This window comes from Salvelinus namaycush, chromosome 17, assembly GCF_016432855.1.
Source record: "Salvelinus namaycush isolate Seneca chromosome 17, SaNama_1.0, whole genome shotgun sequence".
Lineage (NCBI taxonomy): Eukaryota > Metazoa > Chordata > Actinopteri > Salmoniformes > Salmonidae > Salvelinus > Salvelinus namaycush.
Window position 1 is genome coordinate 3,835,121 of NC_052323.1, and position 254,531 is coordinate 4,089,651.

The 254,531-nt window shown below is 42.4% G+C and overlaps 6 protein-coding genes and 1 pseudogene across 7 annotated transcripts; 4 read left to right on the forward strand and 3 right to left on the reverse strand.

Annotated features, from left to right (window-relative positions):
* The first annotated feature begins 1,260 nt into the window (after positions 1 to 1,260).
* Positions 1,261 to 10,172, forward strand: LOC120062237 (transmembrane protein 33-like). Of its 2 annotated transcripts, none has more exons than XM_039012057.1 (8): positions 1,261 to 1,393; positions 2,074 to 2,145; positions 7,196 to 7,290; positions 7,731 to 7,918; positions 8,163 to 8,230; positions 8,472 to 8,605; positions 8,790 to 8,873; positions 9,003 to 10,172. In XM_039012057.1, the coding sequence occupies exons 2-8, from the start codon at positions 2,095 to 2,097 to the stop codon at positions 9,130 to 9,132; spliced, it is 750 nt and encodes a 249-aa protein (XP_038867985.1). In that variant the 5' UTR covers positions 1,261 to 1,393; positions 2,074 to 2,094; the 3' UTR covers positions 9,133 to 10,172. The 2 variants fall into 2 exon arrangements, with proteins under 2 accessions (XP_038867985.1, XP_038867986.1); XM_039012058.1 differs by lacking the exon at positions 1,261 to 1,393 and adding an exon at positions 1,569 to 1,870.
* A 335-nt stretch (positions 10,173 to 10,507) lies between these two features.
* LOC120061866 lies at positions 10,508 to 37,279 on the forward strand (annotated as a pseudogene).
* A 1,682-nt stretch (positions 37,280 to 38,961) lies between these two features.
* On the forward strand, positions 38,962 to 43,724 carry LOC120062238 (cyclin-A2-like). Its single transcript, XM_039012059.1, has 9 exons — positions 38,962 to 39,187; positions 39,332 to 39,581; positions 40,002 to 40,251; positions 40,375 to 40,475; positions 40,578 to 40,801; positions 40,979 to 41,183; positions 41,263 to 41,376; positions 41,844 to 41,977; positions 42,990 to 43,724. The coding sequence occupies exons 2-9, from the start codon at positions 39,372 to 39,374 to the stop codon at positions 43,039 to 43,041; spliced, it is 1,290 nt and encodes a 429-aa protein (XP_038867987.1). The 5' UTR covers positions 38,962 to 39,187; positions 39,332 to 39,371; the 3' UTR covers positions 43,042 to 43,724.
* Positions 43,725 to 55,605: 11,881 nt separating this feature from the next.
* Positions 55,606 to 83,164, forward strand: LOC120061867 (annexin A5-like). Its single transcript, XM_039011647.1, has 12 exons — positions 55,606 to 55,810; positions 71,879 to 71,986; positions 73,165 to 73,259; positions 76,561 to 76,674; positions 78,870 to 78,960; positions 80,237 to 80,316; positions 80,632 to 80,682; positions 81,118 to 81,211; positions 81,436 to 81,531; positions 81,764 to 81,822; positions 81,962 to 82,084; positions 83,105 to 83,164. The coding sequence occupies exons 1-12, from the start codon at positions 55,606 to 55,608 to the stop codon at positions 83,162 to 83,164; spliced, it is 1,176 nt and encodes a 391-aa protein (XP_038867575.1).
* Positions 83,165 to 103,804: 20,640 nt separating this feature from the next.
* LOC120062121 (fibroblast growth factor-binding protein 1-like) lies at positions 103,805 to 104,953 on the reverse strand. The gene is made up of 2 exons (XM_039011932.1): positions 104,906 to 104,953; positions 103,805 to 104,744 (listed from the first exon to the last, which is right to left on the reverse strand). The coding sequence occupies exon 2, from the start codon at positions 104,727 to 104,729 to the stop codon at positions 104,058 to 104,060; it is 672 nt and encodes a 223-aa protein (XP_038867860.1). The 5' UTR covers positions 104,730 to 104,744; positions 104,906 to 104,953; the 3' UTR covers positions 103,805 to 104,057.
* A 1,387-nt stretch (positions 104,954 to 106,340) lies between these two features.
* fgfbp2a (fibroblast growth factor binding protein 2a) lies at positions 106,341 to 107,225 on the reverse strand. Its single transcript, XM_039011931.1, has 3 exons — positions 107,175 to 107,225; positions 107,126 to 107,131; positions 106,341 to 107,090 (listed from the first exon to the last, which is right to left on the reverse strand). Exons 1-3 carry the CDS (start codon positions 107,223 to 107,225, stop codon positions 106,341 to 106,343), a joined length of 807 nt encoding a protein of 268 aa, XP_038867859.1.
* Positions 107,226 to 111,264: 4,039 nt separating this feature from the next.
* LOC120061868 (prominin-1-A-like) lies at positions 111,265 to 224,807 on the reverse strand. The gene is made up of 27 exons (XM_039011648.1): positions 224,570 to 224,807; positions 188,882 to 188,940; positions 188,199 to 188,225; positions 178,812 to 179,017; positions 148,158 to 148,278; positions 147,822 to 147,885; positions 147,436 to 147,525; positions 144,421 to 144,444; positions 142,032 to 142,261; positions 141,779 to 141,853; positions 141,343 to 141,406; positions 140,897 to 141,056; positions 139,282 to 139,434; positions 138,931 to 139,054; positions 138,711 to 138,814; positions 137,300 to 137,384; positions 135,702 to 135,848; positions 131,500 to 131,571; positions 125,359 to 125,451; positions 124,402 to 124,419; positions 123,506 to 123,559; positions 123,262 to 123,342; positions 123,106 to 123,174; positions 122,688 to 122,777; positions 116,248 to 116,363; positions 112,383 to 112,451; positions 111,265 to 111,362 (listed from the first exon to the last, which is right to left on the reverse strand). Exons 1-27 carry the CDS (start codon positions 224,805 to 224,807, stop codon positions 111,293 to 111,295), a joined length of 2,703 nt encoding a protein of 900 aa, XP_038867576.1. The 3' UTR covers positions 111,265 to 111,292.
* Between the last annotated feature and the right edge of the window lie 29,724 nt (positions 224,808 to 254,531).

Sequence of the window (254,531 nt, forward strand, 5' to 3'; positions counted from 1 at the left end):
ATGGGTCCTGAGATCCTCAAAAGGTTCTACAGCTGCAACATCGAGAGCATCCCGATTGGTTGCATCACTGCCTGGTACGGCAATTGCTTGGCCTCTGACCGCAAGGCACTACAGAGGGTCGTGTGTACGGCCCAGTACATCACTGAGGCTAAGCTGCCTGCCCTCCACGACCTCTACACCAGGCGCTGTCAGAGGAAGGCCCTAAAAATTGTCAAAGATTCCAGCCACCCCAGTCATAGACTGTTCTCTCTACTACCGCATGGCAAGCGGTACCGGAGTGCCAAGTCTTGGACAAAAAGGCTTCTCCCCCAAGCCATAAGCCTCCTGAACAGGTAATCAAATGGCTACCCGGACTATTTGCATTGTGTGCCCCCCTCAACCCCTCTTTTTACGCTGCTGCTATTCTGTTTCTCATATATGCATAGTCACTTTAACTATACATTCATGTACATACTACCTCAATGGGTCCGACCAACCAGTGCTCCCGCACATTGGCTAACCGGGCTATCTGCATTGTGTCCCACCCACCACCCCCCTCTTTTACGCTACTGCTACTCTCTGTTCATCATATATGCATAGTCACTTTAACCATATCTACATGTACATACTACCTCAATCAGCCTGACTAACCGGTGTCTGTATGTAGCCTCGCTACTTTTAAAGCCTCGCTACTGTATTTAGCCTTTCTTTTTACTGTTGTTTTATTTCTTTACCTACCTATTGTTCACCTAATACCTTTTTTTGCACTATTGGTTAGAGCCTGTAAGTAAGCATTTCACTACACCTGTTGTATTCGGCACACGTGACAAATAAACTTTGATTTGATGGTGCAGAGCTGGCAGGAGCAGTGGAATAGAGACACTAAGGGCAAGCATCTATTCCAAGTACAGAGAAAAGTCGGGGAGGACGGAAGAGAGGAGGCTAAGATTAAGGGTGGGACACAGCCGGTTGAATAAGACTAAATGTGATAGGAAAGCATCCAATTGGAAAATGCGACTATTTACAGGAAATATAAACAATAGGGCATGTAATGATACTGTGTGGGCAGTATGAGGGAAAGAGAAAGGCTGAGATCCAGTATGAGGGAGAAGTGGATACAGGAAATTAGTTTAAAGAGTACACTGAGTAGAACGTCATTAGATACAATATTCTCAAATATTTTGTTACCTTTTTTATTAATGGAAACGGGGCTGGCAGGTGGGATTTAGTTTCTCCCCGTCTCTGGTCCATACTCCAGTACAGTAGGTGGCGGTAATGCACCATAACGTTGGCTGCCAACTGCTGACAAACCCCACCGAATAAAAATATCGCTGAGTATTTAGCAAAATTAGCCAACAAAATAACAGAGTCATTGATGAAACTGCACATCTGACGTTGATCTCGACAGTTTCAGGTAATTTTCAGAAAATATAGCCTAACCCGAATTGTTCGTGTTAGCTACATTGAAGCCAGACATTCCACACAGAGAATATTTAAGATAGTTTACGGTACATTACATGCTTGGTAGCTAGTCTAGCCAGAATTGAGCTGGCTAACGATACTAGCACTAGCTAACAAGCGTCAGAACATTCTAGTGTGAAGGCAGTCATGCGTTAGCTAGCTTACATTAGGCTAGCTCATTTATTTACCGGGATTAGCCAGTTTGATAACGTTCTCTCAATTAACTCATTATATAAAGCCAACACATTTGCTTGCTAAGTACTATAGTTGGCTTGTTATCACTTCCTGATCTGTCTCACGTTTGTGTGGCTAATAATTGCGGTCTAAGTTAGCTAGCTAAGCTAGTTGAATAGCGACTATGCTATGTTCTGACAATGTTACAGCTGAGCCAAAGATATTGATGCCCGAACTGACAGTCATCTAACGTTGGGTAGCTTGAATCAGTTAACATTTTAGCTAGTTGCTTTTACGTTAACGTCTGCACTTAGCATATCAAAAGCAACTCATGAACGTGTGTTTAAACTAATCAGCGTTTTCATTCTTGCCATTTCTTCAGAGTCAAGTGGGCTTTCTATGTCAAGGTGCTAGAAGTTATTCATTAATCGGCGTCTTTGTGTTTCATTCTCTCTTCAGCGGTAAACGAGAGTCAAAAAGATGGCTGACACAGAGCAAACAAGTGCCCCTCCCCCTCAATTAGGGCCAGTGGTGAGTATTCATGCACTTCTACTTCGAGATCATAGATTGTACTTGTTAGGCAGGATGTATACTCTGTAGTGTAGAAGCACTGTGACTTCACCACACAAATTTGGCTGCATGTTGTAACTTTACGCACTCTCCAGTGATGTTTTGTTACGAACATTTGGTTGAGTATAAACCCAGCGTAAAGCCTATTTTATACACTGTGCAAGTACTCAACGCAAGGACACTCATCTACACTAATTGATAGTGATGCACCGATATTACATTTTTGGCCGATATCCGATATTTTCCTTGCCAAAGAAAACGATACAAATATATTTTTTGCTGCCCTTTAAGCATTCTAGTACAGTTAAATAGTTAAAACGCACACGGATGCAACGGTCTAAGGCACTGCATCTCAGTGCAAGAGGCATCACTACAGTCCCTGGTTCGAATCCAGGCTGTATCACATCCGGCCGTGATTGGGAGTCCCATAGGGCGGTACACAATTGGCCGAGTGTCGTCCTGGTTTGGCTGGAGAGGCCGTCATTGTAAATAAGAATTTGTTCTTAACTGACTTGCCTACTTAGATAAAGGTTACACACTCCACACTGACCAAAAATAATTTTTTGTTGGCATTTACGCATGTCCCCATTACCAGTAAAATATAATGAAAACCTATTTTTCACTTACTTGCTGTGCTGTTTATTTGTTCAGTCGTTTCATTCTCAACCAGAATTTCTATGGAATGCCGTTTGGGTCTTTGCGTGTCAAAAAATGTCAAATAACACTATTTGACGTGTCAAATAAGCTTATTGACCAATAACTGACACCCCATTACATTGCTTCACATCCCAACCTTGTTTGACATTATATAATCTAATATAGGACCTGAATATGACTGCATGTCACGTAATAATGTAACGCATTCATGATTTTTTTACGTAGTTATTACACATTGATTACACTATCACTCGTATTTCATATGTCACAATGATTCATTGATACGTATGCTATAATGCTGGTAAAGTTGTCTTGCGCACCTACAGAGCTGGTCATTAAAATAAAAAAGCTAGCAAGCTCATGGATGCAAACAATGTTCTTCCCCAAAAACATAGCAAAATGACAGCTGTTTCAGTAGCTATATAGTTAGCTAGCTAACTATATAGCTAGGTGTCATTATATAAATTAGGGTTATTTTAGAAGACAGTTCTTATTTGATTAATGGTTGTCGAACCCATATGTGAAGCTAGCCACAATAAGGATTAGCCACAATAGTGGACTTTGATGTTAGCCTTCAAAACAAAAGTATGTAATTGACAATGATGCAAATGAATACAAATAGTAGAATTATGCCATAATTGAACAGATCAGGCTAAACGAGGTTGGAATGTTATATAAAATCAACAGAAGACAATCATTTGTTAATTTGACAAAAGTCTGTTGAAATCACACTGGATGTATTATACTTTAGAACTGCATTGGGGGCATACTTAGTTCACTGTACAGCCTTACCTATGGATTGTGGATCAATGACATGGGGTATCAGTCTACTCATTGACACCCAGAGAACATTAGCAGCGTAGCTCTTATTGTGGGACTCTGAAACAACTGAATTGAGCCCCATTCATTGACAACCTATGTGTATTGAACACTATTCCAGAGGAAAAACAAAACTGCGTGGATGTTTTGGAGTCTGAGGAGGATGTTGGGAAAAAATGTATTGAGTAGACTAATACCTCATTTCATTGGTCCCCAATCCTTAGGTAAAGCTGTACAGTGCAATATGAATGTCAATACACACAATAGGCTGACAGGGGAGGGGATTTCACACAGTCACAGTCCCGCGATAAGAGCTAAAACACTAATATTTGCGTAAACTCTTCACAGTTGTGTTCTGTGGGTGTCACTGAGTAGACTGACACCCCATTACATTGCTTCATATTACAACCTTGTTTGACATTATATAATCTAAATATGGCATGATTCCACCAATTGTGACCTTCTGCATCACTTTCAAATAGGTACTTTTATTTTGAAGGCAAATCGCAAATTCAACTTTTGTGCCAAATCCTTAGTGGCTAGCTTCACAACACCCAACCCGGTCCGGTCGAGCCTCACTAGCCAGAAGAAGTTAGCTGGCTGCTTATAATGTTCGCTTTGGGCAACAGGGTTAAGTAGCTGGCTAGCTATTTATTTTCATGAACTGAAATTCAATTTCAATAGGTGAACAACAAGTGGCTACCTAGTAGAGGTCGACCGATTATGATTTTTCAATACCGATTATTGGAGGACCAAAAAATGTTTTTACATTTATTTGTAATAATGACAATTACAACAATACTGAATGAACACTTATTTTAACTTAATATAATACATCAATAAAATCAATTTAGCCTCAAATAAATAATGAAACATGTTCAATTTGGTTTAAATAATGCAAAAACAAAGTGTTGGAGAAGAAAGTAAAAGTGCAATATGTGCCATGTAAGAAAGCTAATGTTTAAGTTCCTTGCTCAGAACATGAGAACATATGAAAGCTGGTGGTTCCTTTTAACATGAGTCTTCAATATTCCCAGGTAAAAGTTTTAGGTTGTAGTTATTATAGGAATTATTGGACTATTTCTCTCTATACCATTTGTATTTCGTTAACCTTTGACTATTGGATGTTCTTACAGGCACTTTAGTATTGCCAGTAACAGTATAGCTTCCGTCCCTCTCCTCGCTCCTACCTGGGCTCGAACCAGGAACACATCGACAACAGCCACCCTCGAAGCAGCGTTACCCATGCAGAGCAAGGGGAACAACCACTCCAAGTCTCAGAGCGAGTGACGTTTGAAACACTATTAGCGCGCACCCCGCTAACTAGCTAGCCATTTCACATCGGTTACACCAGCCTAATCTCAGGAGTTGAAAGGCTTGAAGTCATAAACAGCGCAATGCTTGAAGCACAATGAAGAGCTGCTGGCAAAACGCACAAAAGTGCTATTTGAATGAATGCTTACGAGCCTGCTGCTGCCTACCACCGCTCAGACTGCTCTATCAAATCATAGACTTAGTTATAACATAATAACACACAGAAATACGAGCCTTAGGTCATTAATATGGTCGAATCCGGAAACTATCATCTCGAAAACAAGACGTTTATTCTTTCAGTGAAATACGGAACCGTTCCGTATTTTATCTAACGGGTGGCATCCATAAGTCTAAATATTCCTGTTACATTGCACAACCTTCAATGTTATGTCATAATTACGTAGAATTCTGGCAAATTAGGCGGCCCAAACTGTTGCATATAGACTGACTCTGCGTGCAATGAACGCAAGAGAAGTGACACAATTTCACCTGGTTAATATTGCCTGCTAACCTGGATTTCTTTTAGCTAAATATGCAGGTTTAAAAATATATACTTCTGTGTATTGATTTTAAGACAGGCATTGATGTTTATGGTTAGGTACACATTGGAGCAACGATACGCACCGCATCGATTATATGCAACGCTAGATAAACTAGTAATATTATCAACCATGTGTAGTTAACTAGTGATTATGATTGATTGATTGTTTTTATAAGATAAGTTTAATGCTAGCTAGCAGCTTACCTTGGCTTACTGCATTCGCGTAACAGGCAGGCTCCTCGTGGAGTGCAATGTAATCAGGTGGTTAGAGCGTTGGACTAGTTAACTGTAAGGTTGCAAAATTGAATCCCCCGAGCTGACAAGGTAAAAATCTATCGTTCTGCCCCTGAACGAGGCAGTTAACCCACCGTTCCTAGGCCGTCATTGAAAATAAGAATGTGTTCTTAACTGACTTGCCTAGTTAAATAAAGGTGTAAAAAAACAAAAAAACAAATCGGTGTCCAAAAATACTGATTTCCGAGTGTTATGAAAACTTGAAATCGGGCCCTAATTAATCGGCCATTCCGATTAATCGGTCGACCTCTACTACCTAGCTAATACTTACTCACAAGGATTCCTAAACCATTGCTAAGAATAATGAAAATGACTGCAGTTTCGACTGGTCATTGTTTTCAGGCTGGTTGTATTGGTGCTAGGTACCAAGCTAAAGCTAGCTAGCTAGCCCAGAAGTTGCGGTCGAACAAATAATGCTTTATTACCAACACGATATTATAAACACATAGTTTGTGGCCGGTGTTTGCTTTTTTGTACAGCTTTGACAGTGCTAATGATAGTAGTGGTGACGCTTGGCTTGCACGTGCAAATTCAGAACACACAACATTCTATAATAGAACTGTGTTATTTGACATGTCAAATGAAAAGCTTATTTAACGCGTCAAATGGTGTTATTGGACGTGTATCTTTTTTGACACGCAAAGACCCAAACGGTGTCGGGAAGCTAATAGCAGGGCCGCTATTACTGTGTAACTCTGGTAGGGTAACATCTGAAAAATAATGCACTTGGTAATGTGTACCGGTGCTCGACTAGTCGCGAAAGCCAACATCACTCACAACAGAGAACGGTTGATTGTCAAGGGCAATGAATTTGAGTTGTCTCGCTGAAATGTTGTTCTTACTTTTTCAAATGACTGCTCGACTTGTTAACTGCTCGATCCACACAGCAGACATTGTGGGCTAGGTTAGGAATGCTGTGTTGCACGTGTAGCGCAAAATTTTACGTGGCGTCATTACGTCATGTACCTACTCTATATAGGTATGCACGTCAGCTTTGACATCGGTTTGCACATCGGCGTTAAACTAGACATCGGACTGATACCGATGTTGGCGTTTTTAGCTAATATCGGTCGATACCGATATGTTCACCAATATATCGCGCATCCCTACTAATTGGCTGTCCAGTGCAGTTGAATTACAAAAACATGCAGATGTGTGCAGCCCCAAATTTGTAGTGCAATGCAAGTGTGCAGGGAAAACATATGTGTAGGTAATTGCGTCCTTGTAGACATTATTTTTATTTTTTGGTGTCACATTTTGGTGTATTGCAGATCATTTGGATAGTGCTCAATGATACAATATAGGCTTGTGGATGGTGATTTTAAAATATATTTAGTTAAGTTTTTCTAACCTCATGAACTTGAATGTACTCTATTTTTTTCACAGCAATTCATGTTGGCTAACAAACTAGAGACGGCAATGTGGCTCTCACGGCTCTTCACCATCTATTGCTCAGTAATGTTTATTCTACCACTCTTAGGGTAAGGGTCAATGCTCCAATGTTTTACTTTGTCTATATCAGGGCTCTCCAACCCTTTTCCTGGAGCACTACCATTCTGCAGGAGGTTTTCAGTCCAACCCCAGTTGTAACTAACCTGACTCAATTTATCAACCAGCTACTCTAGTGTGCAGTTTGGGTTTTGCATTATTGTTAATGTTAACACTAGGGATAATGTTTTTCTGGTTGTGCATATAGCAACAATAGCTGACACAGAAAACCAATGCAGAACTGCAAAATTAACAATGTTTTGGTGATGGCATTATCAAATTACTGTCTTGAATGGTCACGTGATGCCACCACATTCAATTTCATAGCATATTGTCGTCCAAATTGTTTCACCTTTTCGATATACTGAAATGTAGTTAACTAGTCTGAGTTCCCTCAAAGTAATGCATTTATCTGTTTTCTTTTTTCTTCTAGACCCCAGGCGGCTGCCAATTTCTACCAGCGTGCGCTGCTGGCCAACGCCCTCACCAGTGCTCTGCGACTACACCAGAGGCTCCCCCACTTCCAGCTCAGCAGAGCCTTCCTAGCCCAGGCACTCCAAGAGGACAGCTGTCACTACCTGCTGTACTCCCTCATCCTGGTCAACTCTAACCCCATCACAAGTATCCTCTCAACCATACGTAAAGGCTTTATCACAATAGCCTGGTCCCAGACCCGGTCCCAGAATGCTAATTGGTAATGCAGGAAGGTTTTTGTAATGCTTGGGGTCATGGTTTCAGTTATGCAAACCTATTTACCTATTAACAAGAAGGCGTTGCTTGAAAACACTTTGAAGCTGCCCTTCAATGTCTGTTTTGCGTTGTTGTCCATCTTAACTGCTGTTTGCCCTTTAACCGCTGTCTACAGTGAGCATATTCCCAGTCTTCCTCTTCTCGTTGCTTCATGCAACTGCCTACACAAAGAAGGTTCTTGATGTAAGTATCCTCTTGATTGCAAAACATTTAAACATTTGTGAAGCCATAAAAAGCCAGTTGGGTAAAGCATAGCCAGCACTTGAAAAAGGGTATTTTGTGATTTGGATGGTGACAATTACCTTTATGCTCATTAGGCATTTCTAATTTAGGAAATTCATGGAAAATCTAGTGTGTAAGGTGCTCTTTAAGTGCTTGTTTAGTCATCATTTGGTCATCCTGATGTATATAATTCCCCTTGTAGGCAATGGGACCCAATAGCCTGCCCTTTGTGAGGAACTTCCTCAACAAGCTCACAGCCAACCAGCAGAACATCCTGAAGTTCATCGCCTGCAACGAGATCTTCCTCATGCCAGCCACCGTATTCATGCTATTCAGGTATGTCTTATTTCTTGGTACATTTCGCTGCACATTTTAATGGCACCTTAGACTGAATGAGGTTTTTTCCTTTTTGTCTGTTTTGCAATACCAGTATGCACTGAGATAAGAATACATTGATTGTCCCCCCCCCCCCCCCCCACCCAGTCACTTGATTGACTCGTGGCTTGTGTTGTGTTAACAGTGGCCAGGGAAGCTTGCTGCAGCCTTTCATTTACTACAGGTTTCTAACTCTCCGCTACACCTCAAGGAGAAACCCATATTGCCGGTAAGTAGCCTCAATTGACTTCTGTAGGTGTAGTAATTTCAATATGTTGGATAATTGTACAATAGCAAATATGGCAAATTGCGTTTCTCAACCCATTATTTCCTTCATCTCCCTGTCCACTCCTCCCAGCACCCTATTCTCAGAGCTGCGGATTCTGCTGGAGCATTTCATCATGAAGCCCGCCTGCCCCGCCTTCTTCAGAAAGATGTGCCTCAACAGTATCGCCTTTATGAGTCGCCTGGCCCCCACCGGAGTGTGAGCTCACTTTCTGCCCCCCCCACAACCACAGTTTGTACTGTAAGGGGTGTGGCGGCATGTCAACTCGAAAGGGACCGACGAGCAACAAGAGTGAAATACTTTTGAATGTTACATGTCAGGTCTGTGTTCCTGCTGCTCTGTTCATTTGCTACAGCGGAGGCTTAGGCTCAGCCTGCGATGCACTGAAAATCCCCCGATTTGATTTGTTTTTAAATGGCTTTATGGAGTAGCTGGACACTCACTCACTCCCCCTCCACCCCCCTTTCTCTCTCTTTGGGAAGAACACCAGCTGACTATCTGATGTGTTCTACTTCTTCTAAGGATTGACCTTATGATGGTAATTGTCTTTGGTCTGTCCTGTATGATTTATTTATTCATGGAAAATACTTGTTCTTCTCTTGCAAAAAAAATATTAACTTCTGAGATTAGATATTTAATTTAAATTGTACTATACATAGTTGTAATCATTCTTTTTTATTAATCGTATTGTGGTTTTCGAAGGCAACGAGATGTCAGTTGCTCTGCGATTTCTACATCCACCAATTCCATTTTATACATTTTTTTTCTTACGTGGAAAGCATTGGTTGTTATGATTGTCTTAACACATTTTTACTCTTTGAAATTCAAATGTGATCTATGCCATGTAACTCACTACTTGGTGTGTTACATGGCACTGAAAAGAGAATATCTGCTGTACTTCTGAAGACTTGAATAGTACAATGACATGCAGTCAAAAGGATTTATGCTAAAAAATTAGTTTCACTATACCAGCAGGTCCTCAGTCTGTGCAGAAAGCACATGGTATGCAGTAAATGGGAAGGACTTGGCTGGCTTCAAATGGAAGTGTATAGTTGCGTTTTGAATAGGTTTTCTAATTAAAAATGTCTTAAATTCAACGGATTCGTGGCTAATAACCCTAGTTTTATGGTTCACTGCATGCCCACATTGCCATGTTAAATGTATTTATTATTTACTTGTAGAGAAACCGTTTTGTGTAGATCTGAAATAAATTCATCCATCTTAAATCAATAAAATATTAAAGAAATTACCTTGTTGAATGACATTTATAACCTCCATATTGACTAATATAAACATGATTTGTATCAATTAGTATTTTTTTACTCCTTTTTGTAGCGTCAGGGATTTTAAGATCTGCTTGGTTTTTGTCAGTGATTGGTCAGCGCTATCCGGGAGCCAACGGCGCTATGAATGTTTATTTTAGAACGCTTCTGCATGGAATTATTACGTAGTTGTTTATAACGTAGCTACTATCGGGGAAGACGCTGGACCACGCTAAACCAATCAGAATCTAGGTTGAATCTCACCGACACCATCACCCAATGATCTTGAAGCTTCTTCAAACGACATCGTTGTCCATGGTAACGGGTCCAGTGTGCTCAGAGAATAACCAGATCCTAGCTCGACAACGTGAATTTGCTACTATGTCGATAAACTAACTTGAACAACGATGTGCCAGCTATATGGAATATGTTAATGATACTGGTCCGTGTGTGTCACGTGGATTTCGAGTAACGCAAACCAGCTAAATGAGCCAACTAGGGGTGAGTTCGTAAATTCAGAGCGTTGTCAGATTGTCCGTTCGTAAAAACTGGACGTTCTGGCTGAGAAGTAGGGTTGATCCGAGCGTTCTGACTATGGGGCATACTGATCTCACAACGACAGACAAGCACCCAAGCTAACTGGCTAACGTTGGCTAGCTACTTGTCACACATTATAGAACACCTCACTGTTGCTGGCAACAATTTCATTACGTTAAGCTTAGTCTTTAGTAACTGTCGATGAATTGTGATACTGATTTACACTGGCTGTAACATTCATCGTCACAGGTTGGTCTGACTTCTCAGAAAACCACGAGGCTCCCAGAAGGTACTGTAACGTTAATGTGCATTATTAGAGGTGACCCATAAACATACCTTGTGGTTGGTTTGGAATATGCTCTTGAAATCTGTCTCTGAACAATGCCCCAGTATTCAGTTACACATTTAATTTAGCGTGTTACCGGTTGCTGATGGTGGTGTGAGAACTTGTTTTGGGATGAATAAAGGAGAAGCTGTGGTATGTATGGGGTCTTACATATTCAACGTCATTGAAATACTAGCCTGGGCGCCAGTCTGTTTTTAGCCAACTCATTCATCATTGTTGGCTAAAGCAGAACCAGACTGGCACTGAGGCTAGCAGAATACAACCACTTTCATGGGCTTCATATGAATGCCTACTGCCGTTGCCCCCCTGTACAAGGCACTTAGCCTAACCTGCTCCAGGGAAACTGCTCTGCAGCTGACCCTGTGCTGTTCGGTGGGATGGGTACCATGTCCTCAAAAATACAAGTTTCCATTGTGTAATAAATAAATAAGGTTTCAATCTATGAATGTTGATTGTGGTTATCTTTTCCAGCCTGTGTTCAAGACATTGCCAGGGCAGAAGATAACCAGGCTGGAACTTGATGGGGGCTCTTGGAACCCCGCAGGAGAAGATCTTTGTGTGTGCTGGCTCAGAAGTGAAGGAATACACCAATAAAGGCAAACAGTTCCTGTCCTTTGAGGCCAACCTTACAGAAAGCATTAAAGCCATGTCATTTCTTTTACTTTTTGATTTGACATAGGTTACCTTGCCTCGGTTCCAGGCCCTCTACACATGTTCGTTAACAGTGATGAACGAGACATGGGAGTATGGTGAGAGTATAAGGCTACCTTTTATTGTGAAAGAGACTTGGAGCATTTTTTAATTGGTGTATAAATAAGGGGAACTGTGGGTGTTTTTTTAATGCCTACAATGTGTTTTGCAGGCACGTTTCAGGAGCAGACCTTTTTGTACGTGCGAGTTACATCTACAACCACTACTGTGAATGCAAGGACCAAGACTATTACATGTCCGGAGACAAAATCAATGACATTGTGTGTTTGTCTGCTGAGAACTTGGGCCGCATTGTCCATGTGTTGGCATGTCAAGACAGAGTTCTGAGTGTTGCAGGTCAAGCTTTTACCACACTGTCTGTCATTTAATCCCATTTCCATACAATCCAATGAGTGTTTTCTAATGGGTGAAGGGAAATTAGTACTTCAAAGAGTTTGTCATTTCTTGCCCATAGGGATCTGAGCTATTGTATGATATTGAAGTCCCTGGTCCTCCCTCAGTTTTGGAGCTGTACAATAGAGATGGAGGCAAGTACAACATTCTTATACTGAACTCAAATGTCAATTTCACACATCCCTGTACTTACAGTGCCTTCAGAAAGTATTCACACCCCTTGACTTTTTCCACATTTTGTTGGTTACAGCCTGAATTTAAAATTGATTACATTTAGATGTTTTTGTCACTAGCTTACACACAAAACCCCATAATGTCAAAGGCGAATTCTGTTTTTAGAAATTACTAGAAATGAAAAGCTAAAATGTCTTGAGTCAATAAGTATTCAACCCCATTGTTATGGCAAGCCTAAATAAGTTAATGAGTAAAAATGTGCTTAATGAGTCACGTAATAAGTTGAATGGACTCACTTTGTGTGCAATAATAATAGTGTTTAACATGCTTTTTGAATGACTACCTCATCTCTGTACCCCACACATACAGATAATTGTAAGGTCCCTCAGTCGAGTAATGAATTTCAAACACAGATTCAACCACGAAGACCAGGGAGGTTTTCCAATGCCTCGCAAAGTAGGGCACCTATTGGTAGATTGGTAAAACACTTAAAAAGCAGACATTGAATATTTTGGGCATGGTGAAGTTATTAATTACACTTTGGATGGTGTATCAATACACCCAGTTTCTACAGAGATACAGGCGTCCTTCCTAACTCAGATGCCGGAGAGGAAGGAAATGGCTCAGGGATTTCACCATGAGGCCAATAGTGACTTTAAAACAGTTAGAGTTTAATGGCTGTGATAACTGAAAACTGAGGATACATCAACAACATTGTAGTTACTGCACAATACTAACCTAAATGACACAGTGTAAAGAAGGAAGCCTGTACAGAATAAAAATATTCCAAAATGCATCCTGTTTGCAATAAGGCAAATAAAAGTAAAACAGCAAAAAACGTGTCGAAGAAATTCACGTTATGTCTTGAATACAAAGTGTTATCTTTGGGTACCACCCTTCATGTTTTCAAGCATGGTGGCGGTTGCATGATGTTATGGGTATGCTTGTCATCGGCAAGGACCAGGGAGTTTTTTAGGATAAAATTAAACGGAATAGTGCTAAGCACAGGAAAACCCCAAGAGGAAAAGTTAGTTTAGTCCTCTTTCCAACAGACACTGGGAGGCAAATTCACCTTTCAGCAGGACAATAACCTAAAACACAAGGCCAAATATGCACTGAGACGATACAGAATGTTGCTGAGTGGCCGAGTTACAGTTTTGACTTATCGGCTTGAGAATGTATGGTGTGACTACCCTCCCACTCTGTCTGCTGAATCCTTTCTCTTTGCTCTTGTTTTCCTTAATAGGATGTTGGTGGGCGGAGCCGGGAGGGTTGTCAGCAAAATGGGACACACCTGGGCTCGGGTGTGTCCCAGGATAAATGAACCTCTTCCCCATTCATTGGGGAGACTCTCTCCATGCAGACACCTTTATAGATTTTTTTGTGGCCTTTTTGGTTGTTTGCTTTGGCACCTTTCAACACCCTGCATTATCACATTTATGCATGCAAAACACTCACTTACACACACCATTGTTAATTGTACTTAATTTAATAAATATATTTTGTTATTCCTTGTCTCCACGTTGTCTCCCTTTTGTTATGAACTTTGAGCCGGTTCGTGACAATGGCAAGACTTGAAAATATTGTACAATCCAGGTATGCAAAACTCTTAGATATTTACCCAGAAAGACTTAGAGCTGCCAAAGGTGATTTTAACATGTTTTGACTCGGGGTTGAACACTTAATCTAGATAATAGTATTTTAGTTTTCATTACTTTATTACAAAGTTGCACCAACATGGATTAACTCTTAAACTGGGTTAAATCAAGGTTTATCTATTAATCTTGTTGCACTAAATGTTTAACCTAGTTTTAAATGAATATTAAATCCTTCCTCTAATCTAAGTTTAGTTTTCACTTTAAACCTAGGTTAATTTTAATCCCATTATTCAATCATTTAGGTGTACTAGGAGCAATAGACTGTACACACATTTCTATTCCCAACCCTGGTGGTGAGAATGGAGAACTATTCCATAATCGGAAAGGTTACTGCTCCATCAACGTGCAGGCTGTCTGATGACAAAGGTTAGCTCACCAACATCGTAGCTAGATGGCCAGGATCCACCCATGACAGCAAAATCTTTGACAATAGTCATCTGGGTGCAATGCTAGAAAGGGGGGCATATGAAGGCCACCTACTAGGTGACAATGGATATGCCTGTCCTGGGTACCTTATGACTCCCCTTTTAAACCCCCAGACACCTTAAGAGAGAGAATACAACACCTCTCATATCCTGGCAAGTGTGGGGGGAAAAAGATTCCCCTGCATAAAGGAGGGGCTCCGCACGAAGATGGACACTACACTGACAATCATTATTGCAGTTGCGGTTCTGTATAACTTTGGCAAGAGACAAGCTACCTGAGGAGGCTGAGGACCTACCTGAGAAGAATGAAGATGGCCAGGTGCAACATGCTGCCAATGCAAATGGGAATGCTGTGAGAACCTTGATTGAGAACCATTTTGCAGCCTAAGGTATAATAGTATAATGTAACATTGGTAACATGTAAAAAGCAATATTATATTTTGATCAACAGGTACAATTCCTAATCAAGCTATCTGTATTCAAATGTATTATTAAGACTTTGTTATTCTCAATACCATACAGGGTGGAACTGGAAGCACCAGAACACAAGAGTGGAGACAAGACTGGAGGATATCAAATCGCTTGGGAAAGCATTGTTTTAATAAATAATTCCTTAAATAAATAAAAATATTCTTTACACAGGGGCATTTGTTTCCCTGAAGGGGTTTCTGAATTTGCAGTAGCTCTTTTTGTAAATTCAGGACCTCAATCTGCAGTAGAATTTTCTCTCTCCAGCTACAAAACATCAATATGAGCTTGGTTCATGTCAGTTCCGGTGTTTTTGCTGCTGGCACGCAAAATCCAGGCACTGCTGTTTCTCCATGGCACGCTGCTGCAACACAGTCTCACATTCAATTCGCGCATATATGTACAAAATGTATTTCAGCAGATTTCGTGCATTTATGCGGTGGTTCAATTCGTTTGAAAATACACGAATTTCTGTGCTACTTAATTCGTGCGAAAAGACACAAATTTAACCAGTAGGTGACACACAAGCCGTTGCAACAACCATGTAGACGCGATAATTTGTATTTCATTTTTGTTCTTCTTAATGGCTAATTCAACGTCATGAATATACAGAAATGTTGTCTTTGTTTAACCATGTTTTAAAATGTGTCGTTGTATGCCTATATGTACTGTTTTAGACTTGCTGAACAGAATTTTTGAGAAAAGACGCACATTTACCTGCGACTTAATTCGTGGGAAATATTGTTTTATTAATGCCAATGCTGTTTTCTGTGCTTGATTTCGCTTAATACTTTGGATACTGGTGCACTTGTAATCAGAACGCCTTTTTGTCATGTAGGCAACCATACACGATTTTCTTCATAACCCATTTCATATTTCGTGGAGCCTAAATTACACCATTTTCTTCATAATGCATGTATTACATGTTAATGTAAAATAATGAATTATGTTGGCTTACACTTATGGCCTTTCCAAGGCCTTTCCATACCTTAAGGGAACATTTTAGCACTCGCCATATGGTTAGTGAGAAACGCCACATTGCAAATGTAAGGTCCCTTACTAGACGTCCTGCAACGTTTCTAAAATTCGCGGACGGCGTCGGGCCGTGCGCGGGGGAGAGATCTTTCAGGAAGTCATCAAACTAAATCTCTCGGACGTTCGGTTTCCGTTTTATAAAAATAACACATTTTGGTCATTTTTCCGCAGTCTAGGAAATTCCCACCAGAGGGAAAATAAATAATATTGCAAATGCACAAGCACATTGCAAATGCATGTGGCCTTTTCTCCTAAACGGAAAATATTTCGAAGACGTAATGGACAGTTGGCCCCGAACAAGATGGCGTCGAGGCCTCAAAGCTTTTTGAGTTATGGCCATTTTTCTGGGATTAAAGGTCAAAAACGTAAAGTAGGGTGCTAATTTGACCGCTTCACGTCAAAGTACATAAGCATACGGTGTCAGGAAAAAAAGAACCAGCCATTTATCTATCGTAATTTAAGAGAAATCGTACATTGACAAATTGGTCATGTTCACAAAAAGGAGTTAAAAAAAAAAAAAAGTTACAGATCCAGTTGCAGTGTGTTCAGACGAACATTTTTTAAGTGGGTCTCGAAGCTCTGCCACTGCATCGCAGTGCTAGCTGCGCCACCAGAGTCTCTGGGTTCGCGCCCAGGCTCTGCCGCAGCCGGCCGCGACCGGGAGGTCCGTTGGCCTAGCGTCGTCCGGGTTAGGGAGGGTTTGGCCGGTAGGGATATCCTTGTCTCATCGCGCTCCAGCGACTCCTGTGGCGGGCCGGGGGCAGTGCGCGCTAGCCAAGGGGGCCATGTGCACGGTGTTTCCTCCGACACATTGGTGCGGCTGGCTTCCGGGTTGGAGGCGCGCTGTGTTAAGAAGCAGTGCGGCTTGGTTGGGTTGTGCTTCGGAGGACGCGTGGCTTTCGACCTTCGTCTCTCCTGAGCCCATACAGGAGTTGTAGCGATGAGACAAGATAGTAATTACTAGCGATTGGATACCACGAAGAAAAGGGGATAAAAGGATGGAGTGAAAAAGTACGGTGCTTAAAGACACACAAAGCCTGCAATGGCATTGCCATTATCTCCAGGCCGTGCCGAGTTCAACGAGATGCCCCGCTTGACCGTAGCTAGCTCGGTCTGAGTGCAGCGACAGGGACAAGAAGAAGGACCCAAATGACCCTTTGACCTCAATTTCATAGTTTTTTGCTTTTGGGAGACAGAGAGAGAACCGTTAAGGTTAGAAGCACAATTTGACCTCAGGAACGTTCCTAAGGTCCTCCCGATCTGTGCAAGCCTAACATTGACCGTGTGGCATTAACCCTTAATAGTTAAAAGAAGGTGTTTACATCAAACAGTTTACAATGACATGTCTCCCCATAGGAATACATTGCCTGCTCCCCTAAATTCAACCTGAAGCCTATGTGGGTTAATAATGCCTTATGAACCTGTCTTCGATGACAATCCATCAGGCCACTATGAGGTCTACCTGTGTCGATTCTAAGCTTCCTGGAGCAACCGGAAGTGGTTAAATCACCCTAAAAGTGTTTGCCATACCCAACCTGCAGTTTGAGAGAAATAGTGCATTCAACCCTATGTAAATCAGTGAGTTCTTAACGTATAGACTTAAAACTCAGGATTCTGTAAAAGCCCACTCCAACGAGGATATGTGTTTACTTTCAGCTTCCTGTGCCAACCGGAAGTGCCATAATTGGTGTCAAAAGGGCTGTTTCGAAGGGTTAAAAAAGTCAAATCTTTCCAAAACTTAATATATGTGAATAGGCAACCCTCATGAACTGTAAATCAGTCATTCATCCCATCAGATTTCAAGGAAAAATGTACACACCCACACAGAAAGGATGGAGTGACACACTGAGGGGCTTAGAGGCAGACAGTGCCTGCAATAGTTACTTTTGTTTGAACTTTTAAAGAACCGTCAGACCTAGAGTTCTGAAACTTTACAAACCTGTTCTAGAGCTCAGGTCGATTAAGCACGGTGAGTTATGTGGCTCTAGAAGGTTCTCGGACCGATAAAAAGCCTCGGTGCATTTGCATTGACTTCAATTCATTTTGAGCATTACAAAATGGTGACATTTAGAAAAGTCCCAGAGTTGCAAGACTAGGTGCATTGAAACCGGCTCGGCCCATAGAGACGGACCCCGACATTTCTGTCCGATAGCTCATTCAAGGACCCCGTAGCAAGGCATGGAAAAAAGTGGAATTTCAGCACCAATTAAGGTTTTGCTCGGGCACCGAATGACCTATCGAGCCGAAACTTGGGATTCGAGGTCGCCTCACATAGGGCTAAACATAATGTGAAAACTGGACCCGCAGCTAGAACATAACTACGTATTATTTGTTTTATTATGGTTTAAATGGAAGGCGCTGTGAATTTTGGGCCTGCTCTGAAATATGTGATAGTTGGCTTCTAAACGAGTTGGAAAAAGTGAGTTTGGAGTCAGATGGTATCAGTTTGGTGTCTGAAAATATCTAATTAGCTGATGGACACTGACTTGCTAGTTGACTTTTGTGCATTTGCAATATGTTTCAACAGTGAAAAACCACCAAAATAGCATTCTGAAATCACCACTAAAAATGACATCACCATAGCCGTGCCGAGTTCAACGAGATGCCCCGCTTGACCGTAGCTTGCTCGGTCTGAGCGCAGCGACAGTGACAAGAAGATGACCCTTGACCTACATTTCAAGTCTTTTGCTTTTGGGAGACAGAGAGAGAACTGTTAAGGTTTAGAAGCACAATTTGACCTCAGGAACGTTCCTAAGGTCTCTGTGCAAGCCTAACATTGACCGTGTGGCATTAACCCTTAACAGTTAAAAGAAGGTGTTTACATCAAACAGTTTACAATGACATCTCACCCCATAGGAACACATTGCCTGTACCCCTAAATTCAACCTGAAGCCTATGTGGGTTATGAATGTCTTATGAACCTGTCTTCAATGACAATCCATCAAGCCACTATGAGGTCTACCTGTGTTGATTCTAAGCTTCCTGGAGCAACCGGAAGTGATAAAATCACCCTAAAAGTGTTTTGCCATACCCAACCAGCAGTTTGTGATATATAGTGCATTCAACCCTGTGTAAATCAGTCAGTTCTTAACGTATAGACTTAAAACTCAGGATTCTGTAAAAGCATACCCCGATCAGGATATGTATTTACTTATAGCTTCCTGTGCCAACCGGAAGTGCCTTAAAATGGGGTCATAGGTGCTGTTTCGAAGGTTTAAAAAAGTCAGATCTTTCCAAAACTTTAAATGTGTGAATCGGTCAACCCTCATGAACTGTAAATCAGTAATTTCGCTAAACAGATGTCAAAGAAAAGCTCTCTCACACACACACACACACACACACACACACACACACACACACACACACACACACACACACACACACACACACACACACACACACACACACACACACACACACACACACACACACACACACACACACACACACACACACAGCAAGGATGGAGTGAAAAAGTATGGTGCTTAAAGACACACAGAGCCTTAAATGCTTTTAGGGGGGATCCAGACTTCCATACCCGCTCTGGGAGCGCTATACTACCGCCCCAAATCAATGGGTGCTGGCCTGAGTGATTTATGGAGGTTTTCAAAAAATATTCTGTTTTTTCTTCTGGAAAATATGTTATGTTTTTTCTTCTCGAGTCAATGGCCTGAGTGATTTATGGAGGTTTTCAAAAAATATTCTAAGTCCAAACTTTTCATGCACCTGGTATTTTTTTGGGGTTACCAGGTGTCATTTTTCAAAACGGTTGAAATTGCTTTTAGGGGGCATCCAGAGTGTCACATGACCGGATGAGGTAACTATTCTTGTTCTTCTTGTAACTTTCCGGTAGGCTAGAAGCTTTCCGGTGTTTTGCTGCTCGACACAGGTCGACGCAGGTATTGCACTTGATTTATCGTTATCGTAACCGTAGGTGCAGCCAAGTGGAAATACGAAAGCTTTCTAGCTATTTCGCACTGACGGTAATTTGAACACAAGAACGTTTCTAGTGAAAAGGTGCTTACACTCAGAGCCATGTATTTACACTCAGCCACCCTAGCCTTATTACGGGTTAACGTTTTGGTAATTTTGGTTGGCCAACAAAATGTAAGACTACAATGACTGCATACGTTTCCCCAAATGTTATACGAAAAAAAAATGTTTTGTTATTGATGGACAATGGCAAGGCTGCCATTGTATTTTCAGTTACATTCTGTTCAATAAAAATGGTTTACACGTTTATTTTTTAAGAAATACATGGAACTACAACCCGAATAAAACACCATTAACCATCATGCATTGCTTACATTCATTCTATCCTGAAAAGTCTGTTCAGAAAAAAATCGAAAACAGTACATATAGGCATAAAACCACAATGTTTTAATAGGGATTAAATAAAGACAATATATATATAACCTCTTATGGTTAAATGGTTAAAAAAAGACAAAATATCTATATATTCATAACGTAAAATAAATAAATACAGGCGATCGCGTCTATGGTTGTTGCAACGGCTTGTGTGTCGCCTACTGGTTAAATTCGTGTCTTTTCGCACGAATTAAGTAGCACAGAAATTCGTGTATTTTCGCACGAATTAAGTAGCACAGAAATTCGTGTATTTTCAAACGAATTGAACCACCCCAAAAATGCACAAAAACGCACGAAATCTGCTGAAATACATTTTGTACATATATGCGCGAATTGAATGTGAGGCTGGGCTGCACAGTGTGTCAGCTTAACTAAACGAAAGAAAATTAAACTCATTATTAGTAGGCTATTTACGTGCCCATTTTGTACAATTGAATTGGGCCCTATATGCCCAGCCTTGGTACAAATGATGATGTTGTGACATGCTGTAACGGGCCTGATAACAGTAACATTGTGAAGTAGCATTAACGTTCGTTTTAACGTGCATTATAGTCATTGATATTTACCAGTTATTTATACTTACTAAATATTGGTGGTTCGAGTTGTCCGTCGTCATCATAGGGGTGGAGAGGGGAAAACTGCTGGGGAATCATCTCGCATATCTTCTAGGAGAGAGGATCAACTCCCTTGGACGGAGGCCCCCCTCTGGTCTGAAATAGCCCCCGCCTCTCCTCCGCCGCATCCTTTTTGGCTTTCACTTTTAATTTTTTTGAGCACTTTCATCTGATTTGGGCCACACTTTTCTTTAATCCGTGTCGATCCATTAAATCTGTCGCATAAAATGGCCCAGGTGTCTTCCTTTTTGACAGTCGCGTTGTCTGTCTTTTTATCCTCCAGTACGTTACTAAATTCCTCCATCAGCTCCGACAAGAGTTTTTTTTTTCCAGAAGCGGCGAAATTTGAACTTTATAAAGTTACATAAAATGTAACTTCATTTTATAAAGTTACATTTTATGCTAACTAGCTTTGTTTATAAACTAGCTATCTACAGTCGTGTCATTCTCAAAACTTTTGGCCACAAATATTAATTTCCACAAAGTTTGCTGCTTCAGTGTCTTTAGATATTTTTGTCAGATGTTACTATGCAATACTGAAGTATAATTACAAGCATTTCATAAGTGTCAAGGGCTTTTATTGGCAATTACATGAAGTTGATGCAAAGAGTCCATATTTGCAGTGTTGACCCTTCTTTTTCAAGACCTCTGCAATCCACCCTGGCATGCTGTCAATTAACTTCTGGGCCACATCCTGACTGATGGCAGCCCATTCTTGCATAATCAATGCTTGGAGTTTGTCAGAATTTGTGGGTTTTTGTACCTTTTGCAGAATATCAGTCTGTCCCTGATGTTTTTCATGGAGAGAAGTGGCTTCTTTGCTGCCCTTGCCATCCTCCAAAAGTCTTCGCCTCACTGTGCGTGCACATGCACTCACACCTGCCTGCTGCCATTCCTGAGCAAGTTCTGTACTGGTGGTGCCCCGATCCCGCAGCTGAATCAACTTTAGGAGACGGTCCTGGCGCTTGCTGGACTTTCTTGGTCACCCTGAAGCCTTCTTCACAACAATTGAACCGCTCTCCTTGAAGTTCTTGATGATCCGATAAATGGTTGATTTAGGTGCAATCTTACTGGCAGCAATATCCTTGCCTGTGAAGCCCTTTTTGTGCAAAGCAATGATGACGGCACGTGTTTCCTTGCAGTTAACCATGATTGACAGAGGAAGAACAATGATTCCAAGCACCACCCTCCTTTTGAAGCTTCCAGTCTGTTATTCGAACTCAATCAGCATGACAGAGTGATCCCCAGCCGTGTCCTCGTCAACACTCACACCTGTGTTAACGAGAGAATCACTGACATGATGTCAGCTGGTCCTTTTGTGGCAGGGCTGATATGCAGTGGAAATGTTTTTTGGTGATTCAGTTCATTTGCATGGCAAAGAGGGGCTTTGCAATTAATCTGATCACTCTTCATAACATTCTAGAGTATATGCAAATTGCCATCATACAAACTGAGGCAGCAGACTGTGAAAATTAATATTTGTGTCATTCTCAACTTTTGGCCACGACTGTACAGTAGCCAAAGTTTGATAACGAATTAGATATGCCTAGTAATGGTAAATAACATATTTAATTTCAAATCAGCCAACCCACCGTTCACGATGGAGTTGCAGTAGTTCTAACTTTACATTTTTATTATTTTATCAAGGAACAGCAACCTTGTGGCCTCATTTGTGCCTCGACCTAGGTTGGGCAAAACTAAACATGGCGGTGTTCGCCTTAGCAATCTCATTAGGATAAAGACCTCCTCCATTCCTGCCATTATTGAAAGAGATCGTGATACCTCACATCTCAAAATAGGGTTGTTAGATCCCTCACTTCAAAGGCAGTTATAGTCAATGAACTAATCACTGATCATAATCTTGATGTGATTGGCCTGACTGAAACATGGCTTAAGCCTGATGAATTTACTGTGTTAAATGAGGCCTCACCTCCTGGTTACACTAGTGACCATATCCCCCGTGCATCCCGCAAAGGCGGAGGTGTTGCTAACATTTACGATAGCAAATTTCAATTTACAAAAAAAAAAATGACGTTTTCGTCTTTTGAGCTTCTAGTCATGAAATCTATGCAGCCTACTCAATCACTTTTTATAGCTACTGTTTACAGGCCTCCTGGGCCATATACAGCGTTCCTCTCTGAGTTCCCTGAATTCCTATCGGACCTTGTAGTCATAGCAGATCATATTCTAATTTTTGGTGATTTTAATATTCATATGGAGAAGTCCACAGACCCACTCCAAAAGGCTTTCGGAGCCATCATCGACTCAGTGGGTTTTGTCCAACATGTCCCTGGACCTACTCACTGCCACAGTCATACTCTGGACCTAGTTTTGTCCCATGGAATAAATGTTGTTCATCTTAATGTTTTTCCTCATAATCCTGGACTATCGGACCACCATTTTATTACGTTTGCAATCGCAACAAATAATCTGCTCAGACCCCAACCAAGGAGCATCAAAAGTCATGCTATAAATTCTCAGACAACACAAAAATTCCTTGATGCCCTTCCAGAACTCCTTCTGCCTACCCAAGGACGTCAGAGGACAAAAATCAGTTAACCACCTAACTGAGGAACTCAATTTAACCTTGCGCAATACCCTAGATGCAGTTGCACCCCTAAAAACGAAAAACATTTGTCATAAGAAACTAGCTCCCTGGTATACAGAAAATACCCGAGCTCTGAAGCAAGCTTCCAGAAAATTGGAACGGAAATGGCGCCACACCAAACTGGAAGTCTTCCGACTAGCTTGGAAAGACAGTACCGTGCAGTATCGAAGAGCCCTCACTGCTGCTCGATCATCCTACTTTTCCAACTTAATTGAGGAAAATTTCTTTTTGATACTGTTGCAAAGGTAACTAAAAAGCAGCATTCCCCAAGAGAGGATGGCTTTCACTTCAGCAGTAATAAATTCATGAACTTCTTTGAGGAAAAGATCATGATCATTAGAAAGCAAATTACGGACTCCTCTTTAAATCTGCGTATTCCTCCAGGGCTTAGCTGTCCTGGATCTGCACAGCTCTGCCAGGGCCTGGGAGAGACACTTAAGTGTTTTAGTACTATATCTCTTGACACAATGATGAAAATAATCATGGCCTCTAAACCTTCAAGCTGCATACTGGATCCTATTCCAACTAAACTACTGAAAGAGCTGCTTCATGTGCTTGGCCCTCCTATGTTGAACATAATAAACGGCTCTCTATCCACCGGATGTGTGCCAAACTCACTAAAAGTGGCAGTAATAAAGCCTCTCTTGAAAAAGCCAAACCTTGACCCGGAAAATATAAAAAACTATCGGCCTATATCGAATCTTCCATTCCTCTCAAACATTTTAGAAAAAGCTGTTGCGCAGCAACTCACTGCCTTCCTGAAGACAAACAATGTATACGAAATGCTTCAGTCTGGTTTTAGACCCCATCATAGCACTGAGACTGCACTTGTGAAGGTGGTAAATTACCTTTTAATGGCGTCAGACCGAGGCTCTGCATCTGTCCTCGTGCTACTAGACCTTAGTGCTGCCTTTGACACCATCGATCACCACATTCTTTTGGAGAGACTGGAAACCCAAATTGGTCTACACGGACAAGTTCTGGCCTGGTTTAGATCTTACCTGTCGGAAAGATATCAGTTTGTCTCTGTGAATGGTTTGTCCTCTGACAAATCAACTGTACATTTCGGTGTTCCTCAAGGTTCCGTTTTAGGACCACTATTGTTTTCACTATATATTTTACCTCTTGGGGATGTTATTCGAAAACATAATGTTAACTTTCACTGCTATGCGGATGACACACAGCTGTACATTTCAATGAAACATGGTGAAGCCCCAAAATTGCCCTCGCTAGAAGCCTGTGTTTCAGACATAAGGAAGTGGATGGCTGAAAACGTTCTACTTTTAAACTCGGACAAAACAGAGATGCTTGTTCTAGGTCCCAAGAAACAAAGAGATCTTCTGTTAAATCTGACAATTAATCTTGATGGTTGTAAAGTCGTCTCAAATAAAACTGTGAAGGACCTCGGCGTTACTCTTGACCCTGATCTCTCTTTTGACGAACATATCAAGACTGTTTCAAGGACAGCTTTTTTCCATCTACGTAACATTGCAAAAATCAGAAATTTTCTGTCCAAAAATGATGCAGAAAAATTAATCCATGCATTTGTTACTTCTAGGTTAGACTACTGCAATGCTCTACTTTCCGGCTACCCGGATAAAGCACTAAATAAACTTCAGTTAGTGCTAAATACGGCTGCTAGAATCCTGACTAGAACCAAGAAATTTGATCATATTACTCCAGTGCTAGCTTCCCTACACTGGCTTCCTGTTAAGGCAAGGGCTGATTTCAAGGTTTTACTGTTAACCTATAAAGCGTTACATGGGCTTGCTCCTTCCTATCTTTCCGAGTTGGTCCTGCCGTACATACCTACACGTACGCTACGGTCACAAGACGCAGGCCTCCTAATTGTCCCTAGAATTTCTAAGCAAACAGCTGGAGGCAGGGCTTTCTCCTATAGATCTCCATTTTTATGGAACGGTCTGCCTACCCATGTGAGAGACGCAGACTCGGTCTCAACCTTTAAGTCTTTACTGAAGACTTATCTCTTCAGTAGGTCATATGATTGAGTGTAGTCTGGCCCAGGAGTGTGAAGGTGAACGGAAAGGCTCTGGAGCAACGAACCACCCTTGCTGTCTCTGCCTGGCCGGTTCCCCTCTCTCCACTGGGATTCTCTGCCTCTAACCCTATTACAGGGCCTGAGTCACTGGCTTACTGGTGCTCTTTCATGCCGTCCCTAGGAGGGGTGCGTCACTTGAGTGGGTTGAATTACTGACGTGATCTTCCTGTCTGGGTTGGCGCCCCCCCTTGGTTTGTGCTGTGGTGGAGATCTTTGTGGGCTATACTCGGCCTTGTCTCAGGATTGTAAGTTGGTGGTTGAAGATATCCCTCTAGTGGTGCAGGGGCTGTGCTTTGGCAAAGTGGGTGGGGTTATATCCTTCCTGTTTGGCCCTGTCCAGGGGTATCATCGGATGGGGCCACAGTGTCTCCTGACCCCTCCTGTCTCAGCCTCCAGTATTTATGCTGCAGTAGTTTATGTGTCGGGGGGCTAGGGTCAGTTGGTTATATCTGGAGTACTTCTCCTGTCTTATCCAGTGTCCTGTGTGAATTTAAGTATGCTCTCTCTAATTCTCTCCTTCTCTCTCTCTCTCGGAGAACCTGAGCCCTAGGACCATACGTCAGGACTACCGGGCATGATGACTCCTTGCTGTCCCCAGTCCACCTGGCCTTGCTGCTGTTCCAGTTTCAACTGTTCTGCCTGCGGTTATGGAACCCCTACCTGTCCCAGACCTGCTGCTTTCAACTCTTAATGATCGGCTATGAAAAGCCAACTGACATTTATTCCTGATTATTATTTGACCATGCTTGTCACTTATGAACATTTTGAACATCTTGGCCATGTTCTGTTATAATCTCCACCCGGCACAGCCAGAAGAGGACTGGCCACCCCTCATAGCCTGGTTCCTCTCTAGGTTTCTTCCTAGGTTTTGGCCTTTCTAGGGAGTTTTTCCTAGCCACCGTGCTTCTATACCTGCATTGCTTGCTGTTTGGGGTTTTAGGCTGGGTTTCTGTACAGCACTTCGAGATATTAGCTGATGTACGAAGGGCTATATAAAATAAACTTGATTGATTGAAACTTGATTGATTTGTCAAGTAAGATAGCTATTTCGAAATACCTCATATTGGTGTAACATGTCACTAATCATTGTTTAAAACCGTTAATCATAAATTCACTGATCCAGATTTAAAATTAAGTGGTGCAACACATCTGATTCATTATAAACCTAGATTAGCTCTAATCCTAGATTAATTTAAACCATGTTGGTGCAACCCATCCTTAGAGTATTTTGTGTAGATCGTTGACGAAAAAAAAGACAAATCCATTTTAATCAGTGTAAAAAGTACCCGATGTTCATACTTGAGTAAAAGTACAGACACCTTAATAGAAAGTTACTCAAGTAAAAGTGAATGTCAGCCAGTAAAATAATACTATAGTAATAGTCAAAAAGTATTTGCTTTTACATATACTTAAGTATCAAAAGTAGAAGTATAAATAATTTAAAATTCTTCATATTAAGCAAAGCAGATGGCACCATTTTCCTGTTTTTAAAATATACAGATAACCAGGGACACACTCCAACATTATTTACAAAAGATGCTTTTGTGTTTAGTGAGTCCACCAGACCAGAGGCAGTAGGGATGACCACGTGTTCTCTTGATAAGTGTGTGAATTTGACCATTTTACTGTCCTGCTAAGCATTCAAAATGTACTTTTGTTTGTTTTGGAAAATGTGTGGAGTAAAAAGTACAATATTTTCTTTAGGAATGTAGTGAAGTAAGTTGTCAAAAATATAAATAGTAAAGTACAGATACCCCCAAAAACTATTTAAGTAGTAAATGTTTTTACTTAAGTACTTTACACCACTGAGATTAATCCCACCTTGTAACACAACAAAATGTGCAAAAAGTCAAGGGGTGTGAATACTTTCTACATCAAACTGGTCTACATCTACCACACCCTCTGCTTTAGGGACTAATGGCAAAGACATTCTCTATGGATAGCAAACTGGGACCGATTAGGATAACTGATTCCTATTCCTCTTCTAAATGGGAAATTGCTAATGACAAAACGAAAGGAGGTAAGAGAGCGTTAAAGAAGCTATACTAGCTAGTGTATGTTTTATCTGCCAGAGACTGAAGAGTATCTATGCACTTAAATGCAATTAGCACACGTATTGTCATCTTATGTTATAAGAATGTTATTGACATTGATTTACCATGTTGGTCATCATTCATTCATATAGCTAGCATTCTTCCATTCATTGAGCTTATTCCCCTTTTCTGTGGTTGTTGCCAATAGGTGTTTTGTGCATTGACACGTTTGATATCCTGGGTGACGGTGTGAAACACATCCTCACACCTGGTTGACAGGGACGATGGGACAGTGGAGGTCTATGTCATTGACAGCTCCCGACGAGCTGTTTTTGTGCTTTGAGCATGCGAGTCCACCATTTTTCTTCTTCTTCATCCTATATCTTATATCCTTGGGTGTCCAACTGTAACCAACTTCACATAGCCCCCCAGAGGAAAGGCACACGGACACCCACACTTCAGGTTGACTCAGTTTTAATCTGCAGTAAAAGATATCAAACAGTGATGACAGGCATTGACAGGACGTTCACTGGTTAGGTAGGACACAAGATATATTTTAGATAGGAGCAACAGTAGTGACACATGCCCTCAATGTGAAGTGATATTAATCCATAAATACAGAGCACAAGTATAACCCTATTTATATAAACATTTTAAGGTAGTAATAAAATAAACATTCACTTAATATTTCAATAAGTCACCTGCTAGCAAATCACCTGCTGTCAATAGCTTGCGTGACATTGTAGTGCAGTGACCAACGGTGCTAGTTAGCTCGTTATTAACATAGCTAACGTTAGCAAAAACTTGGTTAACTTGCTGCAATAGGTCTTCAATACATTAACGGCAAAATAAATATATACATAGCCCCATTCGCTATTGACTTTAGGATATATGAACCAGTTTTCCAAAAACACTATTGTGTTATACAGTTTTAAGCAGTTTTTATGTACAGATGAAAGAGACACGAACATTCTCTCAGAATATCTCTCTCAGACTGAGGAGCAGGCATACCAACTTCCTAAATAGGGGAGAAGCACTCAAAACCCACTAGTTGTTCTTTTAAAGAAAATAATACAAAAATGGTAAGTCCGAAGACCTCTCGTATTACCAACCTTAATACAATGGCAGCAAATATTTTTATGAATTCAGTAACACATAATGAAAGGAAACTATTTATATCACCCCTTTTCCTGAAGTGAATGGTTTCACCCACTACTCTACCGCGAACTGCGGAGTACTTTGATATCTACATTGCGCGCGAGGATGATGGAAACTCTACATTTTCACGTTGTTACACAACCATCAGTGATGGGGAAGCGACTCTGAAAATATAGTTTACCAAGGTACCAATTACTTCACACTGGAAGAAGTTAAACTACACTAAAGCTACCCTTAAGAAGACTCTTTTACTAATTCACTACAAACTACTTTGTGATACAGTAAATCAAAATCTGAAATGACAGAGTACAAATTACAAGAACATATCACTCTGGAGTCCAATGTTAACAGAATGTGTAATTTAGTCTGTTAAACACAAAAACAGTTTCAAGTAAAAATTTGGCAGTTCTGATGCCAAAAAAGAAAGGAAATGCTTGCCTACTTCACCCGTCCCACTGGGCAAAAACTGGTTGAATCAACTTTGTTTCCACATAATTTCAACCCCAAAATTCTCTGTGATGACATTGAATCAAAGTGAAAACTGATTGGATTTGCAGAAAGTCATCAATGTAAGGGCATTTCATATTTTTTTATCCAACTTTTAACCTAAATTCAATGACATGGTGAAATGTTTAGTTGAATTCACGTTAGTTGACAACTCCAAATGTAGATCAAAACTAGACGTAGTGTGTGTTCCAGTAGTTAGCTACACGGCAAAAAAGTAATTAACCAGTGCACAGAGTGGGTGTAAACATGCTTTGATGATGAAATTTCACTTCGTTATGTTCTAAAATACATTTTACTAAGACAAATAGGATTATTAATGTTCTGAATCATTGATTAGACAATCGTTTTTAGACAAAAACATTATTCTACCTATAGGCCAATAGTGTGCACCTGCAGCCCGCAATTCGGGGCGTTCCTGCATGTGGACACTCCAGGAACGCCCCCCCTCGAGCATCCCATTGGTTCCTTCATGAAATAAGTGTTCAACAAGCTATTGTAATTTAGCTTTTCCCGGGGCTCCAAGTGGAATAGCTGTAGCTGAGAGAGGCAGTGGAGAAGAAGGGTGCGTAATTGCGCAAAGAGAACAGTGAACACAGACTAGAGACAGCCCAAGTTAGAAGCATATGCAACCCGTCATTCATTAGCTAAATATTAGGCCTAATACTGCAGTGAATAGCCTACAGTGCATTCGGGAAGTATTCAGACCCTTTTAATTTTTACACATTTTGTTACATTAGAGCCTTATTACGAAATTGGTTAAATATAACCTCACACTCAACGTCAACAAAACAAAGGAGATGATAGTAGACTTCAGAAAACAGCAGAGGGAGCACCCCCCTATCCACATCGACGGGACAGTAGTGGAGAGGGTAGTACGTTTTAAGTTCCTCGTTGTACACATCACGGACAAACTGAATTGGTCCACCCACACAGACAGTGTGGTGAAGAAGGCGCAGCAGCGCATCTTCAACCACAGGAGGCTGAAGAAATTCGTCTTGTCACCAAAAGCACTCACAAACTTCTACAGATGCACAATCGAGAGCATCCTGTCGGGCTGTATCACCGCCTGGTACGGCAACTGCTCCGCCCACAACCGTAAGGCTCTCCAGAGGGTAGTGAGGTCTGCACAACGCATCACCGGGGGCAAACTACCTGCCCTCCAGGACACCTACACCACCCGATGTCACAGGAAGGCCATAAAGATCATCAAGGACAACAACCACCCGAGCCACTGCCTGTTCACCCCGCTATCATCCAGAAGGCGAGTTCAGTACAGGTGCATCAAAGCAGGGACCGAGAGACTGAAAAACAGCTTCTATCTCAAGGCCATCAGACTGTTAAACAGCCACCACTAACATTGAGTGGCTGCTGCCAACATACTGACTCAACTCCAGCCACTTTAATAATGGAAAAATGCATGGAAAAAATGTATCACTAGCCACTTTAAACAGTGCCACTTAATATAATGTTTACATACCCTACATTACTCATCTCATATGTATATACTGTACTCTATACCATCTACTGCATCTTGCCATATTTATGTAATACATGTATCACAAGCCACTTTAAACAATGGCACTTTTATATGTTTACATACCCTACATTACTCATCTCATATGTATATACTGTACTCGATACCATCTACTGCATCTTGCCTATGCCGTTCTGTACCATCACTCATTCATATATCTTTATGTACATATTCTTCACCCCTTTACACTTGTGTGTATAAGGTAGTTGTTGTGAAATTGTTAGGTTAGATTACTCGTTGGTTATTACTGCATTGCCGGAACTAGAAGCACAAGCATTTCGCTACACTCGCATTAACATCTGCTAACCATGTGTACATGACAAATAAAATGTGATATATTTTTTCTCAATCTACACACAATATCTGATAATGACAAAGCAAAAACAGATTTTTAGAATTTTTTGCGAATTTATATATATATATATTTATAATAATGTCACATTTACATAAGTATTCAGACCCTTTACTCAGTACTTTGTTGAAGCACCTTTGGCAGCGATTACAGCCTCGAGTCTTGGGTATGACACTACAAGCTTGGCACAACTGTATTTGGGGAGTTATTCCCATTCTTCTCTGCAGATCCTCTCAAGCTTTGTCAGGTTGGATGGGGAGTGTCGCTGCACAGCTATTTTCAGGTCTCTCCAGAGTTGTTTGATCGGGTTCAAGTCCGGGCTCTGGCTGGGCCACTCAAGGACATTCAGAGACTTGTCCCGAAGCCACTCCTGCATTGTCTTGGCTGTGTACTTAAGATTGCTGTCCTATTGGAATGTGAACCTTCGCCCCAGTCTGAGGTCCTGAGTGCTCTGGAACAGGTTTTCATCAAGGATCTCTCTGTACTTTCCTCCGTTCATCTTTCCCTCGATCCTGACTAGTCTCCCAGTCCCTGCCATCCCCACAGCATGATGCTGCCACCACCATGCTTCACCGTAGGGATGGTGCCAGGTTTCCTCCAGACGTGACGCTTGGCATTCAGGCCAAAGAGGTCAATCTTGGTTTCATCAGACTTGAGAATCTTGTTTCTCATGGTCAGAGAGTCCATTAGGTGCCTTTTGGCAAACTCCAAGCGGGCTGTCATGTGCCTTTTACTGAGGAGTTGCTTCCGTCTGGCCACTCTATCATAAAAGCCTGCTTGGTGGAGTGCTGCAGCATGGCCGGGTGGCCAGCTCTAGGAAGAGTATTGGTGGTTCCAAACCTATTCCATTTAAGAATGATGGATGACTTTTTTTTTTTTGGTACACTTCCCCAGATCTGTGCCTTGACACAATCCTCTCGGAGCTCTACAGACAATTCCTTCGACCTCATGGCTTTGTTTTTGCTCTGACATGCCCTGTCAACTGTGGGACCTTATATAGACAGGTATGTGCCATTCCAAATCATGTCCAATCGAATCTACCACAGGTGGACTCCAATCGAGTTGTAGAAATATCTCAAGGATGATCAATGGAAACAGGATGCACTCAAGCTCAATTTCGAGTCTCATAGCAAAGGGTCTGAACACTTATGTAAATAAGGTATTTCAGTTTGTTTTTTCCATATAGATTTGCAAACATTTCTAACCTGTTTTCACTTTGTCATTATTGGATATTGTGTGTAGATAGGTGAGGAAAATATTTTATTTAATCCATTTTAGAATAAGGCTGTAACGTAACAAAATGTGGAAAAAGTATTTCCGAATGCACGGTATACCCAAAGAACTTATAGTGAAAGATGTTTTTTTTTTTTTATCAGATTATGAAATGACAAGTAGCCTAGGATAGGCTAGCCTACTGTGTACTCCCCAGGCTGCGCTCCCAGTCTCCACAGGCACGCAGCTCGACAATCTCCCCAATTGTTTAAGCTTTTAAGGGACAAGGAAATTAGCATACCTAGGCTATATCAACACAATGCAATAATGGATTTCATGATTTTAATTTTTTTTGTAAAGAATTCTAGTCTAGGTTGTAAAATGCAGTGAATATGTCATTTCAATAACTGCTAAAAAGCCCTGCTTTTTGAATGCATGTTTCATTCTGAAATAATAATAATCTAGCCTACGCCTGATTAGGCAACCATTTGGATCAGTAATTGGTATTTTTCTCTACCGTTTACAAGCTACAGAAAGGCACATTAGCGGGCCAGTCATAGTGTTTTCTGTCAGGATGTATTGGCATGAACAGATATGGCCTTGTCATACTGATATGCGCTGTTTGTCGTGGATCATCATTTACCCAAGTCGTCCTATAATTAATGTAGCCACCAATATGCTCACACATGCCCAGCACAGGAGGTTGGTGGCACCTTAATTAGGGAGGACGAACTTGTGGTAATGGCTGAGCAGTATATGTGGAACGGTATCAAATACATCACACATGGTTTCCATGTGTTTGATGCTATTCCATTCACTCCGTTGCAGCCATTATTATGAGCCGTCCTCCCCTCAGCAGACCCCACTGATGCCGAGTTATTCAGGCAAGTTTATCATGCGCTCTGCCTTCTCCTCTCCGAGCAGACACCTAGAACCAAGAACACTTCAATAGAACGCGTTTTTGATTGGTTGTCGTAGCTATTTTTCCTTTAACTTGTTCTGTGATTTTTTTGTCGACATTTAAAACATTCGTATAGAAAATATATGCGACAATTGCCAACTGCGGTGCCTTTCCATTTAACTATCTTGTGTCGATAAAAACAGCTGGATGTAATGACGTCACACCAACAACAAGTGTTCCGATTTAGGCCAATTGCGCATTAATAAATTGGCGAGAGCCTGTATGCCTTTCCACCTATCTGTTTCATATCTCAGGTGGCCTATGAAAGCCAGCATGGATAGAATGCAAGAATTGACTAATATTTGCCATATTCTAAAAATTGTCATTAGGGCTGGGCGGTATACCGTATTTTATGATATACTGGAATTGATGCATGGACCGGTTTTGGTTTTTACTTTACCTTCTAGAACAGTATTTGAATGTTTGGTTGTTAAATGTGATACGCCGTGTGTAACGTCCATTTTCATAGTTTACTTCGCTACTTCAATCATCTCTCTCAGCTCTCTCTCCATGCCGTTTTCCACACAGATCTACCCCCGCCCCCTGTCACTCAAGGAGCACATTTGTGTTTCCTCGACCAGGAGACACTTGCATTCAGTCTGCATGGTCAATGCAGTGCATGCAACAATGTTGATGACAATGATGTTGTTTTCACTTTGCTTCTTAATATAAATCTCCTAGCGTTCTATAATTACACTATCTTACATCGGCAAACAGGAAGTTTGTCTTTTCTTAGCTAGTTGAGCCTAAATCTTGTTAGCCAGTAATGTTAATCGCTAGCTAGCTAATAAATTAACTGGGTCAGAGCAAACCTAATGAGCAATACAGCCTGATTACTCCAGTGATATTGTGGACCTAAATCAGCATGTTGTTTGTGCAACATTATCTTTTAAATCAAAGAGGAATAGGTGAAGCAAGAATATGTTAGCTACATGAAGTAGCCAAGAGGAAACATTCAATGTAGCCAATGCATTCCTAAAATTCTATTTCAGGTGACACTGTAGGCTATACTTCAGTAAGCACGGACCGACGCCTGCAACTTTTGGATATCCTTTTTTGGTCCTGTCAGGACTGGACTTTTTTTTTTTTGGTGCATAGACGTCTATGTTTGGTTCAGATTTGGTTCGGTCTGTACCAGCCTTGAGTTGGACCAAACATAGACGTCTACGGTTGATTCAGATTTGGCCCGGATCAGACCAAAACTTGATGTCACTGGATGTTGAAATCAAGTCCGGACCAAATCTGAACCAATCATAGACGTCTTTTTGTCGAGACTAGGGCGACAGAACAGCCAGGACCGGCACAGGAAACCTGCCTAATGTTTTATAATCTGAGGGACAGGGAATAAAATTGCTCTGAAAGTGATCCAAATGATAGCTCTCATTATCGTTCTCCTTGAATTAGAGCATTAGTATTTTTGTATAGTTATCGTCCACAAGGCCCTTAAATCTGGCCATCCTACAAATGTAAAAAAAACAATAACTTTTGAACAGATTATGATAGAGATGTGGTTTGGAACATTGCTTTTCTTAGAAGAGTATCTACACAATTAACATACTATTTCACCCATTGGTCAAAATATGCGTTTCTGATTGGACACGCTATATACCCTATACCCTACTGGCACTGTGCATATCATTTGAAATTCAGGGGAAAAATAAACACTTTATTGCCATTCAAGGTTGATAGGAATTTTTATTTTTGTTGTAAAAGTCTGAGAAATTACAAACTTTCTATCCTAAAGTTGAAAGCATATTGTTGAAATCTATGTCTTTGTGATACTAACTTGTCTACCAGGTGTTGTCGGAGAGGGTCACCTCTATTCATGGTGGCTGTGTTGGGAAGGAGTCTTATGATGAGGTTCTGACAGCCACGTACACAGGTGAGCTATCAACAAAAGAAAAGAGAGGGTTTTGTGCACCAGCTGTACAAAAAGAATAACCACTAGAGAGAAAAACAAGTGATGTCAATGTTGTGAGCGACTTGAAATAACAATATGTATGTGTCAAAGAACCAAGTGTCATCTCTCAGGTACACTTGTGGACAGTTGCAAACCTGCATTTGCAATAGATATCAATGGAACTTTGTAAGCAAAACTCAGTGTTGGCAAGGCTAATTCAACAGCCAAAGTGGTAGTTTAGCACAAAACAAAGATAGGAGTCCTGTATTTTGCAAACATTAGAGGTAGCTAACTTAATTATGAGGACAGATAGTAGCTACGCTATATATACAAAAGTATGTGGACACCCCTTCAAATGACTGGATTTCAGGCACACCCGTTGCTGACAGGTGTATAAAATCGAGAACACAGACATGGAATCTCCATAGACGAACATAGGCAGTAGAATGGCCCATAATGAAGAACTCTGACTTGCAAGGTAAGTATTGTTCTTGGAACCTTGGGGTCTAGGGACTTGGGCTGCAGTGTCAGTGCGCATAGCCAAGTTCCAGCAGATTCTGGTTTCCTATATGGGGCTCTGACAGTTCAGGCTTCTAGGGTAAGTATTTGGGGGGGAAAGGTGGCTTCTGTAACGCCTTTTTGGAGCCGGTGGAACCTGGGTGTGCTTAGGTTGCCATTGGCCTCCTAGTTTGGTACTCTCTCAGCCGGCTTGGAGCGTGATTGTACAGTGCCTTCGGAAAGTATTAAGACCCCCTTATTCTAAAATGGATTAAATATTATTTATTTCTCAGCAATCTACACACAATACCCAATAAAGACAAAGCAAACACAGGTTTAGATTTTATTGCAAATGTATAAAAAATGTAAAACAGACCTTATTTACATAAGTATTCAGAACCTTTGCTATCAGGTGCATCCTTTTTCCATTGATCATCCTTGAGATGTTTCTACAACTTTATTGGAGTCCACCTGTGGTAAATTAAAGTGATTGGACATGATTTGGAAAGGCACACACCTGTCTATATAAGGTTGACAGTGCATGTCAGAGCAAAAACCAAGCTATGAGGTCGAAGGAATTGTCCATAGAGCGCCGAGACAGGAATGTGTCGAGGCACAGATCTGGGGAAGGGTACCAAAACATTTCTGCAGCATTGAAGGTCCCCAAGAACACAGTGGCCTCCATCGTGGAAGAAGTTTGGAACCACCACGGCTCTTCCTAGAGCTGGCCGCCCGGGCAAACTGAGCAATCAGGGGAGAAGGGCTTTGGTCAGGGAGGTGCCCAAGAACTCGGACAGAGCTCCAGAGTTCCTTTGTGGAGATAGGAGAACCTTCCAGAAGGACAACCATCTCTGCAGCACTCCATCAATCAGACATTTATGGTAGAGTGGCGGCAGGGACTGGGAGACTAGTCAGGATAGAGGGAATGATGAACAGAGCAAAGTACAGAGAGATCCTTGATGAAAACCTGCTCCAGAGCGCTCAGGACCTCAGACAGGGGTGAATGTTCGTCTTCCAACAGGACAACAACCCTAAGCACACAGCCAAGACAATGCAGGAGTGGCTTTGGGACAAGTCTCTGAATGTCCTTGAGTGGCCCAGCCAGAGCCTGGACTTGAACCCGATCAAACATCTCTGGAGAAACCTGAAAATAGCTGTGCAGCGACGCTCCCCATCCAACCTGACAGAGCTTGAGAGGATCTGCAAAGACTCATTCTATGACGAGTCTGCCTATCTGCTAGAGGAATACAAGAAGCAACCAACTCACCTTGAAAGACTTTAGTTACAGTTATTGCTGTAACATTATCGTTTCACTCAAATAGTAAATCACCCATCACAGTAGCCTAGCTTGCCAGGGATCCTACATCTCTTGGGTGCATAATGAATGTGACAATATGGTTATGCAAAACTACAATCACAGTAACGTGTGTGCTTGTTTCCGTTTCCCCAGGTATAATAACTGACCTCTTCATCGACAAATTCAAAGGACAGAATGTCAAGACCAAAGGTGTCATTGCTGCTGGAAATTTTGGATAACTACGATTTGGATTCTTTAATGAATTTCTTCAATGAGGATACAAACTTTGACACTTCATTTGTAATAGCTTTTGTTTTGTATAGAGTTTATTTTTCAGCTTTGTTTTTTTTTTGTAAGATACTAGAATCAATTATGTTACATAATATGAATTATTTATATCAATTGTCAACAACATCTAGATGTGTAAAGGCCTATATTCTGTTGGCCTAGCTATATCTTCTGTTGTATGTTCTCTTTTATAGGTTTACACATGTCAAACATTAACAATTATATTTTCAAGTTATATTTCCATTCAAGTATGTGTACCGCAGGGGTCGGTATTGAGACCTGTTGTCTTTACTATTTATATAAATAATATTGGTCTATCTGTTAACTTGTAATATTCATCTGTATGCAGACAACACTGTTATTTATTACAAAGACCCAACTGTTGAACAGGCTGTTAGAGCTGCAATTTGACCTTGTTACCTTACAGAAAGCCCTGTTTGGTTTAAAATGTGTACTTAATGCGGGCAAGACTAAATATATGTTCTCTAATTCTCACCCCAAAATTAAGATGGACTACGTGTTTATTGATGGTTGGTTCTCCCATTGATCGGCTCCTCGGCCTATAAATATTTGGGCATTTGCATTGACAAAAATGTAATGTTTAAAAAAACGTACAGATGAGCTAGTTAAAAAGCTACAATTTAAAGTGGGCTGGCTTATTTTTTAGAAATGGATCTTGCCTCTCACTAAATAGCAGGAAGCAGATTGTACAGTCAACATTCCTGACAGTTCTTGACTATGGTGACAGCATTTACCAGATTGCAGCAGCCACTACTCTTAAACCTTTGGATTCCGTCTATTATAGCACCATTCGTTTTATCAAAGGTGGCATTTTTAATACTCACCACTGCATCCTGGATCAAAAGGTTGGCTGGTCCTCAATAAAGTCCCGTAGATCACTTAATTACTGCCTTTTTGTTTACAAAGCTCTACTACATAAGCTTCAAACTTACCAAACTTTCTTGTTAAAGTATAAAAACATTAGATACAAAACTGTTGAGATTTCTCTGGTCTCCCCAGAACTTGGTAAATCCACTTTTAGTTATAATGTGCATCATTGCTGGAACCAACTACAAAATACATTACAATTGGATATTCTGGTTCCGCTCCGCAATTTAAAATATTGATTTGGGAACTTCTTACTGAGGAATGTAACCGTTTTTCTTTAACATTTGTGTTGTGCTGTATTTTAGTTTGTTTTAAATTTAGTATATAATTTTGATTTGATTTTGTCTTATGAACTGTATAGGCAGGCTTTATTGTGAAAGAGGCCATGGTCTCAATGGTAACTCCCTGTTTAAATAAAGGTTAAAATAAAAAATATATCAAATAGAGTATTTAAATATATCAAATGTTCAATCATTTGTGGTTTATTTGTCATGGGGGTTGTCTACTCTGTATAACATAAGTGAGTGTAACAATACTTTGAGATGCTCTCAGAGAGATCATAATTATTTATACGATATTATATGAATTACAATGATAAAAAAATCGACCTTTGAGTATTCATTTTCCGGTTGTCCCGCCTGACAAAAGTGTACAACGAAATCTCAACGGCTGTGCATTCGCGGCATTCGCGGACACAGGGAATCTGAGTTCTATCAGCCGCCGTAGCTTCGTGACGTACTTTCGCATTCGGCTCTGATTGGCCGTTTCAATGGTCGCGGGCTACTTGAATTGAGAAAAAGCAACATATATCTAGCTGCATGTTCTGAGAAACAAGGAACTTGGTCTAGTTAGCAGTTATAATATTTTGTCGAACAGTATGGCCAGCTAATGTTGTGGTTTCATGTAGAGGATTTTGTTGCGTCAACGTTCCAGATAAGGTTTTAAATTTGCAGCGCCGACTTTTGCTAACGGTACGTTGCCATCTCAACACGAGACTTGTGTGATAACTAGCTAACCTAGCCTCTAGTTCTAAGCTCATTTGTAAGTACAGTTTATATTTAATTTACCATCAAAGTTCTGTTTAATTTTCTGTAACAAATTGCACGTTTCTACAGTGACTTGTTTGACGTCAGTGAGCCAGGAACGGAGGCTAACATGTCAGGATCAACCCAAGGACGCTCAGTTGATGTTCCACTGCCAGAATACCAAAACCAAGAAAATATGCTGTCCGGACTGAGGGGTACAATCAAAAACCGTGTGGACAACCAGGAGAACATTGTCCCAAAAGCGCCACAGAGAACTGTCCTGGGAGCCTTGCAAAACAACAAACGCAGCAAACCTCAAACTCTGCGCGGCACAAAACAGGTTGGAAACTTGCTAACTAGCCACTAGCCAGCCAACACCATATACCTACAGATTTGTAGACTAGCTTGCTAACATAGCAGTAGCATGCAGATTGAGCCGGGTGGCTAGCTTGCTAGCTAATTTGCTACATTTAGGGAAACACTTCTTTTTTTTAAAGGTGATATTTTCACTACCAAGCAGTTCACTTTGAATTTAATTGATATTTTACTGAATATTTGTGTCTAGAAATGTTGGGCAGGTTCACTTCCAAGTAACGTTAGTCCGCCATTTTATACTGTCAATCTCCTCTTCTGCTCATTGGGATGGGCAATTTGCATTCTCAAACAATTCTTTCCATTATAAAATGTATTAATTTCACTTTAGTAACCATGAGCATGGAAATAATTGTCTTCTCTTTGAAATGATCTGCCCTCATTTCAGGTGCTATCCTGTGAAAATGAAGTACCTAAAAGTTATGCAGAGAAGCTGGGCAGCAAGCAGCCAGCTTTCCAGATTCATGTGGATGAGCCTGATGGTGCCTGCTCCAAGAAACAGGTGTCCCTCAAGGCCAAGCCCTCCACAGAGATTCCACCCCTGACACTGAACCCAACAGTTACCCTTCTCAGGCAGCCTCTCTCCTCTCTTGATATACCAGCAACATGTGTATCTAACATGAATGTTAGTTTTGACGGTGAGTAATCCAACCAGACTTTTTATATCCCCTATTTATTTACCCTTTTAAAACTCTAATATGAACATGATGTTGTCTCCATATGGATTAGAAAGTCAAACATTTTCCAATCTTTATATACAGATTCTCCCATGGATATGTCGGTTATTGAAGGCGACGAGAAGCCAGTGAATGTGGCAACGGAGTATGCTTCAGAAATACACACGTATCTTAGAGAAATGGAGGTGAGCAAACTGGCGTGTGTTCATTATTCAATTGTCACACAAATAACTGAACCGTAACTAGAGTATTGTGGAAACTCCTTGTCTTTGGACTCTTGTCCTTAGGTTAAGTCCAGACCAAAAGCAGGCTACATGAAAAAGCAGCCAGACATCACCAACAGCATGCGGGCCATCCTCGTTGACTGGCTGGTGGAGGTTGGAGAGGAGTACAAACTCCAGAACGAGACGCTATACCTTGCCGTGAACTACATCGACCGTTTCCTGTCTTCCATGTCAGTCCTGCGGGGGAAGCTGCAGTTGGTCGGGACCGCTGCAATGCTGTTGGCTTCGTAAGTGTTGTAGACTCCTCCACAGCATTCTTAAAGGGAGTTTGTGTGTCTCAAAAGTGTGCAGAGTGAACTGAGTCTTTGCTGTCTGTGTAGCGCTTACTTTATGTATTAGGCCTCTGTCCCAAATGAATGGGAAAGATTGGCACCAACTTCGGACACTGGTTTTCATTATTGCAGGAAATTTGAAGAGATCTATCCCCCGGAGGTTGCAGAGTTTGTTTACATCACGGATGACACATACACGAAGAAGCAAGTGTTGCGAATGGAGCATCTGGTGTTGAAAGTGCTCTCCTTTGATCTTGCCTCTCCCACCATCAACCAGTTTCTTACACAGTACTTTCTCACCCAGCCAGTCAGCAGCAAGGTGGAGAGCTTGTCAATGGTGAGTAGAGCACACATTGTCGTGGTCACAGCTTGTAATTGAAGTTGAAATTGTGGTTTTATTGTTCTGTTTGTCTTAGTTCCTAGGGGAGCTCAGCCTAGTTGACTCGGACCCATTCCTGAAATACTTCCCTTCTCAGACTTCTGCTGCCGCCTTAGTTTTGGCAAACCACACAGTAACAGGAGGCTCATGGGTAAGTTTTCAATGCCACAGTAAGTGTTCCAGCAGGGTAGGAGTTTCCTTGGCCTTTCCAACTGTCACTAAAGTCAGTGCCATTATTATGTCTGCTTTTTTAAAGTTAATTGTTTGATAAGTAGGCTATACCCTGTTGACAGGTTTGCTTACTGGCAACATGGGAATACACAATCTCTAATCCCCCCCCCTGCTGCCCGTGTGTTTTTGATCCTCAGCCTCCCCGACAGCAGTCTCTTGATTGCATTTGAATTTTTTAACAGTTAAACCTACATTTTCCTTACACTGCTGTAGTGTGAGATTGTCATACCCTGAAGAGACCGCTAGCCTGTGTGGAATGAAAGTTTTCAATTGATCAACAGTTTCTCCCAAACTCAAATGACAACTTGTCTTTGCCCTAAAACAAATACATTTGCAGTGCCTTTTTTTATTCCTTTTCCTGACTCGGTTTTTCTTTTTTTTTATTAGTCAAAGTCTCTGGCAGAGGTGACTGGCTACTCTTTAGAAGACCTGATGCCTTGCATAGAGGATCTGTACCAAATGTATCTCAACACTGCTACGCATGCACAGCAGTCAGTGCGGGAGAAGTACAAGGGTGCAAAGTAAGTGAACCCTACAGAATGATTTCAACTTTCTTATCTGAAAGTTGTTCATGACTCACTAGTGGTCACAGTAATCCACTGTATATACCAAATTTGCCATGTTGGCATATTTTGCTAATTGTAACAACCCATTAGTATCTAATTCATTTGATGCTAATCAATACTGAACAAAAATATAAATGCAACAACTTTACTGAGTTACAGTTCATATAAGGAAATCAGTCAATTGAAATGCATGATTTAGTCCACAATTTATGGCTTTCACATAACTGGGCAGGGGCGCAACGATGCCACCCATTGGGGAGCTAGGCCCAGCCAATCGGAATTAGTTTTCCCCTCAATGGTTTATTACAGATAAATACTCTTCAGCTGCCTTGGTGGCTGGTCTCAGAAAATCCCACAGGTGAAGAAGTTGGATGTAGAGGTTCTCGGCTGGTGTACTTACACGTGGTCTGCGGTTGTGAGGCCTATTGGTTGTACTGACAAAATTATGTTGGAGGTGGCTTACGGTAGAGAAATGAACATTCAGTTCTCTGGCAATGGCTCTGGTCGGCATGGCAATTGCACCCTCCCTAAACTTGAGACGTTTCTGGCATTGCGTTGTGACGACTGCACATTTTAGTCACCTTTTGTTCCAGCACAAGGTGCACCTGTAATGATCATGCTGTTTAATCAGGTTCTTGATATGCCCCACCTGTCAGGTGGATAGATTATTTTGTCAAATGAGAAATGCTTACTAACAGGAATGTAAACAAATTTGAGAGAAATACGTTTTTTGTGCATCGAACATTTCTCAGCTCTTTTATTTCAGCTCATGATACATGGGATCAACACTATACATGTTGCATTTTTATATTTTTGTTCAGTATAAAATGTCCAATAAGCTTACACGCTTGGCCATTGTCTTTTTAGGGTGAACTACTTAATATGTTAATTTTACCGATTTTCTATTAGATTGAACATGACTGATTAGTGTTGGTTTTTCTAACATATTGTGTTTCTCGTTATCCAGGTACCAAGAGGTCTCTCTCATCGAGCCCCCAGAGAAGTTGTCATTGAATTGATTTCTTTTCTTTGCTCGCCAATGCTGAGAACTGGTTTAATCTATATTTCTTTCATGCACATATTTTTTTTAACTACATAAGACATTTTTGCCAAGATGTCTCAACTGAACCAATGCAGCAGTCTTTTGCAGCTTTGGACACAATTTAGTGAGCTTTTATGTAATTTTTACATGTACAATCCTGTAGGATTGTCTTTTATGCTTGATGCAACCCTGAGCTTTAATGTAGTTAATCAAGCAATATCATCTCTTTGTCAGTCTTTTCTCACTAGACAAATGTGTTCAGTGGTTTTTAACTGTTAAAAAGCTGTACAGATGCATCAGTCAGTCTGCATTCTTGTAATTAAACTTCAGCTTATTTTTTTCCCCCTCAAACTAATAGACATGCTTGTGAATATTTCCTGACAAATCTTTCCCAGACTAGGTGTCTTGGTTTACTTGATATTTTATATGGGCTCTGTGGTTTAGTTTTTTTTATAGCACATTTATTCTGCTCAATGGTATTCTAGCCAAAGTTGGACGCTTAAGTCTAGTTTGGTTCAACATTCCGCAGAACGCTGCCTTATTTTTTTTGCCGCTTGCCTCAATCAACGGTGTCTGGTTGGGAGTTCACTTGTTGTCAATCAAGGCATCTGTGCTGTAAAATATCTTGTAAATAAATTCCATTCCTGCCAAGACCCTTTATTACTCCCTCCTATTTCAATTGTTTTATTTCATGCATGTTGGAGCTCAAAGCCTAATATTTTCAATGTACTCTGTAATCACACCTGCAATGCTCTGTTACATTTCAGGTGTCTTCATACAGTTGAGATATAGAATCATTTGGATTATAAAATAATTGTCCATTTGGTCTGATTTGTTTCACATTGCCAAATGCCTAAACCAAGTTAATACACATTTGGGGAAAAATTTCTCAAATTAAATCAGTCTTATCAAGAGGCTGAACTTGTGTCCCATACTTCATTTTACTGTTATTGATCTCACAACATGCGAGAGAAAATGGCGCGATAGCAGCTCTATCTGCAACGTGAATGGGCTATGGAGTACCACATCAGTCTTAATACCCATAAAACCTTGCAGTTAAACAAGGAATTGGTTCCAAATGTTTTTCCAACATTTTCCCATGGGGGATTTTAGAAACACTTCAAGGAAGGGCTCTGTTTCATGTAGGTTTACCCTGGCGTGATGTGATAACTGCATAATATGACTTAACAAAATATTCACTTGCATTCCCCGCTCCCCTCCCCAAAATGCTAATGTGGCTACAATAAGAATACAAATTCCATGATCTGGACGAGAGCCGAATTGAGTCAAATGTAAACCTTTGGATTAACTTAATAAAATTGATTACATTAGGTTCTTTTGAACTGTCTTGTGCAATATTTATTATTCGACACTAGCTTTTAAGGAAGGTGACCGCTAGAGATGACTTGCAGAGATTTGTACTCGTTCATGTATTGCTGTTAATTTGCATTTTTGAATCTGGGGGAATAGACAAGGTGACTTATCAATATATTATTTTGGTTCCAAGTTAATCAATTTGTCACATGCGCTGACTACAATGCTTATTTGCAAGCTCTAAACCAATGCAGGTTAAGTATTTAAAATAAAGTGAGGCTATATCAGTGCTTCTCAATTATTTTCTGTTACGCCCCCTAGGAAGAAGTTAACATTTCGCGCCCCCCCCCCAACTCTCCGCCGCTACTGTAAATAGTATCATTTGTCTATAAAAGTGTTATAGGTACACCTCTGCATAACATTGTATCCTTATTAACATTAAAGAAAACAAAAAAAAGAAATATAGATCAACTTACAAAGAATAACTTTAACATTGTTTTTTAGTCTGTATCAGAAAAGACAAAGTGCATCAGTTTGCCTGAAAAAAATAAATAATTCAAGCCTTAAACTAAACATTTTTTGACCATTAGATACTGAAAAATAAAATATAATCAATAATAATAAATTCAAATTGATCAGCAACATTAACTCAGGAGCACAATATATGAAACACTAACTTATAAAACAAAAATGAATAAAACAATTTGTGCTGATTTAAAAAAAATCAAAATGAGGAAGTCAGGATTAATGGCTACAATGAGAACGTTTTGCAAAGCGGGACGATTGTTGGCCATATTCGGCACGTTTTCGCTGAAAAAACTCAAGCGGCTTATCAGCGTGATTGGGGTGTAATGTCTTTAAGTGACGCCTTCATTTATTTGGCTTCATGCTGTCCGCTGCCAACATTTTTAGACACAGTAAACATACCGGTCTTTTCTCCTCTCCCACCGTAGTCACAGTCAAGCCAAGCGCTACATACGCGTCGTCATATTTCCTCGTCTTAGCTTTCGTGAGACTTACGTTTATCTCATTATCTCCGTCTCTCTCCGCCTTTCTTTTCATACTGTGTTAAATATTTTTCCATGGTGTCTCTTAAGGGTTTGTTATCTGCACTTCATATCTCCTGCTCTGTGCTGTGTGCTCTTGTTCGGTGCAAAAAAAAACTACTCCCTGCAGCAAAAAAAGCATGTTCCCCGGGGTCACAGCACACGCGCCCCCCCTGGCATCGCTCCGAGCCCCCCCAGGGGGGCGCGCCCCACTATTTGAGAAGGACTAGGCTATATACAGGGGGGGGGGGGGGGGGGGGGGGTACAGTCAGTGTGGGGGAACTGGTTGAGGTAATGTAGAGGAAGTGACTGCATGGATAAAGTATAGCAGCAGTGTAAAATGGGAGGGGGGACAATGTTAACAGTCCGGGTAGCCATTTGATTTGCTGTTCAGGAGTCTCATGGCTTGGGGGTAGAAGCTGTTAAAAAGCCTTTTGTACCTAGACTTGGTGCTCCAGTACCTCTTGCTGTCTCCTGAGGGGGAATAGGTGGTGTTGTGCCCTCTTCACAACTGTCTTGGTGTGTTTGAACCATGATAGTTTGTGGACACCAAGGAACTTGACGCTCTCAACCAGCTCCAGCCTCGTCGATGAGAATCAGTAAACCGGGAGTACAGGAGGGGACTGATGACACACCCTTCAGGGTACCCTGTGTAGAGGATCAGCGTGGCAGATGTGTTACCTACCCTTACCACCTGGGGGCAGCCTGTCAGTAAGCCCAAGATCCAGTTGCAGAGGGAAGTGTTTGGTCCCAGGGTCCTAAGCTTAGTCATGAGCTTTAAGGGCGCTATGGTGTTGAATGCTGAGCTGTAGTCAATGAACAGCATTCTCACATAGGTGTTCCTTTTGTCCAGGTGTGGAGTGCAATAAAGATTGCATAATCTGTTGCAGCAGTATGCAAATTGGAGTGAGTCTAGGGTTTCTGGGATAATGGTGTTGATGTGACCCATGACCAGTCTTTCAAAGCAATTCATGACTACAGATGTGAGTGCTACGCGTCAGTAGTCATTTAGGCAGGTTACCGAAGTCCCTGTGCCCAAGAACACGGGTGGTCGGCTTGAAACATGTTGGTATTACAGACTCGATCAGGGAGATGTTGAAAATGTAATTGAAAACACTTGCCAGTTGGTCAGCGCATGCTTGGAGGAAACATCCTGGTAATCCGTCTGGCCCTGCAGCCTTGTGAATGTTGACCTGTTTAAAGGTCTTACTCATATTGGCTACGGAGAGTGTGATCACAGTCGTCTGTAGCAGCTGATCCGCTCATGCATGCTTGTGTTGCTTGCCTTGAAGCGAGCTTTGAAGTAATTTAGCTCGTCTGGTAGGTTCGTGCCACTGGGCAGCTCTCGGCTGTGCTTCCCTTTGTATTCTGTAATAGTTTGCAAGCCCTGCCACATTCGACAAGCGTCGGAGCCGGTGTAGTACGATTCAATCTTAGTCCTGTATTGACGCTTTGCCTGTTTGTAGCTTAATATCGGCGCCATCTGACCACTTCCGTATTGATTTGCCAAATGGAGGGCAAGGGAGAGCTTTGTACACGTCGCTGTGTGTGGCGTAATGGTGGTCTAGCGTTTATTACATTTTTTCCCTCTCTGGTTGCTCATGTAAAATGACTGCAGATCAAGAGGTCCCAGATTCAAATTCTGGTGCCCCGTTAACTTCTTTGATATAGGGGGCAGCATTTTCACTTTTGGATGAATTGCGTGCCCATAGTGAACTGCCTCCTACTCTGTCCCAGATGCTAATATATGCATATTATTATTTCTTTTGGATAGAAAACACTCAGAAGTTTCTAAAACTGTTTGAATGATGTCTGTGAGTATAACAGAACTCATATGGCAGGCAAAAACCTGAGAAAAAATCCAAACAGGATGGGAAGATTCTGAGAGTGGTCGTTGTTAAACGGATGTAAGTTTCACTGCATTAAAGTCCCCGGCCACTAGGAGCGCCGCCTCGATGAGCATTTTCTTGTTTGCTTATGGCCTTATACAGCTCGTTGAGTACGGTCTTAGTGCCTGCATCGGTTTGTGGTGGTAAATAGACAGCTACGAAGAATGTAGATAAACTCTCTTGGTAAATCGTGTGGTCTACAGCTTATCATGAGATACTCAACCTCATGCGAGCAAAACCTCGAGACTTCCTTGATATTAGATTTTTGCACCAGCTGTTATTTACAAATAGACACAGACCTCCACCACTTGTCTTACCGGAGGCAGCTGTTCTCTCTTGCCTTCTTCATGCGAATGATGCGTCCGACTTGTCAAAGAAAAAATCTTCGTCCAGTACGAGGTGAGTAATCACGGTCATTATTGACGGTGGCAGAAACATTATGTACAAAATAAGTTACAAATATCAACAACAACAAAAACACTAGCAGAATTGCTTATGAGCCCGTAAAACTTCAGCCATCTCATCCGGCGCCGCCATCAAAATGTCAAGTCAGGTTAAGTCTACACGAAACACAGCCCTTTAAGTGTTTCTAAAATACCCGATGGGAAAAATGAATGGTGGAAAAATGTTTGCGACCGTTTGACTGTTAGGTTTTATGGTTAAGACACCTCCACTGTGGGGCTCTAACCTTTTTGAGGCGTAGTCTCTCTTTTCCCAAGTAAGTGATGCTGTTGTATCAACTTCTTTTAAATGTTTATTTTTTCATTGATTGCTGCCATCAATGTGTTGCCCACTGCACTTTTACTAGAATAGTTTAGGAGTGCATGTACTATAACCTCACATCATTTCAGGACAGGTTATCCAATCTGTATTTTCAATATGTAGGTTTTCACTCGTTTTTAAACGACAATAGACAAAACATTTTTACAGGCCTAATTAAGGGCAACTTGTGACAAGATACCACCAAATAAGCTCTGACAAACTGTGCGCAGGTTGGCCTATGTTCCACGTTGGAGCTAGGGAGGTGTAGGTGTGTCGGTCTACAAATGCCAAGTGCACGTTCCCCAGGTGTCACTACGGTATTGAACAATTTCCATTTTCCCAAATCCACAGGTGAGCTGAATAAAATAACCACTTATGTTATGTTATATTATATTAATATATGTTATATTATATACCATTATCCTCCATAAATCTCATCTTCATGCTGCTGTGTTGTAGTAGGCTACATTAGCAATTATTTGAATGGGAGGTAATTGTACTGTACTAACAAACATCTGACATTTTTGCAGAAAGTTTAGTGGGACATGACACTCCTTACAAACTTAACAGTCTTGCTGGTTATTGCCTGCATATCTCAGCAGCTTATGGTGGCTGACTGTCAAAAATCCAAAAAAAGGTCTGAAGAAAGAAAGGGGGAGTAAAGGACAGAGCAACCAAAGCCCCCCGGTCTGTCTCCAGACAGCAGCTTCAAAGGAAATGTGTTCAGGGGCAAATTCTCCCCGCCAAACACCAGGCGCAATGCACTTGGGTTGCAACAGGTGACAATGCCTTTGTACTTGGAGGGAACTGCAAAAAAAGGGCAAACAAGTGTCGACTGCGAATATGTGGCCAAACCAGCCACTTGCCAATAATACTGTGCACTTCTTCTGGTTATTTTCCTGTTTGGTCCGGGCTGCGTTCTCACCTGCAGCGAGCCGAATAGGATCGGACCGAGACCACCCCTTTTGTTCCCCAGATCTTCTAATTTGTGAAGTGGTAAAGTTTCTAATCACAATTTGTGGTTGGCATTAGTCGAATGTGTAAGTATGCTATGTCTTGTTTTGGCCTCATGGTGGGAGCAGAGCACTATTGCTCCCAATTGCCTTCAGATTTAGGAAATGTACACTTTTCCTACACACTTCTCATTAGTTGATATTCAGATGTACCTTTATGCAGGTGTGTAATGGGCTTTGCCGGTGTTATTCCCTTGTGCGCACTGATTAAAATTTGATTCAAACTCAGAAATTCCTCCCACTTGCTGGACAACAGAAGTTTTCAATCAATAGGATTTTCAGTACATTTATCTAACGCCATCCCTTTAATTTGGTGTACTTTACTTCTTTTTTTCCTATTCGAATTTTCGGGATCAATGAAGGAAAGCAGTGTACATACACACACTTTCATCATTTCAGCACCAATTGGTAGATTAAAAAAATACTCTGATCTTGTATATTGTTTAGGAAAGTATATATATATGTTAAAAAAAACATCTTAAATATATTGGTGAATCAAAAGTAGTGGTTTGATTCCTTCTGAAAGTTTCCATATTAAATTGTTCTATCCTTGAAATATTGGAAGTTGAGAAGTGTACAGTGTGGTTGACCAGTAGTTCTATAAATCTACCCTAATGATCCTCACTAATCATGGAACTGTGATGACAACGGTCAAGGTGTCGGAAAAGGTGCTCCAGGTTTAAACTGCTACGTATGGTCTGCGTTCCATAATGATTCAAATAGGTTACATGTTCCAAATTATTGCACAACTTGTAATACCTTAGCCTAATATGATCCACTATTTCTAGCAATCCTCAGAACAACCACATGAATGTGACACAGGAAACAAAGGTAAACTAAAGATATAATGGAATGATGCAAAATGTAAGGAAACTAAGACTGAAGTGACTGTAATAAATGTATTTTGGTATAACTAACGGTTACCGATAGTGGCTAATATTTAACATGATACAAATTGTAAAAAAATAGTGAAAGTCTGGGCATATAATTAAAACATTCTAAAAATCATAAATTAACTTGGTAGGTTTGGCGCTATGCTGTCAATTGCACATGGCTACAGAAGCCTATAGCTTGGGTCTCCACATTTCATATCTGCAAGTTATAAGGCCAGCATTAAATAAACTTCACTATTGAAAAGGTGATGTGTTTATGCTTCAGTTTGGTGCCATGTGACCGGTTTCACATTTGTCTCCAGTGATCAACATTTCAAATGAATATAAACAATTGTTAAATTTACAATCCCCTTATCCAAAAGGCTTACTCATTAGCCTAGCTCTTATCAATAGCTCTTACCAATTTGTAAATTACAGTGCATGGAGAATAGTGTTATTTATGTGTGTACAGTCGTGGACAAAAGTTTTGAGAATTACACAAATATTAATTTTCAGTCTGCTGCCTCATTTTGTATGATGGCAATTTGCATATACTGCAGAATGTTATGAAGAGTGATCAGATGAATTGCAATTAATTGCAAAGTCCCTCTTTGCCATGCAAATGAACTGAATCCCCCAAAAACATTTCCACTGCATGTCAGCCCTGCCACAAAAGGACCAGCTGACATCATGTCAGTGATTCTCTCGTTAACACAGGTGTGAGTGTTGACGAGGACAAGGCTGGAGATCACTCTGTCATGCTAATTGAGTTCGAATAACAGACTGAAAGCTTCAAAAGGAGGGTGGTGCTTGGAATCATTGTTCTTCCTCTGTCAACCATGGTTACCTGCAAGGAAACACGTGCCATCATCATTGCTTTGCACAAAAAGGGCTTCACAGGCAAGGATATTGCTGCCAGTAAGATTGCACCTAAATCAACCATTTATCGGATCATCAAGAACTTCAAGGAGAGCGGTTCAATTGTTGTGAAGAAGGCTTCAGGGTGCCCAAGAAAGTCCAGCAAGCGCCAGGACCGTCTCCTAAAGTTGATTCAGCAGCGGGATCGGGGCACCAGCAGTACAGAGCTTGCTCAGCAATGGCAGCAGGCAGGTGTGAGTGCATCTGCACACACAGTGAGGCAAAGGCTTTTGGAGGATGGCCTGGTGTCAAGAAGGGCAGCAAAGAAGCCACTTCTCTCCAGGAAAAACATCAGGGACAGTCTGATATTCTGCAAAAGGTACAGGGATTGGACTGCTGAGGACTGGGGTAAAGTCATTCTCTCTGATGAATCCCCTTTCCGATTGTTTGGGGCACCGGAAAAAAGCTTGTCCGGAGAAGACAAGGTGAGCGCTACCATCAGTCCTGTGTCATGCCAACAGTAAAGCATCCTGAGACCATTCATGTGTGGGGTTGCTTTTCAGCCAAGGGAGTGGGCTCACTCACAATTTTGATTAGGAACACAGCCATGAATAAAGAATGGTACCAACATATCCTCCGAGAGCAACGTCTCCCAACCATCCAGGAACAGTTTGGTGACAAACAATGCCTTTTCCAGCATTATGGAGCACCTTGCCATAAGGCAAAAGTGATAACTAAGTGACTCGGGGAAAAAAACATCGATATTTTGGGTCCATGTCCAGGAAACTCCCCAGACCTTAATACCATTGAGAGCTAGTGGTCAATCCTCAAGAGGCGGGTGGACAAACAAAACCCCACAAATTCTGACAAACTCCAAGCATTGACTATGCAAGAATGGGCTGCCATCAGTCAGGATGTGGCCCAGAAGTTAATTGACAGCATGCCAGGGTGGATTGCAGAGGTCTTGAAAAAGAAGGGGCAACTGCAAATATTGACTATTTGCATCAACTTCATGTAATTGTCAATAAAAGCGTTTGACACTTATGAAATGCTCGTAATTATACTTCAGTATTCCATAGTAACATCTGACAAAATATCTAAAGACACTAAAGCAGCAGACTTTGTGGAAATTAATATGTGTCATTCTCAAAACTTTTGGCCACGACTGTATCTGTTGACACCCCTCTGCCACACCTCAATTCAGGGTTTCCCAAACTTGGTCCCCGGGACCCCAAGGGGTGCAAGTTTTGTTTTTTGTTCTAGCACTTCAAAGCTGATTCAAATAATCAACTAATCATCATGCTCGGATCATTTTAATCAACTGTGTAGTTTTAGGGCAAAAAATAATACGTGTCGTCCGAGTTTTGGAAACGCTGCCTTAATTTTGTTGATCTCCACCCTAAACGAATAGTTGGTGAATAGCATGCTATTTTCATGATTAAGTTCAAGGTCAAAATTCATGTAGAGAGAAAGGTGCACAAAAAGGGAATTGCGTTCCATGTACGCAGGTGTAAATACCACCTATGTATTTCTCAAATCCTCTCTGAGGAATTTGAATGATAACCCAGGCTCTGTACAATGTAACCATTGTGTTTCCAACCAGTTCTTTTGTGTCCCTGACATTTTAAAAGCCTTGTATTCTCAATTTCCTTTCCATCTATAATGCAATGTCTTCTGTATGATAAATTATAGCTTTTGTGAAATTGCTTATCTTTTGAAAGGAAATACTGGATGTAGCCTATTCTTAATGATTGTTAAGTATCGGCCCCTTTTTTTCCATTTTCACCTAAAATTACATACCCAAATCTAACTGCCTGTAGCTCAGGCCCTGAAGCAAGGATATGCATATTCTTGGTACCATTTGAAAGGAAACACTTTGAAGTTTGTGGAAATGTGAAAGGAATGTAGGAGAATATAACACATTTGATCTGGTAAAAGATAATACAAAGAAAAAACCAACAATTAAAAAATACAAATAAATTATACCATCTTTGAAATGCAAGAGAAAGGCCATAATGTATTATTCCAGCCCAGGTGCAATTAGGATTTTGGCCACTAGATGGCAGCAGTGTATGTGCAAAGTTTCAGACTGACCCAATTAACCATGGCATTTCTGTTCAAAGGTTTGTATCAAGACTTTCCAAATGTGCCTAATTTGTTTATGAATAACTTTTCATGTTCAAAACTGTGCACTCTCCTTAAACAATAGCATGGTATTCTTTCACTGTAATAGCTACTGTAAATTGGTCAGTGCAGTTAGATGAACAAGAATTTAATCTTTCTGCCAATATCAGATATGTCTATGTCCTGGGAAATTTTCTTGTAACTTACAACCTCATGCTAATCGCATTAGCCTAAGTTAGCGCAACCGTGCCGCAGGGGACCCACGAATCCTGAAGAAGTTTTAATGACTGGAATCCAATGGACATTTTTCATCACCAAGCTTTTTTGTTTTTTGTCACCCATTTTTGTTTGTTTTGCCACATGGATTCCGTCAACTTGGAGAGGAATGCTTTTGTAGATGAGTTGCATGTCATGGTGACAGAATAGAAGATATTTAGCACTGTTCAATAGTTTGAGACTATTGCACCAGGGTTCAAACGCCTTGGAGCAGAGACGGGCAACTCATCCTCGATCGCCGGAGTGGTGTCACACTTTTCCCCCATCCCTAGCAAGCAATTAATTGCGTTCTAAAGTAAAGACCGTGATTCATTGATTATTGGAGTCAGGTGTGTGAGCTGGGGCAAAAATGTGAGACCAATCAGGCCCCCAAGCCTGGAGTTGCCCATCCCTGCCTTAGAGCAGAGGTGTAACTCCTGGTTTCTTTTGTAACCACATACTTTTTAATTAAAAGAAATATATATATATATATATATTTTTTTTTTACTTTCTTTCCTCACCACCATTGTTTAAGCCTGAAGTCCAAATAGTTTTTACTACAATATATTGTCTGCGAGAGAGGTTTGTTTGATCAGTCGTACACATAGTTTGAGGACATCCTGCAGTGGATTTAAGTTTGATTCGAATTAGTTTTTCAACTTCAAAGTAAAAAAATGATGCTATTACATCTCATATTTTTCTGCTATGAGACTGTTGATTGTAATCATTCCACAATTAAAAGAATAGACTAAAATAATGTAACTTCTCGAATCTCAACTGATAAACAACGCACAAGTTTTACTCACTTTAAACAGTCATCTTTTTCATCTATTAAAAACCATGAGGTACAGATGAATGCAAATTTAAACAATTAGAATGACAAAGGCAGATTGTGGATGCCATTGGGTAAGAAATGGGTAAGAAAAATATGTTTAAATTATACTGCCATCATGCAATGTAAACTGAAGCCTACTATAGTTCTGCTTTGTGCTATTGGTGCCAAAAAATGAAAAAATAATTTAAACATAAATGTAACATTTTATTTTTCTTGTTGTTTATCAGTTGTGATGTCCCACCCAGGTGAATTCAGAAAAAGGGGGACACTTTTTGCATTTCCGTCTTCTGTAACCTCTTTCAACATCTATCCAAAGTATTATCCCAACACCTGATACATTTCTGAATTCCTCAAGATGTTTCCTATATCACACAACATTGAATTGACTTGTCATTGAGGTACAATTAGGACAGTCCCAGTTTATCTAACCTGCTGTCCCAGTTTACCAAACGCAAACTGAAAATAGGATTTTGGTTCAGTCTACACAAATGCGCGTGTCATGCCTCCTGTGAATATGATATCAACATTTGTCATTTTTGTGTGATTGGGAAACATCTTGAGGATTTCAGAAATGTATCATGTGTTGGGCTAATATGTTGGATAGATGTCGAAAGTGTCCCACTTATTCCGAATTCACCCTTTATGAACATGCTTACATTCAAATCACATCCCTAAGTTTGAAAAATGTAATAGATCTAGGCATCTGTGACATAAATGCATCTTTTCTCATCAATGTACTATTATGGACTATTATGGTTGGCATCTGGCTCTTTGTATTTGAAAGCCACGATTCAAAGCTGAGGCTCCCATCTAAATGGATGAAAGCTGCTTACAAATAGATGATATGATTGACACTTCAGAAAATGCTATTCTAATTTTTTCAAGGCCTTTGTGCAACAAATAATGTTTTCTCTTATCCTCAACATGTGAATGTATATACCATCACATACAGCTAGGCTACATAATATATTGTTTCACGAGGTAAAAGAAGCAGACTGATCGTGTAAAAAAAATGTCATCACAATTTAGTTCAACAATGTAAACACGTCTGTATATTTTCTCCAGCAATGTGTATGTGTCATTGTGTATGAGACATTTAGTCAAACTCTCACTCCATAGACATAATACCGATTCAACAACATATTGATGTTTTCTGTTCCCAGCTCGCCTATGATTTGATTCTCTGCCTGTGATTGTAGACAGAGGTAGCCAATGGCAGTGAGAGGGGTTTCTTGCTCTCTTGGTGTGTGTTGAGCGCTGACAGCAGAAGAGAGTACGGAGCCCAGCAACAGAACGCTTACCACACATTTCCCCAGTCTGTCTTGACGAGAGCACAAGTCTACACCATGGACCGCCTCTCCCTTGCTTCTTCTCTAGATAACGACGACACAACTCAAAAGGAGGACACATGGAATATCTGAGGAAAAACAAAACCATGGAGGGAAAGAAAATTCCCAAACCAACCAGCCCTAAGTATCTAACATTCTAAAATGACAACCATGACCACACCTCAGCACCGGTCCAAACGTTAAAGGACCAAGAACGCGTCCAGGGGGGACTCCAGAGCTGACCCATGCCTTCGCCGAGGAGGTTCTTGGTGGCGTCCACCTCGCTGCCCGTAGCCTTGGGCTGGGGCTGGAACCTGAGCGTGTACCTGGGGCTGTTGCTGCTACTGCTCCTGCTCATGGGGCTCCTGCTTTGGATGCTCCTCAAGCAGCTGAGGAACTCCGTGGGATCTAGTCTGCAGCCCGGGCGCTCTCTGAGAGACCCTCGCCATGGTCAGAGAGGAAACTATGTCCTGTAAAAGAAGAATAAGAGTGAGCTGACTTTGTTGGACTGTGTCTCCATCTTGTTGGATGGAAAGACTGTCTTCTCCAGACTTGTATTAGACTGTGCATAAAAAGACCTTGTTATAAGGAAATACAGTTTTTTTTCTGAAAGGATGTTGGGCTTTGCCTCGCAGCTTGCTCAATGGAAAGACTGTATTTTGAAGATCAAGAATTCTATTGGACTGTGCCAAAGACACCGTTGGAAGGAAATACTGTCTTTTCTGAAAGGGTAAAATACCTTTCTTTTCAAGAGGTGTCAGACTATGCTGTATCAATTACATTCAGCCGTGGACCGATTTATCCTTGAGAGGATGGTCGAGGGGGCTGGAACATAGTTATAAATAATTTGTACACTGCAAATTGAATTCAAGAATTCCAATCAGAATCATTTCAAACTTGGATACGATCACACATTGTCTATTTATGCGTGGTAATATTTGGGAACAGATTTCCTCAATTAAAATCACTTTGACATTTCCTGGGGATTTTACTGTCTTATGTCAAAGAATGGAAATGATTAATAATAGTAAAATATGTATTTATTCTTTGCTCAGAAAACTTGGGCCAAATAAAATCACTGGAAGGACGAATTTGGCCCGTGGCCCGCCTATTGGGGAACCCTGCTGTAGACCTTTGTCGTAAAGAAAGCGTGTTGGACTATCCCTCACAGCTTGTGGAAAGGAAAGACTGTTTTCTCTATGAACCTGTTTGAATGAAATGTACCTCATGGTTTGTAGAACACTTACCATAAAGCCTTCTTCAGAAGTTTGTTGGATTGTGCCTCACAGCATGTTGACTCACTGGAGCTATACGCTATGGAGCTTAACATGCCTATAACCTGCTATAAACTGCTTATTCTCCTCTCAACTGAATAATGGATCATAGAGACCACAGCAGTGCTTTGGACTGCTTAGTTGTGATTGACAGAGACCGTGACTCGGCAATACTTGTTTTATTCATGTATTGCATACATCTTATTTCCATGTATGTATTGTGCCTAAAATTGTACATAACAATGTATTCACCATTGTATCAGTAGATCTTTTCTGAGGAGTGCATACAATGTAACATTTGCTGAGAATATACTCTGATATTAAAAAGATATCACCCAAATTACAAAATGGCACATTGATTACAGAGTAAGGAAACCAGTCTTTGGACAAGGTATGACGGCAATCCATGGCTTGGTTTTATTTCCTTGGCACTGTTTACAAATGCTAAAGTTTTAGCACAAATCCCATTCAAGTCATAGAACCGATATTAGCATTTTTTTTCATCTATAATATCTATAAGTGACTGTTGAGATTCAGTACTTTGGGATTATTTGGACATTAAAAATTATAATATCGGTACTAGGACTAGGATGGGATTTGTGCCACACATTTGGAAACAGTGCCCGGGAAACTAAACCAAAGCATGGTTTGTTATCAAACCTGATTACAGAGTAAGGGAACAAATTATATGATTTGGGTGAACTAGACCTTTAAGTTTATTTTCTCTTTTCAAGGCATGTTGAAGTCGTATCAAATCAATCTATGCCAGTATAGAGTGTAACTCATTATACTATTGATTGGCCACAACAGAGCAGGAGTCTCTCAGCATTAAATATTGATGATATTTTCATGCAATTTGTACCGCACATAAACACACAACCCATATTAACCTACTTCTATTAATCTTTCGAATGCATTTCCACAGTCACTTAAAAAAATCTGCCTTTCCAAGAGAAAAACACATGCAAGATCCAATCTGCATTTTGATATGCTGATTAAAGCGATGCTTTCAGGATGGCAATTTGCACGCCTCTCATCTCAGTGGTGATTTGTTTGGCTAGTATTGAGGAAATGTCTCCAATGAGCTTGGTCATTTGTTTAGTTAATAAATCTACCCCACATCCATGTCAAACCAATTTCTGAATGAGTCCCTCTGGGAAAAGTGTAATATCTTTAATGTATTACTGCCTTGGGCGTGTATATATGTAATTTCCCAACCCATCTTGTTCAGAAGCCCTGTGTTTTGCATCGTAAGGAAGCGGTCCATGGGGGTGGGGGTGCCAGGGTAGGTGTGTGTGTGTTCACTGCGTTGTGATGAATGGGAAGATTTGTTGCTTTTCTAGAGCTTAGAGCTTATCAATGATGTCCTCACCTTGAAGATTAATTAACCTTCAATAGCTGAATCCACCATTCAAGTAGCTCACAACATCAAGAAAATGCATCCTTCACTCGGCTCCGTTATGCAGTGGCGTGAAAAAGTATTTGCCCCTTTCTGATTTTCTCTATTTTTGCCTATTTTTCACACTGATGTTATCAGATCTTCAACCAAAACTTAATATTAGATGAAGGGAACTTGAGTGAAAAATATGATACTTATTTCATTTGTTTGAACTTATATTGCAGTGCGCTAAATCTGGGTCACGCGGAGTGTTTCTTGGTAATCTTAAACACATCTACTTTGAAACAAAAGTATACACTTCACACACATGGTCATGGCCTTAAACAAAGAAGACACCATGTCAGATATATATAATTTTGAGTTTGCATCCCAATATTACACTTTATATACATCACACAACACTGAAATATAACAAAACCATTTGACATAGAAACACCAGATTTTCAGTGTGTTTTATGATGTTGATTAATTATGAAAAATATTAATAACATTCCACCCATGAGGCCACTAGAGGGTGATTGGGTCTGACTGCAGGAAACTACTAAATTAAGTTATGCAACATCCAATGCCCCTGTGTGAAAAAGTAATTGCCCCCTTACACTCAATAACTGGTTGTGCCACCTTTTAGCTGCAATACCTGCAACCAAACGCTTCCTGTGGTTGTTGATCAGTCTCACATCGCTGTGGAGGAAGTTTGTCCCACTCTTCCATGCAGAACTGCTTTAACTCAGCAATATTTGTGGGTTTTTGTGTATGACACAGAAAATGTGTCACACGTACACAAGCATACACACAGCTTCCTAAATGAGTTGCTTTTCAGCCATTCTGATGTAGACTTGATTGTGTGTTTTGGATCATTGTCTTGCTGCATGATACAGCTGTGCTTCAGCTTAAACTCACGAATGGATAGCCTGACATTCTCCTGTAGAATTATATGATACAGAGCAGAATTAATGGTTCCTTCAATGATGGCAAGTCATCCCGGTCCTGAGGCAGCAAAGCATCCCCAAACCATCACACTACCACCACCATGCTTGACTGTTGGTATGAGGTTCTTACTGCGGAATGCAGTGTTTGGTTTTCGGTCTACTTTTAACTAATCTGTCCATAGAACATTCTTTCAGGAGTCTTGACGATCATCCAGGTGCTTTTTGGCAAACTTGAGTCTATTTTTTGGATGACATGGGTCAATGACGGTCAGGGCCCTGGGCAAGTGCCCTGCGTGCCAGGTCAGTATTCCGCCATGATTACTACAAGTTTTTAGATAACTGGTTTGAGTAATCTAAAAATTGTTAGCTGACATGGCTAATTGAGGGACTGTCAGTGACTGACAAAACATTATTTTGAAATAAAAGCTTATGTCGCTTATGCCTTGGTTGCAGGTGTTGCAGCTAACGGTGGCACAACCAGTCATTGAGTGTAAAGGGGCTATTACCTTTTCACACAGGGGCAATGAGTGTTGTATGTCTTTTGTTTATTAAATAAATGAAATAAGTATCCCATTTTGTATTGGTACACTCAGGTTCCCTTTATCTAATATTAGGTTTTGGTTGAAGATCTGATAACATTCAGTTGAAAAAATATGCAAAAATAAGATAATCAGAAAGGGGCGAAAACTTCTTCAAGGCACTATAGCCTCATTTGTGACATTGTACGTTTAGATTCAGATTCGCTTTTTGGATTCAGATTTTGTCATCAGTTTACCTCAGCAAAAATAAACTCACATGTGGCATTGACAAACAGAACATTATTCTCTGAATTACCAACTATTATGGCAGTATTTTTTTTGTCCTATTTTTTTTCTTCTAATCAACAAGACAAAAGTGTCACGTTTTCACCAACAAAGCTTTGTTTAATAAGGTCAAGGATGTGCTACTATGTGCTGAACTGCTAATCTTAGCTACAACCTTGAGTGTCATATACTACCTTGCCCATCACATACACAACCCAAGTGGGTTTACTTTAACTATGACGTGCCTAAACTAACCAGAGACTCCCGAACCTTTTGACGTCAAACAATGTAACAGTCAAGGGATTTGAACAGTTCAAATTCCTTGGTGACAGTGGGTCCATCCACTTCACTAACAAGCCACACAAAATTGGAGATAAGAACTCAAACTGGGCATAGGGACAGGACACGTGGCTATGATGAGAATTCATTATGTGACCTGTTGGGTACTACAGTATGTTCTGTAGAATCATGATTCATCAATGTCACCGACTGACGGTGTGTGAGCCCACAGCGGAGGCGACATGCAGCATATTTCTCTTTCTCTTCTGTATTTTGGTGGGCGGAGGCGTTCAGTGGTTGACTAATGTCGTCTGTCACCACTTGGTCATCTGCAGGGCTCAATAAACCAACGTATGACCTTTAGCGAGTCTACATCTCCTATCTTGTCTCCACCTTGTGATCGCCTGTAACGTCCTGACCAGAGTTCTTATGTGTTTTGCTTGTTTAGTGTTGGTCAGGACGTGAGCTGGGTGGGAATTCTATGTTGTGTGTCTAGTTCGTCTGTTTCTATGTTCAGCCTGATATGGTTCTCAATCAGAGACAGCTGTCAATCGTTGTCCCTGATTGAGAATCATATATAGGTGGCTTGTTTTGTGTTGGGGATTGTGGGTGGTTGTTTCCTGTCTCTGTGTTTGTATTCTGCACCAGCTAGGACTGTGACGGTATGTTCTTTTGTTATTTTGTATAGTGTATTGTTTTGTGTTGATTAAATTCATTATGGAAAATTACCACGCTGCGTATTGGTCCTCTGATCCTTTTCGCCTCTCCTCGTCTGAGGAGGAGGACGACTTAGACTGCCGTTACAGAACCACCCACCAAACAAGGATCAAGCAGCGTGGCAACGGGCAGCAGCGACAGCAGCAGCGGTACCAGGAGGAATGGTCATGGGAGCAAATATTTAACGGAGAAGGACCCTGGGCTAAGGTTGGAGAATATCGCCGCTCTCGGGAAGAGATGGAGGCAGCTAAAGCCCAGGAGCGGTGGTCTGAGGAGGCAGCACGGAAGCGGGGCTGGAAGCCCGTGAAGAAACCCCAAAAATTTCTTGGGGGGGGGCTAAAGGGTAGTGTGGCGAGGGCAGGTAGGAAACCTGCGCCCACTTCCCATGCTTACCGTGGAGAGCAGGAGTACGGGCAGACACCGTGTTATGCGGAAGAGCGCACGGTGTCTCCTGTACGGGTGCATAGCCCGGTGCGGGTTATTCCACCTCCCCGCACTGGGCGGGCTAGAGTGAGCATTGAGCCAAGTGCCATGAAGCCGGCTCTACATATCTGGCCTCCAGTACGTCTCCTCGGGCCGGTGTACATGGCACCAGCCTTACGCATGGTGTCCCCGGTTCGCCAACACAGCCCAGTGCAGGTTATTCCACCTCCCCACACTGGACGGGCTACGGAGAGCATGCAACCAGGTAAGGTTGGGCAGGCTCATTGCTCAAGGCAGCCAGTACGCCTGCACGGTCCGGTATATCCGGCGCTACCTTCCCACTCCAGTTCAGTACCACCAGTGCCTACACCACGCACCAGGCTTCCAGTGCGTCTCCAGAGCCCTGTTCCTCCTCCACGCACTCTCCCTGTGGTGCGTGTCTCCAGCCCAGTACCTCCAGTTCCGGCACCACGCACCAAGCCTCCTGTGCGTCTCCAGAGCCCTGTACGCACTGTTCCTTCTCCCCGCACTCGCCCTGAGGTGCGTGCCCTCAGCCCGGTACCACCAGTGCCGGTACCACGCACCAGGCCTATAGTGCGCATCGAGAGTCCAGTGGGCCCTGTTCCTGCTCCCCGCACTAGCCTTGAGGTGCGTGTCTCCAGTCCGGTACCACCAGTTCCGGCACCACGCACCAGGCCTACTGTGCACCTTAGCAGGTCAGAGTCGGCCGTCTGCCCAACGCCGCCTGCACTGCTCGCCTGTCCAGCGCCGTCTGAACTGCCTGCACTGCTCGTCTGCTCAACGCCGCCTGCACTGCTCGTCTGCCCAGCGCCGTCTGAGCTGCCTGCACTGCCTGCCTGCCCAGCACCATCTGAGCCATCCGTCTGCCCAGCGCCATCTGAGCCATCCGTCTGCCACGAGCCATTAGAGCCGCCCGTCTGTCCCGAGCCATTAGAGCCGTCCGTCAGTCAGGAGCCGCTAGAGCCGTCCGTCAGTCAGGAGCTGCCAGAGCCGCCAGCCAGTCAGGAGCTGCCAGAGCCGCCAGCCAGTCAGGAGCTGCCAGAGCCGCCAGCCAGTCAGGAGCTGCCAGAGCCGCCAGCCAGTCAGGAGCTGCCAGAGCCGCCAGCCAGTCAGGAGCTGCCAGAGACGCCAGCCAGTCAGGAGCTGCCAGAGACGCCATCCAGTCATGAGCTGCCCTCCAGTCATGAGCTGCCCTCCAGTCATGAGCTGCCCTCCAGTCATGAGCTGCCCGCCAGTCATGAGCTGCCCGCCAGTCATGAGCTGCCCGCCAGTCATGAGCTGCCCTCCAGTCATGAGCTGCCCGCCAGTCATGAGCTGCCCGCCAGTCATGAGCTGCCACCCGGTCCGGAGCTGCCACCCGGTCCGGAGCTGCCACCCGGTCCGGAGCTGCCACTCGGTCCGGAGCTGCCACTCGGTCCGGAGCTGCCATTCGGTCCGGAGCTGCCATTCGGTCCGGAGCTGCCATTCAGTCCGGAGCTGCCATTCAGTCCGGAGCTGCCTCTCTGTCCGGAGCTGCCTCTCTGTCCGGAGCTGCCTCTCTGTCCTGAGCTACCTCTCTGTCCTGAGCTACCTCTCTGTCCTGAGCTACCTCTCTGTCCTGAGCTACCTCCTAAATCATGTGGGGGCCTTGGGGAGGATTCTTAGGCCAAGGTCGTGGGCGAGGGTCGCCACTCAAAGGACGCTAAGGAGGGGGACAAAGACAGTGGTGGAGTGGTGTCCTCGTCCACCGCCGGAGCCGCCACCGCGGACAGATGCCCACCCAGACCCTCCCCTTGAGTTTTAGGGGTGCGTTCGGAGTCCGCACCTCAGGGGGGGGGGGTACTGTAACGTCCTGACCAGAGTTCTTATGTGTTTTGCTTGTTTAGTGTTGGTCAGGACGTGAGCTGGGTGGGAATTCTATGTTGTGTGTCTAGTTCGTCTGTTTCTATGTTCAGCCTGATATGGTTCTCAATCAGAGACAGCTGTCAATCGTTGTCCCTGATTGAGAATCATATATAGGTGGCTTGTTTTGTGTTGGGGATTGTGGGTGGTTGTTTCCTGTCTCTGTGTTTGTATTCTGCACCAGCTAGGACTGTGACGGTATGTTCTTTTGTTATTTTGTATAGTGTATTGTTTTGTGTTGATTAAATTCATTATGGAAAATTACCACGCTGCGTATTGGTCCTCTGATCCTTTTCGCCTCTCCTCGTCTGAGGAGGAGGACGACTTAGACTGCCGTTACATCGCCATGGCCTCGGGGCCTTCGTTATCGTAACGGATTCTGCCCCTGTCAATTGAAGTGAATGGATAGATGGATGGATTAATGAATGCAATTAATTAATTATGGTAACTTACCACTTCTTTCTATAAGCTTTATACCATCCGTAATGTGATGACTGGACATTTAAAATAATACAAATAATTGTATATTTATTAATAGCAAACATGTTAGCCCCTTTAGATGTTTTATTGATTCTCAGGCCTGCATAGTCTGAGGTTATAGTAGCTTAATAATAAACACTTGGGTTTCTCTGTGAGTTCAGAACCTGAGAAACAGGCATCTTTTTTCTTTTATCACCCACGTCTAGAACCTCACACTGCAATTCATCCCAATGTGACAAAAAGTATTTAAGGAAGTCACTTCAACCCAACCAAATCTCGTGATCTGATTTGAGAAGCGCTCCCAGACAGTCCTCTCAATATCCGTGGAAATGTATCCCTCTCCATTTTATCAGCCACCTCCTCAGAGTATAGGAGTTTGGGACCAAATGAGCGGCGGGCGGAACCCGAAACAGACGCCTCGATTTATGAATTGAATTTATTGTCCATCTATCAGCACTTGGAAAGTGAGCCGTCCTGTGGGATGTATATCATTCTGTCCTAACTGAGGTGGAGATTGTAAATAATCATCCCTCCCATATCGACTCGCTGTTGAAACCGAGAGTGAGGAAGAAAAGCTGCTGCTGCAGAGGGGTGAACTCTGTCCGAACTCAGGGCAAACTTCAAACTCCAACAACTGGTGGCAGTATTCTCGAGAGGAAGGAGGATACATAGCACTGCACTCTTAGGCCTAAATGTGGCACTCTAGGGAGACAAGTCTAAAATGTTTCCACTTGAAACAGGAGAACCATCACAGGAGGAACTAGGTTACACTTCACACCTAATAACTTAAACAAATAAGCAATTATAAATGCATTATAAATTGAAAGCAATGTCATAAACGCTTATGAAATGTACCACTTATAATGCTTATGAATACTTTAGAAGTAATTCAATATATGATAATAGTATGTAGCATACACTATCTGTAAATATTTTATTTCTGCTTATATTATAAAATTATTACAGTTGATGTCATTCAAGTTATTATAAAGTCTTACCACAGTTTTTATCATACAGTCAGACTCGCGGTTGAAGATGGAGTGAAGTCTTTGGTGGTGTAAGATTCTCACTGTATGTTGTTGTTGGTATGTGTTGGTATCTTTGCTTGTTTAGCCATGCCTCAACTCCAAAACCCCTAAGATGAAACCGAGATCTGTGCACTATAACTCGATAAGAGAAGATGGTTACCTGGGCTCCTGTCTCCTCGCAAGTGCTTATTTTCATTAAGGTTTGCTGTGTTCAGGACAGGAATGGGGCTATGGGAGAGATAGCACACAAACACCTTGTTCTTGTGATCTGCTGATCTCACTCCTATCAACGATCTCATTCCGTCTATCACAGACTACTCACTCAGCCTCTCCCACATGTCAACATGCTACTTTCAGAGTTGAGTGTAGATAAGGGAAGCTGGTGAAGAGGAGGCAACTGTTTGTGTTTGTAAGCTTCTTTTTTTTTATCATAGAACATGAAAGTCAGACTCAGTATGAAGATTGGTGAGATCTATTGTAACCTTGACTTGCTCTGTCTTTCCAAATACAATGTGACAGGAGCGAAGATCAAGATGAAACTTCAAAAAACTAAGATCTGTACATTTGCTCTGGGTAGGTTGCATTGATTCCACACTTTGTAGTGTGACTGAAGTTGCCGAGTGAAACTATTGGGAAGACTGCCTAATTTAAAAAAATGTATTTTTAACCTTTATTTAACTAGGCAAGTCAATTAAGAACAACTTCTTGTTTACAATGATGGCCTACCCCGGCCAAACCCTAACCCGGACGACGCTGGGCCAATTGTGCGCCGCACTATGGGACTCCCAATCACGGGCGGTTGTGATACGGCCTGGAATCAAACTAGGGTCTATAGTGACGCCTCTAGCACTGAGGCGCAGTGCCTTAGACCGCTGAGCCACTCGGGAGCCCACATAACATTGACTTGTTCAGCATTCCTCGATCTCTCAAACAAATAATATGTATGAGCCATGTTCGCTTCAGATCTGGGCTAAATACATTGTTTGAGAGATGGAGGAATGTTGAACAAGTCAATGTTATCCTGTCTGGCTCTGGCGTTCCGCCAGCGGAACTCCTCCCACATTCCACTGAAAAGGCAGAGCGCGAAATTCAAAAGATATTTTTTAGAAATATTTAACTTTCACACATTAACAAGTCCAATACAGCAAATGAAAGATACACATCTTGTGAATCCAGTCAACATGTCCGATTTTTAAAATGTTTTACAGCGAAAACACCACATATATTTATGTTAGCTCACCACCAAATACAAAAAAGGACAGACATTTTTCACAGCACAGGTAGCATGCACAAAGCCAACCTAACTAACCAAGAACCAACCAAACTAACCAACAAACAACTTCATCAGATGACAGTCTTATAACATGTTATTCAATAAATCTGTTTTGTTCGAAAAATTTGCATATTTCAGGTATAAATCATAGTTTACATTGCAGCTACAATCAGAAATTGCACCGAAAGCAGCCAGAATAATTACAGACACCAACGTCAAATACCTAAATACTCATCATAAAACATTTCTGAAAAATCGATGGTGTACAGCAAATTAAAGACAAACATCTTGTGAATCCAGCCAATATTTCCGATTTTTTAAGTGTTTTACAGCGAAAACACAATATAGCATTATATTAGCTTACTACAATAGCCTACCACACTACCGCATTCATTCATCAAGGCACGTTAGCGATAGCAATAGGCACGTTAGCGATAGCGAATAAACCAGCAAGATATATAATTTTTGACTAACCTTGATAAGCTTCATCAGATGACAGTCCTATAACATCAGGTTATACATACACTTATGTTTTGTTCGAAAATGTGAAATCAGTGGTTATACATTGTGCTAACATTGTGCTAACGTAGCATCTTTTTCCCACAACGTCCGGATATTTTTCTGACACTTTTTCTGACACACATATTCTGACCAAATAACTATTCATAAACATAACTAAAAAATACATGTTGTATAGGAAATGATAGATACACTAGTTCTTAATGCAATCGCCGTGTTAGAATTCTAAAAATAACTTCATTACGACATCCAGCTTAGGTATAGCGAGAGAGTACCCAAAAGCTGGGCGCCAACGACTAGTACAACATGTTCGACAGATATATGAAATAGCATCATAAAATGGATCTTACTTTTGCTGATCTTCCATCAGAATGTTGTACAAGGGGTCCTTTGTCGGGAACAATCGTTGTTTGGTTTTAGAACGGCCTTTTTCCCTCTCGATTTAGCAAGCACACTTGCCAAGTGGCGCGAATCTCTCCATCGTCGACAAACAAAGAGAACGGAACACGGCAAAACTCCCGAAAAAATTTCAATAATCTGATTAAACTATATTGAAAAAACATACTTTACGATGATATTGTCACATGTATCAAATAAAATCAAAGCGGAGATATTAGTCGTCCATAACGACAGCTTATCAGAAGGCAAATCCAGGTCCCTTCTCGCGCTCTCCAGAAAACAGGAAACTGGTGACACGTCATGCCAAGAGCTATGATTCGACCCCAGATCAAGTTACACACTCAATTTCTTCTCTCACTGCTTGTCGACATCTAGTGGAAGACGTATGAAGTGCATCTAAACTAATAAATATCAAGGACTTTAATAGGCAGCCCCTAGAACAGTGCATCGATTTCAGATTTTCCACTTCCTGTCAGGAAGTTTGCTGCAAAAGGAGTTCTGTTTTACTCACAGATATAATTCAAACGGTTTTAGAAACTAGAGAGTGTTTTCTATCCAATAGTAATAATAATATGCATATTGTACGAGCAAGAATTGAGTACGAGGCCGTTTAAATTGGGCACGATTTTCCCCCAAAGTGAAAACAGCGCCCTCTGTCCTCAACAGGTTATGTGGGTTCTCGAGTGGCGCAGCGGTATGTCACTTTCAAATCCTAGAAAATATTTGAGGTGTCCGCTTTTGATTTAGCTCAGAGTTTACACTTTTCGGTGTACGTATTATATTTGTATTATTGTGTTTTATTACTATTCCATTGTGCCGGGAAAACAACATCAATTGTATCTGTCCCAGGTCTGGTTTGCTTATACGTACTATCTAAACTTAACCTATCAAGGCAGGGAAGTGGTTGATACGTTGTTTTAGGTACACTCCCCTGAATGTATTTAGACAGCGAAGCTAAAATGTTTGATATGGCTCTGGACTCCAGCATTTTGTTTTAAATGAGGCGACATTACAGAATGTCACCTTTTATTTGAGGGTATTTTCATACATACCGGTATCTGTTTTACCATTTAGAAATGAATGCACTTTATGTATTTAGTCCCCCATTTGAAGGTATCATGAGTATTTGGTCAAAATTCACTTGTCATTTTCGAGTCACTTTGATTGTAAAAAATAATTTGTTTCTGAACACTTCTACATTAATGTGGATGCTACCAGGATTACGTATAATCTTGAATGAATTGTGAATAATGATGATTTAGAAAGTTACAGATGCACAAAGATCAGGCCCCCAAAACATGTTAACCTCTCGCCAACACCAATAACAGAGGAGGTTAGCATTTTTGGGGGGATATGATGTTTATGACTCTGTAACTTTCTCGCCTAATGATTATTCATTCATGATTTTCCGTAACCATGGTAGCATCCATATTAATGTAGAAGTGTTTAGAAACACATTCAATTCTTATTTCAAATGAAAGTGATTCCAAAATGACAAAATACATGATTTACCATTCATTACTAATTGGAACAACATAATCCAAAACACAACCAAAACAACCTGCAAATGCATCCAACAAGAGTGTAGAGTCACAAGCTTGATGTAGTCATTTCGTGCTAGGAATATGGGACTAAATACTCAACTTTTGACTAAATTGAACGCACTTTAAGTGAATTTGTCCAAATACTTATGACACTGTCAAATGGGGGGACTAAATACATAAACTGCTTTCATTTCTAAACAGTAAAACAGATACCGGTATGAAAATACTCTAAAATAAAAAGTGACATTCTGCACTGTCGTCTCATAAAACATTTGATCTCAAATCCAAAATGCTGGAGTATAGAGCCTCAATCCACCTGATATGGGATTCCAGTAAATGGAACCTAAGGCTGGAATAGGATAGTTGGGATGTGGGTGAAATAAAGTGTCTGATGTCTGAAATCCCCGATTTATACGCTATTTAGGGAAATTCTAAGCTGAAATGTAATATTTCTTTATTGGATCCCTGTCCATTGTTACAACAGTCTCTCTTGTTCATGTGTAAATGTATCATCCATATACTACACTGTAAAAACATCAGAATGCATTAGGTCATGATCCCCCGTTTGATTGACAGCTGCTGAAATAGGATACTTTATTTGTACAGTGGAGTAGTTCAGTTAGGTCTTCCCCACACTGTTGTTGTCGAGCGCTTAGTGAGCATTAAGAAGCGTGGAGTAGAGGAGTGTCAATACCCATTTACATTTTCATAGGTTACTGAATCTTTACTGCACTTTCCGTTCTCAGAGGTAAAGAACAAGACACCTTTGGTAAGATACCCTTAAGTTCTTGTTATTATTCATATGGTTTATACTGCAGTGTTTTTGTGAGTTTTCAGAAAATCAATAGTGCATTTAATGTCGACAGAAATATTTGTGTATTTGATATCCTACACTTAATTAATTCTACTTATGAATTTCCATGTTTTTCTACAAAATCCGAAAGACCATTTGTCGTTGTAAATTGATGCTTTTAGAAGTGTGACTCTCAGTGCCATTGTAAATGATGATATACCAACTTATGTGATGCTTGCAAAATTGCTTTTTCAGATTTGATCAATTCTACATTGTCTCATCAACAAGTTATATCTCATGGTAAGTGTTTTTTTGTTTGTTTACTGCTGTGTCAGTTCAAAACATTGCAATTACAGCAGTGAAATGGACCGCACCAGTTCTGGTTGACATGGGATCATTATCCAAACTACATAGTGAACTGGAGAATACGCTAAGAACATAACAAGTGTATTATTACCAATTAAGAGCGTTTCATTTCCACGTATTCATTTTAAACTTCAAGTTATTCACTCACTATGGAGAAGTACTCATTAAAAGTGCAATATGAGAGCAAACAGCTCCCCTGCTGTGACATCAAGCACTCATTTATTGAAACAAATTTAATCTGGTTCGTTTCTTAATTTATTTGCAATTCCAGTCTCTTCTTCAGCTCGTTATGAATATTTCTAACAACTTGATTAGATTATTAAAAAGACAGTCAGAGGTTGACTTCCATGCACCACTTCCTCATAATGGTGGTTAATTTGCATAGTGTTGTATTACCGTAAGGATTGTAACAGGGATAGCGTGGGTCTAAGCCCACCCACCTAGAATAGGGTTTCATTGGGGGAGACCTGACTTGAATATCCCTGAGGTAGTCTAGGTAGGCAATCTTCACTGATGGGTCTCTAGCTCAGCGTAGCAATGTCCATCCTCCGTCTGCACTTGTAATCCCCACACATAAATCTAAGAGGACTCTAATCACTCTGCGTTGGAAACTTGAAATAGACAGACAGACAGACAGACAGACAGACAGACAGACAGACAGACAGACAGACAGACAGACAGACAGACAGACAGACAGACAGACAGACAGACAGACAGACAGACAGACAGACAGACATGGTCTCTTTTGGTTGGTGTGACTAGAAATGGGTTTCAACCATTGAGTAAATACAGCCAAATGCCATCAATCTAACAGTGGATTGTCCCGTAGACCTATTTGTATTGGTTGATTACTGTTTGTGCAGATTGCCTGTCTGTCTTTACATTATTACTTCAATGCCTGCAAGGAAACAGAAGACATCTTTAATTGTTAATGAAAAACCTAAGACATTAACCTTTTAATGTTCATTCACTATTAGAGGATATTTTTTAAACTTAGGTGTGGTATTCAGTCAGGTTGCTGCCTCCTGGTAACTCTACTAATTAAAATAATTATTTCTCAAACCCTTTTCAGGTTATTAGGAACCATGTGAACTTGAATGTAAACGCGAGTGGCTCAGGTCATGATCAGATCAAGATCGTCATTCCGTTTGTTTGTTTTTTCCTTCAAAATAATATGAATCCATCATCCTCCTCAAATATTAAGTCACCAACCGCCACTGATGTAGTCTTCACCCCTCACCCACTATATCTATTCACCCCATGTCATGTAATTCCAGTTGCTCTCTAATATCAGTATCTTTAATGATTAAAGAATTGAGTACCTTGTGCTTGATAGCCTTTAATTTGACCTATAATTAGGTAGTTGGTGCCCCCGCACACCCTGTATATAGCCTCGCTATTGTTATTTTACTGTTGCCCTTTAATTATTTGTTACCTTTATTTCTTTTTTTTTAAGGTATTTTTCTTAACTTAATTGTTGGTTAAGGGCTTGTACAGTAAGTAAGCATTTTACTGTAAGGTCTACACCTGTTGTATTCGGTGCATGTGACAAATACGATTTGATTTGTTGTGGAATTGTTAGATTACTTGTTAGATACGACTGCACTGTCGGAACTAGAAGCACAAGCATTTCGCTACACTCGCAATAACATCTGCTAACCGTGTGCATGTGAACAATAAAATTTGATTTGATTTGATAATGCTTCACCAACGGATAATGGCTAACATGTCAACCATTAGCTGAACATAGCCAACCAGCTGCAATCTCAATATGTAGCAGAATCGGACATTCAGTCGATTTTTGTTGATCAGCACATACCAGTATGATCTTGTTAAGTAGACAAAGAGATGCAAAGAGATGCACAACAAAGCAAATTGTGGGAAGTGAGTTTTCTAAACCTTCGCTGGCATCCGACTGAGGCAGAGGCCGAAAGAGATGTGATATTGCTTTCTCCTCCAATTATATTTTCCTCAGAGATGGAAACCAAGTACAATTGAGAGAATTATGACTCTACATGACGTAGGCCTGTCAATGTGAGCTTGTACAGTATGTGTTTAGTTCTGAATTAGCAATGATGGTTAACATATATGTAGATTAACACAGACTAGGTTACAGTAGCCCAACCATCTGGAAGGGACAAAATAAAGTATTGCAAAGTGTCTATTGAGAACAACCTTGTGAACAAGTACAACATACTGGTATGTTCAGGAGGATAGCACGGAGACGCACAGCTGCACAATATTCCACCTTCTGATGTTAAGTGTTTGCTTCTGCAACCAAACTTGCTAGCTAGATTATAGTTTGATTTTCTCCCATGTCTGACCCACAACAACACATATTTAGGAAATGCAGGGAATGTACTCTGTATTCGGTTCCCTATGTTCATCAGTTGTTGTTTCTTTCCCACAGGATTCCTACAGAGGCAGTGTGAAAGACTTTGTCAACTTCAATGCCAAGCAGGATGCTGAGCTCCTGCACAAGGCCATGAAAGGCATAGGTGAGTTAGATGCACTTAATGTTATAAATATAATAATAAATGCAATTTAGCAGACACTTTTTAAAGTGACTTACAGTATTTTTTAAACTTTTATTTAACTAGGCAACTCAGTTAAGAACAAATTCTTATTTTCAATGACGGCCTAGGAACAGTGCCTTGTTCAGGGGCAGAACGACAGATTTTGTACCTTGTCAGCTCGGGGATTTGATCTTGCAACTTTTCGGTTACTAGTCCAATGCTCTAACCACTAGGCTACGCTGCCGCCCCGTATAGTGAGGGCATACATTTTACTATGTGGCCTCAGTGGCAATTGAACTCATAAACCTGCCGTTTCTAGCTCCACACTCTTACCAACTGAGCCACATATGACCAGATATAAACTCTACCAGAGAAACTGCAAAATTTGTAATTACACTGTAATAAACTAGTAACAAGCAGTATTTACAGAGTATTTACTTCTTAATTACTGTTTTTTTTGCTTAGAAAAACTGCATTAGCTTGGTGTGCAGGCTAGTACTATAACTACCTGTACTTAAATATCTCATGCAAGACTTTATTCCCCTACAATTCCCCGGGATAATGCAACTGTAATGTCATGTTTTTATGGAACTTCTTACTCTATCCATCTAAAGCGAGGATTGCTAATCTATATTCTAGAGCTTCAAAGGCAGTGTTCAGCTCCAGCATGATACGGAGATTTTTTAAAATTTCTATTTGGATTAGTTTAGCCTATTTGACCTTTGAACTTCGTTTCCCTCTGTAATGACCTGGAATTCATCACAGCAGTACATAAACCAATTGTTCCAGTGTTATGGTGCATTTGATGGCCTTAAGCCCAAAAGACACATCGCTGCCATAAATGCTTGCTGCCATTTAAACCACAATCTATTTATGGAATGTAGACTCAGCTCGACGCTAGACCACCTTTTGGGGCATGGAAATAACTGACAAACGTACATTTTTTGGGTGAATCATCCCTTTATCGTTGAAAACACAGACTTCATTTCCTTACTTGGTGCGCTACACCAATATAATGGACAATGTGGTTACTTACAAGAGTTATTCCATACTGTTAATGGTGGCCTTGTTTTATTGAGTTCTGCAATTAATTATCAAGGCATGTTCTCATGTCACTGATTTAAGATCAATTACTGTATGTTTTCCATCATGTTTGACAGGCACCGATGAGGACACCATTCTCATGCTCCTGACATCGCGCAGCAACAATCAACGGCAGGAAATCAAGGCGGCGTACAAGAAGGCCCACGGAAAGGTGAGACAGGAAGCCGATGACAGGCGACACGTATCGTCTGATTGATGCCTACAGATCATGTCACCAACACTGTTGTGACGTTGTCACCAACCTCATCATTCATCAGCCAAAAAAAGCTGGTCTACCTAATGGAAAACAATTAGATGAGCTCATGTATACCCTTACAACAAAAACACATGTCAAATTTGTACATGTGAAATGGTTGTTTTCACATGTTGAGCTTAAATTTAACACTTGACACCATATTTTCACATTACATTTACAGTTAACATGTTAACACCACTGCAAAATTTGCAGTTTCACATGTATAAAAAAAAAAAAAAAAAAAAAAATTCACGTTCACTTGTGGATTTGCAGATTCCCATGTGGGGTTGAAATAATGTTATTCTCCTCACATGTAAAGATGGTTTTAGCATGTTGCAGTAGCAATGTTTAGCATTTTGCAGTAGCAAAGTTTCCACCGGTGGAATTCTAAAAAGCCCAATGAGGGACAAGGAAATCATTTTGCAGGACATTCATGGAACAGTGGACAGGATATTTTTTGGGGGGGTTAACGGATCACGCTCAAGTGGCGACATAGTTCTGCTGTATGAAGATCACTGCCTGGTTAAAGGGGGGGTCCTTAGTTGCTACACCAATTTTTGGACTTCTAAATGAATTATATAAACCCATTGATTATTGAAGAATATAACGTATAAATGCCTCATAAGCTTAGTTCAACTGTTGTACCGCATCAGAACCCGAAATATAAGCTTGTTTTACTCCAATGTTTGTAAACAAAGCCTAAAAACATGGCAAAAACTATCATTTTGATGTCATGGATGGCCACTCCTTACACCCATTACGTGGTCTATGGATTTGAGAGTAATTGCATTTCTCCAGCCCCATCCCTCAGCTTTTTACTGAAACTGTGGTGGGGATTAATAGTGTAATATAGTAATAGTGTTATTATATGGTCCAATCCTCTAGTGAGTGAGTTACTTTTTGCCATTAATATCATTTTCGTTGTATTTTAAACAAAAATAACGGTATTGAAAGCAAAACATAAACCCACAAATATTGATAGCAAAACAAAATGTTGCAAGGAAATCATTTTGAAATGCAAGGAGAAAATGAATTGTAAATTGACGCCAAAAAAATTTGAAAGTAAAAAATATACATGATAACGTGATTAAATAAAGCACCTCCCTCTTTCCTGCAATTCTCTCTGTCTTTGATTACCATGGCCTTTGCTTTCGCTGCCTTTTTTCCAGTTGCAAGTTTTGGCACAAGTTTTTCCAGCAACATAGCACCCTGTATCCCACTGCTGGTTTTCCTCTGAAGCTTAGCAGGCCCGGTCCTGGTCGGTCACTGAATGGAAGACCAGATGTAGCTGGAAATGGTGAGACATAAACGTGAAAAAACACACATGTGAAACTTCAAACGTGTCCTGAGAACCACATTCAGTGCCTTCGGAAAGTATTCAGACCCCTTGACTTTTTTTGTCAACATTTTGTTAGATTACAGCCTTATTCTAAAATTGATTAAAAAATGTTTTTCCCTCATCAATCTACACAAAATACACCATAATGATAAAGCAAAAATTGGTTTTGGGATTTTTTTTGTTTTGCAAATGTATCAATAAAAAATGTATTCACATTTACATAACAGTCAAAAGTTTGGACACAAAGTTTGGATACTTTTCTTTATTTTGACTATTTTCTACATTGTAGAATAATAGTGAAGACATCAAAACTATCAAATACAACCAAAAAGCCTCTCTGGACCACCCATCCCGGATCCGGGATAACTGTCATCAGAAACGCTGACTAGCATAGCCTAGCCTAGCGCCACAGGGTTAACAAATCCAAATATATTTTATATTTGAGATTCTTCAAAGTAGCCACCCTTTGCCTTGATGACAGCTTTGCACACTCTGGCATTCTCTCAACCAGCTTTGCAACATTTTTTTTATTTTTTATTGTAGGTGACATTTGTTCACATGTTTTGTGTTCACATGTGTGTTGACACGTGTCTGAAAACCACATTTATTTTTATGTATTTTTTTTCACATTCTTTTTTTCATGTTTTTTTGTAAGGGCAGTTACAGTACACTATATGTTCAAATGTTACTACAAAGGAGAAGAGTATTCCATCCACATACTGCCAAAATGCTTTACTGTTACTCTCAGATTTGGTGTTCATTAGTACGGGCAGATTGGCGTGACTGTATAGCAATTGCGCAGATGTCACGTAGCTAGCAGCCCAGGGGCTCCAAGAGGTTGTTTGACTTATCTGTGATGAATAGCATCTGTCCAATGCCTAGAATATACAGTTGGCCCTCATGAGGGTTCTGAAATATTATACACCCATGCATGCCATAAGTTTCTCTACCTGCCACCCACCCAGCTACCCAGCTACCCACCCACCACTCACAATCTCTCCCTCCCCACACCTCCCTCCTCCCCCTCTTCTTTTTCCTTTTCAATCTCCCTTTCATGTTGTTCTTTATTCATTTCCCTCCCTCTCTCTCTCGCTCTCTTTCTCTCTCTCTTTCTCTCTCTCTCTGTCTCTGTCTCTCTATTTCTCTTTCTCTCCTCTCTCTTTCTCTCCTCTCTCTATCTCTCTGTCCCCTGCCTGTTCAGATCATTACCAAAAAAAGCCCACATCTATGATAAACAGCTAATAAAAATACATTCCCGACATACACTTCTGTGAGTAATGTGCTGGGGTGGCTGATGCCTTATCACAAGAGGAAAGCCAAAAATATATTTAGTTAACAGGGTCCCTGATAACTCTCTCTCTCCAGTACACGTCTTAGGGGTGACTTAACTGATGTATTTTAGAGTCAACACTAATAAATGTAACTCTCTCTCATAAGCCAAATGTTAGCTTACAATTCCGTGTGCACAAGTTCGCAAAACATCCGTTCATCATTCAAATGTATTGATTGAGTTAAGGACTTCTGCTCTTTTATTCAAAGATTTTCCTATTACTTAAAAAAAATCCAAAGCCGGCGCTTCCTTCATTGTCAAAGTTATCAGAATATGAATCATCAAAATAGTTCATCATTTAAATGTATTGATCGAGATAATGAATTTGGCTCTGTAAATCCTAGATATATATATAAAAACTGTAAAGGTCCAAAACAAACACTTTTCCATTGTTCAAAGTACATTTTTTCCTCAGGACCTTGTGAATAATTAAAATGTACCGATTGAGTAAGCAATTGTGGCTCTATTTGTTCAGATATTTCTTATTTAAAAGAGAAAAACCCTTCTATTGTGTAAGTTATCTTAATATTGTCTTTATTTTTCTACAGGATCTTGTGAGTGCTTTAAAGTCGGAGCTGGGAGGCTTGTTCGAGACGCTCGTTGTGGCGTTGATGACGCCTCCCATTTCCTATGACGCCTCTCAACTCCACAAAGCACTCAAGGTAAAGTACAGCAATGCATAGTCTATGTTTGGTAATGGCTCCAAGAATAAGTCATGTATTGTGCAGTCAGACATGCAATATACAGTTGAAGTCGGAAGTTTACATACACTTAGGTTTGAGTCATTAAAACTAGTTTTTCAACCACTCCACAAATTTCTTGTTAACGAACTATAGTTTTGGCAAGTCAGTTAGGACATCTACTTTGTACATGACACAAGTCATTTTTCCAACAATTGTTTACAGACAGATTATTTCACTTATAATTCACTGTATCACAATTCCAGTGGGTCAGAAGTTTACATACACTAAGTTGACTGTGCCTTTAAACAGCTTGGAAAATTCCAGAAAATTATGTCATGGTTTTAGAAGCTTCTGATAGGCTAATTGACATCATTTGAGTCAATTGGAGGTGTACCTGTGGATGTATTTCAAGGCTTACCTTAAACTCAGTGCCTCTTTGCTTGACATCATGGGAAAATCAAAAGAAATAAGCCAAGACCTCAGAAAAAAATTGTAGACCTCCACAAGTCTGGTTCATTCTTGGGAGCAATTCCCAAACACCTGAAGGTACCATATTCATCTGTACAAACAATAGTATGCAAGTATAAACACCATGGGACCACGCAGCCGTCATACCGCTCAGGAAGGAGACGCTCTCTGTCTCCTAGAGATTAACGTAATTTGGTGCGAGAAGTGTCAATCCCAGAACAACAGCAAGGGACCTTGCTGGAGGAATGCTGGAGGAAACAGGTACAAAAGTATCTATATCCACAGTAAAACGAGTCCTCTATCGACATAACCTGAAAGGCCGCTCAGCAAGGAAGAAGCCACTGCTCCAATACCGCCATAAAAAAACCAGACTATGGTTTGCAACTGCACATGGGGACAAAGATCGTACTTTTTGGAGAAATGTCCTCTGGTCTGATGAAACAAAAATAGAACTGTTTGGCCATAATGACCATCGTTATGTTTGGAGGAAAAAGGGGGAGGCTTGCAAGCCAAAGAACACCATCCCAACCGTGAAGCACGGGGGTGGCAGCATCATGCTGTGGGGGTGCTTTGCTGCAGGAGGGACTGGTGCACTTCACAAAATAGATGGCATCATGAGGATGGACATTTTGGTGGATATATTGAAGCAACATCTCAAGACATCAGCCAGGAAGTTAAAGCTTGGTCGCAAATGGGTCTTCCAAATGGACAATGACCCCAAGCGTACTTCCAAAATGGCTTAAGGACAACAAAGTCAAGGTATTGGAGTGGCCATCACAAAGCCCTGACCTCAGAACTGAAAAAGCGTGTGCGAGCAAGGAGGCCTACAAACCTGACTTGGTTACACCAGCTCTGTCAGGAGGAATGGGCCAAAATTCACCCAACTTATTGTGAGAAGCTTGTGGAAGGCTACCCGAAACGTTTGACCCAAGTTAAAAACAATTTAAAGGCAATGCTATCAAATACTAATTGAGTGTACGTAAACTTCTGACGCACTGGGAATGTGATGAAAGAAATGAAAGCTGAAATAGATTATTCTCTCTACTATTATTCTGACATTTCACATTCTTATAATAAAGTGGTGATCCTAACTGAGCTAAGACAGGGAATTTTTACCAGGATTAAATGTCAGGAATTGTGAAAAATTGAGTTTAAATGTATTTGGCTAAGGTGAATGTAAACTTCTGATTATTAATAAATAATGTTAAACACTGTTATTTCACACAGAGTCCATGCAACTTATTATATGACTTGTTAAGCACATTTTTACACCTGAACTTGTTTAGGCTTGCCATAACAAAGGGGTTGAATACTTATTGACACATTTCAGCTCTTCATTTGTAATTAATTTGTTTTAAAAAAATCTAAAAAACATACTTCCACTTTGACATTATGGGGTATTGTGTGTAGGCCAGTGAAACAAAATCTCTATTTAATCCATTTTAAATTCAGGCAGTAACAGCAAAATGTAAAAAAAGTCAAGGGGTTTAAATACTTTCTGAAGGCATTGAAGAGCATGAAAATTAAGCATGTGGAGCAGCTTATATCATGTACCGGCATTTCTTTTTTAATCTTGCACTTTTTTAACCATGTCCACATGTACTGAAATCAATAAAAGCGCTTGCTAGCTGGTTGTTACATAATGGTTAGCCAGTTATTGAGTATTGAGTGGCCTTTTCTGACGGTCTCTGACTGTTCTTCCCCAGGGAGCGGGGACTGATGACGACGTGCTAATTGAGATCCTGGCGTCCAAGACCTGCGCCCAGATTAAAGACATCGTCAAAGTCTACAAGAAAGGTGAGCGGTTGAATGTATCATGAAACATTCATAACCTATTCATTCTTCATCTGCGAGAAAGGTGAGAGAGGCTCCACAAGGAAAACAGGTAGCACTTAAGCTGATGGTATAAATAGGCATTCATAACACCTTTTATGAGTGTCGCAGTATCATCCATAAAAACATCCGTAACCATGTTTAGTCAACAGTGGAGAGAAGTTGGGCTGAACACAATCCGCATGATGTTTTCACGGTCCAACAAATATAGTGACACATTCCACATTTGACAACCATCTGCATAACCTTGATACCATAATGTTTCTGCTTTCAAATGCTGGATCAGTACTTTTCCAGAAATTTGACAAATTGGCTTAAGCTAAAGCAGAGACAGATTGTCTCCCAGAATGCAATATGGCCACCGGTCGTCCACATATTGTGGAACCTTGCTTTGAATCTGAATGTCTGTCTTTTCCACTCATTCTTATTCTAGAATTTGTTTATTAATACCTTTTCATGTTCAAAACTGTGCACTCTCCTCAAACAATAGCATGGTATTATTTCACTGTAATAGCTACTGTAAATTGGACAGTGCAGTTCGATTAACAAGAATTTAAGCTTTCTGCCCATATCAGATATGTCTATGTCCCGGGAAATGTTCTTGTACCTTACAACCTCATGCTAATTGCATTAGCCTAAGTTAGCTCAACCGTCCCGCAGGGGACCCACGAATCCTGAAGAAGTTTTAAACAGTACTAGCTAATTGACCAACATTTCTGAAAATGGATATATAATGTTTTTGAGTGAAACTCTTTCAATTAATTGTAAATGGATGCAAAATAATTGTTTTCAGTAAAACATAATTTATGATAATGCAATTCAATAAAGTTTTGCACGTTCATTCCAGCAACATTGCACCCTGCATCCAATTGCTGGTTTGCATTTTTCTCACGTGTTTTTGTTCATGTTATTTTTTTGTAAGAGTGCTGTAAATCTTTTTGCATCCATTTACAATTTGCCTTGCCAACTCCTATGGTCATTATCACACCATTGTCACAGCACAAACCGTTCTGGAACCAGGCACAATAGGCCAAGGATAAGAGCCACACTGGCCATCTGAGTTGAACACTGGAGAAGCCTGATCCATCTGTTACCCTTCTAATCAAATCCCCCTGGCGGAGACTTTCGGCTAAACAGAGCACGACCAATCTGAGTCGATTTCTGCCATTGGCGACTATTGTCAGAGATAAGTGTAAGCAATCTTCTGCCCTTCCCTTCTCTCTCTTCTCATCTTTCTCAGAGTGCGGTGGCAAGCTGGAGAAAGATATCACTGGTGACACCTCGGGCCACTTCCAAAAGCTTCTAGTGATCCTTCTGCAGGTAAACAAAGGGAGAAGGAGGGATGACACAAAGGGACGAGAGAGGTATTTCCTTCTAATAATGAGAGTGCTTTGGTGATGTCATTACAAAGTCATGAGTGGTTAAGTTGAGGTGGGCATAGAGTGAGGAAGGAGGAGGGAGTGACGCATACTGCATATCATTGTCTGGTAAACTAACCCATCAGGTTGCCAGGTTGGGAGACACTCAGCAAAATTAGGTGACGAAAGGGTAGACATGGCTCTTCTCCCATGACGCACTGACCTTCTGCCTTTGTTCTTTCTTCCTCTTTGCTCCTCTGTTTTTTCATTGTTGTAGGGGAGCAGAGACGAAGGGGTGGATGAAGACACAATTGAGAAAGACGCAAAGGTAACGTAACCCTATGTGTGGGTTGGTGGGTGCTCGCTAAGTGATATGCTATAGCGCAAGACATAATGACATTTTGTCTTCAGCGCTCAAATGTTAACATGCTCAGGATATGTCTTCAAACTATTACCATAGGCCTAAAGGACAAACAAGCTTCAAGACAGTATCACATTGCTCTCTGATAAATTATCGACATTAAACATTTATTTAGGACATTTGCTAACTGGAAAGGAAAACTCTGTCCTTAAAGCTACTATTGTTTTTGTAGGTTTTGAGTTTCCATACTTGGATCAGTATTGTAGGCTACAGTACATTTACTAATGACACATGCATGTATAATATAGGTCCCCTGAAGGTTCATTTTGCCTTTTGTCATCCACTCCATTGACTATGGCCTTATAATATTCTGTTAAATCCAGTGACCGGTATATGTTTCAGGAACTGTTTGCTGCTGGCGAGGGGAAGGTTGGCACAGACGTGGAGAAATTCATCAACATCCTGGGCAACAGGAGCCATGAACACCTTCGCCTAGGTGTGTGTGTGTGTTTTTAAATGCCTCCCAAGTGCAAGCTTTAATTTTTAGTGCTTGCTCTTTAATCGGCTCTGGGATTCTAGATGTTTTATTTCCACGGTGTAAATTAGCGATTACGGCCATTTTGTTCAATCATAAAAACAGAATGGCATTCTGCACTTTTATTGTAACATCAAATAACATCACATTCTCATTTGTATTTTTTTCTCTTTTTTCATTTGAAGTGTTTGAGGCCTACAAGAAGCTGTCTGGCAATGATATTGAGGACAGCATTGAGGGCGAGACTACTGGAAACCTGGAGAACTTAATGCTGGCTGTTGGTAAGACTTTACAATGATGATAAGCAAGACACAGCAAGGTAAAAAAAAAAAAAAGGTAAAAAAAGAAGATAAAGATACAAAACTGAAATATAACACACTTAAAGACTGGGATTTCTCTATTGCACTTTGATAAATCAAACCAAAAAAACAGTACATACTGTACATGTTGCATGCATGCATTATATTGAAACATTAATTAATCATTTGGGAATGCCATCTTTCTTTTCCATAGTGAAGTGTGCTAAGAGTGTCCCAGCCTACTTTGCGGAGTCTCTCAATGGGTCTATGAGGGTATGCTCTTTGTGTTTGTTATCAATCATTGTGTGGACGATTTGCGAGAAAGTTTGAATTGCCATCGCATATCTCCAGAAGTTATTCAGTAGTTTAGGTTTAGGCATTTGTAATTGTGATGTCTATTGTTTATTGTTAGCGCGCTGGCACTGATGACCAGACTCTGATGAGAATCATGGTGTCCAGGAGTGAGACAGACATGCTGGACATCAGAGCCTGCTTTAAGAAGATGTATGGGGCCTCGCTCTACAACACCATTCAGGTACAGGGGGCAAATCTCTCCTCTATCCATTCTGGTACAAAAGGCGAGTCTCCCTTTTATTTATTCAGGTACAATGGGCTAGTCTCTCCTCTATCCATTCTGGTACAAAAGGCTAGTCTCCCTTATAACTATTCAGGTACAATGAGCTAACCATTCAGGTACAGTGGACTAGTCTCTCCTTTAACCAGGTACAATGCACTAGTCTCACCTTCATCCCAGATGACTAACCCTAATAATCTACCTCTATACCCAGCTACCACCTCTCCAGTGCCACTAGATTCATTCGATACATTTTTTGTCACACACCAATACACTGTGAAGTCACCTGAGTAACAGGTCCATTATTCCACCTGCCCCAGCCACACGATCCAAAAATAATGTAGCGAGTTGGCTATTGTGACAAACTGTTTCTCTCTTGAGTATCCTCCTAGGTCTTTAGCTCATCCGTATCTGGATAGGAAGAATACCATATTCGGTTTCAACCCCATTGACATGGGACATGTCAGATATCACAGAGGGCGTACTAGACTGGTGTAATTCCAAATGGATAGGACCAGTACATACGTGCAACCTCCTGTCATGTGTCCTTATTTCCAACCTCGCAATCTACAGCCTACATCATCCATTTATGACACTGTCAACTCTGTCAGTATTGCAGTGCTCTCAACACATGACTCGACATAACATGCTCTCTGCCTTGGTAATGATGAGCAGCCTTCCTGCTCTGACTTGCGTCAGGTTGACAAAGTGCATAATGCCAGTCCCCTCATTTGTACATCTGATGTACAACCCATTTGACACAACATCCAACGGATTTACACAACCGATGTGAAGACACTGCACAATGGTTTTGTAGATCAACTCTCTGTTGTATGACAAAGCTGTCTGTTGAATGTGTTGTACATCAGTTGTACTAACTGAGTATTCGGGCCTATGTAAACCCATAGGCTGCTCGTCTGTCTGAAAGTACTGAATGTATCTTAAATGCCAGTTTGTGTTTATTTGTTTACTCATTCACAGGACGACACCGCTGGGGACTACGGAAAGGCCCTGCTCTACCTTTGTGGAGGAAATGACTGAGGCGTTTTTTGATTATGTGCAATGATGGCGCTGTATGATGATGCGTTATGGAGCGGCAATGGGCTGCACTTGATACTCTCTGCCAATTACAATTAATTAACACTTGACTCTATTGGCTTCTGTTTGACGATTGGCTTGAGATACCACTTAATTGTATTGGCTATGTGTCTTGATTGCCCACATTCAACACATATTGAACTCAAAAGTGTGTGCCCTGTTTTTTCCTATATTATTCAAATAATCAGCCCATTCTTTGACACTAAGGCTGCGTTTACACAGGCAGCCCAAGTCTGATCTTTTTACAATAATTGGTATTTTGCCCGATCAGATGTTTTGTGAGTAATTGGGCAAAAGATCAGAATTGTGATGCCTGTGTAAACACAGCCTAATGGTCATGTGTACCAAACTATGCTTTGTTTTGTCAAACAATTTCAGGGAAATAATGAGAATAATATTGCTATATGAAATTCCTTTGAACTTCTCTTCTTTATTGTTAGTTAAATCAACATGCTATCTTACTCTATACTATGTGTCTATGGGAGTTAGATATACAGATGTAGGATCTTAATTTGATCACTCTTTTGTTGCCGAGAATTTTCCCGCACGGCAGGAAATACAAACTTGTAGTGTATTCGAGGTTTCTAAACTTTGTAATTTCCATTTTAAAATGTCAGACTTGATTTGTCCTATCGAAAAATGTATCAACCCCTACATTAATTATAATCCACATATTAATTAACTTTTCTGTTGCTGCAGGATTATTTTCTTGCTGTAGCAAACTGACTCAAATGAAGATCCTACATCTGTACAACGCTGCTGTTCAATTATTAAAAGGATAATGTCTACTATGATGTTTCACTCATGAATTACATATGAAGTGGTGAATTGCAACAGGAGTGTCAATAAGTAATGATTTGCAATTATCTATGCATGAACACTTGGGCAGTTATACAAGATATCAATCGCCTCTAAAGCCTTGTTCACACTGCAAGCCTTAATGTTTAAATCAGTTTTGTTTCTCAAATCCGTTTTGGAATACTGACTGTCCAAACAGCAAGTTACCAGTGACCAAATCTGATTTATGTGTGTTCAGACAGATGTCATTTGCTGAAATGGCTACCCTAGTTGTCATAATAATGACCGGTGTGTGCATTGTGGTGTAGGCTGATTGGTGGTGGTGCTCACTCAGAAGTTATGTAGCAAGCTAAGGTGACAACAATGCCTGCCATGGACGTTCCCCAGTTGCTTTGAATGTTTAAAATCATAGTGTAAGAACACTTTTAAAGCCTCAAAGGACAAGATGATCCAACTTTCAAAACAACTACTGTGGCGAGCCAAAAATGACTAAACTAGCTAGCTAGGAAGCTGTTAGCTTTCTAGCACATTCGCTCATTTGTTTGTACACAATTAACAAGCTAGTTAGCTACCTCATGTTCTTGTCAAAACTGTCAACATAGCTAGAAAGCAACCAGATCTGCCAATAACAGTCTAAAAAGTACTTGATGGCAAATAAACCAGATTTGACCGCTCAGACGCAGGGCCAGGAATCAGATTTATTGTACCAGTACCAGTTTTTGACTATTTTCTACATTGTAGAATAGAAGTGAAGACATCAAGTTAAACAAATTCTTCAAATAGCCACCCTTTGCCTTGATGACAGCTTTGCACACTCTTGGCATTCCCTCAACTAGCTTCACCTGGAATGCTTTTCCAACAGTCTTGAAGGAATTCCCACAAATGCTGAGCACTTGTTGGCTGCTCTTCCTTTACTCCGCGGTCCGACTCATCCCAAACCATCTACATTTGGTTGAGGTCGGGGGATTGTGGAGGCCAGGTCATCTGATGCAGCACTCCATCACTCTTGGTAAAATAGCCATTACACAGCCTGGAGGTGTGCAAGGGTCATTGTCCTGTTGAAAACCAAATTATAGTCCCACTAAGCCCAAACCAGATGGGATGGCGTATCGCTGCAGAATGCTGTGGTAGCCATGCTGGTTAAGTGTGCCTTGAATTCTAAATAAATCACAGTGTCACCAGTAACGCACCCCCATACGATAACACCTCCTCCTCCAAGCTTTACGGTGGGAAATACACATGCAGAGATCCTCCCACACCGTGTCTCACAATGACACAGCAGTTGACAATGACAATGACACAGCAAAAATCTCCAATTTGGACTCGAGACCAAAGGACAAATTTCCACCGGTCTAATGTCCATTGCTCGTGTTTCTTGGCGCAAGCAAGTCTCTTCTTATTGGTGTCCTTTAGTAGTGGTTTCTTTGCAGCAATTCAACCATGAAGGCCTGATTCACGCAGTCTCCTCTGAACAGTTAATGTTGAGATGTGTCTGTTACTTGAACTCTGTGAAGCATTTATTTGGGCTGCAATTTCCGAGGCTGGTAAATCTAATGAACTTATCCTCTGCAGCAGAGGTAACTCTGCGTCTTCCATTCCTGTGGCGGTTCATCATGAGAGCCAGTTTCATCATAGCGCTTGATGGTTTTTACCGACTGCACTTGAAGAAGTTCTTGGTCTTAGCCATATTTGGTAATCTTCTGTTTACCCCGCCTACCTTGTCACAACACAACTGATTGGCTAAAACACGTTAAGAAGGAAAGAAATTCCACAAATTAACTTTTAAGAACTTTTTTTAAATATTTTTTTTTAAGAACACCTGTTAATTGAAATGCATTCTAGGTGACTACCTCATGAAGCTGGTTGAGAAAATGCCAAGAGTGTGCAAAGCTGTCATCAAGGCAAATATAAAATATTTTTTGATTTGTTTAACACTTTTTTGGTTACTACATGATTCCATATGTTATTTCATAGTTTTGATGTCTCCACTATTAGTCTACAATGTAGAAAATAATACAAATATTTGAATGAGTAACGCTTCAGCGATACAGATTGAATAGAGTCCTAAAAGGAATACTGTATATCTCCATGACATAGTAACACATAATGTCATCTAATTGGCTGTCGAGTCCTTAGTTCACAAGTCGTGAAAATGGTTGTTGAGTCTTTGGTGATATCAATATTCTGCCACTAGATGGCAGAAACGCACAAAGCCTACTCCTTATTTCTACCATGGTAGTTATGTTGTAACATTTAGCCTACTGTAGATAGGTCCTCTATAGGCTAAAAAACTATATTATTCTATGCATGTGCACGTTGTTCTCACATTCTAACCAAACAGATAGACACACCCCAAAACCTAGAATGAGTAGCAAAAAAATACTCATGTTTTGAGGATTTGGTTGTCATTAAACACGGGTGTGAATTCATGGTGGTGAATAAAACAACAACTGACTTTAGTTTTTAGTGCACTTCAAATGGCAAAAGGAATGAGGAGCAGTTGAATGTTTGGACCATAATGAGACAGTAATAGCCTCAGGTCTAGCCTGGAGAATCAACTATTACATAACAAGTGATTGCCAGACACTTTCATATTATGACACTAAATCATTCACTGGTTCAAGCTGTGAAAATCTTTTCATGTTTTGGCAGGCTTTTGCTGCGAGGTGCCCATCTCACTGGTAGATTTTGAGTAATTATTGTTGTAGCTTCTGCAACTGATTCGTAACTGACTTGGCCAATCGAGATTGGGTGATCGTTGTCCCCTTTTCTTACACTGTTATTACGTAGAAGAGTGATTAGGGTCAGTGGTCCTAGCAGTGGCTCTCTTTAGGGGAATTCGATGACAGGGAAGGTGTCAAAATGGGGAAAGGTTGGCCTGATTTGAGAAGTCTACTGTCTGGACTATGACCATGGTGGATTATGACCACTGAGGAATTCATGGGCTATCACAGGGGTGGTCTATCCTGGTCCTGGGCGGCCGCGTTGTGTGCATGCTTTTGTTCCAGACATGCACTAATACATTGGATTATAAAAAAAAACATTATTCCATCTAAACCACCCGTGACCTAGCATTTTGTGGAGTTGCAAAATGAATTGTTTTATGAACATTTTTGATAGGCCTATCGCCATTGTTGAAATGAACTATTTAGGTTTGCGATGACTAGTTTAGACGTTTCATTATTTGTTTACTTTTTCAACTGATTCAAACGTTTATCATTCAAGACGTCACCACATGCCCTGCAACTGATAGCTTCTCTAACCCACATTGCATTGTACTACCCTACCGTCATATAAACACATTGAGGAAATGTGCAGTCTCACTTTACACCTCACACACAAACAATGAATTGTTTGTAGACTGTAATAACTTCCTGGCCCCAGCCCTAAACCTCTTTATTAACCAATCAACCTGCCTGGCTGGCACACACACACACACACACACACACCATGCTCCAGATCTCCTGCTTAGGGTGTGTTTTCTTTATGTTTGAGGATGATCAAGGCTTTGTTTTTTAGCCAATCAGGGGCCAGAGGAAATCAGGCCACCTCGGTCCACACAGGAACAATACAACTGGCTCCACCCACCAACAGGCACAGCAGGAAGTGGACATGTCCTGGCGAGGTGGACATCACGTGAAATCTGGCAGGCGTGTGGGCAATGTTCCCAAATTCCAAGGTGTGGGTATTGGGAAAGGGAGGGAAAGAAAGTGTTTCTTAATCTCACGCTGGTGAAAGGCCATGTGATAGTGGTTCAATGTTTCTGTGGTAGTTCTATATGAAATAAACTATATAGAAATATGAACTGTATATGCAGTGTAATACCCTGTGAAGATATTCCAGACGCTATTTGGATATAATCAATTCATCTTAAAGAGAAAGAGTAGTCCTACACAAACACTTCTCAGTGTTCGCATGGAAGAATGAAGTGGCTGTGAAATGATTTGTTGCGCGATGATGATTTGGCATGCATTGACAGGCGAATAACATCGCCTTTTCGAGTTATCAGTTACGAGAGGAATGTTGGTATCTTATCTTCCCATGAATACAGTAGCAAGCGTTGGCCTTTCCTCCTAACAGAACAACACACTGTGATATAACATACAGCCAGGGATGTGGACCCACCTGTAAAGCTTAACCTGTAGAGATGTATCTCTATGACTGAATCTCTAATCCGTGCTTTAGAACGGCCTGTCAAGACATCGTTTCAATGACTATCATCTACAGTACAATGCACAGAATCAAAGTGCTGCCCGACAGAGGCAGCAGACACTGTAAACATTAAATGTGACAAGAGTTGGGTGGGGCAGCCATATATAGAGATATATTGTATGTATTTGTATATGGCCTATGTCTCTGGTGGTTAGACCAGGCATGTGAGGTTCTTACTGTAGATCAAAGGCATGAGGAATGATTCATGTACAGTACATATCTATAGAGGGATGGTAATGAATGATTAGGTTAAGTCATGAATGAAGTTAATGTCTACTTAACTTGTGTACTGTGAAACAGGTGGCATAGGGACACTGTATGGGAGGTATGATATTGAGGTCCCACCATGTCTCACGCCGTTCTGTTCCTTTCGAAGAAAACGTTGTTATTCACTGGCCGCTATTGACTTTCTAGATGCATTATGGTGCTGTGCAAGAATGACAAAACGTTAACGTTGACTCCTAAAGTAATGTAATTGTTTGGGACTGTCATGAATGCGAGGTAAAATAGAATTTAAATAAATAAGTAAAGTAAATAGAGCCAAAAAAGGTGTTTGAATTAGGAGGTGAACAGCACTGTACTTCCAGAGAGTTTGCGCTTATCCAATGAAGACTTATTAGGAGTCCAATGCTGGTTTGATTGATTGATACACGATAAGTAATGGTGTTTACATTTTAGTAATTTAGCAGACGCTCTTATCCAAAGAGATTTACAGTAGTGAGTGCATACATTTTAACGTGTTTATAACCTCTTATCTGGAGGGTTGTTGGAATATACCCTATGTGCTACCTACTGCCATTGTGCCCTTGAGCAAGGCACTTAACCCCCAAACTGTTCCAGGGGCAACTGCTCTGCAGGTGACCCTGTGTTGCTCCCAAACTGTTATGTGTTTGTGTGTGTGGGGGTGTTGGGTTGGGCGCTTAGACATCAGAGGGAAGGATTTCCGTGCAAATGTCAAACGGATAAAGATCTATTCAATTCTATCTGTATTCATAGTGAGGGCGTATCCTTAAGGATGTGCCTTACATTAGACGTGCCAGCTGTGACTAAACTACTGAGGGAATGTGCTTCCTGTGTTCTGTCATGCATCCTAGTCACTTGTTAGTGAAAGCATCACAGCACAATGCAATCCTGCATATACAGTCAAATTCACTTCAACATCCTCCTCCATCTTTCTATAAAGCATTGAAAGGTCAAACAAACTTTACAAGACCAGACGACGTTCAAAGGCACTTCGGTGCATGGGTGATATTCAACTACATTCCTGGGGCATCTTATTCTTCTTATCTGATATCAGCTGTCATGATAAAAAAAAAAGATATAATCCTGAAAAGGAAACTATGTCTCATCATAAAACAACTTTATTTGTTTTGGTTAAACGCTAACCTAAAGGTGGTTTCAAAGGAAATACTAACATTTATTTAATTTACTATCAAGATGGACGAATCATATTGCAAATTGTACGGTGATAAAGAAATCACACCTGATGAATCTCTTTTAAGTGAAATTGTCACGACTTCCGCTGAAGTCGGCTCCACTCCTTGTTCGGGCGGCGGTCAACGTCACTGGCTTTCTAGCCATCGCCGCTCCATTTTTCATGTATCCATTTGTTTTGTCTTGTTCCCTGCACACCTGGTTTTCATTCCCCAATCAATTCATATGTATTTATTCCTCTGTTCCCCATCATGTCTTTGTGTAGGATTGTTTGTGTTACGTGTATTTTGATATTGTGGATATTGTTACGCACATTACTTTTTGTCTATGTTCCGTGTTTTGGGCACATTTTATGTTATTTTTGTGCTGTCTTTTGACCGGAATAAAAAGTGCGCCTGTTCACTACATTCTGCTCTCCTGCGCCTGACTTCGCCTCCGATACACACTCCTAACAGAAATATAGACTTGGGTATATTTTATTTTTAAATTCCTTTCAATAGGTATTTTCCTTGTGTTTGAAAACATGTGGCACCCACCTTCTGCTATTAAACAAAACTCAAATCAAATCAAATGTTAATTGTCACATGCGCAACAGGTGTAGACCTTACAGTGAAATGCTTACTTACAAGCCCTTAACCAACAATGGAGTTTAAAAAAAATGTATAAGAAATAAAAATAACAAATAATTAAAGAGCAGCAGTAAAATAACAATAGCGAGGCTATATACAGGGGCTACCAGTACAGAGTCAATGTGCGAGGGCACCGGTTATTCGAGGTAATTGAGTTAATATGTACATGTAGGTATAGTTCTTAAAGTGACTATGCATAGATAATAGCAGAGAGTAGCAGCAGTGTGAAAGAGTAGGGCGGGGGGGCAATGCAAATAGTCTGGGTAGCCATTTGATTAGATGTTCAGGAGTCTTATGGCTTGGTGGTAGAAGCTGTTTAGAAGCCTCTTGGACCTAGACTTGGCGCTCTGGTACCGTTTGCCATGCGGTAACAGAGAGAATAGTCTATGACTAGGGTGGCTGGAGTCCTTGACAATTTTTAGGGCCTTCCTCTGACACCGCCTGGTATAGAGGTCCTGGATGGCAGGAAGCTTGGCCCCAGTGATCTACTGGGTCATACGCACTACCCTCTGTTGTGCCTTGCGGTCGGAGGCCGAGCAGTTGCCATACCAGGCAGGGATGCAACCAGTCAGGATGCTCTCGATGGTGCAGCTGTAGAACCTTTTGAGGATCTGAGGACCCATGCCAAATCTCTTCAGTCTCCTGAGGGGGAATAGGTTTTGTCGTGTCCTCTTCACGACTGTCTTAGTGTGCTTGGACCATGTTAGATTGTTGGTGATGTGGACACCAAGGAACTTGAAGCGCTCCTCCTGCTCCACTACAGCCTCGTTGATGAGAATGAGAGCGTGCTCGGGCCTCCTTTTCCTGTAGTCCACAATCATCTCCTTAGTCTTGGTCACGTTGAGGGAGAGGTTGTTCTGGCACCACATGGCCAGGTCTCTGACCTCCCTATAGGCTGTCTCATCGTTGTCGGTGATCAGGCCTACCACTGTTGTGTCATTGGCAAACTTATTGATGTTGTTGGAGTCGTGCCTGTCCGTGCAGTCATGAGTGATCAGGGAGTACAGGAGGGGACTGAGCACGCAACCCTGAGGGGTCCCCGTGTTGAGGATCAGCATGGCGGATGTGTTGTTACCTACCCTTACCACCTGGGGGTGGCCCGTCAGGAAGTCCAGGGTCTAGTTGCAGAGCGAGATGTTTAGGCCCATGGTCCTTAGCTTATTGATGAGCTTTGAGGGCACTATTGTGGCACTATTGTAGTCAATGAATAGCATTCTCACATAGGTGTTCCTTTTGTCCAGGTGGGAAAGGACAGTGTGGAGTGCAATAGAGATTGCATCATCTGTGGATCTGTTAGGGCGGTATGCAAATTGGAGTGGGTCTAGGGTTTCTGGGATAATGGTGTTGATGTGAGCCATGACCAGCCTTTCAAAGCACTTCATGGCTACAGACGTGAGTGCTACGGGTCGGTGGTCATTTAGGCAGGTTACCTTAATGTTCTTGGGCACAGGACTATGGTGGTCTGCTTGAAACATGTTGGTATTACAGACTCAGACAGTGAAAGGTTTAAAATGTCAGTGAAGACACTTAGCAGTTGGTCAACGCGTTCTCGGAGTACACATCCTGGTAATCTGTCAGGCCCTGCGACCTTGTGAATGTTGACCTGTTTAAAGGTCTTACTCACATCGGCTGAGGAGAGCGTGATCACACAGTCGTCCGGAACAGCTGATGCTCTCATGCATGTTTCAGTGTTACTTGTCTCGAAGCGAGCATAGAAGTAATTTAGCTCGCCTGGTAGGCTCGTGTCACTGGGCAGCTCTCGGCTGTGCTTCCCTTTATAGTCTGTAATAGTTTGCAAGCCCTACCACATCTGACGAGCATCGGAGCCAGTGTAGTGCGATTCAATCTTAGTCCTGTATTGACGCTTTGCCTGTTTGATGGTTCGTCGGAGGGCATAGCGGGATTTCTTATAAGCTTCCGGGTTAGAGTCCCGCTCCTTGAAAGCGGCAGCTCTACCCTTTAGCTCAGTGCGGATGTTGCCTGTAATCCATGGCTTTTGGTTGGGGTATGTACATACCGTCACTGTGGGGACGACGTCATCGATGCACTTATTGATGAAGCCTGTGACTGATGTTGTGTACTTCTCAATGCCATCGGAAGAGTCCCAGAACATATTCCAGTCTGTGCTAGCAAAACAGTCCTGTAGCTTAGCATCTGCTTCTTCTGACCACTTTTTTTTTCACCGTGTCACTGGTGCTTCCTGCTTTAGTTTTTGCTTGTAAGCAGGAATCAGGAGGATGGAATTATGGTCAGATTTGCCAAATGGAGGGTGAGGGAGAGCTTTGTATGCATCTCTGTGTGGAGTAAAGGTGTAACCAAGTATTTTTCCCTCTGGTTAAACATTTAACATGCTGGTAGAAATTTGGTTAAAATGGATTTAAGTTTCCCTGCATTAAAGTCTCCGGCCACTAGGAGCGCAGCCTTTGGATGAGCATTTTCCTGTTTGCTTATACATCTCATTGAGTTAGTGCCAGCATCAGTCTGTGGTGGTATGTAGACAGCTACGAAAAATACTGAAAACTCTCTAGGTAGATAGTGTGGTCTACAGTTTATCATGAGATACTATACCTCAGGCGAGCAAAACCTCGAGAATTCCTTAGATATCGTGAACCAGCTGTTGTTTACAAATATACATAGTCCGCCGCCCTTTGTCTTACCAAAGGCTGCTGTTCTATCCTGCCGATACAGTGTATAACCCGCCAGCTGTTTGTTATTCATGTCGTCGTTTAGCCACGACTCAGTGAAACATAAGATATTAGCGTTTTTAATGTCCCGTTGATTGTTTAATCTTGCTCGTAAGTCATCGATTTTATTTTCCAATGATTGCACGTTGGCCAATAGAACAGATGGCAGTAGGGGTTTACTCGCTCGCCTACGAAGTCTCAGAAGGCAGCCCGACCTCCGCCCCCCTATTCTCTGTCTTCTCTTCACGCAAATGACGGGGATCTGGTGATAAATGGTAGGTAATGGTGTTTATTTTAACAAGTAATTAGGTCATGGTGTTTATTTGATTTCTAGGTAAATACCAGATTATAGATAACTGTAAACAACAAATAACAGAGCTGTGTCCTAGACTGGCCTGTATGATTAAGCAATAAGGCCCGAGGGAGTGTGGTACAGTGCATTCGGAAAGTATTCAGACCCCTTCCCTTTTTCCACTTTTTGTTATGTTACAGCCTTATTCTAAAATGGCTTAAATAAAACATTTCCCCCATCAATATACACACAATACCCCATAATGACAAAGTGAAAACAGGTTTTGAAATGTTTTTGCAAAAAACTGAAATACCTTATTTACAAAAGTATTCAGACCCTTTGCTATGAGACTTGAAATTGAGCTCAGGTGCATCCTGTCTCCATTGATCATCCTTGAGATATCTCTACAACTTGATTTGAGTTCACATGTGGTAAATTCAATTGATTGGACATGATTTGGAAAGGCACACACCTGTCTATACACACACCATTTGACAGTGCATGTCGGAGCAAAAACCAAGCCATGATGTCTTAGGAATTGTTCGTAGAGCTCCGAGACAGGATCGTGTCGAGGCACAGATCTGGGGAAGGGTACCAAAAAATGCCTGCAGCAATGAAAGTCCCCAAGAACACAGTGGCCTCCATCATTCTTAAATGGAAGAAGTTTGGAACCACCAAGACTCTTCTTAGAGCTGGCCACCCGGCCAAACTGAGCAATCAGAGGAGAAGGGCCTTGGTCAGGGAGGTGACCAAGAACCCGATGGTCACTCTGATAGAGCTACAGAGTTCCTCTGCGGAGATGGGAGAACCTTCCAGAAGGACAACCCTCTCTGCAGCACTCCACCAATCAGGCCTTTATGGTAGAGTAGCCAGACGGAAGCCACTTCTCAGTAAAAGACACATGACAGCCTGCTTTGAATTTGCCAAAGGCACCTAAAGGACTCTCAGACCATGAAAAACAAGATTCTTTGGTCTGATGAAACCAAGATTGAATTTGGCCTGAATGCCAAGCGTCACTTCTGGAGGAAACCTGGCACCATCCCTATGGTGAAGCATGGTGGTGGCAGCATCATGCTGTGAGGATGTTTTTCAGCGGCATGGACTGGGAGACTTGTCCGGATCGAGGGAAAGATGAATGAAGGATTCTGAATACTTTCCGAATGCACTGTGTATGGCTAATATACTACGGCTAAGGGCTGTTCTTAAGCACGATGCAATGCAGAGTGCCTGGATACAACATATGACGGCCATATACCACAAACCCCCGAGATGCCTTATTGCTATTATATACTGGTTACCAACATAATTAGCAGTGGTGTAAAGTACTTAAGTAAAAATACTTCAAAATACTCCTTAAGTATTTTTTGGGGTATCTATGCTTTACTATTTATATTTTTGATTACTTTTACTTTTACTTCACTACATTCTGCCTTACACCCAAAAGTACTCGTTACATTTTAAATGCTTAGCAGGAGAGGAAAATTGTCTAATTCACACACTTATCAAGAGAACATCCCTGGTCATCCCTACTGCCTCTGATCTGACGGACTCACTAATCACATGCTTCGTTTGTAAATTATGTCTGGGTGTTGGAGCATGCCCCTGGCTATCCGTAAATGTTTTAAAAAACGACAAAAAGGTGCCGTCTGGTTTGCTTAAATTAAGGAATTTGAAATGATTTATGCTTTTACTTTTCTTTGATACTTTGATACTTTGATACTTTTACTCAAGTAGGATTTTACTGGGTGACTTTCACTTTTACTTGAGTCATTTTCTATTAAGGTATCTTTACTTTTACTCAAGTATGACAATTGGATACTTTTTCCACCACTGGTAATTAGAGCAGTAAAAATAAATGCTTTGTCCTACCCGTGGTTTTCAGTCTCATATACCACGGCTTGCAGCCAATCAGCATTCAGGGCTCGAACCACCCAGTTTATAATTAGCTTTATCCTACTCGTACTCCTACACTTACAGTTTCCTTACTTTTTAAATCCTCTTCAGATTGCATCGCAATACATTTTAGGCATGATCACAAGAACAAATACCCCCAACCTATTCCATATTTGACATGTCACATGTTGTCATATGATCCCATCCTATAATTCATTATTTTGCCCCCAATGACTTTATTCCAAGAAACCTGTTTGAACCAAATCTAGACTTGTTATAAAAGTGTGACCAATTTCCACTGAACAAAACACATTTTCCCAGTGGCAGTATGAAACATTCAGTTCTGATAGTTCAGTTGACACGTTGAGTCATGATGCTATAGTTACTCGGAATAAAGACAGCCTAAGGACTTTCCACCGTCTCGTCTGATGCATGTTGAGAATTAGCTATACGTCCTGATTGAGTTCTTTTTGTTGCTCCTTCAGGTGCTGTATAGTAATATCCCCTGGAATGACTGATGTGTTGCTCGATAGATGCAGGCTTGGCGTGTTCCTATCTTCATGTTTCCAGGTGTCCCTCTAACATTTTTGAAAGTTTTGGGTGGGTCAAACATTAATAATCTATGTTAGTACGGGTTGACGGGGCACTACATTATGAAATTACATAATTCACATCCAAAATGTATTATTTGAATGCAGGAATCAGTAATTTCCTAAAGAACATACACTTGTTTTGAAGGTCAGCCTATAAGTTAAATTAATAAAAAAACATCTATATGACTATTACATGAATAGCGAAATAGCTAATAAGTAACTTATTATAAGTATGTATGGCCTACATGGCTTTGAGAAGAGCTGCTTGGTAAAGTACACCAGTAAAGAACACCTTGTATTGTGTGGAACATAGGTGAAAATTCAATCCAACAAGCTATCTACAATCCAACAAGGTTAAGCAATGTACAACAATGTACAAGTTAATGTACAACCGAAACAAACCTTTCGGCGTTATTCAAGCGGAAGTTATCAAACTACTTCAGGGGTGCACTAAAACATTTTTAGTGTGACAGATTCATTTAACTACTGGATATTAAATATATATGGAACTTCCTTCAAAGCAATATAGAGCTATAGAGCTGTATAAAAGTGTTTTATTGCAGTGGCATCAGAACTGTATTACAGTATGCCCATAAACTAACTGGTGGGCATACTGTTTTAGAGGATGGCCACACTGTCAGCAATGACTGAGAGCATGTACTATAAAAGCATTGTAGAGCTTTCAGACCAAGCCACATTAAAGGCCAGTTCATGTTTAAAATCAGGCATATTTCTATACGACATGACTTAGATCTTGGAGCCAAGTATAATTTTCCCAGTTATCAGCCTTGGCAACAGTTACTCATGTGGCAATACCATGCCCTAAAGCACTGCAAGAAATACCAATATCAATAACAATGTGAATAAATCAAGTGATACTAGCCTTTTATTAAGAGCTCATCCCAGAGACGAACTACTATATTTGAATGTTCTACAATGGGCTTCTGGTCCTACTATTGGTAAAGTTGACCACGTTTCTGTCCTCTACTGTCATTATTTATTATCTGGCTGTTGGTTTTTCTGGCTTATCCATGGTTTTTCTTTCCACACATGGACACCATTACACCAACTATTTTGGGGATCAAATCAACACCAATTTGCAGGATCATTTCCATGTTTGCTCAATAGTGTATCATTCCTCTCCCATCTAATGAGCCCAACATGCTGGGAGAGGAAATGTGCTCAAATCTCTGAATCACCTATAGTTTACTCAAGCCTCCGGTCCCAGACATGCCCATTAAAAGTTAATTAAAATTAAAAATTTAATTTCACCTTTATTTTACCAGGTAGGCCAGTTGAGAACAAGTTCTCATTTACAACTGCGACCTGGCCAAGATATAGCAAAGCAGTGCGACACAAACAACAACACAGAGTTACACATGGAATAAACAAACATACAGTAAATAACACAATAGATAATTCTATTTACAGTGTGTGCAAATGAGGTAAGATAAGGCAATAAATAGGCCATAGTGGCGAAATAATTACAGTAATAAGGCACTATCTGTAAGATGACGTGCTGGTCACCGGTCATTTAAACAAGGTATGTTTATTATGTCGATCTCACAGACCTTGCATCCGTAGCATCGTCTAGGAATTTGAGAGTGGCTATATTTCCCGTTTCCATTCCTCAGCTTACCACCATCTGGAGGGCTAATTTGAACCAAATAAAAAATACAAGTATTCTATACACATGTATTATATTTTTCTTAACCTTTACTTAACTAGCAGAGTCAGTTAAGAACAAATTCGTATTTACAATGACGGCCTACCTTGGCCAAACCCGGATGACGCTGGGCCAATTGTGTGCCGACTCCCAATCACGGCCGGATGTGATACAGCCATATACTCATGTATTATATACTCATGTATTATATACTCATGTATTATATGTATTATATACTCATGTATTATATACTCATGTATTATATACACATGTATTATATACTCATGTAATATATACTCATGTATTATATACTCATGTAATATATACTTTTAATAATATATAATATATGCGAGTTAAGTAAAGGTATTATATACTCATGTATTATATACTCATGTATTATATACTCATGTAATATATACTCATGTATTATATACACATGTATTATATACTCATGTATTATATACACATGTATTATATACTCATGTATTATATACACATGTATTATATACTCATGTATTATATACTCATGTAATATATACTCATGTAATATATACTCATGTATTATATACTCATGTAATATATACTCATGTATTATATACTCATGTAATATATACTCATGTATTATATACTCATGCATTCTATACAGTTGAAGTCTGAAGTTTATATACACCTCAGCCAAATACATTTCAACTCAGTTTTTCACAAATCCTGTCTTGTAAATATTCCCTGTCTTAGGTCAGTTTGGATCACCACTTTATTTTAAGAATGTGAAAAGTCAGAATAATAGTAGAGAGAATGATTTACTTCAGCTTCTATTTCTTTCATCACATTCCCAGTGGGTCAGAAGTTTACATACACTCAATTCGTTTTTGGTAGCGTTGCCTTTAAATTGTTTAACTTGGGTCAAAGGTTTCGGGTAGCCTTCCACAAGTTTCCCACAATAAGTTGGGTGAATTTTGGCTCATTCCTCCTGACAGAGCTGGTGTAACTGAGTCAGGTTTGTAGGCCTCCTTGCTCGCACAAACGTTTTCAGTCTTTCATTTTCTATAGGCTTGAGGTCAGGGCTTTGTGATTGCCACTCCAATACCTTGACTTTGTTGTCCTTAAGCCATTTTGCCACAACTTTGGATGTATGCTTGGGGTCATTGTCCATTTGGAAGACCCATTTGTGACCATGCTTTAACTTCCTGACTGATGTCTTGAGATGTTGCTTCAATATATCCACATAATTTTCCATCCTCATGATGCCATCTATTTTGTGAAGTGCACCAGTCCATCCTGCAGCAATGCACCCCCACAGCATGATGCTGCCACCCGCGTGCTTCACGGCTGGGATGGTGTTCTTCGGCTTGCAAGCATCCCCCTTTTTCCTCCAAACATAACGATGGTCATTATGGCCAAACAGATCTGTTTTTGTTTCATCAGACCAGAGGACATTTCTTCAAAAAGTACAATCTTTGTCCCCACGTGCAGTTGCAAACCGCAGTCTGGCTTTTTTATGGCGGTTTTGGAGTAGTGGCTTCTTCCTTGCTGAGCGGCCTTTCAGGTTATGTCGATATAGGACTCGTTTTACTGTAGATATACATACTTTTGTACCTGTTTCCTCCAGCATCTTCACAAGGTCCTTTGCTGTTGTTCTGGGATTGATTTGCACTTTTCTCAGCAAATTACGTTCATTTCTAGGAGACAGAACGCGTCTCCTTCCTGAGCGGTATGACGGTTGTGTGGTCCCATGGTGTTTATACTTGCGTACTATTGTTTGTACAGATGAACGTGGTACCTTCAGGCATTTGGAAATTGCTACCAAGGATGAACCAGACTTATGGAAGTCAACTTTTTCTGAGGTCTTGGCTGATTTCTTTTGATTTTCCCATGATGTCAAGCAAAGAGACACTGTTTTGAAGGTAGGCCTTGAAATACATCCACAGTTACACCTCCAATTGACTCAAATTATGTCAATTAGCCTATCAGAAGCTTCTAAAGCCATGACATCATTTTCTGGAATTTTCCAAGCTGTTTAAGTCAGCTTAGTGTATGTACACTTCTGACCCACTGGAATTGTGATTTACAGAGAATTATAAGTGAAATAATCTGTCTGTAAACAATTGTTGGAAGAATGACTTGTGTCATGCACAAAGTAGATGTCCTAACCGACTTACCAAAACTATAGTTTGTTAACATGAAATGTGTGGAGTGGTTGAAAAATGAGTTTTAATGACTCCAACCTAAGTGTATGTAAACTTCCGACTTCAACTGTACATGAAGCACTCTGTATTCTGTTTATTTTTCCTAGATTCACTTTGACGCCTTTTCTATGTTCCTGGATTCACTTTGGCGCCTTTTCTATGTTCCTGGATTCACTTTGGTGCCTTTTCTATGTTCCTGGATTCACTTTGGCGCCTTTTCTATGTTCCTGGATTCACTTTGGCGCCTTTTCTATGTTCCTGGATTCACTTTGACACTTTTTCTATATTCCTGGATTCACTTTGGCGCCTTTTCTATGCTCTTAGATTAACTTTGGCGCCTTTTCTATGTTCTTAGATTAACTTTGGCGCCTTTTATATGTTCCTGTATTCACTTTGGCGCCTTTTCTATGTTTCTGGATTCACTTTGGCGCCTTTTCTATGTTCCTGGATTCACTTTCGCACCTTTTCTATGTTCCTGGATTCACTTTGGCGCCTTTTCTATGTTCCTGGATTCACTTTGGCGCCTTTTCTATGTTCCTGGATTCACTTTGACACTTTTTCTATGTTCCTGGATTCACTTTGGTGCCTTTTCTATGTTCCTGGATTCACTTTGGCGCCTTTTCTATGTTCCTGGATTCACTTTGGCACCTTTTCTATGTTCCTGGATTCACTTTGACACTTTTTCTATATTCCTGGATTCACTTTGGCGCCTTTTCTATGCTCTTAGATTAACTTTGGCGCCTTTTCTATGTTCCTGTATTCACTTTGGCGCCTTTTCTATGTTTCTGGATTCACTTTGGCGCCTTTTCTATGTTCCTGGATTCACTTTCGCACCTTTTCTATGTATTTCCAGGGAGTATGATGATGTATTGTCAAGTGCTGGTGTAGGTCGTGTAGGTGCTTGTCTGAAGTGGGTGGTGGTGTGTGGGAGCACCTGTAGTGAAAGAAAAGTCTTAGAGAGAGGGGAAAGAGTGCAACACAGGCTTTTTATCGTTACAGAAGTGACATCACCTTTGTGTGAAGTTGAGGAACACATGTTCTACAGTATAATGACTCCTAAAGAGATCTCTGCTTCACTAGTATGGTTTGACAAACATTTCAAAACAATTAAGTAAATCAGTGAAACTATTTTAAATGAACCGCCCACACATTTTTATCATGTCTTTTCTTGTTTGGAAACCTCAATATTTGGGTGAGCATTTGACAAGCAGGGTCAGCTGTCAATGTCTTATTAATACGGGTGACATTTGAAATATTATTTCTCGCTTATATAAAAGTAAGGTTCCAAAGATATCCAAAACCATATCGCAACTGTGGTGCATTTGCCCTCTAGCCCCATAAAACACAAATACAGTAATTTGCATACCCAAAACATTGGTCATACCATTACTTTTTGGGTCACCGTGGGTGGAAACCCGGCTTCAAATAATATTTGAAATCATATTAATAGTTTGAGTGTTTGCTTTAGTCTGCCTAGAGTGCTAGGTTGGTGGGTTTGCACTTGTGGGACTTTTTTACTGATTCCATTGCAACTGGCAAACTCAATCAAGCGTAGCAAAAGTATAAGATATTATTTCAAATAGTATTTTAACCCTGGTCAGGGTGGGTGGTGCCTTGTCAGAAGTTTCTCACGTGGCAGTGACCCTTTGACCTCCAATCCATAGATCAGTCAAAAATAACAGCAGTAACAAGAAGGCAGGAAAAGCCCAGTAGCTGAAGAATTACTAGCCCAAATGCCGGCAGATGGCGACATTGAGTTGTTTCATCTTACCTTCCAAACGAATTGAATGCGGCCGGCTATACACTCGTACCTAAAACATTCTCCATTCAGGCTGCAAAGACTTTAAATTCTTCCCTAACTATTGGAGGTGTAGATTACATCTCACATTCCAGTGGTCAAACTTGTGAACAAGGCTGCATGGGATTTCTCTTAATGCCGCTTTAGGTATAATGCCAGGAACCGCTTGCGAGAAGGCAATTTTTTATTTAAAAAAAAAAAATAATTGAATTATTATTGTTATTTTTTACCCCCCTTTTTCTCCCCAATTTCGTGGTATCCAATTGTTAGTAGTTACAGTCCTGTCTCATCGCTGCAACTCCCGCACGGACTCGGGAGAGGTGAAGGTCGAGAGCCATGCGTCCTCCGAAACACAACCCAACCCACACTGCTTCTTGACACAATGCACATCCAACCCGGAAGCCAGCCGCACCAATGTGTTGGAGGAAACACCGTACACCTGGCGACCTGGTCAGCGTGCACTGCGCCCGGCCCGCCACAGGAGTCGCTAGTGTGCAATGAGACAAGGATTTCCCTGCCGGCCAAACCCTCCCTAACTCGGACGACGCTGGGCCAATTGTGCGCCGCCCCATGGACCTCCCGGTCGCGGCCGGCTGCAACAGAGCCTGGGCGCGAACCCAGAATCTCTGGTGGCACAGCTAGCACTGCCCCTAGATGGCACATTTCTTGGGGGAAAATATGCGTGCTTTCCTTATGAAACACAATTTTACACTATCATGCTAGAGTGGCTAAATGCTAATCTGAGATGTTGCATATTGTGTTCAGCCAATCAGGTTGCAGCAGTCTGTTGTTCACCCCTGGCTAAAAGGGGGCGCAACATCGGGAGGTAGCATTCTTAGGCAATAGCCACTCTAGTGTGGTAGTGGAAAATGGTGTTTCATAAAGAAAGTATGCATATTTCCCACCTTTTTTCCTCCTTCTCACCATAAAATACATTTAAGGAGGTAATGGAAGCCTTTGCAACCTGAATGGAGAATGTTTTATGCACAAACCGGTCCACGGGGGATACGAGTGGATTACTGGCTGCATACAATGCGTTTGGACGGTAAAATGAAACGACTCAATATCGCCATCTGCCGGCCTTTGGGCTAGAAAATGACATGTTTGTAACTGGCTTTGTCAATAGACCTAATTCGTTAATTTAGGGCTCTGTTCGAACAGATCCGCTTCAGCAGACATTCGCATAGCGGTTGTTTTGGCAGTGTTGGAGTGGATCTGCATTAGAGCTGTCAAATCCACAAGCGGTTCCTGGCATTATACCTAAAGCGGAGATTCCAATCGGCATTAAGAGAAATCCCATGCAGCCTTGTTCACAAGTTTGACCACTGGAATGTGAGATGGAATCTACACCTTCAATAGTCTGATAAAAATTATTATTTTGTTTAATGATTTTCAATTTGTGGGTCATTATTTCTATATAGACTACACTTTGTCGTTTCGAACATCTAATGACAATGATCACGGGCAGCTGCTCACCGATTTGACAGCTCCAACGCACTTACACCGCCAACACCCCAAAACATCAGCTATGCAGGTTTCGGCGATCACTGGTTAACGCTTGATCTGATTTAATCTAGGCCTTAATGCACCTACGGGTCTCTGAACATCTCTGGAAATCCTAGGAATGCAAGATCCTCACTGTGTAATGATAATAAAAATACCAAGAATGATGATTCATGAAAAGCTATTGGACCAAGACTAAAGAACCATCCAAGAGTCAATTATCTCATCAATGAAGAGGGTTGGAGTTCATTTAATTCAAATGAGTGAAATCCAATTAATGGAGAGAAAAATGTATCAAAAGTTTCTTCCCTTGATTGCCTGATAGCAATAGTATTATAGTTATAGCAAAAATATCCATTAGCTATCAAGCAGTCATGTCATGTTACAGACATCACGATTGTGTATTGCTGTAGTGATCTACATGAAAGGCGTAGCTAGACGTCACAGACTAGTGTTCAGAACATGTGAATTGCATTTCGACCTTGGAAAAAGCCAATGAAAAGCCAGTAGTCAGTGCCAAGGAACGCAGCATAAATCTTCTAAATGATCCCTCTAACTGACTTGGTATAATTACAGTGTGTAATTACCCAACATGCTCAAACTCCTAATATTTTGGCAAATGCGGTGGAGTATGCACAGGAGGGTTGTGTGTGCGCGCATGCATGTATTCTCATGCGTGCATGAGCGAGTCCATGTAGGGTGGTACGGGATAACACTCTTGTCTACCAAGTAGTAGTAAATCATACACTAATCTTTAGTCATTAGAAAATAATGAGGAATAAGTATAAAGCTATACATCCTTGACAAGTATAATAGCCTAACTTCAATCCACCCTCCCAGGTTACAGAGCTGCAGAAATGCTTCAACTACAAGGGCATATGAAGAGAAGAGTTGAGTACATAGAACAAAACACATTTATTAAGTACTGTGGCTTTACAATGAATACAACACATGGCAAAAAGGGGAAAATTGGTATGGATGGTGTGAGACAATCCATCTCGAAACTCCATCGGTCTTGATATTTTAAATAAAATATCCATCACAATCCATCAAAAATGCATACATCTTCAGGAGGAGTAGCAACAAGTGTCAATTTGTTTATGACTAAATCAATGGGGGAGAGAGGAAATTTAAATGCATTTATACTCTCAACAATCATCGTTCTGGACCATGGAAAAAAAGAAAGTACACAAACTCGACCAGGAAGCCGCGCAATATTCTTCCGCCAGTCTCTTTTGATTAACCGCGCAAGATTTGGCACCGAATGAAGAGGCAGAGAGAGAAGAACGCGGCTGAATTGTAGTCCTTGGAAGTGTAACAATATCTCTGGGTGTGTGGTTAAGCTTGAAATGCGCGTCCTTGGGAGCTTTTCTGCACATACCTGCTTTAATCAAAGCCGTTGAGTCAAAGCATAAATTCTTATTTTTCTTTAGAGCGCGCGCAATCTGTTTCCAATAGGCTTTGGTGTTGGACTCGTACCCAGGGCAAGTGGCTGGTTTGGCCACATATTCGCAGTCGAAACTTGTTTGCCCTTTTTTGCAGTTCACGCTAAGCACAAAGGCATTGTCACCTGTCGCAACCCAAGTGCATTGCATCTTGTCTTTGGCGGAGAATTTGCCCTTGAACACATTTCCTTTGGGGCTGCTGTTTTTCTTATCTGGAGATTGGACGGGGGCTTTTGGTTGCTCTCCGTCCTTTGGTCCTTCGTTTTCTTTCTTCTTCATCCCCCTTTTTTTGGATCGTTGACAGTTAGCCATCATAAACTGCTGAGATATGCAGGCAATAACCAGCATGATGGTTAAGTTGGTAAGAAGTGTCATGTCCCGCTAAAATATCTGCAAAAAATAGCATAGTTGTGTATGTTAGTACAGTACAATTACCTCCCATTCAAATAATTGCCACTGTAGCCTATCACAACACAGCAGATGAGATTTATGGAGGACAATGGCGCATCATATTTAACACAACATAACAGTGGTTATTTTATTCAGCTCACCTGTGGATTTGGGAAAATGGAAATGGTTCAATCCCGTTGTGACACCCCGGGAACGCGCACGTGGCATTTATAGAGCACGGACACACCCACCACTCCCTTATTCCACCAACGTGGAAAATATGCTAAAACGCACTGTTTGTCAGAGTTTATTTGGTGGTGTCTTGTCAGAATTCGTTGTCCTTAATTAGGCCTATACAATCATAACAAGTGAAAGCGTGCATACTGAAAATACGCAATTGATTACCTATAAAAAATATTCAGGACTTTTCTCTACATATGTTAATAGCCTAGTAAAAGTGCAGTGAGCCACGCATTGACCGCAGCAGTCATTGAAAAAATGATATTTGAAAGAAGTTGATACAACAGCGTCCCTTACTGGGGAAAAGAGACACTGCACCTCAAACAGGGTAGTATTGAACACAAATGTAAACATGAATGTTTCCAATATTGTTCATTTTGACTTTTTCCCTGCTGGTATTTAAAAAATGGAGAGAGACAGGCTTTAAACCTAAAGCAAGCCAGTAAGGAACACAGACACACCAACAAAAATTAAGAACACACTTTATTCATTATATACAGTCATTCATACATTGATTGTGACATTTCTGTACAATGAACCAGTGGTAGAGTTTGCAGAATATGCCACACTACTATGTGAATGACACAAAAACCTTGTCATGTTTTCCCCCAACACAGCATATTCAATACGTGGTTTATGGTAATACAAACGTACACATAAACAAACATACAAAAAATGGCAAAACCAATGGTGTATCTGCCTTAGGAGAGTACATCATAGGGTACCATAGGTTTGTCGGAATGTGTTGAGTGCTTTCTGACACAAAAACCATGGTACTCATTTTTGACAAAATGAGTACCATGTGAAAGACGATGGATTTAAGTATCTGTCCATACCCGATCCACACATTCAGGTATGGATGCTTTCAGTTGTTATTGTGACCCTTGGAATTACAATTTCACAAAAAAATTTGGATTGGTATTGGTCTCAATGGAACACTCACAACTCATGGTAAAATGGCTGGCTGGAAAGATGTTTGATTGACAGAAATTACAGCACGATCATTCCCATGAAGAGGGTGTTCAAACTCTCTTCTATAACATTTATTAACAAAGTCCTCATCTGGAAAACCACTCTGAGCACCTCTTTAGTCAGACCTTTGAAATCATCTTCACAGGGAATCTAAATCTGGGAAACAGAAAGCAAAAGTAAACACAGTGAATAGGTTTACATTTTCTACTCAGTAAAACACGAACTAGACTTTGAGCTAAACATGAAATCATATTTTTATAGACCTTAATTAAAATTACCTTAAGAGACATACAAATGCTCATCAAATTATCGTCATGATATATTATACAATGACTACAATTCAGAAAATATCAACAGCCAACCTATTTCAACTGACCTTTATTATTAGTTCTGAAACCAACCAATGACATAGGAACAGATGCCTTGAAGTGACTGCCAACAATACTCTTGTGCAATCTTTTTGGCATTGCTCTTGACAGTGGGCTTGGTTGGTTTTGGAGTGGTTGGTTTGGGTGTCAGAAGCTTTTTCAGTACTGCTGTCTTGTTCACTGCTGGTTTTGCTCCTGTGGGTTTTGCTCCTGCTGGTTTTGCAGCTGCTGGTCTTGCCTGCTCTGGTTTTGCCTGCACAGGTCTGGATTGCACTGGCTTTGTAGGTGCTGGTCTTGCTTCTGGTTTTGCTGGCTCAGGTCTTGGCTGCTCAGGCTTGGTTGCGGCTGGCTTAGCCTGCTTGACGATCGGTGTCTTGGGGGTCTCTGGTTTCGCCTGGGTTGACTCTTGGGTTTTCTCCGGCTTTTGGGGGGTGGCTGCTGATGCTGCCTCTGGCGTGGAGGAAGCGGAGAAGAACATCTGGGCGTCTTCCGGTGCCCTCTTGCACATCTGAGGCTTGATAGCCTTGGGTGCCTGGCAGGCGTTCTGGAGTTTCCTCAGGTCCCACATGATCTGGGTGAAATAATGGCGAGGGTTGTTGTTGTAGGCACGGCACATCTGGGGCTTGCCCGTGTACTCGCACCAGTAGGTTCTCTCTGCACCCTGGCAGGATATCCTCAGCCTGGTGACATCTCCCTGGCCGGTGACGCTCATGGTGCACAAGTCCTTTGCTTTGTTGTTGAACTGGATGGGGTCCTCCCAGACACTCTTCCCGTTCTCTGCAGTAGCAGCAGCACCACCACCATTGCCTGCCCTCGTGTTGCCATTGCCGTTCTCGTTCTGACCCTCCACTGCCCAGAGGCAGCAGGCGAGGAGCAGCAGTGCACTAGCCCGAGTCCACATTGTTATGCCAGATGATTAAGTGTGAGAGAGGGAGTGAGAGTGGGACTGCAGAAGCTGAGGGTCCCTCCTGCTATTTATGGGCTCAGCACACAAAGAGGGCATTCAGGTGAAAAAATCCTGGGTTACAAGAGCCATCCTGAAGAGGGGAGGAGTGTAGTGCAATTTGACTATAATTTATGGCTGTCTGGAAACTGTCAATGAAAGCCAGGACCACATGCGAAACCAATTGGGAGGGAAACGAAGGAAGTAGTCAGAGAACATTGATGCCCTCAAGTTTAACCAGGTGTTATATAATCGCCCATACTAGTATAGTATATAAGTGTTTCATTGACAAATATGTCAAGCACAACTTTGTGGATTTTATCGCTTTAAAAAAATTCCAGACTGCCATTCATTTTGAGAAGCTTGGCACACTGATGCCAACATAAGATTTCTGTAATGGTTCACCACGCCACTTACATTTTCTTTCTCAGTTTTACATACCGTTGGTATGTGTGGTAAGTACATTTCAACTCAATACCACAAAGTGTCTTAAAATGTTATTCTATAAGGACATGTCGAACTGTTCAAGGCTCACTGCTGTTTTAAAGTGAGACGTTTACAACCATACAGCACAGCCTATAATTTCCTTCCAAACATAAACACAATCAAATCTGAAACAGAAGTGTGGAGAAACTTGAGGAAATAAATCAGAGAAGAACAAGAATAACCCATAATAGAGTTGCTGACTCGAGACAACAGCATGTTTAGTATGTAACAGCGAGTGTGTGTCTGTGCGATAGAGAGGGGGGTAGCAGCACATGCCTCTTGCAACTTTATTTTCCTAGCAATCAATCATAACGGGGGAGAAAGGGCTCCTTGTGAGTGACGCGGGATCTGTAATGTAAACTCCCGGAGCAAGTTCGCTTCGCTTTGTAGAATCAGGAATCGCACTCCGTGGACGCAAGCCAAACGAGGGGCTGGGCATTTTTTCCTCTCTCTCTCTCTCTCTCTCTCTCTCTCTCTCTCCCTGTGCATGTCAGTGGCTACACAGGGTTTGCAGGGAGTACAAAGAGCTGCAAAGGTGGTGAACCAAAATATATCACTGCAGACAGCCTGAAGAACGATGAGTTAAGAATCGAAATACAATTACCTAGGATTTGAAATAAAATCAGCTCTCTCTAAAGTTTAAACTCATTACTCAATCTTCTTCTTTAACCAGTTGTACATTTAGGGTGAGGGAGAAGTGGTCATGTGCTATGTGCAGGTCAGAAAATGTCTATCTGGGCAGCACAGATGTGGGTGTGGGTGCCAAATGACTGTGGAAACCTAGCCCATAACAAAATATCATCATCTCATATCCAAAACAGCGGGTACATAATGGGGTACGGCATGTTCTATGTCCGACAACGGTAACATTATGTAAGACTATGTGGTCTTAAGGTAATAGCTAACACATCTGTAAGCCCACTGTCTCATGTCAAATGTTCCTGATCACGTGTAGATAATTATTTACATAAAACAAAGGACATGGTGTCCAAAATAGCGACCCCCTTGCCCTTGAAAACTTGTAACGATTGGTTTCTCCGTTGGTTTCTCCAGCGGTCACTGAGACACACCTCTAACTGGAACATTAATAAAAAAGATTTGTGTACAAGAATGCAACTGAAAGTTTATTCACATTTGTACACTTTCAAAAAAACATCATACAAGGACACACATTTCCAATGGGCACCATCAGTGTCCCCCCACTATTCAGTGCCACCATTACAGTTACACCCTTAAAACAACCAGTAAACATTGCACCCACTATCTAACCAGATGGTGCATATAAAATGTCTGTCATTAGATCTGAGTAAAATAGCGTGTTATGTGATAATCATACACTTCTTAAGGTAAGCAGTCTGCAGGCATGGAGTACTTAAGTAGTAATAGTTATTGGGAAGTGACGTTTCTTTCCGAGACTCAATGGGCAAGATCAGTTATACCAATAAGATGTCCTCGCTCCTCTCATCAACAAGCCTCTATTGGATTGGCTTAATGCTATTTGATTGACAGCACATGGTAGTTAAGTAGGCTAATGTCCCCATCTTTGTGAGGCAAACAGTGGGGAAGAAGGAACATGTAAACAAGTGAGAACAGATGGGTTATATTATTGGGGGTGGCACATTTTTACAATATGTTAACGTTGTCCACACGGGTGTCATAATTCACTTTAAGCAATACATCTCTTATATACAAATGACTATTCAATACATTCACCCTTCCATAGTTCCATAGGTACCAAAAGCTACTGTGGGATTAAAAAAAATTTGAAACAATATATTATGCATAACTGTTATACAACTAAAGACCTGAGACCTACAGTAAAAATAGGAGTTGGCTTCAAATAGCAGTTCTCCAATTGAAAGTTTGACCACTACAATAGCCCCGAAAATATCTTTATTAACGTGCCGTGTTAGTATACGCAACATGATACTTTGCATTTACTGTTAATCAATTAATCAACTAAGGAATGTTATGGTCTCTTGACATTTCTGTCCAGGTTCATGTGACATTCCACCTGTTATACACTGATATGAGATACAGTATTTCCTCATATCCAACAAGATGGTGGACATCAGTCAAAATGCTACGGTAAAACTGGTCTGAAAGGCAACCGTCTGTAGTTTGCCTCAACCCTGTTTGTTTCACGTGATACGTCTCGAACGGGCTCTCCTCGTCAGTTCGTAAAACATCATTGCAAAAGACCCCTCAAATATGAGCAGTAATGGCAATGTTTTAGTAGCAGCTCTACATGACATTTCAAAAGATCTTTTCAGTCACCGTTTAGACAACGCGAAAGACGTACAAACGGTTTGAGACTACACAGCCATGTAACTGTTGCTGTGTCCTCAATTTGAACTCCGCCTCGGCTCTGATATTGTGGCCAGACTAATGTAAACACATTAGACAGCTGAGGTGAAGGATGAAGGTCGACCGACACTGGCTCAGATGTATGGCTTCCGTAGAGTTTCCCCCGGGGAAGATCAAAGAAAGGGTTGATGACAGCACCTTCTGTAGTGTCTGAGGGGGGGTCCTATTGGACAGCAGATATCCAGAACAGGCTGTGACTGGTCATTAAGATCTTGTCAGTAAAATGATCCGTGCAGACAGAGGAAGAGAGGACCAGCTGAACACACACAAAATATATCAGGTAAGGACCTCTTTTTGGAGCTTTGTCTTGTCCAAGGGGTGGGAAATTGATGGTGTCCTAAACATAGACGAAATGCAATTTAACACCGCATTCAACATCTGAGTAATAACGCACTGATGTAAAATAGTCTAAGTGGAAAGCATATAAGTGGTATATTTCTATGCTAAAATGCATCATAGAAAATAGAAACAGTATCTACAAGTATAGTGGAAACTCACAATCTAGTGCTTCAGTTCCAGTTTCCGATGGCACTGTAGAAAAGACGATACTGCATCAGAAAATATTGACATTTAATTGCATCAGATTTGATTAGATATTTCAGAAGCTTATTGCATTTGCCATTGTGAGACTCAGGGGGGAAATGAAAGCAATGAAATGTGAGTTTTGAAATGAGAGAAGGAAGACTTTCATCTTAAACTGTATAAGTCATTAGTAATAGCAAACACACACAGCGGGCCTGGTCTATTGTAAATTTATAGAGCAGTTACACGTGGCTAGACACAAATACCATCGAACCATTTACGGTTTATTAGTGATTCCAAAAACAGCAATCCTCCCCGTGCAGACTTTCTACAAAGTCATTGAAGCAGACATGCAAGTGCTAAAACAAGCTGTTGAAGAAGGGTGAATTGGGGGGTTACATAAGAAAATACGGTGTCAAGCAAAGGATGGGACAAGAGAGAAAAGACTGTCGAAGTTCTGGAGGTTTTTCAGTGTGGCAATGGCATGCAGACAAACAGCAGGAGACGGTGGCATGTAGGCACGGAAATGGCATGAAGAGAGAACAAAGGAAGGGAAGACAACGCTGATGAGGCGGAGGGAGAGATGTCATCCCGAGTATTCAGTGGTTCTCGGTACCTTTCTGGAGTCGGTCAAAAAGCCTGGGCCTCTCTCACCAGTCAATATGCCTGGGGGGAGCTGAGGCCCGTGGGAACCTAGTCATAGTGTCATAGGCAAGGATACTACTGGCACAGGGGTACAGAAAGGGGGACAACATCAATGTCAGGAAAAGGGAACATTCGAGGGTCAACCATTTTGTTAGTCCAGTCTCTTGCTTTCAGATCCTGCACTTGAAGGGAGCAGCAGGCGTTTTCCCAAAACACAGAGAGCAGAACCACTCCATCGACACTCGCTGAGGGCTTGAGGCCAACAAGGGATGGTATGATGCCAGGGTGAATGTATGCAGTACATTTGTCTGTGTGTAACCATACACGTGTTGCATATGCACAGAACTGAGAGAATAATATCCACTCTATCCAAACTGATTTTCTATTGACTTTTAGAGGGAAGTAGAGGGTGACACCATGGTCATGGTGAATTGATGACGATAGATTATAATAAAAGACAAGCCATAGGTGGTAGTCTTAGCATGTTTGTTATTGTCATGTTCCCTTGTCTGTCATTCTGTGGTGATGCGCTCTGTGTTTGGTTCACATTGCTTGGCCGTCCAAATGCACATTTCAACGAAAAACATGCAGTTAGAGGTCGTTAGAAGTTAGTCACATGAGCAGTTGTCGCAGTAGCACCACACCAAAGCAGACATGCTTGCCTCTCTTTTTGCCTCTCTCTGAGCAAAATGATCACGTGTACATTCACAGCAGTTTGCCCAATTCTAAAGAAGAGGAGACATGCAAGGAGTTTCATTTCACTTGGTCAAGTCATTGTGCACAGAGCATGCAGTGGGTTAGTAACGCTCCAAAGATCATGTGAAACCCAAACCCAAAACACACAAGCTCAACCTCCCAATGCTGGAGCAGTAACCAGTGTAGCCTCCAGCGGAAAAATCCATCTGACCTCCAGATGTGTCTGAGGGGCTAGCCAACCCCTTGGGCATGCACAGTGTCCCAGCCACCTTATTTAACCACCCCACTGAGTGACTGACTGCCCCCTAGCCAACATGCCGCCCCTGCCCCAATCCCTCCCTGAAACAGGCCATGCAAATAGATTATTTCCGTCGGGCTGCTTTATATCTTGTTAATTACCTTGTCATTACAGGGTTTTGGATACCTTGTAAATGCTCAATATGATAACCATTATTACCAATTTCCATACTGAAACAAAACATTGCATACCAAAAAAACATGATGGAAAAATATGACGTGAGCGACATGGCATGCTATCAACCCTCGGCAATAAAAGTTTTTCTCTAAATAGGAAAACTTGGGAAAATGCTAGCGTCTATTCTAAACGTAAACAAATGTATGGTTCTATATAGAAAGTCTAGAATGCATAAACCACAGTATTTTATCTTACACCTTAACTTACAAAAACAAAGGTGGGCTGTAAGAATCAAATCAAAGTGTATTAGTCGCATACAGTTTAGCAAATGTTATAGCATCGTCCAGGTTGGGTCGGGGTAGGCCGTCATTGTAAATAAGAATTTGCTCTTTACTGACTTGCCTAGTTAGGTTAAATAAAAAGAATAAAAAAATAGCGGGTGCAGTGAAATGCTTGTGTTACTAGCTCCTAACGGTGCAGTAAAATGTCAAACAAGTACACAAATAATCAAATACTAAAAACAAGAAATCAGAGCCCCCTAATGATCAACAAGGGGCACTTTTTCAAGATTGCACGCAAAGGAAAGCCAAAACGATACACCAATAGATGCATTTCAAAGCTAAAAATGTAAAAACACCAAGAACCAGCACCAAGAAATCAGCAATTCAATCTATGTACAAAATCCACAGAAAAGCGCAGATGTACGGATGAGTTATACTGGAAGGAGAAAGGAGAGGTAAAATGGGTCAAATTGATCTTACGTTTTCATGGGAACTGTCTCAATGCTACAAAGATAGAAAAAAGAAAAAAAATGTATGAAATGCTCGGCAATAGAAATGCACCAGAAGGTTTCGGGCACCGATCAGATTACGTCGATACACGTCTTTGATCAAGACACTTGGTGACTTCGTCTATCGCATTCATTCACTACTCTAAGTGCATGGGAGAGGTGAGGGCTACTGAAGGATGCATAAAACAATAGGAATAGTACTTAATACGCTGTTTTTTCCCTTCTTCATAAAGTGCAAAGTGCTCGACAGAGAGAAATGAAATGAAAAGTAAGGATGGAAGAAGATGGAAATAGTAGGAATGGTTATCACAAAGTAAAATGCCAAGTCCCAGAAACAGAGGAACTGAAAAGAGAGAGAGAAAGAGAATTAAGTAGAAAGAGTTAAGTTACTGTTGCTTACAACGAGTTACTACTGCAAATTAACTGCAATAGACAGAAGAGGGGAAGGCAGAGATAGGGGAAGGACAGTAAAGGCAATATAGAAAAAGGGCAGGAATGAAGCAATGCTATTACCTCATACTGAACTTGTCTGTTGTGGATTGAGTCAAATTGTGTTAATTACCACTTTGTAATCCTGGCACATGAGAACTAATCAGACTCAGACCCAATTTCAGTCTTGTTAATGCATATCATAGGGTCTAATAAGGAAGTGTTCCCCAAGATGACTTTCCAGTCTCAAATCAACATTGACTGTATGGCCTCTTTAACCAAATAGGCACGGGGAAAGCGCTAGGTGGGGTAGACCAATTGTAGGGGTAAATTTGTAAGCAGGATCACCATACATCAAACTAATCACTGGGTTGCACTACAAATTCACAGTAGGGGACGTCCAAACCTCAGCTATAGTTCACTTAAGAGGATGATCAAAGGACCGGCTCGATTCGGTCTTATGTAGCAAAATTTGAAATGGTGTTTTTTACAATGGATAAAAGTAGACTCAGAGCTAGAAAATGGTATATCATACACTACAATTGAGGAACACTGGGAAAGTAATTCTGCTTTGAAAGTTGATAAACTTGTAACCACACTTTTGAGAAAATGGCCCTTGAATGTTTTGGTAAACCTACTGGAGAGCTCTTCTTTGTCTACACCCATTCAGCATCCTTCACACCCTCTTAAGCCTTAGCTCCACCCATCTCTTTAACGATTCAAATGTAAGGCAATGTGCTAAACAGAGTGAGTACGACGGTACTGTACTAAACAACCAAAGACATCAAGACTAAAGGCTGGTTTATACTACGTCTAGCGACATGTCTGTAGACAGTTGTTGCAGTGACATCATGAACATTCTATTGTCGTCCGACATCAAACTTGCTGTCGTTATGAAAAAGTATAAACACTAAAACAACAGGCTGCATGACTTCAGCAACCTGGTGGTCCAAAACAGCATAACTGGTGTATTTTTAACACCAATTAACCAACCCGTTTAAAAAGGAATTTAGTTTATGTCAATCGAGCAAACCAGGCAACTAAAAGCAACTTTCTAAACAATGTTTTGGTTCGTTTCTAGCTTGTTAGCTAGCTAGCTAATGTTAAGTTAGCTGGCTAACGAGTTCAAATAATGACAATATCATATAGCTGACAACGTCTTAATTTGAGCTAATTTGTATTCAATACTACAGGAAAATAAACTCACAACAAGATCATTATTTATAAGTTAATGGCGAGCTAATTACAGAAAATAGCTTACGGTTGTGAGTGTGACAAAATAAAAGCAGGCCATTCTACTGGAGAATTTAAGAACTGAGACACTGTCTCATTGGCCTAACGTTATATCCTAATTTGACTTTGGTGCAGGTCATGTTCTTCACATTACTGTCTCTGGTAAACACAAACTAGATCAAATATAATCAAAGTTTACAGGATACAGAAGGTGTAAACGGTACAGTGAAATGGTTACTTGCATAGTGGAGTCTTATGTTTAGACATTTAGCTAGCTAGCTAAACAGTTAACCATAATCCTAACTTATAACATTATTACCCTGCATGAAGGTACTCTGCAGGTAGCTAAAGCTAACCAACTAAGTTTGACGTTCGCTAACTAGACAGGTGTTTTATACAACAGCCTTCTGTGTGTTCTCTTTGCAATCAAACGCCAGAATTTTCTCCATCTCCTTAGATGCTTCCACTGGACATTCCACTGATTTCAAAACTCGGTCCTCCAGAAAGTGGAGAGCATTACAAACACTTTTGCAGTTCTTCGTGATATCTTTCAAAATAGCCGCGTTAGAAAGGATTATCCACACATACTGAGCAGCTCATGTTATAGACATATGCTTGCTACATGGCAGACCAATCCAAACTCATTTCTCGGCATGTCCAGCCCAACCATTATCTCAGCCAATCACGGCTAGCTGGAAGGTTCCTGGCTTTTTCCATGGCTAAACAAACTAGGCAAGTAATTCAACAATTTTATTCGTATTTACAGATGCACACACGTTTGTTATTAAGGCACATAAAAGTTCACATGCTCCAGAAGGCATTTCTGCCAAAAATACGCATTTTGATAAAAAAAATCTGTTTACGTTCAAATGCCTCTCCTGTGAAGTAGTGACATACGACTAGTTTCCTGAAACGAGTCACATATGACAAACTGTATGTGACGACATAGTATTTAAAGTAACTGTTCAGTGTTCATAGATTTCTATGAAAGATGACCTATAATTAATTCCAATATGAGTTAAATAGTTTTCCTTTCAAAAAATTGTAATTAAGTATGTTAAATAGCATGTGTGGGCACACACCAACAACAGAATGGTGTGGGCGTATACTGTCATTAAAATACTAATGCGAGTAGACTGCTGATTGGCCAGCTCAGCCAATGAGCCAACATGACATCATGCTCTATGAGGAAATAACAAGCATTTTTTAAGATATAAGATATGTTTAAGATATAAGTTTGAGGTGGTTTTTTTAAAGTGTTTTTTTCCCCTACAATTTATGCTTTGGCCACAAATACTAGTATAGGACGAGTCAACAACATCTGGGTATGAGTTAACAGAATATGAACTTTTAAAAGCGAGATTTTCACTGGACAGTTTAAGATTAGAGATACTCACTCATCGTAAACATCCTCTGTGTCCATTCTACGGTAGAACTTTGCCAGTTTTACTGACAGGATGATGCTAGGAAGGAGGAATAGGGTACAGCAGCCTAGGCCAAACCAGAATGTGTTCTGAGAGACAGGGAAAACAGAGAGAATGCAGTAATCAGTCAAAAGCAGTCCTAGGTTTGGAATACTTTCTCTTGATCATACATTTTTTAATACATGATATATATATATAAAAAAAATGTACATGATAAATATATTTATGGTTTTATGACAGATAGCCATGGAAAATAGCCATGGAACATAATATATAATTGAATATCTCATTACTGGGACGTTTTTCAACACTGGAGCCTGAGGTATGAAGTATAGCACCATAAACTGGCTACACTTCTCTGCACTGTCAACCGTGCATATTAATCTTTCGTAGAGGACTTTCCATCAAGTTGGACACAAAGTTCTGCACAGTGTCTGTACCTGTTTGTGACTGTGCATGTTCTTGCAGAGGGGCCAGCACAGTTTACCCAAATCTAAAGGTGGAAAACACTGAGTCATAAAGTCTACATGAAGCAGAGTATGTGAGCGGAGCTGGAGCTTTGACTGGAGCGTGGAGCGAGATTCCCAGAGGCTGGGGCGTCGGCCTTATCGCCTACTCCATTTTCGCTCCAATAGCATTCCAGTAGCACTGACTTCACGAGCTTAATCGCATGCCCGGCCCAGCATGCATTTGTAGTCTACTTGTGTGCTGCTATCTATAGGCCCTTGCTTTAGTTATTGTCATGGAGTTCGCTAACTATTTTCATGAAGAAATTAATAAAACACACAGGTGATAAATCAAGGTGACTTATAAAGATGAGGACCAAAGAGCAAGAGAGGGAGCGTGGTGATCCAGTGTTCACAACTAAAGAACAACTGTGGAATCTGAAAAGACACGTATCCCAAAAGCATGCTACATGCACATGCTAAAAGAAAGGAATGAGGTGGGTAGATAACTAAATGTGTCATTGTAGCAAAGTATTTATAAACCAAAAATCTGATCTCCTAAACGTTTAGTTCATTTTCATTATATTATCTATACAATAGACCAATAAGCCTGGCATATTCACACGTTCAAGGAGCTTTCTGTTTTGACTGGGTTATTTTGCCTAAAAACCTTTAGGCCTACTGTACCCATATAAAAATTAAACATCTCTGCCCAGCCTGGCAAGAGTGGCTAAAAGTGTGTTTAGCATCCCCAGTGGCTCTGCAAGTGTGGAGAGGATATTTTTCGCTGCTGGCCGGCTCTCCAGGCACCATCGCATGAGCCTTAAGCCACAGACTGGCCAAACTCGTGTTTCTAAAAATGGATTTTAAAAATGGATTCAAAGGCACTAAGTCATTTTTTTGTCTAATTTGCATTTAATTATAAGTAAGTCACAGCCTATATGTGCAATTTATAGACTATAACGATTTAATTCAATGACCAACTGTCACGGATCCCTCCGGAACTTTCATTACGCACACCTGTCCCCTATTCCCACTGATTAGTACTTGTATAAGTGTGCCCTTTGGTTTCCATGGTGCTGTCCATTATTGTTACAATGTCTGTTGGTGCGTGTGAGTACCTGTGCTGTGTTTTGGGCTTTCGTGCCCTTGTAGATTGCGCAGATGATTACGGGTCTCGTCCCGTGTGCTAATCATTGTGCGCGTGTGTTATTTATTCGAGGTACTCCTCGCTCTTCTGTTTTGGGTTTCTACCCTGTGTTTTGTATAGTGTTTGTTTGGTCTTCGTCCCCGTGCCTTTACACGGCACGCCGTATTTTGGGTACAATAAAAAACCCTATTAAGCATTCCTGTGTCTGTCTCCCGAATCATTTATACCAGCGTGACACCAGCCTACTGTGCATTTTTTTGTAGGCTATAGCCTTGAAATAATAAAAAACCCTAAATAATTCATTTTCATTCCTTCTTAGGCTCCCTGTTTGGCTCCTGACCTATTAAGAGTGTGTATATGCTGTTTAATATGACATGTTGTAACGGCTGTCATATTCGTTCTCCTCCTCAGACGAGGAGGAGCATGGATCGGACCAACACGCAGCGAGGTATGTAGACATAATGATTTATTAAATGAAGACGAAACACGAAGAACACTTGAATAAACTACAAAACAACAAACGACGTTAAACAGACCTGAACTTGTGAACATAAAAAACAATGAACGCACGAACAGGAAAGAATGAACGAAACGAGACGAGACAGTACCGTGTGGTGCAACAAACACAGACACAGCAACAATCACCCACAAACAAACAGTGAGAACAGCCTACCTTAATATGGTTCTCAATCAGAGGAAACGTCAAACACCTGCCCCTAATTGAGAACCATATCAGGCAACACATTTAACCCAACATAGAAACACATAACATAGACTACCCACCCAGCTCACGCCCTGACCAACTAAACAAAGATAAACAAAGGAAAATAAGGTCAGGAACGTGACAGTACCCCCCCCCCCCAAGATGCGGACTCCGGCCGCAAAACTGAACCTCAAGGGGAAGGGTCTGGGTGGGCATCTGTCCACGGTGGCGGCTCCGGCTCCGGACGTGGTCCCCACCCCATCATAGTCAATCCCCGCTTCCGTAGCCTCCTCCAAATGGCCACCCTCCAAATTAACCCCACTGGATTAAGGGGCAGCACCGGACTAAGGGGCAACACCGGAATGAGGGGCAACACCGGACTGAGGGGCAGCTCCGGAATGAGGGGCAGCTCCGGAATGAGGGGCAGCACCGGACTGAGTGGCGGATCCTGGCTGGCTGGCTCTGGCGGATCCTGGCCGGCTGGCTCTGGCGGATCCTGGCCGGCTGGCTCTGGCGGATCCTGGCCGGCTGGCTCTGGCGGATCCTGGCCGGCTGGCTGACGGCACTGGCTGCTCCTGTCTGGCGGACGGCACTGGCTGCTCCTGTCTGGCGGACGGCTCTGGCTGCTCCTGTCTGGCGGACGGCTCTGGCTGCTCCTGTCTGGCGGACGGCTCTGGCTGCTCCTGTCTGGCGGACGGCTCTGGCTGCTCCTGTCTGGCGGACGGCTCTGGCTGCTCCTGTCTGGCGGACGGCTCTGGCTGCTCCTGTCTGGCGGACGGCTCTGGCTGCTCCTGTCTGGCGGACGGCTCTAGCGGCTCGGGACAGACGGACAGCTCTGACGGCTCGGGACAGACGGGCAGCTCTGACGGCTCGGGACAGACGGGCAGCTCTGACGGCTCGAGACAGACGGGCAGCTCTGACGGCTCGAGACAGACGGGCAGCTCTGACGGCTCGGGACAGACGGGCAGCTATGACGGCTCGGGACAGACGGGCAGCTCTGACGGCTTGGGACAGACGGGCAGCTCTGACGGCTCGGGACAGACGGGCAGCTCTGACGGCTCGGGACAGACGGGCAGCTCAGACAGCGCTGGGCAGGCAGGCAGTTCTGGGCAGACTGGCAGTGCAGGCGGCTCTGGGCAGACGGGCACACCTGTAGGGAGGAGACGGAGAGACAGCCTGGTGCGTGGGGCTGCCACAGGACCCACCAGGCTGGAGAGACCTACAGGAGGCTTGATGTTAAGAAGAGGCACCTGAAGGACCGGGCTGTGGGGGAGCACTGGAGCTCTGGTGCGCAGCCTTGGCACCACTCCCCCAGGCTGGAATACTACTCCAGCCCGTACCCTCCAGAGTGCAGGCACAGGTTGAACCGGGCTGTGGATGAGCACTCGAGATCTAGTGCCTACTACGCGCACCTCTCCCTTAGGCTCCACTCCCACATTTGCCCGGTACGAGCGGGGCGTAGGCATAGGACGCACTGCACCCTCCCAGCGCCCCGGAGACACAGCACGCAGAGCCAGCGCAAGATACCCTGGACCGAAACTGCGTACCGGAGACCAGACGCGCTGAGCAGGCACAATACGCCCCGGCTGGATGCCCACACTCACATGACACTTTCGGGGGGCTGCCCTATAGCGCACCGGGCTATGGGCACGCACTGGCGACACCGTGCGCTTAACCGCATAACACGGTGCCTGACCAGTGACGCGTTGCTTATAATAAGCACGAGGACTGCGCTCAGGTCTGCTACCTGGCTTAGCCACACTCCTCTCTAGCCTCCCCCCCAAAAAATTTCTGGGGTTGCCTCTCGTACCTGTCGCGCTGCCGTGCTGCCTCCTCATATCGCCGCCGCTCAGCTTTCGCTTCCTCCAGCTCAGCTTTGGGGCGGCGATACTCCCCAGCCTGTGCCCAGGGTCCTTCTCCATTCAAAATCTCCTCCCATGTCCAGGAGTCCTGGGATTTCTGCTGCTGCTGTCGCTGCCCTTTTCCCCGCTGCTTGATCCTTTGTTGGTGGGTGATTCTGTAACGGCTGTCATATTCGTTCTCCTCCTCAGACGAGGAGGAGCATGGATCGGACCAACACGCAGCGAGGTATGTAGACATAATGATTTATTAAATGAAGACGAAACACGAAGAACACTTGAATAAACTACAAAACAACAAACGACGTTAAACAGACCTGAACTTGTGAACATAAAAAACAATGAACGCACGAACAGGAAAGAACGAACGAACGAACGAATGAACGAACGAATGAACGAACGAACGAGACGAGATAGTACCGTGTGGTGCAACAAACACAGACACAGCAACAATCACCCACAAACAAACAGTGAGAACAGCCTACATTAATATGGTTCTCAATCAGAGGAAACGTCAAACACCTGCCCCTAATTGAGAACCATATCAGGCAACACATTTAACCCAACATAGAAACACATAACATAGACTACCCACCCAGCTCACGTCCTGACCAACTAAACAAAGTTAAACAAAGGAAAATAAGGTCAGGAACGTGACACATGTAGTCTATTTGAAATGATGTTTGCTTCTTACAATCACCTTTTCATGTTTATTCAAATACTTTTCATTAAAATCCATATGGTTTGGTTTCAATACGTAAAAAACAATTGGTAGGTCCAGGTAGTCAAAAAAATAGATAGGTGTTGGTTAAATTGTTTGATTTGAATGAATGGAGTGAATTTGGAGCGGCAGTTTCTTTTCTTGTGAGCACAGGGCGGTTTTTAGGGGAGCGGTAGGAAAGCACCGGGAGCGGTGAGCGGGATTTCTAACCACTCAACTCTGCTCACATGATCTGACATGAAGTAATCATAGCCGTGACATAACAGCCCGTAACAGCCCCACGGTCCGTTTACGAGAATGAACACTGTCGTGATTAATTCAATCACACTGATAGTCAAAGTGCCACAGCTGTACTCTGTCACCATGTTAGGTAAGTAGTTCCATTCCTCCATCCCTGCCAGACACACTGTGCTGTTGACCCTTCTCTACTGTATCAACTTTTAGTGTGGAAACCCAGTTGTGTGTAGCTACTGTACAGAGGAAAGCCTAGAAGCACTATTGGAGCACTTACAGGCTCTTTCCTGTGTTGGTGCACCTTTGCTCTGTTGCTCCGGGACACTAGTAAAGTTACCCATTGAGCTTTAACAAGCGCTTTGGTCCGTACGGTGTGTCCAGAAACATCCTGTTAGCAGTCCAAGTCAATTAGCTGACGCTGGAACCTATGTGGGCTCTAAGTGGCGGAGGGGGGGGGCTAGTTGTTTCATTTCATAAAGATGGCTTCCTGCCATTGGGACCGTGTTGGTAACAAGGCCCCATGCAGACTGGACAGATGGGCAGATGTCGAGATTATGTAAGGCTGGCTTTCATCTCCTTCTAGTCTCTTCGTCTCTCTCCTTCTCATTCTGGACTCTTCGTCTTTGCAGCACTCTGTAGGGTGCCTCACTGTGCACTGCCTAACTACCTCTCACTGATCATGTGCTGGATTCCAGGGCTTGACTTGTATGTTCCAAGTCAGGCGAGGTTGGGGGTGACGTGTCTATGAGTGTGATTGGAGAGGGTAGATGGGGTGATCGGGGGGGGGGGAAGAGGGCCTCATTTGTCTGATGGAGCTCTGTTCAGGGTCACGGCACCCCACTTACCTCCCAAACCCCCAAACTCCCTACCCCCACCCATCTCCACTACAGACCCTTCACCTTACACACACATAGACCCTGTATCTCTCCCGAGCCTTCATTATATCATGCCATTAGAGTCCGCTAAAACCTGGGGCCCTCAGAAAGAACCCGCCTTGTCTTCTGGGCCTGGCGGGCTAGGGGGTTTTGGAGGAGAACACAGAGGGAGCTGTGTGAACCCATGCCAGTAGAATGTACCGTGTGTGCCCCTACACATCACATATTTTAGCAGAGTGCAGCACATGGCTGTGTGAACATACTGTACTGGTACAATGACACATGAACCCTCTCAAGAGACCAACCTCCAACCCCCTCACCCCTTTCAAGTTAGGCCCTGCATGCCTTCCTGTCTGCAACCCAACGGCCCAACAGACGTTTCAGGCATGTTTTAAAAGGATCCCTTATATTGCGTTTTTAGTTACCAGCGAGTCAACCAAGAAGCTGCAGGCTACGATCTCCACTGTGTCCACGATGTTGCTGAAGGGTTTGCAGGCCGCTACCTCCATGGTCAGCTGGGTAAATCATGCAAACCAAGAGCACATGTTACATACCATTGGCAAACAATTATGAAAGTTGTCGGTTGGAATTTCTGGGAAATGAAGGGACGTTATAGCTTTACACTTGGACAATTCGCGATTGATGACTAAGTTGATTGAAAACGAGTCAGCAGCACGGTCACTTTTGGCACAATTCAATTAAGTTGTGAAAAGCATTCTGTTCAAACAGTAAGACTGTAATTTACGACAAGAGATAGCAGAAATATTGCATATCTAATTTCCTTCTTATGCTACAGGGGGGAAAACCAAGGCATTAACAAACTGTTGAGACACAAATACTTACAGAAGTCCTGACCCACTCTATGTATTGCCTGAAATAACCAACAATGGTTTGCTTGTACTTTTCCGTTTCCTAATGGAGAGAGGAATAATATGTTAGCTACTGAGTTTTATTGTAGCATTGAAATGTAAACAATTACTGGGAAGCCATAGTAATCACCTGGTTGACGACTTGTGTTGCATTCTGGGAGATGAGATACTGCGCTGCTTCGATGGTCGCCAGTACATCGGCGACTTTGTTCTGGACAGAACAGAGCAAAAATAATGCTCAAGAAGCTTTCATAAGAGTCTATGGAGCTGCTACGGAGTCGTTGTTCAGTGTTTATGGGTGTACTACGAATGCTTGACGCTGACTGAGTCAGCGCGAACTGTTGGGGTACGTGGTTCGCAGGAGGCCCACTTACCGGCAGGTCTGAGACCGTCCTCTCCAGTAGTCTGATGCTCTGGTTCAGCATACTCTTTAAAGGGGAAATGCACAACACACAACACACCCCAGAGGTTTAAAGGTCAGGGTTTAGAGACATGAGGTCATTGATAACCGCTAAAACACACACCACTGAAACACAGGGGGGACGAGACAGGCACAAGCATCACCACCTTGATAATACGGTTCTGCTGTTACAACACACATGGGGGGGGGGAAGAAGAGCAGCATGCTTCCCACTGGGAGGATACTCCCAACAACGTCATCTCATGTGGATTTTGGTCGTGAGAAATGTGCTGCAAAACATGTCAAAACCCCAATTAAAGTGCTTTCACATGAATTCGTAATACATTTTTTCAATACTATTTGAACACGTGAAGACCACTCGTGACGACTGATACTGTTCCGTGCAACACGTAAAAAGTGACAAACTCCATGCTGGTCCCCAGTATACAGTACATACATGGTCATTAGTCAGCACATGCACCAGAATATTGAAGAATAATTACAGGATTAACAATTACAGACAGACTAATCTACATATCCTGAAGACTGATTCATTTTTTAGGCATGTAACGGACCCAATCTTGCTCATGCTAAATCAATCATGTCCTACAGGTCTGAATCAGCATGCTGTACTACATATCCTGACCTGAAAAGAGAATGAACGTTCATGGTAATGGTCAGGGCATGCAGGGAAAGCCCCTTGGATTCGAGGTACAAGGAACATGGACAACTCACACTAGTGGTGGGCACCAATATTAATTATTCGATATGATATCAATAATTTGATATGATGTCGATATGAGCAAGGCATGTCATCAACCTCAACATTACAAGACGAACACAGGTCCCATTGTGGAGACACACGCTTACCCTCGCTCTAACATATTTCTTGGTAGCCATTAGTTGAAGTAAAAAGAGTTAAAGGGGAAATATTTAAAAAAAAAAGTTAAGACAGACCTCTAAAACTCAGCCTTTCTTGGTAACAAGATTGCAGTTCGTGGAATTACTTTGAAGTACACTGAGTATTAATGGGTATATTATCATATTCTGGGAAAGGCACATTATATGTGGCCTACAGTGATGTCATGTAAGTATATATTGTTGGGTCCTTTTAACATATGCCTTTTAAAGAGTAAAATACTTGTGTGAGATGTAGCAAAATATATGATTGATTTGCCCATGTGAATGTAACAGTCAACTACTTCAATATTCTAGCTTCGAGTGTCTTTCAGGGTTCTAATGTCCTGACTGCACAACCATTGATACCTGGGTCAAATACATATGTCAGATGTGCTGCACTTGGTTTGGATTGCCCGGTACAATGCAACCAATGGAATAGTCCCAAAAGAGCAAACCATTTTATACGTACTCCCAAAAGCGTACAAATAAATCAAGCGCACCGCATACATTTTCAACTATTTGAAAGTATCTGACCTACGTGTTTGACCCGGGTCTGATTCTTGTAGGTCAATAATACCTATATGTCTCTCTAGCTCTATAGTCTACAGAATTTGAGTGATACAGTCAATACAGACCCATAGAATAACCCTTTTTGGTTCCAGGTAGGTTCCTTTGTGGAAAGGATTCTACATGGAACCCAAAAGGGTTCTACCTGAAACAAAAAAGGGTTCTTCAAAGGGTTCACCTATGAGGACAGCCGAAGAAACGTATTACGTTCTAGTTATAGCACCTTTTTGTCTGAAAGGGTAGATAGAGCACGACTACGGGCCATGGCCATTTCTGCCAGTCTAGTGAAGCCGAGCACTGAAGTGCCCAGACATGGATGTTAATCTAAAAAATAATGATTGAAGATAGATTGTTGATTACCATGGCCTGCTCCATAGGGATGACCTGCTGACTGTGGATCTGCCGGAGACTGTTGGCGTGGCCCTTTAGAGAGGTCTGGAGGGGCCCCTTGGGCTGTGGACACACACACACACAGACAGAGGTTCAGAGTAGACACACATAAACACATACAAAGATGTAATCATAATAGTATCCAAAAGGTCACCATTGTTCAGCACCCCTGGACAATGTGCCTTGCTCAAGGGCACAGCAACAGATTTTTCACCTTGTTGACTCCAGGATTCGAACCAGTAACTTTTCGGATACTGTCCCAATGCTCTAACCTCGAGGCTACCACACACACAGTACCAGTAAAAAGTTTGGACACACCTACTCATTCAAGGGTTTTTCTTTATTTTTATTAGACATCAAAACTGAAATAACACATATGGAATCATGTAGTAACCAAAAAAAGTGTTAAACAAATCAAAATATATTTATGTTTGAGATTCTTCAAAGTAGCCACCCCTTGTCTTGATGACAGCTTTGCACACTCTTGGCATTCTCACATCTCAACATCAACATTTCAGAGGAGACTGCGTGAATCAGGCCTTCATGGTCGAATTGCTGCAAATAAACCACTACTAAAGGACACCAATAATAAGAAGAGACTTGCTTGGGCCAAGAAACACGAGTAATGGACATTAGACCGGTGGAAATCAGTCTTTTGGTCTGATGAGTCCAATTTTATTTTTTTTATAATTTTTTTTATAACATACAACATACTTGCAGTGAAGCTGCTCAACAACTACATCACACTAGTCATCTAACAGACTCCCATCCAGAGCGACACACAGAAGCAACCAGGGTCAACGCCCTGCTCAAGGGCACGTCGACAGATCTCCCACAAGGTCAAAAACAGGGACCCGAACCATCGATCCACCAGCCACCGGCCCAAGCTTCCAACCACCAGGCCACCAGCCCTCCAAGATCCCCCCCACAGTTCTCCAAGAGCTGCCCCTCAACCATCCGAAACCCCCACAGAAAATAAATAATAATAATCCCGCCCCAGACACCCCCTCCATGCACCAAAACCAACAAAATGAACAAAAGAGAAAAAATATAAAGACAAAGGAAAACAGAAAACAACCATGTAAAAAAACAAAAGACATGAAGGACAACAAAAATCATAACAGCAAGGCCAACTGAATATGTTAGAGTGCATGTATGGCACTATTTACGCATTTGTCCATGTATGTGCACATGTGCGCATTTGAATGAGAGTGTGTGTATATGCATGTGTACAAACACTTGTACGGCATCAACCTCAGGCAAACCAGCATTAACTGTAACAACACTGCCCCTCAGTGTCATTCAAAGTTTTATTTTGACTTTTTTTTAAACTTTGATCTGTCATTCTATCCCCCGCCCAGCAACTCCACTCCCACTTGTCTCCAATTCCACATCCCAACCCTCAGCTTCCCTCAGCCCATCCCACCTCCCATCCCATCTCTACTGACAACCCTCTTCAGTTTTCTACGCACCACACATCTTTCAACTGTGCTGTGATGTTTAACATACAATTTGTATCTATCTAATCGAATAGAATCCACAGATTGCAAGTTGAAGATAAATACTTTGACTAAGAGTATTAGTATATTAGTAATTGACTGACCCGGTCTCTCCAGATCTCCCAACAGTACTATTTCAAGGGTGAATTTTAGACCAATGCTATGCATTTTCTGCTAATCCTGAACCCGAACCTGAACCTGAGACCAGAAACAGGCTACCTGAGAGCAATAGCAAAATAAATGGTCTATTGATTCTGTATCATCACAACAACAACATCTGCAGAGATTCGATGATTGTATGCCCCAAATATTCAACATTTTGTTGGTGGCAAGAATTCGATATAATAATTTTCGCTGACAAGCACAAAGCCTTGAATCTTTTTTCTTTTTTACCCCTTTTTCATGGTATCCAATTGGTTACAGTCTTGTCTCATCGCTACAACTCCTGTACGGACTCGGGAGAAGCAAAGGTCGAGAGCCGTGCGTCCTCCAGCCGTGCGTCCTCCAAAACACAACCCAACTGCTTCTTGACACAATGCCCACTTAACCCAAAAGCCAGCCGCACCAATGTGTTGGAGGAAACACTGTACACCTGGCGGGCGTGTCAGCATGCACTGTGCCTGGCCCGCCACAGGAGTCGCTAGTGCACGGTGGGACAAGGACATGCCAGCCAAACCCTCCTCTAACCCGGACGACACTGGGCCAATTGTGCACCGCCCCGTGGGTCTCCCGGTTGCCTCCGGTTGCGACAGAGCCTGGACTCTAACCCAGAATCTCTAGCGGCACAGCTAGCACTGCGATGCAGTGCCTTAGACCACTGCGCCACCCGGGAGGTCCTAAAGTCTTGAATCTTGCATCGTTTTATATATCAACTCATACACCCTGTGTCATGGAATCGGTTCATCAAAATCTCTTCCCAACTATTTTGCAATCTGTATGGCACCGCTGTCAACATCCTGGTTCTCAAATGAAACTGGTATACTTTCCTATTTATGCTATTTTTATTCCCCCACCAGTTTTGATCCTTTATATTGGGCAGACAGACCAGTTCCCTACCTCCTCCCGCTGCGACCCGCCTCCTCCATTTTTGGGGTAATGCTGTATTCAATTGTTTGTAATCTTGGATTGAGCAGACCTTCCCATACAATTCTGATAACTCCATGAAAGACATAACTCTACCATTCTAATTTACAATATAATTTAAAAACAAAATGCCCTTTTCAAACATCTTTCCCATAAATACAGGTGTTTTATCAACCAGCACATCTGAGTTCAGCCATAATATTTGTTGTAATATTTGTTCTATCTTTTCAGGGAGATGAAATTGAAATTATAGCCAGATCTGCAATGCTTGTTTGAAAAAGAGAGATACTTTGAAAATAGTATCATTTTCAATTAATTGAAAATGAGACATGGCAATCTGCACAAAAGCAAAAAGGCCATTTTTAAACAATAGATGAGCTTTTCTTAGTAATCTACTTGAGAACCATTTAGGGTTCAAGTAAAACGTTTGAATAAGTGAAGCTTTTAGAGATATTTTGAGATGATATATGATATATTTACCTCTCCGTGGTTGCAGGATCTTGTCTATTTTTTACAAGTTTTCTATTGAAATTCATTGTGGAGAGCTCATTTATATATTTTGTGATATAAATACCAAGAATGTCTAGTTCACCGTCAGCCCATTTTACAGGTAAACTGCAGGGTAATGTAAAAGTTATATTTTTTAAAGATCCAATACGCAATATTGTACACTTATCATAAATAGGTTTTAGTCCAGAGAGTCCAGAAAAGTTATCTAGATCTTCAATGAGACATTGCAGGGATCTAGCTTGCGGACTTAATATAAAACTTGAGACATCGGCGTACATTGACACCTTTGTTTTTAAGCTTAAACCTTGGATTTTTAATCCACTAATGTTGTTATTTGATCTGATTTTAATAGCTAGCATTTCGATGGCCATAACGAATAGATATGGTGACATCGGACACCCTTGTTTAACTCCTCTTGATAATTCAAAACCCTCTGAGAAGTAGCTGCTATGTACTATTTTACACTGGGGTTGCTATACATTACTTTTACCCATTTTATAAGATAATCACCAAAATTGAATGAATAAAATACAGTCTTCCTTAATCAAAGGCCTTTTAAAAATCTGCTATAAATACCAGGCCTGGCTTCTTAAATGTTTCATGATCCATTATTTCTAGTAGTTGTCGTATATTATCTCCAATGTATCGTCCATGTAAAAAACCTGTCTAATCAGGATGAACAATACCTGGTAAAACCTTTTTAATTATGAGTGCTATGCATTTCGCTCGTATTTTTGCATCACAACATTGAAGAGAAAGAGGCCTCCAGTTTTTAAGATAGACTGGATCTTTATATTTACCATCTGGGTCTTGTTTTAACAATACTGAAATCAGACCATCCTGCTGAGTACCTGACAGACTACCATTTCTATAGGAGTAGTTCAAACAAGCTAACAATGGAGCTTTGAGTATATCAAAAAAGGCTTGATATACCTCTACCGGTAAGCCATCAAGCCCTGGGGGTTTTCCAGACTGAAAGGATTTAATTGCCTCAAAAAGTTATTCCTCTGTAATTTGTCCTTCGCACTGAGCTTTCTGTACATTTGTTAAAAAACATTTTTTTTATTCTTTGGAAAGAATTCCTCACAGTAATTGTCATTCAGTGGGTGAGGATAAGACGGAAAAGAGAACTTCTGCTTAAAATATTTAGCTTCCTCTTTTAAAATGTGTCCTGTGTTGGAGATTCTGGAAGAATTTGATGCATTGTTCTCCATATTCCATCCAGTTTGCTTTATTTTTGTAATAGATTACATTAGATCATTCTTGAATAAGTTCCTCCAGTTGTTTTTGTTTTTCCACAAAGTTATTTTGTATCTCTGTGGTATCATTTTTATTCCTATCTAACTGTATTAGTTCATGTATTTCCCTTGTTAGTCTTGTTTCTTTAGTCAGAAACTGCTTTTTTATTATTGATGAACATTGAATTGAATGACCTCTGATATCCCAAACAATAAGGGGATTTGCTGAACCTATTATGACTCCAAATTTGAGACTTTTGGTTCCAACCGCCGTGTCTTTGTGAGACGCAGAGTAGGTGAACGGATGATCTCAACATGTGTGGTTCCCATCGTGAAGCATGGAGGAGGAGGTGTGATGGTGTGGGGGTACTTTGCTGGTGACACTGTCAGTGATTTATTTAGAATTCAAGGCACACTTAACAAGCATGGCAACCACAGCATTCTGCAGCGATACGCCATCCCATCTGGTTTGCGCTTAGTGGGACTATCATTTGTTTTTCAACAGGACAATGAACCAACACACCTCCAGGCTGTGTAAGGGCTATTTTACCAAGAAGAAGAGTGATGGAGTGCTGCATCAGATTACCTGGCCTCCACAATCATCCGACCTCATCCCAATTGAGATGGTTTGGGATGAGTTTGACTCCAGAGTGAAAAAAAAGGGAAGGGAAAAGCAGCCAACAAGTGCTCAGCATATGTGGGAACTCCTTCAAGACTGTTGGAAAAGCATTCCAAGTGATGCTGGTTGAGAGAATGCCAAGAGTGTGCAAAGCTGTCATCAAGGGAAAGGGTGGCTACTTTGAAGAATCTAAAATCTAAAATATATTTTGATTTAACACTTTTTTGGTTACTACATGATTCCATGTGTGTTATTTCAGTTTTGATGTCTAATAAAAATAAAGAAAAACCCTTGAATGAGTAGGTATGTCCAAACCTTTGACTGGTACTGTAAATAAACACACAGGTTCCGATAAACAAACACATACGCACACACACACGCGCTCACACACAGATGTTGTCATTCAAATACCCTGTTGTAAACTAGTCCTACATACATACATTCATGTACGTATAGATTTATAAATATTTAGAGCAATATGCAATCTGCGCAAAACTCTACAATACACAGACCTACACAGACCCACTTAGCATAAGAGACTGCCTTAATCAATGAATGTAATGCAGCATAAAAACTACATAGTCAACCCACAGAATTACATACAGAATCAAGTAATTTATAGGATCTCTATGGGTGAACCATTCTCAGTGTCCAGCGAGTGTGTGTTTTCTATGCCAACAGGAAAAACGAGTACCAGAATAGATGGGCACCAAATGAATACTAGGGGGCACAGGCATAAGCACATATCACCCCACAGAACACCACTTTAAACTAGCTCCATTGCCCCCGAGCACATGGCAGGCGTAGGAGGACCCAGAGTTGGACTCAGCAACATTTTGGGCCATGAATGGGGAGCTTGTGTGAGCCTCCAACCCCTCAAAGGCAAGGCAGAACATTAAAAAGTGCTTCCACAGACTGCTTCAGTGTGTGTGTGTGTGTGTGTGTGTTTGTCGACAGCAAACCGCCCGCGAGGCTGTGCCGTTGATAAAGACACATGGAGCTTTCACAGTTTTAGATCTGAACTTCCATTCCATTTGATCCCGGTCTTGGATCGTGGCGTAAAATCAAATGAAGTGCCTTGCAACTGGTACACTGAGAAAATATTGTGCGGATGGTTGGAGCCGTGTCGTTTTTTTGGCAGTTTGTTGTATGTTCCTCTCACCATAAGGTCTGTTTGTGCCTCGAGCTCATTGGCATACGACAGTAGGTCCACCTGAGTCACCCCTTTGTTAACCTGCAAATGAACAGACATAGGATTATAATGCATTATGATGCTGTTATTATGCATAATAACACTTGCCATAAACATGTATGACCCCCCCTTATGTATTCTCGTCTTACAATTGCATAACAGGCATATAGAGTCAGTTGTGCAACATAGAGATGCATAACATGTTACAAGCCTGATAATAACGCACTATAAAGGCTCATGCACGCTTATAACAAGTCATAAAGCATTATAGCTGTCGGTTTTAAGTAAAGAGTTACACATGCTGCAGTAAGAGGCCATAAGGCCATAAGACGACTGTGTTCCTTGGTAACTTAATGTTCTCCTGAATTCAACAGATTATTCAACAGATTCGGATAGAGAAGACATATACTGAACAAAAATAGAAACGCAAAGTGTTGGTCCCATGTTTCATAAAAGGCCACTCTAAAATGTACAGTTTTGTCACACAACACAATGCCACAGATGTCTCAAGTTTTGAGGGAGATGCAATTGGCATGCTGACTGCAGGATTGTCCCCCAGGGCTGTTGCCAGGGAATGTAATGTTTATTCCTTTACCATAAGCCACCTCCAACATCATTTTTAAAAATTTGTCAGTACGTCCAACCGGCTTCACAACCACAGAACACATGTATAGTGTCGTGTGGGCGAGCGGTTTGCTGATGTCAACGTTGTGAACAGAGTGCTCCATGGTGGCGGTGGTGTTATGGTAGGGGCAGTCAGAAGCTACAGACAACGAACACAATTGCATTTTATCGATGGCAATTTTAATGCACAGAGAAACCGTGACGAGATCCTGAGGCCCATTGTCGTGTCATTCATCCACCTCCATCACCTCATGTTTCAGCATGACAATGCAAGGCTCCTTGTCACAAGGATCTGTATACAATTCCTAGAAGCTGAAAATGTCTCAATTCTTCCATGGCCTGCATACTCACTAGTCATGTCACCCATCGAGCATGTTTGGGATGCTCTGGATCGACGTGTACGACTGCGTGTTCCAGTTCCCGCCAATATCCAGCAACTTTGCACAGCCATTGAAGAGGAGTGGGACAACATTCCACAATCAACAGCCTGATCAACTCTATGCAAAGGAGATGTGTCGCGCTGCACGAGGTAAATGGTGGTCACACCAGATACCGACTGGTTTTCTGATCCACACCCTTACCTTTTTTTAAGGTATCTGTGACCAACAGATGCACATCTGTATTCCCAGTCATGTAAAATTCATAGATTAGGGCCTAATGAATTTATTTCAATCGACTGATTTCCTTACACGAACTGTAACTCAGTAAAATGTTGCATGTTGCGTTTATATTTATGTTCGGTATAAATAGTCTGATGTATAGGGGTGGAAAACTGCCAAGTCTATAGCTTATGTAACACTGATTTTGGCAAGTGTAGCTATAAACTATTCAATCTCTAGAGATACATCAGTATTTCCACAATATTCCCTTAACAGCCGCTGTGAAATCGTTGCCTTCACCGCTAAATAAATACAAAAATGATTACCTAGCTTGTAATCCTGGAAATGTAGCCAACTCTATTAACAGATGTAAAGCTGTATGTCCAAGCAAGACCCCAGGAAGACCCCAGTTGCCGCATGTACATGTGCAAGATCCCAAATCTGTATGTGCATATGTAGTGTCTTGGCCCTCATTCGGTACTGTACAGCCAAGAAGGGATGTCTGTAGTATGTTACATGAAGTCAATGGAGCAGTAATACAGTATAACCACAGAGGCAGATTGTAAATGAGTACATCAGACTTTTTAAACCATCTTGCTGGTGTTCCTCGCAATTCATCAAACTCTTTGCATTTGTGTTATTTAAACCAAAATCCTAAATCCATTCTGTTATCCCGTCGTAAATGTACGTCCTAAAATGAGATAAGACATGATTTGACAGTTAAGTTAGGATGTTTCTGTAATACCTACCGTGGTTACTATTTCATAAATTCTTCTTGCATTCGGGAACTTAAGTTTTCTTGCCAAGATAAGTCACTACTGTAGGATGCTTTTAAGCAGGTTAGCATCTGAAATGATAACTATCTTTAGGTTGAGTTATGTGTTGTACGAGTACGCTAGTGTGCCTCTTGAAGGTACAAAAGTATTCAGACCCCTTTACTTTTTCCACATTTTGTGACGTTACAGCCTTATTCTAAAATGGATTAAATACAAAAAAATCCTCAGCAATCTACACACAATACCCCATAATGATGAAGCGAAAACAGGTTTTTAGAAATACCTTATTTACATAAGTGTTCAGACCCTTTGCTATGAAACTTGAAATTGAGCTCAGGTGCATCCTGTTTCCATTGACCACTTCTATATGTTGACATACCCTACATTACTCATCTCATATGTATATACTGTACTCAATACCATCTACTGCATCTCGCGTATGCCGTTCTGTACCATCACTCATTCATATATTTTTATGTACATATTCTTCATCCCTTTACACTTGTGTGTATAAGGTAGTTGATGTGAATTGTTTGGTTAGATTACTCGTTGGTTATTACTGCATTGTCGGAACTAGAAGCACAAGCATTTCGCTACACTCGCATTAACATCTGCTAACCATGTGTACGTGACAAATAACATTTGATTTGATTTGATCCTTGAGATGTTTCTACAACTTGATTGGAGTCCACCTGTGGTAAATTCAATTGATTGAACATGATTTAGAGGCACGCACCTGTTTATATCAGGTCCCACAGTTGACAGTGCATGTCAGAGCAGCAGCCTCCATCATTCTTAAATGGAAGAAGTTTGGAACCACCAAGACTCTTCCTAGAGCTGGCCGCCCGGCCAAACTGAGCAAATGGGGGAGAAGGGCCTTGGTCAGGGAGGTGACCAAGAACCTGATGGTCACTCTGACAGAGCTCTAGAGTTCCTCTGTGGAGATGGGAGAACGTTCCAGAAGGACAACCATCTCTGCAGCACTCCACCAATCAGGCCTTTATGGTAGAGTGGCCAAACAGAAGCCACTCCTCAGTAAAAGGCACATGACAGCCCACTTGGAGTTTGCCAAAAGGCACCTAAAGACTCTCAGACCATGAGAAACAAGATTCTCTGGTCTGATGAAACCAAGATTGAACTCATTGGCCTGAATGCCTACGGTGAAGCGTGGAGGTGGTAGCATGATGCTGTGGGGATGTTTTTCAGCAGCAGGGACTGGGAGACTAGTCAGGATCAAGGCAAAGATGAAGGGAGAAAAGTACAGAGAGATCCTTGATGAAAACCTGCTCCAGAGCACTCAGGACCTCAGACTGGGGCAAAGATTCACCTTCCAATAGGACAACGACCCTAAGCACACAGCCAAGACAACACAGGAGTGGCTTCGGGACAGGTCTCTGAATGTCCATGAGTGACCCAGCCAGAGCCCGGACTTGAACCCGATCGAACATCTCTGGGGAGACCTGAAAATAGCTGTGCAGCAACGCTCCCCATCCAACCTGACAGAGCTTGAGAGGATCTGCAGAGTGTGCCAAGCTTGTAGCGTAATTTCCCAAGAAGAGTCAAGGCTGTAATTGCTGCCAAAGGTACTTCAACAAAGTACTGAGTAAAGGGTCTGAATACTTATGTAAATGTGATATTTCAACTTTTTTAGGAGAGGAAGCCAAAGTAGACTATTATTTATTTACCCTTATTTTACCAGGTAAGTTGACTGAGAACATAATATATTTTACAGCAACGACCTAGGGAAGAGTAACAGGGGGAGGAGAGGGGTGAGCCAATTAGAAGCTGGGGGATGATTAGGTGGCCATGATGGTATGAGGGCCAGATTGGGAATTTAGCCAGGACACGATAAGTGCCATGGGATCTTTAGTGACCACAGAGAGTCAGGACACCCATTTAACGTCCCATCCGAAAGACGGCACCTTACGCAGGGCAATGTCCCCTTCATTTCCCTGGGGCATTGGGATGTCCTTAGACCAGAGGGAAGAGTGCCCCTCCCTGGCCCTCCAACACCACTCACTATTAAGACGAAAGAGAGGAGGACACCATACTTTTGACATAAAGGAGAGAAGAAAAGTGGAGGAAGCCACATTAAACGATAGAAATGAATGCTAGGAGACCAGGAAAGAAAGTCATTTTAGATTGAGATGCCCCCTCAATGCCAGTCTAATACCTCCTCTAGATAGGCTGCGTAGTTGATCCTGTCGACGCCCGTCTCAGAGAAGCCAATGAGGTTCTGCTTCCCCTCAGACTCCAGCAGGACGATAACTCTCAGGTCAATCTTCACATCGTTAAACATCTTCCCCACCTCCTTGGTGTACTGGAAACAGAGAGGGAGAACAGTCAGTTTACAAAAAGGATAAGCAATAGCTATGAATGCAGTATGTATTGGCGACACATGTGTTATGAAGCAGGCGCTAGTCTGTTTGTTTACGCCATATAAATAGACCATAGGAAATGGAATAGAAATAGACTTCTATGGTCGAGACCACTATTTCAGAGACAAGCCTCGAAGAAAATGGTGCTAAAAACAAACTTGTTTACACGTTAGACCAGCCAGTGTCACGCAAATCCCTTTGTTTTTGATTTGTGTGTGTTGGGGTAAAGGACTCTGTTACTCTGGCAACATAAACTTTACATTGAGCCCCATTCAAATTCTTAATTCGCAGAGGGTCCTCCTAGGCAACCCCATTCATTGATACAGAGTACAGATTAGGACGGCCTGTTTTCGTTTCATTTTGTTTTTTAAACTGGTATAATTGGACCCAAAAAATACAGTGAGGAGTTGTTTTTTAGCCACAAGCGACACAAATCTTCAGCAGCAAAGAACCTCATTAAAAACCAGAGGGTGTAGCATTCACATAGAAAAATATGTGCTCTATGTAAAAATATGCAAGTGAAATCAGTTTTAAAAAAAGACACGAAAATGAACATAGGGAGAACTGTAAATACAGCCAATTTGTGCAATGTACTGTAACTTAGGCTACACTAGCCAGCTCTGTTAGGCTACACTAGCCAACTCTGTTAGGCTACACTAGCCAACTCTGTTAGGCTACACTAGCCAACTCTGTTAGGCTACACTAGCCAACTCTGTTAGGCTACACTAGCCAACTCTGTTAGGCTACACTAGCCAACTCTGTTAGGCTACACTAGCCAACTCTGTTAGGCTACACTAGCCAACTCTGTTAGGCTACACTAGCCAAATCTGTTAGGCTACACTAGCCAACTCAGCTCTATTGCTAGTCCGTACAATAACAGAAGCAAGATAATCTTGCCAGCTGGCTGACTAATACAGAATGGTCCGCTTGGTTGACACTAGACAGGACTGGCATCACGTCAAGGAAGTCCAATGATACAAGCTGAGGTAATGGTGAAGGAATCCTAACGCTACAGATCACTAGCCTGCTCTTCGTTTTGGCAAGGATAACTCATTTAGCTAATGTTAATGAATCACCATTAGGAAATAGAGAGTGTTAGCCTGTTTGTAATCGCCTGGGTCTGCTGCACACCGCAAGACTGCGTTTGCCTGCTGAGCTAAAGCCTAGGCATTGAATTCACTCAACGAGCTGACATAACTCTTCAGGCCTCAGTGTTTTCATTTTGACTATTGCGTTGGTGTACATTGTACCCGGCAAGCTAAACCAAGCGCAAGTATTAGAAAGTATTTAAACCCAGGTCAGACTATGTGTGAGTTTGACTATAGTGCGTGGCTTTCATGGACAGGTATATAGAATACAGTACAGTGAGTGCACACTGCATGTGAATACTGACCAGGCTAGAGTTTAGGAAGGTTGTGACATTGAAGACTTTGTCCAGGCGCATGGCAGAGTAAATGCCTCTGTTCTCCTTGCAATTACTGAGAGAGGAGAACGAGAGAGGGAGAAAAGAGAGAGAATTCAACATCATCACATGTCCATTCATACATTTTTTTTGGTTAGCTTGCTCTCTCGGCCGCCATCCGATGAATACGTTTGGAACCTCATACACTCTCCTTAACTCTGTATTGCTGCCTTCCAGTCATGTTATAATCAGTGTACTCACAAGTCACTCATAGTGTCACGCCCTGATTTTTGTTATATTTGCTTTCTTTATTATTTGGTTAGGTCAGGGTGTGACAAGTGGTGGTTTGTTTAGTTTTTGTACTGTCTAGGGTTTTTTGTCTTGTCTAGGGTTTTTTGTTATCTATGGGGATTTTGTATTGTCTAGGGGTTGTAGGTTTATGGTGGCCTGACTGGTTTCCCAATCAGAGACAGCTGTTTATCGTTGTCTCTGATTGGGGAGCCTATTTAGGTTGCCATTTTCCATGTTGGTTTGGTGGGTAGTTGTCCATGTTTAGTTGCCTGTGAGCACTACGTTGGCTTCACGTTTCGTTTCGTTTGTTATTTTGTTAAGTGTTCTTCGTTGAATTAAATTATGTATTCCAATCGCGCTGTACCTTGGTCCACTCCTTTAAACGGCCGTGACACATAGAGAGCTTTTCCATAGCAATAAATCAAATCAGCATGGCCAACGTTTCCCATTTGTACACATTCAAGTGTCACACGCAAGGGTAAAGGAATTTCTATGGTCATGTCTGTACACATTATCTCATGGGTCACTTTTTGACTAGGCAGGAGTAGCTGAGGCAACTATACTATATTTAAGCAAATATAGTAAGTGTATAGAACAAGGCAGTTAACCCACTGTTCCTAAGCCATCATTGAAAATAAGAATTTGTTCTTAACTGACTTGCTTCAAGTAAATATTGTCATATATCCCATGGCTTTCAGCCAATCAGCAACTTGGGCTCGAACAACCCTGTTTCTAATAGAGAATACAACGTGATGCTCTTACAACACAGATTCGCTGCCTGTTCTAATCGAGAGATGATGAAAGTTGATGAAATCTAGGCCGGAAAGAAACCTCAAGCATTAAATCCCTCTCCCTAGTTTCAATCTTCTAAATCATTTACCAAGCAATGTCAGAGAGAATGTGAGGAGACAGAATATTGACACGGGCATCCTGTGACATTTATTCCAGTCAAACAATACCACAAAACAGAAATAGCTGGTGTTATCATCTAGTTCTATTCATAAGTAATCAATATAGTTCTCCAGCAGGTCTACGTAAAACATAAACCATCACTAGAACACACAGATGAATCCTCAACAGGAAGTGGTACATACATCCTGTAAAGTATTACCTGTAGAGACTCTCCACTGTGAGATCCAGGTCTGAGTCGTTGTACATGTACCCTGGGATGAAGTTCCTCCACTCAGGGTTCACCAGGTGAGGAGTGTCCAAAACCTGGGACACAGATGACTAGTAAGACCATCATTCAGTTTCTCAACCATTATTATACAGCAAGACCCTTTACAATACCTAGACAGTCTCACATGAAGAGTTATCACATCATAACTTGCCTTGAAGAGCTGCTTGGTGTGGAAGGGCTCGCAGACCAGCTTCTCCACGTTGCCCCCGACCAGAAAGGTGGCGGTCACCACTCCCATCAGTATCCAGGAGAAGAGGAAGCTGAAGCCCACACCGCTGTGGAGAGACACGCATAGATAGATAGACAGACAGATGCACAGGCAACCAGCCAGCCAGCCAGAGACAGCCTGTCAGCTGGCCAGAATTTGAATTTATTTTTATTTTTACCAAGTAAGTTGACTGAGAACACATTCTCATTTACAGCAACGACCTGGGGAATAGTTACAGGGGAGAGGAGGGTGGATGAATGAGCCAATTGTACAGCCTGCCAGCCTACTACTCACGCCATGAGCAGGGTGCCGCCGGTGTTGGAGACACAGCCCCGTGTGGTGGGGGAGGCGTGCTTGTCATATCCTATGGTGCCACACAGTATGGCCAGGAAGTTGAAGGCAAGGATGAGAACCACCATGCAGCACAGGCCAATACAGCAAATCCACCTGTAGAGGAACCCTGGAGTCAGTACACCATAACGAGTAACAACCAACCACTACATTAGGATAACGATGGAGCTACAGACTATGTCTATGTCGCCGGGTAGAGGTCTGCACGGGACTGATTTCTTCATCCCGCTCCAGAAGCTTTTCATACCGCACCTGCCGGCTCCTGCTAACTTCTTGTCCGACTCCCATCCGCTCCCACAAGAGCTGGTCCCAAACCTGACCGTAGTCCCGCAATGTTATTTTAGGTGTACGTGATGCTGCTAGCTTTGCAGCCCCGGTCTCAGCAATTTTGCCACCTTAAGCCAGATCAAAATGCAAAAATTGCCTAATAAATAGGTTAAATTACCAGAGATTCACACTAGGCCAATTATATTACGCTATTGGTATTATTGGGCGATATCAGCCAATAGGCTAGACCTACAGTAGTTTGAAAGAGAGCAGAGTTGGGGTGAAATAAGAATAGGAGCGCACCAGACTTAAGCTACGTTTTGCATAACTTTTAGGAGCGGCACGATTTGCAGACAGAGTAAAAATAAATGTGTTGTCAATGTTTATTTCCAGTCAATGTCGGAGCATAAACTATAGCCTATCCTATTTAGGAAGGTCATTTCCTTGGAACGACAACTGCCCCGTGGCCCGTACTTCTCCGCCCATGCACCCTACAGGCTATTTATTGAGACCACACATTGGGTATACACGCAGTTGATCTCGCACACACAACAAAAGAGAAGAGGGGTAGGCTATTGAACTTGAAGCAACAAAAATTTGACTATTCATTTGTGAATATTGCGACCAATAGGTGCTCTTAATAGGCTAAACTATATACAGATTTGCAGGCATAGACAAATGTGTTATCAATAGGGTATTTATTTCCAGTCAATGTCGGACCTACAGCCTACGATTAGGAAGTACATTTCTCCGCACATGCAGCCTACTTCATTGGTACCACACATAGGCACATTCCATCTCGCACGCCCAACAAAAGAGAGGAGAGGTAGGCTGAACTTGAAGCAGCAACAAAAATATTTTCATCCCAAATTGTCTGTCTGACCGCCTGGCTGCATCACAATGCTCTCTGTCGCGGCCTGAAGGTTCCACGGGCAACCCGCGGCAACGCGGCTCCCTATCTCAGGGCTCAATCAAATGTAAAGTGTGTAATAATCACAGCTGGTCAAAGAGGGCAACACAGGAGGCCATGTATGCGTGGTCAGGTCCAGGGTATACTTAACAGATAACTGACTGAACAAACTCCTGACTCATTATTACATTATGTCACAGTGACCTCTGCTGCTTGAAATTATGAAATAACCCCAGATGATATTCAGTAAAAACAGACTTTTATTTGTTCTAAACTCTTGAGCACATCATGGGCCCTGGCCAAAAGTAGTACACTATATAGGGAATAGGGTGCCGTTTGGGACACCCAGTTTGTGAATCGAGGCCCAGTTCCTGATTGTACCTGTAGAAGTCCATCTGGTCGATCTCGGGGTAGGAGTCTTCTATCTTGGAGTGTGTGTGACTAATGAAGTTGGTGAAGTTGGCCATAGTGCTGTGTACAGGGAACACCTTGGAGAAGCTGCTGATGTTGGTGCCGATGATGTCCAACATGCCCCGGGCTCCTGGGAGAGAGGGAGGGAGAGGCATTGGTGTAATAATGGAGTAATACAACCTTATATTTTGGGGTACTGGGGTAAGACAGTACCCCAAACAGTTAAGGTGTAGGTTATTAATTGGAATATGGCAATTGGTCTTATTGGGCTTTACCTTCAATGAGTATTCATACCATACTGAACATGACTGATTTGGTAATGCAAAGTTGAAGACTCAAAATTATATAACCCTTAATATAGTTTCTTCTGAAACTTTTTTAGGAGCATTACATGAGGTTAAAGAGATGCCACTCACCCTCGACCACGTTCCTCATCTGGTCACTCACCATGCCTGGAGTGTCATTGAATGAGGAGTAGCCCTGTTTGGAGAAGAAAGTACAGGTGTGGGATCTTAATTTGATGACCCTGTTGTTGCAGGAAAAATGCAAACCTGTAGTGTATTTGAGGTTTAAAAAGGCTTCTAAAGTTTGTAATTTCCACTTTAAAATGTTAGACTTGACTTGCCCTAACTAAAAATGTATCAACCCCAACAAAAATGTCAATTCATTATAATCCACACAATACTTCACATTTCCTGTTGCTGCAGGATTATTTTCCTGCTGTGAGAAACTGGTCATTAAGATCCCACCTCCATAGAAAGGCACGTTTGCGTTGATGATACAGTATCACAAATACTATTTAAAAAACTTCAAATTTTAACCGAAAGCTTTTTGCGACATTTCTAGACTCACCTTTTGAATGATATTGCTGAGGTCCGTTTTCATCAATTGATTCACACTTTCCAGCTGATTGTTCACATCAGGTAACTGCAGCACATCACAGACAGCACACGCTTACAACGTGATTTTCCTCAGGCAGCGCAGCACACACAACGCGCAAAAACACATTTTAAATAGACCTGATGGCAAATAGTATCTTGCTATATAAATCAAAATATTACTGTATGACTATTATTATCGTCTTCAATAAAGTGTGCCAGCATACCCGGGTGAAGTTGGCGCTGACGTGGAGCTGTGCCAGGGAGCTGCGGATGGAGCGGCAGAGCTGGGCGGTGGTGGCGTCCGAGTCCTCGTCGCTGCAGCCCGGGTCGTTGAGGGTTCTATTGAGGCTGAAGCGCACCAGGCTCAGGTTGAAGTGGAGCTTCCCTGTCGCCTCCTGGAGAACCTCCAGAGACATACTCACGTTCTCCAGGGCGTCTTTGGTCTCCCGCATGGCTTGGGATGGGGACGGGGTAGGATGGAGAGGTGGTAAGTGTGTGTGAGAGTGCAGTATAGACACACACAAATGTACATGGCCTATTCACAAAAACACTCAATGTACGCACACGCAAGTACACACACACAAACCAAATACACACACACATGCACAGCCATACCCTAGCCGTGATTATACACAACAAAACACACACACATTCACACAGGGGCAGCCATTACAATTGAACAGCTGAACAATAGTTGCAGGTTCAATCCACTGTTGGAGCAAGATTGGAACTTGGAAGGCCATAAACTTAATATATTCATTATGAGTCATAATTAAGATGGCACGCAAGGTAAGTTTGTACAGTTCCAAATACAGTGGCAAGAAAAAGTATGTGAACACTTTGGAAATACTTGGATTTCTGCATAAATTGGTCATAACATTGGATCTGATCTTCATCTAGGTCACAACAATAGATAAACACAGTCTGCTTAAACTAATAACACACAAATAATTATACATTTTCATGTCTTTATTGAACACACTGTGTAGACATTCACAGTGCAGGGTGGAAAAAGTATGTGAACCCTTGGATTTAATAACTGGTTGATCCTCCTTTGGCAGCAATAACCTCAACCAAACGTTTTCTGTAGTTGCGGATCAGACCTGCAACGGTCAGGAGGAATTTTGGACCTTTCCTCTTTACAAAACTGTTTCAGTTCAACAATATTCTGGGGATGTCTGGTGTGAACTGCTCTCTTGAGATCATGCCACAGCATCTCAATCGGGTTGAGGTCAGGACTCTTGACTGGGCCACCACTCCAGAAGGCGTATTTTCTTCTGTTGAAGCCATTCTGTTGTTGATTTACTTCTGTGTTTTGGGTTGTTGTCCTGTTGCATCACCCAACTTCTGTTGAGCTTCAATTGGCGGACAGATAGCCTAACATTCTCCTGCAAAATGTCTTGAAAAACTTGGGAATAAATTTTTCAGCAAAGCTGCCCCAAACCATGATGCTCCCTCCACCATACTTTACAGTTGGGGTGAGGTTTTGATGTTGGTGTACTGTGCCTTTTTTTCTCCACACATAGTGTTGTGTGATCCTTCCAAACAACTCAACTGTAGTTTCATCTGTGCAAAGAATAGTTTGCCAGTAGCCCTGTGGAACATCCAGGTGCACTTTTGCAAACTTCAGACGTGCAGCAATGTTTTTTTTGGACAGCAGTGGCTTCTTCCATGGTGTCCTCCCATGAACACAATTCTTGTTTAGTGTTTTACGTATCGTAAATCCGTCAATAGAGATGTTAGCATGTTCCTGAGATTAAGTAAGTCTTTAGCTGACACTAGGATTTTTCTTAACCTCATTGAGCGTTCTACGCTGTGCTCTTACAGTTATCTTTGCAGGACGGCCACTCCTAGGGAGAGTAGCAACAGTGCTGAACTTTCTCCATTTGTAGACAATTTGTCTTACCGTGGACTGATGAACATCAAGGCTTTTAGAGATACTTTTGTAACCCTTTCCAGTTTTATGCAAGTCAACAATTCTTCTGAGATCTCTTTTGTTCGAGGCATGGTTCACATCAGGCAATGCTTCTTGTGAATAGCAAACTCAAATTTTGTGAGTGTTTTTTTATAGGGCTCTAAACAACATCTCCAATCTCTTCTCATTGATTGGACTCCAGGTTAGCTGACTCCTGACTCCAATTAGCTTTTGGAGAAGTCATTAGCCTATGGGTTCACATACTTTTTCCAACTTACACTGTGAATGTTTAAATGATATATTCAATATAGACAAGAAAAATACAATAATGTGTGTGTTATTAGTTTAAGCACACTATGTTTGTCTATTGTTGTGACTTAGATGAATATCAGTTCAAATTTGATGACCAATTTATGCAGAAATCCAGGTAATTCCAAACGTTTTCTTGTACACAGGCTTGGCACAGGCTAAATCACAAGGATGTCTTGTGATTTAGCCTGGTCCCAGATCTGTTTGTGCTGTCTTGCCATCTCCTATGGCCATTGTCATACCAATGGTACAAACTGATCTTGGACCAGGCTACAATTGGCTCAAGAGCCAGGAATACCACAAGGGGACCAATCACAAGAGTGACACCAGGTCGACGACTCAAGGTTACAAGGTCAGGGATCACAAGGTCAGGGTTTATTTACTGTTACCTTTAATGGCCCTCTCCACTTTGACTTTATGACAAAAAGTAAAAAGGAAAGAAAAGGATGTCTACTTAAGCGATTAAAGTCGTAGTACGCCATGTTACGAGCTAAGTAACAAGATCTTTCTATAAGAACTACAATACTACTCTATATTGTATATATACAGTGCATTCGGAAAGTATTCAGACCCCTTGATTTTTTCTGTTACAGCCTTATTCTAAAATGGATTTTAAAAAATTACCCTCAATCTAAACACAATACCCCATAATGATGAAACGAAAACAGGTTTTTAGAAACTTCTGCAAATATATTAAAAATAAAAAACAGAAATACCTTATTTGCACAAGTACTCAGACTCTTTGCTATGAGACTCGAAATTGAGCTCAGGTGCATCCTGTTTCCATTGATCATCTTTGAGATGTTTCTACAACTTAATTGGAGTCCACTTGTGGTAAATTCAATTGAATGGACATGATTTGGAAAGGCACACACTTGTCTATATAAGTCCCAAAGTTGACAGTGCATGTCAGAGCAAAAACCAAGCCATGAGGTCGAAGGAATTGTCCGTAGAACTTAGAGACAGGATTTTGTCGAGGCACAGATCTGGGGAAGGGTACCAAAACATTTCAGCAGCATTGAAGGTCCCCAAGAACACAGTGTCCTCCATCATTCTTAAATGGAAGAAGTTTGGAACCACCAAGACTCTTCCTAGAGCTGGCCGCCCGGCCAGACTGAGCAATCGTGACCGGTCACTCTGACAGATCTTCAGAGTTCCTCTGTGGAGATGAGAAAACCTTCCAGAAGGACAACCATCTCTGCAGCACTCCATCAATCATGCCTTTATGGTAGAGTGGCCAGACAGTAAAAGGCACATGACAGCCCACTTGGAGTTTGCCAAAAGGCACCTAAAGGACTCTCAGACCATGAGAAACAAGATTCTCTGGTCTGATGAAACCAAGATTGAACTCTTTGGCCTGAATGCCAAGCGTCACATCTGGAGGAAACCTGGCATCATCCCTACGGTGAAGCATGGTCGTGGCAGCATCATGCTGTGGGGATGTTTTTCAGCGGCAGGGTCTGGGAGACTAGTCAGGTTTGAGGGAAAGATGAACAGAGCAAAATACAGAGTGATCCTTGTTGAAAACCTGCTCCAGAACGCTCAGTCTCTGAATGTCCTTGAGTGGCCCAGCCAGAGCCCGGACTTGAATCCGATCGAACATCTCTGAAGAGATCTGAAAACAGCTGTGCAGTGACACTCCCCATCCAACCTGACAGAGCTTGAGAGAACCTGCAGAGAAGAATGGGAGAAACTCCCCAAATAAAGGTGTGCCAAGCTTGTAGCGTCATACCCAATAAGACTCAAGGCTGTAATCGCTGCCAAATGTGATTCAACAAAGTACTGAGTAAAGGGTCTGAATACTTATGTAAATGTGATAATTCCATTTTTTTTTTTGTAATAGATTAAAAAAATTAAACGCTGTTTTTGCTTTGTCATTATGGGGTATTGTGTGTAGATTGATGAGGGGGAAAAAACAAATTAATCAATTTTAGAATAAGGCTGTAACATAACAAAATGTGGAAAAAGTCAAGGGGTCTGCATACTTTCCGAATACACTGTATATATATATACACTGAGTGTACAAAACCTTAGGAACACCTTCCTAATACTGAGTTGCACCCCCTTTTGCCCTCAGAACAGCCTCAGTTCGTCAGGGCATGTCCTCTAAAATGTGTCGAAAGCGTTCCACAGGGATGCTGGATTTCTTTATAATAACAGCTCCAGCTCAATTCTAGTCAGGTTTTAGAGCCAAGCATAGTACAATTACTGTGGTAACTAAAGCTGTAGGTGATATTGTAGATGCTCAGGACTGTGTTTCCCTTTTTATTGATTTGTCGAAGGTCTTCGACACTGTTGACCATGCCCTGCTGTTGTATAGACTAAGAACGGTTGGTTTAAGTGTTGAAGCATTGGATTGGTTCTGACAGAACACAGTGTGTAGCACAGCAGGATATGAAATCTGAGTTTCGAAGGATTACGAAAGGAGTTGCCCAAGGCTCAATTTTTGGTCCGATCCTTTTTACGGTGTATATAAATTATATAGGGAAGACTGTTGACTGCATTGATAACTTGACCAAGAACCGGAAGTTGAAATTAGATTTTTATTTTAGGAACAAATCTTGTTCTTTAATGTCAGGCAGAAATGATCTTGTTCAGAGCATTTTTATATTGGTGCTGGATTATGGTGATATTGTCTATATGCAGGCATCAGCAAGTACCTTAAAAACTCTGGACACAGTGTATCATGGTGCTTTAAAATGTACCACAAATGCTAGATCACTCACCCATCACTGTGAATTGCATGCTATGGTGCAATGGACCTTTCTCTCCACCAGGAGGCTAAAGCCCTGGTGTACCTTTGTATACAAACCATTGATGGGACAACTCCCTTTGTATCTCTGTTTCTTACTGACCAGATCAGTCACTCGATACAGTCTTTGTTCACAGTCGCTGTTGTCCTTGTCTGTTCCTAAGGCTAGAACTGAGATGAGGAAGCCTTATTTTTCCCATAATGCCCCTTCATCCTGGCGCATGCTTCAAAAGATATTCAAGTTAAGGAGTTAGTGTCCTTGCCTGTTTTTAAGACTCTGATCGAAGCGACTTGTTTTTGATAGTTGCAGTTATTTTGAATTTTCTACAGTATCTGCAACTTGTGACACTTTGTCTCCTGTGTGTATTTGTATTTTTTTGTAATATTTTATGTACATGCTGCTATTTCCCTGTTTGGCTTTTTTGCATGTCGCCCTCGCAAAATAGTTTTTTTTAACCTCAATTGGTCTTACCTGGTTAAATAAAGGTTAAATAATATAAAATAAAATTATGTTTTGTACACTCAGGCTATTCTTAAAAGATCCTCATAACTTGTGTCCAATTTGAGGACAGAATTTTCAGTGTGGTAGAGAATAACAACAATTACAGCATCGGTCTGAAAGAGGAAATGATATCATAAGTACAGGACGTACCACCAGCCATACTGAACGCTCCGTCCATTGCAGGACAGACCTCTTTACCCAATTCCTCATGAATCTTCCCTCCAAGCAGAGGACCCACATCTGAGGATGGGGAAATAGAATCATTATGTATTAGGGTTAGGGTCAATTCCATTTGAATTCAGGAAGTAAATAGAAGTTAAAAGTCCAATTTCTCTCACAGAAAAGCAACGGAGAAGAATTGGAATTGCAGTTGACTTCCTCAATCGACAGAATTGGAATGAAATTGACCACAACTCTGTTATGCATCTACTTCACGTTCGATATGTTGTTAACTTGATATGGCCATAGATTCATAGTTTTGTGCTGTAGACTGAACAGAGACAATATGGAGACGTGGCCTCAGGCACTGTACTTACTATCTAAGTCAGAAATGACTTTGTTCTTGGCAGTGGCGTATTGTGCTATTAGGTAATCAATTTGCTGTGAAAAGAAGAGCAGAATAAAGTTACAGAAATTGAGACACATGAGTCTGTTTTTTTGTCTGAGATTGTGTTGTTTTTTTGTGTCGAGATTGTGTTACTCTGTCAGTCTCTCTCTATCTCACACATACACACTCACATATTACTGTATGTACGCACGCACCCCTTGAGAAGCATACAATATACATTTAATATAATCATCTCTTACATTCTCTACTTTGTGTGCACACCTACAGAAATACTGTCATTGCAGCTATGGTAAAAAAGCTGTACCGTTGGCGTCTCGTTGGTAAAACTCTGCAGGTCCCTCAGGTTGCTACTGACCAATCTCCTCATGCCTTTGAGCTGAGAGCTCAGGTTCTGGTTAGCTGCATACGCACACAGTACTCCAGCCCTGCGGACAAACAACAAATACAACCACACAGAATGTTAAAAGAGATATAGGCTAGCACACTAAAATAAGAGCGCTTTAAATATTGTAATCCAGATATTCTAAGCTTTATGGCTGCAATTAAATTTAGAATCGGCTTCCTATTTCGCAACAAAGCCTCCTTCACTCATGCTGCCAAACATACCCTTGTAAAACTGACTATCCTACCGATCCTCGACTTCGGCGATGTCATTTACAAAATAGCCTCCAATTAGCAAATTAGCAAATTGGATGTAGTCTACCACAGTGCCATCTGTTTTGTCACCAAAGCCCCATATACTACCCACCACTGTGATCAGGATGCTCTCGTTGGCTGGCCCTCACTACATATTCGTCGCCAAACCCACTGGCTCCAGGTCATCTATAAGTCTATGCTAGGTAAAGCCCCACCTTATCTCAGCTCGCTGGTCACCATAGCAGCACCCACCTGTAGCACACGCTCCAGCAGGTATATTTCACTGGTCACCCCCAAAGTCAACACTTCCTTTGGCCGCCTTTCCCTCCAGTTCTCTGCTGCCAATGACAGGAACGAATGGCAAAAATCACTGAAGCTGGAGTCTTATATCTCCCTCTTTAACTTTAAGCATCAGCTGTCAGAGCAGCTTACCGATCACTGTACCTGTACACAGCCAATCTGTAAGTAGCACACCCAACTACTATATTGTTACTTATCCTCTTGCTCTTTTGCACCCCAGTATCTCTACTTGCATATCATCATCTGCACTCCAGTGTTAATGCTAAATTGTAATTATTTAGCCTATTTATGGCCTATTCGCGGCCTATACATGTACATAGATTTTTATATTGTGTTATTGACTGTACGTTTGTTTATGTGTAACTCTGTGTTGTTGTTTTTGTCAAACTGCTTTGCTTTATTTACATTTACATTTTAGTCATTTAGCAGACGCTCTTATCCAGAGCGACTTACAGTAGAGTGCATACATTTTTTATTACATTTTTACATTTTCATTACATTTTTTTACATACTGAGACAAGGATATCCCTACCGGCCAAACCCTCCCTAACCCGGACGACGCTATGCCAATTGTGCGTCGCCCCACGGACCTCCCGGTTGCGGCCGGCTGCGACAGAGCCTGGGCGCGAACCCAGCCCAGCCTGGGCGCGAACCCAGAGACTCTGGTGGCGCAGCTAGCACTGCGATGCAGTGCCCTAGACCACTGCGCCACCCAGGAGGTTATCTTGGCCAGGTCGCAGTTGTAAAGGAGAACTTGTTCTCAACTGGCCTACCTGGTTAAATAAAGGTGAACAATTTTTTTTTTATTAAAAATTACACAGGCAGCCAAATTCTGTTATTTTTCCACTAATTGGTCTTTCGACCCATCAGATCAGCTCTTTTTCCAATAATTGGGCAAAAGATCAGAATTGGTTGCCTGTGTAAATGCAGTCTATATTTGCTTATGATTTTATTGAAAGGCAATTCATGTCAAACTTTTGTTCACACCTTCTGTCTATACAGTTATGAATCCTGTACAGACCTCTAATCAGTTTACAAATACCACAAATAATCAATGGAGATGAAACATACTTTGAACTAGGGCATGGAGCCAGCTAATGACTGTACTTGATGTCCTGTCATCTATTGCCTTTATTGTTTTTGATTATTTTGATTATTTGTATGTGTTTTATTCTATGCACCACTCCACACAGAAGTTTGGGGGTGGGGGGATATTAAGTTGTTTGGATATGAATGTCCATATCTCCTTGGCCACATAGCCAACCATTATGACATCACCTGCTTCAGAATGCCGGTTCGCCAAATCAAGCTTCGTTCGCCGTAGAAACCGTCAATAACATTCTAAAATCCACAACATTCTAGAAACAGAATCAACATTCCCCCCATAAACACTTTCACCTTCTGAGAAGACAGGTCGTTTTGAGACAATCTGTGTACCTTTTTATTGCTAAAATGTCGCTGCATCTGTATAATGATGGCTACGAGTCTGACTCCAACTATCAGTCTGACCAGGGCTACGACTCAGGCTTTGAATCTGAATTGGAGTCAGAAGGCGCGTTAGAAGAGTCCAGAGAAGTGGGCCTCTTCATAGAGCCCACACCCTCCTCATCCTCAGATCAAGATCAGGTCCGTGAAGTCCCAGTGGCCAGGACCCATGCCCTGAGGGCTGAGGTGGACCAGGTAGTGGCCCTGGCCACAGCCCCTGTGGACCTGGAGGTCATGGTGGGTGAGCACAATGAGAGTCTCCAGAGCTCCAGCCCTGAGATCACCAGAGCACCTGTCTGTCTCATACTTGCCCCTCAGGTGGTTCCATCATGGGTCACCTGGTTTAGAAGCAGAGAGGCAGAACCAGAAAGCACTCACTCAGCCAGTTCTTTGAGTAATGGTGAGTATCAAATTCCAAGTTTATTAGGAAAACATCATCACATAGAACGTTTTTGAAGACAAATGGTGTCTTTTAGTGTTTTACTGATTGTGTGTATTGTCTTTCATTTCGTAGATTATAATGGTTTAGACGTGAAGCATCAAGAGTCTCCCATAAGTAATCCAGAGGACCAGAGGGTCCCACTCACCAAGAGAATGAGAGGATCAGAGGACTCTGACAGTTTCCTGATCCCTAGGTTGCCACCATGGGTCACATTTAAGAGGACCAGGGAGTCCGGCCCTTCTAGCAGCCCAGGCTGTTTCCAGCTAGAAGGCTCATCATGGAAGAAATGGAAGAGGTAGTCTATCTTTTGATCTCTTTATTTTTTTATCTTGTGTTTTTTTCTTTTATATATACAGTACCAGTCAAATGTTTGGACACACCTACTCATTCAAGGGGTTTTCTTCATTGTTCTATTTTCTACATTGTGGAATAATAGTGAAGACATCAAAACTATGAAATAGCACATATGGAATCATGTAGTAACCAAGAAAGTGTTAAACAAACGAAAATATATTTAATATTTTAGATTCTTCAAAGTAGCCACCCTTTGCCTTGGTGACAGCTTTGCACACTCTTGGCATTCACTCAACCAGCTTCACCTAGAAAGCTTTTCCAACAGTCTTGAAGGAGTTCCCACATATGCTGAGCACTTGTTGGCTGCTTTTCCTTCACTCTGCGGTCCAACTCATCCCAAACCATCTTAATTGGGTTGAGGTCGGGTGATTGTGGAGGCCAGGTCATCTGATGCAGCACTCCATCACTCGCCTTCTTGGTCAAATAGCCCTTACACAGCCTGGAGGTGTGTTTCAGATCATTGTCCTGTTGAAAAACAAATGATAGTCCCACTAAGCGCGAACCAGATGGGATGGCGTATATCGCTGCAGAATGCTGTGGTAGCCATGCTGGTTAAGTATGCCTTGAATTCTAAATAAATCACTGACAGTGTCACCAGCAAAGCACTTCATACTTCACGGTAGGAACTACACATGTTGAGATCATCCGTTCACCTACTCTGCGTCTCACAAAGGCACGTCGGTTGGAACCAAAAATCAAAAATTTGGACTCATCAGACCAAAGGACAGATTTCCACCGGTCTAATGTCCATTGCTCATTCCATTGCTAATTTCTTGGCCCAAGCTGTCATGGTTCCACCGGGGCCCTAGAGAATTTCTTTGTTACTCAGGTGTTGCTTATCATTTCATTTCAGCACCTGGGTCCAACCCCACCTCATCACAGCATGTTTCTGCCACAACATTGACCCAGCAGACATCAACCAGATTAGAGGTCATAACCTATCAAGGAGCACTGTTGGGAAGACGGTAAGAACAAATCTACGAGACCCTCCGGGCACTCACCGATTCCTTCCGTCCACGACACGCCCCCAATTCAGGAGGAGCCAATGCCCAAGTCTCATCGCCCAGTGCTACAGGTGTCGCCGTAGTTCCTCCAGGGAACCTGCACCAGGAAGCCAAGATCCCAACCCCTGAGCGGTATGACGGCCACCCGGGAGGATGCAAGGGGTTCCTCACTCAGTGCTCTCTGGTGTTCGAGCTACAGTCTTCCTCGTTCCACACTGATCGGGCCATGATCGCCTACAACATCTCTCTGCTCTCGAGCACGGCCCTGGCGTGGGCAACAGCTTTGTGGGAACAGCAGCCACCATCCTGCAGCTACACATTAGCCTTTACTGCCGAGCTGCGTCAAGTGTTTGTCCACCCAGTCGATGGACGAGAAGCAGCAAGGCGACTGTTCAGACTCCGCCAAGGGGTCCGATCTCCATTCAAGAAGCCAAGAGGTTGAACGCTCGCCAGGCTAGGTGGGCTCTGTTTTTTAACCAGTTCGATTTCACACTAGCCTATCGCCCGGGATCCAAGAATCATAAAGCAGACGCCCAACACGATGTCTCTAACAAGGAGAGGGACCCCGATAACCTGACCCTGGCGGGGGACCCACTAACAGACTTTACATTCCGCGATCAACCTGGTCCCGACTACTACAATGGGGACACTCCTCTAAATGAACTGGGCATCCAGGGGTTAATCGGACACTGGAGTTCCTGAGGTAGAAATTCTGGTGGCCCAACATGATTGAGGATGTGAGATCCTTTGCAGCCTTTTCCATCTGTGCCCAAAGCAAGTCTTCACATCAGCCACCAGCCGGGTTGCTCCAACCTCTACCCATCCCCAGCCGGTCCTGGTCTCATCTGTTGGTAGAATTTATCATTGGCCTACCTCCATCTCAGGGGCTTATCACTATCCTGATGGTCATCAATCAGTTCTCCAAGGCAGCCCATTTCATCGTCTTACCCAAGTTGCCATCAGCGAAAGAGACCGCTGATCATATGATTACCCATGTCTTTCGACTACACAGACTTCCCCAGGATATTGTCTCAGGTCGGGTGCCCCAGTTCGTCGCACGGTATTGGAAGGCCTTCTGCTCTCTGTTGGGGGCATCAGTGAGTCTCTCCCCGGGGTTCACCCACAGTCAAACTGAGCGGGCCAACCAGGAGCTCGGGAAGTTCCTTCGCTGCTTCGTCTCCACTCAGGCCAGCAACTAGAGCAGGTTCCTTGTCTGGACAGAGTATGCTCATAACCTCCCCCCCGAACAAGAGGCTGAAGAGGGGGTGCCATCAGCCGAGGCGTTCCTTCGATGATGTCGTCGCACCTGGATCAGAGCGTGATCCTCCTTGCCCGACATCATCAGGCAAACTGGCACTGAAGACCTTTTCGGCTCCTCCGTCCAGGTCAACGGGTGTGGCTGTCCACCCGTGATCTTCCCTTAAAGGGGGATTCACAGAAGCTCGCTCCTCGCTACATAGGACCCTTCAATATCCCGAGTCGCATCAACTTGGTTACCTATCGTCTCCAGCTTCCCAGGTCCACGAGGGTCTGTCCGTCCTTCCATGTCTCCCGTCTCAAGCTGGGAATGACTAATCTTCTCCTCTCACACCTGCTCCTCCGCCACCTCGACTTGTAGATGGTCCCCCGGCCTACACTGTCCGGCGTCTGTTGGAGGCTCGCCGGGTCCAACGGACCCTGCAGTACCTGGTGGACTGGGAGGGCTACGGTCCCGAGGAGCAGGCGTGGGTGCCGTCCCGGGACATCCTGGATCCGGGTCTGGTGATTACGTGGAGGTCGTCAGGGCTCCGCAGCTGGAGCCACTCCTAGAGGGGGCAGGGGTACTGTCATGATTCCTCCTGGCTGCAGAGACCGCCCTAGATACTTCGTTACTCAGGTGCTGCTTATCATTTCATTATGATTTCCCTTTTAAAAGAGGTGTGTTTTCTGTCCTTGTTTGCAGAAGCTTGATTTTGGTTGCCCTGTGTGTTTGTCGCCTGAGTTTCGAAGTCCTAGTGTTTGTTGTTATTTCAGTATTACTGTGATCCTTCTGTTACCTTATTTTTTTCAGTAAAGTATTTACGTTATCCTAAACCATTGATTCCTTGTCTGGTCCATTCGCTGCACCTGGGTCCAACCCCACCTCATCACACAAGCAAGTCTCTCTTTATTATTGGTGTCCTTTAGTAGTGGTTTCTTTGCAGCAATTCGACCATGAAGGCCTGATTTACGCAGTCTCCTCTGAACAGTTGATTTTGATGTGTCTGTTACTTGAACTCTGACGCATTAATTTGGGCTGCAATTTCTCAGGCTGGTAACTCTAATGAACTTGGTTTCTTTGCAGCAGAGGTAACTTTGGGTCTTCCTTTCCTGCGGAGGTCCTCATGAGAGCCAGCTTGATGGTTTTTGCGACTTCACTTGAAGAAACTTTAAAAGTTCTTGACATTTTCTGGATTGACTGACCTTCATGTCTTAAAGTAATGATGGCCTGTCATTTCTCTTTATATTTGAGCTGTTCTTGCCATAATATGGACTTGGTCATTTATCAAATAGGGCTATCTTCTGTATGCCACCCTTACCCTGTCACAACACAACTGATTGGCTCAAATGCGAAGGAAATAAATCCCACAAATTAACTTTTAATTGAAATGCATTCCAGGTGACTACCTCATGAAGCTGGTTGAGAGAATGCCAAGCGTGTGCAAAGCTGTCATCAAGGCAAAGGGTGGCTATTTTGAAGAATCTCAAATATAAAATATATTTGGATTTGTTTAACACTTTTTTTGGTTACATGATTCCATTTTTGTTATTTCATAGTTTTGATGTCTTCACTATTCTACAATGTAGAAAATAGTAAAAATAAAGAAACCCCCGAATGAGTAGGTGTGTCCACTTTCGACTGGTACTGTATATATTTTTTTGTGTCCTAGGGAGACTTGAAAGGTACTTAAAATCAAATGTATTATTAGGTCAGTTGAGGAGAGTGACATTGCCATTGTCCCAAATGTGACAAGGCCCAAGTATAGGAGAACATGGGAATCAAACCTTTGCCCAGGACGTTCTGAGTCCAAGGGAACCAATCAGAAGAGACAGAGGGTCTGATGAGGACACTGACTCAACTCAACTGATGTCAACCAATCTCAACTGACCTTTAATTGCATTTTGTATCAGTTATAAAATAAATGTACTGTTTTTTTCCGATATTAATAGAAAATAAAAATGTTTTAGATCTGCGATCTGATTTGTCCTTATCCTTATCTGTCTTACTTAAGATTTCAAAACATATATAAACAACATGTAAAGTGTTGGTCTCATGTTTCAAGACCTGAAAGAAAAAATCCCAGAAATGTTCCATATGCACAAAAAGCGTATTTTTCTTCAATTATGTGCAAAAATGTGTTTACATCCCTGTTATTGAGCATTTCTCCTTTGCCAAGATTATCCATCCACCTGACAGGTGTGGCATATCAAGAAGCTGATTAAACAACATGATCTTAACACAGGTACACCTTGTGCTGGGGACAATAAAAGGCCACTCTAAAATGTGCAGTTTTTTCACAGCCATTGAGTGCGACAACATTACACAGGCCACAATCAACAGCCTGATAAAGTCGATGCGAAGGAGATGTGTCGCGCTGCATGAGGCAAATGGTGGTCACACCAGATACTGACTGGTCTTCTGATCCATGCCCCTACCTTTTCTTTTAAGGTATATGTGACCAACAGATGCATATTTGTTGTCACGTCCTGACCAGAGTTCTTATGTGTTGTGTTTGTTTTAGTGTTGGTCAGGACGTGAGCTGGGTGGGCATTCTATGTTGTGTGTCTAGTTTGTCTGTTTCTGTGTTCAGCCTAATATGGTTCTCAATCAGAGGCAGCTGTCAATCGTTGTCCCTGATTGAGAATCATATATAGGTGGCTTGTTTTGTGTTGGGGATTTGTGGGTGGTTGTTTCCTGTGTCAGTGTTTGTGCCACACGGGACTGTGACGGTTAGTACGTTTGTTGTTTTGTATTTTGTCTAGTTTTCTTGTTATTAAATCATGGAAACTTACCACGCTGTACATTGGTCCTCCGATCCTTCTCGCCTCTCCTCTTCTGAGGAGGAGGAAGAGCTAGACTGCCGTTACATTTGCATTCCCAGTCATATGACATCCATAGATTAGGGCCTAATACATTTATTTCAATTGACTGATTTCCTCATATGAGCTGTAACTCATTAAAATCTTTGAAACTGTTGCATGTTGCGTTTATATTTCTGTACAGTGTAAACAACACCAAATTGTACCTAATAAATGTATCTTTATATTTGAGCTGTTCTTGCCATATTATGGAATGCATTCCAGGTGACGACGATCTGCCCATCTCTGCCAATTCACAAAAATGGTTCGCTCCTACAGACAAATCATATTCAAATCAAATCAAGCTTTATTTATACAGCACATTTCAGACTTGGAATGCAACGCAATGTGCTTTACAGGAAAAAAACAAAAAAACAATGAAAATAAAAGCTGAAATATTGACTACACAAAAAACACAAACTAAAAAACTAAAGAATGACAAACTGAACAACTAAAAAGCACTCTAAAGAAAAGCAAAGCTAGAAATGTGTTTTAAGATAAACATTTTCAATATGTCCACAGTTTCAGCCCCCCTCAGGTTCTCTGGCAGGCTATTCCAGAGGCTGGGGGCATAATAATTAAAGGTTGCCTCTCCATGCCTCTTGGTCCTAGGCTTTGGGACAGTTAAAATGCCAGTTCCAGAGGACCTGAGTGAGTCACGTGGCCGTGGCTTGCTATATAAAGCAAGCAGACAAGCATCAAGGCATTCAGTTACTGTTCGATTAAACGTTAGAATGGGCAAAACCAGTGACCTAAGCAACTTTGAGTGTGGTATGATCGTTCCAGTATCTCAGAAATGGCCGTCCTCGTAGTCTTTTCACGCATGACAGTGTCTAGGGTTTACCGAGAATGGTGCGACAAACAAAAAACAAAGTCAGCGGCAGTCCTGTGGGCGAAAACAGCTCGTTGACAAGAGGTCGAAGGAGAATGGGAAGAATTGTGCAAGCTAACAGGCGGGCCACAAACAGGCAAATAACGGCAACAGTGGTGTGCAGAACGGCATCTCGGAACGCACAACTCGTCGGTTCTTGTCACGGATGGTCTATTTCAACTCCTATCAGCCAAAAAAAAGAAGAAGCGGCTCCAGTGGGCACGCGATCACCAACGCTGGACAATTGAGGAGTGGAAAAACATTTCCTGGTCCAACGAATCTCAGTTCCTGTTGCGTCATGCTGATGGCAGAGTCAGGATTTGGCCAAAGCAAAACAGGCAAAAGCAAAACAGGCAAACTGCCTGGTGGCGGTGGTGTAGTGGTGTAGGGAATGTTTTCCTGGCACACGTTAGGTCCCTTGATATCAATTGAGCAACATTTCCATGACCTGAAGAATTCAGGCTGTTCTGGAGGAACTAGATGGGTGTACCTAATAAATAAACATTTTCAGATAATTGACAAAAATGGAATCCTTGTATAAGCACAGCAATAACATATAAATGCCAGCAGGTGGCAGTACAAGTCCTTACAGCAAAACCACTACCTGTTCCACCATCATTATAGGAATAGTGTACAGGGCCTACAACTGAATACAGTAACTGACCAACATAATCTGCTTATGTTCCCCCACCCTTCCTCTGGGAAAGTTAACTCATTTAATATGAAAAATACACACTGAAATGGTTGAAGGTGATATGCTGTGGCTCACTCAACTGAAATGATTTGAGATCTAGGCTTTACACTCTGTCATGTAACCTTTCAGGCAGTAAACATTCTGTAAAGTACATGCTAAACACATTACTGCATATTGTGAATAACTTACACATCTAAAAGAGTCACTTCCGTACTTAAAACAGTCCATACTGTGGCTCTGTGTGTTGTGCTTCTAGTGTTAATTAGCTCCAGGAACATCAAGGGGAACCTTGTCCATATATTAAGTTTTAATTTCCATGATTCCTTCTATCCCTCCTGAATACTAACCCTAGTTTCTAAAATGGTCAGAGTTTGATGAATAGTAACCCTAGTTTCTAAAATGGTCCGAATTGCTAGGTCAGGGGTTCCCAAACTTTTTTGGCCCACAACCCCATTTTGATATTAGAAAATTATTGCGACGTAAAAAAAAGTATTATTTTTATTTCAAAAAAATATTTTACCCCCTTTTTTGATCATGTCTCATCGTTGCAACTCCCCAATGGGCTCGGGAGGCGAAGGTCTAGTCATGCGTCCTCTGTTAAAAATGACCCGCCTTTACTGCCCTTCTTAACACCCGCCCGCTTAACGCGGAAGCCAGCCGCACCAATGTGTCGGAGTAAACACAGTTCAACTGACGACAGCCTGCAGACGCCCGGCCCGCCACAAGGAGTCGCTATAGCATGATGAGCCAAGTAAAGCCCCCCTGGCCAAACCCTCCCCTAACCCGGACAATGCTGGGCCAATTGTGTGCCGCCCAATGGGACTCCCGATCACAGCCGGATCAAACCTGGGTCTGTAGTGATGCCTCTATCGCTGCGATGCAGTGCCTTAGAAGGCTGTGCCACTCGGGAGGCCCCCTAATGTTTACTTTTAATGTGGGGCTATGGCAGTCAATTGCAAATTATTCTGACATAATGTCTCTTCTGGGTGTGCTTGATGCATGGCGTGTCAGAGCTTCTCAAAGTCAAGGGGCGTGGTCGACAGTGCGCACCTCATCTCTGCTGTCACATCCAACCTGGGTCGATATTTGGTTTTAGTGCCGATGAGAGCACCGAATCCAGCTTCACACAGATATGTGATGGCAAAGGGTAGCCTACCATGAGTTTCATGGTGCTTTCAAGACAACTGGGACCTCTGAAAAATACGAGGTCAAATCATGACGTCAGTGATCTTCAGGTTGGAATGTCAGAGCTCTAGAAAGAGGCCCGAGTTCCCGAGTTGGAATTCCGAGTTTAATGACCATTCAAAACAATTTTTCCCAGTTGGAGCTTGTTTTTCCCCAGTTTCCAGTTGTCTTGAACACACTGAAGTCAGAAGTCAGAGATTTCCGAGTCCCCAGTTGTTTTGAACGCAACATTAATGCTCAGAGGGCGACGGCAGGGTATTCCCTTTGAGTCAGGAACCAAAACCTCTCCGTAGTGACCCGTGAACGTATTGTCTGTAGCATTAGGTCACATGACAGCTCGATCAGCTGTTCGATTTCACTTACCGGCATGTCACCTGAGCCAGGATCACAGTCAAACGGATTGGGAAGTAGGTCCCAAAGTGCTCTTCCAAGCGTTGGAGGTGAGCAGTCATCACTCGTGTGGGACACTTACTGATGCTGTTTTCTGTTATTTTATTTGACATCCATTGTGAATGACAACAGTTCCTCTCTCAATGCAAAAAATCTTTCCAACACTCCCACTCGATACCCACCAAGCCTCGGAGTGAAATAGAACACTCTGATCCCATATCTCCACATAGTTTTGTGAACAGGCGTGAGCGCAGTGGATGTGGTTTGATGTAGTTTAAAATCAAAGCTACCTGCTGCAGTATATCTCCGATATCTGTGCTCAGCTCTTTTTCGTCCGAAACAATGCGTCTATATGGCAGAGGGAGACACATTCATAACTAGAGTGAAGAGGCTTGCCCGCCGTCCCGCCAAAGACGGAGCCCCATCTGTGCAAAAGCCCATCATTCAATCCCATACGGAATCTGTTTTTCATCAATATAGCCACGCTGCACACTGAACATCCCTAAGCCGTTTCATGCTTGGGAATCATGAGACAGAACAATATGTCTTCAGGAATAGCATCCCCTGACATCTATAGTGAACAAAAGTCAACGCGTGGGCATCTCGGCCCTCACAGCTAACGTCCATTTGGAGAGTTGTCTGAGTCGATCAGTCAGATTTTCCTCTTGAGGCTAGCAATAGCATAAATTCTTCGTTTAACAGTGTTATCTGACAAAGATATTGATGTGAGTTTCTGTGCCTCTGCCTCCCCACACATTGTTTTCACCATATCAGTTGCGGCCGGTAATATCAAAGTCTCTGCAATAGCGTGTGGTTTCATAGCGAAGCGAGCCTAGCCATTCAACGTGGGAATGATTCAAGTGCAACTGAGCTAGAAATTATATCATTCTTTTCAGGATTTTGGAAATGATCCGCGACCCCATGTTCATATCAGGCGACCACACAGGGGGTCGCGACCCCTAGTTTGGGAACCGCCCTGCTAGGTACGGTAGTGAGAGAGGGGCTTATAAGTAAAAGATTTGAGAAAAGACGGTGGAAGTGTCTATGGAGGTTGAGGTACGCAACCAGCAGTATGTGCTTTTGGGCAAAATGTTAACATTGGTTATGTCCCAAATGTCACTCTATTCCCTATATACTGTAGTGCAAAGTAGTGCACTTTATAGAGAATAGGGTGCATTTGGGATGCCTGGTCAAAGTGCAGTACACAAACAATATTGTACTGCGTATGTCATCTATAGAAATATGAAATGTTTTTTAATAATTAGCAAGCAGCTAAATAAAGAGATAGGATGACTCACTATAAGAATGAGTCAGAATGTCTGTTTTCCTATGGGGTTTTGAATGTTTTGATCAATTGAGATGGAGTGTGTGCATTCGGAGTGTGTGCTTTATGTCTGTGTTAGGAAAATGAGGTAAATTATTATTAGCATGGATTCCGATCTGTTTTGAATCACTCATGAGTCATTCATCCCAGATGTGTGTGTCTGTGTGTGTGGGGAGGGGGGGGGAGTACTATGTACTGTACAGTGTGTTTGTGTGTGTGCATGTTTCTTCTGTGTGTGTGTGTGTGTGTATGAACAGTGTCAGCCTCGCAGGGGCATCGTGGAGATAAAGTGGAGATACATGACCTGGGTAGGTGAATATAATGAGCGTTGCCATTCATGCTCACTCCATCACTCTCCCGCTTATGCTAACGGAATGTTAGCTCTAACGCTTGAGTGTTTACCACCGATGAAAGATACCCAGCTGTCCCTCTGCTCTGTCTCTCAGGCTGCTGTTCATTCATACTGCACCCTGGGACTGGAGCTGGTCTCACAGTGTGTGAGAGTGCTCTGTGTGCTCAATGTGTGTGTGTGTGTGTGTGTGCGCTCAGTGTGTGCTCATCATGCATTGAAATTATGAATCATCATGTGTATGTCATTGGCAGCTGTATCAGAAAGCATGCAGCCCTAACTGAGATTGCCCGTTTGTGTGTGGTATGTGTGCCTAGTCCTGAGGTTTTGTGCTGATGCTCATATAGATACAAGCTCTTGGGAGAGCAAAATGGAAATCATGGTGGCTATTGGCTAACATATATGTTGCATGGACATGATGCTACTAAAGCTAGGCAGTAGGCATTGAGGCAGGCGGATCAAGGGGGATTCAAAATGGCTACCAGACGACAAAGGCCTTTTGTGCAACTATCTCCCTCTCCCTCATTCTCTCACTTTAATGTCCCTTCTCCCATAATTTTTTCTCTCTCTCTCTTTCTGTGTACCTAACCCATTCATTCTTTCATTCTAATTATCTCTCTCTCCCTCTCTCCCTCTCTCCCTCTGTGTCAGCATTGTCCAGCAAGGTCAGCGGAATCTCTACCGAACAAAGGGGCTTGGAAGATGGCAGGAACTGTGGAAGAGAATGTACCCTGATCTAGTGACTACATTCTGATCTGAAACCGTAGCTCTCACCTGAGCAGGGAAACTGTCAACAGACTACAGCGTGTGCTACCCCCAATCAACGAGTCAACAAAACAAAATGTTTCAGTCGGAACGAGAAAAACAGCGACTCATCTTGCGATAGTTAGCTGTATAGCAACTTGACGAAATACGCTATGTGAAATGAAGGCCTACAAGAGCAACAAAGTCAATGAGACATGATATCATAACTCGATAACAAGTCATGATAACTGTGAACACAGTGTAGCACAAACTGTTGGCCTATAGCAAATAATATAGGCCAGTACTGCAGTGTAGCATTACACGGTCTAGTGGCTCCATGGCTTTGCTTGGGCTAACAATGGCCTGTATTCAGCTGTGTTGTGCTAGGACAGGACAGTGCTTTCCCAGTCCTCCTCTCTTTCACTCTCTCCAGTCTCTAGAGAGCCCCGTTTCTGTTTTCTATGAATGACAGGGGGGGGGGAGTCAACACTCTATTCAGGGTATGTAGGACTATTACAGCCCTGCTCCAACACACCCGATTCAGCCAAACAAGATACGAAAGATACTGACGAGTAGCTGATCAACAGAATCAGGTGTATTAGAGCAGGGCTGGAGCAAAAGACTGCATACCCAGTAGCTTTACAGGAGGAGGGTTGGCCATTGCTACTCTAGATGTACAACTTCCTAACAGGAACTGACCCACAGTCTCACAATCTGGTCTGCAAGATGCAGCACGCAGTAAGATGGAGCCTTATATATTTTGCTCAAAGGTAGAGTACCCACTAATTATAGGCCTTTAAATAACAGCTGTGTAACGCAACACAAGCTAGATTGAAATCAACAGGTCTTGGTTTTGTTGACGGAGTGATGCCTGGTATTATGAAGCCGGATCACATGTATAATAAATGGACAATAAAGTATGCTTCTCCTTTCACGTCACATTCACTGATATGATCTTTAGCACCATGCTTTGTGCGAAGACTGAACAATGCCATGAGTGTACGGTCTAAAATTAGGTGTAAAATGTAAAGTAAATGGATACTAAGATACACATGTAGCCTACATACCACAGAACTGTTTTTAGCACTGAGGCTAAGGAAAGAAAACGACTGCCATCATCTTTCAAACCATTTAACATACAGGATTATTTTCATCTGGCGTTAAGGCGGCGCTTTTGTCAAACTCACACTCATTGGCAATTTCAACTTGCAAAAGCTCTGATATTTTCCAACTCTGGCGCCAGGATTGGTCATTTACCTGTCTTATGTTAGCTCACTTGCGCTGAGGAGAGGGGTGGAAATATTTGAGGTGTGTACTGTGTCCTTAAGACTCACCAAAAAGATGGCCTTAGCGGTAACGCAATAGATTATGGCATCGATTTGGCCAGCGGAGGCACACGGTAGCCTAATCAGTAGCCTATAACCAATGCTATATTAAAATATCAGAAGCAACAAAACAGTCAACAGAAACTCAGCAAAAAAAGAAACGTCCCTTTTTCAGGAACGTCATTCAAAGATAATTCGTAAAAATCCCAAAACTTCACAGATCTTCATGTTAAAGGATTTAAACACTGTTTCTCACGCTTGTTCAATGAACCGTAAACAATTCATGAACGGTCGTTAAGACACTAACAGCTTACAGACGGTAGGCAACTAAGGTCACAGTTGTGAAAACTTAGGACACTAAAGAGGCCTTTCTGCGTCTGTCTCCCGATCCTTCATGCCAACGTGACACCCCGCGAACCTATAATGCTACCGCCAACGCTAAGATTTACCATCACGTTACGTTTGTTAAAATAGAGCCCATAATGTCATTATTAATTTTCTTTTCAAGCATACAGCATACTACTTAAAAAGTGGTACTATACTTCAAGAGCACAGCAAAGCTTGTGAATGACACGGTATGTCACTATTCTTACTAAAGACAACTATTAAGGCAACAACCACACACACAATATAAACTACATCAAAAAAATTAGAAAACATTCATCCATTTATTCTCAGGATATAACTTTGGAAGGATTCTCCCATTTTTCAAATCACAGACGGTCACGCTCAAAACCTGAATTTAGCTCAGCAACATCTCCCATGAAGAATGAACCAAAGTGAATACATAATTCAGTGCTACGCTAACTAAAAGGGCTTTGGCATTGCGAGACACTAACACACGACTTAGCCCCCCAGGGTACTGTCGTGTAAGGACACGGTGTCAGTTCCGAGCACCTAACACAAAGCACACAGTAACATAGCCCTTCCCCTCCAAGTTAGCTGTACGATGGAGGACAACAGGTCTTTTTGTGTTTGTGGGTGTGTGTGTGTGTGTGTGTGTGTGTGTGTGCAGTGCACCTACAGGAAACAGCACAGTCCTTCCCCTCCATGAACCCTGGGTAGTCATACTGTATGTATGTAGACAACAGGCGTTTCAGACCTTGATTTGTTGCCTTACGACTGCAAGACTGACAACAATGCTAGCGTCATTGACTCCATGCCAAGTAACCATGGTGGATGGCTGCTCAGGGTTGTATAAACTACTCAGGGTTTGCCATATCAACTCCGGTCCTAATTAAGAACCCAATATTGCATATTGGCACCATCATAAGCATACCTTGATAGATTTGTCATAAGCACCTATGGTCCCCTTGTAATGTCTTACTATCATAGTGAAAAAGGACGTTACACGGAACCCAAACCGGCCAAACTGGCAATTTAGCTAGCTAGCTTGCACTTGCTAGCTAATTTGTCTTATTTAGCTAGCTTGCTGTTGCTGTTTACCTGAAATGCACAAGGTCCTCTACTCCACCAATTAATCCACACATAAAACGGTCAACCGAATCGTTTCTAGTCATCTCTCATCCTTCCAGGCTTTTTCTCCTTTTGACTTTATATTGCGATTGGCAACTTTCATAAATTAGGTGCATTACCGCCACTGACCTCGTCCGTCTTTCAGTCACCCATGTGGGTATAACCAATGAGGAGATGGCACGTGGGTATCTGCTTCTATAAACCAATGAGGAGATGGGAGAGGCAGGACTTGCAGCGCGATCTGCGTCAGAAATAGAACTGATTCTATTTTAGCCCTTGGCAACGCCGAAGCTCATTGGCTCGCACGAGCAGTGTGGGTGCAATAATTGAATAATATAGATTTCAAAATGTATTTTGCAACGCTCGCATCAGACATGGAGTGACCAGAGTATTTGTATTTAATAACCTAGTCCTTGTTAGGTTATTATCCCCAGCTTAACAAAGCTAATTTTGTAGAGACATACATTAGCAGCTGCTAGCTTAGCTTGGTCATGTGTCTTCTCTATGGTTAAGTCTAATGGACAACACACAAGCAGAAGTGAAGTTAAGACTCCTTGAAACAATGGGGTTAACACTACTGACATCACATGTTTTGTGAATCAGAGAAGACATAAAGGGATTGGATCATTGAAATGGAATCATTACGTCTGCATTAAGGGGTTGGGAATTGTGTGTCAAGCAAATCCATAAACACACACTGTCCCTTTAAGATTGCACTGTATAACATAAAGTAGGGGTATTTAACATGGGGTCCACAAAAAGTTTGGACACACCTACACATTCCAGGGTTTTTCTTTATTTTGACCCTTTTTGTACATTGTAGAATAATTGTGAAGACATCAAAACTATGAAATAACACATATGGAATCATGTAGTAACCAAAAAAAGTGTTAAACAAATTAAAATATACTTTATAATTGACATTCTTCAAAGTAGCCACCCTTTGCCTTGATGACAGCTTTGCACCCTCTTGGCATTCTCTCAACCAGCTTAATGAGGTAGTCACCAATTTCTTTCTTTCTTAATGCGTTTGAGCCAATTAGTTGTGTGTGACAAGGTAGGGGTGGTATACAGAAGATAGCCCTATTTGGTAAAAGACCAAGTCCATATTATGACAAGAACAGCTCAAATAAGCAAAGAGAAATGGCAGTCCATCATAAACTTAAGACATGAAGGTCAGTCAATCTGGAAAATTTCAAGAACTTTTCAAGAAAGGTTTTTCAAGTGCAGTCTCAAAAACCATCAAGCGCTATGACGAAACTGGATCTCATGAGGACTGCCAGAGGAAAGTAAGACCCAGAATTACAAGTGCTGCAGAGGATAAGTTCATTAGAGTTAACTGCACCTCAGATTGCAGCCCAAATAAATGTTTCACAGAGTTCAAGTAACAGACACAGCTCAACATCAACTGTTCAGAGGAGACTGTGTGAATCAGGCCTTCATGGTCGAATTGCTGCAAAGAAACCACTACTAAAGGACACCAATAAGAAGAAGATACTTATTTGGGCCAAGAAACATGAGCAATGGACGACATTAAACCGGTGGAAATCTGTACTTTGGTCTGATGAGTCTAAATTGGAGATTTTTGGTTCCAACCGCCGTGTCTTTGTGAGACGCAGAGTAGGTGAACGGATGATCTCCACATGTGTGGTTCCCACCGTGAAGCATGGAGGATGAGGTGTGATGTGTGGGGGTGCGTTGCTGGTGACACTGTCTGTGATTTTTTTTGAATTCATGGCATACTTAACCAGCATGGCTACCACAGCATTCTGCAGCGATACACCATCCCATTTGGTTTGCGCTTAGTGGGACTATAATTTGTTTTTCAACAGGAGAATGACCCAAAACACACCTCCAGGCTGTGTAAGGGTTATTTAACCAAGGAGAGTAATGCCCACCCGTTTAACTAGCTAAAAAGCTGCTCTTAGTGAAACTATGTTTGGAGTCACTTTTTGTAGCTAATAGGATATGTTAAGAGTTAATGTGCCGAGGTCAAAATAATGAAATAAAACCCAAATCTATTCATTTAAAAATGTTGCTTACTACTCCTTGCCATTATCATTCACCTAATGATAAGACAACATACTGTACATGTGTTTATTTCTATATGCTATGGTATGATGGGGTCCTTAGCCATCTAACCAACGCTCAAGACAATTCTATTGCTGTGATTTCAGGGTCCCTTAGATTCTCTCTCTCCAGTGAGAAGTCCCTCCAAGCTGCCACTGGACACAAATATCCCCAGTCAAGCGGAGGACTGGCATCACTGTGATGTTGCCTATGGTCATTCACTGGGCCAGCCAGTGCCCAGTATAGCTGCACGCAACCACACACACACGCAACCACACACGCACACACACAACCACACACACACGCACACAGGGGAACATGCAGGTTTGTAAACATAATACATTAAAGTCAGGAAATTCCGTGTTTGTGTGCATGCATGCATATGTGTGTGTGTGTGTGTGTGTGTGTGTGTGTGTGTGTGTGTGTATGTGTGTGGTGTTGTGTGGTGTCTTGTCTGTGTGCAATAATGTGTGTGTAACACATTCATGTCAGGGAATTGCTGCCACATGTTTGTTTGTGCATGTGCATGAATGTGTCCATTCACATGTGTGAGTGTATGTGCCGGTGTCTGCGTGTGCGTGACATAGCTTTTCTATCTCCTAACCAGAAAGATAACGCCGTTCCCCCCTATAGGGCCTGACCTATAGCCTATCATAATCACGTTAATAAATTGTGTGTGTGTGTGTGTGTGGGGTAGGGTTGGAGGTTGGAGGGTAATAAAGGAAATATATAAAAAAAATAACTAATTAATAAATAAAACATTTGGTTATAACAAACTCCAAACACAGTAATGTTGACAGTAAAACGGATGCGGAGGATATGAAAAATAAACTCGAAACGGGCAAATATTTACTGGTTGCTCAGGAGGGAAAGGGGAAGTCAGATTTGTCGAAGACATTTGACTTAGTTGTGGAAACTACGGGAGATCAAGAAAAAGGAGGGTATAGGAGCAAGCGTTGCGTGAATATTGTGTGCCAAACAGTTGCTGTTAGATTACAATATTTCGTCTGACCATTTGGAACAGTGTAAACAACACTTAAATAAGTGTACCAGAGTCTGTTCTATATAAAGCCTTTATTACAGCAGACTAAAAACAGTTGAATGCATTCGTGAATTGCGGTTTATTTATTGTTTACGCTAATTATTCAAAGCTCCATTTGTTATTGAATTAAAAGTCAAATGCGTGATTGACTTTCGCATCCGTAGCCTTAAAACTCCTCCCAAGTGCAAGTGCACTGTTTAGCTCACATCTGAAGGCTTGGGGGCATTTAGGGCGTCTACTGCGGATCGCTAAAACATCCTAATGATTATGATCACACTTCCTCAATTCAAATATTATGGCGACACTATACCAAAATGGTTTGGTATGGTTTAGAAACTTGGGAACCCAAGCTATTTCCAAATCTTTAGGTCAGTTGTATGCTGCTTTGCGATCTATTAACAGCGAGGGTTACATTAAAATAGGCGTAATATTTTTTTACTGATGCATTTGGCAATATTCAATTCATACACACAAAACATATGAACACAAGCATTCACTGCGAAAGTTGATATGCAGTGCATTCGAAAAGTGTTCAGACCACTTCTCTTTTCCCACTTTGTTACGTTACAGCCTTATTCTAAAATGGATTAAATAGTTTTCCCCCCTCATCACACAATACCCCATAATGACAAAGCAAAAAAAGATTTTTGTATTAAAAATACAAAACTCAAATATACCATTTACATAACTATTCAGACCCTTTGCTCAGTACTTTTTTGAAGCACCTTTGGCATCGATTACAGCCTTGAGTCCACTTGGGTATAACACTACAAGCTTGGCACACCTGTATTTGGGGAGTTTCTCACATTCTTCTCTGCAGATCCTCTCAAGCTCGGTCAGGTTGGATGGGGAGCGTCGCTGCACAGCTATTTTCAGGTCTCTCCAGAGATGTTTAATTGGGTTCAAGTCCGGGCTCTGGCTGGGCAACTCAAGGACATTCAGAGACCCGAAGCCACTCCTGTGTTGTCTTGGCTGTGTGCTTAGAGTCGTTGTCCTGTTGGAAGGTGAACATTCACCCCAGTCTGCGGTCCTGAGCGCTCTGTGGCAGGTTTTCATCAAGGATCTTTCTGTACTTTGCTCCGTTCATCTTTCCCTCAATCCTGACTAGTCTCCCAGTCTCTGCCCCTGAAAAACATCCCCATAGCATGCTTCACAGTAGGGATGGTGCCAGGTTCCCTCCAGACGTGCCGCTTGGCATTCAGACCAAAGAGTTGAATACTGGTTTCACAGACCAGAGAATTTTGTCTGGTCTGAGAGTCTTTAGTTGCCTTTTAGCTCCAAGCCGGCTGTCATGTGCCTTTTACTGAGAAGTGGTTTCCATCTGGCCACTCTACCATAAAGGCCTGATTGGTGGAGTGCTGCAGAGATGGTTGTCCTTCTGGAACGTTCTCCCATCCAAAGGAACTTTGGAGCTCTGTCAGAGTGACCATCGGGTTCTTGGTCACCTCCCTGACCAAGTCCTTTTTACCACGATTGCTCAGTTTGGCCAGGCGGCCAGCTCTAGGAAGAGTCTTGGTGGTTCCAAACTTCTTCCATTTAAGAATGATGGAGGCCACTATGTTCTTGGGGACCGTCAATGGTGCAGACATTCTGTGCCTCGAAACTATCCTGTCTCGGAGCTCTACGGTCAATTCCTTCGACCTCATGGCTTGGTTTTTGCTCTGACATGCACTGTCAACCGTTGTACCTTATATAAACAGGTGTATGCCTTTCCAAACCATGTCCAATCAATTGAATTTACCACAGACAAACTCCAATCAAGTTGTAGAAACATCTCAAGGATGATCAATGGAAACAGTATGCACCTGAGCTCAATTTCGAGTCTCAGAGGAAAGGGTCTGAATACTTAAGTAAATAAGGTATTTCTGTTTTTTATTTGTAGTACATTTGCAAAAATTTATAAAAACCTGTTTAGCTTTGTCATTATGGGGTATTGTGTGTAGATTGACGAAGAAAAACATGTATTTAATCAATTTTAGAATAAGGCTGTAACGTACCAAAATGTGGAAAGGTCAAGGGGTCTGAATACTTCCTGAATGCACTGTATGTAGGCCCTTCATATATAGGTCATGAGCAGCACTTCGTTACATTTATGTCGAATCAGTTATTCCACGGGACTAGCATTATCAGAGGACCTTGGAGTTCGCCAAAAAACATTATTCTGGCTGGAATTCTTACTCTCCTGCCATGTACAAATTACTGACATGGCAGATTCAGACTGGACAAAAATTACAGAGGTGCTGTTTTTTGTGCTTGTGCACATAATTACATTACCTGACCACCCCCAGTAAAACTAATCCCGTCCGAATAGGGCTTAAGGCCAGGGCTGTTTCCTCGTCTCTGCTGCTGCTGCCTCCGCTGCATTGTTCTCAATCCCAATATGCTGGTTCATTTTGCTATTATGCACACAGCAACATAGGGAAAGGCACGAATTCTACGGCACACTGAAGATTATGTTTCAGAACAGCGGACAGCGACCATATCCAAAGCGCATTTGTTATAAAATAATATTCGCTTTATTAGTGTTGCACCATTATTTTTACATAATATAACCAAATACAATGTCAGTATCACATGTCTTAGAGTGATGGACTGTGCCATCCCCGTGGCCTCCGCAACTGATTAGTCCGCTGAGACGAATCAGACAGGTGTCTTGTGCACCATGAAAAAACAAATTATTGCGACTGCTCGACAAAAGAAATCTCAGTCAACCAAACAATCAGTCGACTAAATGGAGTCAGCCCAACTATCATCTATAATGTTCAGCCCTTTTTCTCCATTCCCTCAACTTCAGATTGTAAACGAGCGAACATTAAGCAACAATGCTTTTTAAAACCCGCAAAGATTTGTCACGGCGTTACTGCCTCATTACTGAATTTACCCTGAGAAAGTTCAATAGTTCAACAGCTAATGATGCTACAGTAATCATTATTTACACCATAGTACGCTTTCATTAACAGGGGTAATAATATCTCTCCTCAGTCACCTGTCTGGGGCTCATCATTTCGTGGAGCCTGATATTATTAGTTTGGGCTTCGATGACTCAAAATCTGCGCTAAGATGTAAGATGGGCCCTCCCCTGTCTGTCTGTGGGACGGTCGATCTGTCTCTCCCGTCAGACGGTCGGTCTGTGTTGTCTGTCTGTGTGGTCTGTCTGTCTGTGTTCCCGCTTGCCAGTTTGTACTGTCCCTCCGTCCGTTCGTCCATCTGCCGTCCCTCTGCCTCTGTCTTGTCTATCTGTATCGTGCTAAAGCAGATGCTTTGCTCTCAGAGCTACAGTACAGCGGTGCCACCCTTTCATATCGCTCTCAAATGACAACAAGGCCCAACGGCAGGAGTTTAGTGCCTTGGCAACAGCTTCTGGGGAGCTCACTGTTGGCTGAGAGAGGTGGCTGTGGAGGGATATAATCATCTGACAATAATGATGTGCAGGGAAAGGTAGTGTGTGTAAGATCCATACAGTATTCAAATACAGGTTAAGTACTGTATGGCTCTATACTGTAGTGTGTGCTTATGTGAAGAAGCAAAAACAATCCATCTCATATGTCACATATTAATATCACATTATATTAAGGTCAGCTCAGCCAAAATGCCACAAATGGTGTATTATTTGTGAACAAGAGAGTGTAAGACAAGTACCAGCTTGTGAGGTGATAACAATGTAATACCTGGAAGATTAAAGGTTGATTTGAAGGTTTCATCTGATACAGTAACACATGTAGAGTATAGTAGAAGTCAAAACAATACAGCCCCCAAATCTACTGATTGAAGAATACCATGGCTATTCCTTTAAATCCTACAACTCTCTGAAGTCATTTCTGATTCCTTTGTGACAGATTTAACTTAATACTCAACCCAATATCAAAGGAATCTACTAAAAATAGCCATGCGCATGATGTGTCCCTGTGGTGTGCGAGTGTGTGTTGAGGTGTGTGAAAGTGTGTGTGTCTATGTGTTTGTATGTAGGCATGTGCCTGAGTTTGTGTGCGTGCATTTGTGCATGCGCTTATGCGTCTATGTGTGAGTCTGCGCCTATGAGTGTGTCTGTGTGTTCAGCTCACCATGGCGTGTAACACCACACTGACAGTGTTCTGTGCACCCGGAGAAAGCAGGGCAGTGATGAGAATTTGTTTCAACACACTAATTGGGTCACGTCGTTAATTATTAATCAAGCACATCTTGTGTTGTTAAAGACATAAGGCAGAATGGAGCCCCCAATACATCACACAGTGCCTTCAGAAAGTACTCATACCCCTTGACGTTTTCCATATTTTGTTGTGTTACAAACTGGGATTCAAATGTAGTTAATTGTAATTTTTTGATCAAAGAGCAACATAAAATACTCTGTAATGTTAAAGCGGAAGAAATATTCTAACATTTGTACAAAAAAATAAAAGTAAAAAAAAGAAGCAAAAAAATATATATATATACTGTATATATCTTGATTACATAAGTATTCACACCCCTGAGTCAATACATATTAGAATCACATTTGGCAGGGATTACAGTTTTGAGTCTTTCAGGGTAAGTCTCTAAAAGCTTTGCACACCTGGATTGTACAATATTTGCACATTATTCTTTTTTAAATTCTTCAAACTGTAAAGTTGGTTGTTGATCATTGCTAGACAGCCATTTTCATGTCTTGCCATAGATTTTCAAGCCGATTTAAGTCAAAGCTGTAACTAGGCCACTCAGGAACATCCAATAGGCGCTTTCACACTGCGCCTTAGCCCTGGGCTAAGGGAGACTTTAGCCTGGGGCTAAGCGAGTGTTCACAATTGCACATTGTAAAGTGGGCTAGCACCAACTTTAGCCCAGGGCTAGCTGGCCCTGCTCCGGAGCAGGGTCGGCACCTGCTTTTCAGGGTTAGCCCCAGAAACACGGTGCCAAAATAGCCCGTTGTGAAACGGATTCAAGAACAACGCCTACAAGGCTCACTGTCCATCACAAAAGCGGCACTTTCATGCTCGTGACGCCTGTAATGTACATTTATACTATTTAAACCAAAATACTTTAATCCGTGCAAAAACATTGGTTGCTCTGCCTAACAAAAATGTTTGCTATGCAGGCTGGCTAACCTCTTCTCACTTAGCCAACTAAAGCTACAAACTCTACAGCTGGAAGGGCAGCAGACGCTACATTTCCCTCTGTTTTCATTGCTTTTCTATTGACATATATCCACGCTAATAATATTGTTGCATGATTTCGCCTGGATCAGAAAAGTTGATGTATCGATCGTTTGCACGCATTTGCTTTACAGGGGCGAGATTGAATTTCAAAAGTTAAACATTGTTCCCGATGTCGGAACAGGCAGACAGCAAGGTTTGTACAAACCATCACTGTGTTGGAAATCAAATGCTGGGCTAGAAGCAAGAGGAAATAATGTGTTAATAAATGTTGTATTGCTTATAACATTGGTCGTGTGTCAGAGGTAGAATGTCGGTCGCATGTTGTGTTTGTCCGCGTTATCCCAGGGATTTTGAATACAAGTGTGAATCCTTAGCTCAGGGCTAAAGCACAGACCAGGGTTAGCCTGTGTGAACACAGGCTAAGCTAGCACAGGGACAGTCTAGCCTGGAGCTAAGATAGCCCAGGACTAAAAACAATGCCATTGTGAAAAGGCCTAATGTAGACCTGGTAAGCAACTACAGTGTATATTTGGCATGTGTTTTAGGTTATTGTCCGGCTGAAATGTGAATTTGTCTCCCGGTGTCTGTTGGAAAGCAGACTGAACCAGGTTTTCCTCTAGGATTTTGCCTGTGCTTAGATCAATTCTGTTTCTTTTAATACCCCCAAAAACATATTCATAACATGATGCAGCCACCACTATGCTTGAAAATATATTGAGTGGTACTCAGTGATGTGTTGTGTTGGATTTGCCCCAAACATAACACTTTGTATTCAGGACATGAAGTTAATTTATTTGCCCCATTTTTTTGCAGTTTTACTTTAGTGCCTTAACGCAAACAGGATGCATGTTTTGGAATATTTCCATTCTGCACAGGCTTCCTTCTTTTCACTCTGTCATTTATGTTAGTATTGTGGATTAACTACAATGTCGTCGATCCATTCTAAATGTCCTCCTATCACAGCCATTAAACTCTGCAACTGTTTTAAAGTCACCATTGGCCTCATGGTGAAATTCCTGAGCGATTTCCTTCCTCTCTGGCAAATGAGTAAAGAAGGACACCTGTATCTTGGTAGTGACTTTGTGTATTGATACACCATCCAAAGTGTAATTAATAACTTCACCATGCTCAAAGGGATTTATTCAATGTCTGTTGTTTTATTTTTTTTTACCCATCTACCAATAGGTGCCCTTCTTTGCGAGGCATTGGAAAATCTCTCTGGTCTTTGTGGTTGAATGTGTGTTTGAAATTCACTGCTTGACGGAGGGTCCTTACAGATTACTGTATGTGTGGGATACAGAGATGAGGGAGTTATTCACACAGAGTTTATGCAACTTATGTGACATGTTAAGCACATTTTTACGCGTTAACTTATTTAGGCTTGGCATAACATAGGGGTTGAAAACGTATTGACTCAAGACATTTTAGCTTTTCATCTTTAATTCATTTGTAAGTAACATAATTCCACTTCGACATTATGGGGTATTGTGTGTAGGCCAGTGACAAAAAAATCGAAATGTACTCAATTTGAAATTGAGGCTGTAACACAACAAAATGTGGAAAAAGTCAAGGGGTGTGAATATTGTCTGAAGGCACTGTATATTTGTACACCTTTTCTGTATCTCATGTTAATACTTCTAGACAGGGACAGATATAACATACTTGGGTCAACTGCATTGGCAAATACTAGTTTGCAACTTGGTTCTGTAGTACTGGGCAAACTAAATGGTCTAGAAATAGACTGGTCTGGAAATTGACCAGTGGATCACATCATGGGTCCATTACGAGACAAGGGAACCTCTACTTACTGCAAACCATATAGGTCTAGCATGTCGTGATACTGATTATTCTACTGTGGTCCAAACATAATCAGTAGTCCCCATCCATTTTTTGAAGAATTGTATTTATTTGTTTTTTAGTATCGTGCATCAATCAGAGAATAAATGTATTAATTCAAAAACATTAGAAAGTCATGTGGTGGCTGGGACTGACATTTACAAAGTGATTAAGAATGTATGGTGAAGGCTTGACTGTGCTGCTCTATTTCAAGCCTGAGCTAAATATGAAATGGATGAGAGAGTACAGAGAGGACAAGCTGTCTTATCTTCCCTATCCTCTAGCATCTTTACCTCGACTGCAGTCAGTGCACCTGTCTGTCTGGTCAGATGTGTGACTTTAGACGAGACATTCAGCTCACTGTCCCTTCAAATATTTTATATCTAAAAGTGTTGTTTTTTCCGAGGGGTTCTGAACCAGTCGAACCTCATATCAGTGACACAACTAAAGGCAAATAGGACATACCTTACAAAACACGATTTCATGCTACACCAGCTTTTCAAAGACATCTTTGGCATACCAACCTACAATACGTGTACAAAACATTAAGAACACATTCCCCTTTGCCCTCAGAACACCCTGGAAGAACCAGTGACTCGGTCAATAAAAAAGTAGTCAGATGAAGCAGATGCTAAGCTACAGGACTGTTTTGCTAGCACAGACTGGAATATGTTCTGGGATTCTTCCGATGGCATACAACAGCTCATCAGGCATTGGCTTCATCAATAAGTGCAACGATGACGTCGTCCCCAGTGACCGTACGTGCATACCCCAACCAGAAGCCATGGATTTCAGGCAACATCCGCACTGAGCTAAAGGCTGCCGCTTTCAAGGAGCAGAACTCTAACCCGGAAGCTTGCAAGAAATCCTGCTATTCCCTGCGACAAACCATCAAACAGGCAAAGCATCAATACAGGACTAAGATTGAATGGTACTACACCGGCTCCGAAGCTCATCGGATGTGGCAGGGCTTGCAAACCATTACAGATTACAAAGGGAAGCACAGCTGAAACCTGCCCAGTGACATGAGCCTACGAGACAAGCTAAACTACTTCTACGCTCGCTTTGAGGCAAATAACACTGAAACATGCATGAGAGCACCAGCTGTTCTGGACGACTGTGTGATCACGCTCTCCGCAGCCGATGTGAGTAAGACCTTTAAACAGGTCAATATTTACCAGGCCGCAGGGCCAGACGGATTACTAGGACGTGTCAAGCGAGCATGCGTTGACCAACTGGCAAGTGTCTTCACTGACCTTATCAACCTCTCCCTGTCCGAGTCTGTAATAGCAACATGTTTTAAGCAGACCACCATAGTCCCTGTGCCCAAGAACACCAAGGTAACCTGCCTAAATAACTTCTGACCTGTAGCACTCACGTCTGTAGCCATGAAGTTCTTTGAAAGGCTGGTCATAGCTCACATCAATACCATTATCCCAGAAACCCTAGACCCACTCCAATTTGCATACCGCCCTAACAGATCCACAGATGATTCAACCTCTATTGCACTCCACACTGCCCTTTCCCACCTGGACAAAAGGAACACCTATGTGAGAATGCTATTCATTGACTACAGCTCAGCGTTCAACACCATAGTGTCCTCAAAGCTCATCAATAAGCTAAGAACCCTGGGACTAAACACCTCCCTCTGCAACTGGATCCTGGACTTCCTGACGGGCCACCCCCAGGTGGTAAGGGTAGGTAACACACATCCGCCATGCTGATCCTCAACACAGGGGCCCCTCGGGGTGTGTGCTCAGTCCCCTCCTGTACTCCCTGTTCACTCATGACTGTACGGCCAGGCACGACTCCAACACCATCATTAAGTTTGCCGATGACACAACAGTGGTAGGACTGATCACCGACAACGACAAGACAGCCTATAGGGAGGAGATCAGAGATCTGGTCGTGTGGTGCCAGGACAACAACCTCTCCCTTAACGTGATCAAGACAAAGGAGATGATTGTGGACTACAGGAAAAGGAGGACCGAGGACGCCCCCATTCTCATCGACGGAGCTGTAGTGGAGCAGGTTGAGAGCTTCAAGTTCCTTGGTGTCCACATCCCCAAGAAACTAACATGGGGACATTAAAGACAGTCGTGAAGAGGGCACAACAAAACCTATTCCCCCTCAGGAAACTGAAAAGGTTTGGCATGGGGCCTCAGATCCTCAAAATGTTCTACAGCAGCACCATCGAGAGCATCCTGACAGGTTGCATCACTGCCTGGTATGGCAACTGCTCGGCCTCCGACAGACGGTAGTGCGTACGGCCCAGTACATCACTGGGGCCAAGCTTCCTGCCATTCAGGACCTCTATACCAGGCGGTGTCAGAGGAAGGCCCTAAAAATTTTCAAAGACTCCAGCCACCCTAGTCATAGACTGTTCTCTCTGCTCCCGCATGGTAAGAGGTACCGGAGCACCACGTCTAGGTCCAAGAGGCTTCTAAACAGCTGCTACCCCCAAGCCATAAGACTCCTGAACATCTAATCAAATGGCTACCCCCCCCCCATACACACACACACTCTTTTACGCCGCTGCTACTCTCTGTTATTATCTATGCATAGTCACTTTAATAACTCTACCAACATGTACATATTACCTCAATTACCTCGACTAACCGGTACCCCCGCACATTGACTCTGTACCGGTACGCCCTGTATATAGTCTCGCTATTGTTATTTTACTGCTGCTCTTTATCTACTTGTTACTTTTATTTCTTATTCATATTTTTTAAACTGCATTGTTGGTTAGGGTCCTGTAAGTAAGCATTTCACTGTAAGGTCTACACCTGTTGTATTCGGCGCATGTGACTAATACAATTAGATTTGATTTGATTTGAATGGCAGACATACACAATCCATGTCTCAGTCTCAAGGCGTAAATATCCTTCTTTAACCTGTCTCCTCCCCTTCATCTACACTGATTGAAGTGGATTTAACAAGTGACATCGATAAGGGATCAGAGCTCTCACCTGGATTCACCTGGTCAGTCTATGTCATGGAAGGAGCAGGTGTTCTTAATGTTTTGTACACTCAGCGTATACTCCACACCTGAAAGCCTTATAGGCCTACACCTTCAAATAAGCATTTCACATTCAATCAAACAGTTCTTGGAAATAATGTAAAATACACCACCCCTGTCCTTTTTTATGCCTCATCCTCGCTCTCCCTCTCTAGTAATATTCCTGCAAGCCTTACACAAATCAAAACTCTTCTTGGAAATACCACCCCCCTGTCCTCAATGTAAAACATCCCTCAGCTCGAGAGGCAGTGTCCTCCTTCCTGTGCCCAGTGTAATTGCTTCATTAGAATCGGCGAGGAGTCTTTGTCTGGTGGCCCGGGGAGATTTAATACGGGCTCTAGGTGGTTTTTCTCTCTCAGACACTTGTCTCTGGGCAGCTAGGATTCCACTCTGGAATTTCTAATAATGCCCGCGCTCTCTCTCTCCAATAAAGTCGTAAAGTCAAGAACATCAAACAGAGAAAAGAAGCCTGGTGAATCCTCTCTCCTCCACCGTAGAGCCAGAGGCAAGCCACAGATACTGTCTGTATTGTTTCCATATTTGGCTATTTCTACTGCCTAGGCAATAATGTGCTGCAAGTACATTTGGCCGTTTGTTTCTCACAATCACCACTGGATATCTCATGTTCTGAGGTTTTTAAGGTGATGCAAGCCACTAGGTGATGTACTGTGTTCGCAAAAGCTTGTGAGGGAGAGCACTGAAGCAGGAACAGCACTAATTACGTCAAAAGACTGTTGAGAATGAGACTGAGTGAGAACGAGTAAAAATGTGTAGTATATCTCCATGTAAAATGTCAAACTCTACCTTGCTTATAAATGCAGTAGTGGGCCTTTTGAGGAAGATTTCCAGGCGGTCTCTTGATGTAAGCCATTATTAATATAAGCCATGATTAATGTGTGGTATTATAGTGTTACATTTACAGCACTGAGGTAGACCAGGTGGCTTCAAACCTTCTAGAGCAGCCTTCAAAGTTACCCAGTGTTTTCCCTAGATTATAATCCAGACGAGGCACAAAATACCCCCTAAAACAACACCCAGGGCCTGTTTAAATAACATTTTCAATTTAAACCCATTGAAGTCAAATACTTTTCAGCAGAAGGGGAATAGAACTAAGTGAACCCTCCTCGCCTATACAAAGGCAGGGGAAACGCTTTGAGTAGATATCAACGCATGTGGACTCACGTGATGACGAGCGAGGTGGCGAAGAGCAGTGTGGTGAGCAGGCCCCGTTGGCAGTCTGCGTTCTTCCGCTGGCGCTGGTGCATCTCGCCGCCACAGTTGTCGCAGCAGCGGCACAGGCAGAAGAAGAGGCCGACCAGGGGCAGCAGGACCACGAAGAGCAGGCCGAGCACGGCGCACACCACGAAACCTGTCTCGTAGTAGATGGCCTGGAGAGAAAAGGAGGAGTGGAGGGGGAGAGAGGGGGATGAGGGGAGAGGGGGAAGGAGAGAGAGGGAGTGAGGAGAGGGGTAGAAGTAGAGAGGGAGGAGTAGATGAGTCTAGAATGATGATGAGAGGCCACAGGTGGCATTGACAACACTTTACATGACTGCTAAGATGAACGTTTTTTAAATCTATATTAATTAACACAGTACATAGAACTCCGTAGCCTTGTTTGACAGTTTTTGCAATTTGGCCACAAAGCTGGACAACAGCGACGGCTGTGGAGATGTTATCCTCAAAATCAATGCCAAATGTGTGACGTGTCAAGCCAGTGGACACAGCACAGTGATGCCATTTGACGTAATTTCTGCGTCAGTGTGATTTGGATACTATTACATTCTATGCAGCAAACATGCAAATGATAGCAGGAATAATGCCATAAACAATGTCAAATCAATGGAAACATAAATTGAATTACATTTAGCATCAAAACAGCTTTAAATGAGGGCAGATCAACACAAAGGACACGCATTTAATCCAAAATAAAAAGGAGACAGAAATCTTTAGTTCAATAGGTACAATTTGTCTAAGGAATTTGGGACAAATTCTAGTGAAGGGGAAAGTAAGAATTAGTGCTACTAATGCTACTTCAGAAGTAGCAATGCTTCTTCGGTTAGCTAGGGGTGGGTTAGCTAGGTGAGATGGGGTAGGGATAATGACCATATGTGACCTGATTCATGAAACTAGGCGTATGTCGCAAGTCACGATTTCACAGGAGAGCCGTTTGAACCTAAAAAATATTTTTTATCAAAATGCGGTTTGTTTGGCAGAAATGCCTTCTAGAACATGTGAACTTTCATGTGCCTTAATAACAAACCTGTATGCCATCTGTAAATACGAAGAAAACTGTTAAGTTACGAGCCTTGTTGGTTAAGCCAGAGAAAAAGTGTGGCAACCTTCCTACTAGCCATGATTGGCTGAGATAATGAGTGGGCTGGAGTTCGGATTGGTCTGCCATATTGAAGGCTTCTGTCTATTTGTGCTCGTCAATCCGTGTTGGTAATCCTGTCGAGCGCGGCTTTTTAAAAATTGTATTGTGTAGTGGAGCTGTTTAAGTGTTGCTCTCCACTATGTGGAGGATCAAGTTTTGAAATCAGTGGAATTAGAGTATGATAGCTAAAGAGATGGAGAAAACACCTGTCTCAGGATTACATCTTCAAACTAAGGGCAACTGTGGTATGGCATTCCTGACAGGGAGACGCGTCCATCATGCATGATGATGTATACAGGTAAGATAGTCTAGCGTTAGCTAGCTACATTTTCAGATATTTCACGTGTCTAATTTTGACAGAAAGTGGTTTCATTTCAAGCTAAAGTGAACTGTTAGCTAGCTAGCTAACGTTAGCTGGCTGGCTCCCTAGCTGACGTTATTATTTGTTTCCCAGTTTGCTTTTCTAGTTAGAGCCTAATTGGACCTGGTTGGTTAGCTCCCAGCACTGTGGTATTGTTGGCACTTTGTTCATTGTTGTTTAACTAGCTAACGTTAGCTGGCTGGCTCATTAGCTAACGTTACGTGATGTGTGGGATCTTAAACGCTGTTTACCTAGCCAGGTTCATTGTTTACCTAGCCAGCTAGCTATATGTCTTAAAACTTCTTCTTGATAGGGGGCGCAATTGAAACATATGGCAAAATATGCGTACCCATTTTAAACTGCCTATTTCTCATCCCCCGAAACTAGAATATGCATATAATAGTCAGATTAGGATAGAAAACACTCTGAAGTTTCCAAAACTGTAAGAATTTTGTCTGTGAGTTAAACAGAACTTTTATTGCAGGTGAAAACCTGAGAAAATTTCAAGCAGGAAGTGGCACTAATTTTGAGAGCTCTGTGTTCGAAAGCCTTCCTATTGCATATGTGAAGTCTCATCAATAAGACCTCTTTTTCTATGTCTTCCCTAAGGTGTCAACAGCTTTTAGACGTAGTTTCAGGCCTTTATTTTGAAGGATGAGCTTGTAAGAGCAAATTGAGCAAGTGGACAGGTGGGGGCTCTCCGGGTGAATCATGCGTAAATCTGAAAAGGTAGCCATTGTTTCTCTCGCTCTAGTGAGAAGCCAACTGTGCCGGTCGATTTATTATCGAATAGATTTATGAAAAACACAATGAAGTTGGATCAGAAACAACGGTTGGCATGTTTATGTGGACATTATGGATATCATTTGGAATTTTTTTCGCCGTTGTCGCGAACACTTTTTCCTGTGAATTCCTGGGTCATGACGCAACAAACAAACGGAGTTATTTGGATGTGAAACATATCTTTATGGAACAAAAGGAACATTTGCTATCTAACTGGGAGTCTCGTGAGTGAAACCAACCGAAAATCAACTAAGGTAAACGATCCATTTGATTGCTTTGCTGGATGTTGTTACCGAGTTACCTGACGCTAGCTGTTCTTATTGTTTTGTCGAGCGATCGATACATTTACACAAATGCATGTATTGCTTTCGCTGTAAAGCATCATTTCAAAATCTGAGACGACAGATGGATTAAGGAAAGGCTAAGCTGTGTTTTGCAATACTCCACTTGTGATTTCATGAAATTATATTTTATGATTACCCTCTGGCGCTAGGCTAGGCTATGCTAGTCAGGGTTTTTAATGACAGAAAACCTGGATCCGGGATGGGTAGCAATGAAGTGTACTGTACTGTTAGCTAGCTAGCTAACGTTAGCTGACTGGCTCCCTAGCAGACGTTATTATTCCTTTCCCAGAGCTGTTTGCTTTTCTAGTTAGAGCCTAATGTTAGGCATTGTTGGCACTTTGTTCATTGTTGTTTAACTAGCTAACGTTAGCTGGCTGGCTCGTTAGCTAACGTGACGTGACGTGTGTACAACACCCGTTGAATATGGCTGGTGTCAGTAAACATCTGCAAAAATGCATAATGAAATTGTTACCAGCTGAGCTGGTTAGGCTGTTTTCATGTAATCGGGAGGTAAACAAATCATCGGCCAGAGCGTCAAGTGTGCCCTCCGAGAGCGAAACGAGATGGGTGGGGCTAAAGCTTAAGAGGGTGTGAACGGTGCTGAATGGGTGTAACAAAGAAGAGCTCTTCACTAAATACCAAAACATTCAAAGGTGATTTCCTCAAAAGTGAGGTTACAATTTGATCAACTTTCATAGCAGAATTACTTCCCCATTGTTCCTCAAATGCAGTGTATGATATACCATTTTGTAGCTCTGAGACTCTACTTTAATCCAATGTAAAAAACATAATTTCACATTTTGCTACCTGAGACCGAATCCAGGTGGTGAGTCACATATAGGCTTGAGCACATGGGCCGAACTTGAGAGCACTCAAATGATCCCGTTGGTTATCGTGAAACACTGTCTCCCATCTCCCCTTGTTATGTAAGGCTGCCGTCCCACTGATCTCCTCCTATGTCAACTGAAGTAAGCTAGGGCTTTGAAAATTGGATAGGGATCTGTAGTTCCTGCACCGTATGTAACTTGTCACAATGATGTTCAATGGGTTGCTTCGTTATGAAAGGATCAAAGGGGCCGCTATCAAAACGTTTGAATGACTTGGCCTCTTCTCATGGCTTTCCCTACTGATTCACTCTAATCTTAATCTTTTTAAAGGGCAACTGCACTTCCTGATTTGGTTTATTAAGAAATGCTAGTGGCCAACACTGACATCAAACGCGAGTTGGTTTTGGGGTGTGGTTTGATGTGCGTGTCTCTTGTGTGTGTTCGCAGGTGGGAAGTGTTAGCCAGATTATTTTACCAATTAGCTTCAGCTAGGCGACTGTGGCAAAGTTGGTTTGACTTTGGATAGCCAATCTCCGGGGCTTGTTAGACACAATGTAAATTAGACAATATTTTCATGTAGCACAACTTTTCTCATTAAATGCTTTCAATATTTGTTCCCGTATACGGGTTGAAAATGGCAAATTTAGACACTAATAGGCATCTAAATTGGAACATAGTGGCTGTACAGTAACCTGCTAAACATGACATTAGAGCTCTGGCTGTGCGCTTCTCAGTGCTGTATGGGTTTTGACTGACAGACGTTCAGAACTTGAGCACTGCGCGCAACAAGAAGTCCCCCCCCCCCCATCTCTACCGATAATCTGTGCAATTTAAGCAAATGTTTTGTTGTCTGAGTGAGGGAAGTGCTGTTAATGAAGATGACTCAATGTACTGTACTTTGAAAGATGAGATTATAATAAGGATTATAATAAATACCGCATTGATGTCATACAAGTATGCCAAACACGTCATATTACCAAATCATAAAAGTCATGTCATATACAGTGTCAACGTTTATGATCACTATGTTTGATGTACAGTTACAAGATGACATGGCGTCATACCCTGGCTTGTTCTGAACAGAATGAGCCTATGTTTGTTTATTGTGAAGAAAATGTGCCATGGCACACACACCTGAATGCACTCATGTCTCCATTCTATGCCCACCAAAATCAACATCCGTTTCTCTGAATTGCCTTGTAAAAGCCTAACACTGTAAGATCATATTTTATAACTTAGCTAGTCATGTTGGCAATAGAACAAGCTTTCAAATCATGCCCACCTGAACCAGATTGGGATTGATAACGGACAGTTTTTGGATTGCGAAAACAACAACAGTAATTGTGTGATGGCGGGGATGCAGAGTTGTGTTCCAAAGTAAACAACTATAGGTGTCTTTGCTCTAGTTCATCAACGGCACAGCTAGGAGAGCTCAAAAAAAGTACCTCATAGTTGGAGACACTTCTTTGAGTCATAAAAGTGCATTGAAATTGCTTACGAACTGTGCAAGCTTTGGAGAGGTGTATGGCCACTTGGAGACACCAGTTAGTCCTCACACTCAAACCCTTGTAATTGTTTTGTCTTATCTTGCATCTACCCCACATTTGACATGAAAAATCTTATCATGTTACAGAATGTAAAATCTATTTTTAGATGTTGTTATCAACAAATGCGGTGAAAAGTACACATTTTACGTGTAAAATGCACGTAAAATAAACAGTGTAATGTTTGGACTCAGTCTTGTGTCAGGTGAACTGTTGTGTACAGTCGTGGCCAGAGGTTTTGAGAATGACACAAATAATAATTTCCACAACGTTTGCTGCTTCAGTGTCTTTAGATATTTTTGTCAGATGTTACTATGGAATACTGAAGTATAATTACAAGCATTTCATAAGTGTCAAAGGCTTTTATTGACAATTACATGACGTTGATGCAAAGAGTCAATATTTTCAGTGTTGACCCTTCTTTTTCAAGACCTATGCAATGCTGTCAATTAACTTCTGGGCCACATCCTGACTGATGGCAGCCCATTCTTGCATAATCAATGCTTGGAGTTTGTCAGAATTTGTTCTCAATGGGATTAAGGTCTGGGGAGTTTCCTGGACATGGACCCAAAATATTGATGTTTTGTTCCCCGAGCCACTTAGTTATCACTTTTGGTGCTCCATCATGCTGGAAAAGGCATTGTTCGTCACCAAACGGTTCCTAGATGGTTGGAAGAAGTTGCTCTCGGAGGATGTGTTGGTACCATTCTTTATTCATGGCTGTGTTTCTTAGGCAAAATTGTGAGTGAGCCCACTCCCTTGGCTGAGAAGCAACCCCACACATGAATGGTCTCAGGATTCTTTACTGTTGGCATGACACAGGACTGATGGTAGCGCTCACTTTGTCTTCTCCGGACAAGCTTTTTTCCGGATGCCCCAAACAATCAGAGAAAATGACTTTACCCCAGTCCTCAGCAGTCCAATCCCTGTACCTTTTGCAGAATATCAGTCTGTCACTGATGTTTTTCCTAGAGAGAAGTGGCTTCTTTGCTGCCCTTCTTGACACCAGGCCATCCTCCAAAAGTCTTTGCCTCACTGTGCGTGCAGATGCACTCACACCTGCCTGCTGCCATTCCTGAGCAAGCTCTGTACTGGTGGTGCCCCGATCCCGCAGCTGAATCAACTTTAGGAGATGGTCCTGGCGCTTGCTGGACTTTCTTGGGCGCCCTTAAGCATTCTTCACAACAATTGAACCGCTCTCCTTGAAGTTCTTGATGATCCGATAAATGGTTGATTTAGGTGCAATCTTATCCTTGCCTGTGAAGCCCTTTTTGTGCAAAGCAATGATGACGGCATGTGTTTCCTTGCAGGTAACCATGGATGACAGAGGAAGAACAATGATTCCAAGCACCACCCTCCTTTTGAAGCTTCCAGTCTGTTATTCGAACTCAATCAGCATGACAGAGTGATCTCCAGCTTTGTCCTCGTCAACACTCACACCTGTGTTAACGAGAGAATCACTGACATGATGTCAGCTGGTCCTTTTGTGACAGGGCTGAAATGTAGTGGAAATGGGTATTTTGGGATTCAGTTCATTTGCATGGCAAAGAGGGACATTGCAATTAATTGCAATTCATCTGATCACTCTTCATAACATTCTGGAGTATATGCAAATTGCCATCATACAAACTGATGCAGCAGACTTTGTGAAAATTAACACTTGTGTCATTCTTTCTTCTGTAATAAACATTTCAATTGAACCCTACCCATATAGGCAAATTCGCCACGTGGTTTACACCTGACTTGAAAATGGAGTTGCGAGAAAAAAATAAGCAATTGCACTTGTTTGATAGAACCGGTGTTGCGTCAGTAACCTCCATTAGCCACTAGATGCGGTTATAATGAACAGATTGGTTTCTGTTTTCTTCCTACAAATGTGGCTCTATTCTTTGAACGGTTTAAGCCCCAAAAAAATATTACGACCCCGTCACTGAAAGATAGCAATCTCAGCAACACGTATGTGTCTTCTGTTTCCCTCAAGCCGCACAGGACTCATTAGACCAGAGTGAACAAGACCAGGCACTAAAATCAGACTGGTGGGAAAAGAACATCGTCAATTATGATGTTCTTTTCTACACAGAATATAATAACAAATTATTGCCTGATGATCTTCTGAAATTCCCAATAACTTTGATGCATTTCAGTCACTTCAAACCATACTTCCTTCAGATTGAAATTCTGTCAAAAGTACTGTCAGACTGATTTGTAATAGACTGTCATAGCCCCAATTAAAAAAGTAAACATTCGGCTTTGATTACATCCCTTTTTTTTTTACATGGTGGATCGCAATTATTATTTTTTTAATCTAAATGGGTCGCTGATCCAAAAAAGTTGGGGTACCCCTGGGTGAACATATTGTCCCATGTACATTGTGTAATTTACCGATGGTCCCTAACTAGCCCCATAGGGATATCCAAAGTCAACCCAAATTGACCACGAGCATTACGATTGGGTCGCGTGTAGCTGCAGCCTGAATTGATAATGACTTGTGTGCTGCCAGATGTGGGCATGTGGGCAGGGTTGAAACAAACCCAACCTTCATTTACACTGTGATGCAGTCACGGCCACAAGTTTCACAAGTTTCACAAAATTCCAAAATGATCCTAATTACATTTTGTAGTCAATTTTGACAGTAGAATAAATGTTTTTCTGACTCATATCAAATGCCACATTGGCTGTTTTCTAAATGAGAAGTTGTATTTTTAGTGGCAGTTGCTTGCTGCTTTGCCATTTAGCGCTTGGGCTCAAATCTATTCGGAACTTTTTCCACCTCTTCTCCTTTCCTCTTCTGCTAATTTCGAAATCTTTGGGGACAGTTTCTAAATCTCCAGCTGCTCAGTTAATCCAACTTCCAAAGCCACTATTTGGCTGAGTAAGCCTCACTGGGTATCAGTCAGGTAGTTCCTGGAGGCTATGGATAAAGAAAAATCCTGTCTTACCTAAAGCCCCCTTCGCCCTGGCTTCTTTTTCTCCACATTATCAGACGTGGTAAATCTCAGAGCTGGAGGGAATGTGTGACTTTTACTATAATGAACGAAGCAGCCACGTCTGACCAGCTCTGACGGTTTGGCCTCATCATTTGCCCATGGACGGTTTTGTTTGTCTTTGTTGAGGGTTCTGCACGTCCACTACAGTCGCATTTAGATGGATTTTTCTGTCAAATGCTTCCCACGGCTGTTTGAACTGGGTGGCAACTGGCAAGGGCACTTTGTGTAACTCAACGCTATGTGATCTGATTCATTTTCAAGGTTAAGATCCCAGGTGGGCCGTCCGCTACTCGCTTGCTACTGGCATTTGTCCAATTAGGGATGAAAACCCACACACAGCCATTCTCTCAGTGCATAACAAGGAGAGAAAAAGTGACTTAGACAAATGTTCTCTCCAGAATAACTGTCCGATTGCGAGAGAGTGTATCACAGGATGGTAATGGTAGCAGTAAACTGTCATCTCTGTCCGATCCTTAACAACAACCCTTTACATGGTTAAAACGGCGCTCTAAAGACTGCCCTTGACATAATGGTAAGAGATATGATGATAAGCGTCACCTAACCTCTCCAGTCTCCAGCAGGTTCGCCTACCGCATGGGAATGTGATATATGAGGGTCTTTATGGACTAGGACTGTACTGAATATGGGGTGGAGGGGGGTCAGTGTCTTAGGAATTAACTGGAGTTCTGGCCACATCAGCACATCTAGGGCTCAAGTGAGGCTCGGCATGGCAATGGTTTGACTGGCTGTCTGGGAGAGACGAGGGAAAAACACACTGCGGAGGATTCAGGAAACTACACGGCCTGACTGAATGGTTGCCATCGAAATCCCTGGTCCGAAACAAATCTGACTCTTTAAATTGCTCGTACACAGATATGAATTGTGCCTGTTATTGTACGACTGGCATGATCATATTAATGAAGGCACTTAACATGGTGTAGTATAAACCCATTGGGTATACAGTGACTGTCATATAACTTTGAATGGATTTCCAATGATGAACATAACCAAAGGTAGTTTCCAAGACCCCCAGCCCAGCTGGCAAAATTTGTCATGGGAAGTGCCAAGTAATGACTTCATTTTCGAATTGAAATCTGTTTTTCTGGTTGAAGAGATGCCAGATAACCACATCACAATCAGTTAGAGGTATTAGTCTAGTATGCTAAAAAGACGTGTGAACAAAATGTCATTTTGCCACAAGTGTACAACCTGACGTTATCCGTTGCAAAGTCTGACGTCATTGCAACCAGTTTTGCCCGCTGGGCAAATGGGAGAGCTAAAGGGATACTAGATGGGTGAGGGGTAGGTGGGGAAGGACATGGCGAAGCTAGGTAGTGTGCAGACTTTACCTGGAGCGTCAGAACAATGTTCTCTGGCTGAGGGTTGCCAAGTCAGATGAAGAAGGCATGCAGAAGACAAAGCCAACACAGAGTCAAAGAAAGGGCAAAGCCATAAAAACCAAATAATGAAGCAGAAAATCAAACTTAAAATTGACATGCATATCCAGACATTTGCACACAGACAAAGAGCACCGATAGACTTCAATATATTGTACACTCCATCTTTGAAGTCGTTTCAACGTTTTGGCACGCCATTGACTGTGGGGGCTTCAAAACAGTTTAATCCTGATTAATAAATAAATCATTAAAGTTCTGTCTGGAAACTTTCTAACACTTTTCTTCTGAAGATTCAGGAGAAACCTAGATCTTCAAAGAAAACAAGTTGTTAATTAAAGCTATTTATTGGACAAAAGCACAACTGATTTCTCCCTCTGTTTGTTTTCATACACAGTGCCAGAGGCAATTACTGTTTTTCCAGTGTACTAACACAAAGGACGGCCCTACCTTGGCTTCCACAAGCAATTAACACATTGCTTTAGAACAGAAAGGGCGGTGCCAATTTCGCAACATCTGAAATATGCGTCCTTTCCGTATTATAAGAAAAACTGTGAGACTAATGTGAAATCATAAAAACGTATAAACAACCACAGGCGAACATAAAACAGAGTGTGTGTACACAAACACACACTTACCTTCTGATACTCCGACTGAATGGCTCCAAATTTATCCTTGGCGACTTTGATGACGAGATCTGAAACAACATGGAGGAAACAGACACAGCGTGAAGCCCTATTGTCACAGCTCAGCACTGGCATAGTTGGTTACGCAAAATCATGTTCCCCCCATAAGTACAGTACAGAAACGTTTACAACACAACCGCCTGAGGACCACCTTCACCCTCTAAATTGTACAGTAGTAAATGATATATCATATCCATAGGGGTTCAGCCAAAGAGATACAAAATAATAACGTTCTATTTAATTATGTGTGTTCAGCAAAGCTATCCACTGATCTAGAAAACAAAAAGCTATTGCATCTTCACTAGCGGTGGATGAAACCTTATAGTAACTGTAGAACTGTAGACATCCACTTTTACTATGGACATGTTGAAGTAAAAATGTATTGTGCAGGTCAAATCTAAACACCTAACAAAGCTATAAAAAAAATATATAAAAAACACACGAAAGCTGTTCAGATTACGAAGCAAAAAAATCCAAAAGAACCCTTCGGTTCAATGTGAGGACAACATAGCCACTGATGTTATTTTGTTAGGAGTCAAACTGACATGAGGCAGAAGCAAAGTCATGGGGTGAAAGGGTCAAGCACCACGCTTTCGTGAAGTGAAAGGGTCAAGCACCACGCTTTCGTGAAGTGAAAGGGTCAAGCACCACACTTTCCGCGGACGTCATATTACTGAGACACACTGCTGAGGACAAAAATACTGCGACAACATTCTCCAAGATTGCCTCTCCTCCAACCCACTCGATGCCCTCTCTATGTGGCATATTGGGGGCATGAGCTTGATAGAGCATGGAGTGGGGTACTCTTCCCACAGCTATTTGACCTGCGGCAGGGTTGTTCATTTCTCACAAATGATGACAGCGTAGAGCAATGCTTCTCAGAGGCCTAAAGCGCCCTGGAATGAGATGGAAAAAGAAAGACAAGGGGCTTTCCTTTGCTGCAATGCAGGGTTTTTATCACAGGCAGAAATGGACAAAAATGCTAATAAAGACACGCTAAGGAAGGGAGGGAATCGTTGACAGGCACTTTTTTAGCAAAGATGGGCCATCTATTATTCAAAGGATGGGCTGTGTTTTAAGAGAGGAGGTCGCTTCGGGCTTCTCTTTCACCCAATTATTCTTGCTTTTATGAAGATCTGAGTGGCAAACTAACACGTGTTCCATGGAAAACCTACTTCATTGTCTTTGTCTTGACATTAAATTGTGTTGAAATTAGGACGTGTTCGCATATGATTGGCGCGTACATCCCTGTCCTTTCCAGAAAATAGTCATTAGTAAAAAATATTTTGACACATTGCTCACGTTTCCCCCATTGGTTTCCCCCCAGGGTTGAAAAGTGAATCTAAGAAAGACCTCTGGTTTCACTTTTCTGACAGTTCAATTTGACATTGAATCGACCACTGTCAATATCCCCTCACATTCTGATAAAGGGGGAAATCCATTAACCAGGTCAGTGGGTTTGCTCATCAGAAGATGACTTACACGCTGACCAAACCGGCCGCGTTGCGAGTTTTGCAAAAGAAAATTACAGACGTTTTTCCATTTTAGAGCTTGATGCGATGCAAGTCTCGCCTCTCCCATCTACTGATTGGTTTTTACGAACATATACCCTCGTGGGTGACTGCAAGATGAACGAGGTCCACATTTCACTCCAGTTCAGTCCACTCCAGTTCACTCCAGTTGCACCTTAAAGTTGGTTGCCAACCGCCATATCAAATCCACAGAAAAAGAAAGATGAACGAGGAGAGATTAAGAAAATTAACAAAGAACTAACTAGGTTTCCCCTTTTTATCTGTAGATTAATTGTCGGAGTAGGGAACACACAATTTTGTATGACTCAAAATGGGTAAAAATTCAAAAAAGATCCAGCTAAAAAAAGGACCATATGCATTTCAGGTAAAACAACCCAATGTTTACCTCCCTGGACAAATTAGATAGGAATGTTATTAATATAGTTGGTTCACGGTTGATTTTGGTATTTTAACCTGCGTGTCAAGAATGTGTCTGGTGGGATAGACAGAGCCGGTTTGGTCAGCCTGTTACAGATACCTTCTGTGTAATCACATTAGCTAGCTACCTACAGTACATATCAGGGTAGAGGGGCTGGCCTGCATAGCAAGCAGCAGCAGCTTAAAAGTAGTAATCTTATGGAGAAAAAAATGAATCTTAAAATATATATTTTTTATATACTCTTTTTTTTAGGATACACGTGAAATATAAAAAGAAATTGGCCAAATAAGGTATTTCAAAAACATTTTAAATACATTCCAACATATATTACAGAATGTATATAGAAATGTATGTAACATGAAACTCACAATATATGTTAAATGCATTGGGAGAAGTATTTAATGTATTTCAAAATACATTCTGAAATAAATTAAACAATATTTTCACATGTATTTATCAATATATTTTGAAAATAAATGTTAAAATGCATTTGGAAATGTTTTGTGAAATATATTACATTTGATTGTATTTGTAAGAAATGCAGTATATGTTTACATAAAATGTATGGCTAATAAAATACATTTGGCAAATCATATTGTAATGAAATGGTGACTGTCTTAACAATGGAGCTCTTTAGTATCACATGCACTTATGTCAGTCTCATTAAGACTGCAGTACTGGCAGTGTACAAGCTTAAACTTCATTGACAGAGTACAACATAGCACATGAACTGGCATGACACTTTCGCCCATGGGTGGCAAAAGGAAAGCTAACCCAAGGCCACGACTCCAACAAGCCATTGCCTCCAGATCCTCTAATAGGCTGCAATATACAGTGCATTCGGTTAGAATTCCGACACGTTGACATTTTCCAATTTATTTTACGCTACAGCCTTATTCTAAATTGATTAAATGCCCCCCCCCCCCATCAAACTACACACAATACATCATAATGACAAATGAAAGAAATAAAAATGAAATAAATCATTCTCTCTACTATTTTTCTGACATTTCACATTCTTAAAATAAAGTGGTGATCCTAACTGACCTAAGACAGAGAATTCTTACTAGGACTAAATGTCAGGAATTGTGAAAAACTGAGTTTAAATGTATTTGGCTAAGGTGTATGTAAACTTCTGACTTCAACTGTACATGATGAGATTATTGTGGATAAGGGCGAGATTATTTTATTTGTCAAACGGCAGCCGAGCCATGATCATCATGTCACCAGAATAAGACCCTCAATATTTATTGGAAAGGAACATCAAGCCAATCACAGTGCACTTTCACCACCTTGTGCTTTCCTGAGTCCTTGCGTGACTCCAAGTTTACTTCGATATAACGGTTATTATATAAATATTTGCGCATAAAGGTGTTTCCACTGCCATATCTGGCATAATTAATTTTACAGACACAAAAATATCCCACCATGTCGAACGGACAAATTGTCTGTCAGCATTTATTCATTTGTAGCGGCATTTCCTGTTTCCATCAGCTCGGTCGTGACTTTTTCCGTGCATCAGGTAATTCAAGAAATGGTTGGATGGTTAACCTGGGTATTGATCAATACGTAATGGGTAATTTAAGTGCCGCCCGAGTAGCGCAGCAGTCTAAGACACTCGATCCCAGGCTGTGTCACAGCCGGCCGCAACCAGGAGACCCATGAGACGGCGCATAATTGGCCCAGCGTCATCCGGATTAGGGGAGGGTTTTAGCCGGTCGGGATGTCCTTGTCCCATCGTACGCTAGCGACTCCTTGTGGCGGGCCGGCCGCATGCATGCTGACTTCGGTAGCCAGTTGTACGTTGTTTCCTCCGACACATTGGTGCGGCAGGCGTTAACTGTCATAACAGTTTACGCCTGTCACTCCAAATGAACGCTGCCATTATCTGCCACACGGGTTGCTACTAGCTACCTACAGTCGACATGATTTGACTGAAAATCTGAGTCAAGTGTTACTATTATCCCTGTGCTTCATTGAACCTCATGCTGTGTGGAGAAGAGGAAGCAAGCAATGAACAAAGGTGAGATTACTATTATGTTCACACAATTAATTCCAATTAGCATGTGTACACCCATGTCAGCTGCCGTGCTGCTAGCTGATTTGCTAATGGGATTAGCCCGAGGAGACTCTCTCACGCTAATGGAGAGAAACTGGCCTGCGACCTTTACCTCACTAACAGTGTTGTTAAGCGAATGAGACACAGGGCCATCTGTCCCAACTATGTGACAGTTCCTAATTTATTTCCTGTTCCACTTTGTGTGATGGACAATAGCCTCTTATGGCAATCCACACAGAGACAGGCAGGTATTGGAGGGCCTTGTTTGAGATTCTCTTGTCTTCATTTTGAGCTAATAACATTGTACTGGTCTGCTCTGTACTTAATACTGAGTTGGAGTTTAATTTTAGGATGTAAACCCCTTGTGTAACAATAGTTGTTTTTTTGGTCAGTCAAAGATGGCGGGTGGGTGAGAGAAGAGTGAGAGAAAGACTTCACTTCAAAGCTGGAAAGCCTCACGGCATAGGTAACACATTCTGCAGCTAGCGTTGACAGTGGTAGTGACAACCTCAAACTGACCACTCAGAAGTGATACAGTCTGCCCCGACCTCCCACTGAACCCAAAAAGAGTTAGACGTTTTGTAAACGCAAAAACGTAAACTCACAGCACATGGTACCGCAGCTGTTTGAAAAGCTTACATCTACATTGGAATTGTTATGTCTGGTTAAATATCCCAAAGCAACATCGTTTTTAAAAAAATACAATAATTAGGCATAATCAGGTTTTATTTCATTCATGCTTATAATAAGCCAAAGCGCAAATTATAGTTGAAATGTAGGACATGTTCAGCAAGTGTCATTGTCAGTTTTCCAAATGTAGAGATCTAGGGGATAACTCACTACTCGAACACTATGATATGTCATCAAGCATTACAATAAACATGCATAGATGCACTGATGAGGTATGCAGTAGCCTGTGCAGTAAAAGTATACTGTTGCGGGCTTGTCGGCAAGCTAGTTCACTGACCTAAAATGCCTGCACTCACCATAATCTGACTCATGACGACATCAAATTGTGCCCGACTTACTGTGACAACAATTATAAAGGCTGAAATGTAGACGACATGCAGTCGTAATATTCAGGGTAAAGCATAGTGATCCAATCCAGAAGAGATCCAATGGGTTTTGGAGTCAGGGGGGGATATAGTGATAGTAGGGCTTTAGAAACAGACACACAATGGAGGTCAGACGTTTGCTGTGCTATCACCCTCCTATTCTGCCAGCCCTAAACCCAGCTGACATGGTTTGAATATGGTGCATGAATTCCCATTCCTCAGGCGGATGTAAACAGTCCCTTAGGCCCAGTGGTAAACAAAAGAGCCGTGTCTCTTACTGTGTGACTCCAAGAGGTAGTAGAGCAAGGGGGGGGGGGGGGGGGGGTTAAATTACATAATTACATAATAAGACAGGTAGGACTCAATGCCAGTGGGAGACTAGATACTGTAACAGTACGGTAGGGTTCCCCATCCACTATTTCTGTACTAGCCTGGGCAGCTACTAGTGATCTTTATGGATGGATCTCCACTATAGTCTGGGCTTGATCCACACAAGTCCCCTGGCGAACGGTTCGTACATAAAACATTCTCCATTCAGGCTGGATTTCATGGCGAGAAGGCAAAAAAAAAAAGAAGGAAAATATGGCTACTTGCATTGTGAAACACCATTTTCCAACACCATGCTAGTGTGGCTAATACCTAGGAATGTTAGCCTTCTCGCCATTAAATCTAGTTAAGGAGGAAATCGAAGCCTTTTCCAGCCTGAGTGGAGAATGTTTTATGTAAGACCCGGGTCACCTGGGGACACGAGTGTATTACCAGCTGTGCACATCAAGCCCAGACGACAATGGAGATCCATAAAGCGGCTGCCCAAGCTACTTCTCTACCGGGCTAAACTCGGAAATCAATGTGCATCTGATTCATCTGATGGCTGACACCTACTCTGGGTCTGATATCACCTGACTCGAGACAGGGGTTGCTCCTTTTGATTTCAAAAGATCTGAAGGAATATAATAAATCAGTGATGGGAAAACACAGCAACGCAGGTCTCTTTTGAGAGCGAGATGATACCCAACTCTATGGTATTCACGTAATCGTGTAAGCCCAAGCAATGTTTTCTACACAAACAAATGTTCAGAAATCTCATCCGAACACTCAGGCACGTTTCACAGTTTGCTCCATGTACTGGAAAACTTCCTTTGCTGTCTCCCAGAGGACTTAAGACTGCTTTAATGTGACAAGGCGGAGGAGGTATTTGGACAACCTGTTGTGTCTTTGAGATGGATGGGATCCCCTGTGGGTATCGACCTCACTATTTTCAGAGGCGAAGGGAAATGTTTTATGGAGGCATAGATTAGAAGCACCTGTACAAAGGCAAACATTCCAGTGAATTACTCGCCTGATGACTAACCTTTCCTTCGACCTGAGGACGAGGCATCTAGGAGAGGTGTATGAATGTGTAGGTCTGAGGAGTGAATGAGTGAGTGTATGTGAGTGCGCTTGTGTATCGGGAGGCACTAATGACGAGCAGCTCTGGAAGGAGAGAAAGAAAAAGGGAGTGCGAGAGAGATATGGACGTGGATGGGATCCAAGCTCGGGCTCAGTGAATAGAATCGTCTAATCCTCCTCCATCAATGGCAGCGCAGCTCACATTTGCCTCTGATTAGGTTTCCCACCCACGCCACTTCTCTCCGTCTCCGTAACTCTATCTGTGGTAGCGTGGGGGAGCCAGCTAGCATCTCACCACCTCCGAGCCTGAGTGGTGGGTTTTACCGCAGCAGCATCTATATTCTCTATACCAGCCTTTGAGTGGAGATAAAGAGGAAAGAAAAAAAACCTTGCTTGATAAATATTTCATTGGAGTTTTCCCAGAGGTAGCCCATTTTGCTTAGGACGGGTGTGCAGCATCAAATGATTAGATAGATACCCACTGGGCACAGAAGTCAGTTCAACGTCTAGTTTTGATTTAGATTTGGTTGAGTTGTCGACTAACGTGAATTCAACATGAAATTAATGAACAAATTCACCATGTCATTGGACTTAAAAATAAATGCCTTTACTTTGAGGGCTTTTTGCAAATCCAATTCGTTTCCACGTTGATTCAACGTCACTACATAGATTTTGGGGTTTAAATGACATGGAAACAAAGTTGATTCAACCAGTTTTGCCCAGTAGGTAGGCTCTTACGAACAAAGAGCTCCTATAGGTTTCTACTGCATCCATATCTTTGCCTGTGTTAAACAGGATATCCTGCCTGCAGCACACCCTGCAAGAAAGTAGCAAGTGGGCAACCTCAGGGGTTGAGTTACCTGGGCTAATTCAAGTTCAAGTTTATTACTTTTCCTAAGAGGAAAAGAGGAAACAGAACTGATGAATGGGTGAGATTTTCATATACTGCCCATCATTGACAGATTTATATGGAAGTACTTCCATATATACTTTGAGAACAGGCTACCTTCAGAAGAGTCTTGTGAGGCATGTGGGCGTCCTAGAGCAAAACAACCGACATGTAGGCCTATGTGTCCGTGAGAGTCTCACCTTTCGATGGTGGGTGAAATCAGTGTGTAGCCCAAACTGTTTGGACAGATTGGAGGTTGTCAGATTGGCGGTACCGACTTCAGACAAGTTCCATGACACTTGTGGGGATCGTAGAGTAAAACGGAGAACACAATCGTGTCCGTAAGAGTCTCATCTTTCCATAAAGGGGTCATATTAGTTTGTAGTTGGATGCTACAGACATTTTCTTGGGATGTCTCCTTGTCTGACAAACACCGCTGTAGCTCTGCCACCTTCTACCGCAGATGCGGAAGGCCAACATTGGCAGATGTTTTATTTTAAATGTAACCTTTATTTAACAAGACAAGTCAGTTAAGAACAAATTCTTATTTACAATGACGGCCTACCCCTGTCAAACCGGGACGACGCTGGGCCAATTGTGCGCCACCCTATGGGACTCCCAATCACAGCCGAATGTGATGCAGCCTGGATTCGAGCCAGGTACTGCAGAGACGACTCTTGCGCTGAGATGCAGTGTCTTAGACCACTGCGCCACTCGGGAGCCCGATGGATGCAGTGGATTGAGACGCAGCCCATCCCAAAACGATAACTCTTGCTTAAACATAAATATTTTTGTATTATGCTAATTAAATTTCCATGGGGGCACGAACATTTAATCTAGGGATTAACGAGATACTGTCTAATGCAGGGGTGGGCAACTACAGTCCTCAAGGGCCTGAATGGTGTCACACTTTTTCTCCATCCCTAGCAAACACAGCTGATTAATAAAATTGCATTCTAAACTGAAGATCATGATTAGGTGATTATTGGAGTCAGGTGTGTTAGCTGGGGCTGGGGAAAAACTGTGACACCAATCAGGCTCTCGAGGATTGGAATTGCCCACCCCTAGTCTAATGGTACCAATAGAGGATGACTATGCCATCTAAACTATAATCACAACTTTTTTATATATACATACCGGATAGGTGCAGTGAAATGTGTTGTTTTACAGGGTCAGCTATAGTACTACGGCACCCCTGGAGCAAATTAGGGTTAAGTGCCTTGCTCAAGGACACACCGCAGGTTTTTCACCTTGACGGCTCGGGTAATCAAACCAGCAACCTTTCGATTTCTTGCCCAATGCTCCAACCACTACGCTACCTCCCGCCCTACATCTCTCCAAACACCCACAGTGTGATGCTAATCCTCAGTCTTAGCCCCCTGGGTGTCCATGTAAAACAAGAGTGATTAGCACAGCACTTTAATTGATTTGAGTGAACGTCTAAGCCCACTCACTGGGGCACACAATACATGTACCCAGTTCAGTGGCGCATTAATCATCTCTAAAGATGATCTGAATCTGAAGGGAGCCTAGGTTGGTGATACACAAAGAATGACGTAAACACTCATTCCTAATCAGTCTTTCTCATTTGAATGAACTGTAATAACCATGGGGAGTGTCCACAAAATGGACTCTGAATATCACCCAACTGTGAACCATAAGGTGAGTGAACCTTGTAATTATGCACTTTGGGATGCAAGGCACTGGATCGACACAGTATTATCTTCATCATCATGATCACTGCTGTAGGATATTTTGAGGGATTTTCCTATAGCAGTATTTTTTATGCCATTGAAATCCTTGGGCGGGACAGTGTATGGTTTTAATTTTTTTCGGGATGGAAAAGTGCTTTCAGTGTACACTTAAACGACTAAAACCAGACAGAGTATGTACAAAAGATAATGGACTTTTTAAAAAGTATTTTTAAAATAATATGATCTTTGAGAACTAACATTCACCGAAATAAAAGCTAATAAAAGCTAAAAGCTAAAAACAATGATTTTGTGTAATGTGTATAATTGCAGGAAATTGGCTTAAAAATGCAAACATTTCTCTACACCGCAAAGATGGGGGCCTCTAAAATATTCTCTTAAATTCAACCAAGCCGACGGGCAGACCGCACCCCCTGTCACACCCCTTCCATGCCCCCTGCCACGCCTACCACCTAAACCCCTTTAAGATCCAGAAGAAACCCTGTATAGTCTAAATTATATTGAGGAGGGTAGCAAAAATGAAAGTGAAACACATTCTGTGGTAGTTTCTGCAGTCCAAAATGTTATACGATTCCTATACAACCTAGTATTAGCGCAGCATGCCGTTTTTTTTAACAACTATGCAAGACCCGGGCCTTGGCCACCAAAATGAGGTGATAATCCAAAATCTGTTATTCTGTAGCTGCTCAACTGAGCAGAGTATAACTGAAGAGGCAGGAGGCCGACACAGATATTAAAAAAAAAAAAAAATGCATTGCTTCATCAATGTCTCAGAGAAGCGTACCCAGGTAAAGTGTGTGAGAGGGAGGGAGAGAAAGAGAGAGGGACATATTGTGTGTGTCTGTTTGGGAGAGAGGGAGGGAGAGAAAGAGACAGTCTGTTAAGTCAAGCCCCATGCACTCATTCTTCCATCACTCACATTTACCCATGAAGGCACTGTGACTGATGAGACCTTGGGTTGGAATGAAAAATACTAATCAACGGGCTAAAAAAAAAGCCAGTGGCACCGTCAAAATTCGAATATCACCCCAGCTTAAACCTTCTCACCCGTATAGGGGGACATCCATATAACAGGCTTACTGGTGGAAACGGTATAAAACTGCATATCTTTGAGATACATTTCCAAGGTATTGTTCAATTCACTCGACCCCTCCCTGCTTGTAAAGGCAGAGTAGAATGCAATGTGATTTTCTGGGTCAGGGATTGCATTGACAAACTTCTGCATTTTCCCCAACAAAGCTACTGTATCTGTGGAAAAGCAGAGCCTAGTTCAGTGAAGTAAGCACAACCTGACGAGTGTTGAATGGGGATCATCTTGGCAGGGACTGTCACAAAATGGGATTTTATTTGAAGTCTGGTATAACGATGTCACTTCATCTTCCTCTGAGGAAATGGAGATATAGTCTGTGAAATTAAATATTATTGACATAGCGAAATTTGGTAAATAATAGATGGGTTAGCGAACAACTTCACGAAAACGGTGAGCACGCTTCAAAGATGCAGAAGGCCATGTGTTGTTGTGATTCTGAATTGCTATATAGCTAGCAACAATGGCAAGAAGCTGGGAATCATGGCGGCTCGTTTGAGCTAATTTTATCTTGTTCTTGATACCATGCCTTGTTTTGAGGTGTTTTGACTAGAGGTCGACCGATTTTAAATCGGAATGGCCGATTAATTAGGGCCGATTTCAAGTTTTCATAACAATCGTAAACCGATTTTTTTTTACACCTTTATTTAACTAGGCAAGTCAGTTAAGAACACATTCTTATTTTCAATGACGGCCTAGGAACGGTGGGTTAACTGCCTTGTTCAGGGGCAGAACGACAGATTTTTACCTTGTCAGCTCGGGGATTCGTTTTTGCAACCTTCCGGTTACTAGTCCAACGCTCTTAACCACCTGCCTTACATTGCACTCCACGAGGAGCCTGTGTGGCAGGCTGACTACCTGTTACGCGAGGGCAGCAAGAAGCCAAGGTAAGTTGCTAGCTAGCATTAAACTTATCTTATAAAAAATAATCAATCTTAACATAATCACTAGTTAACTACACATGGTTGATGATAATACTAGTTTATCTAGCGTGTCCTGCGTTGCATATAATCGATGCGGTGCCTGTTATTTTCTCATCGAATCACAGCCTACTTCGCCAAACGGGTGATGATTTAGCACTGTCGTTGCACCAAACCTAACCATAAACATCAATGCCTTTCCTTAAAATCAATACACAAGTATATATTTTTAAACCTGCATATTTAGTTAATATTGCCTGCTAACATGAATTTCTTATAATTAGGGAAATTGTGTCACTTCTCTTGCGTTCCGTTCAAGCAGTCAGGGTATATGCAGCAGTTTGGGCCGCCTGGCTCGTTGCGAACTGTGTGAAGTTAATTTATTCCTAACAAAGACCATAATTAATTTGCCAGAATTGTACATAATTATGACATAACATTGAAGGTTGTACAATGTAACAGCAATATTTAGACTTAGGGATGCCACCCGTTAGATAAAATACGGAACGGTTCCGTATTTCACTGAAAGAATAAACGTTTTGTTTTCGAAATGATAGTTTCCGGATTCGACCATATTAATGACCAAAGGCTCGTATTTCTGTGTGTTATTATGTTATAATTAAGTCTATGATTTGATATTTGATAGAGCAGTCTGACTGAGCGGTGGTAGGCAGCAGCAGGCTCATAAGCATTCATTCAAACAGCACTTTTGTGCATTTGCATGCAGCTCTTCGCTGTGCTTCAAGCATTGAGCATATGACTTCAAGCCTTCAAGGCTGGTGTAACCGATGTGAAATGGCTAGCTAGTTAGCGGGGTGTGCGCTAATAGCGTTTCAATCGGTGACGTCACTCGCTCTGAAACTTGGAGTAGTTGTTCCCCTTGCTCTGCAAGGGCCGTGGCTTTTGTCGAGTGATGGGTAACGATGCTTCGAGGGTGGCTGTTGTCGATGTGTCCCTGGTTCGAGCCCAGGTAGGGGCGAGGAGAGGGACGGAAGCTATACTGTTACACTGGCAATACTAAAGTGCCTATAAGAACATCCAATAGTCAAAGGTATATGAAATACAAATGGTATAGAGAGAAATAGTCCTATAATTTCTATTATAACTACAACCTAAAACTTCTTACCTGGGAATATTGAAGACTCATGTTAAAAAGGAACCACCAGCTTTCATATGTTCTGAGCAAGGAACTTAAACGTTAGCTTTTTTACTTGGCACATATTGCACTTTTACTTTATTTAAACCAAATTGAACATGTTTCATTATTTATTTGAGGCTAAATTGATTTTATTGATGTATTATATTAAGTTAAAATAAGTGTTCATTCAGTATTGTTGTAATTGTCATTATTAAAATACATCTTAAAATTTGGACGATTAATCGGTATCGGCATTTTTTGGTCCTCCAATAATCGGTATCGGTATCGGCGTTGAAAAATCATAAATCGGTCAACCTCTAGTTTTGACTGATGTCATGTCTATGATAATATGACAAAAATTCACTAGCTTCCTAACCAACAACTCTAACAATGCATTTCAGAGACTGTGCTCATTTTGCAAATGTATTTATGTTTTCAATAAACATTGGAGACGAATGTTGTCAACAATCTTAGCCAATTGCCCTAAAGCTGAGCACTTGTCGGTTTTGTTGCTTAACAACAAACTCGTCTATTGTGCATTAATGAAATAATACATAACAAAGGCTATATACAGTATTTCATTTTTTAATTAGCCTACAACATAAACATGTATAAACGCATAGGTAATCCTGCAGTAGTAAATACTGATGGTTTACGTGGTGGTTATGAGCTATGAATTCCATTCGTTTTTCAACAGGACAATGATCCAAAAGACACCTCCAGGATGTACAAGGGCTATTTGACCCCGAAGGAGAGTGATGGAGTGCTGCATCAGATGACCTGACTTCCAAATGATAGACATCCTAAGAGCAAACCAGATGGGATGGCGTATCGCTGCAGAATGCTGTGGTAGCCATGCTGGTTCAGTGTGCCTTGAATTCTAAATAAATCACAGACACCAGCAAAACACCCCCACACCTCTTCCTCCATGCTTCACGTTTGGAACCACACATGCAGAGATCATCCGTTCACCTGCTCTGCGTCTCACAAAGACACGGCGTTTGAACCACAATTCTCAAATTTGGACTCATCAGACCAAAGGACATGGCTTGTTCTCTGCAGTAGAGGTAACTCTGGGTCTTCCTTTCCTGTGGTGGTCCTCATGAGAGCCAGATTCATTATAGCACCTGAAGAAGTTCTTGACATTTTTTGGATTGACTGACATTCATGTCTTTTTATTATAATATATTATTTTAGTGGGTAGATCAGCTTTAATATTGCAGATAGATTTAAGCTTCCATCAATGTAATTGGCTGCATCACTTCCAATCCCCCATATATTTTTGGCATATATACAGTCACGCCCTGACCTTATAGAGCTTTTTATGTCTCTATTTTGGTTTGGTCAGGGTGTGATTTGGGTGGGTATTCTATGTTCATTTTTCTATGTTTTGTATTTCTTTGTTTTGGCCGGGTGTGGTTCTCAATCAGGGACAGCTGTCTATCGTTGTCTGAGATTGGGAACCGTACATAGGGAGCCTTTTCCGAACCTGTGTTTTGTGGGTAGTTATTTTCTGTTTTGTGTTTCTGCCCCTGACAGAACTGTTCGTTGTCGTTTTGCTCTTTGTTATTTTGTTCAAGTGTTTTTTGAGAAAAAATCATGAACACTTACCACGCTGCGCTTTGGTCCACTTCTTCATGCAACGATGACCGTGACACATACATACCCTTCATATATATAAACATGCATACATATATACATATATAAACATACATACAAATACACACATATACATACATACATACATACATACATACATACATACATATATATATACACACACACACACACACATCTTTAAAATATACTTTCCTTTATTATTCCCCGCAAACCCTGCCACCCCTCCCCTAATTGGAGTAAACAAATAAACAATAACACTTAGGCTTCTACTTCCAGCTTATCAAATCAAATCAATTGTTATTAGTCACATGCGCCGAATACAACAGGAGTAGATCTTACAGTGAAATGCTTACTTACAAGACCCTAACCAACAATGCAGTGTAAAAAATATGAATAAGAATAAGAAATAAAAGGAACAAGTAATTAAAGATCAGCAGTAAAATAACAATAGCGAGGCTATATACAGGGGCTACCAGTACAGAGTCAATGTGCGGGGGCACCGGTTAGTCGAGGTAATTGTGGTAATATATACATGTAGGTAGAGTTATTAAAGTGACTATGTATAGATAATAACAAAGAGTAGCAGCGGCGTAAAAGAGGGGTTGGGGGGGGTGGGCAATGCAAATAGTCTGGGAAGCCATTTGATTAGATGTTCAGGAGTCTTATGGCTTGGGGGTAGAAGCTGTTTAGAAGCCTTTTGGACCCAGACTTGGCGCTCCGGTACCACTTGCTGTGCGGTAGCAGAGAGAACAGTCTATGACTAGGGTGGCTGGAGTCCTTGACAATTTTTAGGGCATTCCTCTGACACCGCCTGGTATAGAGATCCTGGATGGCAGGAAGCTTGGCCCCAGTGATGTACTGGGCCGTGCGCACTACCCTCTGTAGTGCCTTGCAGTCGGATGCTGAGCAGTTGCCATACCAGGCAGTGATGCAACCAGTCAGGATGCTCTAGATGGTGCTGCTGTAGAAACTTTTGAGGATCTGAGGACCCATGCTACATCTTTTCAGTCTCCTGAGGGGGAATAGGTTTTGTCATGCCCTCTTCACGACTGTCTTGGTGTGCTTGGACCATGTTAGATTGTTGGTGATGTGGACACCAAGGAACTTGAAGCTCTCAATGTAACGTTCATCTGGTGGTGTATGAACGGACCAAGGCGCAGCGGGTGATGAATACATAACGATTTATTTCAAAACAGACGAAACACTGACAAAACACTAGAACAAACTACAAAACAATAAACGAAGGCAACAGACCTGAAACAAACAAACTTACATAGACGAAGGACGCAAGAACAGGAACAGACTACCTAAAACGAACGAACAAACGAAACAGTCCCATGTGGATTACACAGACACAGGAACAATCACCCACAAACAAACAGTGAGAACAACCTACCTTAATATGACTCTCAATCAGAGGAAACGTCAAACACCTGCCTCTAATTGAGAGCCATATCAGGCAACCCAAAACCAACATAGAAACAGAAAACATAGACTGCCCACCCAAAACTCACGCCCTGACCAATAAACACATACCAAACAACAGAAAACAGGTCAGGAACGCTCCGGCGCACCTCAAGGTGCGAACTCCGGGCGCACCCCTACAACTCAAGGGGAGGGTCTGGGTGGGCATCTGTCCGCGGTGGCGGCTCCGGCGGTGGACGAGGACACCACTCCACCACTGTCTTTGTCCCCCTCCTTAGCGTCCTTTGAGTGGCGACCCTCGCCCCCGACCATGGTCCAGGAACCTTCACTAAGGCCCCTCCTACATAAAGGAGACAGCTCAGGACAGAGAGGTAGCTTAGGACAGAGAGGTAGCTCAGGACAGAGAGGTAGCTCCGGACAGAGAGGTAGCTCCGGACAGAGGGACAACTCTGTACTAATGGCAGCTCCGGACTGAGTGGCAGCTCCGGACTGGGTGGCAGCTCCGGACTGGGTGGCAGCTCCGGACTGAGTGGCAGCTCCGGACTGAGTGGCAGCTCATGACTGGAGGGCAGCTCATGACTGGAGGGCAGCTCATGACTGGAGGGCAGCTCATGACTGAAGGGCAGCTCATGACTGTAGGGCAGCTCATGACTGTAGGGCAGCTCATGACTGTAGGGCAGCTCATGACTGTAGGGCAGCTCATGACTGTAGGGCAGCTCATGACTGTAGGGCAGCTCTGGCAGCTCCTGACTGGCTGGCGGTTCTGGCAGCTCCTGACTGGCTGGCGGCTCTGGCAGCTCCTGACTGGCTGGCGGCTCTGGCAGCTCCTGACTGGCTGGCGGCTCTGGCAGCTCCTGACTGGCTGGCGGCTCTGGCAGCTCCTGACTGGCTGGCGGCTCTGGCAGCTCCTGACTGGCTGGCGGCTCTGGCAGCTCCTGACTGACGGACGGCTCTAGCGGCTCCTGACTGACGGACGGCTCTAATGGCTCGGGACAGACGGGCGGCTCTAATGGCTCGTGGCAGACGGATGGCTCAGAAAGCGCTGGGCAGACGGATGGCTCAGAAGGCGCTGGGCAGACGGATGGCTCAGAAGGCGCTGGGCAGACGGATGGCTCAGAAGGCGCTGGGCAGACGGATGGCTCAGAAAGCGCTGGGCAGACGGATGGCTCAGAAAGCGCTGGGCAGACAGATGGCTCAGACGGTGCTGGGCAGACAGATGGCTCAGACGGTGCTGGGCAGCCGAGCAGTGCAGGCGGCGTTGGGCAGACAGCCGACTCTGACCTGCTGAGGCGCACAGTAGGCCTGGTGCGTGGTGCCGGAACTGGTGGTACCGGACTGGAGACACGCACCTCAAGGCTAGTGCGGGGAGCAGGAACAGGGCACACTGGACTCTCGATGCGCACTATAGGCCTGGTGCGTGGTACCGGAACTGGAGGTACCGGGCTGAGGGCACGCACCTCAGGGCGAGTGCGGGGAGAAGGAACAGTGCGTACAGGGCTCTGGAGACGCACAGGAGGCTTGATGCGTGGTGCCGAAACTGGAGGCACTGAGCTTGAGACACGCACCACAGGGAGAGTGCGTGGAGGAGGAACAGGGCTCTGGAGACGCACTGGAAGCCTGGTGCGTGGTGTAGGCACTGGTGGTACTGAGCTGGGGCGGGAAGGTGGCGCCGGATATACCGGACCATGTAGGCGTACTGGCTCCCTTGAGCACTGAACCTGCCCAACCTTACCTGGTTGTATGCTCCCCGTCGCCTGACCAGTGCGGGGAGGTGGAATAACCCGCACCGGGCTATGTAGGCGAACCGGGGACACCATGCGTAAGGCTGGTGCCATGTAAGCCGGCCCAAGGAGACGTACTGGTGGCCAGATATGTAGAGCCGGCTTCATGGCACTTGGCTCAATGCTCAATCTAGCCCTACCAGTGCGGGGAGGTGGAATAACCCGCACCGGGCTATGCACACGTACAGGAGACACCGTGCGCTCTACTGCGTAACACGGTGTCTGCCCGTACTCCCGCTCTCCACGGTTAGCCTGGGAAGTGGGCGCAGTTCTCCTACCTGCCCTAGACCCACTACCTCTTAGCCCCCCCCCAAGAAATTTTTGGGTAGTACTTGCGGGCTTTTCGGGCTTCCGTGCTAGACGCGTCCCCTCATAACGCCGGTTCCTCTCTCCGGTTTCCTCCGCTCTCCGAGCTGCCTCCAGCTGTTCCCATGGGCGGCGATTCACTTCAACTTTAGCCCATGGTCCTTTTCCTTCCATGATTTCCTCCCAAGACCACAAATCCTGCTTCGTGCGCTGTCCGTTAACCCGCTGCTTGATCCGGGTTTGGTGGGTGATTCTGTAACGTTCATCTGGTGGTGTATGAACGGACCAAGGCGCAGCGGGTGATGAATACATAACGATTTATTTCAAAACAGACGAAACACTGACAAAACACTAGAACAAACTACAAAACAATAAACGAAGGCAACAGACCTGAAACAAACGAACTTACATAGACGAAGGACGCAAGAACAGGAACAGACTACCTAAAACGAACGAACAAACGAAACAGTCCCATGTGGATTACACAGACACAGGAACAATCACCCACAAACAAACAGTGAGAACAACCTACCTTAATATGACTCTCAATCAGAGGAAACGTCAAACACCTGCCTCTAATTGAGAGCCATACCAGGCAACCCAAAACCAACATAGAAACAGAAAACATAGACTGTCCACCCAAAACTCACGCCCTGACCAATAAACACATACCAAACAACAGAAAACAGGTCAGGAACGTGACACTCAACCTGCTTCCCTACAGCCCAGTCGATGAGAATGGGGGCGTGCTCGGCCTACTTTTCCTGTAATCCACAATCATCTCCTTTGTCTCGATCACGTTGAGGAAGAGGTTGTTGTCCTGGCACCACACAATTTTTTTAGGCTAACTGGTGCTCCTAAATTAAACTTCCAGGTCGCACAGCTAAATATTTAGACGCATATGCGAGCAAAATGGTCCCACGGTAAAGCCCTCATAGATCCAGTCGCTAGGGAGAACAGGATTCGTCTTGACAAACAGAGCCAACGGGTCTGTCTGAGGAAGAGATGGAGAGAAAGTCTTGTCTTTCAGGATGTGCATCACAGGAGGTTGGCGGCACCTGTGGTAATGGCTGGAGTGAAATAAGTGGAATGGTATCAAATACATGGTTTCCATGTGTTTGATGCCATTCTATTTGCTCTGTTCCAGCCATTATTGTGAGGCGTCCTCCCCTCAGCAGCCTTCACTGATGTGCATCCATAGTGGAGTGCTAATAAAAAAGGTATTAAGTGGTTTATAAGGTCATAACCGACTGCAAGAAACTTAACGCACTTATTTCAATTAGAAAGCTGGGAGACGAGGCAAATTAGTTTAAGATTAAGCTATATTTCAATTGCTGTTTTTATTAGACAGATACAGGTGTAGGATCTTAATTTGAGCCCGTTTTCTACAGTAGAAAAATTATCCTGCCGCAACAGGAAATGTGCATTATTATGTGGATTATAATAGACATTTTTGTAGGAGTTCATACATTTTTCGTTAGTGCAAATCAAGTCTGAGTTTTCAAAGTGATAATTACAAACTTTAGAAGCCTTTTTAAAACTCAAATACACTCCACGTTTGCATTTCCTGTTGTAGCAGTGGATCAGGAGCGCATATGTGAAGCTGCAGGCAAACAGAGGTCTTATCGAGGCAGCTGAAGCTCTTGTGTGAAGCTGCAAGCAAACAGAGGTCTTATTGTGGCAGTTGAGGCTCTTGTGTGAAGCTGCAAGCAAACAGAGGTCTTATCGAGGCAGCTGAAGCTCTTGTGTGAAGCTGCAAGCAAATAGAGGTCTTATTGTGGCAGTTGAGGCTTTTGTGTGAAGCTGCAGGCAAACAGAGGTCTTATCGAGGCAGCTGAAGCTCTTGTGTGAAGCTGCAAGCAAACAGAGGTCTTATTGTGGCAGTTGAGGCTTTTGTGTGAAGCTGCAGGCAAACAGAGGTCTTATCGAGGCAGCTGAAGCTCTTGTGTGAAGCTGCAAGCAAACAGAGGTCTTATTGTGGCAGTTGAGGCTCTTGTGTGAAGCTGCAGGCAAACAGAGGTCTTAACGAGGCAGCTGAGGCTCTTGTGTGAAGCTGCAGACAAACAGAGGTCTTATCGAGGCAGCTGAAGCTCTTGGCTGCATCTGCCAAGTCCACACTAATACTGTCCAAGTGCCAAAACAGAGTATTACTCAGGCATACAAACACAAACACGTAGGCAGGGTTAAGCATACACACGTACAGTATGTCAGAATAGTGACAGACAGTGTGCAGCTGAAAGCACATCAGAGAGAACTCAAAGAGATAAGAAACATGGACAAGTTGAGAAAAACACACAAATACAGACAGACAGACAGGCAAGCACGCATACACAGTAAGATGCTAGAATGAATGCAGAGGCCATAAAGTTACTAGTTGGCAAGACTGAAAGCAAGGCATATACACATTTTTTCACCATGCAGATGCATTCATGCATACAGTATTTAAAGCAGGGGTTCTCAAACTTTTTGGGGCTGAGGACGCCTTTTGTGACAGCAAATTCAGTAGGGACCCCCTCATCATCAGAACAGAACTCGAGTGAGATAGAAATAGCATACAAGGAGTTTTACTACGACTTCGGCAGTGCATGGACAGACGAGCCAAGTCTTGGGCCCTGAGAAGGAACATTTTAAAGGCCCGCCTCTTGGCATCGGAGAGAAAATGTGGCCGTTTCCAGCTAATTTCCTGTAATTAAAAAAATAAAAAATCCAGGACACAGAGAGAAAAATTTGCAGTTTTAAAGCTTAAGTTGGAGTGCATTTATTTATTTTAAATATTGAAATTAAAAAATGATAATTGGTGGACTATGAGCCATGTTTCCCAGGGTTAAGAACATAAACAATATTATATTTTATTGTCTTTTATAGTCTAAACGTATTCCTCGGATTAAGTTTAATTTGTTTAACCTGTTGTTGTTAGTCATTTTCCTTAAAAAAAAAAAAATCCACAAGAAGGACACATTTCTTCCACATTGCTCATCAAATGGCTCGTCTTGTTGGGGCTTTGGTTGATAAAGACAATGTTTTCCTTCATGCTTTCCTCTTCATTGATTTGAGTCTTTTCACCCCGAAGGCAGCAACATAGACATCATTTCCCCTTCTTTACATCCTTATTAAGAGTAATCATTATTATTCCCTGTGGCGGGTGGAAAGAAGAGTAACAGGCCACATAGAACAGTGCCCGGAAACGGGGGAATGGTTTCAGTCTAGTTTTCGTTCGGGGTTATGACCTCCTGATTGCTGCCGCTTTGGTTGCTGCATGATTCACTCAAAGCACTTAAGTAAAATCCAAGGGAGAGAAATTGTCATGGAGAATTGGATGAAAGACCATCAAATGTGTAAAACTAGCATGAGCTCATTGTTACACTACATGACCACACGTTGTTCTGTAGAGATTGGAACCACATCCAAGTGTTAGGCACAGTACAGTACAGTACGGTACAAGGTTTAGGCCTAGGCCTACTGCAAGGTGTGGAGCATCACACATTCCAAGTTTAGCCTAGTTTTCAGGATTTTCACATAGTGAACCGAGAAATGCATGGCCAACAAACATTTTTTTTCTTAATTCCCCCCTAAACACATTATCCCCCCCCCCAAACTCATGGGTTTACCCATTTGGAACTTTATGCCCTACTTATTGCCAACTTTTTATGAATTTGTCAGTATTATTTTAGTTCCATGTTTAAGGTTACTGTTGTCCTGAAAATCTTACACATTTCACAAATAGGGATTTGGGAAGGTGGGAAACCTTCACTCCCAGTGGCTAACTGGTAGTTTATATCAAACACACTTGAGAACTGTGGTTAGCCCAACTGCTAATTGGCTCACACAAAATAGTTAAAGTGGAAAGGTCATCTGAATCAGTATCCCACTATATATATTTTTTAGTTTTTAGGATCTCCATTAGCTGTTGCGAAAGCAGCAGCTACTCTTCCTGGGGTCCACAAGAAACATGAAATATGACATAATACAGAACATTAATAGACAAGAACAGCTCAAGGACAGCTAGGCTAACGGTTGTAAAGCAGTGGGTGGCTGAGGATTGGCTATGCACGTCAGAGGTGCAGGTAGACACAATCCCTGATTAACATCAGTTTACAGGAGCTAAACCAGTGTCATGGCAACAATGAAGGACAGACAACTCTAACTACAGAGGGCGGGTGCCTATTGATCAGAGAAGGAAACCTAAATCCACCCCACACATTGTCAATCAAACAGATAGAGCTGTGACATCATGTGTTGTTTGCTATCAGGAGCACGGGGTCTTAAACATGCGGCACATGGGCAATTTTCAGTCCGCCATCTGATTTTAAAGTAGACCCTACTTGTGGTCCCATCAGTAGGCTAACCTTTTTTGATTATTTGACATTCTATGTTGGGGAAAAACTATTCACATGCAAAGAGGTACTACACTCAGTGTCTGTGTGAAAAAGTAATTGAAGGATAATTAGGGTGCGCCCTAAACCAATTAGCATGAGCATTGGTTTGAGAGAGATAATTGATATATCCCTGACACCAACCAATCCCAGTCCTCAAGAGCTAAATTATACACTCTTAACCTCACTTCTTCATTGTGACACAGACCATCAGTGATACATTTAACTGAGGGCCTCCTGTCTCTTAAACGCAGTACGGCTAAAAGGATACTCTAAAGGAGCACTGAAGCTGATGCCACGCAGAGTGGGTCGTCCGAGTAGTCATCTCAGGCGTTGGCAGGTTGACCCTTACTGTAGCACATCTGCAATTACAACTCACCACGTCCCCAGTGCCAGCTCCCAGAGGGCACGGCTGCGCCCGCCAATGAAGCTGAACTAAAGGATGGAGAGGATGCATGACTTGCCGTCCATTCACCAGGACAGCGGCTTGCTCGCCTGCTCGGCTTCCCAGAGCTGACCCATATATGACGTGCCCGAGCGAGACATGGCCGCAACAGCCGCTTCATGATGTGGCAGCACTCTCTCGATTTCTCTCTCCCACACGCTATCTCTTTTTCATTCTTTCTCCCTCTCCTTCTTTCGCCGCTTCTCTTGATCTTTTATATTGTTCTTCCTCTTTTCTCTCTTTGTCTTCCTGTTTGGATCTTTGACTGTTTTGCTTCCTATCTCTATGTGGATTTCCTGCTTTTTCCCCTCTGTTTTCTCTGTGGTTCTCTCTCTGTCTTTTCATCACATTCCTTTCTTTCTTTGGCAGATTGAACCTATGCCCATTGAAGCGATGTTGGTGGCATTATGCGAATAGCATTACCTGAAAGGCTCAAAGTCCCAGGACATCTTAATGCCATATCTCTTATCATATGTTCCATCCTCGCTCTGCCAATATGCCAGCCTAGTGTTTGGTAAGGCGAGCTTCAATTAATGAGACACAGCGCTTGCCTCTTGGATCAGAATTACAGGAAATACCTTATGTCCAATTTGTGGCACCCCGTTGAAGAGCATACTCCTACATACAGATTTGCTGGTATACTGAATGATCATTCACTTTACAGAGAAAAAAGCGGGCAATTAGGAGCCTTTCAGCACTCTGAACTCTCAGAATTCTTTGTCTTGCAGCTCGGGCGAAATCCCATCCAAAGCTATGTGAAGGAAAGTAGCTCCACTAAAATTAAGCATTTCATTCAGCACTAGTGATTTGGCTGCCATCCCCTTGGCGGAATCGAGTACCTGCAGGGTTACCAAGTTATTTTCTTTATTACTGCACTAACGTGGAACACTATCCAAAGGTATTTTTCTGGGGGGTTTAAATGCAAATGAAACCATCACAAAGGGGGGGCATGAGCTCATATGACAGACTTAATCTTGGATTCTCTAGCGTTGGCTTAAAGTCGAGGAGAAATGAATGTGTAGGCCTAGTTAGTTATAAACTGCACGGAAGAGAAGAGCTCTGCCTTCAAACTGCTTTGAAAAGTTGAGAGCCGTCTCAACAAATTGCGTCTGCAAAAATGAGTGGATTTTGTTTCCAGCGTTATTTCTGAACGTGACGAGGAAATTCACTCAACCTGTAATCTGTAATCTTTATGAGTGTTTTTTCACTTGAATGGGAGGAGTGACAGAGAGTTGATTTCAGGCAATATTGTAGCTCATGCATATCAACTGTTGGCAGACTGTGCACATGAATCTATGCTACATTGCTGCTGGCCTCAAGACAGTGCAACATAGTTAAGCTATAAGACGTTGTGGTGAGAGAAACGACAGCCTGGCAGAACAGGATTAACGGTTATAGGTTAGCCTACATCATCAATTCTTCATCGGATAATGCTTTATCCCAACGGACACAAATTACATAATATCATTACATAAAACGGCATAAATGGTACACTCGTATGACATTTCGTAGCCTAGCGTAAATTAACAAAAAGGAATCACTTGCTTCAAATAATCAAACCAGTACCGTGGTAGCTATGGTGATGGGGAAACCACAGATAAGAGCAAAGGTAGGGTTTTGGCATTTGCTTTGTATAGTAGGAACAAAATACGGTGCATTCAGAAAGTATTCAGACCCCTTCACTTTTTCCAGATTTTGTTATGTTACAGCCTTATTCTAAAATAGATTAAATACAAATATGTACTCATCAATCTACACACAATACCTCTTAATGGCAATACGAAAACAGGTTTTTGTAAAGTTTTGCAAATGTATTAAAAATAAAAACCAGAAATAACTTATTTACATAAGTATTCAGACCCTTTGCGATGAGACTCGAAATTGAGCTCAGGTGCATCCTGTGTCCATTGATCATCCTTGAGATGTTTCTACAACTTGATTGGAGTCCACCTGTGGTCAATTAAATTGATTGGACATGATTTGGAAAGGCCCACACATGTCTATATAAGGTCCCACAGTTGTCAGTGCAAAAACCAAGCCATAAGGTCAAAGGAATTGTCGGTAGAGCTCAGAGACAAGATTGTGTCGAGGCACAGATCTTGGGAAGGGTTCCAAAACATTTATGCAGCATTGAAGGCTCCCAAGAACACAGTGGCCTCCATCAGTCTTAAATGGAAGAAGTTTGGAACCACCAAGACTCTTCCTACAGCTGACTGCCCGGCCAAACTAAGCAATCGGGGAAGAAGGGCCTTGGTCAAGGAGGTGAGCAAGAACCCGATGGTCACTCTGACAGAGCTCCATAGTTTCTCTGTGGAGATGGGAAAACCTTCCAGAAGGACAACCATCTCTGCAGGCAGCACTCCACCAATCATAGTAGAGTATAGTAGAGTGGCCAGACGGAATCCACTCCTCAGTAAAAGGCACAAGATAGCCTGCTTGGAGTTTGCCAAAAGGCACCTAAAGACTCTCAGACCATGAGAAACAAGATTATCTGGTCTGATGAAACCAAGATTCAACTCTTTGGTCTGAATGCCAAGCGTCACATCTGGAGGAAACCTGGCACACTCCATACGGTGAAGCATAGTGGTGGCAGCATAGTGGTGGATGTTTTTCATTGGCAGGGACTGGAGACTAGTCAGGATAGAGGGAAAGATGAACGGAGCAAAGTACAGAGCGATCCTTGATGAAAACCTGCTGCAGAGCGCTCAGGACCTCAGACTGGGGGCGAAGGACCTGATAATGGCGGCGACGGATAGGGCTGCCGTGCTTCGAGCGCTTAGGACATTTTTTGTGTTATTACATACAGCCGGGAAGAACTTTTGGATATCAGAGCGGCGGTAACTAAGCATTTCGCTACACCCGCAATAACATCTGCTAAGCACATGTATGTGACAAATAAAATGTCATTTAATTTAATTTGAGGTTCACCATCCAACAGGACAACAATCCTAAGCACACAGCCAAGACAACACAGGAGTGGCTTCGGGACGAGTCTCTGAATGTCTTTGAGTGGCCCAGCCAGAGCCTGGACTTGAACCTGATCGAGCATCTCTGGAGAGACCTGAAATTAGCTGTGCAGCGACGCTCCCATCCAACCTGACAGAGCTTGAGAGGATCTGCAGAGAAGAATGGGAGAAACTCCCCAAATACAGGTGTGCCAAGATTGTAGCATCATAGAAGACTCGAGGCTGTAATCGCTGCCAAAGGTGCTTCAACAAAGTACTGAGTAAAAGGTCTGAAAACTTATGTAAATGTGATATTTACGTTCTTTTTTTATACATTTGAACAAATTCGGAAAACTTTTTTGTCATTAAAAACTGCTTTGTCATTATGGGGTATTGTGTGTAGATTGAGGGGGGGGATGAAATACATTTTAGAATAAGGCTGTAACGTAACAAAATGTGGATAAGTCAAGGGGCCTGGATACTTTCCAAATGCATTGTAGCTCCTGCTTGGCTATTATTGATGGTCCGCGACCCCGTTTGCAATCAATTTATGTCCAATGCATCATTACAAATAAATGCCGTCTGTGCTGTAACACACACAAAGCAAGTAGCTCATGAAAACAAAATGATCACTAATACCTCAATAAAAGTAGAATCAATGTAACGGGCCACCATTTAGGACAGCTCTTCTGTTTGTGCTGTATCCAGTTGCCTTTAAATATATCACACAAAGCAGTATGTATAATGACTCAAAGCACCTGTCCCAGCCATTGTTGGTGTATGAGTGACTCATTTCCATGCCTCACACTAGTCTGTATATTATATCATTTTTTTAATCATTACATTCTTGAAGTGATTTCGTCTTTTGGTTTGGCAGTAGGTTGTATCAGGATCGCGGTAAAAAACTGGTGTTATTTTGATATCGACAATGAACAGAGTGAGTGGGCCATAGTTAGCCTAGTCGCAACTGTTGCTACACAATGGAGTAGCAAACACTAAACAACCCATAATGATAGGCTCTGAATGACAGATTCATGTTGATTTATTTGCTTATATTACATAGTATGCAATTTGAGCCCATGGTACACTATGTCCAGCTAGCTACACTTTGTCATACTCTTTGTCAGTCTATTTCAAGACGTTAGCCTATAGCCTACTTCACATGGGCTAAAAGTACATTAAGTCTATAAACAAAGCCTAAATAATGAAAACATACGGAAGGAAATGACTCAATATGGTGCAGGCGAATGCATAGGCCTACTGAGCTACGTGACAGAGTGCCACTTTGCCACAGGCGTTCAGCTGGCATTATGTTAGGCAAGTAAGTCTATGCCCATGGCTGTCTTGAAGCATTACCACACTACGGGCACCACAGTCACTACAGTGACATGACTGTGTGTGACAGGCACGGATACACACAAGGGAAACTGCGTCATACATCCAGCCTACTCACATTTTCACGTCCTGTTACAATAACAGTAAGGCTGAGCTCTAGACACAGATATGCTTCCATGTATTGGGTTGACAAGCAAGTGATAGCTGTTTTTGATTGCGTCCCACTCACGAGGAGTGTTATCGGAATGTGACAAGCAACCAATTGAAATGGACAGGATGTCATGCTCATTTCACTGTGTACCATAGCGGGAATTTGATGTGCAGCACTCGGGAAGTGTATCGCAATTTCAGACCCACAATGCAATGCAACTGGAAAAAGGGTCCGTGTTCAGTCAGGGGGAAAAAACAAATAGGGATAGACAATGACACATAGTCCTGCTCCATATGTATGGCTGAGTCATAGGCTCATATTTATAGCTTACTGTATACATTTTCACAAAACGGTGTGTTATGAATACTGTTCGTACACTTTTAGTAAAGAGTACATAGCAGGGACATTCAGACACAGCCATGTTGTCCTGAGAGGACACAGCAGAGCTAAGGAGGGAGACCGTTGTGATTTAGAAGTGACCACAGATGATGCTCGCTGCTGATGCCATCTACGACAAGCTGACCAATCCCTGCCATCATCCCACCGCTGCCTTTCGCATTCCACAAAAACATAGGTATCAACATATTCATATCATAACAGACATTTCAGACACCGTGCCTTGTAGTACACTGTAGAAACATGACATAGGCCATCTATAGTGTAGCGTATCATGTGTGACTGTTGAGCTTCCGTAGTATGCTGTATTTCAATGGCTAGGGTCTACTAAAATGTAACACTTTCTCCTGTCATGTGTTAAACAAAAACAAACATCATGTCCGTGAAAACAATGTATTTTAGTACTAGATAGACTCAATACTGGGTCTGAAAGGAGCTGCGTCTGTCAGCGAAGCACCTGCAGCACAGTGGAAATATGAATTGCTAAAACCGCAAGAATGCTGCAGTTGCCTCCAAACTCTGTCTCAGTTCACCCTTTTTTATCAAATGAGCGCATTGCAGACATGCAATGCCTTCAGAAAGTATTCACACCCCTCTAAAAACATAATTTGACATGATGGGATATTGTGTAGTAGATCTGTGACACAAAATCTCAATTGAACCCATTCTAAATTCTGTCTGTAACACAACAAAATGTGGGAAAAGTCAAGGGGTGTGAATATTTTCTGAAGGCCCTGCATGTAGAGCAAAATCAGGGGAATTAAAATACATTGGCGACTGCCAGTGTGTGTTTCCCTGGCAACTGTTACCTAGCCTTAACTAATTCCTGTTACTCGCCGAATTGCTGTGTCCAGTCCACGGAGTCAATATTACACCTGTCATAGCTACTTCTGGGAGAGGGGAAATCAAACATACTTTGCGAATTGTGCCGTTAATGAGAGAACCTTCCATTTGTCACAGAGCACTTTCCAACCAGGATTCGCATGGCTGTAGTTAGCATAATCCCCCTAGCCTAGTCTCACACCGACAGATTCGGAATGACAGTAGAAACTGCATGAGAAGACCTAATTCACATCTTGTCTTAAGTTTAGAGTGACCTATGTTACAGAACAGTTCTACTAAAATAAGTCAAAATGGTTTGAAACGACAGCAAATGGAGGCACCTTTATAGGATGACAGAAATGTGACAACATGAATGAGACATTTACTGTACAGGTTCTATTGCTGTGTGATTTATGTGTGGGTGATGTGCATGGGTATGGCCGTATGTGTCAGATAGCACTACGGTTGCATGAGTGGGTGGAAGTGACAGACAAGTTGACAAATGTTGCTAGATTGCTAATAACAGCTCTTACAGGTTGGCGGGTAGTGGAGAGAAGGTGTCATTAACAACAGCATGGTATCATATCGCAGTTCAGCTGTGTGATGTCGGCTACTCCCGTAAATCGTAACAAAATTATGGATGTTATGGACATAAGCATTATCGTCTATTACAGCACTCCCGGCACCAGTTTGTGTTGATGTAACCAAGAGAAAATACTGTGCCATAGACATGATGGTTTGCTCTAATGTGCTGGGGAGGAGAACACCCTCTAACCACCTCTGCCAGTGCAAGAAGTGTTTCCCCTATCATTACTTAGGTGTGGTGAGCTCCATCCCAACCACTGCGCAAAATGGCCTGTTTCCGAGTGCGTACATGTAAGTCAGAATATCTTTAATGATAAGAAGCCGTATTGAGAAGTCAGAATAAAAACAGAGCTCGACCAGTCTTGATTTGCCGGCTCTGGGAGGTCAAAGATCTTAAGCCATGAAAAAGTTGGCGACCTTCCCACTAGCCATGATTGGCTGAGATAATGAGTGGGCTGGACATGTCGAAAGATGAGTTCAGATTGGTCTGCCATGTAGGACGCTTCTGTCTATAACATGAGCTGCTCAGTATGTGTAGGTAATCCTTTCTAACGCAACTTTTTTGAAAGATATCACGTAGTATGACTGCAAAAGTGTTGCTCTCCACTTTCTGGGGGACCGAGTTTTGAAATCAGTTGAATTAGAGCATGATACCTAAGGAGATGGAGAAAAATCGGCATAAGTCGTCGGACACCCCGGACAGAGCAAAGGACATCAAAAAGCAAAGGCGGCGTTGCCAGAGACAGGTTAGTTTATAAATGTAAACCAATCCATACATTTTGAAGTGCAGTACTGAATTTTGAAAAGTTGAGACTTGTTCCACAGCTTTTAGTGTGTGTACTTCTTTAGGCTTTTTTTAATATTATCATTCCAGAGTTGAAGACCATTTGTTAATTAGGCAGAATAACTTATTGTCGCCTGTAATTTCACAGGCTCTGGCCAGTCGGTCAAAATAAGTCTCTGCTGAAGAGAAGCAGTGATTTGCGGGGGGCAACTGAAGACATGATGTCTGATGTGGAGACAGACTCAGAGGACCCCAACGCATTTTTAATAACCTCCCCTGAGTTTGAGAACCTGATTGTGTCAGCAGACCGGAGAAGGGCCAAGCATGCTTATGGGGAGAAAAGGCGCCGTCAGAACTAAAACCGCAGCAACCATGCACATCCAGCGCAGACCTACCCAGAACAAATGATTGTGCAATACACCACAGACAGCCTGAAAAGTTCCTCGGTGTACACATCCCTACGGAATTAACATGGTCCACACACCCACACAGTTGTGAAGAGGGCACGACAGCACCTCTTCCCCCGCAGGAAGCTGAAAAGATTTGGCATGAGTCAGAAATAGTCAGACTCCAAACACCCAAGCCATAAACTGCTCTCTCTACTACTGCACGGCAAGCGGTGCCAGTGCACCAAGTATGGAACCAACAGGACCCTGAACAGCTTCTACCCCCAAGCCATAAGACTACGAAACAAGACTGCTAAATAGCTAATCAAATGGCTACCTGGACTACCTGCATTGACCCTTTTTTGCACTAACTCTCTTGTACTGACTCTATGCACACACACAGAACACAACACACTTTCACTCACCACATATGCTGCTGCTACTGTCTATTCTCTATCCTAGTCATTTTGCCCCTATGTGTACATAGCTACCTCAATTAACTCGTAACCCTGCACATCGACTTGGTACTGGTACTCCCTGTATATAGCCATGTTATTTTTTTACTTTGTTCTTGTTCGTTATTCACTGTATATTTACTCCTTATGTCACTTTCATTTTACAACTCTGCATTGTTGCAAAAGGACCTGTAAGTAAACATTTCACTGTTAGTCTACACCTGTTTTTGCGTCATCTCCCACACGTCTATAGTTTGGAAGGGGATCAGCAGGTATGTCTTTTTTCCCCGTTGTGAACTTGAATTAGTTTCAGACCAATTTGTGTAATAGCCCTTGGTAAATGTTGGGTGTTTTAAGAAGGACTGGCCTTACCTGTCTTCCCTGACTATTTAAGGAGCCTTACTTGGCCCCAGTCTTAGTGCATCATCTATAGTTTGGAAAGGGATCAACTCTTACAAAGAGCAACAAGTACATTTTTGGATTCAATAAGTAGCTGTTGGTATTGTCTTGCTAGGGCAATTGAATTTAAGCGCTGTCTTTTACCTAGTAGTCTATAAACTGTCTGATTGCTCAGTACTTGTGACTGTCGTTGTGGACTTGGATTAGTTATAGGCCTACTTGTGTAACAGTCTTGCTGATTTGTAGGCGTGTTGTATTGTAGGGAGTGTTTTCTTCAGCTCTGCCAGGCAATCAGCATTCAGTGCTGGGAGGTGTGTCTTCACCTCTGCTAGGCATTTAGTGCTAGTACTAAAAGTGGCTGTATTGTTAAGTGGCAGTGTTGTTGCCGAAACAAAGACATTCTGCCGAGTTGTTTGAGGAAGGCTCCCAGGCTCCCACCACACTCTCACTTGAGTATCTTACCTAGTTATTTTCTGATGATCTCATTTTGCTCTTTTGTAGCTTTGCAAGTTTGTGTTTCAGTTTGCTCCTGGCTGTAACCCTTCTAATTTAGTGTTACCTGCGCGCACAACCCATCTGGAATTCCTAGTCTCCGGTAGCGTTTGGAACTCATTTGAGCCTTTGAGTTCATCTTAACCTATGTTGCTCTTCGGTCCCTTGACTTGTTGGCCGTGACGGCGACATGGTTCTCCCAAGAGAACACTGCTACTCCAGCTGCTCTCTCGTCATCTGACTATGTGTTCTGTCATAGTCCGAGAGCATCTGGTGGTCGGGGTGGTGGCACAGGGCTAGGGCTGGGCGATATGGCCACAATATTATATCACGGTATTTTTTTAATTTAAATTGGACGGGTACGACGGTATTTGACGTTATTTTTAGTTTTTGAATTATACAAGTTCTACATTTGCTTTATGAGTAGTGAGGGACCCTAGGGTGGCAACACATACATTATAAGTGATTTCAATGAGTCTTTCTCCATTCTGATTGCTTTATTTGTTTTATACTGTTCAATTCAACTTCAACCTAAACAAATTTCCGCACTTTTATCATTTCTGCATTTCCTGCACTCAACTGCAGTGGTGGGAAAAGTACCCAATTGTCATACTTGAGTAAAAGTAAAGATACGTTAATAGAAAATGACTCAAGTAAAAGTGAAGTCACCCAGTAAAATACTACTTGAGTAAAAGTCTAAAAGTTTCTTTCCAGATTAAATCCTGCAACTAGTGATGCCCAGCCATCCAACAACCTACCCACTCGATCCCATCCCCTCCTCCAGACCACTCTCCTCTGTGTCACAGAGACTCTATGCTCTACCAAAGCTGACTCTCTCCTCTGTTCTCATTGACACTCAACTACTCTTCTCCTTCCCCCCTTCTGACACTGAGGTGGTGACAAGCATCTCTGCGTGACTGGCAGACATCTCAGCTTGGATGTCGGCCCACCACCTCAAGCACCACCTCGCATCGTCTTCAAGACCCTGGTGCTTGCCTACGGGGCAGCAAGGGGAACTGCACCTCCTTACCGTCAGGCTACGCTCAAACCCTACGTCCCAACCCGAGCACTTCATTCCACCACCTCTTGGTCTCTTGGCCCTCGGACCCCTGCGGGAAGGCAGCTCCCACTCAGCCCAGTCAAAACTCTTCTCTGTCCTGGCTGGGCGATATGGCCAAAATATCATACCACAGTATTTTTCAAAAATGTGACTTATGACGTATCTTATGTTTTTTAATAATAAAAGTTTAAAATTTGCTTTGAGTAGTGCGTGACTCTACTGTGGCAACACATGCATTTCAATGGGTCTTGGGTCAATGGGTCTTTCTCCATTCTGATTGTTTTACACTGTTCAATGAAACTTCAAACTAAAATAATTTCCTGCATTTCCATCAATTTCTGCATTTCCTGCACTCATTTGAGATCACTTACACACTGCCACGTAGGGCTGCACGATATGAACAAAAAACATTGCCCTATTTTTCTTTTAGCAAACGTTGCAATTGCAATTTTTAGGCCTACACCTGCACTGGTATCAGGCTGTATTAGCTAGCTATGTTTGCTCTGACTCAGTACATGTATTAGCTAGCTATGTTTGCTCTGACTCAGTACATGTATTAGCTAGCTAGCCAGCTAACTAGCAATTAGCATTAGCTGGTCACACGATTTAGCTAAAACTTGCCAAGAAAAGACAAACTAGCTGATTTCAGATGTAAGAAACAAACTAATAGTGTAATTATAGAATGCTTGTGGATTTATATTAAGAAGTGGAAACAATATCGTCATCAACATTGTTGCATGTGCTGCATTGACCATGCAGACTGAACGCAAGGGGAACTGCACCTCCTTGGCAAGTTTTGTGGTCAAGCAACAACAAATGCGCTCCTTGAGTGACGGGACGGGGCTAGGTCTGTGTGGAAAGCGGCATGGAGAGAGGAAATGGAAAGGGGGATACCTAGTCAGTTGAACAACAAATGTATCTTCCGCATTTATCCCAACCACACTGAATCAGAGAGGTGCGGGAGGCTGCTTTAATAGGAATGACACAAGTAGCGGTGTAAACTATAAAAAATGGACGTTACACACGGCATATCACATTTAACAAACCAACCATTCAAATAAAACCCAAACCGGTCCATGCATCAATACCGGTATATAGTAAAATACAGTGTACCGCCTAGCCCTAATCCCCCTAAAGTCAGGACAAGCAGAGTCTCTGCCCATCTTTCGAAAACTTCTGAAACCCTACCTCTTTGAAGAGTATCTTAAATAACTCTCACCTTGCCCATGACTCCCCTCCCACTTGTCATTTCCTACTAGCACTGACTTTGCAGATAAATAATTTGTTGGGGGAAAATGTACATGATACGATTGTGATGTGTTGTTGTCTCGCCTAGCTATCTTAAGATGAATGCACTAATTGTAAGTCACTCTGCATAAGAGCGTCTTCGAAATTTACTAAAATATTAAAATGTATACGACGCAAATACGAAGTATTTGCCCAAATACTTTTCAAACTCTTCACACCTGCTTCTCAACTTTTTGCACCAACTCCAACTCACCCACCGTTACATACTGTATACACACACACAGAACATTACCCTCTTGTTTTCACAACCCTTTATAATATAAATGTCTTGATATTGTGTATTTTTACTATGAAGGTGTGTTGATTGCACTGTTAGAGCTGGCCATTTTTTTTGTTTTGTTATTTCATTACTTATTTTTTGGCAGGGGGTTTGGGAATATTTTTGTTGTTTATTTATGTGTAATGTTGCACACTTTACATATTTGTTACTTCATTCGATGTTGTATTTTATAATTTGCTTGACTTTTGAACACGTGTTCTTTTTGGGGTTGGAGGGCAATGCAGTGAAAATGTACTTTAATTGTTTATTTATTTAACTGATTTCATTACTTATTTTTTTGGGGGGGGGGGGGCAATGGGGAGGTGTGAGTCAGGATAACTTAATGGCATGTATCCGGCTGGACACATTGGCAGTCAGGATCTCTGGTATCCACCGAGTGCTGTTAACATCCCATGGTTCCTCTTATCCCACTGTCGGTGGAAAAACTCGCTTTTGAGTGTTCAGAGATAAAACACTTAAGTTCTTCCGACTGGCAAGGAAGTGGCTAGATTCTTCAGAGGTGTAAGGATAATTAGAAGTCTGAATTAGGGATTTTGGTGCAGTTGCCTGTAATTCTGTTGCCTCCCACCTGAACTAATTATTTGGCCTCTATTGGTTTCAAATGGGATATTTTGGGAGTTTACAGCCCTGACTGTTGATTTGGGGGCCGTGGTGCACCAATAAATGAATCTAGGGGAACAGGTATATCATACATTTTATATGAATTCATTAAGAAATCAAAAATCAGAAATCAAGCTGAATTTTTCTTTGAAAATTGTCCACTGCCAGACTAAGTATGATCATTTACGGCAGTGTTATGGGGAAGCATTAGGGGCTGGTACAGCCTGTCCCGTCCAATCAAAATAGGCCTGACAAGATCACTGGATTATCATGCTAAATCTCCATGTGTGCATTTTAATGTCCCAATTAATTGGCAGACATGTGACTGTACAGCTGATCTGGTTTCAATTAAGTATAGGATTCATTTTAAATAATAATGAAACCCCCTACAGTAATATGGATAAAATATATTGCCTAATAATAATAATAATAATGGTCTAATAATGGTCATAATTAATTTCGGTGTTCATTTTTTTTTAGCATTCATGGAACATTTTTAAGGCACTGTCCAGAAGAATTCCTATAGCCAGTTTATACAATACAAACCCCACTATCTCTAGCATGGGATTTCAACTTTACTTATAGATGTGTAATAGAACCCAACAATGATATCCAATTAACAAATTTAAACATCCATTGTGTAAGTGAGTTTGAGCCATACATCAATGAATGCCTCTGACAACCCTTGAAACTAAAAGCACAGCAACATATGGCATTCCAGATTATGGGATTACCTAGTTAAATCTGTGACACAGGGAGACACTCCTAATCTCCAGATTTACTAATTGATTATGAACACTGAGATGGGGGCGGTCTTGTCTACCAACCCCTCAATTCAAGTGACCACACAATACTTACTTCAAAGACACCTTATTTGAGTATATGGAAAGTTAGGCCTAATTACATTGAATTGGACCAACGGTCCACCGTCCAACCCATTCCATCCCCATTGGGTCTTGGCATTTTCTCGTGAATTGTGTGCCCAGACTATTTAGTGACCAGTGACCACATGATGCACAGTCAATAAGGGGTCGGTTTAAGTGTAATTATGTTGACACAGGCAGGCAGCATTGTAGGCAAAATACTCTCTTCAAGTATACTGTCGGCTGTGGACACGTACATGTGCATGGGTGAATTTAAAGCACAACAGGAATGTAGAAATGTGATGCAAATAAACACAATTTTACGCATTGGATAGGCATGTTTTGCATACACCTGTGACATTCACAGCTGCCAAATAAAAAGTAAAGTGTTTCCTGCGATGATTTGAAAATCTCTGCACCCATGTGTCATACAGAATAATTTATCTTGCCATTGGCAAACTTTGTAAACGATAATGACGGTGTTGACGCTAAACGAGGACGAAGTGCTTCACTGTGCGGCGCTTATCATGGGTTGAAGCTAGATAGCTAGTTACCTACGGTGTATTCTCATGAAATGTTATTGGACAGCTCAATGGCCATCAAAACAACATTGCACTAACGATGACTTACCTTCCGGGAACGGGTTGGGCTGCACGACGTATAGAAAAGCGTGCACCATGTGGAACAGTAACCCTATTACTCCAGGTTCGTAATAGGCGAGGGTTTGGTAAACTCCCTGAGGCACATAACCAAAATCCAACTTTCCCGACGGTGGTAGACTTCGGCGCTCTGGCTCCGTTTCTTCTTGCTGGAGTTCACCAGACGTTAATAGTCCCCAAAAGAGGAGAAGAAGACCGGTTTTCCACATCGTCCCAAGACACTGTCAGCTCAATGTACGCGTTTAAAATAGGCTACAACAAGGGAGATGGTACAAAAATGTCGCTAGGTTCGTATCTCTACTAAAATGTGGAAATAAAAGGGAAGGGTTGAGCAGTGGGACTGCAGGTTTTAAGTCCTGCTGTCCGGGGAAGGATTCGTGATTATCATCGTTCCCACGGTCAGTGGCTCCTTATATGGACGCAAACCGGGTGTTTATTTTCTCCGGTCCTCCAACCGCTCAGTTCCTCAGAGATGATATCAGACCGACTGTCAAATTGGCTGGAGCATCTGTGCAGTGTGCTAGAGGAACGGGAACGGTTGGATGGCTGCGCGAGAGAATGCGTGCGCATTCACTCTACTGGCTGTGGGAGGCTCGGGCAGGGGCGGACTGGGACAATAATTCGGCCTTGGCAGTTCATCCACACCAGCCCATATCAATGCGCATGCCGCCAAACCCAGTGTCTGGCGAGTGATGGTCCTCCTCATCTTTTTTAACCAATTCATGTTTAAAACAAATACAATATGTAAAAACACCACTGGGTTGTTCCACCTCAAAAAGCACAAGAAAGAGGATTTTGACACCCACCATCTCAGATTGTTTTGAAATTGTTTATGTTGTTAGTAGCAGATACGATTAGCATTCCTGAAACATTATTTTGTTGAAATATAATTTGATCTCTTAGAAATGAAACTAATTGATTGCTCAAAAAATTGGCAGTTTTAGTTGATATGATTCAGATAATATTAAATAAATATAGTACCCATCACCCACGTAGGCTTGGGCGGTATCCAGATGTTTATATTGTTGTGAAAGGGCCTAGTCAATATTTCTTGTTGACTCCCCCAGTCCCCAGACAAGACTCTGGTAACACTGAAACAAGAAAAAATAAGAAGAAGTGGAAGAAGAGGCCTCAACCACAAGCATCTGCAGCCAGAGAGCGGCAGGACCAAGTCAAAGGAAGAGAAGAGATGACGGGTGTGGGTGGACTGTATGCAGATGTTCCTCTGCCGGAGGGCGGAGGTTCGTCGTATATGGCGACACCCCTGTCAGATCTCGGCCCTGCGATGGAGTTGATAGAGTTGCTTGATAGCACGTGGGCCATGAAGCAGATGAAACCACGGATTGTCGTCACCTACGAAGGAACCAATGTGTTACCAATGGCAAAATGTAATATTCATAAATGTAAAATCACTAATAAAAAAAACACTCTTCCGTGTTTTCTATAAGGAATTCGAGCATTACATTAAGACCATTCTACATTCTTCTGAGTTGAAAGCTGTGAAAACAATCAATACCTGAGAATCTCTTAAGGATCTACGGGATTGGGGTCCCTATACCGGAACAGTTGTTACTAATGTGCGCTATTGTGACTAGAATGACATTGTAAGTAACAGCAAACTTTCCAGGACATAGACATGTGGGCAGAAAGCTTAAATTCTTGTTAATCTAAATGCACTGTCCAATTTACAGTACATTACAGTGAATTACAGTGAAAAAATACCATGCTATTGTTTGAGGAGAGTACACAACAGCAAAAAACTTTTATCATGGCAACTGGTTTGATACATTCACCTCTGAAAGGAAGATTATGTACTTACATTCAGTAATCTCTATATATATATATATACAATTGAAGTCAGAAGTTTACATACACCTTAGCCAAACACATTTAAACTCAGTATTTCACCATTCCTGACATTTAATCCTAGTAAAAAGTCCCTGTCTTAGGGCAGTTAGGATCACCACTTTATTTTAAGAACGTGAAATGTCAGAATAATAGTAGAGAGAATTATTTCTTTCAGCTTTCATTTCTTTCATCACATTCCCAGTGGGTCAGAAGTTTACATACACTCAATTAGTATTTGATAGCATTGCCTTTAAATTGTTTAACTTGGGTCAAACGTTTCGGGTAGCCTTCCACAAGCTTCCACAATAAGTTGGGTGAATTTTGACCCATTCCTCCTGACAGAGCTGGTGTAACTGAGTCAAGTTTGTAGGCCTCGTGCTCGCACATGCTTATTCAATTCTGCCCACAAATTTTCTATAGGATTGAGGTCAGGGCTTTGTGATGGTCACTCTAATACCTTGACTTTGTTGTCCTTAAGCCATTTTGCCACAACTTTGGAAGTATGCTTGGGGTCATTGTCTATTTGGAAGACCCATTTGCGACCAAGCTTTAATTTCCTGACTGATGTCTTGAGATGTTGCTTCAATATATCCACATAATTTTCCTCCCTCATGATGCCATATATTTTGTGAAGTGCACTAGTCCCTCCTGCAGCAATGCACCCCCACAACATGATGCTGCCACCATGGCGTTCTTCGGCTTGCAAGCCTCCCCCTTTTTCCTCCAAACATAACAATGGTCATTATGGCCAAACAGTTCTATTTTTGTTTCATCAGACCAGAGGACATTTCTCCAAAAAGAACGATCTTTGTCCCCATGTGCAGTTGCAAACCGTAGTCTGGCTTTTTTTTATGGCAGTCTTGGAGCAGTGGCTTCTTCCTTGCTGAGCAGCCTTTCAGGTTATGTCGACATAGGACTTGTTTTACTGTGGATATAGATACTTTTGTACTTGATTCCTCCAGCATCTTCACAAGGTCCTCCGCTGTTGTTCTGGGATTGATTTGCACTTTTCGCACCGAAGTACATTCATCTCTAGGAGACAGAATGCGTCTCCTTCCTGAGCGGTATGACGACTGCGTGGTCCCATGGTGTTTATACTTGCGTGCTATTGTTTGTACAGATGAACGTGGTACCTTCATGCGTTTGGAAATTGCTCCCAGGGATGAACCAGACTTGTGGAGGTCTACAATTTTTCTTCTGAAGTCTTGGCTGGTTTCTTTCGATTTTCCCATGATGTCAAGCAAAGAGGCACTGAATTTGAAGGTAGGCATTGAAATACATCCACAGGTACACCTCCAATTGACTCAAATGATGTCAATTAGCCTATCAGAAGCTTTTAAAGCCATGACATCATTTTCGGGAATTTTCCAAGCTGTTTAAAGGCACAGTCAACTTAGTGTATGTAAACTTCTGACCCACTGGAATTGTGATACAGTGAAATAATCTGTAAACAATTGTTGGAAAAATGACTTGTGTCATGCACAAAGTAGATGTCCTAACCCACTTGCCAAAATTATAGTTAATACGAAATTTGTTGAGTGGTTGAAAAACGAGTTTTAATGACTCCAACTTATGTGTATGTAAACTTCCGACTTATATATAAATATATATATATATATATAAAATAAACAAAAATAGAACCGATTTGTTACCTGACTCTGTCTGAACATCACATGTAAAGGAGACAATGTGTTTGCTCAAATGTCATGTGTAAGTGGGAGGATTTCTTGTGTGTCTGTAGTCAAAGGAGGCTTGGGCAGTTAAGGGGTATAAAAACCCCATGTAAAAGATAGGGAAAGCGGAGCGGAAATTCTGGGTGAAGACAGATCAGGAGCTGAATGATGTATTAGAAGTTAGAAGACTTTTGGGGTAAGGTAAGAACAGATCTTGATTGTTATTGTTAGACGCTTTTACATTATAATTGCTATATTTAAAAATCTGTAAAATCCATCAGTTGTGAAACTGTGGTACCGAAAGAGAAGTGTTACTTGTTTTCATTAACTTGTTCAATTATTTGTTGAATAAAGTGCTGAAGAAGAAGAGAAGCATTGTAACAACTACAGGCTCAGTGGGTTCACCTTAGGTGTCTGCGGCCAGACTATATTGTGGGCTCGAACCACAGGTGAGCTCAAGGGTAGTTGTGTAAAAGACACACAAAAGGAGCACTGGGTATTTATAGTTTGTCTTTACTCAGACGAAGTGTCGAACAGTATAACCCCGGGGTTGAACATATCCTTGGTGAAAGGTGAGATACACTACACTGCCAAAAGCATGTGGACACCTGCTCATTGAACATCTCATTCCAAAATCATGAGCATTAATATGGAGTTGGTCCCCCCCTTTGCTGCTATAACAGCCTCCACTCTTCTGGGAAGGCTTTCCACTAGATGTTGGAACACTGCTGCGGGGACTTATTTCCATTCAGCCACAAGAGCATTAGTGAGGTTGGGCACTGATGTTGGGCGATTAGGCCTGGCTCACAGTCGGCATTCAATTCATCCCAAAGGTGTTCGATGGGGTTGAGGTCAGGGCTCTGTGCAGGCCAGTCAAGTTCTTCCACACCAATATTGACAAACCATTTCTGTATGGAACTCGCTTTGTGCACAGGGGCATTGTCATGCTACAACAGGAAAGGACCTTCCCCAAACTGTTGCAACAATGTTGGAAACACAGAATCGTCTAGAACGTCATTGTATGCTGTAGCGTTCAGATTTCCCTTCACTCAAACCATTATTCCTCCTCCATCAAACTTTACAGTTGGCACAATGTACTCGGGCAGGTAGCGTTCTCCTGGCATCCGCCAAACCCAGATTTGTCTGTCGGACTGCCAGATGGTGAAGCGTGATTCATCACTCCAAAGAACGCGTTTCCATTACTCCAGAGTCCAATGGCGATGGGATTTACACCACTCCAGCCGACGCTTGGCATTGCTCATGGTGATCTTAGGCTTGTGTGCGGCAGCTCGACCATGTAAACCCATTACATGAAGCTTCCGACAAACAGTTATTGTGCTGACGTTGCTTTCAGAGGCAGTTTGGAACTCGAGTGTTGCAACCGAGGACAGAAGATTTTTACACAGTACGCTCTTCAGCACTTGGCGGTCCAGTTCTTTGAGCTTGTGTGGTCTACTACTTTGTGGCTGAGCCATTGCTGCTCCTAGACGTTTCCACGTTTCCACTTCACAATAACAGCACAGTTGACCGGGGCAGCTCCAGCAGGGCAGAAATTTGAGGAACTGACTTGTTGGAAAGGTGGCATCCTATGATGGTGCCACATTGAAAGTCACTGAGCTCTTCAGTAAGGCCCTTCAACTGCCAATGTTTGTCTATGGAGATTGCATGGCTGTGTGCTCAACACCTGTCAGCAACAGGTGTGACTGAAATAGCTGAATCCACTCATTTGAAGGGGAGTCCACATACTGTTGGCCATGTAGTGTAACACGTAGTAAGAGCTGACCCACGTTAAAATAGTACAGAGCTGACTATAAATAAATATTGGATTGCTCCTTGGTGTTGTACACAAAAATAGCCCGGCTGACGCGTAGTATACTGCATCACAAACTACCTGTGAAGTGTTAACAGTAGGAAGGAGTGAGCTAACCTCTGTGGCAAGCAAGAGATGGACCAAGAGGGGTGACCCAGGTTGATAAAGCTAACACAGCCTGGGGTAGAAAGACAGGGAGGCCCCCTCGCCAGCAAAGAAGCTCATACCGCGGGATAATCCAGGCCTACCGGCGCGCGGTGGTAGTTGACCCGCCCTGTGTGGTCAAGAGAAGATCCACAGGTAAGACTACCTGCGTAGTAGTGAAGGCGGCCATACTAGTCACTTCGACATTCTTGACACCCAAGGTGGGGCCCTAAATAGTTAAACATTTATAGAGTAACCTAAAGTAACTGGTTAACAGATTTAAAGGCGAAGCGCCACACTAGAAGGGGCCCTGTGAAAAACAGTAAAACTCTAAGTGTCTTAACTAATTCAATCCAATTAGGGGCAACCGGTCTATAACCCTAGATTGGTAAATGGTTACGTTTTATGACCTAAAGTAACTGTGCAGGATAGCCATGGTGGATATACCTGGTAGCAGATTAAGCAACTTAAAGTAACTAGTGAAGAAAAGGCCTTTTAATTTTGGATAAGATATAAGTAAAAGGAATCAAAATGGTTCAAACGAAGGCTCAGCAATACCAGTGACCCTAATACCCGTCCTAGAAGTGTGGGATAATTTGCCAGAAAAAGAAAAAGGGATGTTAATAATGAGAGGAGAAATTAACTGTAAAAAATGGGTTAAGGTAATGTTAGAGCTGAAAGGAGGGCAATTCTACTGGAATCCGTTTATAAGGCAGCATGGACTGATACTGACCAGAGCCCCTCTCTCCGGTGTACTGGCAGAAGCAACACTGGAGAATTGGGTGGCCTGGCAAAAAAATGTAAGAAGGAGGGAAATTTAGGGAAAATGGACAGATGGTTGGTGGCGTTTGGTAAGTATGACCCCACCTTGATTGTACGGACATGTGAGTATGTGGATTCAGAGAATGTCATGAACGTCACACCCCCAATAGTAACACAAGCAGTCCATAAATTCAGCTTACACTATGAGAGGGGAGTGCCGAGTGCAGTGTGTGGGTATAGTAACTTAAGAAGGTAGAAATGGTGAACGAGGGGCCCTGGGGAAGCGACGGGTGGGAGAGGGGCAAGCAGTGTCCCCTATGACGTCAACACCGATGGTGTCCTCAGAAACGGGATGGCACGCACGCTATTTACAGCTGCGTGAGAAGAGGGACAGACAGGACCAGTTACCTGAAGGGAGACGTTCTAGACCATAGACCTGGCAGGGTTGGCTCCTCAAAATCTACCTTCACCTCCCTCTTAGCAAAAAGCGTTTTCTTACGGACACCCTTCGACTTCCCTTCCAAAGGAAGTAGGGATACATGGGACTCGAAGGGAAGAAAGTAGACATGCCCAGAGTTGCGAAACGAACATCCTGAGATTTGACGGGTCCCCTCAGGAGGAAAAGGGGGGATCTGGCGCCGAAGGGGTGGAGTACGTTTCTGGGACAGATGGGAGTGAGAGTATGGGTGGATGTTGAGTCAGAAGAGGAGGAGAGACACGAAACGCTAGACGCCAGTCCGGGGAGGACACTGCCATGGCATTGGTCCTGGATTGAAAGGACTGGTGATAGCAGAGTAGTAGTTGCCTCCTCTAAACCCAGAGTGTTTAGAGAAAACTAATGAGCCAGTACGAGTGGCTAGAACCTCACCCAGGGCAACATAGAGAGAGATGGTTGCAGATAAAACCTCTATGATTACAGAACCTAGAGAACAAAAGGAAATGAGCTGGGGTGGCACATCCACAGGGGTCCGAGACCAAAGTGAGCCTGGGTCAGGCGGGGGAAATAGCAAAAGGAAAAGGGAGGCGAATGGAGATGGGTCAGCTCCTAAGCAACATCCCTCCACTATGCCCCTGGAAATAAAGAGAATTATAGTGTCTCCCTGCCAACCCGAAATAAGGATCACTCTGGCGGAAGGCAACATCTGCGGGGCACACACTCAGGCCATTACCAATGCCGCCAATGATTATCTGAATAATGCAGGAGGTTTAGCGCAGGAAATTAGTTATTGGGCGGGATCTCGATTAGATATTTGGGGGTACCATAGAGGAATCTGCAAAAGCCAGAATAGAGGGACTGAAATGGTACTTGGACAGGTACCATAATGAGCCCTCAGGGTTGAGATGCATAATGATTGTGGCCTACTCCCAAGGTGACTATCAGCAGGGAATTAGAATTGATTAATATGGCCCAGGAATGGGGGTGAACGGATCATGTGGAACCACATACATAGGAAATGAAATGACCACACGGGTGGGGAGTGGGAGCCCACAGACATACGGTCAGGACAGAGGACAAGTTCAAGGGGACACTCCAGGACACCTCCAGGCACCCACCACACCCAGTGTGTCACATAGGCCCACCCACTGTGGATCAGGCCCAGCCAATCAGAAGGAGTTTTTCCCCACTAAAGGGCTTTATTACAGACAGAAATACTCCTCAGTTTCATCAGCTGTCCTGGTGGAGGTCATGGGCTGGCGTGGTTACACGTGGTCTGCGGTTTTTAGTCCGTACTGCCAAATTCACTAAAACAACGTTGGAGGCGGCTTATGGTAGAGAAATGAATATTAAATTCTCTGGCAACAGCTCTGGTGGACATTCCTGCAGTCAGCATGCCAATTGCACGCTCCCTCAACTTGAGACATCTGTGGCATTGTGTTGTGTCACAAAATTGCACATTTTAGAGTGGCCTTTTATTGTCCCCCAGTACAAGGTGCACCTGTGTAATGATCATGCTGTTTAATCATCTTCTTGATATGCCACACCTGTCAGGTGGATGGATTATCTTGGCAAAGGATAAATTCTCACTAACAGGGATGTCAACAAATTTGTGTACAACATTTGAAAGAAATAAGCTTTTTGTGCATATAGAACCTTCCTGAGATTTTTTATTTCAGCTCATGAAAAATGTTGCGTTTATATTTTTGTTAAGTATATGTTCTTAGGACAGAACAGCCCATTGTTACCCCTCCTAGATCATGGGTGGATAAGATGGATGAGGGAACACGTGAGACACGGTTCACTTATGGGGATTATGGAAATTTTGCCAACCACCCCTCCACTAAGCACTTAATATTAGCTCAGGGCCTCATTCTCCCTCTCAAAAAGTCTTTAATGGAAGTGCCGCATGATGTCATGTTGCAGGAACTTAGGAGAAAGATAAAAAATAATAATTAAAGTTGAAACTTAAAAGAAAAGAAGCGTTAGAAGAATCAGATGGAGATGACTCTAGCTCTGAGATGTTAAACAGCAACAGCACCTGGGCTCGCAGTGCTTCCTCGAGAGGTAGTGCTGGCAGTTTTGATCTGAACTCCAACAGATTGCTACAGGAAGCTGGGTTATGCAAACACAGGCGGTACCCGTGACAACCTTGCTTCAGTCTGATGAACATATTACATATAGACAGTGTTGCCTAAGAGAGACAACATATAGACTTCTTGGCTAGAGATAAACATCTACTAGACACTTATGGCTTTTGTGGGTAACCTCAGACAGCTGAAGTAACAGCGATACTGGAAGGACTATTGAAAGCTAAAGACAAACACATACACAACTTGATGATAATAACTGAGAGTGACTACTACCGTAGAGCCCTAAAAGAAGATTTAGGGATATGGGAACAAAATGGCTATGAAGGAGCCAAGAGAAAGCAGTTTGCTAACCAGTTTTATAGGCTAAGATAGCTGAGTTGCTAATGGACCTGCAACGTTAAATAATACACTGGAAAGCTCATGTGAAGTAAGGAAAGTACTGGCAGGGAAATGAGGAAGTGGACGCTATTGCTCAGATGAGCAGTATAATAGCGGTAGGGGCGGGGTGGAGCTGGGAAAATACTTCTGATGGGCAAATGGTTACTGAGGAAGCCGCTGTTGAGCTGATCTCTGGTGTCCATATGGGTTTAAGACACCAAGGGATCAAATGAACTAGGGAAAAGCTGAAAGCAATGGGATATACAGTGAAAAGTAAAACATTGGCTAATACAGTGGAAGACCGTGCTACATGTCAAACGTATAACCTTAGTAAAACAGGAAAACGGCAACCTGGTCTAACCATAAAAAGGATATGATGGGACTGTTGCCAGTGAAAGGCCAGAAGGGGGAGGATTATGCATGTGCTCTTGCTGACTCCTGTACATGCAATAGTGCGGCCAATAAGAAAAGCTACTGGCAGGGAAGCAAGCATTGGCCACCTTACAATTAGGGTGCCAACATTTAGGAATAACTAGGGAATTAAGAACGACAATGGTTCCCGTTTTAAAAAGAAATGGATAGATAAATGGTGTGAGGAAAATGGGATAGTGTGAGTTCCGTCCCCCGTAAACAATCGAAGGGCCTGGTAGAGAGATCTATTGCACTCGTAAAAAATTGGAATAGCGAAAGATCTGAATGATGAACACTGGAGTGACAAAATGGTAGAATTAGGATCATTTATAAACAATAGAATCCAAGATAATAGAAAAATGCCTGCGTACGAACTACATGGGCGGCCATTTGAGACTCCAGAAATATCCAGGAAAGGTACCGTTGGGGATACCACACTGTCCTCTCTCCATAGGGCAAGAAGTGTAGATTAAGACATAGGAAAGGGACACAGGTGGCAGACCTATTCAATGAAAATACGACCAAAAGGATAAGGTAATACAAGTCCTAGACGCTAACATGGCCTTGTCTGAAAAAGTAGGAATACAGTGCGTAGATCAATTAAAACCCATTGTGATTAGCTAATAACCTAGTATCGGAAAAGTGGGCTAAATCAGCACTCCATGACCGAACCTAGAGCCCAAGTAGCATTTCCTCTGTTGGTGGAAGTAATGAATGTGAAGGGCCTAGTGCTTGTAAGAAGGGGACACACCCACATATGGCTCAGAAAAGCCTTACCGCTACTAGAGCTTGCGAAGGACGGCATGACTAGCAAGGTGTCTGAAGGTCTGAAGTGGCTGTAGACTGCAAGTGGGCCACCTGCCCCGGGACGCCGTTGCCAGAAGTCTGGAAGGGTCCTGGGAAGGAAAGGTCAAGAAGGATACCGGGCGGGAACGATGCCCTGATAAGATTAGATGGATAGTAGTTAACCTACTCCCTAGACTGAAAATAGCTGAGGAGTGGGAAAATAAGGTTAATAAAGTAATGATGCCCACTGACTGTACCTGTAAGTGGGATGGTGCCCAGTTGTTTAAGTGTGAAAAATGCAGAGAGAAAAGGGTGACCATTAGAGCTAGGAGGGGGACTAACGCAATTCAGGGTCACTTGATAATCTCAGGGAATAGGAAGCCCCTCCCAGAGGGGAGCAGCCAGACAATTGTTTGAAATAACTATTAAGGTGTGGTGCCACGCAAAGGTGTTTTTTCACTCTTTATGCAGGTAGCACCAGGATTTACAGAACCAGGAAGACCGAAACTGAAACCACCTAAAGTAAGCGGTAAAAACGGTAAACAAAGTGCCCCAAAGAAGGAGGCCAGAGATCCTGAGAAAAGGGTGAGTATAGACGATGGAGAAGGAGGAAGAGCTGGGCATGGTGGGGAGCCTTCCAGGAAGCGTTCGCGCTTCTTTAGACTCCCTAACGTTCTCAGACGATGAACCTCTCGTAAAGCAGGATCGTCAAACAAAGTGTAAATACTGTTACCATGGGAGCATGGGCATGCTGTTTCTAGTACTGACGGAGGTGACTCTGTACTTGATTGGGGAGCCAGGCTGGGAAGGAATGCATGGTAGAGCAGGGATAAAGACAACGGAAAGATTAAACCAGAATGACTACATTCCACTGTTTGAGACCCATGCCCTCCCGATATGTGAATGGGGGCTGGGAATGAACTCCATTAAAAGGGATTCGCTATTCAGGAACTGGAATTTCAGTAGAAATGGGAAAATATTTTGAGGGAAGTAGGGAAAGAGTTCAATGAAACTCGAGCTGGATGCGCGCAGAGACTTGTGAATTGGACAGTGGACGGTTGACTGTCACTTAAATGATGAGGTTGGTTACTGGGTTTTGGACTGGAACTGGGACTGTAAATACTTATACTGGGTCACAGTGCACTGGGCTAGAAGATAAAGCCATACAAGTGAACTGGATTAAAAAGGAGGGAGAACAACCAAGGCTGTACTCAGATTGGTGTCTTCATTATTTTAAAGGGGACCCGGACACTCCTTTATGGGAAAAGGAGTGTGTAAAAAACAGTGAATCAAGGGCTGGAGGAGTGTAAGGCTAACATACCCTGTGGTCACTTAAATCTGACATACCCCAGCACAGAGAAGTCGGTTAATGCAAAACGGACCCAGAGCGAACCTCTTGAAGGAAAATCACGAGGCCGTAGACAGACTAAGGTAGACCCAGTCCTTTATCCGTACTGAATAAAGGACTGTAGGTGAATGGACAACCATACCCCTCATGGGGGTGTGGCCCCAATAACTGTAACCATTTATCCTATGTGTGGGAGTAATTGGCCAGGCTGTCACAGTATAATGAGGGTAGGGTTGGATAGTGAGATTAATAAGACTCTACCCTGGGTGTGGAAAATACCTGTTACCTTATACCTGCTCCCCCATAGAAGAATGTGAGAAAGTGAAAGACAAGATGTGCGTGCAACGCCAGACTAGTCCTCGGGACTTGGAGGGGGTTAACAAAACACCTTTTAGAGAGCTGGATAAGTGTGTGAGTAAGACAATTGCAGAGGTGCTGGAGGGAAGGGACTTCACCGTAGATTCATTTAAAAGGAATTAATCAGGAACTCCTAGAAGCCCAATATGTCAAACAAGACCAATGGAAGAGGGATACTGGTTATATAGTTGCACAGGGCTTCAGCAGTCAGGTACTGTTAAAAGTGCTTTAAGGTCTTACACACAGGTCTTTATTACGGATCGGGGTAGAGTATGGTGGGGATTACAAACTACAGAAGTGTTGAAATAATTATGTGAAACCATGTTTGGATAAGTTAGACTGGCGAAACAATTACTGGCCTAGCTACCAGTACCTCGCTACGGGCCCGGTTCCGTGTATAATGTCTAAGATATTAAAAGAGGTGGTTATAGAACGGGCCAGAGGGAGCCTGGACCGTTTTGGGTTAAGAGATGTAAGAAATGGATTCCAGCAAAGATTAGATGGGAGCAATTGAAAGATAAGAAATGGTTAGAATAGTAAGTGGGCAGGTGTCTTGCAGGAGTTATGTAAGTGGGGGAATTATGGGACAGGCTTTTTCCTCAGGAATGGTCGTTTGAATGGCTTAATAATCTTTTATTGGGAAAAAATAGGAATTGAAACATCCAGCCATGCATGTAGAGAATCCGCTGTTGTACGGACATAGAGTTTATGAATGGCGGAGAGATTTGTGTCATGGAAAAGTGCAGAAAGGATTAGATTGGGTTGAGAGTAACAAAATGTACCGTATACCAACGCTAAGTGGAGGAAGCAGTACAGGAATGGCTCCAGTGTGGGGATCGTGACTGTACTATCGCAGAGTTATGGGGGCAAGCAGCAGTGGAGGGAGAGAGAGAGGTTTTGGAGACGGTTGTGGAAGGAGTAACAGTAGGTTGGGACTCGTTGAAGTATATGCTGCGGGAATGGGCTAGAGTGTTTTTAACAATAGTGGGTGCACTAGCTGGAAGGCTACTATTGTCGATGATAGGAAAGTGCTGTGTGAGTGCAGCAACAAACAGGATGTGCGCCCGGAAATAAGATTAAGTGGAGCTGCTTAGAGAGGTTAAAAAAGTAGCAGAGAATGAAGAGGGAGAAGGCGTATACTGACTGCCATCCTTTTGCATTCAAAACAACCATCTTATATAAGGAGTAGGAAATAGTGTAGAAATTGTGCACCTTTAAATAAAGGGGGGTGATGAGTTGTTTTGAACGGGAGGGGGGGGGGGTGGTAATGGCATCTAGTAATTTATAGATCAGGGTAATAATCCTACAACTTCCAAACTACTTGATACTAACATGGATGATGTTCTATGGAACTGTGTTCACAGACACCCCCAGATGGCAAGAAAACCTTGGTGTCCTACCCATACAGACATGAATCCATCCCATTGTCACCAATGCCCAAAATATGTAGAGGGGGTTAGGATTGCAGTGATCCTGGGAGGAATTGTGGCTGTGTGCTGGCAATGTTATGAAGGGAAACGTGACTACAGAGTACTAGGCAGAGCAAGTACTCCAGGATGCACGGTAAAGGGCCCAAAGCTGACAGTGACAGGAGTAAACGGGGAAGACATGTTTAAGGGTGAATGGTGGGAGGATATAAAATTCAAATAGAGGGACGAAGACCACAGGTTGCAGAAAAGAAAAAGCCAACACCAATGCAGAAAGAGTGTGGGGAAATTGGTGGAAGGCACCGATTATTCAAACTAAATGGCCGGTAGATGGGAAAGTACGGAATATACAATGCATTCGGGAAGGTATTCAGACCCTTAACTTTTCCCACATTTTGATACGTTACAGCCTTATTCTAAAATTGATTACATTGTTTTTTCCTCATGAATCTACACACAGTACCGCATAATGACGAAGCAAAAACAGATTTTTCGAAATTGTAGAAAATATATATTAAACATAAGTATTTAGACTCTTTACTCGGTACGTTGTTGAAGCACCTTTGGCAGAGATTACAGCCTCTAAATTTCTTGGTTATGACGCTACAAGCTTGGCACACCTGTATTTGGGGAGTTTCTCCAATTCTTCTCTGCAGATCCTCTCAAACTCTGTCAGGTTGGATGGGGAGCGTCGCTGCACAGCTATTTTCAGGTCTCTCCAGAGATGTTTGATCGGGTTCGAGTCTAGGCTCTGGCTGGGCCACTCAAGGACATTCAGAGACCTGTCCCGAAGCCACTCCTGTGTTGTCTTGGCTGTGTGCTTAGGGTCATTGTCCTATTTGAAGGTGAACCTTTGCCCCAGTCTGAGGTCCTAAGCACTCTGGAACAGGTTTTCATCAAGGATCTCTGTACTATGCTCCCTTCATCTTTCCCTCGATCCTGATTAGTCTCCCAGTCCCTGCCGCTGAAAAACATCCCAAATCAAATCAAATTTTATTGGTCACATACACGTGTTTAGCAGATGTTATTGCGGGTGTAGCGAAATGCTTGTGCTTCTAGTTCCGACAGTGCAGCAATATCTAACAAGTAATATCTAACAATTTCACAACAAATATCTAATACACTTTCTTCACAACACGCTAGAATGGACGTCGTTGTACACAATGTGGCTGGTTTTTCTTTTGTAGTCCGTGATTGTCTGTAGACCCTGCCACATACATCTTGTGTCTGAGCCATTGAATTGCGACTCCACTTTGTCTCTATACTGACGTTTTGACTGTTTGATTGCTTTCGGGAGGGAATGACTACTCTGTTTGTATTCTGCCATATTCCCAGTCAGCTTTCCATGGTTAACTGCAGTGGTTCGGGCTTTCAATATTGTGCGAATGCTGCCACCCATTCTCGGTTTCTGGTTAGGGTAGGTTTTAATAGTCACAGTGGGTACAACATCTCCTATACACTTCTTGATAAACTCAGTAACCGTCACAGTATATACATCGATATTATTCTCTGAAGCTACCCGGAACATATTTCCAGTCCGCGTGATCAAAACAATCTTGAAGCGTGGATTCCGATTGGTCAGACCAGCGTTGAAAAGTCCTTAGCACAGGTGCTTCCTGTTTGAGTTTCTGCCTATAGGAAGGGAGGTGCAAAATGGAGTTGTTGTCAGATTTGCCAAAAGGAGGGCGGGGGAGGGCCTTGTATGCATCCCGGAAGTTGGAATAACAATGGTTGCGTGTTTTTCCGGCGCGAGTACTACAGTCAATATGCTGATAGAATTTAGGTAGCCTTTTCCTCAAATTTACCTTGTTAAAGTCCCCAGCTACAATAAATGCAGCCTTAGGATATATGGTTTCCAGTTTGCATAAAGTCTAGTGAAGTTCCTTGAGGGCAGTCGTGGTATCGGCTTGAGGGGGGATATACACAGCTGTGACAATAACCGAAGATAATTATTTTGGGAGATAATACGGTCGGAATTTGATTGTGAGGTATTCTAGGTCGGTTGAACAAAAGGACTTGAGTGCATGTATGTTATTACAATTACACCACCAGATGGCTGGACCGACTCCGACAGTATATCCCAGTATATCCGAGTGAGCCATGTTTCCTTGAAACAGAGTATGTTACAATCCCTGATGTCTCTCTGGAAAGAAACCATTGCCCTGATCTCGTCAACTTTGTTATTCAGGGACTGAACATTAGCAAGAAATATACTCGGAAGAGATGTGTGGTGTGCACGCCTCCTAAGTCTGACCAGAAGACCATTCCGAATCCCTCTTCTCTGCCGGCGTTGTTTTGGGTCGGCCTCTGTAATCAGTTCAATTGCCCTGGGTGGTGCGAACAAAGGATCCGCTTCAGGAAGGTTGTATTCCTGGTCGTAATGCTGGTAGTGCTGGTGAGTTTCCACCGTTCTGATATCCAATAGTTCTGGCCGGCTGTATGTGATAACACAAACAATTTTCTGGGCTAACAATGTAAGAAACAATACATAAAAAAACAAAATACTGCAAAGTTTCCTAAGAACTAGAAGCGAGGCAGCCCTCTCTGTCGGCGCCATTTTGTAGAGTGTCAGTGTAATGCTGCCACCAACATGCTTCACCGTAGTGATGGTGCCAGGTTTCCTCCAGACGTGACCCTTGGCATTTAGGCCAAAGAGTTCAATCTTGGTTTGATCAGACCTGAGAATCTTGTTTCTCATGGTTAGTCCTTTAGGTGCCTTTTAGCAAACTCCAAGCGTGCTGTCATGTGCCTTTTACTGAGGAGTGTCTTCCATCTGGCCACTCTACTATAAAGACCTGATTGGTGGAGTGCTGCAGAGATGATTGTCCTTCTGGAAGGTTCTACCATTTCCACAGAGAAACTCTGGAGCTCTATCAGAGTGACCATCGGGTTTTTGGTCACCTCCCTGACCAAGGCCCTTCTCCCCCGATTGCTCAAATTGGCCCTCTTTCTGGGACTCACCCCGAAACAGGACCAAGCCTGGCCTGCTGGGGAGTGACGGACTTCATACTAGTTGGAGGGGTGCTCTCAACTTATCTATGAACATAGACAGGGCTCTAACTCCTCTAGCTCCACAATAAAGATCTCCTCCATTCCTGTCACTATTGAAAGAGATTGTGATATCTCACATCTCAAAATAGGGCTACTTAATGTTAGATCCCTCACTTCTAAGGCAGTTATAGTCAATGAACTAATCACTGATCATAATCAGTCTAAGCTTGATGCCCTCAATCTCACACAAATTATCAATGAACCTACCAGGTACAACCCCAAATCCGTAAACATGGGCACCCTCATAGATATCATCCTAATCAACCTACCCTCCAAATACACCTTTGCTGTCTTCAACCAGGATCTTAGTGATCACTGCCTCATTACCTGCGTCCATAATGGGTCTGCAGTCAAACGACCACCCCTCATCACTGTCAAACGCTCCCTAAAACACTTCAGCAAGCAGGCTTTTCTAATCACCTGGCCCGGGTATCCTGGAAGGATATTGACCTCATCCCGTCAGTAGAAGATGCCTGGTTATTCTTTAAAAGTGCTTTCCACACCATCTTAAATAAGCATGCCCCATTCAAAAAATGTAGAACCAGGAACAGATATAGCCCATGGTTCACTCCAGACCTGACTGCCCTTGACCAGCACAAAAACATCCTGTGGCATACTGCAATCAAATTAGCATCGATGGGGAAGTTAGGAACCAATATACACAAGCAGTTTGAAAAATCTAGCCTTTGCATCCTGTAGCACAAACTCTAAAAAGTTCTGGGACACTGTAAAGTCCATGGAGAATAAGAGCACCTCCTCCCAGCTGCCCACTGCACTGAGGCTAGGAAACACTGTTACCACCGATAAATCCACTATAATTGAGAATTTCAATAAGCATTTCTCTATGGCTGGCCATGCTTTCCACCTGGCTACCCCTACCCCGGTCAACAGCCCTGCGCCCCCCACAGCAACTTGCCCTAGCCTCCCCCATTTCTCCTTCACCCAAATCCAGATAGCTGATGTTCTGAAAGAACTGCAAAATCTGGACCCCTACAAATCAGCCGGGCTAGACAATCTGGACCCTCTCTTTCTAAAATGATCAGCCAAAATAGTTGAAACCCCTATTACTAGCCTGTTCAACCTCTCTTTCGTATCGTCTGAGATCCCCAAAGATTGGAAGGCTGCTGCAGTCATCCGCCTCTTCAAAGGGGGAGACACTCTAGACCCAAACTGCTACAGTCCTATATCTATCCTACCCTGCCTTTCTAAGGTCTCCGAAAGCCAAGTTAACAAACAGATCACCGACCATTTCGAATCCCACCGTACCTTCTCCGCTATCCAATCTGGTTTTTGAGCTGGTCATGGGTGCACCTCAGCCACGCTCAAGGTCCTAAACAATATCATAACCGCCATCGATAAGAGACAATACTGTGCAGCTGTATTCATCAACCTTTCGACTCTGTCAATCACCACATTCTTATCGGCAGACTCAACAGCCTTGGTTTCTCAAATGACTGCCTCGCCTGGTTCACCAACTACTTCTCAGACAGAGTTCAGTGTGGCAAATCGGAGGGCCTGTTGTCCGGACCTCTGGCAGTCTCTATGGGGGTGCCACAGGGTTCAATCCTCGGGCCGACTCTCTTCTCTGTATACATCAATGATGTCACTCTTGCTGCTGGTGATTCTCTGATCCACCTCTACGCAGACAACACCATTCTGTATACTTCTGGCCCTTCACACTGTGTTAACCTGTTATGGCTGCAAGGGGCAGTATTGAGTAGCCAGTTAAATCGTGCCCATTTCAAACGGCCTCGTACTCAATTCTTGCTCGTACAATATGCATATTATTATTACTATTGGATAGAAAACACTCTCTAGTTTCTAAAACCGTTTGAATTATTTCTCTGAGTGAAACAGAAGTCATTCTGCAGCACACTTCCTGACCAGGAAGTGGAATGTCAGAAATCGATGCTCAGTTCAACTTCCTGCCTATACATGGGCATGACACGTAAGAGTCTACGTACACTTCATACACCTTCCCCTGGTTGTCAAGAGGCGGTGAGAGAAAAAATTTAGTGTTTATCTTGGTCTGAGGTGGAATTAAAGCTCTTTGTTTGACGTGACCGTCCACTTCCTGTTTCTGGAGCGCGCGAAAGAGGACATGGATTTGCCTTCTGTTTTGCTCTCGTTATGGACGACTAACATCTCCGTCTTAGATTTTATTTGATACATGTGACAATATCATCGTAAAGTATGTTTTTTCAATATAGTTTAATCAGATTATTTAAATTTTTTCGGGAGTTTTGCCGTGTTCCGTTCTCTGACTTTGTTGACGTTGGCGAGATCCGTAGCACTTGGCAAGTGCCCATGCTAAATGAAGAGGGAAATTTGCCGTTCCAGATCCAAACAACGACTGTTCTGGACAAAGGACACCTTGTCCAACATTCTGACGGAAGATCACCAAAAGTAAGAAACATTTTATGATGCTATTTCTAATATCTGTCGTGCATGTGAACTGGTCGTCGGCGCCCAAGTGTTTCTGGCTATTGTGGCTATGCTAATATAACGCTACATTTTGTTTTCGCTGTAAAACATTTAATAAATCGGAAATATTGTCTGGAATCACAAGATGCCTGTCTTTCAATTGCTGTACACTATGTATTTTTCAGAATGTTTTATGATGAGTAATTAGGTATTTGACATTGGTGTCTGTAAATATTATGGCTGCTTTCGGTGCAATTTCTGATTGTAGCTGAAATGTAAACTATGATTTATACCTGAAATATGCAAATTTTTCGAACAAAACATATGCTATACAATAAATATGTTATCAGACTGTCATCTGATGAAGTTGTTTCTTGGTTAGTGGCTATTTATATCTTTATTTGGTCGAATTTGTGATAGCAACTGATGGAGTAAAGAACTGATGGAGTAAGAAAAGTGGTGTCTTTTGCTAACGTGGTTAGCTAATAGATTTACATATTTTGTCTTCCCTGTAAAACATTTTAAAAATCGGACATGTTGGCTTGATTCACAAGATGTGTACCTTTCATATGCTGTATTGGACTTGTTAATGTGTGAAAGTTAAATATTTAAAAAAAATATCTTTTGAATTTCGCGCCCTGCACTTGAGCTGGATGTTGTCATAAGTGTACCGGTGTCGGGCTGCACCCCAAACAGGTTAACTAACCTCCAGATGAGCTTCAATGCCATACAACTCTCCTTCCTTGGCCTCCAACTGCTCCTAAATGCAAGTAAAACTAAATGCATGCTCTTCAACCGATCGCTGCCCACACCAGCCCGCCCGTCCAGCATCACTACTCTGGACAGTTCTGACTTAGAATATGTGGACAACTACACATACCTAGGTGTCTGGTTAGACTGTAAACTCTCCTTCCAGACTCACATTAAGCACGTCCAATCCAAAATTAAATCTAGAATTGGCTTCCTATTTGGCAACAAAGCATAAGTCACTCATGCTGCCAAACATACCCTCGTAAAACTGACTATCCTATCGATCCTCGACTTCGGCGATGTCATTTACAAAATAGCCTCCAACACTCTACTCAGCAAATTGGATGCAGTCTATCACAGTGTCATCTATTTTGTCACCAAAGCCCCATATACTACCCACCACTGCGACCTGTATGCTCTCGTTGGCTGGCCCTCGCTTCATATTCGTCGCCAAACCCACTGGCTCCAGGTCATCTATAAGTCTTTGCTAGGTAAAGCCCCGCCTTATCTCCACTCACTGGTCACCATAGCAGCACCCACCCGTAGCACGCGCTCCAGCAGGTATATTTCACTGGTCACCCCCAAAGCCAATTCCTCGTTCTTTCCTTCTAGTTCTCTGCTGCCAAATACTGGAATGAACTGCAAAAATCACTGAAGCTGGAGACTCATATCTCCCTCACTAGCTTTAAGCACCAGCTGTCAGAGCAGCTCACAGATCACTGCACATGTACATAGCTCATCTGTAAATAACCGATCCAACTACCTCATCCCCATACTATTTATTTTATTTATTTTGCTCCTTTGCACCCCAGTATCTCTACTTGCACACTCATCTTCTTCACATCTATCCCTACAGTGTATAATTGTTATAGTTGTAAATTATTCGCCACTATGGTATATTTATTGCCTTACCTCCCTTGTCCTACCTCAACTGAGGAACTACATTTTACTTTGCGTAATACACTAGAAGCAATTGCGCCCCTAAAAACAAAAAACATTCTTCATAAGAAATTAGCTCCCTGGTATACAGAAAATACCCGAGCAATGAAGCAAGCTTCCAGAAAATTGGAACGGAAATGGCGCTCCACCATACTGGAAAGCTTCCAACTAGCTTGGAAAGACAGTACCCTGCAAGAGCCCTCACTGCTGCTCGATCATCCTATTTTTCTAACTTAGTTGAGGAGAATAAGTGTAACGGTAGTCCTCTTCCTCTTCATCCGAAGAGGAGGAGCATGGATTGAACCAAAACGCAGCTTCTGAAGTTGACATATTTATTTACAGAAAAGACGAAAACACGAACTTCACTATAACCTAACAAAACAACAAAACGGAGTAGACAAACCTGGACATGCGAACTTACATAAAACGCAGAACTCACGAACAGGAAAATGACTACACAAAAGACCGAACGTACAAACAAACCGAGAACAGTCCCGTGTGGCGTAACATACAAACACTGACACAGGAGACAACCACCCACAAACAAACAGTGTGAAAACACCTACCTTAATATGACTCTCAATCAGAGGAAATGAAAAACACCTGCCTCTAATTGAGAGCCATATCAGGTACCCATTAACCAACATAGAAACAGAAAACATAGACTGCCCACCCAAACTCACGTCCTGACCAACTAACACATACAAAAACTAACAGAAAACAGGTCAGGAACGTGACAATAAGAACAATCCAAAATGTATTATTGATACTGTCACAAAGCTAACTAAAAAGCAGCATTCCCCAAGAGAGGATGGCTTTCACTTCAGCAGTGATAAATTCATGAACCTTTGACGAAAAGATCATGATCATTAGAAAGCAAATTTGAATCTGCATATTTCTCCAAAGCTCAGTTGTACTGAGTCTGCACAACACTGCCAGGACCTAGGATCAAGGGAGACACTCAAGTTTTTTAATCCTATATCTCTTGACACATTGATGAAGATAGTCATGGCCTCTAAACCTTCAAGCTGCATAATGGACCCGATTCCAACTAAACTACTGAAAGAGCTGCTTCCTGTGCTTAGCCCTCCTATGTTGAACATAATAAACAGCTCCCTATCCACCGGATGTGTACCAAACTCACTAAAAGTGGCAGTAATGAAGCTTGTCTTGAAAAAGCCAAACCTTGACCCAGAAATATAAAAAACTATCGGCCTATATCGAATCTCCCCTTCCTCTGAAAACATTTAGAAAAAGCTGTAGCACAGCAACTCACTGACTTTCTGAAGACAAACAATGTATAATACATGCTCCACTCTGGTTTTAGACACCATCATAGCACTGAGACTGCACTCGTGAAGGTGGTCAATAATGACGTCAGACCAAGGCTCTGCATCTGTCCTCGTGCTCCTAGACATTAGTGCTGCTTTTGACATCGATCACCACATTCTTTTGGAGAGATTGGAAACCCAAATTGGCCTACACGGACAAGTTCTGGCCTGGGTTAGATCTTATCTGTCGGAAAGATATCAGTTTGTCTCTGTGGTTGGTTTGTCCTCTGACAAATCAATTGTAAGTTTCAGTGTTCCTCAAGGTTCCGTTTTAGGACCACTATTGTTTTCACTATATATTTGACGTCTTAGTGATGTCATTCGGAAACATAATGTTAACTTTCACTGCTATGCAGACGACATACTGCTGTACATTTCGATGAAACATGGTGAAGCCCCAAAATTACTTTCCCTGGAAGCCTGTGTTTCAGACATAAGGAAGTGGATGGCGGCAAATGTTTTACTTTTAAACTCGGACAAAACAGAAATGCTAGTTCTAGGTCCCAAGAAACAAAGAGATCTTCTGTTGGATCTGACAATAATCTTCATGGTTGTACAGTCGTCTCAAATAAATCTGTGAAGGACCTCGGCGTTACTATGGACCCTATTCTCTCTTTTGACGAACATATCAAGAATATTTTAAAGATAGCTTTTATCCATCATCGTAACATTGCAAAAATCAGAAACTTTCTGTCCAAAAAAGATGCAGAAAAGTTAATCCATGCTTTTGTCCCTTCTAGATTAGAATACTGCAATGCTCTACTTTCCGGCTACCCGGATAAAGCACTAAATAAACTTCAGTTAGTGCTAAACATGGCTGCTAGAATCTTCACTAGAACCAAACATTTTGATCATATTACTCCAGTGCTAGCCTCTACACGGGCTTCCTGTTAAGGCTAGGGCTGATTTCAAGGTTTTACTGTAAAGCATTACATGGGCATGCTCCTACCTATTCTCCCATTTGGTCCTGCTGTACATACCTACACGTATGCTATGGTCACAAGACGCAGGCCTCCTTATTGTCCCTAGAATTTCTAAGCAAACAGCTGGAGGCAGGGCTTTCTCCTACATAGCTACATTTTTATGGAATGGTCTGCCTATCCATGTGAGAGACGCAGACTCAGTCTCGACCTTTAAGTCTTTATTGAAGACTCATCTATGATTGGGTGTAGTCTGGCCCAGGGGGGTGAAGGTGAACGGAAAGGCACTGGAGCAACGAACCGCCCTTGCTGTCTCTGCCTGGCCGGTTCCCCTTTCTTCACTGGGATTCTTTGCCTCTAACCCTTTTACGGGGGCTGAGTCACTGGCTTACCGGTTTGTCACTTGAGTGGGCTGAGTCACTGACGTGATCTTTCTGTTCGGGTTGGCGCTACTCAGCCTTGTTTCAGGGTAGTATGCTGGTGGTTTGAAGATATCCCTCTAGTGGAGTGGAGGCTGTGCTTTGGCAAAGTGGGTGGGGTTATTTCCTGCCTGGTTGGCCCTGTCCGGGGGTATCGTTGGGCGGGGCCACAGTGTCTCCCGACCCCTCCTGTCTCAGCCTCCAGTATTTATGCTGCAATAGTTTATGTGTCGGGGGGCTAGGGTCAGTCTGTTATATCTGGAGTATTTCTCCTTTATTATCCAGTGTCCTGTGTGAATTTAAGTATGCTCCCTCTAATTCTCTCTCTCCCTGTCCCTCCCCTCCCAGAGGACCTGAGCCCTGGGACCATGCCTCAGGACTATCTGGCCTGATGACGCCTTGCTGTCTCCAGCACACCTGGTCGTGCTGCTGCTCCAGTTTCAAATGTTCTGCCTGCGGCTATGGAACCCTGACCTGTTCACCGGACGTGCTACCTTGTCCCGGACCTGCTGTTTTCGACTCTCTCTCTACTACACCTACTGTCTCTACCTCTGAATGCTCGGCTATGAAAAGCCAACTGACATTTACTCCTGAGGTGCTGACCTGTTGCACCCTCTACAACCACTGTGATTCTTTTTATTTGACCCTGCTGGTCATCTATGAACGTTTCAACATCTTGGCCATGTACTGTTATAATCTCTACCCGGCACAGCCAGAAGAGGACTGGCCACCCCTCAGAGCCTGGTTCCTCTCTAGGTTTCTTCCTAGGTTCCTGCCTTTCCAGGGAGTTTTTCCTAGCCACCGTGCTTCTACATCTGCATTGCTTGCTGTTTGGGGTTTTAGGCTGCGTTTCTGTATAGCACTTTGTGACATCGGCTGATGTAAATGAAATTTGATTGATTGATTGATTGATTTGATTGGTTTTTGCTCTGACATGCACTGTCGACTGTGGGACCTTATATAGACAGGTGTGTGCCTTTCCAAATCATGTCCAAACAATTGAATATACCACAGGTGGACTCAAATCAAGTTGTAGAAACATCTCAAGGATGATCAATGGACACAGGATGCACCTGAGCTCAATTCTGAGTCTCAAAGCAAAGGGTCTGAATACTTATGTAAATAAGGTATTTCTGTTGTTTATTTGTAATACATTTGCAACAGTTTCTAAAAACCTGTTTTCACTTCGTCATTATGGGGTATTGTGTGTAGATCGCTGAAAAAAAAATATTGAATCCATTTTAGAATAAGGCTGTAAAGCATCAAAATGTGAATAAAGTCAAGAGGTCTGAGTACTTTCTGAATGCACTGGACATCTTAACGTGCACTAACTAATATCATAGGCTTATTCATTTGGGGTTCAACACCTGTGGAAGTGGAAACTCAAAACACATGAACTAGATTGCTAACTCTAAATACACTTGAGTTTACAAAACTTTAGGATCACCTGCTCTTTCCATGATATGATATCCGGCTTCCACCCGGTTACGCAACCCTGCACTTTAGAGGCTGCTGCCCTCTATATGTACATAGACTCAGAATCACTGGCTAATTTAATAGGGGAACCTTAGTCACTTTTAATAATGTTGAAATCATGTTTACATCCTGCTTTACTCATCTCATATGTCTATACTGTATTCTATTTTAGTCAATGTCACTAACATTGCTCAGTCTAATATTTATATATTCCTTAATTCCCTTCTTTTACTTTTAGATTTGTGTGTTTTGTTGTGAATTGTTTTTAGTTACTACTGCACTGTTGGAGCTAGGAACACAAGCATTTCGCTACACCTGCAATAACATCTGCTAAATATGTGTATGTGACCAATACAATTTCATTGATTTGATATAGACTGACCAGGTGAATCCAGGTGAAAGCTTTGATCCCTTATTGATGTCACTAGTTAAATCCACTGCAATCAGTGCAGATGAAGGGAAGACAGGTTAAAGAAGGATTTTTAAGCCCTGAGACATTTGAGACATGGATTGTGTGCCATTCAGACGGTGAATGGGCAAGACAAAAGATTTAAAGTGCCTTTGAACGGGGTATGGTAGTAGAAAGCTGCAACACAATTGAGGCTGCTCTGAGGGCAAAAGGGTGCAACTCAATATTAGGCAAGTGTTCCTAATGTTTTGTACACTCAGTGTAGGGGCGGCAGGTAGCCTGGTGGGTAGAAGCGTTGGGCCAGTACGCCAATGACGTGGATGTCGATTAAGGCAGCCTCTCGCACCTCTCTGATTCAGAGGGGTTGAGTTAAATGCGGAAGACATATTTCAATTGAATGCATTCCATGTATTCATCTAACAGTAAATGTGTAAATGTAATGTCCTAAAGTTTGTAGGCTACTACCCATGAGACATATGGCCAGTGCGCATTTTGCCTGCGCGTCGGTCCATATCTCAGTCATATCTAATATCTTGGTTGTACAATAGTTGCTATTGTGCTGAATATTTAGAGTTAAAAAGTATACCTACAGAGAGTTAAGACCCTCCTCTCTTCGACGGGGACAAGGGGACGACGCTTCCAAAGCTGTGTTTTCCTGCAATTGCATTTGGAAATGTTATACGATCAGAATGCACTTCACTCTCGAGCACATGGGGGAAGAGGAGAGTGGCTCGCTCATCATAGCAGCATGCCCCAACACGGACTCAGGGGCAGGGCAGACACTTTCATTAAAGGTATGAGGATAATGTACTTTACTGTTTGACCAAATCATGGTTTGAGCCACCCCCAAAAATTTGACGTTTTGAGTGTGGTGACAATGTAGAACAGGGATCATTAACTAGGTACAGCCGCGGGCCAATTTTTTTCTTGAGCGGATGGTCGGGAACATAATTACAAATAATTTGTAGATGGCAAATTGAACGCAAGAAGCCCAAACAGATATAATTTCAAACCTTCTCCTTACAATGCAACGACCTTAGGCATGGGAGCCTACAAACCGGCTGAGGCCTCCCAGGTAGCTCTGGCTCCAACACCCAGACCCGACATCGCCTCCAACACAAAAACACACCAAAATAAACACTCCCTGATGCTTCCCTTTGTTGAGTCTCATTCTGTAACGAGTACGCTGAGAGTCGGGAAGGAAGTTCAGGGAGTGAATACATTTAATAAATAACCAAAACAAGAAACACAAGCGGCGCACCAACATGAAACAGGAACAGAAACAATGACACCTGGGGAAGAAACCAAAGGGAGTGACATATAAAGGGCAGGTAATCAAGGAGGTGATGGAGTCCAGGTGAGTGTCATTATGCGCAAATGCACGTAACGCTGGTGACAGGTGCGCGAGCAGCCTGGTGACCTAGAGGCCGGCGAGGGAGCACACGTGACAGGGAGTACTTGTTTTTAGTCTATTATGTCCAACAATTTTTTTTAAAAGCCCACCAAAACAAAATATTGTCCAGCCCATCTAGCATTTGCCATAATTGCCAGATGGCCAATCTGCCCCTGGTCCCAGTAAACAATTGGTCCAATTCGTCCAAATGGGAAGCAGTCCTCATCAGGTTAGGGAAGGAAGATACACTGGAAGATTATCATTGAAAAGATGGAACATGAATATAGGCAGAGGTGTCATGCCCATAGCGGGAACAGGGGCACGTGCCCCCTGAGATTTCTCCTGTTTACATACATAATAGTGAAGTCATCAAAACTACAAAATAACACATATGGAATCATGTCGTAACCAAACAACTGTAAAACAAACCAAAATATATTTTATATTATAGATTCTTCAAAGTAGCCACCCTTTGCACACAAGTTTGCACACTCTTCACTATTATTCTACAATGTAGAAAATAGTCAAAATAAAGAAAAACCCTTGAATGAGTAGGTGTGTCCAAACGTTTGACTGGTACTGTATATATTAAACATTTTTGTTGTTGTTTCTCTGTAATACTACCTGTCACCTAGCAATTTGAAGTTGCCCAAACTCCCAACCTCATAACTAACTACCAAGAAGTCATTTCAGACTATCAATGAAGTTAGAGTGGCTAGCTTGTTATACCATCTTAGCTGGCATGCCTGCTGGCAAGGTTGGTAGACTTTAGAAAAGTAAGCAATTACTATATTTTTACATATATTTAATCATAACGATTATGGCTCTAGATTGCAGGAAAAAAAGCTGTTTCAGGTATATGAAAAATGATCCAATTTATAGATAGGGGGCCTATCCCCCCTCCGGACCACCCTCCAGCCATCCTCACGTTACGTACTTTGTGCCCCCTCAGATTTTTGGGGTGCATGATTTCCCTGAATATAGGGGCTATAATTTGTTTTGAGATGTACATTAGCCTGCCATACTGCTGTGGCACACTAAAATGGGCTCTCTTCCGTTTCTTTAGTCAGTTACCCTTCCTAGAACAGTTTATTGCACCAATAAAATGAATATATTAAGATACAAATGATGAGAGTAGGCTTTTTTGACTATGCAGCCTGCTAAGGTGTCCACTTTCAGATAAACAGATGCCAAACTGTCTTGACCCCCCCCAACCCCGCATCACAGGTGTTCAATGTCCTCCCGAACTCTGACCCTGCCCCCCCACCTCCCCACCCCCAGAGGGTAGACACAAGATACTTTGGGACCACAACCTCTGCTGATCTAGAAGCACCCAGCATTGCCATGCACAATACGGTCCTTGTTGATTTCCAAGAATGTGGCGGGCCAGGGCCCCCCTGGACAGGCTTCCTGTGGGAAGGCCTTTCATCAGGGCTACAGAACGCCTTCCTTCAGCGCATTCACAACACATTAGACCCACACTGAGGGAGGCAAACCAGATCAGGTGAATGGAAAAACCCTTTGAATAGGGATATGCGTTCTATTTTAAATGTGGTCCCAGAGTAGCCAAACACAAGGGGTCAATGTTGACCAACTACAGTCACAATATTTTTGCTTCACTGGTTTTTGCTTCACAGGTAAATGTGGACATTTTTTCAGTGCTTTCCTTTCCTCTGCTGCATATGATCTGTCGATGAAAAAAACAGGAAATGCACAACATGCCCATGCTTATTAAATGGGATTGCATACAGTAGCTGGTTTCCTCCTAGGTATTTGAGGGAGACCCTGCCAGAAGACTCCCATTGGGATGAGAAACAGTTCAGCCTTTGATCAGATAAATGTACGTGCATCCTTTCAAGTCGTTTAGGCAACATTTCTATGCATCTTTATTCACCGCTACTCAGCCTATGTTCCCTGACAATTATGCCTTATAAGACGTCAACACACAGTGCTACATTCAATCAAAAATCCTACGGAGGACATTCCCAAACAGCCATCATATAAATGGCACGGCAACACGGTCTGGGGAAAGAAACTAAAGCCTTTTTTTCAGTTTTATGCCGAACCCCTGTTAAACCATTAGACTTCAGGGCCATTAGAATACAAAAAGGTCAACTAAGCAGCTGTTGAGACCAAAGACAGATGTTGTCAAGATAAATCAAAGCAACAAACAGAGTGGAGGGGATGCACTTTGTATACCTGATGCTATTCTGACCATTCTTCTCTTAATAAGTGAGCATAAAGGCCTATTAAATACAATATTTAGGCTATATCGATGCATAATTAACACGGCACAAGTTATTTTTTGGCACAACAAAAGTGGTGCATGTTGACACCTGTTTTTGATGTATTTCTGAACATGTACACACACCTCACTAATGTTAACAGGGTTCATAGGGGTCACTCGACCCAGATGCCACATCATGAGTGAACGTGGGAATAAAAGTAGGCAGTGGAAATAGCATATATGCTTTCTCTTTAACCAGTCCAGACAGAATGATGTGACTGTGTGTCTCTGTGTGTGCTAGAGGTCTTCACGGATCCACCCGACCCAGGATACACCCAAACTTTTCCCTCGGGTCCTGCATAGCCTATCGCCTATTTATTTTACGCTAATAAGGTGAATTTCTTGACTTATAGAAGACATAGTCAACATACAAAGACCTATTAGTTAACCAGAAGAGCAACTTGGCTGATAAACTACATTTTTTTGTCCACTAGGGTCTGGTCTAGATCCTGATCCACTAGGGTATGGGTCAGGTCTAGTTGTCGTTGCGTCCATTTGGTTTTGGGTCTGATTGTCCTCGGTTCCGGATCAAACTTTTTGGATGCAAAAATACTGTGTGTGCGTGTATGAACAAAAACGTAAGGAATATGTTATTTTAATTGACATATACTGAACATAAATATAAATCCAACATGTAAAGTGTTGGTCCCATGTTTCATAAGCTGAAATAAAAGATCCCAGAAATGTACCATTTGCACAAAAATCTTATTTTTCTCAAATGTTTTGTACAAATTTGTTTACATCCCTGTTAGTGAGCATTTCTCCTTTGTCAAGATAATCCATCCACCTGACAGGTGTGGCATGTGAAGAAATTGATTAAACAGCATAGGCTAATCTAAAATGTGCAGTTTTATCACAACACAATGCCACAGATGTTTCACGTTTTGAGGGAGCATGCAATTGGCATGCTGACTGCAGGAATGTCCCCCAGAGCTGTTGGCAGAGAATTACATTTTCATTTCTCTACCATAAGCTGCCTCCTACGCCGTTTTACAGAATTTGGCAGTATGTCCAACTGGCCTCACAACTGCAGATCGTGTGTAACCACAACAGCCCATGAC

Coding starts and splice junctions, on each gene's coding strand:
- LOC120062237 (XM_039012057.1), top strand. CDS start 2,095: ATGGCTGACACAGAGCAAACAAGTGCCCCTCCCCCTCAATTAGGGCCA. Junction 2,146..7,195: donor CCCCTCAATTAGGGCCAGTG/GTGAGTATTCAT, acceptor TTTTTTTCACAG/CAATTCATGTTGGCTAACAA. Junction 8,874..9,002: donor AGGAGAAACCCATATTGCCG/GTAAGTAGCCTC, acceptor CACTCCTCCCAG/CACCCTATTCTCAGAGCTGC.
- LOC120062238 (XM_039012059.1), top strand. CDS start 39,372: ATGTCAGGATCAACCCAAGGACGCTCAGTTGATGTTCCACTGCCAGAA. Junction 41,377..41,843: donor CAGTAACAGGAGGCTCATGG/GTAAGTTTTCAA, acceptor TTTTTTTATTAG/TCAAAGTCTCTGGCAGAGGT. Junction 41,978..42,989: donor GAGAAGTACAAGGGTGCAAA/GTAAGTGAACCC, acceptor CTCGTTATCCAG/GTACCAAGAGGTCTCTCTCA.
- LOC120061867 (XM_039011647.1), top strand. CDS start 55,606: ATGCCTTCGCCGAGGAGGTTCTTGGTGGCGTCCACCTCGCTGCCCGTA. Junction 73,260..76,560: donor ACAAGAAGGCCCACGGAAAG/GTGAGACAGGAA, acceptor ATTTTTCTACAG/GATCTTGTGAGTGCTTTAAA. Junction 81,212..81,435: donor CCATGAACACCTTCGCCTAG/GTGTGTGTGTGT, acceptor TTTCATTTGAAG/TGTTTGAGGCCTACAAGAAG.
- LOC120062121 (XM_039011932.1), bottom strand. CDS start 104,729: ATGACACTTCTTACCAACTTAACCATCATGCTGGTTATTGCCTGCATA.
- fgfbp2a (XM_039011931.1), bottom strand. CDS start 107,225: ATGTGGACTCGGGCTAGTGCACTGCTGCTCCTCGCCTGCTGCCTCTGG.
- LOC120061868 (XM_039011648.1), bottom strand. CDS start 224,807: ATGTGGAAAACCGGTCTTCTTCTCCTCTTTTGGGGACTATTAACGTCT. Junction 139,435..140,896: donor GACCAGATGGACTTCTACAG/GTACAATCAGGA, acceptor GTTCCTCTACAG/GTGGATTTGCTGTATTGGCC. Junction 123,343..123,505: donor GGACGGTCTCAGACCTGCCG/GTAAGTGGGCCT, acceptor TGTTCTGTCCAG/AACAAAGTCGCCGATGTACT.